The following is a 230,283-nucleotide window of genomic DNA, read 5'->3' on the forward strand; positions in this document are numbered from 1 at the left end:
GATGTTGACCGAGTTTACTCAGTTCACGAGCAGTGTAATCAGCAACAGTACGCGGATCCTTGAACGTGTTTGTGTCGATATATGGTTGCATATATCACCAGGTAGTCTAGGTTCCCGACCATATGTTAAGTAAAATGGACTAAAACCAGTTGTAGAGTGTACCCGAATTCGACAAGCCCACAAAGCAGCATTAACAAAGTCATCCCATCTGTGAATAGCACCATTCGTGTATTTTCGAAGCATTTGTTTGAAAACACCATTAAGCCTTTCAACCTTAGAATTAGTCCTTGGATGGTAAGCAGAAGTTAACTTATGGTTTGCTCCAACACGCTTGATGTATTCACTAACGAGTTCACTTGTAAAATTAGCTCCTCTATCAGTAACTATTTCAGACATTTGACCATGTTTCATAGTAATCTCTTCATAGATAAAGTCAGCAATAGCTTCCTTAGAGGCAACCGGAACAGCACGAGCGATAGGCCAGTTCGTCGCATAGTCAACAGCAATTAAAAGCCAACGATTTCCTCGAAGTGTAGTAGGGAGGTCCATAAAGTCAAGATGCCATCGGTCAAATGCAGTAGGAACCTTTAAAGGATGCATTTCATCATGATGTACTCTATCACGTCGACTATTTACTTGGCATGAAGGGCACATGCGAATCCATTGTTGTACATCCGATTTGATCGAAGGCCACCAAAAACGAGGAGTTAGGATCTTCATTAAGGTCTTTATACCAGAATGACCAAAAGCTTCATGGTATTTTGTAACAGTGTCAGCCCGCTCAGCAAAAGGTAAGAAGGGGACATTCTTGATATCACCAGTTTCTTTAATAGTAACTTTGCGGTAGACCTTATTTGAAATAATACAGAATTTATCTTCTTCTTTATCAAGAATTGATTTGACAGCAGCAGACTTCACCTTCTTACGATTATCAGGCAATAATAGAAGTGGCCAGTCACTACGTAGTCCAGGGGAGAGTGAGTCCCAAGCAGCAAAGAGATAGTCAGGTTCCATGGAAGTATCCGATGGAGAGACCTCAGGAGAATCAAAATTCATTCTTGATAAAATGTCAGGTACTATATTTTCTTTACCGGGCTTGTATACAATTTCAGGCGAATATAATTCTAATTCTGAAATCCAACGTACTAGACGACTAGGAGGTTTGTCTTTGGTTCTGAAATATTGCAGAGGAAGATGATCTGAATATACCTTGTACCCTTTAGGACAACCATCAATATAACAGCGCCATGTACGCAAAGCATGAAGTATTCCCAAAAGTTCCCTTTCTTGAGCTGGATAACGGCGTTCCGCTTCACTAAACTTTTTGGATTCATAACTAATAGGATGCCAAGGTTGGTTTATATCTTCACCTGGCTGCAAGAGAACAGCACCACAACCACGATCACTTGCATCAACTTCTATCCTGAAAGGTTTATTCATATCAACGACTTGTAGGATTGGTCCACTTGATAAAAGTTTCTTTAGAGTGTCGAAACTTTTCTGGCATTCCTCTGTCCAAACGATGGGTCTTTTCTTGATACCAGTTCCTCTAGTTAAGTCAGTTAAAGGAGAAGCAATTGAAGCAAAGTTCTTAATCCATCTTTTGTAGAATTGAGCAAAGCCAATAAATTGTCGGACTTCTTGGACATTTGTCATTCGTGGCCATTCTTGAATTACTTTTACTTTTTCTGGGCTAGGGGCTACACCATGAGTAGAGATTCTAAAACCAACAAAGTCCAGTTCACGCTTTCCAAATTCACTTTTCTTCAAATTAGCAATCAACTTTTCCTTCTTTAGTAATTCCAATACATGACGAACATGTTTTTTATGGTCCTCTAAAGTCTTGCTGAAAATAAGTATATCATCAAGATACACAAGTACAGTTTTGTCAATACAATCAGCCAGAACCTTGTTCATAAGAGATTGGAATACAGGAGGAGCATTACATAAACCCATGGGCAAGACATTCCATGAAAATTGACCATATCTTGTGTTGAAGGCCGTTTTAGGTTTATCTTCTTCTAAGATGGGAATTTGGAAGTATCCACTTTTAAGATCCAACTTGGAAAAATAACGAGCACCACCTAACCTCTCAAGACATTCATCAATACGAGGAAGACTAGAACTATTTCGTATCGTAAGTTTATGTCATGGTTGTAAGATTTATAACTTAATTCAATAAGATAAATAGTCATAATAGAATACATAATGCATTTGTATAATAATTCTCTCTATAAACATATTTAGTATATTTACCCTTGTATAGAAAAATAACTAATTAATAAAAAGTCCTACATCTAAAAATATACTTTCTTCTATTATTGTTCTGCTGAATATTAATTTATAAAAATAACTTTATACAAGTTAAACTGGGGTAAACTAAGAATAATACAAATACGCGTAATAATTGATTCTACTCAGAATACACGTATTAGTTATAAAAATAAATATATACTAAAGACATGAATCTATAATTATAACTCTTAGTAATCCTTCTATAATTATATTATCAAATACAATTTGTTATATTTTTATCTTCTTATTACTCATCATCCTTATTCACAAAATATATAAATACTCTTACATTATTCACCCTTATTTTGTATAATTGATAACTAATAACAATACTTGTATTGAATTAACTTTTAATAAAACTTATTGACAAGTCTCAACGTACTTCTTCTGTCTTGTTTTCTTTCTATTTTATTTCTTTTATTTAATCCCTTAAACCTACCTGAACCACAACAGTTTATTGAGCATACGATAGTCAATACACATTCGTAGTGCACCAGGTTTATTGGATCCAGGATCAGGTTTCTTGCGTACGAATAAAACCGGAGCACCCCAAGGTGAAGAGCTTGGCCGAATTAATCCTAACTTCAATAGTTCTTTCAGTTGTTTTTGTAATTCTTCCAACTCTAGAGGACTCATTTTATACGGTGGTCTAGAAACAGGTTTTGCATCACCAACATTTATAACATGATGAATACCACGGTCAGGAGGCATACCCGGCAGTTCGTCTCGGAACACATCACTGAATTGCTTGACTAATTCATCCCAGTAGTGATCATCCTTTGCATGTTGGTCAGATCCACCATTGTCCTTGATATAAAGAAGAAAACTTTCAGCACCCTTTTTTATATATCTAGAAGCTTGCTTATGAGATATAAGATAATTCAGTTTAGCAATATGTTTATGTGAAGCCGAAGAGTTACTAGTTGTTGAAGGTTCTAATTTGATTTTGCCATTATTAAAGTACCAGATATCATTTGCCCAATCAGGTAATGGTTTTGTTTGTTTTAACCATGATCTTCCCAAGATTAAATCAAATTTTGTAGGAAATACATATGCCATAATCCTGTCTTGATAACCATTCAAATTGATGTCCATGTTAACCTTGTACTTGATTTCAGTTACGTCACCTCCAGCAGTTTCTACTTGTTGATCCTGAACAGATATAAATTTATCTTGATGTAAATCTTGAAGAATGTGAGGAGAGACATAATTTTCACTTGCGCCACTATCAATCAGAATCTGAATAGATTTTCCATTGTAATGAGCCGGATATGGCGCTAGCAAAAGATAGGGTCCTCCAATATATTCCGGACGAACGAAGCAAGCTAGAGCCGTAAAAAAAGGAACATATATAGCTGAGGGTGTCTTCTACAAATGGTCGTTGTCGGAGTTTCAATCGGACTGCTAGTTCTTGCTACAAAAATTCTTGAAATTTTTGAATGTCCATAACTCAATGTAAAAATTTTTTTAGACAGTCACATTTACCAATTTAGTATTCTATGACGAAGTCAACATGTTTACGAAGTTATAAAAAAAGTTTCGTTAATTTGAACGAGAAATGACATGGTAAAGTTTAGCCTTCCTTGACAGAGCAATTATCTATAGAAATAAGTAATTTTGGTAGTATTTGATAGCCAACAGTTTTTTCTATCGAAATAATGTGGCTTGTAGCTCATTAGAAAATTCTTTCTATTGAAATTCTGAAGTTAAAAATTATCTTTAACTTTTTAAGGAATTTGTGAGCTCAATTCAATAGTTTAAGTTTGTAAAAATATATGTACTATCGTCAAGTATAAGTAATTTGTATATTAAACATGTTACAAGTCAAAAAGAGCAAATAAAATGAAAAAAAATTTTTGTCTGCTCACTACACAATATATTTATTTTCTTGATCGCCCAGAAATAGTTATATTGTTTAGTTGTTAAGAAGATGGAAACTGACGCTATAGGTTGTCGGTTCGAACCTTGGTCATCCTCTTTTTTATATTTTTTTTATTAAATTTATAATGTTTTTAGTTAAAACGAACCAAATAAGTTGTATTGTAATTATGCTTAGATTTATAAGTTTTTTTTCATATTTATATTTTCTTTTAACAAAAAATATGTGAAATAAAAAGTATTTTAAATTATTTTTGTTCAATTTTAATATCACTGTCATGGTTGTAAGATTTATAACTTAATTCAATAAGATAAATGGTCATAATAAAATATATAGTGTACTTGTACAATAATTCTGTTTATAAACATATTTAATATATTTACCCTTGTATAGAAAAATAATTAATTAATAAAAAGTCCTACATCTAAAAATATACTTTCTTCTATTATTGTTCTGCTGAATATAAATTTATAATAATAACTTTATACAAGTTAAACTGGGGTAAACTAAGAATAATACAAATACGCGTAATAATTGATTCCACGCAGAGCGCATACATTAGTTATATACAAAATACATGAATCTATATCTATATCTATCATTATAACTCTCAGTAATCATTCTCTTTATATAATAATATTATCAAATACAATTTGTTATATTTTTATCTGCTTATTGCTCATCATCCTTATCCACAAAATACATAAGTACTCTTACATTATTAATCCCTAAACGATACAACAATAAGAATTATAAGTCATTTTTATTTTAATAAACTTATTGAAAATCTCAACGTACTTCTTCTTCTGTCTGTTTTATTTTATTTCTCTTTTATTTCTTTTATTTATATTTTATATTCTAATTATTTAACTTAGCTACACGACAACACGCCGTGGCCGCCCTCAGGAAAGTGTTAAGCGCTCTACAAGAAGACGTATTGTTAACAGTCATAACAGGGAAGCCTAAATTTCTTATTCCCATCAAGTAGTTCATAAGAAAAATAAAAAGCCTTTTACTTTAAGATTAGTGTTATTCTATCTATGCATTTTTGTTAGTGTTTACATAGTTTATTTCTGCCCAACATAAGTTAAATAGCCCTAAATTAAAGTTTATTACACTTAGGATAACTAGACACTTACTTAAGTAATGCTATATAAAAATACTTGATCATCTCACCGAAAGACCCCACTGGTGTAGGTGTCCATGACGCACCCATTTGACGATCATTTTTGTTGACTTCTCCGATCGTCTTCAAATTTAGTATACTCGTTTATATGCATGAGAAGGACTCATGTTCCAAATTTGACATCGATACCCCTGAAATTGACCGAGTTATGGTCTCTTAAAATTTCGATTTTTCACTTGACATCGATTTGGCCCTATTTTGGCCAATTTTTGAAGGCCGATTACTCCATGAAAAATAATCATAAACAGTTCAAAAAAATTGCTCTGAGATGCTAAAAAATAGCTCTATTAACATGCCAAGTTTCAAGCTCCGAATATATCTCAGTCATGAGTAATGCTGGAGGACCCTATCTTTTGCTTTAGCCAATTCTTTTATTTATTACTAAATATTTTACCTCATCACTTCTAAATGAAGGACGTATGACCTTTATCATTTTAGTGCTTTGGCCATCCACCTCCTCAGCACTCTCTTCATCCGACATCCAGCCGGCGACCATTAACTTTTCAAGGTCAGGATATAAACTAATATACCTGACCTTGTCTTCATTAATAACAGTAAGGCGGCGTGCAAGTTTCTAGTGGTAAAATAAATAATAATATAAATTTTCAATATTGTAACTCGAGCAATTATTAATATGAATATACTCACCGAGTCCTTACTGCTACTTTTAGCATTTTTCACCTTCCTCTTGGCCTTTTCTTCCTCAGTCATTTTCAGCTCTCTTTTTTTGTTATAAAACATATTGGAGAGCTTCTTCTCCAAGGTTTCTTCTCGTACACGATACCTCTCCAAAAGTTGCTTACCATAGGCAAGTAAAGCCAAACGGGTATCTTTGTTGGCCTCATCTAAATACCTTTTGGTATAATCGTATTGTCTGTGTGGGCCCAATGTTGCCATATACTTTCGAAGTATTCCCTAATGTAGGTTACAAAAAAATTATAATAGTAAGAATGATTATGTTTTATTATAAATAATATTATATATTTACTCCAATTGCTGCAACATGTCTAGGATCTTCTTCGAACATGGCTTCTCCAGCAGCAGTTGCTCTTGACTCATGCAATTGGATCAAGGCCTGACGCACCAACTGCAACTCAGTGGTGAGCTGCTCAATTCGATGCTCACAAGCATCAAGTCGAGCAGCATTCAAGGCTCTCTCCTGCAAGAGTTCTTCAATTAAGGCATCCTTGCTGCTGGATGCACCGTCCATATCCCTATTGCGCAAGGGGGTATCGATTGGGACACCAGCAGCAGGTCGTGTCCTTTGCATCTTATTTGATTGCTGCTGGGCCATTCTTCCCTCGAAAGACATGGCACTGTATGATCTCTTTTGAGAGTTGCCAGTGGAGTCATTGTTGATAGCGTTGGAGTACATTTTGTTTTTATTCAATTAAATTAAAAAAGTAAGTATTAGCAAAAAGGAAATAAGTAAAGGGAAGGTATAATTCTATATTTTTTAATAAATAATATAAAATGTTTGATAATGTTTTTATTCTTCTATAATCGGCTTTTGTAATAAATATTAAATCTCACTTTATCTTGATAATTTTAGTTTTTTACTACACAATACTCTTTTATCTTAGGCATTAATAATATATATGTGAATTTAGATGAAATAAGTTCTATAAAAACTATTTAAAATTGACAATAGGTATATAGTTTAGTTTTAATGCTACTTGTTACAGTATACCAAACCTTGCATGTGCTTTCGGGAATTATTGTATAATTGCTTCGGCGATAAAACATGAGTTAATCAATGAAGATCTTAAACCTATTATAAATATAGCAGAAACTTTGTTTCTGAAAAGATTTTTTTCTTTTTTTTTCCCTTTTTCTTTATTTCATTTTTTTTTTACAAGGTAGTATTTTTTTTTTAAAAAAAAATTGCACATATGATAAAAGTTTTAAGTAATATATAAACTGATCGGTAAGAAAGTTAATACTTCTTGATTATCCTTAATATAAGCAAAGGTAATAGTAATCCATTTGAATTTAAAAAATTGTGTCCTAACTGCTATTTTTTTAATATCTCTAGAATAATATTTGCTGTATACTTTGGGTCGTTGGTTATTTGCCTCTTATAATGTCTTGTAGCAAATTATATAAAACGCGTAAGTAATGAAGATAAGGTAAACATAATATAAATATATCTTTATATCTTTCTAAAGTTGTTTTAATGATAATATCAACTAAACTTTTTTTTTGTTTAGGCTTTAAAGGTCTATCTTTATAGCCTTTTCTCTTGTGGTGACCGATTACAAATAAAAGGTAAATATTATAATAAGCACATTAACTATTATTTATACGCGTAAAATATTTATTAATCTTTCTTATCTTTTATTTAGGTAAGTGAAAAAAAAAACTATTCTGCTTTGGTGGCCGTTAACGTGTAGATAAGTGATAACTTCTTTTCTAATGGTAAGAAACTAAAATATAATCTATTTATTTATTTTTTCATTGACTAAATCGCATTTTATTTTATTATAGGAAGAATTCTATTATGAAAGAAGCTATCTATGGTCCTCTTTATGACTCTATTACGCGTTATCTCGGTCCTTTCCATGGCATATTTATTCTATTTTTTGGATACATTTTTATATACATTTTTATATACATTTTTTTAAATATTTTTTATATATTTTTTTATGTATTTTTTTATGTATTTTTTTATGTATTTTTTTATATATTTTTTTACGCGTTTTATAGTGTATAATAATATAATATTTTATATATCGTAAAAGGAAATAATAAACGAAAATAAATAAAATCGTATTTTGAAAAAGAATATAAGCTCCATTATCTACTGTATTTTAAAGAAGTCTAAAATGTATCATAATATAACGAATAAGCAAACGTTTAATTTGAATGTAAAGGCCAATAAGAGTAAAAAAACGTAAAGGAATGACGAAGATTAAAGAAGCGTAATCCAATAGAAGCTTTGAGCTATGAAGCAAAATTTTGTAAAAGGTGAACTTTCATGATTGTAAAAGGTCTACTTTCAGTATAGTTTCACAATTGTAAAATGTCTACTTTTACAATTGTAAAAGTATACTGACTTGGTCAGGTTGTATCATTGTAAAAGGTCACCTTTTACAATTGTGAAAGTATACTGAAACTTTAATGAAAGGTCACCTTTCAGTCTACTTTCACAATTGTAAAAGTAGACTTTTATCTCCAGTGTTTAAATACAGCAGCCAATGAAAGTGTGCAAAATCTGTGACGTCTTTGAAGTTTCACAATTATTGAAACTAAACGTCTTTATTATTGAATTTAGTTTCGTAAAATTTGGTGTTATGTTATTTTATATTTTATTACATATATCGTTAAAAAAGGAATTGTTAAATAAATGGCTCTCTCTCTCTGCTTAGATGATACAGTGAAGAAGGAAGAAAGAAATACAACAATAAAATAGAATGAAAATCTGTGAGAATTTGTTATCCCAAGTTCAGTTAAAAAAAAAAAGTATGTGCATATTTATTATTACACTTAAAGTATGTCTCGAACATACTACTTGGTTTATTTTAATACTAAAAGTTCCTCCTTGTTATATATACATGTATATATTTATATGACAATGTACTACAAGATACAATAAATTATTATTTAGTTAGGTTTCAATTACCATTTATAACTTAGTGCTTAAATCAGATATATAGCATTTCAAACACATTTGACAGCTGGGATTAGTTTAATAATCAGGTTCTTCATTATCAAGGTCAAACAATATCCACAGCTATCAATGGGATATATCTATGGTTCTATAATATGTCTTTTAAGAAGTTTTACCCCGTTCCTAGAAGATATAAATAGGAATCCATTTTGTATAAATTTTCCTAATAATCGAATCTTTGAATAAAGAATTTATATAGACTTTTTTGATTTTTCTTTCTTTCTTTCTTCATTTTCGTCATTTAAATAACACTCCTCTATATAATTACTAATAATATAATGATGACAAAAATACTATTATTTTTAAAACATATTTAATTCACTAGCAAGATATATATATATATATCCATTGTAATGGATAAATATGTCGTATTAGAAACTAAGCACTTACTTACTTTTAAAGCAATAACTCTTCAGTAAGGGATATTTTTTTGATAAATAATTCTGATTATGTAATAAAATATTTAGTGATTATTTTTTTATTATTAGCTACCTTATTGAACAGATAGTAATTGGTTAATTAAAGACCCTTTTTTTTTAATTTATTTATTATGCCGTTTTTTAAATCTTAACTGCTGAGGATACAGCTTAAAAACTATAAATACAGTAGGCATTTTGTGCTCAAACAATTTATCGAATAAATCAGGTAATTGTTCAATATTGTTCTCTACATAGTTATTTTTCTTTTTTTCTTTTTTCTTTTTTTTTTTTTTTTTGTTAACAAAAAAAAAAAAAGACATTGGTCGTAGTATTAGTGATATATAAGGGTGATTTATTATGCTAATATTTTAGGTAATACACATATCGTCATTACATTTTATTGAATTATTTCCAAAAAGAAAAGAAAAAAATGTCATAATGATTAAGGACATTATTATTTGCTGCTGCATAATTTTTTTTTTGTTCATATACATGTATATAAAAAAAGGTTGTTACCCATTTTCCCCTCTTTCCTCTCCCCTCCCCCCCTGTAACTTTATTATATAATTAAAACTTTGATTTTGACAGCTTTAAATAATAATGATTCATAAACCTAATAAATCGAAACTTGCCCTTGCCACACTTATTAGTATTTCTGTATTAGGGACAGTATACTATAAAAGAAAACGAAGAGGATACAGAGACTCAAAAGATAATAGGATTGATCCTAAAGACAAATTGATCGATAATAATTCACTCTATAATAACTTTGTTGCTTCATTACCTACTTCTTTTCTGCTGATCGAGACATCATCCGCTGCGGATACTTTTTTAAATAAATTGTTTTCTTCAATTAATCCAGCCAATTATCAACAAATTATACCTACTTCCTATGAAGAATTAAAGGCACAGATTGCTTCCTTATACCCCACATTTGAAAATCAGTTGGAAGCGATTCGAGATATGTATCATTCATTTTGGGACTATTTGACATTTGAAGATTTCAGAAATATGGCTAAAGAATCTATGAAGGAAGATAACAATCCTAACTTGCATCCAGAAATTCAACACAATGCCTATGTGAGGGAAGGACAAGAACTCTCTGAGGAAGAAATTAAGTTTGCGAAAACGAGGAAACAGAAGATGAAAGCTGCTTTTGCCTTTTTTATAGGTGTAAATGAGAATGAAGTTGAAATTGAAGATATTCCTAATATCGGTATTGCTTCAAGGTAAATGATAGAGCATATGTATATATATATGTATGTATATACATATTAAAAGTAATATATATATATATATATTTGGAATAAATAGTGGCGGTGGATATCGTGCTATGGTAAGCTGTTCTGGATATTTACACGCTATGTATGAGACCGGTATTCTTGACTGTGTATTATATATGGCTGGCGTTTCTGGATCTACCTGGGCCATGTCACAACTATATAGTCCTTTGACAAATGCTTCGTTTGATACGCTAAAGGATCATCTTTCAAGCCGAATTCATACACATATCGCTAACCTGTCCAATTTCTTAAACTTGCTTAACGCCTCTCGTCATAATGCAAAAATTATTTTGCACGGTATTATTCAACGTTATTACCAACAGAATAAAAGTATCAGTCTTGTAGATATCTTTGGTATGTTATTGGGTGGTACTTTACTAGCGAAAAAAATAACGATTTCGGAAAATGAGCCAGAACATGATAGTAGTAGTAGTCATTCAAAATACAGTGAATCAATTGAATATCCTTCTATAAGAACGAATAATCAAACAACAGCGTCAAATAATAATAAGCAAGGCACTATACAAGAAGATAGTGGTCTAGAAGTAAAGCCGCGATTATTACACAATAAAGAAATTAAATTATCAAAGCAAAGAGAGTATTTTGAGGATGGGTCATTACCAATGCCAATTTATTGTGTTGTGAGGCATGAGGTTGAAACCCCTAATGTTACTAAAGCAGCTACAGTTTCTTCTATGGAAAATAATAGAGAGCCATGTGAACAATTAAAGATCGGAGAACTTGACAAATATCACGACAAAACAAACAATGAAAACAAAGGCAGCAAAGTTTCAGACAAAGAAGAAATAAATAGTTTATACCAATGGTTTGAGTTTACCCCTTATGAAATGGGTAGTGAGGAAATCAATGGTAATTATCAAAAAATTAACTCTACAAAAAAAAAAAAAAAATGTTAATTTAATTTACACAAATACTGTCTACAGCTTGGATTCCAATTTGGGCTTTTGGAAGAAAGTTTGAAGACGGCAAAAATTTAGAAAGGCTTCCTGAACAAAGTTTAGGTATTTTAATGGGCGTATTTGGATCCGCTTTTGTAGCTAGTCTTGCTCATTTTTATCAGGAGATTCGTCTGCTTCTGCCAGCTTCAGCTGTTCAAAAAGCAGATGAAATTATTAAAGACTACCAAAGTTCTGTTTTATCGACCATTCATCCAATTTCTCCAGCCTCCTTTCCAAATCCATTTTACAAAATGCCTAGTACAGTTCAAACAAAGGATAAATCAAAAGAAGAAATTTTACGGTCTAAAGATTTAGTTGAATCGGAACAGATTGAGTTGATGGATGCTGGCATGGATAATAATATTCCTTTTTATCCCCTCTTGAGACGAGGTCGTGATGTAGATATCATCATTGTAATCGATTCTAGTGCTGATATTCAAGAAACACCTTATTTTGATCGAGCAATGGGATATGTGAAACATCGTGGTATCAAAGGCTGGCCGACAGGTGCTGGATGGCCTAAACCAAAAAATGAAAAAAAGGAAGAAAAGGCGGCGATAGAAGCAAGCTCCTCCTCTACAAATATAATATCAACACAAGAAAATATGACTCACACACCCATACATGTTAATCATTGTCATAATAAAAATACAAACACATCTACTAAAATCACTAATGATGAAGAAGAAGACAAATCAGAGACGACAGCATCATTATCCTCAAAAATAACTAATTATGCTTTAGATACATGTACCATTTTTGAATCTAATTCTTTAGAAACCACTCCTGCCAAATCGACAAATGATATTAATCAAAATACCACTACAACAACATATCCCGAAAATACAAATCCAATCACACTTGTCTATTTTCCTTTAATTGTAAACAAAAACTATGATCCTGAATTTGATCCTCAAACAGCAGAATTTTGCAGTACATGGAACTTTGTTTACTCTTCTGAACAAGTAAATAAGCTTCATGGATTAGCAAAAGCAAATATAAAAAATAACTTGGAAAAAGTTCGTAAAGTAATTAGAGAGACATGGAAAAGGAAAAGAGATGAAAGATTAAAAAGAGAAAAAATGTAGTTTTATTTAATATATATACATATACATAATAATAAAGTATTTTATTTATTTCTTGATACAGTATTATGCTCCAATTCATGAAGATGTCCAACTTGTTTTTCTGTTCCTTCATTTTCAATTTCACGTATTATTTGTGGATATAAATCCCAATTATTAGCCTCAGTCTCCTTTTCAGATGTACAGTTAATATTGATGTCGGCTTTTTGTTCACATCTGCCATTGACAGTGTCTCTATAAAGGGAAGGATGTGTTGTTATTTCGATACTATTTTTATCTTCATTATTTGAGTTACTGGTAGTGGACATTTTGAAAAAAAAAAAGAGAGGCACACACACAGAAAGAGAGAGAAAGGAAGTAACAAATGATAAAAAAAAAAAGATAATTTGTAAATGATATAAGTTTTAGAACAATAGTCACAACAATAATGTCATTTATCCCCACATTATATATTTGGCCAAGTATATAATTTATAGTTTAAAAAAGGAAATAGTACTGATCATGGCTTGCATAAAAAAAAAAAATACCATTTCCGTCATACAAGTGGAATACAAATTACGTCAATTTCTTTATTTTACATCATATTCACGTTAAATTGCCTATACTTCTATTTAATATAATATAATATTCTATATACATATATATGCATTTGCATGTGTATGTGTATGTATCTAAAAACAAAAAAAAAAAAGATGGCTGTTTATGATCCAAAGGCAGCAATTAACTCCTTTATAGCTTCCATTGTACCAAAAATAAGCCCAATAAGACCTAACAGGACAATAAAACCACACCATACAAGCTCATAAATTGGCTTATTACGTATGCCTGTCAATTTCAAATAAAATAAAACAGGGAAGATAAAAATAAGATTACAATTAGCAAAAGCACCAATCAAGGACATAAGTGCGCCAAAATGAGGTACAGAGCAGGCAACGACAGCTATAAGAACCATGATAGAGATACGAAGACAAGCACGAATCAAAAATTCTTTTGTTTTACCAAATCGCTCTTCAGTAATATTTAACATTTCTTCAATGTCCAAAGAAAATGAAGTTGTCAAGATAGGTGCAGAGAGTAAGACATTAATGGTGATCACAATAATAGCTAAGATACGTGCACCATTCTCTGGTAGCGAATTATAAACCGGCGAAAGAACTTCACGTCCATAAACAAGATAGCCGCTTATGGCAACAATAAAGTACATAACAGCACATGTACCGAGACCGGCTGCAGCCACTTTAGGCCAGTCTTGGGGCTTTTTCATTGATGCCTCTACATGAGGATAGACAACATTACCCCCGAAACTGAAAGAAATCGTACTTAAAGCAATTGGAAACATATCCCAGACAACAACATCATGCTGAACATTTACATGATTTGGTTTATCAATAATTGACATAACCAAAACGACAATGATAACAATAAAGATCGCAACAACACCAAAGGCACTCATCCAAGCTAGTTCTTTCATTGTCTTGAGTAATATAAATGGAATAGCAATTGCAGCTGATAGAATTATAGTCCAGGGAATATCACCAATTTCAGCTACAGTTCCACGACAAAGTTGATTAAGATTAGCACCAGACAGAACCATATAAAGTACAGGTGCGCCTAAAAGAATCCAGGAATTAAAAAAGAATGTCACCCAACCACCAATAGCACCAAAGGCTGTGGTTGCAATATCTTTGTATGTATTAAGTCGCTTTTTTTCACCATTTGCATAAAGACATCGAATGAGAAGAATAGAGGTATAAGTAGACATAGTCCAAGATAAAAACAGAATAAGCAGACCTATCCAACCACCTTGCTTTAGTGCTAATGGAAGACCGAGAGTACCTGTACCTGCAACTACACATACTACATTAAAGTAAGCTCCAAAAAAGCTACTTCCTTTTTCACGATCATGAATACTTGCATTACTATACGCTTCAAACTCACGATCTTATGGTATAAAGATATGTTATTAAACGCGTACACACATATATAATTTATCAATTATATACCAGCTATAATAGAACTCGCTACAAAACTTTTGAGCTCAAAATCCTCCCTTTTATCTTGATCAATTGACATTTCTAAAGGAAAAAAAACAAAAAAAAAAGAACAAAGATATATTTTAACCTTGCCATATAATGTCAAATAGATCCTTAATCTTGATTTTTCTTACATTTCCTTAATTTCCTTTATTGTATCAAGTAAGCTTATGAAACAATTGTTATTACTTTTTGGACCAACTTCATGCTATTTTTTTTTCTATAGAACAATAAGATAGATTTCTATTTTATGTTTAAAAGACAGAATGAAAAAAAAAAAAATTAAAAATAGTAATAAGCTTATAATAGCTTTTCTTACATTCTTTATAAATACCTAATGTACCTTTTCTTATTATATGCGTCCTTTCATATTAACACAAGTTAACGATTAGAATCATTAACAGCACCTTAAGTATATTTATTATTATTTAACTTTATTTGATTTTCTAATCTTTGTAGTTGGAGAATCTGTCAGCTTTTAGAGTTAAAAAAAAAAAGAAAAAAAAAGAGCCACTTAAAGAAGCTTATCAAACAATAGCCTTCTATCTTCAAAAAGATTATTCTTCAAATAAGAAAGGAATGATGATTAGATTTCAATTTAACATTTTTTTTTCTTTTTTACCATTCTAGTTGAATAGTATTTCATACATATTTCTATACATTAATGTTACGATTATTATTTTTTTTTTTTTAAGAGTCTACAGTACAATAGCATAGTAAATTTTTAAATGAATGTAATTGGTACGTTTAGAATTAATTCGATATTAACAGAACTCATCTTTACTTATGATGATACAAAAAAAAAAAAAAAAAAAAAAAAAAAAAAAAAAAAAAAAAAAAAAAAAAAAACTAGAATGAATGATCTATGATTGCTCTAATGCCTTTGTGTCATTTTTCAACAGTATTTGAAAGCCTTACGAACATATCACGTACACAAAAAATGCATATGAAATATCTCAGATTGTTTACTATTATAACAGTATAGAGCGAGACCCACGATGTATACTCTGATAACATACATATCTTACCCACATGTAAAAGATGAGTATATAATACATTCGCAAAAAATTATTTATTATCCTCTTATCCAATTAATGAACATTGTATCGTTGATTCTCTTGTAGTTAACATCTTTTTTTTTCTCAATATCATTTTGATAGAAAGAGATATTATGGTCTCTTTTTTTACCAGGACCTTTTTATTTTTTTTTCTTTTGGCAATGGTTGACTTTGTAAAATAATTATGTGCACTTGAATCCAGTACATATACATATACAGATAATTAATAATAATTCCCTATCACTAATATTTGTAAGCTTTATAAGTTTAGCTTAATTTCATTTGAGCGTCCAAAAAAGCATGCCAAGTCACGTCAATCTACTAAACTAGATAGAAGTTATAGAGAATCAATTTATAAGACATTCATTTTTTGTATCCGTAGTCATCTAAGTAAATTAATATTTATATTATATGAATGGATATTATTTATTTATTTTATAGTTTTTAGTGCATGATTCGAAAATTATAAGGAAATTAGTCTCCTGAAATCTTTTATTAAAATTAAAAAACAATAACACAGTTAGACATAATACGTTAAAAGTAATCTTTATTACTTATCTAAAAGGGAAATAAAAACTTATAAATATTTCTATTCATTTCGTTTATTACTACAAATCAAGTAATGTCTACAATTCAATAACTATTATTAATTAGATTATAAGAATATTTGTTCCATAAAAGTAGCACGTTTGGTCTCTAGTTAAACTGATGGAGTAGCCTAATAGTAGTTATTCAAAATGTAAAGGAGGTAAATAACAATGTAGAAATGATGAAAATTTAAATTGAAAAAAATTCGTAAATATGCTATTGATTAATTATCGTCAACAAGAAAAAATAGATGTATACAAATATATGTATTTGGTAAGATATCCTGTAGAACTTAGCGTCCTTTATAAAGTTTCTAAAGGTTAATTGTTTGATGATCTACTGGTAAAAATGTAAAGTCACATACGCGCCATTCTTGAATTTTATTAAACTGTTCTGGTCGAAAGCTAAGAGAGGCATTAGGTGAGACTACTCTACTGTAGATATTAATCTCGGTAGCAACATTGTCGATTCAGTTAAAATAGTTTCAATGGATACTTGCAAATAAAATCCAATACATCACATTATTCATTTTTGGTGCAATGCGGAGTTAATATATTCTATGTTGTTAATTGAGGACATACTAAAGTTTAAGTTTATTATATTTATAAACCTTTTTTTTTATTGTAAGACAATAAAGATTAAAGCACATGAAAAAATGTAACTTGTGATTTATTAAATTATATATTAAAGTAGCAAATATAGCGAATTAATATATGATAAAAAAAAAGTATCCTAGAGCTTTTCTTTACAAGTTTTATTTTATTTTTTCAAGAAACAAAAAAGGTCAAGCAGGTTTTTTTTTTTTTTTTTTTTTTTTTTTTTTTTTTTCCTTTTTTCCTTTTTTCCTTTTTTTTGTTTTCGTTCCTTGTAATTTTTGTTATTATATGTATTATTTGAGAACAGCCATAAGGTCAGACATGCAAAAGGAGGTCTCACAATTTTCTCCTCTTTTTTTTTTTTTTTTTTTTTTTTTTTTTTTTTTTTTAAATATAATACATATATTTATACATTTATTAACGTTTTACACGCATTTTTCCCGCACTATATTTTATTTTGTTTTATTTTGTATTTTTGTACCTTTTTCATCTAGATATACTACTTTTATTTATTTTTATTATAATATACTACTATGACTACTGAAGAAATTATTGTTCCAAAATGTCAAGGCTGTTCATATTTAATTGAAGAAGGGGCAGTAGTTGCATTTGGCGATTCATTATTTCATGTCAAATGGTAAACATTTGTCTATTAAGTAATGCAAACTTACAGTTACTTATTTTTTGTCTTTTTCTAGTTTTATTTGTGCAAAATGTAAAGAATGTGTTGATGATAAAACAAATTTATTACTTCTAGAAGATGGAAGGCCTGTTTGTGACAATTGTTCTTATAATTGTACTGTATGTCATGAAGTCATTAGAGATGAGGCTATCATGACTGGTAAAAAAAAAAAAAAATCGATTCTTTCAGCAAGTTTCATCACGTTAATCTTTTTTATATGATAGGTGAAAAGGCTTATCATTCTCATTGCTTCAAATGTATTTCTTGCTGCAAGAAGATCGAAGATTTGATATTTACACAAACTGCCAAGGTCCGCATTTTTTTTTTTTTTTTTTTTATATGTACACAATATTAGGTTTCATTTATGAATCACAAACAAAAAAAAATTACTTTTAGCATTAAATATTAAGTATCTCTTCTTCTTTAAATTTATAATTTAGGGAATTTATTGTACAGCATGCCATGAAAAGCGAAAAGCTGAGAAGAAACGTCGAAAAAATAAGGTACATTAATAATAATAATAATAACAATAAAAAGAAGATTTTTTTCTTTTTTTTTTTTTTTTTTTTTTTTTTTTTTTTTTTGTTATTTTTTTGCTTGAATTTTATTCTGAAACATAAAATTGTGATTTTCTATTTACTTTCAGACAAATATTGTAAATGCATCGGAGACAATAGAAAAATCACAGCAGACTTCTTGTATTACTGTTTATCCTGAGGAGGCCAGTAGCTTATCTACATCACCTGTATTACCTACACCTGCTCGCTCTCGTGAAAACTCTCCACCACCAAATATGTCAGAAGCGCAAGTAAATAATATAAGCAGCTCTATTTTATCAGATTTATCATTATCTTTCTTTGATAATGAGTCGACCGAACTTGCCAATTTATCTAATTCCTTGGGTGTTAATTTATCTTTGAAATCAATAAAAGATCAGGAAAAAGCGAGAGATAGTACAGCACTTCGTATCAACAGAGCTTCTGAAATATTACAATCCTCATTACGTACTTCTTCATTAAAAAATATGGACCAACATAATGAAGAGAGTGAGACTTCTGTTGCTATTAACTCTTCCTCTGATGTGAATACACTTAAACAAGAGCTTTCAGAATTACGGTCTAGAATGAAAGAACTTGAAACCAATTATAAAGTATTACAGGTAATCATAATTCATCATCTACTTAATTAATGAGGATTCTGATTATTAATTTTTTAATTATAGGAAGCAAGTCAACAAGCCCTTCTAGATCTTGACCAAGTCAAAGATGATCTTGCAAAAGAATTTAATGTTAAGCAACAACTCGAATTTACAATTTTATCACTGACAAAAAAAAATGGGGGTGTTTTATCTCGGAAGGAATTAGACAAGCTTGCTTTATTCAGAGTAGAGTTAGAACGAACATGTAAAGAAATGATCAACTATCGAGACAAAATTGCTAATACCATTGATCAAAATATATCTAGCAGGTAAATATATATATCAAGATAGTATTTACTATATATTTAAAAAGAAGCTGATGGATGATATATGTATTTGTATTTGTATATGTATATATATATATATATATATTTTTAATAGCTCTATTTGTACAAATTATCAAAAAAATCTCAAGATTCAAATCAAATCATTAATACAGGAAAGAGATTTATTAAGAGCACAGACTAAAGATTTACAAGTATCAAGAGATGACGTGATACATGAAATGATACTTCTCAATACGAAAAATGCTGAATTAACCACAATGAATAATGATCTATCTAGACGTGCTCTAGAAAAAGAAGAAACCATTATTATTACAGCACCTAACAATAATAGTCATTCACCTCCACTTTCTCCGTCTCAATCTACAGATACAACTATTCCCACTAGGATTCGGAAACCATCCGATGGTGGTTCAGTTGTTTGTAATGTATCCTCACAAAACAACTTTATACCTGACCAAACACCTACACTATTTCGTATCAAAAAGAAGGGAAGCGCCATGTTTGGTATATTAGGTGGTTCTGTCAGTAACACTAAATCTGAATCTTTAAACGGAAATCAACATCATTCTTCTTCAAAACCAAGCATCTATAATAATCATCTTCATAGTAGCAGTGTACAAACTCTCAACTCTCATTTCGATACTATTCACCATAATAGTGGTACAGTAGGACGAGCGTTTACCAAGAATAAGGCTTATGTAGAATCAAATAGCTCTTTATCACAGCATACCTCTAATACTCAACAACAGCAGTCCTCAGGTGATCACTCGTTTCAACCAATGTCCTTTTTGAGACCTGTCAAGTGTGGAGCTTGTGGGGATAAAATTTGGGGTCGAAGTGAATATCGTTGTGAAGGCTGTGGCTTTTCTTCTCACTCTCGTTGTCTAACTAAAGTACCACAGCAATGTACTGCTGCAGCACTAGCAACCAGTAGTAGTCTAGAATTAACATCTTTGACATCCACAGAGGGTATACATCCTTCAATTAGTTCATCTAGCTTATTATCAACAAGCCATGAAAGCAGTATAAATAAGCCATTACCAATACCTAAAAAGTCTATTTCAGGTAAAGTACGCAGTCATTATCAATCTTTTTTTTTTCTCCTAATGTATTTACATCCTTTATATAGAAAGCAATCTTTTTGGTATTGATCTCACAGAGCGTGCACAGTTTGAGAATAGAACAGTGCCTTTGATTGTAGAACAATGTATTAAAGAAGTTGAAGCAAGAGGTTTAGAGTATGAAGGGATTTATCGAAAATCAGGCGGCGCAGCTCAAATACGTGCTATTCAACTTGCCTTTGAACAAGGTGAAAGTACCAATCTTGATAATGAAGAAGAGTTTAATGATATTTGTGCTATTACAAGTGTTCTTAAACAATATTTTAGAGACTTGCCTAACCCTCTTTTCACGTTTGAGCTTTATGACACCTTGATTGATATAGCAAGTGAGTACTTTTTTTTTTCTAAAAAAAAAAAAAAGCAATTTATCATTAACCATCCTGCTATCATTAGCTATGAATCACAATGAAAAGAAGATAGAAGCCTTTTCAAACGCACTATCAAAACTTCCAAAAGCTCATTTGGATACAGTCATTCTTTTATTTACACATCTTAACAAAGTTTTCGAACAAAGTGAAAAGAATCGAATGAGTGTAAAGAATCTTGCTATGGTATTTGCACCAACATTGATGCGTCATAATGATCCATCAAGAGATTTCCTTGATATCAGTTATAAAAATGCCACTATTGAATATATTCTTTTACATACTACAGAACTATTCCCTAATATTACCACTAATACTATCTCTTAAATAGATAATATCTATCTATATATATCGTAATCCCTTTTCTCCTTTATACTACTTATACATACACATCTTCATCTACATCCACACATATATTATTTGTAATTAAATATTTATTTTTACATATCTGCAAAAAATGTATTATTTTTGTTATTCTTTTTCTTTTCTGTCTTGTTCTTTTTTTGCTTCTTCTTTCTCTTTTTTTTATTGCTGCTTTCATCATCTGAATCAGTTCCCCAATCATCATCCGAATCTTTTACAGTAGGTTCGTCATTAGTTTTATCTTCTTCCTCTTTATCATGCGATACGTCCTGTTCTTCATCTTCTAATTTTGCAGTCGCTTCCTCTTCCTCTTCAAAAAGATGAGCAATATCCCAAAATTGCAATTTGTCATCATGTCCACTTGACACCAATAATTTCTTATCATAACTTAGTTTTAAATTTTCAATGGGCATATCTTCACCATGATCACCCAAAGCGCCATGAAATTCATTTGGTAAAATAGTCACCAAACTAAAAAAAAATTAAGTTAAGAGGAATTGATATTACATACAAGCTACCTTACCGAATAATACCATCACTGCTTCCTGTACAGATTGTATCTTCATCTAATTTACAAATAGCTTCAATGGAGTTTGGATGTCCAATAATACGATCATTATAATCACCCCAATCTCCCCAGGACCACAAGCTTAAGATACCATCTTGTGTACCCACAACTGCTTTTTTCTCATTCTAAAAATACATTAAATTTATGTTAAAAAAAATAATAATAATATCCTACCTTCACGAGTTGTATAGATAAAAGCTCATCTTCAATTTGATCTGACATAGCAGCTACATTAGGTTTACGAATATCCCAAGTAGATAAGTACCCGTCACCTCCTACTGTTAATAATGTTCTATGCTGATTGCTATATATCATATCTGCAATATAATCTTCATGTTCCGTATATGTCATGACAGATTCTTTTTTGCGACTATCCCAAATCTACTTTGTAAATAAAGATGAATAAGTTGATGTAATCATATAGTACAATTTTTTTTTTTTTTTTTTTTTTTTTTTTTTTTTTTTTTTTTTTTTTTTTTTTTTTTTTTACCTTTATAACCCCTTTATCGTCACCTGTTGCTAATTTATGTTCATCGATGATTAAAAGTGAATTAATGGGTGATCTATTATACAGAATTAATAATCGAAGGAAATATAAATTCTTTATATAACCTTATTATTAATTCTTACTCATGAGTTTCTTCTCGAATATGAATGACTTCACCAGTTTCTGCATCTAAAAGTCGGATCGATTTATCACGTGAAATACCATATATTTCTAAACACTAGAAATAAGTAACTTGTTTTTATTTTATCACATGCATATATCTATCTATATATCTTATTCTTACGAGAGCCATCATGTGTAAATGCAACACCTCTGCATGATTTTTTAAATGCTCTAGTTTTCCATAATTGTTCATGGCCTTCTAAACCATAACGATAACTATAAAAAAAAAAAAATTAGTAAAATACACATGTAAATGACATGTATGTTTACCAATGAATTCGACCGTTAATCATGCCGGTAACCGCAATGTTGTTACTAGGGTGCAAATCAAGATGGAATATATTATCGTCGAGTTGTATCGGTGCTGGTTTATTATCTCCTGCATTCATATTAAATAATAATAGTAATAAAAGCCTAGATTGTGTGATTTTTTTTTACCTTCTAACTTTCCTCTACATTATACGATATAGAGAATAAAAATAGTCACAAACTAGAATTTGAGGCTTATTTTTATGCATGAAAAAAAAAAGATAATTGCACACTGCAGTTTAATTGATGCATGATTCTGCTTTTTTTTTTTTTTATCTGATTTTGTTGCTTTGGCAATGATACACATATTATGTAATTATTAAAATATTATAGATATATAAATAAAAAGGGTCTAGAGATTTTCATAGTGTCGTTGTTTGTTCAAGTAAAAAAAAAAAAAAAAAAACGACAATGACAAGAAAGAAATGTGTTTAGAATTTTTATTCATTTACTTTATCATGACTGAATTTATTAGTGAGTATTTCATCGTCAAGTTGCTATAATTTTTCAATGTATTGTTTCGGATAATCTTGAAAAATTATATTTTTTTGCTTGTTTCAACCGTTTTTTTTTTTTACAACGATCTCTAAAATATAGGATACGCCTTATTATAAATACATACAAATGTATACACTTTTTCTTTTGCCTTTTTGTTACTCACTATCCCCTTGTATTTATTTTACTCATAATATAATATATTATCCTCCTTTTGCATAATAAAATCACCCAGGTTTTAGCTCTCCTGAGTGACTATAATAACAATAACTGTATTATCAAACGCAAAATGGTAAGAATGCGGCTCGAAAGCTGTAAAAGATTTTAATTCAAAAAGCGTGAACTTATTTTTTTTTTTTTTTTTTTTTTTTTTTCATTCAGCGCCTATCCAACTCTTCTGCAAACCTCGTTACCAAATACTGCAAATCGTAATAAGATTAACGGAAGTAAATCCCGGAAAATAAATGTATTAAATGAATAAGTGTAGTCTCCCCTTTTTCGGCCAATAAAAAGAAACCCTTTTCATTTTATGATTTAAGGGCCTCTTTGCTTCTTCTTTCCTTCTTCCTTATCTTCTCTCTCTTCCTCCTCCTCCATCTCCTTTTTTTTAATGTATAATGAGATAGTTTACTTTAAGTTTGATTTAAAAAATGAAGAGTGTGTGTGTTTTTTTTTAAAAATAATAACCAATAAAATAACTCCGCAACACGCTTTTCAATCACAATTTGCTTGAATAATATTTTATTGTTTTCTTTCCTTTTCTAGACAAGTAAAGCAATGGAAGCTGACTCTTCTTCAAATACAGAAATTAACTCATCTATGGAAGAAAGACAACAATCTGTACATTCTTTTCGCATCATTGACACACAACAAGATTCAGAATCAGATAAGGACCTCATTATTCATTCACTCAATGAATCACTTCATATTCATAAAGAAATCCTCGAACGCATTCAAAATGAAAAGGAAGAGTTTCAACAACAAATAGAAAAGGAACGTCAAAAAGAAAAGGAGGCGCTTGAAAAGTTTAAAAAGTCTTCTCAACAAGTCTTGGACGATCAAAACAAACATTGTGAGCAGCTAGAATCAATTATTTCCTCGTTGAGACAAGATTTAGAAAAGAAAAAGGAAGCCTATCAAAAACTTGAAGTCAATTTTTATTCTTATGTAAAACAAATTCGAGTCACTGATGATGATCTCTCAACCATTCAACCAGAGATATCACATTTGTTAAGCCAATTAAATAATACTTGTATGGGATTAAAGGCAAAGATGGATCGAGAGGCAGGGACTAGGTTTGTGTTTAATTATTGGTCTGATAAAGTAGACTTGATTAGGAAGCATATGATGACTGAAGAAGAGCAAGAATTATTAGATACATCCTACATTACACTCTTTGTTGAAAAATATCTTATTACAGTATTACTCAATCATATCATGGACGTGCCTATTCATTTAGGTGTCTCTATCAATGATGCCTTTCAAGAATTAGATGGCTGGATGACAAGTAGAAATAAGGAATGGGCAAACCGACTCAGACAGCAGGTCTGCGCACTTATTGTTCAACAGCCTGGTGATGAAGAAGATCAAATACAGGCAGCTAAATCCGAACTATTAAATGAAATCCTATCCAACTTAGGTCCTGTTTATCCTACCCTTCAGCAAGATTCTAGAAAGATTGAAAACTTAATACAGAGATGCTCTAAATTGAATTTGGCTGTGAAAGGACAAGAAATAAAGATTAAAAGATTGACTATTGAAGAAGGTGTAACACAATTCGATCCAAAGACAATGAAAGCAACTGCAAAAGGTAAGCCTAATGGTATTGTCCTGTTATCCATCACACCTACTTTTGTTGCAAGTGATGAATTTGATAATGAGCATGGTTTTGTTATACCTGGTAAAGTTTTCTGCATCAATGAAGAAGAGGAAGATACACAAATAGAAAAGGGAGAGCCATTAAAGAAACAAAAGATGGATGAAACAGTCTCTCAAGATATGGAAGAGGATCAAGAAAAAGACGACTAAGATACAGAAAGTATAAAGGAAGTTCTTAATGAAGAGTAAGCATGTATGCAAGTAAAACAAAATCATCTTTTTTTTTTTCTTTTTTTTAGGGAAAAAGAAAAAAAAAACACACAAATACTATATCCTGTACTGTTAAAAGACGAGACTTTTTATTCATTGAACAATAAAAGTCTATTGTATAGTGCTCACAGTACCAATTTGCGGGTTTATATTTTTTTTTTCTTTTCTTTTTTTTTTTTTTGCGGTTTGCATTCTCTCAATTTGCGTCTTTATTTTTTGACCTTGCATTTTTATTAATAAATAGAATATTGATTATATATATATATGCTCTTCGTTTAAATATCTTTCAAATGTATCAAAAGAATGTCTAACAAAGCCCTAGAGGTGCTTAAAAAGGAATACTGTTGCAAGCTTCACTAATCCTGGTTTTCAAATCCTCAGTATTTCCGAACTAACTACTTCAGACTTTACTCTTAACTACAGTGTTCACGGCACCAATACACGCAAACCCAAGTTTTTATTGCACTTGGCAATTTCAAATCACACCACTAAAAATCCCTATTCGAATGTCCTTGCCCATATTAAATTTACATCTTCAGTTATTCAATTTAATAAACCTTTTTCTTTCCTTTTTATTATTTATTAACCAATATTTATTACAATATGTATTCAATCATTGGAAAAAGAAGTGTATTCGAGAATGGTCAGGGAAAACTTCGTTAAAGGCAATAGAAATTAACAATAAACTGGGAAGAGAAGGTCAACATTCACCATAGCGTAGAAAACTTGAGCAATTTCACTCAATATTCGAGTAAACAACTACTAGATCTCGATCTGGATGTCCCAAACCTTTCGCGGACGAAAGAATTGGAGAAATCATTTGTTGCAAATAGTAAAACAGCGGGCAAGTATGCATATTATTTTTTATAATCAGAAAACCTTATTCATCTATTACTCGAAGCTTAAGCTTTTAATTTGCCGTAGGTCGATATTGTTTCTAAATAATTCTGCCTGCAATAAGATTTATTTTTATTCTTTTTCTTACTAGAGATATAATTAATCATTACTCTTCTAAAGTAAGCAATGTGTCTGTCAATATTAGTTCATAGCGAATGTTCCATCTATAACAATAGTACCCATTATTCATATTCTACTATTATTTTTATCATCCCATTAGATAACGATATAATATGTAGGACTTATAAATATAATAGTCATAATCCTATTGAATTCTCATTATTACAATACAATGTATATAATTATTTTTAACGTTCGAATACTCTAACGATCAGCTAATATCACAGAGCTTTTCTTCAAAGCAATATGTAAATACAGCACTCTATAAGAAGCTTCTAATGTTATTTGCTTTTCAATCCATACCATTTTATAGGCCCTTCTAAAAGTTCAACATGATGGAAGCACTTGGTGCCAAACGAGGGTTATTATTTTTATTATGAAGCCCAATTATTTCTGTCGTCAGAAGAACAGACAATAAATCTGCTTGAGCAAAGAATTAAACATCCTCTTAACAACATGATAACTTTTATACCTTAGGAAGCTACAAGATATCTTTGAGTATACTTTTTGCTCATTCATAGATTTTCTAAATTATTGGAATTACATATTCTTCCCATTTTATTGTCTCTTTTCCATCCTCATTATAAAGAATTCCTTAGTCATTTACAAAGATATTCTTGCCTGGAACTGAAAACATGTTACGTGTTTATTATGTGAAAGTTTGAAAATGCAAATAAAAAAATGAAGATGCAGACTAAGGTTATGCAAACCACAAGAAAAATTGTAAACCCGCAAATTAATATTGTGAGTACTGTATTCCCCCATTGTTTCTTCTATGATTTAAAGGAAAAAAAGTCACACTTTGTGCCCAATTAACTTTTTTATTTACTATCATTATCATTTTTTTTTATTAGATTTTTGTATTTCTTTCTTTTTTTTTTAAGAAATTTATATCAAAACAGGCACTATGGCACAAGTACCTGTTTCTGCTGAAGTTCTTCAGCAACTTGCTCCTGTACTTTCTAGTCTTTTGTCTTCTGATAATAACCAAAGGTAATTACCTATCAAATAAATATATATTCCTATTTGCATATAAATTAATTACGTAACAATTATCCTATCTCTATATGCATGTAAACACACACATATTAACTCTACTCTATATAATAAAATAGAGCTGCTGCTGAATCTCAATTGAACGATCATTGGGTTGCTCAACAACCTGATCTTTTACTTCTTGGACTTGCTCAATTTGTAGCAAATAATAATGAAGTTCAGGTACAAAAAAAAAAAAAAGTGGTACAAATTACTTCGAAATTAACATTCATCTTCATCCCACAACAGCTTCGTTCTCATTGTAGTGTGCTTTTACGTCGTTTAGCTTATAAACAATTTAGTTCTAACGATCCTGATAGTCGTCTTTGGGATGTAGTGCAGGAATCAACTCGTCAAGGTGTTAAAGAGCTTTTATTAGTCGCTCTTGCCAATGAATCTGATCAAAGCACTAGACATAAAGTTTCTGATACTGTTGCTGAAATTGCTAGATTTGATTTAGTAGAAGGAAGTAAGTTTAGAGAGAATGAAGTAACTGCTGATATAAGACATTAGAATCTAAATGTCGAAATTTTCTTTTTAATAGATAAATGGGATTCTTTGTTAAAGGCTTTATTTGAATGTTCTCAGTCACCTAATGCTGCCCATAGAGAATCTGCTTTCCGTATATTTGCTACTGTTCCAGACTTGATTGCTGGTCAACACACCGATGCTCTTAAAAATGTCTTTTTAGCTGGTTTAAATGATTCTGAAAGTCAATCAGTAAGTTTTTTTTTCCTTCTTCCATACCTTTAATCAATTTATATTTAACCTTATTAAACTAGGTTCGTTTGGAAGCTATGAAAGCAGCCGCTGCATATATTGTTCAAGCTGACGAACAAGCACAAAAGAGTTTAGGTACTTTGATGCCTCATATGCTTGATGTAAGTATATATAAATAATGATGTATATTTTAAACCAATTATAAACAAAATTATTAGCCTTTATCACCTGTTATTGCTGCTCGTGATGATTCAACCCTTGTCGATTGTCTTGTTGTCCTTATTGAATTGGCTGATAGTTGTCCTAAGCTTTTCCGACCTGTACTTCCTAATGTCTTGAGTGTTATGGTTTCTGTTGCTAAAGACAAGTCTTTTGATGATCGTTCACGCCAAACCGCTTTGGAATTGTTGTTAACTTTGGCTGAAGCAGCTCCTGCTATGGCTCGTAAGGTTCCTAACTTTGCTTCTGAAATCATTCCTGTTGCTATGGAAATGTCAACTGATATTGATGATGATGAATCATGGTATACTACTGATGATGTATGTTGTTGAAGAGAATTTGCTTGTATATATCAAATTTGGGTGCTAATTTTTTTTTTTTTTTTTTTTTTTTTTTTTTTTTTTTTTTTTTTTTTTTTTAGTTGGATGAGGATGATAATGAGGAAAACTATGTTATGGGTGAAAGTACATTAGATAGAATTGCCCGTACTCTTGGTGGTAAGGCTGTTGTTCCTATTTGTTTCCAATATATTCCTCAAATGCTTCAATCAAATGAATGGCAGCAAAGACGTGCCGCTCTTATGGCTATTTCCTCTATCGGCGAGGGTTCTATCAAGATTATGAAGCCTGAACTTTCTAATATTATCAATATGATTTTACCTTCTTTCAAGGATGCTCACCCTCGTGTTCGTTATGCTGCCTGTAACACTATTGGACAAATGTCCACTGATTTTGCTCCTTATCTCCAAAAGCACTTCCATGAAGTTGTTGTTTCTTCTCTTTTACCTGTTATGGAGGATCCTCAACCTCGTGTTCAAGCCCATGCAGCTGCTGCAATGGTGAACTTCTGTGAAGAAGCTGATAAAAAAATTCTTGATCCTTACCTTAATGCCATCTTTGACCGTCTCTTGATCCTTCTTAAGACTTCTAAGACTTATGTTCAAGAGCAAGCTATTACCACTATTGCCACTGTTGCTGATTGTGCTGAGGATCGTTTCAATAAATATCATGACGCTATCATGCCTCTCTTGCTCAACATTCTTCATCAAGCTGGAGATAAACAATATCGTCTTTTACGTTCTAGAGCCATTGAGTGTGCTTCTCTTATTGGTCTTGCTATTGGTAAAGAAGTTTTTGCTCCTTATACCGCTGAATTTATCAACATCCTTGCTGGCATTCAACAATCTATTACAGAACCCGATGATATTCAAACCACCTACCTTTTGGCTGCTTGGGCTCGTATGTGTAAGATGATGGGTCAAGACTTTTTACCTTATCTTCCTAATATTATGCCTCCTCTCTTGCAATCTGCTAAGCTTACACCTGAATTTACCTTTGTTGATCCTGAAGAAGAAGATATTGATTCCAAGTATCCTTCAGATGATGGCTGGGAATTCGTTGGTATCAATGGCCAACAAATTGGTATCAAAACTTCCGTATTAGAAGAGAAATATACAGCTATCGAAATGCTCACCAGTTACGCTCGTGATTTAGGAGCTGGTTTCTTACCTTATGTTGGTCCAGTTCTTGAAATTGCTTTGCCTTTACTTAAATTCTACTTCCATGATGGTGTTCGTCATGCTGCTGCCTCTCTTATCCCTCTCCTTTTAAAGGATGCTAAAGAGGCTAACGTTGCTCCCGGTGAGATTGCTAACATGTGGAATACCATTTTTGAAAAACTTTGCAAGATTTTGACTATTGAAGATGATATTACCTTCTTAGCACAAACCTACGCTACTTTCTCAGAATGCATTGATGTCTTGGGTGAAAACTGCCTTCAACCTGCACAAATTGAAAACTTTATGAAGGGTACAAATGAACAATTAGCCAAGTTCCTTAAGCGCTTGAATGAACGAGAACAAGAAAAACAAGCTGGTGAATATGATGCTGATGATGAAGAACAATTAGCCGACGAAGAAGCCACTGAAGAAGATGCCCTTAGTGAAATGGCTCGTGCCATTCAATCTTTGTTCAAAATTTTGGGCCCTGCTTTCTTACCTTACTTTGATAAGCTTTTACCCTTAATTGTTCAATTCCTTCCCCATCCTAATAATGCTGCTCGTCAATGGGCAATCTGCATCTTTGATGATCTTATTGAATTCACAGGTCCTGCCTCTTTCAATTATTCCAATTACTTCTTACAGGCCATGGTCGCTGGTATCTCTGATAAAGCAAGTGAGATGCGTCAAGCATCCGCTTATGGTGTTGGTGTCATGGGTCAATTTGGTGGACCACAATATGCAGATGCTTGTGCTGCTGCCCTCGAGCCCCTTTTCAATTTGATCAATTCTCCCAATGCTCATGATGATGGCATCGTGTTTGTAACTGAAAATGCTATCTCAGCCATTGCTAAAATCTGTAAATTCAATAACAGCAAATTCCAATTGGAGCCTGTCTTGGCTGCCTGGCTTACAACTTTACCCATTGTTAATGATGATCAAGAGGCACCTATTGTCTATACATACTTACTTGATCTTCTTGAAGCTCAACATCCTAGCATTTTGGGTCCCAACAATAGCAACATCCCTCTTATAGTTAAAATCTTTACTGAAGTCTTGGCTGCTGATATTTTGTCAACTGAATTATCAGCTCGTATGGTAAACAACATGAAGTTAATCTTAGGAGGACTTGATGAAGCAACTCGTAACCAGTTATGGAATGCTATTCCTGTAGAAACTAGAACTATTCTTCAAAAGAAGAATTATGTATAAAAAAAGAAAAAAAAAAAAACTTCTTTTGTTGTAAGGCAGCTAAATAATGCAATGCACATATATAATACGCTCATATCTTAATTGTAGAAAAATTATATGTTATACTTTTTTTTTTTTTTTCATTTACTATATTATACACATATAAAAAAAAATCTTGTTATATAAAACATTGATATTTATATTGTTGGGTTAAAAGGAAAGAGGGAAAGCATGTTTATTGGTATATGTAAATAATGTAGTAACTTAGTTGCTAGATATAATAGAAGAGGATTCTTCTGGATCTGCTAAAAATGGATGCTTTAATAGTTCATCTGCGGACGGTCTATCTTCGAAATTCCTATTTTTTTTTTTTTTTTTTTTTTTTTTTTAAAGAAAAAGAAACAATGTTAATAACTATATAGGTTATAGCATCTATTTATCAATCTACTTTACAATTCAAATGTACTCATTAAAAAGTCTTTGGCATCTTCACTTATATGTGGGGGGATATTAGGGATAGTATTACATCCAATTTGAAATATAGCTTGCATTTGTGAATATTCAGGGAAAGGATGATCACCTGTAAACATTTCAACTACCATGCAGCCCAAGGACCAAATGTCTGCCTTACGTGTATAATGTGTCTGTTTTACTACTTCAGGTGCCATCCAATAAATCGACCCTTGAAGACTCGGTCGATGATTCGTGCTAGTAGATGACACTGCTGCATTGTTGGTTGGTGGTTCTTGCATTATAATATCTTCTTCTAACTTTTTTGAAATCCCAAAATCAGTAATCTTTACACCTCCCTTATTATCCACAAGGACGTTAGCCCCCTTTATATCTCGATGAACAATATCCTTATGATGCAAATAATAAAGTCCCTTTAGAATCTGTCTCACAAAGCTTTTTACAAGAGGCTCCTGAAAGGCGCCATAGCTGGAAAGAAGACCTGCAACAGATCCACCAGGCACATATTCAAGAAAGATACTAAAGTAAGAATCATCAATTTTAGATCCCAAATACTGTACAATATTTTCGTGCTCAAGTTCTTTTAGAAGCTCTATCTCTCTTTGAAGAGCTTCTACCATAGATTTCTTCTGTTGTGCTGAAGCTGAGTTTTCAACGGGTAACTCCACTTGTTTTACTGCCATAAGCTCACCACTAATAGGATTTAACCCAAGATAGACATCACCAAATGAACCACGACCAATTAATGAACCTTTCATCCAGGTATCTGGTAATGATTGAGTTTTAGTAGTAGGTGTAGATATAAACGTAGACGTAGACGTAGGTGTCTTTAATGTCATTGATGCTGTATCCTTTTGATGTTGCCTCTCCTTTAATCTAAGAGATTTATGATTTAAGCTTGATTTTCGTTCTAACTTATTTATTTGTCTTTGCGAATTCTCCTCCTTTTGGGTATCATTCATCGTTTTTTTATCATCAGATTTATTATCATTATTATTAGTAGAAGAGAAATCATTCGCTTTGATATCATGTTCTTCTTTTGTATCTTCTGTAGTAATAGCAGCAATCATATTCATCGAAGCTTCTTCTTCTTCTTCTTCTAAAAATCGATCCAAGTCAACTCCTAAAACTGACACTAATTCAGGTAACACACTATTTCGATAATTTCGAGGCTGCAAACGACTTAAAGCAGAGTTACGTCTTGTCATAGATAATCGTTGTGCTTTAATACCTGCCGTTTCTAATACTTCTCGATTATGGTTAGGGAAAAAGGAAGGTAGATTAGATGAAATGATTTCTGATGGTGGTCGTTCACCAAAGAAGCGACGACGTCCTCCATTATTGTTCATAATAGCTGAATTTCGTATATGATTAGTTGATGTAACTGATCTTATTGAACCATGTTGACGAGAAAGATTATAATAATTAGTAGGTTGAATATCGTTATCATTCACATTATTACGTTGTTGTCGCTGTTTATTACATTCTTCCTCTTTATTATTATGTTTACTATGATAATGACGCTGTTGACTGTTAATCGTTCCCTTTCTTTTAAATTCTTCATAAGTAAGGTACATATGTCGTTTACGCAATATAAGTCGCTCCTTTTCGGGTCTATCTATCGATTTACAAATTTCAACTAACTCAGTATCTGACAAGGCACGCGCTTCACCATTTGTACTTGATCCCACAAAGATGCAATAACTATCTGCACTATTTTCATCTATGCCAAATTTATGTAGTACTTTTGCCATAATCTGCTTGGGATCATTTGCTGTATTATGAACATTCACAATTCGTGTTTGACCGTCCTCACCAAATACTTTTACACATGTCTGCTTTACTTTTTCCATTGACATGATCCCTCCTTCAAAAGAATTTCTCTACAGTAAATAAATTAAGGATATCTATATAGCTATTTATAAAAAAAAATCTAGGAACAGTATTCTTACTTTTTGTGTTGTTCTTGGACTTGTTGGCATCTGTGAATAAATGTCTGAATTTTGTTGTTGTTGTTGTTGTTGTTGTTGTTGCTGCTGCTGCTGCATGGAAAGATTACCTTGTTGAGCTTTTTGTGATCGTTTTGATTCTGATCTTCCCAAAAATCGAGAAAATGAATTAGATCGAATTAACAAATTTTTTGCACTGCTTGAATCAGATGACTTTGATGTTTTAAAGTTGGCTGTATTTGGCGTTATTTCTATCGTATTAAACCCTTCATTATTTCCAGGTGGTGTTAATAACAAGCCTTGTCTCATGTTTTCTAAATTATTATATGACTATAACAAACTAATTAGCAAAACAATCCACTATCTTTTTTATTTCTTTTTCTTTTCTTTTATTACTCTTGGAGTTGTTACTTTCGTTGTCCTCGCAGCTAAAGAAGCGGCTAAATAACATTCTTGTCGAAGCGCTTTAATTGCAGCAACCAAACGAACTCTTTCGCCAACTGTTTTAATATCCATTGCTTTAATGGCTTCATAATCTAAATCAAGTAACACTGAACCAGAAATATTATGTTCTACAATAACAAAATGAGAATGATTCCTGCATGTATACTAATTAGAAGTAGATTGTCAAGTTTTTTTTTCCCCTTCTTTTTTACCTATAAATTTCTGACTAAAACGACCAAGCGCTTGATTAGATAGCCATTCTGTTACTTTTGTTTCGGACCAATTCTTTACATCATCAAGTAAAGTTTTTTTAAATGCGTATTCAACATGTGAAGGTGAATTTGACTGCGAATGTGTTGACATGATTATTGTTAAAAGGCAAATTTAAAGATTAATACACATATAAATATATTATTCTTGTTCAAAATATCTAAAATTATATGTGTATATTTTTTTTTTAAGTGTAAATGAAGTTTATATTGGTTTGATTGGCTACTCAAATAAAACGATATTATTATTTTTCTGTAATATGTTTCATCAAGTCAATAAAGAAACTAATACCTTATTATAATCTACCTTTAAAGGACAGTAATAATAAACACACACACACACATATATATATATAGAATGAAGAAATGGAAGGACTTTTTTTTTCTTCTTGCATGTAAACGATAAGTATTGATATAAGCTTCTCTTTATATATATATATAAATAAATAGACAGTTTTCTTCCTAGATATCCTTTATTAATAAAGGCTCATAATCAGGTATATATATGTAATGACTATCCAAAATCAAGTTATTTAAAGAGAGAGGGAGAGAGAGAGAAAGAAAGAAAGAGAGAAACGGCCTCTTATACAAACATAGAATACTCATATCAATAGAGTAAAGAAACCTATCTTGAAATAGCAAATTGTTTCCCTTATTGAAGAATACTTTGCTAACATGTTTGTAAAAATCATTATATTCGTACATGCTGCAAAGAAAAATTTACACTTGAGAGACTCTGCTTATTGAATAAGAATCATACTGCTCCTAATATACATCAATATCTCTGCCCTAAGAGTATATGTATAAAAAAAAAAAACGCCTTATGTATCAACTATAAAAGAAAATTTATTTATTTATTTCTTTAGTTTATCTTCTAAATGGAGTAATTAAACCTGCATCAAAATAATCAGGAGGTCTTTCATCCTCAATAGAACCTACAGATGCCCAGTCAATCGTAGTAGGTGAATGAGCTGGCGATGTTTCATTTGAAACAGGTTTTTGAAAAGATAAAGGTAACTGATTTTCTTCTTTTGTAGGCTCATTGATTGCTATTTCAGTAGAAGAGATTCTACGCAGAGGTTGCCTGTCTACATTAATTTCGGGAATATGCTTATCTCTTTCTCCTTCTTTATTATTGCTTGTTTTAGTAGTCATCAATTGTTCTTGTATATCATTTTTATTCACTTTTATTGATTTATTTATTTCTACATCTTCAAGCATCTTTCCTTCATTTTGATCAGTAGGTGTCTGAATGGGTATCGTTGTGTGACTATCTATAGAACTTTTTTTATAGAATAATGGCTGCTGAGAAAGATGGTCAGGACTTATTTGAATCTTATTTTCAATCATTTCATTATTGTCTGTGGATATATATGCTTCATTTGTTGAATCTTCATCAAATGAAAAGGTTAAAGCTGGTAATATGTAATAGTCACTCATTGATTGTGAGCGTGTCATTATGGTATGTATATTATTACGAAGTGTACAACAATACTCAATTTGTGATAAACTATTACTAGTAGATGATTTTATTGATAATAAAGACTGTTGCGATGCTCTGCGTAGAGATGGTTTATTTTCTATACTAGTTGGAGTACTACTTCTTAATCCTTTAAATTCCTCAAAAGGAACTCTGGGCGAAGATGCTCTCTTGTATTGACTAGGTGCAGGGCTTGGTGATCTTGTTAATTTTCTTTTTAATGACGATGATGGTGGTGTTGGTGTTCTTTTCCCGGGAAATTGTGTTTTTCCATTCGTATAAGGTCCATTTTGATAACTATAACTTCGATTGTCTAAAGAATTTTGTCTCATATAATCAAATCGATCATTTTGATCCAAGGATTGACTCTTATCGTTTGTTGTTATTTCAGATAATGAATGATTTCCTAGTCGATTATTAATATCTTCCAAACAATTTTTAACATGTATCATAGTGTCATGAGTTATATCTATAGTTGATTTCTGAGGCTTATTTAATTCTTCCATGTATTTTATGCTTTTTTCTTGAGATGCTTGTTTATAACGATCTAATTCATCTTCTAACTGTATAAATTCTTTAGAAAGTGTTTGAATTTTAAACTCGATTTCAGACATGTTTAAATTGTGCCTAGATACTATGTCTATATATACATAATAATAATAATAATAATAATAATAAGCATTTAAATCAAAATATGCAACTTTTTTTTGTTACCTGATTCTACTTGTTTTTGAACGATATTTGATAACACAGCAGTTGAAAAAATCATCAATATTCTATTCATAATTTCACCATTGCAAACAGTGAAAATGCTTTTGCGCAGAGGAACATGAGATAACATAGGATATTCATCACGCAGTTCAGTTAACCATTTATGAGCTACTTGAGCATACTTGGTTGCTTGTTTTAAATTAGTTACTGGCCAACAGTCATGAAATTCATGTTGAGCACGACGTTTATTTAAGTGGCGAAATAAAAAGTAACTAATAGATTGAAATGCTTTTGAATTATTCGCACCTTTTGTAAACACTTGCTCATCTAAAATAAATGATTCATCGCCGTGAACTTGTTGATCATATCCAAGCACTTTAAGATTAGATAGTAAAGTCTTAGCGTACATAAAGAAAGAGAAAAAAAAATACATGTGTGTGTATATATTTTTTTTTTTTTTTGGTCTTCGAATAGAATTACATTTTTTGTCGGAAAATAAAAAATACTAAAGGCGGCGGCAGCGTTATTTCTCAGAACTATATAAATCTCTTTAAATTTAAATTATACATTTCTTTACATCTTTCTACTCTATCCATCTATCATCCATCCATCCATCCGTTTAAGAATGGTAAGTTGAGTCTTTTTTTTTTTTTTTTTTTTTTTTTTCCCCTTTAAACGATTGAAAACTTCACTTGTTTTTCCCAAGAACCAAGCGTTATAATTACGTATAAGATATAGATGATGGCTTATTTAAGCTTGAAATCTTTTTGGTTAAAGGATTAACAATAAAATATTATCTGGCTGAGTTGATCGTTTATCCTTCTCTTTTGTAAAAGGGAAGAATAATTCAACTGGTTAGAGTGTAGTTTTTCATCAGAGTTGTAAATTTTTTTTAATTTTGTTTAAAAAAATTTGAATCTGATCAAAAACCCTTATCACTCCATGACAGCCTCCATCCAATAAGAAGTCCACTGGTAAGAAGGTTGCTCCTGCTCCTTATCCTATTAAAAGCAAGCAAGCTCCCAAAGTTTCCGCCAACCCTTTGATCGAAAAGACTCCCAAGAACTTCGGTATTGGTCAAGACGTTCAACCTAAGCGTGATGTTTCACGTTTCGTTAAGTGGCCCAAGTATGTTCGTCTTCAACGTCAAAAGAAGATTATCTACCAACGTCTTAAGGTCCCTCCTGCCATTAACCAATTCACTCATGTTTTGGATAAGAACACTGCTACTCAACTCTTCAAATTGATGCACAAGTACAGACCCGAGAGCAAGACTGAAAAGCGTGATCGTCTTCGTGCTATTGCTGCTGCTAAGGCTGAGAAGAAGGAAGTGCCTAAGACAGATAAGCCTATGGTTGTTAAATATGGTATTAACCACATTACTGCTTTGGTTGAAGCTAAGAAGGCACAATTGGTTGTGATTGCTGATGATGTTGATCCTATTGAATTGGTTCTCTGGCTTCCTGCTCTCTGTCGTAAGATGGGTGTTCCCTATTGTATTGTTAAGGGTAAGGCTCGTCTCGGTGCTCTTGTTCACAAGAAGACCGCTACTGCTCTTGCCTTAACCGATGTTGCTGAAGCTGATAAGGCTGAATTAGCTACCCTTGTCTCTGCTGTCAATGCTAACTTTACCGAAAAGTGGGATGAGTCTCGTCGTCATTGGGGTGGTGGTATTATGGGTCCCAAGTCTAATGCTAAGATGGCTAAGCGTGCTGCTGCTGCCGCTAAGGAAATTGCTGCTCGTCAGTAAATCTATAATTTTAAGAGAAAAAAAAATAAATTGCATTATTGTCCTCTCCTTATTAACTGCATGTAGTGTATATGATTACAACATGTGTTCACACTATATATAATATCTTTTTGTAAATAAAATTATTCGTATTTTTTTTTTTATTATAAGTATACTGCTATTGAACTTTGTCAAATATATAACGTAATTTTGCACAAAGAAGTATGAATTATTAATACAATTGTATACTGTTTCATATTCATGTTGATATAAATATCAAACTGTTTTATATTTGCACGTAGGATTGACATGTAAATTTAAATTAATTTTCATGTGGGGTCGTATCTATTTTATTATAGTCCTCCTTTTTTTTTTTTTTGTAAAAGTGTAGAATAAGGTCAGCTATTTTATCATATAATGAAAAAGAGGAAGGGGAGAATATAAATGATTCAATCAGCTGCTTAATATGACTTTTACAATCTACTATTGGTGCACATGAATATTAATTCTTGTTACAAAACTTATTTTATTACCTTTTCTTTCTTTCTTTCTTTCTTTCTTTATTTCTTTCTTTCTTTTCATTATGATCACTACAGCTAATAATTCAATAACAAATACAGAAGTAGCAGCAAAAAAACATCATCATCATTATAGTAATGGTATTATGAAAGATACTATTTATCATCCATTACCAACTATCCTAACAGGTTTCTACACAATACGCATTTTATATACATGTATGTATTATCTTAATAATTCCATATCCTTTTTATTAGACTTTTTCGCTATTAAATTACATGATTTGATCCGGATTCGACCGTTACCAATTGGTTCTAAAAGAACAGCGCCTGAATTAATGTATTTTATATTAAAAATTACAACTCAAGCTCGTATTTCTTGTCATATTGCTATTGTAGCTCTAATTTATATTGAAAGATGTAAAGCTGTTCTTCCAAAAAATGCAATAGGAGATCAAGGTAATAATAATAGCAGCATTCTTTCTTTCCTCCCTTCCTTTCTCCTCGTGTTATATGTACATATAACTTATAATATATATGTATAAATATGTATATACATATATATATAAATATATACAGATACAATTCATCGTATATTTATTGCTTCTTTACTTGTGGCATCTAAATACTTGCATGGTACTTGTTGGGCACATAGTCAACAACTTTCTGATTCAGTATTGGCAGAAGACGAAATACCTGTCTGGCTAAATAACGCAAGAATGGCAGACATTTGTAGTAGATTTTATACGTTAAAAGAAATCAACCAGTTAGAACTCTCCTTTTTAAATTTAATCAAATTTGAATGCTTTATAAATCCTATTGAAGTACAACACTATTTAGTGAAGAATCGACAAGATTTGTTAATATAAAGTGCTGGTCACTTGATAGACATATACCCTTATTAATAAATACAATTTATTTGATAGTTGCACAAGCATGTCAACCATGTTTCTTTACACAATAAATAAATAAATAAATAAATGCCCTTTTTTTCTTTTAGAATTTTGGACAGCTACTAACCAATTTATAAAATAAAGAATATATGTTTCAAGTCTCCGTCTTTATTTTCAAGGTGTTCTTCTAAATAGATTGTATCATATTCAGTCCAGCTATTCTAATCCTTGACAGAAAAGCACAAGCTTTTTTGGTAGTATGTAACATTAACTCATCATTTCTCTCCTCCCTTTCTCCCCCTCTTTTTTTTTTTTTTTTTTTTTTTTTTTTTTTTTTGTTAGTATTGTTTGAAACTCTGTATAAATGATAGTAGATAGTTTACTTTATAAAAAGATGAATAGATTGTATTAATAAAAAGTATTTTTCTTTTTATAATTGAATGAATGTCAATAAACAATGCCATAAGAAAATAATATTATTCCAAGATGATCGTCAGAGCTAGTAGTATAGTAATACCAATTGATTTCAAGTTGTAATATGTGATATACTGTAATTGGTATAGATAAAGAAACTATTCTTTTATTTAATAGAATATAAATGCCTAAAAACATATGAATGAATATAGTTGAAAATATAAACTAAGAAGACAGCGAAATATGTAATAATTAATGATAGAGAAAGGAAAAGCTCAAAAATAAAGTACTAATAACATCAGTTATAATTATTATTCAAGTTATGTCAATTTGATAGTAACAATTTTCAGTATTTTATTATTTAATCGAGTGCAAATTCCTTTTTTTTTTTTTCTGACTGTCAAAAAATTGTCTAATTCTTTTTTTTTTTTTATCATTTTATTTTTAGTTTTACCCTATCAGTTTCTTATCAGATTTGTTTTTCTCAAATTTTTTATTTATTTAATGTCAAACATTACAGAAACTTCATCAACAGAAAAATTGATTTCAGCATGTGGGGGTGCTTTAATTACATCGCTTATGGTTACTCCAATGGATGTTGTTAAGATGCGAATGCAAACACAAAATATATATAACGCAGTTTGTTGTATGGCTTTTAATAACTGCATTAAACAAGGCCTTCAAATAAATAGAATTACTCGTGGACAACCCATGTTATATGATTGTGCAATTTCAATTACAAATACTGCTACTAATTCGAGGACATCACCTGTCTTTAAAAATACCTTTGTAAGTACTTCAATATTGTTGTTGCTGTTGTTGTTGTTGTTTTTTTTATTGTCATGTCATATTTATTTATTTTGGTTAGGATGGATTGTATAAGATTATGAAATATGAAGGACCCATGGCTTTATGGAAAGGGTTATCGCCTGCATTAGTTATGTCAGTACCATCTAATGTAATTTATTTTGTGGGATATGATTATTTAAAAGATATAATTCAACCAGCAATGGCAATATCATCATCAACAGATTATTCACCTTTAGTAGCAGGTGCCTTTGCTCGTACAATAGCAGTAACTATTATTTCACCTATTGAATTATTTCGCACAAGATTACAAGCTGCAACTGCTGTACATGATTTTAAACGTAAGTTGTAATAATGATAATGATAATAATAATAATGTAACCAAGTAAATATATAGATGTAATGGAAGGTGTGAAGAAAATGGTTTTACAGGATGGATTACAAGCTTTATGGAGAGGTTTACCGCCTACTTTATGGCGGGATGTACCATTCTCTGCTATTTACTGGATGGGTTATGAGCAAATTAAATATCAACTTGAAGATTATTATAGCTTAGGTGAACTTCAAGTTTCCTTTATATCAGGCGCATTATCTGGCATGGTAATAATATATCATATTAGATAAATGATGATGTAAGCTAATCTATGTTAATTTAGTTTGCTGCAACAATAACAACTCCATTTGATGTAGCAAAGACAAGAAGACAAGTTGATGCAGGCAGAGGTATTTTTTTTTTTTTTTTTTTTAAAAAAAACATCATATACATGTGTGATTCATAAAATGAATTCATTTTATTAGAAAAACCTTTATTAAAAGATTCACGAGTCCCCGGTATTCTCAAACAAATTTACAGACAAGAGGGTATTCGTGGTTTATTTAGTGGTTTAACACCTAGAGTAGCTAAAATTGGACCTTCTTGCGCCATTATGATTAGTAGTTATGTGATGGGGAAAACTTTTTTCTCCTCTAGAAAATTATCGTTCTAAACTTTATATGATTATATACCAATGTCTTTTTAATTTATAAATAGACTACAACTTTCCTTTTGTTTATTATTTCGTTGTAAATAATATTTGCTTCTATTAAAAAAATATATATATATACATGTATAAATATATATTATTAACTCTATTTATTTATCTGCTTCTTTGGTGGGTGTTTGTATAATTTCTTTTATATTTTCCTCGTCTCTATTGGCTACTGAAGTATCCTCTGTATCGTCATCTAAAGAAAATCCCTTGAGGAAAAGGGATGTTAAAAAGGCAACTGCACCTATACAAACAGCAACAATGCCCAGTGTATGCATTGCTTCATCATAAGCTTTTACAATTCCTTTATATTGGTCTTCGGGTAAAGATTTTGCATACTGAATATTTCCAACAATTTTATTGTAGTCATATTCTCCAGGTACGTATTTCTTAAATAGGTTGGGTAAGACAGAGTTCCAAACAGAGCCTGCTATTGAAGTTCCAATACTAGTAGAGACCGCATTACCAACTTCGTAAAGAGCAATAACAATAGCGATATCTATCTCGTTTATGTATATAGCAAGTAGATAGTCAATTTATCTATTATATACATTATCATTCATTCATTCATTCATTCATACCTTTCTTTGGAACTGAGCCCTGAATACCAATCAAGACAGGATAATTAGAAAACGCTGGAGCAAAGCCAAATACAATTTGTGAAATGACAATAAAGACATCAGGGGAGGTGACACGACGTGCAGGTATCATTAAGCCAGGACCCAAAACAGAGCATATAGCACCTACCCAAATAAAAGGTCTCCATCTCTTTGTTTGTTTCATTAAATAACCTAACAATAACGGTACGCAGACATAGGTCACATTAAAACCTCGCTCCAAATAAATAGCCGTCTTTGAATCTAAACGTCTTGTCACTTCTAGATAGGTCAAAAAATATTGATAATCCATCATAAAATTAATAACATTGATAAGAGACGTCATGAGGACTCCCCAAATTGGATTCTTTGATTCCCAATTTGTTAATGGAATAATAGGTAAAGGTGCTAATTTCCATTCCCAAATAATAAATAATATCCAAGCTACTCCTCCAGCTACTAAAGTACCTATCGTTTTTCCTATATTATCATATAATGTATATAAAATCATTACATAATAAGGTTATACTTGTGTTTATATATATATATATATATATATATCTATTTATGTCTTACTTTGTCCCCAACCACCCCAGGTACGAGCGAGAATTAAAGGCAAAAGTATAAGGAAGAGACCAGCTACTAGCAATATGCTACCAACAATATCAATTCTGTTAAAGAACCAACATATACGACTCACAATCGATTTTTTTGGTTTAATTATAGTTTGTTGCTGAGAAATAATTTTATTCGCTTTTATTTGAACTCTCCATAGACCAAAGATAAGGGGCAAACCTGCAGCAAATACAACAATGCTGATATGTCCATATCCCCAACGCCAATGACCATGATTTAAAATAGCTTGAGCTGCTGCACTGGCGGCAAACATGTTAATAATAGTTGGAAAGTTATACAATGCTAAATATATAGAACGATTTACAAGGTTTGTCATATCTAAAAAAAAAAAAATATTTATACATATATGAATAACCAATTTCCTTGTACACATATTTATATTTACCGCCGATCAAAATAGGTCCTAACACCCAAGTGCCTGAATATCCAAAAGCATACACGACTTGTCCTCCCTTAATGTGTTTTTGACAATGAGTATATATATCTATATTGCTTATTTATCATTTCTTACAATTAAAGTATTGTAACTTTGGGCTGTAGCCATAATAATATAAGATACTGCAAATAATACAATAGATAGGGTATAAACTTGTGCACGTCCAATTATATCAGATAATTTAGAATAAATAGGTTGAAGTGCTGTTTGTACAATACTAAGGACGGTTGAAAGTATAGCTGAAATGTTATTAGTTTGAAACAGACTCGTCACTGATGGTGTAAGAGTCACTACAATACTTTTTTCCCAAGTCATTGACCAAGATACAAGTAATAATCTATTCTATCTTAGTTTTCTATATTCTATTTTCTTTTCTTTTTTTTTCTTTTTCTTTTTTTTTTATCTTTCTTTTACCCCGTAAAAATAATGGCTTGGTCAAATTTAGTCATAACAGACTTAGATACTTGTGCTAATGAAGCTCCTTTAGATGATTTCTCATCGTCAGCTATTTTATCTTCCTTCATTTTACGAATTTAATAACGAAAAAAAAAAAAAAAAAATGAATGAATGAATAAATTATAACTTAAGGAACTGCCTTTTTTTTTTTTTTTTTTTTTTTTTTTTTTTTTTTTTTTTTTCAATAAAATTCTGACACTTAATTTTAGATTTTTTGATAAGATTCAGGTAAGACGCAATCAAAATTTTTTTTTTCATCGCTGTCTCACATTATTTCAACCAATCCTATCATTTGTTTATTAACATTTTAAGAACATGATTAAAATTGCATGACTTTATCTTTTGGCCATCATGACTATCATGATTCAATTGCACCTTATCCTATCTGCCCATACGTTTGTTAGATTAAATATAAATTTGTATTTTACAGTGAATAACTCATAAGCGACATGTAAGCGTAGTGACTGACAGAGACAAATAAATGCCCTTTTCTTCCTTATACCACCCTGGAGAAATAATACTATTTCACAAATAAGTTTAAACACGAATCCTATTTTATCGATTTTATCAGCTAATTAGTCTACTACATGTTTATTTCTCATTTATTACACTAATTCTAGAAGAACCAACTTTTCTACTATTCATAGAGAGTGAACTAGATCAAACTGTCAAACTTTTTTTTATTATCTGTATGCACTCCGCTAAAGAAATTTTTATTTTATTTTATTTTATTTATTTTATTCTTATTATTCTTCATTTGTTAAACTGGAGATGGCCTTTTTATAAGCAGGTGCTAATTCTTTTACTTTTTCTTTATCTATAATTAAGGGCTTTACTTGATTTAAATGTCCAGAATGACGTAACATTTCTTTAAAATGGCGTGTTTCTTGTGTTTCAACTATTGTATAAGCTTCGCCTTCTCTACCTGCACGCGCAGTACGTCCTACTCGGTGAATATATTTGTCCATATAATAAGGAACATCATAACTAATCACAAATTGAACTGAATCTAGATCAATACCACGACCAATTAAGTCTGAACAGATAAGTCTGAATTATAAATAGAGTTAATATTACTTCTATTAAATAAAAAAAAAATAAAAAATAAAAATAGGTCACACTTTACAAATCTATTTGTCCATCCTTGAATTGTTTCAGCATTTGCTTTCGCTTAATAGGACCAAGTTCACTTGAATATTCTTTTACTCGAATACGACTTTCCTCAGGTTGTGTTGATTCATAAGCTTCTAGTAGCATTTGAAGTCTCTGAGTAGATTCAATTGACTTTGTAAAACATAATCCAGATTTGATACCTAGTTGATGAAGCAAGTAAATAACCATAAGCGGCTTTTTTTCTATTGGACAAATAATCATATATTCTTTCAATCCTTCAGGTGTTGTATATTCTTGTTTCATTTGACTTCCATCTTCGTTTTGAACTGAAATATATTCTGGAGTATTTAGATGTAAATCTGCAATTTTAGCTGGATTTTTTGTTAAAGTAGCTGAAAATAAAAGCTTTTGTACAGATGGCTTTTTAGGTAAATCAAGATCAGTTGTTGGTATTTGGTGTTTTGTTTTCATAAAACTTGGGGCTATTGCATCTGCTTCTGTTATGCTAATATAAATATATAAATTAGCTTTCTACGGCTATTTTATTCAATTTAACTTACCCATTCTTGTTATATTTAAAGTCTACTAAAGGAACTTCATGATTCACCTCAGGTCGAGTAGCTAATAATATTTTATTCAACCAATCATTATAGCTTTGATTTAAAAGTCGATCTGCCTCATCAATGACCAAAAATCGAAGATGCTGAAGTGTGAAATTAGGCGTTGATGTTAAATGATCTATTAAACGACCTGGCGTTGTCACCAAAATATCAACTCGACTCTTACCCCCAGAATAACTAAATCAAGATATTAAAATGATATATTTATATATATACATATAAATGGATGTATATATTTATCTACTCTACCTTTCTTGTTCATCATCATTTCCAACTAAGGCTCTTTGTTCATGTGCAAAAGACTGTTGTCCACTAGCAGCGGCAACAACTAAATTTGTACCTTTTACAAATGCATCAAACGTTTCTTTCACTTGAAATACTAAATCGCGTGTAGGTAATACAACAACAGCACGTAATCGAGTAACAATTCTTTTTGATAAAATATCGACAATAGGTAACACATAAGCCATTGTTTTACCGCTGCCTGTAGGGGCCGATACGCATAGATCACCTGGTACTCGTCTAGTATCATATAATGCCTGTCTTCTAAGAAATACTGGAATGACAGCCATTTGAACTATATATGTATAAAATTGAATACAGACAGTTTGCAAATAAAAAATATATATGTATATACTTTACCAGCAAAAAAAGAAGATAAGCCTAATTCTTGACAACGTTGAACAATAGAACTTGATAAACCTACTTTATCCAATTCACAAGATTCTTTAGGTGAAATAACTGTCGGTTGTAACAACCATTCCGGAATACCCATGTTTTTCAATAATTGCTTTTCTTCTTTACTATGTTGTGTTTTAGGAAGTATCATTTCTGGAAAAGCTTCTAAAATAGGGCCATCTTCATCTTTATCCTTTTGCATTTCCTTTTCATCTTCAACATTATGTGTCGATTCTTGCTCTTCCATCTCCTCTTCCAATTCATCCATGTCTTCTTGTACTTGCTCTTTTTCTTGTTGCTTGATCATTTCATTTTCCTCAACATGGAACTCTTCACTTGTTTCAACCTTTTTTTATTAACGATCTCATTTTTTTTAACCTTTTTTTCACTAATGTCTTGTGATTCATTAGCGTCAGTTATTTCTTTTCTCTTTTTATTCTTGACTCGTTCATTTAATTTGTTTAATCTTTCTTGTTTTTTGTCGAATGATCGTGTATCATTTTCATCATCACCTGTATATCTTGCAATGGAAAACATTTCTCTAATGATCTAATAAAGATCTGAAAAAAAAAAAAAAATTCAAAAAAAAAAAAAAAAAATGAAATGAAAATTTTCAAGGCGAGGTTTAAAATAGAGTTGGACAAAGACAGATATGTACATAAAAGGTGCATGCATGCAAGTTTATTACAAAATAGGTATGAATTATTTAGGTAAAAGAGGTGAATGCTCATCTTCTATATTATTTCTAGCTACGTCCTTATTCTTTGGTGAAACTTTCACAATCGTATCGACAATCCAAAATTGCACAATATTCATAATAAGAGGAAATCTAGGTAGATAAAATATATTTATGTGAATGATTTAATTTAAATCTTGAGAAACCAAGCCAAAAAAAAAAAAAAAACTTACATTAACATAACAAAAATAACTTGATATTTATAATTTCCTTTTGTCCATCTTAAAACCCATTCGCCCCAGAAAAATAAAAATGGGAAATGACGAAACATACCATAGACACATAGCTTCATGAGTGATTCAGCCAAAATAAATATAATGGTTTGTTTGAACCAAGGTACCAGCATATGACGTAGTGGAGGTGAACCATATTGACCTGTCCTAACTTGCTTCACATGACATGTCTCTAACAAAGCTTGTATCAGATGAAGCCAGAACCATAGAATAGCGACACCAATAGTTGTATCTATTGCTACATTGAGGAAATACCATACACATAGATTGGTTCTTGGTCCTCCATTGCGAGGTCGACCTGCGATATAACTAACAGCTAAATTCAAAAAATGAACTACAGCAGCACCCATAAACTGTTTACTGACATCTAGTGCCCTATTGTGAAAGTTAAAAAATGGCTAAGGATGTCAACTATTTCGTACCAAACAATCATAGGTCGTTGTGGTCTTTCTCTTGAGCGTTTATAAAATAAAGTAATGAGGGCAGTTGAAGCAAGCCCAATTTGAACAAGAATAGCGAAAGAATCTAATAATTTACAACCTTCATCATCATTAGAAGGTGTTTGTAGTAAACAAGTATTCTCTATTGAAATAAGAGGCGGTATAAATATAGATGTCATTTTAAATAATAATAAAAGTAAGGAAAAGAGAAAACAAATACATACAAATGTTAACCGTATAAAAAAAAAAAAAAAAGAAAAAATACAAGTATATCACGTGCCTGGCTGTTATCAAACAAATATATTTCTTAATTATTTATTTTTTGTTCCGCCTCTATTGATCTAATAAAGAAAAAAGGGCCTTTCTTAGTCTTAGTCTTTTTTTTTTTTTTTTTTTTTTTTCTTTAATCTCTTTACCTTCCTTCCTTCCTTCATTTAATTTACAGATAAAAAGATAATTACTTCAATTACATCATTTACAACTTCCCTAATACAAAACCAATCATAAACACAAACTTCCCAAAGAATATTTTCTGCTTTTAAAGCTAGTTTTAATAATAATAATAAAAATAAATGATTTTTTTTCTTTCCCGGTCTTCCTCCACAAAAATAAAAGATGCTTTAGTATATGACGACGTGATAAAGAGAAATAATGATAAAAAGAATACATGTTGAGTTTTGTCTTCAAGTTTGGTAATATCACCAGAAGTTTAGTTTGTGTCTGCCTGCTGATCATGGGATGATAGATCAAAAATAGTAGCCTCCCCCCCTTTTTTTTTTTTCATTAAGTCACCTCATTATCTATTGTCAGATATACAATCATTTTGCATGACTCTTAACTAATCTCTTACTCCCTTCGTTCCAGTTATAATAAAGGAATTAGTAACAATGCCTGTAAGTTGAGATAATTCATTCAATGTAACAGATAAAATTATGTACTGCAATCTTAGGCATACTAGAGTTTGGTGAGATTAAAAGGACAGCTTCTCTAAAAGAGTAATATAACTTTTAAAGAATCTCCGGTAATAGTAATCATCTTTTAAGGAGGAGCCACACAAAGGGTTTTAGTAGGATATTGATAAATATATATATATATATATGTATATGTATATGTATATATGTGTGCGTATAGAGTATATTCTACCACCACCACTACTACTACTATTATATATTTATATTTAGCGGAAAATTTGATAACCAACAGACAGTATCGTAACTTGTAAAAGATTAAAAAGAGGATACCAGAATCATAAATTGATTTTGGAAATTGCTGTTCTACCCCTCCCCCTCCCAAATTTTTGTATCTTTCTTTCAGCCCAGCAATAAGAACATTCATTATATGCATCTATAGTTTACATATCAATCATCGCATTTAACTGTCGTTTATGATTTATCTTGTTATCGTCATTGGGAAGTAACGAACTTATCTTATGTAATGCATTGACAGTTGCTCCCCCCTTGGATGTGTTTTATTCAATGTGACTCTTATTTTGTTTTATAGTGGATACATATTGAGTAATGAACAATAATTCTTTTTGTCTATTATTATAAAGATTCTTACAATGTATTACATGTCATATACGATGCTACAGCCAACATATATAATTAAAGTAAAAAGTATATACAGGGTATTATATATAAATAAATGTTATAAATAAATGTTATAATATAATGTGTTTATATAATATATTTATAGGTATGGAACAAAAAAAAAAAAAAAAAAAAAAGGAACAAACAAACAAAAGGAATATACATACTTCACTGACGCGACGAATTCAAAAATACTGGCATCCAAGAGGATCGTTTATCACGCTTATTAGATTCATCATCCATATTAACTGTTGCATTACCACCTCCTCTTAAAGGCTTTGCAATTCTACCAAAATTTAATCCAGACATTACAGGCTGATTTGTTTTCTGGGATCGAGCTTGCTCAAGTCTGTCTCTGACTGCTTGAATTTGTGCCTCAAACTTTTGATTTTGATGAATTAATTTTTCTTGTGCGTCTCCTAATAATGTTTCTAAGCTTTGAATACGTTCATTTCTAGCTATTAGCTTTCTTTCTGCTAAAGCTACTTCCTTTTTGAGTGAACTATTTTGTTCAACCAGCTAATATTTCGTGTAAGTACAAGTTAAATAAAAATGATCATTTTAAAGTATATTATATTACCTGCTTTTGAACGTTTGTTAATTGCTCAAGATTACGCTCGAGGAAGGCCATCTTCTTTTGTTGCGCTTTATTATTACTTGCTCTGAGTACATTATTATACTGCTCACGAGTTTCATCAAGTGATATTTCTAATTCAACTACTTTCTCACAACGTCCTTGAAGATCTCTCATTAAAGCCTTTTTCATCAATTCAAATTCTGCCAACTGCTGTGCCATCGTCTTTCGCATTCGATCAAGATCCTTTTCTTTTTCTGAAAGATTTGATACCTCCTTTGACGCTACCTTTTCAGAAAGTGCAACCTATATAATAGAGAATAAAGTCATTAACAAATATATTTAAAACGATATATATATATACACATATGTATATATTATTACCTGAAGTTCATCATTTGCTGCTTTCAAATCATTCATAGCAGCTACCAATCTGGTATGTTCATTGGTCTTCTTTTCTAAATCAACTCGAAGTTCTTCAATCTCTCTTTGCTGACTTTCTTTTTTTGCTATATATTGTTGTTCCAATTTAGACTTCAACGTGGAAATAGTTACTGCAATATCCTCATTCTTTTGTACTTGAGCTTCTTCTTCGGCAATTGTTCTATCAAGTAATTCCTCATACTCTTGTTCAAGTGTAGCAAATCGTGATTCTAATTCTGTCTTTTTCTTTTCAATTGAATTTTTTTCCTCTGTCAATAGTTGAATTTGCTTCATCTGTTCATCAACTAAAGTACGTGAATCTGTCAAATCATGCCTTAAACTCATCAGTTCATCCACTGTCATGCCATTGCCCTCTAACTCAAGTTTAACCAATGCATCACGAACCAATCGTTCTTTTTCATTTATTTCATTCGATACATCAAAGCCTGACATTATCTGTGCCATCTTCTCTGCTTTCTTCTTTTCTTTATCACTTTGCACAAAATCACGCTGTTGTTGCTTCATTTCGACTAAATTACGTTTTAACTCGTCAAGTTCAGAAATCAGCTCCGCATTGGCTTCCTTTAGGGAATCCACTGTGATAGCATTCTCCTTGGATTCATATGAAATCTTTTGAAGCTGTAATCGTAGATTATTTAATTCAGAAGTCATTGTTTGGTTTTCTTGAGTTACTGATTGCTCTTGTTCCTTATAATAACTCATTTCTTCTTTTAAGGACTCGAGTAGTTTTTCTCGATTTACAAGTTCAGTCTCCTTTTCAGCAATTTGATCCATCAATTCATTTTCACGTCTCAAAAATTCGTCACGTTCATCCTTTTCAAGAACAATGGCAGGTGTTGCAGGTCTTGATAGCTCCTCTTGTAACAATAGAGAAGAGGGACTTCGAACACCTGATACAGCTTCACCTCGTGTGACTTTATCCATTGTCACCCATTTATCTTCAGGCACAACAGCACCCGATCTCCATATTGAAATTTCCCCTTCAAGAGCGCCAATATAATTTTTGAAGGTCACCGTTTCCGTTTTAATTTTCTTGAGAAGTGCTTTAAGTTCTGCAGGACTGAGGTCAACATTAACTTTAGCCTTGTTCTTAATCGTTTTCGCTCTCATACCAAATCGTAAAGTAGATAATGTTTCAGCCTCATTATATGACGAAGGGGAACAGTTAATAATGAGTGTTGTTCGCGAGTTACCACCCAATGATTCTTGTAAAATACGAGTCAATTTGGAATCTCGATAAGGAATATGACTAGACTTTTTAGATTTTATAATACATTAAGTGTAAGTTTGTTTAAAAGATTTCAAAAAAAAAAAAAAAAAAAAAATGATGATGAAGAAGGAAAAAAAAAAAAAAGCTCACCTTTCCATCTGTTAAGGCATTGATAACCATACCAAGTGCGGTCAATGACTTATTGATTTTTTTAGCTTCCTCTAATGTTTGCCCTGATGCCCCTGTTTTACCCACTTTTTCAGAACCTGCTAAATCTACAAGATAGAGTTTACCACTCCTTGCTGCACCAGTGTCAATATTCTTTTGAGTTATAGTGACGACGACAATTGAGTGACTACGAGAACTTTCTGCATTCATATTTGTAGATGCAACAACACGGTTACTACTACCATTTCTCATTACTTCATACACATCTTCAGAAGATCCCACATAAACTTCTAACAACCCTTTAACATAAACACCGTGTGTTTTATCCTCATGAATAGGTAAATTATCCATAGAAGCTAAAATGACAAGATTTTAATTCTTCCATCATCATAAGAGCACATATGATATATACTTACGATTTAACAAATCTCGTACTTTCTCCATATAAATTTCCATATATGAAACTTTCACAGTAAATTCTAAATTACTGGGAGCAGCCATGATGCTATCAAATATTTGACCAACAATTCGAGGAATAATACCTTTTGTATTTCCGTCATCAATATCAGCGCCCTAACAAATAAATTCAACCATTCCATACACTGTATTTTATATGTCTTTATAGATTTTTACCATCATCGTATATGTTTTACCAGAACCAGTTTGACCATAAGCAAATACAGTGCCATTATAACCGGCAACGACATCTAATTATAATTTAATTTATTATTTAAAAAAATAAAAATAAAAATAAAAATATTTGAATACCGAAAAAAATAAATAAATAAATAATAACTAAAAAAGCTTTAACTTACCATCAACAATCGTCTTGATTGAGTATTCAAAGACATCTTGTTGAGGAGTATTCATTCCGAATACTTTATCAAAAGCAAATGATCCCTGAAAGTCTTTGCCCTAAAAGAGATAGGTGAGTTGCTGTTTTAGCCCTGAATTTTTTTTTTCTTACGTTAAACTCGAGCTGTGTGCCCTCTTCATCAATGTCAATAATAGGTACACCACCTTCTCTTATTTCTAAAGAGTTTTGAGGTCTAAAACGACAGACAACTTTAATGTTGTTTGACATTTTATTTTATTTTTTTTATGTACGATTATAAAAGAAAGAAAGAAAGAAAAGAGGGAAAAAAAATACTAAAAATGGAGTGCCAATAAATTATTATTTTATAGTTATTACAAACGCGATATTTTCTTTATTTATTGCTGTTATTTTTTATTTTATTTTATATATTTATTTATTTACTTTTTTTTTTTTTTTTTTTTTTTTTTTTTTTTTTTTTAAAAAAAAAAGGATAGAAAATGGAGCCACATAGTATTCCATCACTCTTGACTGCACCCAATAAAACTTTAATTGCATCATCCTCAAATTCAAGGAGGCCTTCAAATACAAACGTCAATGACACGAATAGCGATATACTTTCTCGTAGTCCCTCGCTTGAACTTTCGGACTCCTTTTCAGTTCTTAGTTTTACACCTATAAAACAGCATCCTACCAATAATAATAACTTGAAGACATCACCTACAATAGAGCAACATTATCATCCTTTTTTCTCTAGTTCTCAACTTGCTTTTATCAAACCTATTTGTTCAAATAGAGTCATAGATAACTGGAACTTTTTGTCTTTGGAGAAATATTCTGCATCACATAATTCGTAAGCTACAAATTCATAGATGTATTTATTATATTCATTTAAAATTTTCCTTGTTTTTATGATTACTAGACAAGATGCTTATGATTTGGAAATGAGCACTTTAGGCTTATCTATTGAACTAGGTAATTTGTTGTAGTTTGACATTTACCTTCTAGTTTTATTTAAGTGTCTAATTTATTTATTTATTTATTTTTTTTTAGCTGCTAATAATACAAGAACACATAATTTCAACAAGCTAATAAATCAGTTGTTGCAATTATTGAAGGACTTGCAAGCTAATTTTCAATAGTAATTTATTTTCAAAAGCTTGCCATTAATGCGGTTATTAAAACTTTTTCCTTGTTAGTTCTATTCCAATTGAGACATATAATGCTTTACTTTTGGTTCGAATCTTTCTAAAACATTTTGCTGGTAATTTAACAGATAAGGAAATTATTGAGCAGTTAGAAGATAGTCCAACTGAACATAAAGGCGAGCAGCTGATAGAATATTTACTTTACTTTTTAATAAACATGGACCCCAGGTAAGGTTATAAATAGTATAAAAGTTTGCTTATCGATATCTCTAATTTAATTTTCTGCTGATATAGTGTCAACTACTCGACTTACGAATTTTATACTGAAATTCTCAATACCTTTCTTGTCCTTTTCTCCACTCAACTTCGACAGTCTAATCTTAAACAGCAACTTAATTACTTTTTGAATATTTTATTGACAAAGTTCGGTAAAAGAGCAGAGACGATGGTAGCTCGTTTATTAGAGAACATAATTGAACAAAGGCCACCTCCACCTCAGTCATCAAGTGTGATGCATACCGCTTACAATTATTTTTTTGCGGCTCGAGCGAATACATCCTATGTCGATGCAAGTCCAGTTGCTGATCGTAGTCTTTTAATATTACTATTGTTAGGTTCGCAACCTGCCAAAAATGATAATAGTGAATGGACCAAGTCATATAGATTAGCGATTGCCAATCTAAGTGATCATCATGGTATGTACAGAATGTAGAATAAACATTTACGATTATTTATTTATTTGTATTAGTGATATCAAGTGATATTGATGGTTGTGATAGAAAGATGCATTTGATTTCATTCAAGAATTTATTTCAGATATTTAGTAAATCATTGCACTCAGAGGAAAAGATGCTTTTATTTTATTTAATCTTAGTAGAAAATGAAGCATTCCGAGTCTATGTACTGTCAAGGATAGATCAGGAAACTATTGTAAGTAGCTTATGAAAATACACAAATAGTTTAGTTTTTTTTTTTAAAGCCTAACTTTTACCTTAGTTTCTACCCATGTTAAAATTAATTTATGAATCGATGGAAGCTGGCAAGACAAGGTACTCTCAGGTTTATATCTTGATGGTTATCATTTTGATCTTAAGTCAAGACGATGTAAATAATGAAGCTATTCAAAAGATTGTAAGTGAAAACAAAAAAAAAAAATAAAAACTTTACGATTTACCTATTTGACTTCATAGATCGTGCATAATACTACTTGGTTTACAGAGAGACCGTTATTAAAGTCAATTTCTTTGGGTGGATTAATGACATTAGTATTAATTCGAGTTTTACAGTTAAATTTATCACATCAAAAGGATATCTATTTACATACAACTTCTTTAGCCATCTTGATGAATATGTCTAATACTATGTCTGATATGCATGCAAACGTAGCGCAACGATTTATTAGGTATATTCAATAATAACAGATAACACTCATGCTCACTCAAACTTTATTACCTCTTAGTTTATTTGAATTGTTAGCAAGAAGATATATCAAATTAACAGAAAAGCAGACAATGCCAGATGCTATTGTTTATGAGGATATTTTAGTACTTTTACTTGAAATAATCAACTCAACTTTATCTCATCGACTGAAACATAATTCACAACTTGTATATGCCCTTTTACAAAAGCGTGAAATATTTAATCCCTTCCAAAATCACCCCAGATTTTCTGATTTAGTGACTAATTTGGAACAAATTATCTATCATTTTAATACAAGAGTATCAGAGGCTAATCTAAGGGCGCCTTCTTCGAATGAAGTCTTGAAATTAATTGAACAGGCATCACGTACTTGGTCTAACCAAAAACTAATAGTAAGTTATCCACTTGATTGAATACACTTACTTTTACTGAATCATCCTTTATAGTCACTGCAAACACTTAAATTTCATTATAAAGAAGAGCAAGATTCATATGAATTTTTTATACCCTATATTTGGGCACTGGTCCAACGACGTTCTTTCATTTACTGGAGTGAAGAAAAGTGTCATATAATTGATAACTATCATTTAATGAATGAAGAAACTGAATAATAATTCTTAATAAAAAAAAAAAAGAAAAGAGAAAAAGAGAAAATTATGAGCCTATATCATTATTTTTTTAATGTATGCAAATAAAAAAATAAATTAATAGAAAGTAGTGGGTCTCTTGGCAATGAAGAGAGCACGGTGCTTCTTGTTGACGTTGGCAAGACGGTGAGGCAAGGGGAAAGAAAGCTTGGGAGTCAAGAGTTGCTTAATGTATTGACGACGAACGTCAGCATCCTTGATTTCAGCAACGCGAATGATTTGAACAGATCTGAAACGAGCACGATGACGAGCAGCCATGTCTTGGTCTAATTTAATATAATAATAATAATTATTAATTTTTCAATTTCTTTTTTTTTACACTTCATTTTTAATATTTCACTCTTCTACTTACAGCATTGTTCAACGGCATCAACACGACGCAAAGCACGGTATTCCTTGTACATGTTATGAGTACCAGAACGAGAATCATAACGAATCCAGATACCGAAGTTCTTGATTTGCTCAGGACGCTTTTCAGAGATCTACAATATCGTTTTTAGAAATAATTATAAATTATCCTATTTTTTTAACATTATAAACTTTGAATACTTACAACATTGACAGAGACAATCTCACCAGCAGCCTTCTTAACCTTACGGAGCTTCTTCAAGAAGTACCAGAAACGAGACTTGGCAACAACAACGTTAGGAGCGAAGATACGCATGCGGAAGAGCTTGGGAGCAGACTCTTGAGCAGAAGGGAGTTTACGACCAACTACCTTTTATTCATTAATAAATAAATATAATGTCAATTTAAGTACATTATAAATAATAATTAATTATTGTTGTTTTTTTTTCTTTACCTGGTATTCGTGGAACTAATGAACAATGAATTTTTTTTTAAAAAAAAAGATGGAATAATTAATACATATTATACTCCGAATTATGCTTCATGTCAAATTGAAGAGAAAGAAAAAAAAAAGGAGAAGAGAATGAGTTTAATCTTCAAATTGGAAAAATAAAGTTAGCGTAAAGCTGATTTGTAATTTGAACAATGTAATTTAAATTTCGAAAATGATTGTTATATAGGTATAACATATGCAATTCCATAAATTCTTCATTTAGATTTACATTTTGACATGCAGTCGTTGTTATTATGAATGCTGGTCAAAGTATGTTGATCCTATTTCGTTATTTAAATAGACTGTATATTATTCGATGTGATAGATGGATGAATGGATGGATGGATGGATGGATGTATGAATCCATCATTTCATGATTAATCCATGATTATTTCTTGTTGTCTCACAAATATCAGCTATCTTTCTCTCCTCCTTTTATCCATTCTCTTCTTCTTATTTTTTTCTTTAAAAAAAAAGTAACTTACTCTAGCCATCTTGCCTATATAGAGAAAGAGAAGGAGGATTTTACTTTCAATGTCCTTTTTACTTTACATGGTCATTTGCGCCTACATAGCACCAGAGTCTGCTGGGTTTAAAATTAATAATCGGATATTAAAAAAATGGATCCCTTATTGCCTGTAAGATCACTCATTTACAAAGTTTTTTTTTTTTTTTTTATTTTCATTAAAATGTTCAGATCAAAAGGTGGTCGAAAGGGAAACCATCGTAGACATACAAATAGTTTATTAGGCGATCTTGAAAGAAAGTTAAATAATCATGTTAAACAATACCAAGAAAATAATAAGGACATGTCACTTCCTATTGTCCTCGATTATTGCGTTAAGGCAGATCCTAAATTAACAAGAACAAGTAAGAAAATACTTGAGGATGTACTTGAAAAAGTACTTGATAATCTTGAAACAAATCAATCATCATCGAATGATCTGTAAAATTGACAAGATTTAAGTTAGTCTTACATATAATAAACTAACATTTTATTAGTATTGAATCTGGTGAAGATGAAGATGCACTAGCCGAACATGCCTTGGTGAGTGATGAGCAACAGTCGTGGTTAATTAATTATTTACCCCCCAGTATGATCTTAACTAACAGTTTTCCCATTAACCAGCCTACTCAAGAGAATAATGCTATGAATCGATCTGTTACTAATTTATGGAATTTACATAAAACTGCATCAGGAGCATCAACACCTATTAATAATCCTTCAACGCCTATTAATAATCCTTCAACACCCATCAATGAAGAAACACCTGATGAAACTAACATTGAGCCATTACCTAATAAATCCAAAAAAAGAACTAAACATACGAAGGATTCATCTTCAAAGCGATCTAAAAGTAAGTCAATTCTGTATACATTTGTGTATATATGTGTATACTCTTTTTTACTTAATTTTTTTTTGTTTTGTTTTCAAGTTTCAGAAACAAGAGAGGCGCCTTTTATTCCTAGTGCAAAATTATCAGATCTAGGAGGCATTGATCATTGTATTGAAGAAATTATGGAATTAATTGCTATGCCTTTAGCACACCCAGAAGTGTATATTCATACTGGAGTTCAACCACCTCGAGGTGTATTACTTCATGGACCTCCTGGTTGTGGTAAAACTAGATTAGCACACGCTATTGCTGGTGTAAGTTATAAAAAAAAAATTATACAAAAAAATAATAATTACAAACTGATATAACAAATATTTAGGAATTAGGGGTTCCATTTTTTAATATCTCTGCTCCTTCTATTGTATCAGGTATGTCAGGTGAATCAGAAAAAAAGATTCGTGAAGTGTTTGAAGAAGCCAAGGTAAATATTTTTCTTTTCTAGAAATATAATATATAAAAATGAAATTAACTCAACTTAATAAAGGAAAATGCGCCTTGTTTACTTTTCATTGATGAAATTGATGCGATCACACCTAAAAGAGAAACTGCACAAAGAGAAATGGAGCGTAGAATTGTTGCTCAACTATTAACTTGCATGGATGGTAAATGAGTTAAATCTTATATGTTATAATTAGATTTTAACGCACTATTATCCGTTTAGATTTATCTTGGGATAAATGTGATAACAAACCAGTTATGATTATTGGCGCAACAAATCGACCTGATTCATTAGATGCTGCACTTCGTCGAGCTGGTAGATTCGATAGAGAAATTAGTATGGGCGTACCTGATGAAAAGGCACGAGAAAAAATTTTAACGGTTTTAGCATCAAAGCTTCGTCTTTCTGGTGATTTTGATTTTGCTGAACTTGCAAGGGCTACACCAGGATATGTGGGAGCTGACCTTCAAGCTTTAGTGACCACTGCAGGTGTTATTGCTGTGAAGCGTATTTTTAAGCATTTGCAAGCGAATAGAGTATTGATGAATCAGGATAATGAGGAGAAAGAAGAGAAAGAGGAGAAGGAGAGTAGTAGTAGTTATTCAGAAACTATCAAAGATGACAATCAAATGGATATTGATGATACCACTTTGACAAATGAGATCACTGCTGCTATTACAAAAGAGACAACGATTACAGATGAGCCTATTCAAACAACATCTGTTGAAGAATTTGAATCGCAAACACCTTTAGAACAAATTAGAAACATATCTGATTTTATTAAACATAAGCAGCCTTTAACAGAAGCACAACTTGAATCCTTAGCTATTACTCATGAAGATTTCAAACATGCTCTCAAGAAGGTTCAACCTTCTTCTAAGCGAGAAGGCTTTGCTACTGTACCTGACGTTACATGGGATGATATTGGTGCACTTCAATTTGTACGTGATGAATTACGTATGGCTGTTGTTGAGCCGATCAATCATCCCGAATTCTTTGAACGTGTTGGTATTACCAATCCAGCTGGTGTTCTCCTCTGGGGTCCACCAGGTTGTGGTAAGACCTTGTTGGCTAAAGCTGTTGCTAATGAAAGTAATACAAATTTTATCTCTGTAAAGGGACCTGAATTATTAAATAAATACGTCGGTGAAAGTGAACGTGGCGTTCGACAAGTTTTTGCACGAGCACGAGCCTCTTCTCCCTGTGTCATTTTCTTTGATGAACTTGATGCACTTTGCTCTCGAAGAGATGATCAACAAACAGATGCCTCAGCACGTGTTGTTAACACACTTTTAACAGAACTTGATGGTGTTGAGAATCGTAGTCAAGTCTATGTGATTGCTGCTACCAATAGACCAGATATGATTGATCCAGCTATGCTACGTCCCGGAAGACTTGATAAGTTACTTTATGTTGAATTACCAACACCTTCAGAGCGTTTAGATATTTTGAAAAAATTAAGTAAAAAGACACCATTAGGACCTGATGTAGACCTTGAAGAAATTGCAAATGATTCACGTTGCGAAGGATTTTCAGGTGCAGATCTCGCATCCCTTGTCCGAGAAAGTGCTGTTGCCTCACTTCGATCTAACTTTTATTCAGCAGGCGTAATTAACATTGAAGCTAAAGCTGAAGAGATTTTTGTGACTAAGAAGGACTTTGATATGGCATTTACTAAAGTATCACCTTCTGTTTTACCTCAAGTATGCTTAAGAAATGAAAAAAAAAAAAAAGAATTCCTAACTAATTTTTTTTATTAGGACAAAATTGCATTTGATAGACTTAGAAAGAAATATGGATAAACTTTACATGATTTTCAATTTTATAAAAGAATATGAATTTTGTTCTTGTACTATGTATATATAAAGCAAAGAAAAAAATAAGATAATAAAAGGAATTCTTTAATCAATAATATTGAATTTTCAATTATATGTATACATTAAATAGCTTAACATTCAAACTTAACATAATATATTAGTCATTTAAAACAAATAAATGTTTTAAATGACGGTAAAATACTCTTAAAAATGGGAGAGAAAGAGAGGTTTTAGTAATACAACCAGTACGATGGATATTGTCGGTAGTTGAGAAATAATTGTCGCAAAAGAAATTTCAATTTGTCGTTTTAGGAAAAGCGTATTGTCGCATCAGATTAGCTTAAATTGTCATAGTGTTTTCCTCTTCCTGAGCTCTTCTTTTTGTTTAATACTTTTTTTTGTTTTTTTTTTGGGTTGAGTCATGGAGAGATCTTTTTAGTACGGAGATGGGTGCGATAACCTGTACGACGAGAAGGGTACGAAAGTTTATGATCCAATGGAGGGTGTCTCTAACTGAGATAACGCAATCCTAATGTGGCTTTTGAAAGACTAACCTATCAAAGCACTTGGAGAAAATTAAAACTGCCTGAGAAGATTGTTGTAGAAAAGATAGCAAAGAATACAGAAAGTACAATGACAGGAAACGAGATGACTTTATTGACAGAATAATTGAAAGTGCTCAGGAAAGAGGCCTAACTACCCAGTTCACATGAGAACTTGGGATTAAACTACGTGTGACTCAAGATGGTGGAAAATGTACAGAGAAACGGAAGAAGTGCCTTACAAAAAGTCTTCTATAAGTTCTAGTCCTCAGTCTTCTTTTACCGACGATCACAACGACTTTTTTTGAGGAATCTACTGGACGATAACACTCCCCCTCCCCTCCCAGCATGCTGTGGGTAATATAGTGGGGAGGGGGGGAGTTTAGCTGAACAATTCGAAAACTTTAGCATCTCAAAATCTCAACTCAATAATCACCTTAAAAACAACCTGTCTTTGACTATCAAAAAGCCCATTTTCGAAGCAGAAGCAAGAAATAATGAGACAAACTTGCAGAAAAGATATGATTGGTTTATGGAATAGAAGGACACAGAATTGTGATTTTATAGGCGAGTCAGGGTTCAGTATCAACATGAAGAACAATTACGCTAGATCCCCCGCCGGATCTCATGCTGTAGTTATGATTTCAAAGACAAGGGCAACTTCTCACACGGTTATAGATGCCATACATCCTACCGGTGTTATTCACGTAGTACTGAAGAAGCCACCTCCCAAAAAAATAAACGCCTGCCAAACCAAAGAAAAGCAGAAAGGATAATAAAGGTAGGAAGAGAGCCGCATCCGACAATAACAAGAGTGAAGTAATAGAGACATCTTATGAAGAAGCCTCTCCAATATCCAAAGGCACAACCACCCTTCATTTCATCAAATTCATCAATGCGCTTCTGGATATTACGAATCTTGATCCAAATTTAAAGGGCAACTACCTAGTTTTGGATAATTGTACTATTCATAAGAGTCATCCAATGAGACGAGAAATCAAAAGTAAAGGATACAAAATCATGTTCTTGCCTCCATGCTCGCCTGAGATCGACCCTATTAAGCAGTTTTGGTCATTAGTGAAAGGAAAGTTGAAGCGCAGTCGTTTTATGACGGAGGAAGATTTGTCTGGCAGAATTGCTGACGCTTGCAATCAGGTACATGCAAGTGACCTTGAAGGCTTTGCTATATCATCAAAGAGTAAAATTTGTGATGGTATGTAATAAAAGAAAGGAAAATAAAAAGAAAATGATAAAAGAAGTATAGTTTGAGACTTGTTTATTTAATGAAAAGAAAGAATAAAATAAAATAAAATGAAAGAATTAAAGATTTTTTTTTTCAAATATTATTTTGTGTCTACACAACTTCTTGTATTTATACTAATGAATCCTGAATCAAAGAAATAAAAATAGCTCTCAAAGAACATGAGTCATGAAACAGTGTTAGTATTCAGATATACATTGTGTTGATTCAAGAGACTGATCTATAGATTATCTATTGCGTGTTATAATGATCTAATTGTATGTTCCTGATATTTTTTATATTTTTATTTCATTGAATGGATCAAAGACGACCTGAATCTTTTATCAAGGTTATAAAAATAAATATTCGGAAATGATACGATGTCTTATAGTTGATACATTTAGATGATCGGATGTCAATAAGTTTTGTATTATGTACAAGATGTTATATACAGAGTTTTATTTTATATTCAGGCTTATAGTTTATCCTGTATTATTTAATTCATCTATTATAATATTACTTATGCTTATATCCAGAGCTTGTTCTATAACAACCATGAGGTCGTGTAATCGAATTAGCGTCGACGAAGGTTTCCCCCCACAGCGCCCCAGAAACTTTTGTGATTTTTATTTCCTTATTTCTTTCTTTAAGACAATCTTTAGAAGAAGTTTATTTTAGTGTAGTTTAAGATGAATAAGATAACATTAAGACAATTTACTCTATAATATAAGTAAAAAAAGAAAAAGTCGAGTATTGTAGAAGGGTTCAAGTTAGCGATAAATAGTGAGGGCATCAACATATAAATTATGAAAAGAAGACATCGAGTAGCAAGAAGCATCGTACATAATAAAAGATGGCAGTAGTTTCTTATTATATGTACGTTCACATCATGTACATTAATTTTAGTCAATTTATAGATTTTCCTTTAATTAATCCATATAATGAGACAAATTCATTGAAGGATCAATTACCCTTTATATTCTTTATGATGAAGTCAATGCTCATCCAAGAGCAATACATAACCGACAAGAACCTCAAAACAATAATGACCTTCGTTAATATTGCACTAAAAGACTGTATCTAACAGTATCGTTTTCCAAAAACGTGTTGTTACGTTTTATAAATAATGTCAAATGACAACCTTTTTTGTTTTCATGATAGGCTTCAAGAATACGTTTCTTGTATTAAGTGTCATTATACCATCCGTAGATACGATACTGAGGAGTAAAGGACTTGTCTTTGTGGAAAATTTTGTAATAAAAAGAATAAGATTCCTTTGCAAAGACTGAGATATTTCAACAACCTCTTTTCGATGAATCGGTCAAGCCTCTCTTCAGTCTTTATATATATAACTACTCAATAATCAATACCCAAAGAAAATTTTCTTTGGAAAAAATTATGCTGAAAAAAAAACCACTAGTTGGAAAACCAAAGTTAGTTTGTTTTCAGATAAAATAATGATGACAAGGCTTGAAACAACTTCAAGTTATACTCTAAAGATGAACAGTCTTTTGTACAGCAATTAGATTATGAATGCTCTTTATGAATGTTGACTAGTTTTAGTCTTATTCCGACAATGTACATTCTAGTGATGCTGAATTTATTTAACCATGTAGAATTTACCTTAAGAGTAAAGAAATCTTAGGGAAAATATACAATAGTCTTTTTAATATTTATACACTGTGCTATTATAGACTTTCACCACTTTTTTATATACGCTTAATTATTAAATATTATTAGAGAAGCAACTTTATTATAAAACACGATTTTATTAAATTGATTTTTTTTTTTCATTTTTATTGATATTATAAAAAAAGATGCTTTTCTTAGTTCTCAAATCTCTTAAGTAGAAGAGAGTTGATACTAACAGGATTAACCACGAGAAGGTGAAAGCATATCTAATCCCAAAAATAATATTACAACCCATACACAAATTGATATGGGCTGTAATTTTTTCTTCTCCCTCTAAATTTCTACTTGAAAGATAAACGTCCAATTTCAACTAGTAGACACTTGGCAAAGTCCAACCTGGCCCAAGCCTTGCTAGAAGAAAAAGATAGGATTCCTCACTTCCTACCCCAATAAAAAATACAGTTGGATGTAAGTTTCACTGGAAGCCGGGCTAAACATTCTGACCTGTAGCGTGGCGAAGTGGAAGGAATCCAGATACATGAAGTACACGACTTGACTATTGTTTACCTGAGAATGTCCCTTCTTTGACCCCTAGCATCTACTTTTGACTTAACAGTAAATACAAGTTGGGATTCTTCAACTAAATAAATAGATGAAAAAACCACGGTCAGAAACGTAAGCTGTGCATCCTTATCTATTTTTATTTTATAAACAGCAACTAGATAAAAATAAAAAGAAGGAAAAACCTCCAAAAAGAAAAACAGAAAAACTAAACCTTGAGATAAGCCCTTTCAATGGTGCAGACAAAGAGTACGCTAATCTCCCTAAAAAAGGAACAGGTTTACAATTTCCAACCCCAAGTATCCTTTTTATTTCCCTCCTCCTTTGGAAATAAATCAAACTTGAGCAGTCAAAATTCGATAAGGTCCCATCAATTATCTAAGGTTGCAATAACCCAAGGTGAAGGCGGATATGCATGTAGTAACCAAAAGAGAGTCTAGGCCTTTCCTTTAGCCATGTTATAAACGGACAGTTCTACAAACTCAAGTAAGCCAAGCTATGTGACTTGAGCACACTTCATAACCCTGACAGTGTCTACCCATAGTTTCAAGTAAAAATAAAGAAGAATAGGAAAAATAAAAAAAAGCTAAAGAAAAAAGAAGAAAAAAAGGGAAAAAAAACGAAAAAATGTACTTTTTTTTTTATAGTAAAATTCAGGAGAAAAAAAAAATAAACGAAAAGAAGGAGAAGTTATTAAAGTTAAATTTTAGCGTATTTTTTTGTTTTTAATTTACTTTGCGTTAAATCTTCTCTTCTGCCTTTCTCCTTTTCTTTTTTTTTTCTCTTTTCTTTTTAATACTTTAGAGATAAGTTTTGCCTTTTATTTGAATGTAGTAAAGCATTACTATTTTCTTTGAAAATAAGCAAAAAAGTAAGAAAGTAAGAAAAGAAGAAGTTTGTTTACTTTTTTATATGTATAAATATTCATGTGAATATGCTGAACATTCTTGTAAAGAAATTAAGCTAAAACTAGTCAGATGCAGTTACACGACAGAGCATGAAGTTTATAGATAAGCTATCAATAATATAAAAAATGGCATTTTATACAACAGTTTTATTTTATTTTTAGACACACACAATCTAGATGATTTTTTTTTCAATTGTACAAGATACTCTTGGCGGTTCATGCATTTTAAATAGTTAAGCTGTAAGCTTTCTTACTACTGTATTATGGTAATTGAGCTCTTTTTTATGATGATCATGATAATAAGACTCTTTAGATTTTGATAAGTTTGAAAGGAATAATACAAAAGATATGTTATATTTTATTATTATATGTTCAGGCTTATAGTTTGTCTTGTATTACGTAATCCATCTTTTATAATATTACTTCTGCTTATATCCAGAGCTTGTTCTATAACAAAATTATATAAAGAACCTCTCTAAAAAATTTTAATAAAATTATATAAAAAACCTTTGCGGCAATACTGTTTTTCCTAAAACGACAATCAACAAAAATAAAAACGACAAATTGAAATTTCTTTTGCGACAATTATTTCTCAACTGCCGACGAATATTCGTTAATTGGTGACAATATCCATCGTACTGGCTGTAGAAAAAAGTAAACAATTCAAGTTGTTCTACATAGAGTATTGAATTATACATGCCATTATTGCTACTTGATAATTATAATAACGTTTAATACATCCTCTCTTTCTTTTTTCGTTGAATTATACAAAAAAAAACTCGTGTTTTTTTTTGACAAAAACCACCACTTAAACATGTTGTGATTCCGCTGTTGCATTTTAGAAATATAAGAAAAAAAGCTCCGCCGTTTTCCTAATTTTTTTTTATCACTCAATTAAAATGGAAATGGAGTTTCTTTTTTTCCACATATTTTTTTTTATATGTGTGTATAAAAGCCGACATACATACGCGCATATATACATTACATTAAAAAAAAAGAAATAGATAGACGATAAGTAAGGAAAAGAAGAGATACAGTAAAATATATATAATCTTCTCGTTCAACACTTATAATAATGGCTGAAAAGTCTACTTCTTCTCAAGCAGGCAACTTAATGCCTGTAACAATTCAAAAGGTAATTAACAAAAGAATTTAAGAGAGAAAAACAACAGAAAAGTAAATTAATATATATTTTAGATTGATGCTAAATATATTACTTATTCGCATACTTTATTTGCGTATTGTAAGTTAAAAAAGTGAAGAAAAAAAATTTTTTATCAGTTTCTAAGAAACTATATATATGAAAAAAAAAAAAAAAATAGGCGCTTTTTTTATTGCACTTGTAGTTGGATGCTTTACACATTATCATAAAATTGTACAAAATGAGTATTTTGGATATCCCGAGGTAAATAGCTTATTAGTGTTGGTGTAATAAATAAGATAAACGTCTCATGTAAGGCTTTTCTTTTTCTTTTCTTTTTTTTTCCCTCTTCTTAAAAAAAGGAATGGTTTCCAAGTGTAAGTGCAACAACGGGAGATAGATACCCAGCTCGTGCTATTTTTCAAATCTTTATTGCTTTAACATCAGGTCCAAGATTTGCCCTTGTATTTTTATGGTATTTGTACACTACTTATTCAGCAAAAACGGTATCGAAAGCATTTGGATTAGGATTATTAATTGTTGGTATTGTTCGTACTGTTGCTTGTGGTGGTTGGGTTTATATCACGTCTACTGATGATCACTTAACTCATGACATTTCCATGATTCTTTACTTGCTATGTACTTTACCTTGGCAATTGGGTGTACTTTACTCGAGCTCAAGCCAGAATCAAATTGCTATTCGTTGGAGAAAGTTTTTGACAACTGCCTTTTTCACTACTTTACCACCAATGATTTATTTCTTTATTCAACATAAAGTAAATAGAGTTCCAGGAGGTAAAGTTATAATTCAGTGCAAGTGTATTTGTATGCGTATTAACTTTGTTTGTTAGCTTATACAACTTATGCTTTCTTCGAATGGTCTTTGATTCTGTATGACGTTGCTTATGATGCTGCCACTGCAATTGAATTTCAAAACTTTCAATTATCCATTATTGACAAAACTAGAATTTCTCCAATTGCTACAGAAACGTAAGTTTTTTTTTTTTCATTTCTTTTTGAACAATGAAAATTGAAAAAATTAAATTTTTATTTTTATTATTTAGTGCTATTCCATTTGCTTCAAAGTAAGTTATCTTTTATTTTAATTATAAGATTAGAGATAATAATATATTGATTCAATTTTGAACAGTCCTGAAGGAAGTATTGCACCTTCCACTTTACGTACATTGACAACCTTTGCTGGATTTGGAACAGAAGTTTACTTGGGTAAGAGTTATAGGAATAACTTTGTTATTTAGTGTCTTTTTTTTTAACCCATATTACATCCATTTATAGCCTATGTCTTCTGGTCAATGCTTACATCATTAGCTTTGCTGATTTGGTAAGAGTTATATATTTGCAATGATAGAATGTCTGTATTTTCTTATAAATGTCTTTTTTTTTTAGGTATTTCCCTCTTTGGTATATGGGTATTTCAGGTTTTGAAGCTTTCTTATTCATTACAATGTCGCCTATTGTATTGGCTATTGCACCACTAAGACGTTTAATTGCTAAATATCGTGGTATTTTCCATTTACTCTCTTTAGTTGGTATTGCCTCTTATCTTAAAGTAGACCCTGTTTGGCGTCTTTCTTTGACAGCTGTTGGCGTTGGTCTTAGTATTACAACTTGGATAGCTACTTGGCTTGAATCTAATAATCATACAGGTGATTTGGAACGCTCTATTCTTGTTTGGTCTCTTGGTTTAATCCTTCATTGTGTTATTAAAATGGCATGGTTTACTGAAAACCCCATTTGGCCCATCATGAATCGAAATAATGGTGGTCTTAATGATATTGGTATTGTCCTCGGTATTGTATGCTCCATTGAAGTTCTTTTACGTGATAGTACAATTCGTAAATCTACAGAGAACGGTAAGGATTTAACTTCTTTACCCCAGCAAAAGGGAGGTAGTTCTTTATGTGCTGCTGCTGGTTTTGGTTCCCTTTTATTTGCCCTCCATTCAATGTATTCTGATTCTTCAACAATTATGCGTTGGACAGTGGACGGTTATCCTAATTATGGACCTGAGCCTGTCCCTTGGGGTATTGCTACTATTGCTGCTTTGGGTATTGGCCTCATCTTATCTTCTCATCGTCGACTTACCACTAGCCTTGGTTGGTATCTTGTTGGTGCTATCTCTTGCGCCGTTTTCTACTGCTATTCTGCATGGACGGCCTTTTATGCCGGTCTTATTCTTGGCACCTACTTGATTTCTATTGTCCCTGCTATCATTCGTGCTCTTTCTACTCAGCCTCCTTTTAAGACTCTCTTTATGTCCTTTATGATCTATAATATTCTTTGTCTTGCTCATGTTTGGGTTGTTGCTTATGAGTTTGTACCTGGTGGCGTCTATGCACGTGAACATACTGATTTGATTTTAATAACTATGATGTTATTGATTGGTTTGGGTGTATGGAATGCTAATAAACAAGCTCGTATGGACATTCAACAAAAGAAGATGGCTCAGTTCCATGTTTTGAAGCATGCACGCATGATGACACGTCTTATCGTTGGTGGTCTTGTGGCACTTTCGGCTTTAATTGCCTCTAACCGTGTTGCAAATGCAGTTACACCTGTACCTTACACAACTACAGAAAAGTCATTTACAGCAGGTATTTGGACAATCCATTTTGCTTTAGATAATGATATGTGGGCTAGTGAACGTCGTATGCGTGATGCTATTCGTGATCTAGAATTAGATGTCGTCGGTAAGTGAAGGCTATACTCCCCCCCTTTAATTTTTTTTTTAAAATATAAATTTATTTGATTGATTAGGTTTACTTGAATCTGATACAATGAGAATTATTATGGGTAACCGTGACTGGGCCCAGTCAATTGCAGAAGAATTAGGTTACTATGTTGATTTTGGACCAGCCAGTATGAAACATACATGGGGTTGTTTAATGCTTTCCAAGTTCCCTATCATTAAATCCGAACATCACCTCTTGCCTTCCCCTGTTGGTGAATTAGCTTGTGCCATTCATGCTACCTTGGATGTCTTTGGTCAACCTGTTGATTTTATCGTAAGCCATAATGGTCAAGACGAAAACTATAATGATCGTATTCAACAAACAACTGAATTAGCTCGTATCATGCGCACAAGCCCTAACCCATTTGTCTTCTTGGGTTATGTAGTTACAAAACCGCAGCAAGAAATCTATCATTTACTGTTTGATGATGGAGATATGAATGATATCGATCCTAGTGATTGGGATCGTTGGTGTCAATATATTGGATATCGTGGTTTACGTCGTGTTGCTTATGCTCGTGTCAGCCATGGTCGTATCACAGATACCGAGATTCAGACGGGTAAATTCCAGTTGGTTGAGAATCCCCGAGATTATTGGAAGGCATCTTATGAACGTATTCCTGAATCTCAAGTGCCACCTACTTTAAGGTACCCTGCGATGTTCTATGGAGCAGGTGTTCGTGGACACCGTTATCATGTCTTTGATGAGCCTCGTTATTTTGCAAATTAAATTTGGAATCATCATAAAGTTGTCTTTCTTTTTTTTTTCTTTTTTTTTTTTTAAATACATTTATCATATGAAATTGTTTATATACAATAGTATTTTTATATTTATATAACTAGAAGATATGTAGTATTACGCACGAGCCTTGTATGTTGCATATGATCCTTATATGATGAAAAAAAAGGGGGGGAGGCTTTGTTTCAAGTTAGAGTAAAGTGCATTTCTTTTCTTGGTTAATAATAAATGCATCGATAATATGCATAATCTAATAAAATAATATACGAATAAATATACGAATAAATATATAAATGTATATATTTGTATATATCTACAACAGGTCTATATAACATACACTTGGAAGCCCTATTGTAATATAGTCGATAGTATTATTATTATTATTACGTATAAAAACAAACAAAAGTGTAATACGTTTAAGGCACCGTCTAACTTTATTACAGAGAATCAAATCCCAAAATTTTGCTTTTTTTTTTTTTTTTTTTTTTCTAATTTTATGTCTTGTGCGGCCTTGTTATGTATCACATAGTTACACTATTGCTATAATATATATCCTATGTTCCTTTTTCTTTTCTTTTCTTTTCTTCCTTTCTTTTTTTTTTCATTGTGTTTATGTATATAAAATGACAATTAAATTAAATGACATTGTAAATCATTACATATTTGCAAGTCATCCACGAAATCGAGCCATTGTAGATATTAAAGAGAAAGAAAGTGGACAACTCCAGTATATAAAAATCAGACATCGTCTATCCAATTTTTATGCCATTAGTTTAGTTGATCCTATCAGCTTTGAAGTCTGGGCCGAAACTCAAGCAAAGAATGCAGGATCCAAGATAAAGCCCATCGTTCTTCATCTGGATAATAATCAAGATATATCTGTAGAGTTTCGCGATGCTTCTGTTTCTCGTTTTGGGTTCGAATGGATTTTTTCATGGGAAGGTGAAAGATATAAATGGTATTTTATATAAGTTTGATATGTAAATTTATTTAAAAAAAAAAAATAAACTTTTTAGGGTACGTGAAAGTAGAATGAGTAACTCTTTAGAGTGTAAAGCTATACGAAAGACAGGTAAGGACGTATAAAAATATATATATAAATATATATTTGTACGCATAAATGCATTTGAATAATATATTCATACTTTTCCATCATGTAAAAATAGGTGATATTTGTGTTGCACAGTATCTACCATGTATATTAAAAGATGAATATTTCGGTATTGTTTCTTTATTGAGATATAATATGCTTCGATGCAAATTGACAAAGACAAGAGAGTTGGAACTTGTGTTATTCATGTCATTATTAACTATCCTTGACAAATCAAATGATGGAAGTTGGAAGAGAGATCCAATCAGTAAAGGAGGAGGAGTAGTAATAGCGCATGATGATACTCTCGATAAAGAAAAGAAATGCATCTACTACGAGGATCCAATTCCAAAAAAGGAACAACAAAAGAAATACAAAAAGGAACTTTCAAATGAAATGAAATTACAAACTATGTTTGAGAAGGAAGTTCGACGTTCTCAAAAGCAAATTCAATCTGATCAAAAGAGACAGCATAAGAAGGCATTGAGTGCTGATAACAGCCCATCACAGACACCCAAGACATCCCCTTTGCCAACACCTTCGAGTTCAAATCGTTCTCTCCTATTTCAAAAGTCAGCATTAACCTTGGAAGCATCTTCATCTTCATCTTCCATGTCTCCTATCACCCCTACCCATAATATAGGAAGACTTTCAAAATTATTTAATAGTCTTTCAACTATGAAATCTCACGAACAAGGAAATAAGATGTCATCACAGCTATATGAGGAAAATAATTCAAATTCTTACAATGGTTATGACCATCAACTTAGCTTACCCCTCATTAATAGTAGTAACAACACTATTGTATCAATGAAATATTTATCCGATAGATTGAATAAGATACCAATTCAGAATAATAATAATCCTCCTAGTTTAACAAGTATTCATTGGAATTTAGAGCAGCAACCTGCTAATGATGATAAAGGAGCAATATCTGCTTCTGGGTCCAATCATCCTGAGTATTCTTCTATGCCTATTTATTATTACCAAGGTCATAATAACAAGGATAAGCGTTCGAAGGAACATCCTTAATTTTACTATTCACTTTACATTTGCATACATTATCTATTTATTCATATAAATATATCCTTTTTTTTTAAAAAAAAAAAAAAAAACTATTATTAAAAAAAAAATCTTTTATGTATTATGTAGAAAATAAGGGTAGGGAATATTACATTGAAAAAAAAAAAAAAAAAAAAAAAAGAATACCACTAACTTAATATTGGTAAAAACTATTCATAAAATGTTAGATACTCTTCTTCTTTTTTTTTGAAATTATTTATATTAAACTTACATTTCCAATGATTACACTAGGTAGATCAAATATATCACGTTTAATAGTAAAGCAAAATGTACATGGAACTATTCGTTTTGTAGGACTCATCAAGATACATGTACTATAAACTGCAGAGTCTGTATTATCAAATGCATGTAAAGCATATTTCTCCCAATATTCTACAGCTGAAGGATTACTCATAAGCTAAAGAAAACAAAAACGTTAATTTAAAACTATTTTATATTTAACTTTTCCCTCTCCAACCTCATAAATATATGTTTTCTTGTTTAATAACATATCTCGAGACCATTGTGTCAATAATGAAAATTCTTTTCCTACTAATGCAATTTCGCCTGTTCTTCTCCATACAACTGTGGGTGTGCCTGAATAACTAATTAATTTTTCATATTCTAATAGTGTACGCTGTAAACATTTTTCTGTAAAAATTAAATCATCTTCAGTTAAATTCATCATAGACGCTAATACAGAAGGTCTGAATAGCGCCAGCGCTCTACTAATTCTCATCAAGTCTTCTCTACTCATTCTGAAAAAAAAAAAAAAAAGAATACCGTATAACTTAGCTCCTTTACATGTACAATCTATCTATCTATCTATAATATACCTTGTTTTTACATAATTAATTAAATAATGATATCCATCGGCATAGCTAAATGGCTTTGTTGCACTAGCATAAGCCATTTCAGGTGTGATGATTTGATTTCGACGTCTAACTACAGAACATGTACTAGCATTCCCAGGACTAGCTACATTGGCAACGACTGCTCCTTCACCATAGGCTGATAAAGATGATATGCCTGATGCAGATACTTGTGAAGTTCCCATAGAAGATGAAGAGATGGAAGCAATAGGTCTATTATTATTATTATTATTATTATAATTTGTAATATTAGGTGATGATGATGACGATATAAATGCATTAGTTGGATTTGTTGTGGTGGTCGTAGTTGGCAATAATGGAGCTTGTATAATATTACTCATAGATGTTGTTTGTTGTTGCTGTTGAGTAGCTGCTAGTTGATCTAATATTGGTGACTGTTGTTGCTGTGTTGTCCAAATCGAATTTAAGACAATATCAGAATTGTTCGTGCTATGAGGATGTGTTGTATTTGTAGAATTATTTGATGAAGAAGGATCTATTAAAGGTGATCCTAACATGTTTGATAATATTGAGTATTCAAGATTAGTTGCATTTGATCCAAATCCATAATTATAATTTTCTATTTTTTGTTTTTTTTAAGAGATTAGTATTGTTATTGCTTGAGGATTTCTTTTATAACATGAATCCAAGTACATTTATATATCATTTACTTACTTGTGTTCAAAAAGTTTTGAGATTGAAATTGAGATAAGTCTTGTGTAAAAGGTGAATTTATGTTCGGCGTATGCTGTGTAGATGATGTTTGATTGAATTGTATATTATTATTATTGGTTGTAGGTGCATCTTGTAAATACTTTGCCTTCTTCCTTGCACCATCAGTACAAGTAGTAGCCAAGTTTCGTTTTATACAACGCTGACATGGTCTTGCTATACAAATATATATATATATAAAATAAGATTAATGACTATATTTAAAGAAAGAAATTAATATAATTTACAGTCATCACAAGTCAGATGTGCCTATAACATGAATCAAGATCAATATTTATATATATATGTGTGTGTATGTGTGTGTGTATGTGTATGTATGTATGTATGTATGTATTATATATATATGTATATATATTCATATATATTCATATATATCATATATCATATCTTTATACCTTTTGGCAATGGATACAGGCTCTAGCAGCTTTCTTTTTTCGCGGCGTGTTAGTAGACTTCTGTTGATCAGATTTCATCTTATTCGTTTCAAATTATAATCGTCCTTATTAGTTATTAAATAAATAAATTCATACTTTAATAATATATTTGATTCGAAAAAAAAAAAAAAAAAAAAAAAAAAAAAAAAAAAAAAAGTGTGCCAAAAAAAAAAAAAAAAATAGCCCTGTTTATGATAAATCGCTTAAAGTTTTTACCATAAACTAGATCAATAAAGTGACCTACCATTGTGTATTACAAAAAGTATATTGAATAGATATGCTATGTTTGCCTTTTTATGAGTGTATTTGTCTAAGACTGTATTAGATACATACTTGTCTTTATTTGGTCCTATCCCTTTATAATATGTATTTATTCAAAAAAAAAAAAAAAAAAAAAAAAAAATACGAAAAAGAATACACTTGATCAAGTCCAATAAAATGTATATTTATTATTGAACATGTATTTTTTTTTTAAAAAAAAATAAATATTAACTATTTGTAGTGAATTAAGGATTTGATAACTTTTTCTGAGTATCTTTAATGTTATTCTTCGAAGGAGTATTAGAATGTGCAAAAAGTTTGCCAATAATAGGAAGACCGTCAGACATTAACCCAGATTCATTACCATTACGACGTTCAAGTTTTTCAGAAGAATGAGGAACATGGCGCAGTGCAGGATAACGACGACGACGACGAACTGTATCAACAGCTTTCTTATCTTCTTGTCCTTCATCACGCTTTGATACAAGTAATGAATTAGTGATAGTAGAACGGCGAGCTTCATTTCCATATGCGCTAGTCTTCATAATGGCTGCTTCATTCTGTTTGGAAGTAAGAGCGGAAACAATACCAACGGCAAATAAAGTAAGTGAGAGGAATTTGATTTGCATTCTTATCAAGCTTATACAGAAAAGAAAAAGAGAATAGTCTAAATATTATCCTTTATATCTCTTTCATTTATATATTGGAGGTTTTTTTTTTTTTCTGAAGAACTAGTTTATAATAAAATTATAATAGGTAATGAATAGGAGATAGACACATATAAAACAAAAGATTGATTAGTCATAAAGGAAATACTAAATGTAAATAAATTAATAAAAAGGTCAATCATCTATTTCTAAAGAAGGATATATGTAATTCCTTTAAATATACATGAATGTATCTATTTAAAAGCCATCTGTTTGCATGTAGATTATATTCCTCCTTCAATATTGTCTCTTTGAATAATATATAGGATATAAATACATATATTGATATATATGCATATCCATTATTTACAGCTATTTTATTATTACTAATGATTATGAATAGACGTCGTTTTCAATGATCTAAATAGCTTCTGCATTTCAAACAGTCCTAATTTGTCTATATCATGGTAATATAAGAAAAAGGAATATCATGTATTTTTGCTCAAACTTACGAATGGATAATTGCATCGCTAGAACAGATCTAATCATGTCTTCAACTTGCTGAATAGCATCAGTTTGAAAATAAACTAAAAGTAGTAATGGCATTTCTGATATTTCTGATTGTAATAATTGACCAAGGACATCTGATAGTTCCTTCTACGTTATAGAATAAGTATATATGTATGTATTTAATGCAACTTAGAATGTATATATTTACCTGTTTTCTAAGAAATTGATCTGCAGATAAAAGGATTACACACAGTAATAGTTTTACTATTCTTTATAAAATATATCCTTTGTTACTAAACAAAATAAGCCTATATTTTTATATACATTTCTGTATTCTATACCTTTCTATTCGAGTAGTACTAAGAATTTTCATAACTAAAAGCACTTCAGCTTCATTTAGCTTGATCCCAAAATAACCCACAATTCCTGCTAATGCCCTAATGGCTGAAGATAACGCAACAGGATTCATTTGTTGTCCCTTCTTTAAATGTATAATTCGTCTAAATTGATAATCTTGTAAGATTTTTTTTATTTTATTTTTTACACTTACCATTAAATTAGCTTCTATATCAGTTATAATATGATGTTTCATTTTAATAAAATATTGGCTGTTGTTTACAGTTTGAGCAAGAAACCATATTGATTTCCCTTGAAATATACCATTTAGGAAGCTTACCTTTATATAAATTAATCAATATTTCCGAGTGAAACGGATTAATAATAGAATACCTACTATATCTCGACAATATACTACTGTTAACCGAGTAACAAGATCAGGTAATATTTGCATCTCTACTAATTTGAATCGAACTATAAATGCATATTCAGGATATTCTTCAACCATCTTATAAATCATCTCACTAGTGAATATTAAAAAAAAAAAAAAAAAAAAAAAAATACACATTAAATCATCATTCTATATGTTTTCATCTTATTCTCATTCTACCTTGATGGTATTAAATATTTAGAATCTAAACGATGCGCAAAATGTAATAAATGATCTATATACTATGTTAAATAATATTAGTTGTATAAAAAAAAAAGTTCTAGTAATACGTTATTAGTTACATTTTTGCATTCATTCTTGCTGTATTTAGCAAGCCCTTTCATAATCTCGCATCGTGTAGATAAATGTATAAATCCTTCTGATAAATACTAAATATACATAAATTCAACAAAATGGAATTGCTTCATATTTTTTTTTTTTTTTTTTGTAATTAGTTACCTTCCATGAATATCGAACGCCCTGTTCATATTCAATATCATTAAATAACTGAATAATTTCATATACTAATACACCATTTTCCTTTAAAAGATTCTCATTACTTAATAATTGCACTACTGTACGAATGGTTTTATTCGCATGATCGATGGACTCATTTAATACTTTTACTTGTATAAAGTATAATTCACATAAAACCTCACTATATAATATATTATTATAAGGGAGGCAAAGTACACTGAATTTCACAAAAACTTACAACATCCAATTTGGCTCTTCAACTTGCTTATATTGTACCTTATATAAAAATATAAGGATCATCGTTAGATGAACTCATAAAAATATATATGAAGAAACAGTTATCAATACCAAAGCCTCCTCAAGCCCAATTTTTGTAGCTGTATTTCTATACTCAAGATATTTATTTGTTAGTTCAAGTCGTAATTGAGGATCCATATTCATAAAAAAGGAAAAAGAAAAAGAAAAAAAGGATACATACACAATTTTTATTTCAATGGATTTTGGACACGGCTGACTTTGATTTGACATCCTCTAACATCTATAATAAAATAAAATCCCTAAAAAGAAGGCCATGTTCTATGCTATTAAGGAAAGTCAATGCTATTTTTTTTTTAATAAAATAAACACAGCCTTAAGAGGGAAAAATGATTTTTTAACCTTACATGAATTATACATTGGCATAAATCCTTGTATTGTAATAATAGCTTTATCGATCACAGTTTATATGTTAGAGTAAACAAGTATAATTTTATTTGAAAGAATCATGTAAGAGTTATATAATCTTTAGTTTGCCTATGTTTAATGCATTTGAATCGAACACAATACCAAGCATATATATACTGCCAATTTAAGAGGAGTCAATGATACTCTCAGATACTATGATACCTTTCTTTTCGTGTCTTGATTAAATATAATTTTATAGCTTTCTTTTTATTTGTTAGCAGAAGGCTATTAATAATTGCATGAATCTTATACTGAGTAAAAAACACTTATAAATATATATACATCTGTAGATATATAGGAAATCCTTTTTTTTTATTATTATTATTACTTTATATAATAAGTTTCTTAATATTAAAAATATACATTTATATTTATTATGGAATTATTTACAAGAAAGTCTAATATGCGAAAACATTAGAAGCAAATGAACGATGATCTCTTCGATAAGAGGTGTTCAACTTGTTTTTCCAATCTTTTCTTGGATTGCTCAGCTTGTGTAAGTCTTTGATGCTCTTGTTTTTGTTGTTCTTGTATATCCTCTAATTTCTTTGCCATCATAGCATCTTTTTGCTGAAGCTCTTGTAGTCTTTGTTGATATTTATTTAACTCGATTTTCAAGTCGTTGATAATCTTGATATTTTTATCTTCTTCTTCGTTATTACCGGCATCCCTAAGTGGAGAAGATTGATGGTCATTTTCTGTAAAAGACTGTGCTATCAACTCTTCTATTTTCCTAAGTAAAATAGCATTATCTTTTACTCCAAGTAGAGTCTTTATTTTATCCATATCTGCCTTGTCATCAGCATTGTTGATTGTATCAACAAGCTTTTCTTTTTCTTCAGTCAAATAAATAATTTCCTTTTCTAATTCTTTTGAAAGAATGGCATATTCTGAATTTTCATTACTCACTTGTTCAATTTGGGCCTCAAGTGCTACGACTCGTTGTTTGTAAAGCACTGTAGCATTATTATAAAGCTGTTTGGATTCTTCAAGTTCATTTGTTATTTTATTTATTTGATTTTGCTGTTCATCAATGCATTGATTTTTGATATCAAGCTGATGTGCTATTTCAGCCATTTTTGGTTCTGACAAAACAAGACTGATGTCTTTATTTTCTTCTTGCAGAGGTATGTTAGTATCTGATCCTTTCTCCCTCTGCAATACTTTTATTTTTTCTCTATTTTCCAACTCATTTTCGTATTGAGTTCTTAATTCATTAATTAGCACTTGGCTTTGCTGTCCTTGTTCCTCCAAGTTGGATATAGTTGCTGTTAACAATTCATTCTTTTGTTGCTCTTTTAATAAAGATTGCTCTAAATCTTTAAGCTGCTTTTTAAGTGCCCCTGATGACTCTTGTTGGCTCTGAGATGATTGTTCTCGCTCAAGCTTTGCAACAGTCAATTGTGATTCTAATAACGCAATCTTTTCAGCGACATATGCATTATTATTGTTTGACTGAAGACGGATAGTTTGAGGTGGAGAAGGGAGAGGGCTAGACATGACTTTCGACTGCACTGCAGCCAATTTTGCCTTGGAAGCTTCCCTTTCAGTATCAATCATACTCTTTAATGACTTGTTTTCTAAATTGAGAGTATCTAAATCAGCTTGAAGTTTTTTTAATTTACTGGTATAATTGGCTTCATACTCTTGTAATTCCTGAGTATACTTTTGTTCAAGCTTCTTCTTTTCAGATATCAAAGCTGCCTGTATTTTTTCTTTATGACTTGAATCTATTTCTTTTTGTAATGTCTTAGAGACTTCCAGTTCATGTCGAATTTCTTTTACTTCGTCTTCCAACTGACAAACAGCAGTTTCAAAACTGGATGATATCTCTGTTATTTCTATTTCATGATCAGCTATTAGCTTCTTATGAAGAGCCTTTGCAGTTTCTAATTCTGTTTGAAGTGCTAAGGTTTCATTTTTTAACTGTTGTTGGAAGGCTGCTTCAAGTTCATGTGTCAACTTATTCGTAGATACCTCATGATCGATAACATAATTTTCATAAAGTAGCTTGGACTCCTTTAATTCATTTTGTAATTCAACTATTTGATTATAAGCAGTTTCCAATTTGTTATTTAATTCAAGTATTGCAGCTTGATGATCATCTTGCATCTTCTTGACATCGTCCTCATGCCTCTTTTCCCATATTGATTGTAATGCATCTATATTTGCACGTTGATCAAGGGTTATCTCTTCTGTTAACATGGATGTTGTACTCTGTTGAATATTAGCTAATTCAGCTTTATGTTTTACAATTAAATCGTGTCTTTCATTTTCTGTATTCTTTTTTTCTTCAATAACTTTCTTCTCAAATTTATCATAAGCTACTTTTAAATCAGAAAGTGATGCTAGAGCCTCGTCTAATTTTTTTTGGAGTGACATGGTTTGTTGTTGGCTCTCGCTTAGTTGAACTTGCAGTGATGCTTCATGACTATTGGTTTCCTCTAAATTTCTTTCAAGTTCTGCAATATAGTTTTCTTTAGTATTTAAATCAAACATCAATTCCTTCATGCTTTCTTGAAGTTCAATCAGCTTTGAATGAGTTATATCCTGATTCAATAAAAATTCCTCTGTCTGTTGTGAAAAATCTATTCCATGCATCTTTTCTATTTGTGAATCTACCAAGTCATGCTCTAGTCTTCTTATGGTATCTTGTGATACACTTAATTGATTGTCTTTATCTTTGATTTCTTCTGTTAAAGCATGGATACGGCTCTCGAGTTCAATCATTTGTTCAGAGAATTTAAGTTTTTCTTGTTCATATGCTTCATGTTTAGCTTGCATCATTTCCTTATTTAAATCGATTGATACAGCAGGAACATCTTCATGAGTCATTGTTGAACTATTAGTACGTTGCTCTAAGAACTCCAGTTGTTCCAACGACTCATGATAGCGCTGTAAGGCCTCATCAAGTTCTTTTATAGTTTCAGTATGATCATGTTGAAGGCGATCTAATGTAAGTTGTAAACGGTTGGCTCGTTCGGATTCTTCTTTTAAATTTGCCTCAGTTTGTCTTAACTTGAGAGCTGTTATTGAAGCTATCGTTTCCTTTTCATCAGCAAAACTTTTACGATTCTTAAACTTTTGAGTTTCATCCACATAGTCTATGAATTTTTCAGATGGTAAGTCTTGTTGATGAACAACTTTTTCAGGTAGTGAACTATCTACTTCTACCACTTGTGCCTTCAATTCTTGTTGTTGTTGAAGTTGGTCCACCTTTTTCTGAAGTTCGTTACGTTCTTGTTGAAGTTCGTTGTATCGTGCATTCATCTTATCTAATTCTTTTAAAATCAGTTTTTCTGTTACTTCCTCCGATGTTGATTTCGAAAGGCGCTTCATCAGTTCGAGATTAGACTGCTCCTTACTTTCAATTTTGGCTTCCAAATCCTCTATAGAAGCTACCAGTTGAACTCGTTCCTTATCACCAGTAGCTAATCGTTGTTCTAACCCTAAAATATATTGTTCTGTATTTTCATCTGTCTCCTTTAACTTCATGATCCTTAACTTTAGATCATTCAACATTTCTTGATCCTTTGAGGTTTCTTGAGCAGATTTCAAAAGTTTAGTCTCTAGTTCACGAATATAGGCTTCATTACTCTGTTCACGTTCAAGTACCTTTGATAGTCTTGATTGAAGTGTATTCATTGTTTGTTCTTGTTGACGAAGTGTAGATTCAAATTGAAGAATGCGTCCTTGTTGTTCCTCATAACCCATGTTTGAATGTGTTAATGCAGCCTTCGTTAAAGCCAGTTGAGATTCTAATTTAGCAATACTCTTTTCATATTCTTCGATTACAGGCTCTACTAAATGTTGAAAATCGACATTATTTGCTGATGCCTCTACAAGGCGAAGACGCTGGAGCTCCTTTTCAACGATACGATTACGTTCGCGTGTCACAGTAACTTGATCTTCTAATTCTTCAATCTGTCGTTGAAGGTCAGATATTAATATAAGCCGTTGCTCATCATCATCTTCTTCTTCCTCCTCTTCCAAAAACCCAGTAGTGACTTTATTAGACAATGAGTCCCTTTTTAAATTTGTCAACTCAGTCTTTAGCTTACTAATCAAGGATCGTAAAAGTTCAATATTGTCTGTAACCATCCATTCTTCTTGTTGATTTCGTTCAGAGCGATTTTTGATATTACGAGCACGATTTGCATATTGTAAAGTATTGAGAGTCTCGGGCAAATTGGATTCAAGAGGACTAACGCAGGCAATCATTAGAGTTGTAGCATTGCCACCCAACGAATCTTGAAGAAGACGTGTGAGTTTAGAGTCACGAAAAGGAATGTGAACAGATTTTTTGGATAGATCGCCAAGTGCTGAAATAACATTACCCAAGGCTAAAAGGCCAGCATTAATATTAATACCTTCTCGACGACGATCACCTTCTGCTGCAGTTCGTTTCAACTATATATATATATATATGTATGTATGTATGTATGTGTGTGTGTGTAAGTAAGTATAAAATAGAAGATAACGAGGTTATTTATATAACAGTTTATATATATTAGTATCTTGACAAACACCTACTCTTTCACTTCCGGCTAAATCAACAAAATGAAATTTAGAAGTTGTAATGATCCATTCACCATCTTCTTGAGATGATTTTAAGCGAGTGGATGAACTTGAACTAAGAGAACTTGTTGGTCTCACCATTTTTCTAGTATTTGAGGTGATATCGTTTGCTACCCATTTTTCTTGTTTTAATGAAACTGAAAAAATAGCATGCGACCTAGATGATTTTTCATTCATATCGGTTGCACCAGTTGCTCTATTTTGGGTGCCTTGCTCAAGGTAGCTAATTATAGCAAACTAAGTATCATTCTCACTTTTTTTTTATTTTATTTTTTTTTTTTTTGTAATATATTTTTCTATGATGGGTATGTGAGGAGGAAATTTAACTTACTACATCACATCAGCAGTATTATGCACTTCAACTTCCTTTACACCTGTCCAATAAATTCTATTTTTAGCATCTTCCCTAATAGTTATTGGAGGTAGTTCGTCTGGAGGAGCAGAATTAAGTAAATCATGAAGTTCTTCGTTATAAATCTCGATAAATGAAACTTTGACAGTAAATCTTGTAGATTTTGATGTGGTAGTGGAACGATTATTATTTGTTGCTTTGTGTCGTAAAAGTTTACTATGACTACTAGACGTGGATGAAGAAATAGACGATGTGGGCGAAATAGGTCTAATGGTTTCATTATTATGAAGGAGTTCAAATAAGAGAGCCATAGATCTAGGTATAATTCCTTCATCTTCAGAACAAATTTGATGGCCATGAAAGGCTGTACCCATTGTATAGGTTTTTCCAGATGAAGTTTGGCCCTATTATATCAAGGTTAAGATTCTACATACATATTTTTGTTTTTTAAAAAACAAAAAACAAAAACACACATAAACAAAGGGGGAATATACTTTACGTAAGCAAGAATTGTAATATTGTAGCCTATCAATTAGGAAAAAAAAAAAGTCAGCTCTGTCTTTCTTCCCTTTTGAACTTTTAAATATAAAATATACCATCAATAAATTTGCGAATTAATTGATTACCCAATACTGAGAAAATCTCGTTTTGTGTACTATCAGTCCCAAAAACATAATCAAATGTAAATAACTTATTTTGTGGTACGACTTGAATTGTTTTAGAATGAATCTTGAGAGCATCGTCATTAGCAAGATTTGCAAATCGTGATCGTGCTCTATCTCGATCAGTCAAAGGTCGAATTCGAACGGCTAATAATAATGAAGAATAAGAGTGGTTATTTTACAATGAAGAAAATAAAGAAGAGACTTATATGTTGATAAACTTGCCCACTTGAACATTATTAGAATTATGTTGATTTGTTTCTTTGGTCATTAAAATTAGTTTTGTTTGTGAAATGAGCGGAATGGAATAATATTATTAAAAAAATAAAAAAGAGGTTACTTTTTTATTAAAGTATTTTGACGGAGATGCTTTTTAAATAAAATGAAAAAAAAAGGGGTCAAAAAACACACACACACACAAATCTTATTTAAGAAAGGGATAAATTCCACATATGCTGGGATTTAACTTTCTTTTTTCAACATCAGTTGTACAGTACTATGTACACTTTACTTTTAAGCCACAGTAAGCAACTGCTGAACGACTGAAAAAAAAAAAAAAAATTAATATATCATTTATATACAGTACGTAAATTGGTATATTTACACTTTGTATTTTTGCTAATATTCTTCTTCTTCTTCTTCATTTCAGCCTTCTTCACCTTATTCAATAATTCAGCACGAAGCAAAACTTGAGCATAAGGATTTAAACGGTTCATTATACCTTGGTTTTTAAGAGGATTCTTCTTCTGACTAAAAGGTCTCTTTGTATATTTGTCCATAGCAGGACGAACAACGGATTGAATTTCATCAGAATTGATTAATCGAGTAACATCAGAATTTGTCATGATATTATCAGGCAATTGATAACCCTTCTTCAAACTAGAGGGGGTTTCATAAGTACCATAAAGCTCATCAAGAAGTCTAAAAGCATTTTCGGTCCAGATAATAAAACGACCTAAGTGACCACCAGGGGCCAATTGCAAAACATTCAAATGACGAACATTGACCAATTCAATACCAGGAATATTACGGAAAGCTCTTACTAAACCGTTGTCTTCGTTATAAACAATAAGAGGACCACGACGTTGAGTGAAACGACGGTTACGTAGCTTACCCTTACCAGCACGTACCTTACGAGAACGAATGACTTTTTCGACATCATCATAGGCATGAATTGCCTTAAGGGCTTCTACGGCTTGCTTCGTACGTAAAAGACCTTCAAAGGAGCTATCAACAACTAAAGGAACCTCCTCAAGCTTACTAATACGATGACCACGAGCCATTACTAAGGAAGGGATACCAGAAGCAGCCAAGGCAGAAACGGTAGCAAATCGACGATGATTCAAGTTAATCTTAACATGCCACTTACGCATTATCTTGGTTGGGGCAAACATACGACCACCACGACACATGTTACCAAATGCAGCCTGACCAGCACGATGTGTACCAGAACCATTCACACGTGGAATACGAGCAACAGCACGACCAGTACCCCAAGATTCAGCAGATGTTTGTTCACCAGCCTTGGAAGATACAGCATAGGGTTGACGCTTGTTCTTGGCCATATTAGTGTGAACAAATCGAACGATATCTGGACGGATAGGAGCACGATAAACAGAGGGCATAGGGACTGTATTTGTAATCAAATCACCCTTTTCAATTGAATATACATTGACTACGGGTCTAACAGCCATTGTAGAAGACTTAAAAAAAAAAGACACCAAAAAAAGAATAGATTCAGTATATTATCTTTTAAGTTTTTTTTTTTTTTCATTTGTTTTTATTACCATGACAGGTTTGATATAATATCCTCTTTATCAAAATCAAAAGATAGATATTTTTTCTCTTGTGCCTTTTTATATTAAATGCATTAATTGCCAGCGAAACTTGCGGTTATTTAAATTTTATCGGGGAGATGAGGTGTTGCACAAATTGCTCTCTTGTTATTAGCTGTTCAATACTATATTATTGTTGTCTTTGTTTTTTTTTTCCTATGTATAGTTTCTATCTTTATTATTAAATAAAGAAATGGCATTTATATATGATAAGAGGCTTGAATTAGTTAAACAAAATAGTCAAGATTTAAATGAATATTGCATTCCGTGCTACTATATATTTAAGTACTCGTATTTATTAATTAGAAAATAACTTGGAATACGCTTATTTACATTCTATAAAATATATCAAGTTTCAAATAATGACAATATAATTTACATTAACAATTAAACATAGATTAGTTTTTATGTCTAGAATTTTATGACGCAATATTGATACATATACATATGTATACACATGTATAACCATTATTCATTGTTTTAATACATAGTTTATTTTATTTATTTGTAATTAAACGCAGTATTAGTATGTGTAGTCGTAAATACTGAAGCTGTAAATAAAAATTTTGACATGTTCTAAAAAAAAAAGATCTGATAAAGAACAGATCACCAAAAATGATTATTATTAAGAATTTATTTTATAATTATATTGTGTATTTTTTAATAATTTCAGTTAAACATATGGTTTAATTATGTGCATTTTTTATTATGACTGTAAGTAAAGAAAACTATCTATAAGCATGTATAATTATTAATCTGTTTTGCTTATTATTGACAGATTTTTTTTTAAAAAAAAAAAAAGATCTGATAAACTGAGTTTATAAATATTCTTTTCCTTTTTTTTTTTGGTTTTAAAATGAAACTGTAAAAAGTTTTAATAAAATTGGTTTCTTTAATTATGATGACCGACAAGTACTGTAGTATATAAATACTAATTGAATTCATCCTAATGAATATAAATTTGGACAGCAACATTATAAAATTAAGTCTCTTTTTCTTTTATCACCTTTAAAATTAAGCTAGAAAACCCTTTAATATTATTTTCACCTAATAAAGTATGTATAATTAGTAATAATATTACGTAATATTTGTATAACTTTATATGTGTACTATAGAACATTATATTCCTTCAACTATATATTCTTGTTCTCTATAATCTATTTATTCAAGTAGATACATACATACATACATATGCATATTGAAATACGTTTCGAATTAGTATACATGAAGGTAAACTTGTACAGATAACTTTTGAATTAATATATTTATAATAACTATTGTGGGTACAAGTGACACACGTATTTTACAACAGGATCAAAAAAATGGTTCATTACATTAGATTAAGATACGTGTACGTGTGTATCATTTATTTATTATTATGTGAATTACAATATATTCTAGTTTTATATCCTTTCTATTCAGTCTTACTTTGCGTTTAATTAATTTAAATAGATATTCTATATCACCAGAGACAACCTCTTTTATCCTTTATTCACTAAATCATAGCCGTATATAGCAAAGTATACTTTTTTTTTTCTTTGTAGCTTTGTTTAACATCAGAATGATAAAAAACAAAGTAGTGGAAGCTATAAAATGAATACATTGTTTTGTCAACACTATTTACATACTTGTGACACTTTATGCTGCAAAGTACACCGTGTAATTTATAATTGCTTCTTTATAAACGTCCTTCTACCATTGGAGTCAATGGTAAATTAGGATTAAGCATTTAGTTATTACTACTGAAAATTACTATAGACTATATTTAAACGCTTAGTTACCTATTATTTATATCCCTTTATAATAATTATATATTTTTTATATAAAAGACATGGAAATTTAGCCACTAGTTAATCCAAACAAAACTCATATAAAATTCAATTTCAGATGATAAAAGACAAATGAGGCTAACGAAACCGAGCAATAGTTCTAAATTTAAATGTTTTATTAGTGAATTTAAATTGATAAGTGTTTACAAGAATTGTTAAAGAAGTCAAAGATAAGATGTGAATCAGAATAGTGTTAGTTACGACTGAATAAAACTTGCTGTAGTTAATGAAGTTTGAAATGTTTTGATATTATTTGATCAAGTGGGATCATGTGGATTTTAATAAAGTCTATAATTTTATGATTCGTATGTTTGATTAAGAAACATGGCATTATAAGTCAGCTCATGACATTTCTTATCTACTTAAATAGAACATATTACGTAAATTACACCGCCTTTATTTTTTTAGTATTATCATTCAGTTATTTTTGCTACTTCCTTTCCTTGATTTATAATATAGACTTTAGATATGGAATGTGTAAAGCTAGAATTAGGTGATTCTAAATCATGGCAAGAAAATGAAGATTTAGAGGGATCAAATATCGGTTTTAGAACTTATAAAATTCGTTTTTTCGGTTTAACTATTATTGGTCTGTCAAATATTGCTTCTTCATTAAATTGGTTATCAGTTGCTCCTGTACCAGACCAAGCAGACGCATTCTTTAATAATATTGGATTAAATACTATTAATTGGTTTTCAAACGTTTTCATGCTGATTTATTTATTTGCTGGGCCATTATCAAGCTGGATATATGAACACTGGTCAATCAAATTAGGTGTAATATATAAAAAAAAAGAATTTTTTTTCTCCCTTTTTTAAGCATAATTCGTTCTGATTTCTTTGGTTTATAGTTAGTTATAGGCAGTATTTTACAAACTATAGGTACTTGGTTAAGATATTTTTCTGCATTTATTCATAATCCACAAGGCAGATTGGCTTTGAGTTTAATAGGTCAGGTATAGATCTTTTTATTTATTTATTATGATTCATTTTTAAGAAAAAAATAAAAGAAATTAATAATTATTATTAAAATATACTCAGCGTATTTTTACGTTAGATTATATGTGCTGTTGGCCAACCTTTTATCCTTAATATATGTACACCTGTAAGTTATAAAATCTCGATGCCAAAAATAAATTAATATACTAATTATATTAGTATGCTGCATTATGGTTTAGTGCTGAAGGCAGAGGTACGGTTTCTATGATGGGTGGAGTCAGTAAGTATACATAAAATAAAATAAATGAGTATAAATAGGATTAACCTTTTTTTTTTTCTTATTGGAAAGCTAGTTCTATTGGTATGGCAATTGCTTCACTTATTATTCCTGCTATCGTAACAGATGCTAATACTATGAAATTGGGAGTAAAAATTACAACAATGTATGTATACTATACTAAATCTAATATTCGTATAAATATACATGTAGTTCCTTATTATCGCTTGTATCACAACTGGCTTTACTATACCCGTATTTTTCATTCCAAAAAAACCCAAGACGCCACCCTCTTATAGTGCATCCTCCAGGGATAAATTCCATCTCTCTTTTACTCAATCTCTTTATAAATTATTTATTAATTGGAATTTTTTATTCATCATGTTTTCATTTGGTATCCTTTGTGGTCTTGCCTCTGCTTTTACATCTCTTTTGACACAAATCGTAAATCCTTATGGTATTAATAATGAAAAAGCTGGTTATCTAGGTGCTGCATTTATAGTTTCTGGTCTTATAGGCGCTACTATCACAGGTCTATATATTGATAGAACAGGTCATCATAAAATAATTGTCAAAATTTATGTTCCTATTCTTGGTGTTTTGTATTTGGCGTTTTACTTTGCTGGTAAAGTACAAATTATATCCTCCTTTTTTCTCTTTCTCTCTTTTTATACTATGTATATAACTTTCTTTCTTTTTTTAAAAAAAAAAAAAAAAGTAAAAAGTGGAAGCTATAATGCTATAATGGCTGTTTGTGTCCTTCTTGGCTTTTTTACCTTTTCTCTCTTACCTGTTTCTCTTGAATTATCTGTTGAATGTAAATGACCAATAATATATATGTATATAAAGTTATATGACTAACTTATCTTTCTCTCTTTCTGACTCTTTATTTTTTTTTTAATTAGCTTCTTATCCAATTAGTGAAGCTATTTCTAGTTCCTTGTTATGGATATGTTCACAAATTTTAGGATTAATTATTTTGATTGTCATGGATGCACTTCGAAATTCAGATGGTAAAATGACTCGTAGTCTTATCTTTGCTACTTGTATTGTATTCCCTTTGTCTATCTTGACGACCATCTATAATAGCCCTAATAAGCGACTAGAATTTGAGAAGAAAAATAAGACTCCTAAATATTAGATACATATATACACATATGTATATGATTTTTTAATAGAATGACTATATAGATACTATTATTTATCCCTCTTTGAATAGGAGGATTATGTAATATTAGTAATAATTTTAATTCTTACACTTGATACATGTAAATAATATTTATTTAAATAAATATAATAGTGAAAGGGAATCAATATATATAAATATATACAAATATATATATTCATATAAATACGTATTTCTTTTCTTTTTTTTTTTTAGACAGAACAGGTTATTTTATCACATAAATTTAAGAACTTTGTTCTGTCTAATAATTTAAAGAATTGTAATCCAGAAGCCAACTCAATAGCTTGAAGGTCGACTTGAAAACTAGTCAAGGGAGTACTATTTGCAATAGCCTGATTCGGCAACACAAAGGCCCCGATAGCATATTGTGTAGAACTTAGAGGAACCAAAATGATTTTATAGTAATGAGTAGGAACAGAGATAAAGGGACTATGAGCACCAATGACGTTATACTCCAACTTATATTTTGTTCCATCCACACTGTGCGGTAAGAAAAGAGGGCCTGTATAGACAAAAACATCTGAGAATGTACTTGTCAAATCACGACAAAATTTTTCCAAGTAAGCCCAATACTGTTGGTTAAATCCAGCACCTACTTGAGGTGCAATGTTAGTCATTAAAAAGCTCTCATCCATTGTAGCTTGTGATCTCACGGCATCTGCAGCGGGAGCATGATGACCACGATCATAACCACTGTTGGTGTAATCCTTTGTCGTCACTCGGAAGAGTAAAGGTATACTGGTGTCAGCTGTAAAACTAGATTTATCGCGAGAGACTCCAGACCCCGCTTTAAGATTATCTGCAGTAAGATGTTCACCTACCCAATACGGGATACGATCCTTACGATTAAAGCTAGTCGTATAAGCTGTTCTTTCAAGCAAATCAACAACAGGTCCTTTTTTTTTTAAAAAAAAAAAAAAAAAAAAAAAAAAAAAAAAAAGAGGAGTAAAGGAGGGGATATGAAAGAAAATAAACTTGTTTAATATATATAGTTATACGTTTACAACTTAATATCACTTACCTGGATTGCCAAATTGTAGAATAGGATTTTCAGTTGTTTGTCTTGCTTTTAAATGATGAACTTGATTCATTCGCAATGGAACAAGATTGTACATGAAGAACATGCCCATAATGAATCCAGCTATAAGCCAGATAAAATGAAATAAAGGTGTACTCATAAATATAGCAAATGAAATATGTGTCGTTAAAACTAAAAGGGAGAAAGAGGGGAAAGGTGGGACTTTTATATGTATGTAGCTTTGTGTTTTTTTTTTTTTTTTTTTTTAACTTTTTTTTTTAACTTACTTTTTTTTTAGCTTTTTTTTAAATAAAATTTTTAATGTAGTAAAACAAATGTTTCACATGCTTGTAGACTATGGATGCAATTCTTCAATGGTATAATTCGTTAGAATGTATAAATATTGGTCATACAAGCATGTACAATGATCTTTAATATTAAATAAATAATCTAGAAAAGATAAATTAATTTATTTGTGTTTAAATGTATATCTGTACAAGAAAGTAAAGAAACAGTTAATATGTATATATTAAAAAATGATAGTGCAATATGTAATGTAAATATTTATCGAATAAAAGAAAAAAAAATATGGATTAATATAGTCAAGTATGTCTATTAAAAAAAAAGAAAAAGCAAAAATAGGAGGGGGGGGGAAGGGATCTGTTGTACAATATTACAAGTTATACATGTGTATATAATCTAAAAAGGCGGGAAATAATTGAATGTATTGGGCTCCTTTAGAAAGGGGAATGAAGAAGAGATCTATTATTATATGATAATTGTATCAGAGAGTCTGCTGCATCTTTAATTTCTGTTGTATCGTTTTTTTGTCTCTTAAAAATATTACGAATAGGAGGCAACTTGATTTGCTGGTCCATAAAGACAGGTGTGGTTGTAGTAGGATATATAAAGGATGATGTAGTAGGTAATGAAGATAAATAGCTTATTGGGGAAGAAAACTTATCATAGTTATGATGATGAGGTGGGGAAAGTGGAGGTAAGGAGATACGAGGAGATGAGAAATACGTCATGATGGGGCTGCCCTCGTTACTGCTGCAACTTTCTGTACCATTGCTTGTGATACTAGTCCTTCTTTCAAGGCTGGAACAAGTAGCTTGCGTTGATGGGCTATGAACGATAGAACTATGGATAGGTGTAGCAGTATTAGTCAAGGTGTTGTGAGATAGTGTGGATAAGGCAATAGGTAAATTTTGATTTGTGACGGGACATGAATTAAACTTATTATCCATAGAAAGAGGTACAGGGGCACACACCACACTATTAGGTAGAATTTTAACATCAGGTTTTCTTTTACGAGAAGTTTGACTCGCTAAGGGATTATTTAACCTAAAATAAAATAAACTAAGTTTGTATTTTTTGTATTTATATATATATATATATATAAGGAATACTATTTACAATTGAGCTCTATTTTCTTTTCGAATTCTTATACGTGCACCCTGGTGAGAGAAAGATCTTGAAAGAAAGGTGGAATCCAACATACCAGGAAATTTTTTAGTTGGATAAACGATGAACGGCTCTGTAAATATCGATTGTAAACAAATTGAACCTGTAGTTGTAATTTCAAATAACGAAAGCTTTAATCTAAAACTTCCTTCAACTTTAACAGATAAATCACCAAAGATAAAAAAGGCACCATCTAAAAAAAAAAAAATGCTTTAATTTTTAAATAATTACAGAAAAAAAAAAAAGGAGAAGAGCTTATTTTATTTTATTTTTTACCATTATTATCGATGTCTTTAAGTTTATACATGGAGGAAACAGTTTGGCCAGATAAAGCATTATGTGTTGGTGTATATATTTCATTATCATTTATTGGATGAGCCAAGTTAGCACACATAAAGAAATAGGAATTTTGATAGAAAGCACTATATGATTTAAGAAAATCAGATAATAATAAAAAAAAAATTGAATTATCAGAGATTAAATGTTACATACTTGGTTTGTTGCGGGGTGGAATTATTATGTTTTATTTGAATTATAGGGGGAGGATCTATTGGTCGACGATCTACAATACAATAAATGAGAAAAATAAAAAAAAAATTCTTTCTTGAGGCAAACCAAATAAAAAAAGAAAGTAAAGTACAGAAATAAAAAATGGTGGATACCTACCTCGTTCATTACTTGTACTGATACGAGTATGAATGGGTTGCTGTCTAGCTATTAAAGTATAGCAGCTATCAAGATAAAATAAAAAAAAAAAAAAAAGATCAGATAAGTTCTACTCGTAACATGTAAAATTTGTTTTATTTAACCCTGGTTATATTTATTTTATTTTTTACCTTGAAGAAGATGCAACATCAGAACATGTAGATACGTATCTATAATGGTTGGCTTTAAACATATTGCTATTATTATTCTATTTAAAATAGTATTCCAATTAAAGATATGGCTCGTATAGAAAAAAAAAAGGAAAAAGGAAAGAGAAACAAAGACAAAAAGAAAAAAAAGAAAAAAAAATATATGTATTACAAAAGAAAAAATGAAAACAGAGAAAAAGAGGAAGTGGTCGTGTAACCATTAAAGATCTGATAAAGTAAATGGATACAATTTTTTTTTAGACCGGAGTAAACCTCAAAAAAAAAAAAAAAAAAAAAAAAAAAAAAAAAAAACTTATTTCTTCCCCTCTGGTTTTTAGTTAAATTTGATCATCCGATAGATAAAGAAGTTAGAGAAAACAAACCTCTCCGCCAAAGTCCTATAACAATAAATAGGATTATATCTTCTTTTATAACGACCTTCATTAATAACAACAAGTAAAATAAACCCCTTCCCCCTTTTTTTTTTCTGTAAAAGCAACCTAGTAGTTTTTACAAATATGTAAACTTTCGAAAAGAAAATTAGTCATCTTTGTAAATTCTTACTGACTAATCAAATCTTCGGTGTTTACAACAGCATTGAACTGAATCTATTTCTTCTTTTGTGTATTATAAACTTACTTCAGTATAATAATACGTTTAAAGAAATAGTTGGTTTAAACACTCTAGTCCATTATTATTTCATTTTATTTTTTAAACAAAAAGGAACATATTGTAAAGTAGCTTGAAAGATAAATTTAAAGAGAAAGTTGAAAAGAGTATCTTTATTTAATAGCCTATAGATACGTTGTTTTAATGATGTTTAATTCATAACTACAATCTATTAATTTGTATTGTTTCAATTATTATTTGTATCCTATTGTCAGATTAAACAAGTATAAATTATACATTGATTTGAATAGTACTCTTCTCTACTTGATATTTAATAATGACATTTGTTGCCAATTTCTATAGTTTCATATTTGTTTCAGTTTTTTATTATGAATATAGCAATTACTAATATATACTTTTATACCTAAAATATGCATACAAAAAAAAAAAGGCTATAATGGATAAAGTAAATCGTATTTTTAATCACTGAGTTATATATAAATACATCTGATAAGTTTTTTTTTTCATATATTTTCTTTTTTAAGCTTTTACGTAGTAGACAAAATAATGATAAAATATATTAATTCTACGGCTTATTATTTTCAACTTTTAATACATGTATTATCGTCATAATTTAAATAGCTACATGAAATATATAAAAATGGTAATAAATCAATTGAAGAATTATAATATCTTTAGGACCATTTTATTACGTGATAAAAGAAAATCGAATCACAAAAAAATGCCACATCTATTGGCCTACTAGTATCTTCTTTTATTATATGTATAAAAGCAGTCATTTAGTGTAGAGTTTTGATTTTCTTTATTCATTAAATATTCATACACTATCCTATATTGTAGTAGTGAACAAATTGACGTCTGTTCTAATAGAGAAATAAAGCAAAATAATACATTAATTTCTTAATTATAATCGAATTAATATTTATAAAGCTTTTATAGAAAATGCTTAGGTGACTTTATCAATTACATTCATTATACAGGAAAATATGTTGGAAACGATAAATCACTTGCATTATAGAAAATATCACAAGCTTATTTTTTTCTCTTGTATATTAAAACATGTTCCTTTTCAATAAATAGTATTATTATCAGAATAAACTATATTGTTTTGTCTACCATAGTTTATGTATAGCCCCCTCCTTTTTTTTTTTTTTTGGTTATTTGCTAAAGGAAGATATATAGGAATACAAAAAAATATAAATAAATTACAAATTAAAATTCAAATTCTGGGCGGAATTGGTTCAAATCTGCTCCAACGATAGCTTTATCCGCTAAATCTCGACGATCCTGTTTATTAAATATTGAAAATTATGAATATGAAAAGACTTATTTACACTTGTTTTTTTTTAAGTTACCATCATAATAAAAGCTTTTCGTAGCATTTCCCATGAATTATTAGAAACATTTACACCTTCCTCCGAATCTCCATTTCCTCGTTTATGCATGGAGAGAGCAGTCAAAATATGTTCTGCAGCCTCTTTATAACATCCTATATTGATACAACTAACACCAATATTATATCGTGCACGTACAAATGATGGACGTAACTCAAGCGCCTTATGATAGGCATCAATTGCTTCTTCTGAACGTCCATTATTTGCTAATGTAGCTCCCATACGATTCCATAATAAATAATCCTATATGTATATATATATTAGAATCCCATATCTAGTCTTGAAACTCAATCACTTACATTAGGACGTCCTTTTAATGCAGCAACAAAGCAATCAATAGCTTTATCAAGATCTCCACTACCATAAAACAAAACACCTAATCCTACTTGAACATCGGGATCCATCAATTGACCTTCAGGGGCCTGTCTGGCGGCTGTCAAAAATAAATTTGTCACTCGATCATGGAGTTCAAATGGAGATACAGGTTCAGGTAATGGAGCTCCTGTTAGATGAGGGTATTTTTGAGTAATCCATTTCTCCAATGTTTGATACGCAGCATGATCATAGGACTCATTTGTATAACTAACAGCCAAGGACATGAGTGCTTGTAAATTTCCATGATCTACCTCAATTGCTTTCTCTAATGCTCTAATAGCAGGTTCCTCCTTTTCATTCTGAGCTTGAACATTACCTAAATGCATCCAAGCCTCAGAAGAGTGAGGATCTTTTTGTACAACAGCCTCAAAGGCCATTGCAGCATCACTGAGTGAGCCACCTGAGTCTAATAAACGTAACCCCTCAGTCATTGGATCTGGATGATTCATATATGGATTATTTACTTCAAAGACATATTCGCCTAGATCAGGCTTATAGATACCATTCCCACCATTATTAAAGTTACCAAATTCATCTTCCCAATCATTGTCTTCCTCGGCCATTTGATCACGAATATTTTGCCATACATGTTCAAATTGTTCAAAGGAAGGATCTTGCGCAGTAGCTGCCTCTTCTACTTTACGAGCCATTTCTTCCTCTGAGAGTTGATCAAATGATGCAAATTGTTCTTCCCAAGATGTGTTTAGATCAAGACGTTGTTTGCCCTTTTTATTATCTTGTTGAAGATCAAATTCATTAGCCCAATCAAAATGTTTCTGAAAAGCAGTTTCAAATTCAGCAAGTTGTGCTGGATTCATATTTGTTACTTCAGGATGATTCATAAATTCATCTCTCCAAACTAATGTATTTTGGTCAATATCAATCTATTACAGCCTTATCCATATATGTATATTTTTTTTTTGGTTAAAATTTACCAGATATGCTCTGAGATGGACCTGCAGCAGCTCTGCTTTCCATAAATGCCTTTTCCATTGCAGCTTCTTCTCCTGGTGTTAACTCCCAAATCTTTGGTCCCTGTTGTTGATGATGATGATTGAATTCAGTTGTCCAACTTTTTTCTGGTGCCATTTGACGAATCGTATCCAATTCTCTTTGTAACGCTGAAAATTCAAAATTATTATTATGTATCATTCTTGGTTGTTGTTGCTCTTGTCCAAAGAACTCGTTTACCATATCTCCTCTTCCTTGAGAAAAACCTGGTCCTAGCTGCCTTTGTGTACGCATCTATGATAAGGAAGGGGGAGGGAAAAAGTTAAAAAAAAAGGAGGGAAAAGAAGAAATCGAAAACCTTTGTTTATTTTATTTTTAAGATGATCTTTACAGATGACGGTCCAACGTTTTGTTGAGAAGATCCAGTGAATTGATCCTAATGATGTCAAGAAAAAGTAGTTTAGTAAGTTAATTACAACATCTTTAACTTTTATATAAATATATTATTATTACTCTTTGAAGTGATCTATCTTTATTGAATTGCTTCATTATTTGTCCCATAGAGTTAACACCTCCACAAGAATCATCGCCATTCATCATCTTTTTATTTTATATAGAACTATGGAATTAGATTTGTTTGTTTCAACTGTATGTAAGACGGTATAATATAATCTCGGATAATATGTGGAAAAAAAGAAAAAGAAAAGAAAATAAAGCAGCATTCATTTTGATGACTAAAATAAAATTTGTATTCCTAGATTTTTATTCCCAGTTGAATTTGTGTATGTGTGTGGGGGGGGGAGAAAGGGAGCTATTTAAATAACATGTGAAATAAATAATAATGTATTTTATCAATAAATCAAGATTAGCTAAGTGTAAATTACATTAGCCATATTCTTCATATTAAACAGAGTTTAGTGATTACTTGTTATACTATGTCATTATATTCGAGAAAGATTGTACTATTTTGTAAGTTGACTGTAAATTTTACTTTCATTTATAGATGCATACTCAATATAAAGTACGCTACAATTTCATATTGTACTCGACTGGAAGCCATCTACGACGCATAATTAAAATATTAGTAATACTACCAAATAGTATGTAGCTTTTTATAATAAACTCTAATTTTATACTTGTAACATGATATGGACTTTAATACTACTATGTTTAGGTTTATATGGATAATTCGTTAAATCTTTTCTTTTATTATATATGGAATATAGAGATTGATTTAAAAGCATTCTGGATAAATATAATTAAGCTGTTGAAAAATAATTATAAAATATATTCATTCTATTTTTACGTACAGTTAGATAAAGACGATATCTATAGAAGTTACTAAACTATATAATAAATATATCAGCTGCTTATCTTTATTAATATTTTTGTATAGGTCATTATTGTTAGTGTTTTATTACTAGTTTTCTTCCTCTATCATAAATTACAGATTTTGCTATCTTATTATATCCTTTAATTACTATTATTAATAAATAGCTTTTTGTTACTTCAACTATTTTCATTCATATACTTTATGTCTATACAAATAAAAGTGGGTGGATGTATGTATACATTATCATCGATAGTAAGAGAAGATCTGATATAATAACCTTATTTGATTTGATCTTCTATTGACTATACATATTCATTCTACTTTTTTTTTTCTTACTTTTATTATCTTTATTATAAAATTAATTTCATTCTATTGTTATATTATATACAGAAATTAGCTAATAAATATAATTTTATATATGCATATATGTATATATCTATTAAAGAATGAAAACATGTATTTTTCGTTATTATGGTAATGAGAATAAAGGTAAATATTTTTACTTAAATAATAGGTCTGCATATATGATATATGTATATTTGTGTGTGTAAGGAAGGCGCTTGTTGTCATAGTAATATAATTCGATGTAAATCTATACTTGCATCTATAGTTGATAGGTGACAGTGTTTATACATATTCGCCTATCAACGCGTTATTATTGTAAACTCTTTTTATAGGGTGTCTCACTTGGGTGTTCGTAAACTAAAAAAAAAACAGTGACAGGAGATTTAAGCTTCTATTTCCCAATGTCTTAATTTATAAAAAAAAAATATGCGTGAAATCAAACTGCAATTAACAACCTAAGTTTAAGGCCTTCAAGTTAAATAGGATAGTTGTTAAAACAGTATAATATGAGTCATAAATACATGATTAATGTGTTACATAGTAATAACTTTCATTATTAACAGCATTATTACATAATATTATTTCATTTTATTTCCTCAAATAACATATACCTTCCACCAATTAAATTCCTTGTATTACAAAAAAAAAAAAAAAAAATAGAGTAAATTACCATGGTAAGCCAAAAAAAAAAAAAATCTACCCCTTTTTTTTTCTTTTTCTCTTCTTTTTATTTTTTATTTATATAAAATATATACACATATAGCTTTCATTTTTCATTTTTTTTTTATCTAAAAAAAAAAGAGAGAGAGAAGAAACTAAATTAAACTTTTTATTCCTATATATTATACCTTATATACAACCAAATATTTGCAAATAATATAAAAAATTTAACATCTAACATAAAAAAAAAATGTCATCACAGAATAGAGGGTTTCAGGGCCCTTCTTTTGGTACAGATCGAATGGGCCGACAAAGGCCTTCAATTATACCAACAGATGATGAGGAACAAGAACAACAACTTGGTGTAATAGAAGAAGGGGGAAGATATTTGAATAACAACAGATCAAATATAAGTACACGTGTAAGTAATAGATCGAACATCAGTCATTATACTTCTACGGAAAATGCAGACCGAAGACCCTCATCAGCTGTCATGGACTCAAAAATCAGTAATAGCAAAAAAATACATGTTGTTTCACCTGACAGCCATATCAGTCAACAATCTAAGGCAACAGCACCATACGATGATAACAACACAGTCTCTCCTCTTCACGACCCTATGACGGGAAAACCTCTTCGTAGACATGGTACAGAGTTGATTGGTGATGTATTGTTACACCCTCTTAAAGAATATCAACTTCACCAAAAGCGTCTTGAAGCTTATGAAGCTGAAAAAAATGTATGGAATGAAAAGCATCCTGAATCGATTGCTTCTAATAAAGATGATATTAATCATATAAATGAGCCAGTAGTGTAAAGTATTGTTATAAAGAAATTTTTTTTGAATATTATATTAATTTTATTATTCTAATAGTGAAGTCCGAACCAGACTAAGTAATAAAAAAAAAAAAAAAAAGCATACATATACTTCTGATTAAGTTGAATTAATTTCAACAAATTATAGCACTACACTTTAGACATTTAGTAGGGGATCAAGATTTTACGTTTACAGAAGATCAAATAAACTTATTGGAAAAGCCTGTAAGGATACTATTCTATTATAAGCTTTAAAAAAAAAGTAATAATAATAATACTGACCAAAGGGATTCTAGTTGGAACTAACACTTGAAGAAAAAGATAAACTGAAGCTTTTTAAAGATACAGATGATTTCATTGATTTTCTAGAAAAAACCAAGCGAAACTTTTCTGTCAAAGTTCATAAAACTGTTCAAATTCGTCAACAAATAGCAAATGCTAAAAGTGAATTATTCAGCGATTCTTCTAGTAAAAAAAAAATAAAAAAAAAATAAAATAAAAATAAGACACATTTTCTTATACTAATTCTATTGTATACATCTATTTTAACAGATAGTTCAATAAATTTAACTGAAAACCCAAACATAGTAGTTGATTCAAATCAAATTTCTTCTGATGGAGTACATACTCCTCCTCAAAAATCTGACTCTGGAGGCGATCTTACAGTTACCAAAGCACATCCTCATATAAACCGTTCACCAGATGATTTACTCATAGATTTGAATAATAACGTCTATATTCAAGTTCAATTCATTCCTATCATTCATCATCAACATACGAAAATGAGAAGAGCTATCTTTTTAGTACCCGATCCAGATTTATCTGATGAAATTGGTGAAGAAACTTCAGCTACTTGGGTTGAATTATTGGGCGATGTATTTTATGTTGGTTGGCTTAGGTATATATACTTGATGATGAATGTATATATACTCACTCATTTTTATCAATAGTCAATTCACACATTCAGTGCATATCAACAGTATAGATAGTCTTAATACTTATGCTGCTTGGTTTGTTGTAATGTGGTGGACATGGTGTTCAAGTGCCTTATATTCATCTCGATATGATAGAGGAGGTACCCTAAATTTGGTATATTTGCATATTTTATTGACAATTTCTATATTCATATATGTATATAGATGTTGCTCATCATATATATAAGATCATTGAACTCTGTGGTTTAAGTAAGTTCCTTTTAATGTATACAAATATCTATTATAATAATAATATACTAAGTAAATTCCTTTATATATATATATATAGTTCTTATGGCTGGTTCGAGTGATAAAGAAAAGTTTGAATCTTCACCTAAATATTTTATCATAGGCTATATAAGTATGTATAATACTTTAATCTAGAGTTATTATGTATTCAACACGATTTTATGTAGCTATGAAAGCAGTTTCCTTATTTCAATATACAGTTATATTTATTGTATCACTTGGAGCTCATTTTAAATCATCTCATCGTCCCTTAGGCATTTATGTGACCGCTAGTGCTATATCAATAGCTATGTGGGGGGTATCCCTTTTATATACATCTAAAATAGACATAGGCAAACGATACGGTCTTTGGTACTCTAGTATAGGGATGGAGATGCTTATTCATGTCTTTTTACAAGGCAATAATCGAGTCTCATTAGCAGCAAGTCATCTAGGTGAACGTTTTGGATTATTCACTCTCATTATCTTGGGAGAGAATTGTATGGGGTTTATCAAGATGGTAGCTGAGGCAGATGCAACATCCAGTTTAATTGCTTGTAACGTGTTTGGTGTAACGATTATTTTTTGCTATTTCTTTATGTACTTTGATGATTTTAGTGGAGAATTTTTGTCTAAAAATCGACTTAGTCCATTATGGATGTATCTTCATTTCCCTTTACATTTATTTCAAGTTGCCTTTGGTATTGCCTTAACGGATATCATAGCAAAGCATAGTCTTCTTCAAGATACGTCTACCTATCTTGATAGTATTTTGGAAAAATGTCATGCTAGTGATCCACCAGCCTTGATGACTGAAAATAAGACTATTATAGAACATTATAAAGTGCTTTCATTATCCGTAGAATCATCACATTCAACAACAGCAAGTGAAAGTTGTAATCCATTATTTGATATCAAGATTTTTTGGATTACAGCAGGGTTAATTTTATGTTTTAATGCATTTATCAAGTTGGTCAATACACCTGTCAACAGAGGTTAGTATCTAAATATAGAAGTCACAGGAAAATAGATAATAATAACAATAATAATAATAGGCAGTATAAAAGCATATATTATTTGTTCGTCTCGTATTTTTAATGCAATTGTCTTTTTTGCATTATCAACAACTACGTATAAACATCTAAATGCTTTAGGTATGGTCTCTGTCATGATGGCTTGTTTATTATTCCAATGTAAGTTGTATATACTTATAATAGCACAGTTTAAAATTATTAATTTTTTTTCTTTTTTTTTTTTTTTTTAAACATAAAAAAGCTGCTGTTGATTTATTAGATTAGATTATTTAGATGAATGTATGACTGATTTTTTTTTATTAATAAAAAACCAACTCTTACAGTATATTATACTATGCATACATACATACTATACACAGCACGAACATACCTGTATTTATATACATATTTTAAAAAAGAGTGAAACATAATAGGAATGACGAAAGAAATGATGTAGCATTGATTGTGTAATAAAAAATAAATGTAGTACAAATACAAAGTAGTGATTAAATAGTATAAATTTAACGTCATATTCTACTACTACTACGCATCTCTCTTAATGATAGCAGGGAGTCTTTTTTCTTTCCATTTGACAAAGCATTAGTTGCATGATATACTCTCTTTTTTCAAGTAAGCGTGTATTTATTATTCTGGCAATTCATAAAAGTAATAACTTGTATTATTATTATTTTCTTAGTATTCGTCGGTAGTAGTAAATCATTGACAAAAAAAGGGGGGGACTCGATTCATTTTTTAGTGTCTTAAAAAAAAAAAATTAATTAAATAATTGATAAAAAGACTTTTCCTTCATCAACGACCGTAGTGAAACATAAAATCATAGATAATTATTACTACTGCTATTATGAATGATGGGGGGGTACTCTTCGCTTTATAGTCATTGCTACAGTATTTTTTTTATATAGTAAACTTGGAGTCTATTGTAGATCGAATCAATATCGTCTTGATTCATTACAATGATTTTTATTTTACTTTATTTTTTCCAAGACTAATCCAAAAATATACAGTTTACAGAAAAAAAATAAAAAATAAAATAAATAAACCCCGGCACGTTTAAAAACACGTTTTTTTTTTTTTTTTTTTTTTTTTTTTTTTTTTTTTTCAATTCAGCCATTTAAACAATTGTATATGATAGGAATGACAAACAACGCGACAAAAAAAAAAAAAATAGATTTAACGTGACGTAGTGTTCACTTCAATGATATATAACTGATAAACTTTATAGCTTTTGTTTTTTTTTCTTTTTTTTTCTTTTTTTTTTCTTCTTCTTCTTCAAGTATCACTCATGTCCAATTCTAATATTACCACACCTCAAGCTGAATTTGCTACTGCCGAAGAGACTCGTGACTTGGCTGCCTCTTTCGCTGCCTCTCTTCAACAACAAGGCTTTAATAATACTCATCAAAATGAAGATGGTATCTCTGCCAGAGATTGGGCTTTGTTCCGTGACCCAGTTCTTCACAATGAACGTCTTGAAGCTATTCGTCAAAAGAAGGGTTATATTATTGATATGGATGGTGTTATCTATCATGTAAGTTTTGACAGCTTTTTACAAAAGATTTTAGATTACACAAAAAAAGAAATCAGGGCAAAATGCATTAACCGAATTTTTTTTTATACATACATACAACTCTTTTTTAGGGTTCAAACTTATTGCCTGGTGCTAAGGAGTTTGTTGAATTCTTGGAAAAGAACAATAAAAAATATCTCTTCTTGACTAACAACTCAGCACCTACACCTCGTGAATTACAACAAAAATTACAACGTCTTGGTATTGATGTTACTGAAGATCACTTCTTTACATCTGGTCAAGCTACTGCTTACTTCCTTCACTCACAAATGCCCGAGGTAATATATAGTGAGCATAAAATAATAATAATACAAGATCCATATAATAACAAAAAAAAAATTTTTTTTTCTTCATGCAATCTCTATGAAAAAAAAAATAGGGTGGTACCGTCTATGTTATTGGTGAACCTGGTCTCGCTTATGCACTTTATGACAAGGGTTTCTTCATGAATGATCATAATCCTGACTATGTTGTCTTGGGTGAATCAGCAGTCTATAACTTTGAAAAATTAACAAAGGCCGTTCAACTTGTTCAACAAGGTGCCAAGTTGATTTCTACTAATTTAGATGTTGAAACTCTTGATTCTAAAGGTCGTAAGATCCCCGCTACTGGTGCTTTCACTGCTTGTGTTGAATTAGTTACAAAGACGAAAGCTTTCTTCTGTGGTAAGCCTTCTGCTTTGATTATGCGTTATGCTCAACGTGTCCTTGGTTTATCTCGTATGGAAACTTGTATTATTGGTGATCGTATGGATACTGAGTAAGTAGAGTAAGCCTTATTTTAATATATTGAAAAAAAAACAAAACAAAAAAATTTTTTTTCTTTCTTTCTTTCTTTATCTTAATTTTCTTTTCTTTTCTTTCATGATATAGTATTGTTGCAGGTATTTCTTCTGAAATTGATCCAGTTCTTGTTCTTTCTGGTGTTACTGAAATGAGTGATCTTAACCTCTTTGCTTATCATCCCTTCGTTATTTTGGGTGGTGTTTATGAAATTCCTAACAATGATGATAAGAATAAACTCACAGATAGTGATCTTGAAGAAGCTAGTAGACGTGTAAGTTTTAAATTGAAACTATATTTGGGATAAAAGATGATGTCGCTGATTTAATTTATTTTCTTTTATATAATAGGCCTCTTATCTTTAATCATATCATACATAAATACATATATTATTTGTTCATATAATAAATATCATTACTTCTTTTTTTTTTTTTCCTTTTTCCTCCTTTCTATTTTCTTTTTTTTTTTTTATTATTTTCCAACAAAAAGAGGACAAAAAATGGGCGCATGATTTTATGTAAATGAAAATATTAACACATGTAAGTAGTAGTAACAGGTTTCTGTAAAACTCCGCTTTTCTTTTCTATGTTTCTACCAAGTATTTTATTTTCCTAGTAGAATCTCAGCTTTATAATAGCGAATACAGATATTGTACACTACACATACTTCTTCCTTTCTATAGAAAGCAACATATACAATAATAATAGAAAAAAAAAATTCAACATATCATTCGTATTTCTTTAATACATATGACATTTATATTACTACTACTTCTAGCCCGTTTTAGATTGAGATAAAAGTTAAACTTCAGATATTGAAGCTACTATAGTGACAAAAAAAATGTATAAAATCAAACTAAGAAGAAGTAAACATAATACAACAGGCTTGAAATATAATTTAATATACTATAAAATAATTGCATTTGCTATACATTTTCAATAATGGAATGTATTCTATATAAACACGCCAATGAAAAGATAAAGAAAAAAAAAATATGGATGTGACTATTTTGTATTATATGACGTATGGCAGTGCACTAAGTATATGTTTTCAGATTTTTTTTTGTTTGAAAAAAAAAATAACATAATCTAATAGTGAAAAAAAAAACTGAAGAATTACAATGTAAGTAACATTAAATTATACAATTGCTTTTCTTTTTTTTATAAATTTATATTCAAGATCATTTTCTTTTTCTTTCTTTCTTTTTTTTTCTTTTTTTTTTTTTTTTTTTTTAAAAAAGCATTTTGATTCTTATACAGTTTAATCACCCAAAAAAAAAAAAAATAATAAGCGTGTAAATCAGCGCAAAAGAAAAAAAAATTTCCCTTTTTTTTTTCTTTTTTTGTAAAATATTTACTACGCAATATTATATTGAAGGCTTGAGAAGATCTTCAAAAAAAAAAAGAAAAGTGATTACAATAAAGCATAAGAAAAACGCCAAAAAGTAGAAAAAGAAGAAAAGGAAGAGAAAAAATAAAAATAAAAACAAAAAAAGACACTTAGTGGCTTAGAGGTTTACATTTTATTTTTTATTTTCTATTTTTTCGTTTTTTTTTTTTTTTTTTTTTTTTTTTTTTTTTTTTTTTGGCTTGTATAGGTGATACCGTATTTGTTTTAATTTACTGCAGGCATATAGACTCATATTTTTATTCTATTTTATTTTACATTATTTTATTTTTTATTTTTATTTTTATTTTATTTTTTTTTTTTGAAATAGTTGGACTTTTTTTTTTCTTTATTTTCTTTATCCATATTAAACAACTAAAAAAAAAAAGTCTCAACTCTTTTTCCCCTTTTTCTTTATTATTGTATAAAGAAAGAAAAAAAAATGGAAGATATTGAAATACAACAGGTAAATATAGAAAAAAAAAAGAGAAAGAAAGAGAGAGAATTTAATTATTATTATTTTACAAATATAGAAATTACTTCAAAAATTGAGAAACAATGCTGAAGAGGAGAGAAAAAAGAAATTAAAGTAAATATTTTTTAAATGCATAAAAAAAAAATGAAATTTATGTTGTATTATGTTATGTAGAATTATTGTCACACATCGGGAGCTTTTATTAAAAGAGCTATTTACAATGACAGGTGAAGGTAATCCTAGTGAAGCAGACCATGTGATATCCTTTTTAAAAGGTGGAGATGTAACTCAAATTGATCAAGATAAATGGAGCGCGTATCTCGATAAATATAAAATTACGTAAGATATAATATATATAGAGAGAGAGAAAAAAAAAGAGGAATGTAAAGACTAATTAGTTTCAAGTAATATAAAAATTAAACAAGAAGTATCCCCGCAATCACCTTCATCTACTCCTGTGGATAGTCAGTTAAATAAGCCAGCTCGTCGTATACCACCGCCACCTGCTAGAATGGTTACTAGAGGTGTTAGTGGTGCTGTACGTCCAAAAAGTGTAGATGAAATCTTATCTAGTCTAGATGTAAGTATGCACATCGTTTTTTTTTTAATTTTGTATATAATTTTTATTTTATTTTTTTTGTTTAGCAAAAGGATTTAATCACATCTGCATCTTCCTCTCAGAAAGAGAAAAGTATCTCACCTACTACAGCATTGAAGGAGCCAGATCAGTTAAGAAATGTGACTAAAGAACCTTCAGCTCGTCAAGGGAAAATAATTCATCCTTTTATCGATTTCAAATCACAAAATTCAAATGCACTTATTTATAATGGTATTAAACTATCAACGGATGATATACAATACAACGAAAATGATCATTTCAATTTATATGCTTGGCAACTTCATGCAACCCATTTCCCACTTTATAAACAACTTCAGACTGCACGAAAGACTTTAACGACACACGATTGGATGCTTGCTAGAGATGAACTAAAGTCAGTGAAAACAATTCAAAGGATAGAGGCATTAAAAAAGAAAAAATTATGGAGTTTAAGGCAATTAAAGAAACATAAATCATTACCTCGGCCGAAAACACATTGGGATTGTATGTTAGATGAAATGAAATGGATGCATACTGATTTTAAAGAGGAAAGAAAATGGAAGATAGCTATGGCTTATTTAACTTCTAGAGCTGTACTAGAATGGCATCATGCAGAAGATAAATCAACTGTGTGTGTAAAGACACGTATACCAGAACCAAAGAGTTTGCCCGTGTTAGTTGAAGAAGCCATCATACCCGCAATAGCTAGTCCAATATCACTAGAAAATACAACAACTATATCCAATGCTGATTCAGATTTAAGGCCATTCGAATTGGATTCAGAATTAAATGACTCTGAAAAATTAATAATAGAAGACTCTAGTCAAATGCTCAAGTCAGATACAATGATGGGATCACTTCAAAACCCCTCTGAGAACACACAACAATTAGTACCTATGGAAGATTCATCTGTCCCAACCACTCCTTTATCATCCGAAATAGTTCAAGAGTATCGAAATAGGATAAAAAATTTTGATCCAAATATGCCGATTTTATCATTGCCTATTGAAGATTTTAATATACTGGATGCAAGTGCATTATTCCCTGAATTATTAACTTATGAGCCGCCTAATCCACATTACGATGATATTTACTTTAATGAAATTGAATATGGTAGAGTGATTCCTATTACGAAACTCATTTCAGAGCATATAGTTCTCAAGACACCTCAACGATACAGTCGTAAACGAGATATGAATGGTAATCCTATTATCATTATGGATGAAACAAAGGATGACATACAACAATTACCACGAAGTGAACGATATGATTCCACTCCTCTTATTTCACCTTTATTTGCACCTAAAAGACATAAAGAATTACCTATTCAGCAACCTTCTACACCTCAAACACATGCTAACAATCAACATCATACATCTAATTGGACCGAGGAGGATGATGTATGCTTAATATCTTTCATTCTTCAATATTCATTCAATTGGGATTTAGTCTGTGATGCATTTAATTCAGCCCGACTTCCTCTCACTGGTGAAAAGCGTACTCCCTGGGAATGTTATGATCGCTGGAAACGTAATAATTTAACATCCTTGACTGGTCAAGTCAATTTGGCTTATGTACATAAAGTGAAAAAGGAGCTTAATTATCGAGCTTCTCCTAACCGTCTGGACTCCAGTCAAAAGCGTCAACGCCAATATAATATATTTGAAGCTATCAAGAAAACTCAAAAGAAACGTGAAGAGAATGAGAAACAGACAAATACACCAGCACCACCTCGTCAAACAATTGAAGTTCATGGTATGAATAGTGCAGGTCAACGTTTACCAACAGCTATGGAGATGAGTTTACATAAGGCACAAAGAGAACGACAGATGGCACAAGCTGTGTTGGAACAACGTCAGCTTTCAGCTGCCATTGGGCTAGGTGCTCAATTGCCTCATGGTCCACGTACCGCAGCTGTTCCATCTGTATCACAACCACATCGTCCTGCTATAGGAATGGCTTCATCTACAACTAATACCAACACTACTACTAATACTAATACTACCACTAACACTAACACTAACACTAACACTGCTACTACTGCTGCGGCTGCTGCTGCTGCTGCTGCTCAAGCTCGTGTTGCCGCCGCTGCCGCTGCCGCTGCTGCCGCTGCCGCAGCAGCAAATAATAATACACCATCCCCTGCTATTCAAAATACTGCAGCAAGGCCTCCTGTTGCACAGAACAATGGTGTGGCTGCTGGTCTGCCACTGAATAGATACCCCGCTGCACAACTTCAATTACTGAGACAACAACAGATGGTATTAATGGCTGCTGCTCAACAACAAGCTCAACAACAAGCTCAACAACAACAACAAGGGGCTGGTGCTGCTAGTACACAAATTCGCTCACCCACGCCTGCAGCACTTCAACGTTTTGCTAATGCTATACAAGCTTCTCAAAAAGCCCAACAACAGCAATTACAACAGCAACTTCAATTACAACAAGCTCAAGCTCAAGCTCAGGCACAGGTGCAAGCACAAGCTCAAATTCAAGCACAGCAACAACAGCAGCAAGCACAATTATTAGCCGCTCAGCAGCAATTAGTACAACAAACTCAACATCAACAGCAACAGACACCCACTCAGGGACAAACACCACAACGTAATTAGTATATACTTACTTTATTATTCATTATTATTAACCTTTATTTTTTTTATTTTTTTATAGAAATATCTACTCCTACTGCCGAAATCGTATCTCAACAAGTCTCTCAAATGGCTTCACCTGCAGCCCCCATTCAACAAAGTCCACAATCTCGCCCAGCTACCCAAACACCCCCACAATCATCACCTCAAGTCCAAACACCTCAACAACAAGCTGCTATTGCTGCTCAATTACAAGCGAATCCTTTAATGTTTGCTGCTCAGTTAGCACAAATGGGTTATCCTATTTCACAACTACCTGCGAGTCAACAGCTTCAATTGCAACGTTATTTAGCACAGTTACAAATGAGAAATGCAGCTATGGCTGCTGCTGCTGCTGCTGCTGCTTCTCCTAACACATCCTCCAATAATGGTAGCCCTGTCATTCCACAACAACAACAAAATAATATAAATAGTTTACAAGCTGCTTTACTTGCTCAACAGCAATTACAAAGATTACAACAAATACATCAGGCGCAGGCTCTTCAATTACAACAGCAACAGCAGCAACAACAACAACAACAACAAACTCAATCGCAACAAGTCCAACCTCAGCAAGCAGCTCAACAAACACAAACTCAACAGCAACAGTCACCAGCTCAACAAAAACAACAGTAATATTAGATAATAGTATTGTTTTGTATTTTGTATTTTTTTTTCCTTTTTTTTTTCTTAAAAAAAATATAACCATATTCATGTATATTATAAAACAAATAAAGAAAAAAAAAATTAACTTATTATATATAAATTTATACAAATTTATAATAATAATATTAATAATATTAATAAATGTTATTTATATGTCTTCTATTTAAATTTGTTATGATTTTGATATACGATGTTTACGGTCTGGAACAGATGCAATAACATCTGCCATACGACTTAAATCTTCATCCTCTTCATCCAAGGCATCTCTTAACTTTGAATGAGTCACTTCACGGTGAATAGCGTCCATACTTTCACGAGAAGCAGGAGGTAAACGTTCATTTTCAATATCTGAGCGTCTTGCTTCTTCAAATGTAGTAATAGCTAATTTTATATATAGAGAAAAAAAAAAGATGAATAAAACAATATATACATATTGATAGATAGTATTATACCTTTTCTGATACCCTCTGAACCAAGTCCTAATGTACCTGTAGGTAATTTACCCGTATTGGATAAACTCTTAAGTTCCATTACCAACTCTGAATTCTCTCGAAGAACAGAGAAAGTACGGGACATTTTACCAATCGCCATAATTTTGTTTTTAATGATTTGTCGTCTTTGTTCTGGTGATATATTATCAGGTAGAATAACGATAGGTGATTTCGAGTCCTTTTCTTCTTCTTCTTCGTTTGTAATGGCTGCTAATTCTTCTTGTGAACAAATATTTAATAACGCCAAAAGCATAGAAGTAACTAGGATCAAGTGAAAAAAAAAAAGGTTAAAAAAAATATGCTAAATTTATTCTATAAAATTATATACTTTACTCTTTTCACCAACAAAAGGTAAACTCCAGTCAAATACGTTCATAAACTTGGGAAGCCAGTAAGGATGAGGACTAGAATTGAATTGACGAATATTGAGTACATTTTCATCATATCTAAGAATAGCTGCTTTATTGTTGTATACATCAATATAATTGGGTGCAGAAAAAATGGTCATCAATGCTGGGAATCCAGTCGTTTTACTTTTACGATACATACGATATCTTTTTTTTTTTTTTTTTTTTTTTTTTTTTCAATCAAATAAAATCAATTAATATGTAACTAATTACTTTTGTTGGTTATTTTCATTACCCATTTGCTTGTGCTTCATGTGCACGAATGACGGATAAAAGGTTGTTTTTGTCCAAAAAGCTACAAGCGGCTCGATAACTATTAAAAATAAATAAAAAAAAGGGAATTTTAATATTGTCTCATATATTTGTATATATTTTTTTTGTTAATGCATGCATGGTCTATTAAGCTCTACATATTTCTTTCTTTTCTTTTTTCTCTTTCTCTTTCTTTTTCTTTTTTTGCTTCCAGATTATTAAATAAAGGGATAAAATTACCTGTAAAAGTAAGAACATCCACGAACATGATTATGTTCAAATTTAGGTGAATCATCAGCATCAAATTCTTCAAATGGGTCTGACCATAGCAAATCACACATTAATCCAAATGTCGGAGTTTCTTGAAATCTGTCAATCTAACACATAAATGACTAAAATAAATAAATAAGATTACAACAACAATACAGCATAGCTTACGTCTTCAATGTCTTTTAGAGTCTTTAATTCTGGTGATAACCCACCATGAACACAAAAGAATTGTTCATTCACAATGGCAGCTAATGGAAGACTATCAAAGCATTCCATTACAACATCATAGACCTTTTCAGAATATTTTGTCTTACCTATTAAAAGAAGAATAGAAATAGAAGAGTTTACTCTTTTTTTGCATAATATGAATATGTATAAACATCTATTTTTTACACTCCAACTTAAATGTAAAGTAGTCAGTCAAATGACGACATTCATGATTTCCACGTAGTAAAAAAAAAGTATCTGGATACCATAATTTAAGAGCCCAAAGGTAAAGTACGCACTTGCATGAGGGAGAAAAAAAAAAGATTAGTTTGGTTAAAAAGAAAAAAAGCAAGAAAGAAAGAAAGAAAAAAAAAGCATACATATATAAATATAAACGTAAACAAACCTCAATTGAAAAATAGCCTCTATCTACATAATCGCCTAAGAATAAATATCTAGTCTCTGCAGGATCCCCCCCTACTTCGAATAACTTTAAAAGATCATAATATTGTCCGTGCACGTCACCACAGATAGTAATAGGTGCAGGTATACGTAATAAATTAGGTTCCTTTCTCAAAAGTGTCTTTGTTGCATTCAGGATCTGAAGCGCTTGTTCTTCTGTCAAACGACCTTCTCGACGTAAATGTTCTCTTAAGAATCCTAAATCAGGTAAACCAGGACGCTCCTTTGACCATAACTCTTCATCTATTGGCTTCTTAAAAGCAGGTGGCTCAATTTCTTTTATTGATATTTATTCAGCATAATCATTGTATCACTAACAAGAAATAAAAAAAAAAATAAAATAAAAATAAATAAAAATAAAACTTACCTGTGCAAATACGGTCTGTTGTATTAACAATCGTACCATCTTCCATTGTATATTTTGTACGATTCAAACTAGGCTTTTCTGTTGCAATTGATATATTTGGCATTTTTTCACTTTAAATAAAAAAAATATATATATATAAATAAATAAATAAATAGGAAAAGAGAGAGAAAGAGAAAGGGAAAGGGAATAATAAAGAGGATAATAGCCCGATTTCAGAATTTAGAAAATCACATATTTAATAACCGCTGTTTTCATTTATTTTATTCGCCTATTTATTATTAGATTTAATCCATGTTTAGTAGCTGCTACTATTACTACTACAATAAGGAAAGGAAGAAGAAGACAGAGGAAGCTTTTTTTTTTGTGAATGAAATTAAATGAAAGGAAAGGAAAGCTATACAAGCAGGGTAAGCCTTTATGTATGCCACAAGCGTAGTATTATATGAATAGTAGTCATGAGTTAAAAGTAGTTGTTAAAAAGTTCCTTACAGAGAATGATAATAATTATTATTATGTAATAGTGGTATAGGTCAAGACATGGGTTAACCACTAATCAATAACCAGCCAAGACATGTCTGCTTCCAAAAAAAAAAAAAAAAATCATTGACAGCTATATGATACAATCTAAGAATATATAAATAAATACAAATATATTCATATTCATATAATACATATTTGGGCAGTAACTAATATAAATATATTTATTTTATATATTTAGTAAGAATTACGTATTCCCGTTAATGATTTCGTTTATTAGAAATAAAGTCTGTTCTATCATTTTTGTGGGGTTAAAGGCAGGCAGGCAGACAGACAGACAGGCAGATTATGTTGTATTAAACTACATTTTCCTTTTTTATTGAAGCCTGTGAGCATGTATTACTTTTCACGTGAAGTTCCTTTTTCATCTTTGTGTCTTTTGATTCTCTGTATAACATGTAATTCTATACAATAATATACATGTCCATATCTATTTTAAATTTGATATATATACATATACATGTTTGAATTCTCTATATACACTTATGTTGGCTTTCGAGGATTATTTAAAGTCATTTCCCATCTATTTTTTCGTGAAATAAAGATAACAGACATTCATAATGTACCGACATCAGACCCATGTATCTTTATTGTGGGTCCTCATGCAAATCAATTCATTGATGGCATTGTTTATATGAACGTCAATCCTCGTCCTTCTTATGCTTTGATGGCTGATGTTTCCTATCAGAAACCTGTTATCGGTCATGTAGGAAAAATATTAAATGCTAGTTAGTAATGAATAATATTACAAGATGAACAAAGATTAGTATTATATACTCATCACTTAGTATATAATAGTTCCTGTAGTAAGACCTCAAGATAGAATAAACTTGGGTACAGGAAAAATAAAGTACCATCCTCCATATCAAATAGAAGGTCAAGATACAAAGTTTTTAACGGAAGTCAATGTTCGCGACTTTATTCTATTTGGTAAAAACGACGATAAAGTCCATGTGGGTCGTATCATTTCAGACACTTTACTTGAAATTACACATGCCATTGACAATGATGATGCTCCTTTTTCATCTTTTAAAATAGTACCTCATTTGGATCAAACCGTTGTTTATGATGAAGTTTATCATCATTTAAATAATCAAAAATGTATTACTATTTTCCCAGAAGGTGGAAGTCATGATAGATCAGAAATGCTACCCTTAAAAGGTATAAATAATAGATGATGAATTCTGAATTAATAAGAAAAAAAAAAAAAAAGAAGGGGAAAGTTGCTGATTTGCTGTTTAATATATAATAGCTGGCTTTGCTATTATGGCATTAGGCACATTGGCAGCCAATCCTACGTTAAATCTTAAAATTGTCCCTGTTGGTAAGATTGAATTATAAACAAGAACAACACTTTCTTTCTTTTTTTTTTTTTTTTTTTTCTTTTTTTTTCCTTTCTTCTCTTTTTTTTTTATAATCAAAAATAATAGGACTCAACTATTTCCATCCTGATCGTTTCAGATCTCGTGCTGTCGTTTCATTCGGTAAACCTATCTCCATTCAGCCTTCTGAAGTAGAAAACTATAATTTAGGAGGTCAGCATAAACGAGAAGCTATAACAAAGCTCTTGGATCAAAGTGATAAAGCATTTAAAGCTATTACTTTGAATACGCCTGATTATGATACACTGATGATTATACAGACAGTAAGACGTCTTTATAAAACGAAAAGGAATACTAGTACTAGTATCGACCAAGTTGTTCAATTAAATCGTCTCTTCATTCATTTATGGCCTAGACTATCAAAGAATGATCCTGTTCATTTCCAAGTTATTATACAGAAGGTGAAACAGTACAATAGCATGTTGAGGTTTTTCGGGATTAGAGATCATCAAGTAGAAAAATTAAATATGACAGCTATGGAAGGCTTTGTAGAATTATTTAAACGGATCATCAAGTTAACGGTTATGATCGGCTTAGGCACTCCTACGTAAAGTATATTATTTACATACTTATTCACCTTTTCATTCATTTATTATATATACAGTTTGATCTCTAATTTACCTCTAATTTGGATTACAAACTATATAAGTAAAAGGAAACAGAGAGGTAAGTTATAATCTTTTTGTTTGTTTAATAAATAACAAGCTGGATATGCTAATGATATCATTTATATATATATATACATCTGTAGAGGCCTTGGCTAATTCTTCTGTCAAACTTTCTGGTAAAGATGTTCTCGCATCATGGAAAGTGATTGTAGTTGCTTTTGCAGCACCTACACTTTATGCCTTTTATGCGTTCATTTATTTTCTCTATCTCTTCAAGAGACGCTCTAGAGTAACAACAACATTGCGTACAAAATTAATCAGATCTGGTATAGTGTGGGTCATTCAACCTATTTTACATTATCTATTAATGCGACTAGGTGACACTGGTTTAGATATTTACAAGTAAATAGAAAAATAATCACTTTTTTTTTTTCCTTTTATGAACTCACTATTTACGTATTGTATATAGCTCTATAAACCCTTTAATTTTAGCAATGAGGAATCCTGAAGCAGGAGAAATTATTCGCTCTATGCGAAAGGAATTATCAGAGGATATAACTGAATTTGTTAACAAATATGCTCCAGAAGAACTTGAATAAATATTGAACAATCAAAGTCTATTATGTGGAAAAAAAGAATAACTCAACATGGTCATTTAATACAATAACAGAAGAGGATATATCATCCAAGTCTTCTTTTTAAAAAAATAAATAATGTATATCATCTTTTTTTTTTTTTTTTTTAATACTAAAAATACTTTACATGTTGCTTTAAATCATTATTGCAACGTACATGTCTGGTTTGGAATAATAAATTCTATTCAGATAGCTTAAAGAAAAGACAGTTGGCTTATAATTCAATTTAATATACATAGTCCTTATCATTGGCGATAAAATAGTTGGATCATCTCTTGTGATAAGAATGGCAGTTAAAAGGCTTACTCCCTTCCCCCTTTTTTTTGTTATATGTCTCGATTTATATATACATGTCTTGTTAATTCTTATCTTATAAATTCGTTTGCTTTTGTTACAATGTAATACTGTTGTACTATTTACACATTTGGCAATCTCCCTATCTATAAATATAAATATATATATATATTCACAATCTATATACACATGGTTTATTATATAAATGTGTTATAATAGGAACTAAAAGATACTAAACAAGAAAACCAAAAAAAAATAAAAAAAAAATATAAAGGGAATATGTATACTATATACGTAATAACGTTCTTCTTCTTATTGTTGCTGTAATGGCTCATCATGAATCGTTGTTTCATTATCAAATGATGCTAAAAGTGGCGCCAACATCATATCGACATTTTCATATGCAACATTACAACTAGTAGAGATTAATCGCTTATAATCTTGATATTTCTTTGGTGGCAATTGACATTGCAATTCAATCAATTTATTCATTATTTTCTTTCTCGATGTTTGCAACTCTTTCAACTCATTGCTTAGTTCAGTAGCTTTATCTTGTAATCCTTGAATAGTGTATTGCTGAGGTGGGGAAGGCGGCTTTTCCTCTTTTTGTTGATGATGATAATCTTCTTCAAGCATGTGTATCGTTTGCTTTTGACTATATTGAAGCCATTTTCGATATTTTGTTTCTAACGCTTTACCTTCATTATCTATCCTTTTTAAAAGAGCATTCACTTCAATATGATCGAATGCTATCGAATTTAACGCACGCTTTGTCTCTTCTAACCGCTTTCTGTGTAAATCTAATTCAATTTTCTTTTTTTCAATCATTTTCTCCTTATTCACAAGATCTCTTTCATAACTCTCAGCAAACTCATCAAATACCTCTGATATAGGTTGTGCATGGTTAGGATTGCTCATGACGTTTCTAAACATAGCATCTACCTTCGATCTTAATAGCTCACGTGTATCAGTTTCATTCAAAATAGTCGTATTCATCTCACTGGGTGATGATGAAGCCGATACTAAAGGAGGTGATGCCCTTATCGTATTTTTCTCAATTTCACTAAAGTAGTCTCGAGGTGTCATACCTTGTTCATTTGCAATCTCTGTACTAGCACCTGCATCTATCATGAGTTTGATCAATCGTCTATTACCAATCTTGGCTGCAATCGTCAATGCTGTATCACCATTCGTATCTTGTACATTTAAAATAGAAATCAATTCAGATTGATTGCTTTTAAGTTTGTTGATTAAACATTCCATATAATAACGCGAGGCATAGACTTTACCCTTCCAGTCTGACATGGCTGCTGTGTGATGAAAGACGGTTTGATCCTTTTTATCAATATTAAAAATGGTGGTACGTAAGAGATCAAGCAGGGCATCAAAGGTCTTCATATCAAAATTGTTGGTAAATAATACAGAACGCATGAGAGCGGTCTGACCCTTATAATTAACACGATAAGCATCAGCTCCATTGTCTAAGAGTGTTTTCACAATCTTAATACGAGCCATAGCAGCCGCCCAATGAAGACTAGTATGACCTTCATCGTCAATAATTACGTTTAAATCGAGATCATGTGGAGGTCGACTTAGGAGAGTGGGAACGGTTGTTTTATTTGACATGAAATACTGAAGTAAACGTTGGGCATATGGCTTTCCAATCATTTCAGGGTCATCTTCTTCAGCATCCTCCTCCTTTGTCCTTTGTGTATCTTCCTCTTGTTTCATATGAAGTGCTGATTTTTTATCTGGGTTGAGAGTACTTGAATCTGCTTTTAAATGATGTGATCTGAGGGTTGTATTCGTCTTTTCTTTAGATTCTTTCTTCATTTTCGTTCGTTTTGTTGTCGTAGTGTTAGCTAGAGGAGAAGAAGCAATTGGTGTGTGATCTTCATTTTTTACCAATGGTATTGTTGCTGTTGTTGCTGTTGCTGTTGTTGTTGCTGTTGCTGTTGCTGTTGTTGTTGTCGTCGTTGCTGCTGCTGCTGCTGCATTAGTCAATCGAGATGTATTTTGCATTTCAATATCCGGTACATCTTCATCAAAATGTTTAACCCGTTTTCTAATTCGAGTTGTCGTTGTGGCAGTTGACGTATCACGCGCTTTTCGTGGCCGTACAGTAGCAGCAGTAACATGCTTTGGTGCTAATGGAGGACTTTCATCACCTTTTACAAATTGAAGTATAGGAGCTAATACATCATCAACTTCATATAATTCTGCAAGTGCTTTACCACGCTCAAATGGGACCCAAGTGCCTAATGAGGTAAAAAAAAAAACAAGATTATAAAAATAGTACATTGAACATATATATACATATATACACTACCTTGGTATTTTCCATAGCCTCCTTGCACTTTTTCATGTTCACCTGTTTGAACTTCTCTTTCCAAAATACGAGTACGTTGTGGTTTATCAAAATCAGCTACTTTTAATATTTGTGTTGCATTTAAATAAGAATCAGATCTTCTACGCATCACAGCAACACCTTTGCAGTTCATTTCATAAACAGGAACTCCTGAATATGTTGCTTTAAATATTTGTGAGAAATCAACCATGTCAATTAGTTAAATAAATAAAAGAAAGAAAGAAAGAAAGAAAGAAATAAAAATAAAAATAAAAAAAATAAAAATAAAAAATAAAATAATATAAATTTTATTTAATTGTGGAGAAAAAGAGTAAAAAATAAATAAATAAAAAAGCTATTATACGCGTATATTATTGCAGCCTATAATAATAAACGCATAAAAATTAAGCAATTAAATAATGATAAATAATGAGAATATGAATAAACAACTACTTTTATGATAAAATTTGTTTTTCTTTAAAGTTAATAATTTCTATTCTTGAAAAGAAAAAAAAAAAAAAGAAATATACAATAACAGCAATGGAAGAATAACAGCAGCTCAACACAGCAGTCTACTATTCACTTTTATTTCCAAGTAAAAATAAAAAAAAAAAGGAAATAAATAAAATAAATAAATAAATAAAATAAAATAAATAATGCAAAGTCACGTATATTTATCAGTAATGAACTCAAATAGATTCAAAGTGTGCTTATATCATTTACTTATTTATTGTCGATTATAAACTATTTTGAATGTTTCAACAATTTAAAAATATATTTCCTAATACTTCACTTAACATTCGTTCTTTAACTGAGTCTGTTAGGTAGTAGAAAATATAAAACTTTTAGTTGATAATAATAGTGTTCACGTTATTCAATTCATGATAGAATCAATGATACAGATTGGAATAAAGGCATTGAAAGGTAGTAAAGTCATTTATTTTATGTGATTCTTATGTTTGTTTAGACTAGGTACACTTCGAAATGAATTCCAAAATTTGAATTCGTTCTTTAATCGTCAAAATTCAAAGTAAATAAAGCAGATTGAAAAAAGAAAAAAAAAAAAAAAAAAAAAAAAAAAAAAGAGCATTATACACTTATTTAATTATATCTGTAGTGATAAAACATCCACTTCTAATACATCCGATCTATCATTAACTCAGTTAGAAGCAACAAGCCAACTCATTAATACAATACATAACAAATGGACTGATATACATGAAGCAAATCAAACAAACTTTGAAAAAGCACAGGTTGGGAGAGAATAAAAAAATATATATAAATAGATACAAGCAGTTGAATAATGACATGGCTATATTAGATGGCTAATGTGAAACTAAGACAATTACAAAAAAATGGTGAATTACATTATAAAGTTTGTGAATCGATGGAAAATGTCCAACACGATTTAAAAGAAATGCATACAAATCTTGACATGATTCAAAATTCAGCAGGTAATTATTTTATATATAATATGCTTACAATACAAACTAAAAAAAAACATGTTTAATATAGTCAAGTTAATGGATATACTTTCAAAATTGGAAGACGAAATCGATAGAGCATCCATAGACTATGAAAAACAACAATTTGAAATATGGAAAGAAACTGAAGAAAAAGAATTTATGAAAGAAATAAGTAAAAAGAGGTAAGAACAAGAACGCCCAAATAAAAATAATTACTTGAAATAAAAGGCCTGTGATAGACGATTACTACAAGAACGAGAAAATATGCTAAGACAAAGATATGAGGAATATGATGAACTTCAAAAAAAGAAACGATTAGAGCTTTATGAAGCCAATTTTAATGCTGAACTTGAAGATTATAGGAGAAGAAGAGAAACAGAGGTGTCTTCACTCTATTCTTGTAAGCAAACAAACGATAAATAAGAAATACAAAGAGTTATTGACTTTATATGTAGATCATAGCATGAATGTAAATACAGATGAAGATACCATTTCGTCAACACTAGAAAGACTTGATTTAGGGAATAATGAAAACGAACTAGATGAATTTTTAAATGATGTAAATGAAGAAGAAGGACTAGAATTACAAGATAAGAAGAAGCATAAAGTAAAGTCATCTTTTATTATACCCAAAAGCCCTATTCTATCATCAAGTGAAGAGGATAATGCAATTGAAATTTTAGGTGATGAAGATTATAGTTTATAAATTCTACCAATAAAGTCATTTCCTTTTGTTGTTGTTTATTGCTATAGTAATAATAATAATAATAATAATAATAAAAACGACTGAGTTTAAATAAATATCAGGCCACCAACGAATGTTAAATCATTCGACATACAATAGACAAGTTAAGCAGTAAAATTCAGGAACATACGTAAATGATTATTTTCGTGGTATGATTTTTATTTTTTCAAGTTTACATCCATATATAAATACAATTAGAAAAGCTATAAATGGGCCTTTTTTTTTTCAATACTTAAACTCACATCAAAATAGATACAGAAAATGACTGCACTTTCAAATTTCCTTAAAATTTCTGCTAAAAAGCCTGAAATTTATCCTATTGTTGGGATCTTGACTTTTGCTCTTTCTGGTGCAGCTTACTTTGGTGCTCGTGCTATGAGAGCCCCTGATGTAGTTTGGTAAAAAAAAGGAGATGAATAAATACAACTTTGATACTCACTTATAATATAGGAATTCTAAATCAAATCCTCATCCATGGCAAGAAATTAAAGATGGCGAACAAGTAAAATTAATCGCTTTGAATCAAAAATATGATAATCGTTGGCAACGTAAGAATTGGTAGTTATACCAGCCTATGAACAAATTTATATGTCTATACTGGAACATTCCTTGTAAATTTTAATACCTACATATTACTCTTTTAAAACATTAATAAACTAAAGAAAAAGAGAGTGTGAGTGAGAGAGAGAGAGAAACACTCTTCTTTTTGTGTAAATAATGAACTAATATCTCAAATTGTCTTTTATTATTATTGTTTGTATGTTATGAATTAATTTAACTATAGGATCTTTTTTTTTCTTTTTGAGGCCTGCTCTAAATGTAAATAAATCATGTTATTATGAGTGAACGATATAAAGTAATAAAAAGTGATTAGTGTAAATATAAATTATTGAACTGAACAAAAAAGTGGATAATGCTATTGTTACTATAGGTTGTTATTAAATTAGTGTCTCCTTATTATAATCTGTTATTCTTTCAGTGAAAAAACAGGTCTAGAAGGTCTGGGTGGATCATGGTGTGAATCAGTTTCGTCATCTAGAGGAAATAAACCACTACTATCACGATGACGAATAAAATCAGAAATATAAATTGCATCATCATCATCTTCTTCTTCTTCATTAACGCTCTCAATACAATCGTCATAAGGTATTATTACATCACTTTCGTTATATACATAATATCTTGTATCGTTCATATTACTATCAGGTATCATTGTATCCAGCAATGTAATGGGTGGTGGTTCGGATAAGGAATAAACTTCAGAAGGAGGTGAATCTGGTGGACAGTTTTCACAATTAATATATGAATAACCTTCAAAGACGGGATCTAAAGTTTGGCTTGGATGATAGTCACTTTCAACAGGTGAAAGACGTGGTGTCAAGAGTAAAAATTCGTGATCAAAAAGACTAAGATCTGTCTCTGAGCATAGGTTAGGTACATAAGGTGGTTTGATTCGTTTCGTATAGATAAGCTGCCAATCAATATAATTAAAATAAGGATCAGAACGGACCCGAGTAGCTCCCTCTTCAATTAGATGACTATATCCTAATCTACGCTGTGGATCACGTTTTAAAAGATGGGCAATAAAGTTAGCTGTTTCAATATCAATAAATTCAGGGAACTGAAGTGGATCTTCGCGGATACGACGATACATTTCATCACGATTTTCTGCCCAAAATGGCGTAACTCCAATCAACATTTCATAAAGAATTGTACCAAAACTCCAATAGTCAACCTCATAAGAATAAGGTTGTTCATTCAGTATTTCTGGAGCAAGATATTCTGCAGTTCCACAAAATGTATCTGCTCTCTGTTCCTTAGCATTTGGACTGCCATAGAATTGTTTAGAGAGGCCAAAATCTGTTAAGACAACATGACCCTCTGCTGATAATAAAATATTTTCAGGCTTGAGGTCTCTTTAAAATGAAAATGAAAATCAATCTTATTCCTTCATTATATATATATATATATATATATATATATATATGCTTACCTATATATTATTCCTAAACTGTGTAATTCTTGTATACCCAGAATAATTTCGGCTGCATAAAACCTACACCTTTCGGGAGTCAAGGTATAATGAATTTTAAGTTGCGTTGCCAAATCACCTCCTACATGATAATCAAGTACAAGAAATAATTGATTCATATCTTGAAATGAATAATGAAGTTTAATTAAAAAGGGATGATGAATAGATGCAATATCAGCCAAGATTTGTTGTTCTGTTCGAATATGTATTATCTGACTTTGTTCAATCACAGCTTTTTTACTAATCGCTTTTAAGGCTAATAACCGGGATGTCCTTCGATGTCGAACCAAAAGTACCTAATATAACATCATTTTTTATTTTTTGTTTTTATTTATACCAAATAGCAAGTAATATATACATGTATACATATGTACACTACTATTAGAGTGTGAGGAGGAGGAGACTTTACCTTTCCCATACAGCCTTTTCCAATCACTTTAATGAGTTGAAAGTCTTGAATAGTTACAGGTGTTTCTGAGGTGCAAGAAGATAAAGAAGAGTCATTTTTAAGTACCCTCATATTATCCTGTAAAGATGGAATTTGAAGTTGCGGTAAGTTTGAAGATGAATGTACTGAAGTCTTGTCAAGAGGATGGACACCTTTTATATTCTCTATTAAAGAAACATGAATACTGTCATTAATTATAGGTTGGCAAGATTCTTTCAATTGTTGTTGTATAGCATCATGTCTAGTTGTTTGTAACATCCTTTGAACCTGAGGACAATCGTCTTTCAAGATCACCTTATCTTCTTCTCTTTGAGGTTGAAGAAAGTCTTTAAGAAGGGAACAGGATTGAATATTAGAATCGTCTATACAATGACGTAAATACTTTTCTATTTTATCTGCATTACTGATAGCAGTCTGTACTCTAGTCATGATAGATTTGTTCTTTATTATTGAAAGACTTTGTAATACTTTTTGTCTAAAACTATGGTTTCTTTGTCGACTTGATAAATTAGGTTGTAATATTTCATTCTGTTGCAATTTTGGTAAACATAACTTGGATTCCTTCAAGTAATGTTTAATCTTATCATTCAAAGAAAAAAAAATAGTTAAATCCATGTATAATATAATACATATAATAAAAAAGGAAATATACTCTTTTATCAAATTCTTGAAAATCTTCATAAAATCGTATTAAAATTAAATATCTTGATGGCTCCTCTACAAATAATGTAAACATCTGTGATTGGATAAAAAAAAATAAAATAAAATTCAGCATGGGCAATAAAGCCCCTTTATTGACTTATTACCGATATTAAACTATTATTTGAATTATTTTCTGAATGGTACATGATGAGGTTCTCAATGACGCCAATGTAGGGTTGTTTCAAACTATTTTGTTTCTGTATTACTAATTTTGTTTTCTTTTTCTTATTTAGCATGATAGAAATTATTATTATATAATAATTTTTTTTAAAAAAAAAAGACTGAAAAAAAGGGGGGGGAGAGAGAGAAGGGGAACGTGCAAAAGTATATCAAATACGTGGTATAATAGTTAAACGGAGTTTTTTTTTTCTTTAGTTTATTGTCATACAAATTTTATGAATATAAAGTCGATCTTTTGATAAATCCACATGTAATACTTGAAAGCACTACTATAAAATAATAATATCATATTAACATATACATATACATATATATATATATATATGTGTGTGTGTGTATGCATTTACATTATTCACAATGTTACATTATTCTATTATCATCTATTATAGCATAAGCTTGTATTCTATAGCATATCACATATCGCTATCATATAATTTTCTGCTGTGTGTGTGTGTGTGTGTGTGTGTTTATGATCAGAAATAAAAGTATCTCATCAAATGAATATTTTTTACGTAATTTATGGTGTGTACGTAGTAATTTCATGATTATTAAAATTCCTACACTAAAAAAAAAAAATAAGTTGCGAAGACGACATTTTAACAGATGAATAGTAAGCTACCCTTTTTTTTTTTCATAAAATCATTACCGTCTGTAATAGGATAGTTCTATTTCTATTAAATATCAACTGTTTTACACTTAAAGATATATATTTAAAAGGGAAACCAAATCTTCTTTTATATCAAGTTTTCCTCTTTTATCTTGATAATTCACATTCTATTGATAGCTATAACCGTTATCTCTAAATAGCAGGAGCTTGTATATAAATATATAGATGTATATTTATATACATGCCTTGTTCACTTTATCATTTTAACTACTATTGACTTTATCCTTTTTCTTTCTGATCTCTGACTCGAACAGTACCAAGTTTATATATAAAGGGCCATTGTATAAAAAGGAGAAGAGTTGTCAGCAGTTGGAACTTTAATTGGTCTTTGTATTTATTTCTATTCTTTTTATGGAAAAAATAAATGATCAATTAATTTATGCAAAGTATGATGACAACAATAACAAATCAACGGCTTTCATTTATTTTACTGTGGAGCGTGTAACACGCATTATTCTGTTTCAGGTCATTTGTTCTTCTTATCGTACATTGAAAATAAAGCTATAAATTTATTTAATTTTTTTTTTTTTTTTTTTTTTTTTTTTTTTTTTGTTTATTTTTATCATTCTTTTTCCTTTTTTTTTATATATATATATATATATATATTTATATACACATATATACATATATGATGAAGCTTAGTCTTATTGCAACTGCATTATTAGTAGCTACTTTAACAAATGCAAAGCCACTTTTTTATCAAGCTCCTGACAATGTTTTAGCACCTTTGTATGTATCTCCTGAAGCAGAAGTGATTCAAGATTCTTATATTGTTGTCCTTAAAAATGATTTAAAATCTCATGAAATAAAAGAACATGCTGAATGGATTAGCGCCCTTACTAGTTCTATTCAAATCAAGGATGAAGATTGGTTAAATCCTCACATTACAAAGGCTGGTATTCGTCATGTTTATGATACCCCTTATCTTAAAGGTTACTCGGGTAAATTTGATAAACAAATATTAGAAGCAATTCGTCAATCAGATGATGTAAGACTATTTATTATAATTATCCTTTGTTCCCCTCCACACACACATATATATATAGACTACTTGGATTATAGTGTTCATCATTTATAATGTAATAGGTTGCCTTTATTGAACATGATTCTATGGTATATGCTAATGAATTACAACGTAATGCTCCTTGGGGTCTCTCTCGTGTATCTCATAAGGATCCTTTAACATTTAAGAATTATCAACAATATGAATACAATTCTCATGGTGGTGAAGGTGTAAAAGTCTATGTGATTGATACAGGTGTCAATGTCGATCATGTTGATTTTGAAGGTCGTGCTATTTGGGGTCATACTGTACCTAATGGTGATGATGATATGGATGGTAATGGTCATGGCTCTCATTGTGCTGGTACTATTGCAGGCAAAAGATATGGTATTGCCAAGAAAGCACAACCTGTAGCTGTTAAGGTCTTGAGATCGAATGGTAGTGGTACTATGAGTGATGTCGTTCGTGGTGTTGACTGGGCTACAACAGCTCATCTGAAGGAAGCCTCTGCAGCCAGAAAGAGTAACAAGAAATACAAAGGAGCTGTAGCTAACATGAGTTTAGGTGGAGGTAAATCACCTTCTTTAGATGCCGCTGTCAATGGTGCTGTAGATGCTGGTATCATTTTTGCGGTTGCGGCTGGTAACGATAACCGTGATGCTTGTAATTATTCTCCAGCAGCAGCAGAGAATGCGATTACAGTAGGTGCATCCACGATTGCAGATGAAAGAGCTTACTTTTCTAACTATGGCCCATGTGTGGATGTCTTTGCTCCTGGTTTAAATATTCTTTCTGTCTGGAGAGGAAGTAAATATGCAACAAATACGATCTCTGGTACTTCAATGGCATCACCTCATGTTGCCGGTCTTGCTGCTTACTTTTTAAGTCTTGAAGAAGAAGCAGTTACACCTAAACAAATGAAAGAAAAGATCCTTAAATTAGCAACTAAGGGTATCTTGGATAAAATTCCTGATGATACACCTAATTTACTTATTAACAATGATTCTGGTGAAAAGGATTTGAAGAAAAAATTATCTGAAGCTGTTGATAACGTGGATGGTGTCTTGAAGAAATTTTTCGGTGATATCTAAATACAGGTGAAAAGGAATAGCTTCTTATGTACATTCTATTATTCATGTGTTCTTTTATTTATGTATATGACGTTTATGATATTTAACTTGCTACCTTTTTTTTTTTCTTTTATTTTATTTTCTTTTCTTTTCTTTTCTTACACACACACACACACACACACTTGATTTGGACTAGCTTTTTATATTAAACTGTATACTTTAAAGCAAAAAATAATGTTGTTGTACTTGTGAGAAAAATACTGTTAAATGCCAAATTTCTCATTTTTTATATAAATGCATATATATATGATATCATGAGAATAAAACTTAAAAGTATGATTTGGTCAGGTACATATCCTTTCAAAATAGAAAAAAAAACTTAGTTACTACGTAAAGTGTTTCAATACATGAGATGAGTAAGATGTGAATTTAGAAAGTCGCTTGCTTTAACTAAATATAGTATCTTCTATCGTTAGGGTTTCCTTTACAGAAAGTTCGAATGGTCATATATGAAGTCTTTTATCCTATATTTTTGCTTACACTCTATATTCAGAACTCTATTCTATAGCTATTCTCTATATAATTTACAAAAATTATGCTACCAAATCATGCTATTAAAAAACTTGCTTAAGCAAGACACCATGAACGAGCAAAGACTCACATCATTTAATGTCTCCGAATAGGCTCAACCTTCTATAAAAATACACAAATGTTTATGAATATAGAAGATCCCATCTCCTATATCTTCGATTAAACTTTCCAAATCTAGTTTATAAACAAATGTATTGAAATAATACCAAGTAAACATACTGAAACTATTGTACATGACGATCTCACTGTGAGTAGTATTTATTTATATATTCATAAGACTCGATATATACATATTCTCTCTTTTACTCTAACAAAAAAAAAGGAGGGAGAGAGAATGAATAAGCTGTCATGTTACAAAAAACTCGTTCATACAAATATATATCTATTACGTATAACATGTACATTTATACCTTGTAATTTTATGTTATTTTGTTGTCTAATGACATACGACAATGACCTTCCATTATAAGTAATAACAGTATACTATTTTAAACACAGTCGAAGTGGCTTATTTTGAATTTTTTGTTTTTTGTTTTATGTTGATTTTTTTTTTTTTTTTTTTTTTTTTCACTAGATCTTCAATCATCCATTATCTTTCTAGTTAAATTTAATATACATGCCTCAACCAATCAAGAGAAAAAGAGGAAATAACTTTTCTGTAAGAATTAGTTAAAATACTATATTCACTTTTTTTTAACATACATTATTTTTTTTTCTCTAAAGACTGAAACTTTTAAAGAAGTCCGTCAAAAGATTAGACAATTAGAAGCTAGTCTCAGTGACAAGTCGAATTTAAATAACATTGTTGACATTTTCAACTATTGTAAAAGCAGCAATCCTCAAATTGCACATGCAGCTATTCACTCACTTAATCGTGTGTTTACAACTTTATTGATGAAAGGAGATTTGCGTAAACCTAAAACTATCGATGAATCTTCAGCTAAAGTCAAAGTTCAACTCTGGCTCCGAGAGCAATACACTGATTATGTGTCATACTTAAGAAGCTTATTGGAAAGCGATGAGCCCGGTCTTCAGTTGCCTGCTTTGAATATTTTGATGGGCATCATCAAATCTGAATCCGAAAATACAATGAACTCGAGTGGTGCCTATCACTTTGCAAACAATGTGTATGGTCTTGTGGTGAAAGAGATTATCACGAATACTAATTTTAATGAACATTTACGTAAAGAACTGGTTGACAAATATTTAAATGTTTATGACGATTTAAGACATTATTTTTTTAAAGATGCAGCGTAAGTTGAAGAAAAAAGTATAAAGATGATTGTATGTGTTAAAACTTGTGACTGTATTATAGTGAAATTATGGAACATGCATATAAAGATACTAAAGAAATGACGAAAAAGTCAAAGGATACCAATGAAAATAAAAGGCTCAAACTTTCAGAAGAGCAAGAGGATCTTCATTTAATGGCTAGCAACGTATTTACAATTCTTGAAAGCATTCGTACTATGCCAACAGAGGCCTCAGAGATCAATGAATTTTGGACAGTGAATCCTAATAGATATGAAACTAAATCCAACAAAAATAAAAAGATGGATGACATATTAGGTGATGAAGGATTGTTATCAGATTCAGAAGTGGAAGAAGCACAAACAGAAGATAAGAATGAGAAAACGAAAAAAAAGAGAAAGCATCCTCTTCTTCAACTTAACATACACAAGCGTGGTTTCTCTGATTGTTGGCTTACTTTCTTTAAGCTACCTTTGACTGAAGAAATGTACAAGAAGATTTTATTAATCTTACATAAGCGTATCTTACCTCATTTGACTGAACCTAAATTATTGATGGATTTCTTGACTGATTCTTATAATGTGGGTGGAGCAGTGAGCTTATTAGCATTAAATGGTTTATTTACTTTAATTATCGATCATAATTTGTAAGTAAGAAAGTTGATTTATTAAAAGGAATCTAACAAGAGATACTTTTTTTTTTTTAGGGATTATCCTGATTTCTATATAAAGCTTTATTCATTATTAGATAAAAATGTAATGCATGTCAAGTATAGATCTCGCTTTTTCCGTTTATTAGAAATTTTCTTATCTTCAGCGTAAGTTATACCTATTTATCCTATTTACAAATTCTTAAACAAAATTCTATTATTTCTAGTTATCTTCCTGCTGCCTTAATCGCTGCATTTATTAAGCGTATGGCACGTTTATCATTAACTGCACCACCAGCAGCTACTGTCATTATTATTCCATTCATTTATAACTTATTAAAACGACATCCTACTTGTATGGTTATGATTCATAGTAATAAGGCAGTTAGTGAAGCTGAAGATCCATTTAGTATGGATCAGTTGAATCCATATGAATCTAAAGCTATCGATTCTTCCTTATGGGAAGTTCAAACATTAAGTCAACATTATTATGCAAACGTATCCACATTAGCAAAGATCTTTAGCGAACAATTTTTGAAACCTAAATATAATCTTGAAGATTTCTTGGATCACACGTATGCAACTGTAAGTTATTATATTAGTGTCAAGTCAGAATTACTCATTTTTTCTTTCTCTCTCTCTTTATTATAGTTCTTTACTACGGAAATTGATCGTAAGAGAAAGAAGGAGCCAGCATTGGCATTTGAGAAGCCTACTACTTTTACTTGGGAAATATAGACTCTACCATGTAATAATACCTCTTTAAAGAATAATAATAATATAAAATAAAAAAAGAAAAGTCAATGCCATTTTTATATGATCCATATTTTACTATTTTTGCTTATGTAAACAAGCAATATAATGTACTATTACTATTGCTATTACTACAAGTACTACTACTTGACCCATCTACAATAATAATGTGCATAATATCGGTAATTAAAAAAAAAAATAGAAGAAAACTAGCATGATGGCTATTTTTTTTTTTTTTTTTTGTCCTTTTCCTTTTCTTTTGTCTTTATTCAAATATGCGTTTACAGAATTTGATTGTATTGGTTTTAATAGTATCAGTAATTATATTACAACATACAAGCTCAGTCACTGGATTCAATATTGATGTGAATCGTAAGAGAGCTGATCAACACATTATACAGATTAGTTACATGACCAAACTGAAATGGACATATAAGAATAGACTTTATAAAGTACTTATAAAGGCAAGATATGATTATTATTTAATTCAACTGGAAGGATATTATTCTATTTTAATCATGTATGATACGATGAAAGGATGGTACACGACCATTGCTGAAAGGAAGGATAAATGGATAAAGATGAAGACAAAGACAACTGAGGTTCAAGTGTCATCCAGCTTCCACCATTCAACATCAGAGAGAAAGACGATCGCTACTGAAGATTCTGTTACGATAGATTCAGCAGCTAAATACATTAATCAGCTTATATCAGGATGGAATCTTCATCAACAGAGAACAGCAAGACGTATACAAGTTCATTGGATTGATGAATCAGTTAGTATCTATAATTCTATATCACAACTACTTGGGAGACATAATCAAGAATGGGAAGATTTAGTGACCACATGGAATAAACCTCTTTTATTACCTGATCATCAACAACCTTATCATTATCGTGAAGATGAAGATGAACAGCATCTCGCTCTTTTATTCTTGAAACATGATGTGCGTATGATGAATCGAAAGATACAACTTCTTTATAAAAAGCAATATAAAGAAATTATGAATTTAAATTCACTTCAATGTTCAGCAGAGAGGGCATTAGGAATGAATAATCAACGACGCAATCAACACCATTATTCTAGTCTATGTCAACATTTAGATGAGATTCGAAAGGACAGTTTTCTAAAGACAAAGTATTATATGATTCAAAAAGTAGAAGCAACGTATGAGGACATGAAACGAAAATTAGATAAATCCTTTTATGCTCTAGAAGAATCTATCCTTGTACAAAAGGGACCTTATTACTCAACTTTACATCCAAATAATATGTATATTGTAGAATTAGGAAATACTGAAAGACAAAACTTATTACCAAAGATGAAGCGGTTATGGATGGATAGAGCCTATGATACATTACAACCTGCTGCAACTAAAAGTTATTGGTGGGAAGGCTTATCAGAAGATGTATTCACTATTTTGTATCGACATATAAAGATAATGAAGAATCAAAGTCAGAAGTCCTTTCACTTTATTATATCAAATTATATTCCTGTTATATACCTTTCGCTTTTAATTTTAACATGGCTTTTCTTTACATATTAGTCAAAAAATAATAAACTATTGCTGTATCATTTAAAATTAAGATAATAATAAAAAGTAGTAGACAAACTTCTACTAGTGGCTTTTACAATAACTTGATTTGAGACAACACTAATAAAAAATAAAAAAAAAAGCAAGTAATTGGCACATGAATATTATTTAATGTCTCATCTGTGCAATGTGTGTTCAGCAAGAACATTAAAAGCACTGTTATTTTTTTATTTTTCTATTGGTGTTTGTACTTATAAAATACCTGTATGGCTTGTTAGTAATTTATAGGTAGTAGCGGGATATTAACACATTCAACAGCATTATAACAATTACGACTGTAATGTAGAAGAATGGGAGGTAGACTATCTATTTTGAAAAAGGAAGAAAGAAGAAAGAAAGAAAGAAAGAAACAATAAATAGGAATAGTATATACAATTTACTTTTTATAGCTTTAGATAACAAGTTTAAAAAGAATAACACTTTTATTGTCTTTGCACATTTTTTTTTTAAAGTTATGCTTTAAATCAATTCATGATTGGTCCAAAAAAACGGTTTTTTTTTTATTTCCTGAACCTTAGTCATACTAATTTTTACTGTCAATTTTTGTGTCTATTTTTTTTTTTTTATTTATCACTGGATTACAAACACTGGTGTAACTATCTTTTTTTTTTTTTTTTTCCTGTCTCAACAGAATATAAAAATCCCTTTGCTTTCCCCCCCCCCTTCCCCGTCCTTTTTTATTTATTTGTTTTTCTCTCTCATTTTTTTTTTCCTAGTTTCAATTTTTTATTTTATTTTATTTTTTCATCATGCTTTCTAATATTTCAAAAGCTACAATTAAATCAAATCGTATTCTCTCTCGTGCCTTTATTTCTACTTGGAACTCTGTTCCTCAAGGTAAAAAAAAAAAAAAATGATCTGAAATTGGATTTAATTTAAGCTTTCCTCTTTTATTTTTATTATTTCAGGTCCTCCCGATGCTATTTTAGGTGTCACTGAGGCCTTTAAGCGAGACAGTTCTCCTAATAAAATGAACTTGGGTGTTGGTGCATATCGTGATGATGATGGAAAACCTTTTGTTTTATCTTCTGTTAAAAAGGTAATATGTATAGATTTCAAAAAACACAAAAATGAATATAAAATTAAAAGTTTCCTTTTTTTGTTTTCTTTTAGGCTGAAAAAGTGATGATGGAAAATAATTTGGATAAGGAATATGCTGGTATTACAGGTTCACCTAGTTTTACCAAGGCTGCTGGTGCTCTTGCTTATGGTGACAGTAATCCAGTTATTACTGAAAATAGAGTAAGAAGGATATAAAGAAATGATACCTATTATTTACTTTTTATATGTTAGCTTGCTATTACACAATCTATTTCGGGTACTGGCGCACTTCGTATTGGTGGTGAATTCTTAAATGCTTGGTACCCCCATGCAAAGAATATTATTGTCCCTAATCCTACTTGGGGTAATCATATTCCTATTATGAAGAATTCAGGTCTTCAGTTGGAGAAGTATACTTACTTTGATAAAAACACAAATGGTCTTAATATTAATGGCATGTTGGAAGATCTTCATGTAAGTTTTTTTTTTTTTTTTTTTATGTATCCTATATATAGATAGATAAACCTGATAATCCATTCTATACTATTATAGAAAGCACCAAAGCATACAGTTGTGTTACTTCATGCTTGTGCTCATAACCCTACTGGTGTTGATCCTACTCAAGAACAATGGAATCAAATCTCTAAAGTTATCAAGGTAAAGGAAAATTGAAATCAACAATTACATGATAGAGTTATTAGAAACTTAAAATCTATCTTTTTTTTTTTCCTTTTCTTTTTTTTAGGAGCGTGAACATTTCCCTTTCTTTGATATGGCTTATCAAGGTTTTGCTTCTGGTGATTGTACTCGCGATGCCTATGCTCTTCGTAAATTTGTTGAGGAAGGACATCAAGTCATTTTGGCCCAATCCTTTGCCAAAAATATGGGTCTTTATGGTGAACGTGTTGGATCCTTCTCAGTTGTTTGTGCAGATGCAGAAGAGAGGGCACGTGTTGAGAGTCAGTTAAAGATCATCATTCGACCCATGTATTCTAATCCTCCTATTCATGGTGCTCACATTGTTAGCACAGTTTTGAATACACCTGAATTAAAGAATGAATGGTTAAGTGAAGTAAAATTAATGGCAGATCGTATCATTACAATGAGACTTAAACTTCGAGAACATCTTGAAAAGGACTTTGGATCAAAGAAGGACTGGAGTCATATTACAAATCAAATTGGTATGTTTTGTTACTCTGGTATGTCACCTGAACAAGTCAATAAGATCAAGTCTGATTGGCATGTTTACTTGACTCAAGATGGTAGAATCTCAATGGCTGGTATGTCTTCTGCTAATGTTAAATACCTTGCTGAAGCTATTCATAATGTTACAAAAGATTAAAAGAAAAAAAAAGGGAAGGGAAGGGATATCTGATGTATTAATCATTATCATTTACTATTATTAAATGCTAATAGTGTCATAAAAAAATGACAGCGGATTAATATATGATATATCTAAAATTTCGCATGATTTTCTTATTTTTTTTTTTTGTTTCTCCTTTCTCCATCATGTTAATCATTGATTGGTTATTCCCACGCTCCAAGACATAAGCTTATTAGATAATATTTTATTATCAAACATCTACTTTTATTTTCAAGCCCTTTAGCCAATTTTTTTTTAATATGTGCAGGTGTTATAATAATATACTGGATAATTACTGTTGTTGTTGTTGTTGTTGTTGTTGTTTTTTAGGGGAACCTATTGAAGGGTAAATGTAAATAAGAGAGTACATACTGTAAGGGAAATGATTATTAGTCAACGGAGAAATAAGGAATCTAAAAGTAATTGTAATTGAGACACATGAATAAGTATGATTCCTTATGGATTTTATTCTGCCGAGATAAACAAAAGCTAGAGTATACTGCCTATAAATTGACTCTATTCAATAGAGTGCTTAAGAAATAAGTACTTGGAGGAGAATGATATATACAAAATAATGCTATCAGAAGAATAAAAAAAACTTGTTTGGTTAGCCAATCTTTATCGATGAATATAATTATGGCCTAATCTTTCCTCATACACCAGCAAAGCATAAAGATAGAGTAACTCAACAGGAATGTAATGTTGTATATATAAAATGTTATTAGTATACACAATATTAACATGATAAAATGTCATCTATACACCAGTGTCATAATATTCCTACTTTGCATCATTTAAAGCTGAATCTTGATGTCTGCCATATATTATCAGACATCACATATAATATTACCAACTAATCTCATCATTCTCTGGTCATCTTTCCTGATCATAGAACAAAATTGACGTACTCAAAAGGTTCCCATATTTCATCATTAGGGTTTTTAACTGTGTGTGTGTGGGGGGGGGTATTAATATATCCTATTCTTTTTTATTATTATTATTATTATTGAACTTTTAAATTACATTTCAACATTATGTCGCTCCATAACTTTTTAATATTATCTTTGCTTCCATCAACTGCAACAGAAGGAACCTTTTGGATATGTGTGTTAGCCCAATAAGTCCCTGTTCCTTCAAGATTCTCTGTTAAACACAAGTACAACGGTGTTTGGCTGCCTTCTTTTGCTGTTAACATGATGAAATCAAATATTTTAGAGAGGAAAGGTAGATTAAATAAAGTTGTATGTTTGAATAACTTGGTACGGACTGTACCAGGATGATAAGCTGCAAATAAATAAATAAATAAGGATATAATGCAAAAAAAAAAAAAAAAAAAAAAATAGAATTGCATAATGTTACCAAATATTTTAACAGGTGTTGTTTTGGCAAGCTGTGGTATAAATTGACTAAGATACGCTTTGCTATATGCATAATGGCTTAAACCATCTAGCTTGTATTTTTTATATGGAAAAGTAGTATCCAAATTATTAATTGCATACAATGTAGAGCTAGATGCGAATAAAACACGTCCTGTATTCTTATTTATCCAGGGCAATAATGACTGTGTTAATAAAATAGGAGATAAATAGTTCTATAATGAAATTCAATTAAAAATAAGTAAGCAAATAAATATAGCTTTTATGAGATTAGATTACTATTTGGCACTGTGATTCATAATTATCTTTTGTCATCTTATAAGGTACATTCATAATTCCAGCATTATCTAATACAAAATGTTAAAAAAAAAACTGTTTTATATAAGACTTTGAGAAAGAGCTTAAACAATCCTTACTAATAAGTAACTGAATGTCTTTTCCAGGAACTTTTGATTTTACTTTCTCAACAAATTTATTTACAGACCGAAATGAGCTTAAATCGAGCTCTATACAACTAACTTTATCTGATCCAGTTGAATTTTGTAGCATAGTTATCGTATTTTGATATTCTTTTATAGATCGAGTACCTAGTTTCTATATGAGAAAAAACAAAAAAAAACAAAGCAATACATATTATATATTATCCTATACCAATGATTAAATGATAACCAGCTAAAAGTAATCCTTTGCTTATCTCGAGCCCGATACCAGAGTCACCTCCTGTAATAACTGCTAACTCTGTTCTTTCCTTTCTTGTATAAGATTGAATCAAAGCATCAATCTGGTTTTCATTCGATTGTTGTGTCGTAGATCCCTTAAATAAACCACGCTTACAAACTACAATATAAATTGTTTCAAATATACCGATTAAATACACTCGAATAAAAACAGGCATCCAAGTCCATTGATTGCATTGGAGATTGAGTGCCTCTAACCAACATTGAGCATTAGGTTTAGAAGGATCGATTGATTTTATTTCTTGAAATAAACCATATATTTGTCTTGTAGTGTAAATAAATAAATAGCAACTTAGGCTTATACTAAAACTAGCAAGTAATGAAAGCATTACTTTTTGTTTTAAAGAAAAAAAAAATGGTGACTCTAAAAAAAAAAAAAAAAAAAAAAAAGGACTATTGTTAATTCTCAGCATTATTTCATTTTCTATAACATTGGTAGTATTCATTTTTTTTCCCCCTGTTAATTTTTTTTTCTTTGTTTTTTTTTTTTTTTTTTTTTTTTTTTTTTTGAATACATTTTTATACAAGCATGAATTCACAATTCTATTGGAAAGCAGGCAGTATCTTAGGTATAATATAAGAGAGATTCTTTGAGAATGTAGACAGGTTGACTTAATGTAAATATGGAATCTAAGGTGCCACTGGTTTGGCATTAGGTGCTTATGGCGCTCATGGACTTGTCAAAGTAGTTGGAGATAACCCCACTAAGCTCAGAGTAAATATAAATGATAATATATTGTTTATTTCATAGGCATAGCAGAAATAATGATGCAAAATTACTTGATTAAAAAATAAATAAATAAATAAATAAAAATGATAGAATTGGGCTACAGCTTCCAACTTTCAAATTATTCATGGTGTCGCACTTTTAGCTTTGTCTTCTATTCCACCTAGTGTTCGTCAAATTCATCCCGCTGCTAAACCACTCATTTTGACTGGTACAATCTTGTTTAGTGGAACTGTTTATCTTTTGACTCTTCAACGTGAAAGATTTAGTAGTATTAATTTATGTGCTCCTTTAGGTGGCTTGACAATGATGGCTGGTTGGGCTGCTCTTTTGTTATAATAACGACAACTTTATTATGTTTTTAGTACTACTACTACAAGAAAAAAAAAAGGGGGGGAGAACTTGTGATGACAACAATATATTTCTTCTTCTTCTTTACACTCTTTTCCTTTTTCTTCTTTATTTTTGTTTTTATTATATGAACACCTCTGCTACTTTATCTAAAAATAATAAAAAGAATACTACATTAAGTTGGCGTTGGTGGCAAAGGAATATGACAGCTTATAATAATAAGAATTATGATAATACAACCATACCGCCTATCATAACTATTCAACAAGACGACAGGTATGATGACTATGCTTCCTCTGTTGCACAGTCTTCTTTAATAGTGCAATATTCAATTCGTTCTTCTGTTAATACAGAACAGGATGAAGAAATAGTCGGTTCTACTGCTTCAATTAAAAGTAAGCCATGGATTTCCAAAAGGTATTACAGCAATAGCGTATCTAATGATGACGAAACAAAAGACTATCATCGTTCGTCATCAAAAAAGATATTATCTACAGTTGTCGACAAAGAAAAAAGAGATTATGATCGTCCTCAACAACAAAATTCAGAATCAAACACATTATTTTCTGGTATTAAAGTAAGTCAATGATAGCCTTTTTATATTCAATTCAATTCATATTCATCATCATCATTGAAGGCAAAATTAGGTAAATGGGTACTTCAACAAAGAAAATAAGCTTATTTCTGTTTAATGTGTTGTATTGCTTTAAAAATCAAATCCTCTTGATCTTCTCTCAGACTTTTTTTGTGAATGCTTCTTTTTATATTCTTTACGTTTTACCTTTTCTTTTTTCTGTCTACAATATATTCTCTATTGTTAAATACCACTTCTATATACATATTATATTCTATGTTTGTATACTTTACAATTGTTCAATTCGCTGTAAAGTAGCTTGATCTGGTTCTTTTGATACGGATACTGAATCTTTTATCATATCAACTAACTTGTGATAACAATCATCTATATTCTTTGTTTGTGATCGTGTCTTATCTGATGTAATAATTAACTCTCCATTTTTATTTGTCCTTTTTAATAATCTCTCTATTGCATAATCTGGAATCCAATTGATTTTTTTTGAAAGTGACAATCGCAATTCAACTTTTGTGTTTACTATATTTTTATTCAAGACGAAAAGGAGAGAGAGAGAGAGAGAGAGAGAGAGAGAGAGAGGGGGGGGGAGTGGAAGGAGGTTTAGATTATGAAATACAAAAAATAAAAAATTGCTACAATACCTTTATTGACATTTTGTCCTCCAGGTCCGCTACTTCGATTAAATGAAATTGAAATGTCTTCTTTTGGAATTTGTTGTCGATTAAAAGATTGTTGCCATTGAAAGGCTTCTTTATAACTCCAAGGTTTGGAAGTAAAAAATCTCTTACAACTAAAAATGGTGTATCTATAGTAACTCATAATAAAAAAGACTATACGTATGTAGATGTATGTATATATATATAATATCCTTTTTTATTCTTCTTTATTAAAAAAAAAATAGTAGATGGGGTGTGGGGTTTTTTATAACAAAAAAAAAAAAAAAAAAAAAAAAATATTATGTAAAAGATTTTTTTTTCCCTTTTTTTTTTTTTTTTTTTTTTTTCAAAGAAAGAAAAAAATGCTAACAACTTAAGCAGATTCCTCCTTTTGTTCTTCCTTAGTAGCCTCAGATAAGTGAGCTCTGAGAACATCCATAGCTTCAGCAATCTTAGTTTCTAAAGCCTTGTGGTCTTCAAGAAGATTCAACAATTCACCATTGTCCATTTCCAAAAGCATACCAGTAATCTTACCAGCAAATTCAGGTTGTTGAGCATTGATCAAGGGATAAAGACGTTCACCAAGCATTTGCTTTTGAGCTTCAGGAGGAGCAGCAGCCAAGGCAGCAGCAGTCAAAGGAGCATCAACAGCAGGCTCGGCAGTTTCTTGAGCAGGTTGTTGACGAGCTTGGTTAGCATACTTGCGCTGACCGGCAGCACCACCACGAGGAGCACGGGGCTGTCTGGGAGGACGCATGTTGTTGTTGTTAGGTGCAAAACCTTGAGGAGGGAAACCAGGCATAGGTTGACCTTGTTGAGGAGCCCAACGAGGACGAGGCATCATACCGTTAGGAGGGAAAACGGGACGTTGACCTTGAGGAAGGAAACTTCCAGGAGGGGCATAAAACATGGGAGTGCTAGGCATGTAACCAGGAGCACCGGGCATAGGAATACCTTGTTGCATGCGCATTTGGTTACGTTGAGCCATTTGAGCTTCTAATTGAGAACGACGGACTTCCTTACGTTGAGCAAGGGCAACATAGATGGGCTTGGAACCAATCATACGACCGTTCATTTCGGTAACAGCCTTAGTAGCTTCGTCAGGAGAGGAGAAACAGACGAAACCGAAGCCCTTAGAGTGACCCTTATCATCAGTCATGACCTTGGCAGAGGTGATAACACCATAGACAGAGAATTCTTGACGAAGCTTCTCATCATCAAGATCATCATCCAAGTTCTTAACATACAAGTTAACACCTTGATACTTGGCAAGCTTTTCAAGCTTGGCTTGTTCGTATTGCTTACGGAGTTCTTCTTCACGTTCAGACTTCTTTTGAGCACGAGCAACATAAAGAATCTTGCCATCAGCTTGTTCAGTTTCATTCAAAGCATCAACAGCCTTTTGAGCATCTTCGTGCTTTTCATAGTTAACAAAACCGAAACCCTTGGATTTACCTTCATCGTCGACTTGAACAACAGCAGAGGTGATGGGACCATACTTTTCGAAAATTTCTCTCAACTTTTCGTCATTGACGGTTTCATCCAAGTTCTTGATGTAAACATTAGTGAACTTGGCTCTGTATTGTTCAATCTTAGCTTGACGCTCCTTCTTAGGAACATGGTGACCAACATAACTAAATATGTTAAAATAATTTAGTATCTTGTTTATACTATCTATTTTCCTTCTAATCTATCATCCTTTTTTTTCATAACCTTCATACTCTCTCTCTCTCTCCCTCTCCCTCTCTCTGTCCTTGTCTTCTTCTTTTACTTTTGAACTCATTCCCTTTTATATGTTTTTGAATACTTACACCTTCTTATCATTCAAAAGCATACCGTTAACATGCTTGATAGCATTTTCGGCAGCTTCTTCAGTTTCATAGTGAACGAAACCATAACCCTTAGAATTGCCATTTTCGTCCAAAGCAATCTTACAGGATAAAATATTACCAAAAGCAGAAAAGGTATCGTGAAGAGCCTTATTGTCAATGGTTTGATCAAGGTTCTTGATAAAAACGTTGCCAGAACCAGTCTTACGAAGAGAGGGATCACGTTGAGACCACATAATACGACAAGGCTTACCCTTGATCAAAGTGTAGTTGAGGCTTTCCAAAGCACGTTCACCTATTCATTTATTAAAAAAAATATATATATACACATGTATATATATGTTAAAAATCCGAAAATTTTTGAAAATGGACTGAAAGTGAGGGAGAAAAAAAAATTTTTTTCTAGATTCATAGGCTGATAAAAAAAAAATAGGAAAAAAAATATTGAAGATTACATACCATCAACGATGTTATGGAAATTGACATAAGCATAACCCAAACTACGACGAGTAACAGCATCGCGGCAAACACGAATGGAAGCAACAGGACCGATCATGTTGAACATCTCAAAGAGCATGGCTTCGGTAACAGAAGGGTCAAGTTCGCCAACGTAAAGACTAGCAGAGGGAGAAGGGACAACAGTACCAGCAGGAGCAGAGGCTTGGGCCTGAGCAATTTGCTGTTGTTGTTCAGCTGAGAGCTGTTGGACGGGAGCAGCTTCAGTAGGGGCGACGACAGGTGAAGTAGACATTATTATATATTTTGGTTTTTCTATTTTTATAATTTTTTTTATATGTTTATATGATTATTAAAATGTCAAACCCAAATTAAATGAGATTAGACAATTAAGAAAAGAAAACGGCGTTAAACGTCGAAAAGAAGAATATAAAAAAGAAAAGAGTAAGTAAGGGAAAGAGAAAGAAGAGGAAAAAAAAAAAAGGGAAAAAAAATTAATTACAAAATTTTACTACGATTCCAACTGCTCACACATTGGCCATTTTTTTTTTCCAATTCGCACTTTATCTCGTCTCCCCCCCCCCTTCCTCTATTACCACCCTAATAAGTATAGTTATCTGAAATCCCTTACACAGAAAAAAATTTTCTGTCGGACATTCAATATCTATCCTCTGACAATTCAACAAAGAGAAATGCATTCAAAAAAGAAAATCAGTCACAAGTGCTAAGCCATTTTCATAACTCGAATATGGTTAGATATCAACTTTGCATTATGTATCTCTCTCTTTTTTTTAGTACACATATTCTATCATATATTATCCAATATAGTACATACAAAATACTGATTAATTATGTTCTAATAATACAAATCTATATTCATATATAGTAAAATTATGTCTTATAAGGTATTATAATTTTATCCAGGTGATATTTTGATTTTGATTAAAAAGAAAAGAAAAGAAAAGGATTTATTTAATTGCATAGGTATAATAAAAGAATAAATATAGATAAACTAACTATTATAAGTATTAATCTTCTTTCTCCTCTAATTGATGATAGAAGGGATAATCTGTATAACCAGTAGATTCATGAGTAAAAAAAAAAATACTTTTGTCATATTTGCTAAGTCCTCAGTTTTGGATAAAGACGTTCAACAAAATCTAGGCTAGCTATAAAAGCACGACCAAAGGCGATTAAATTCCAAGTTTTTTTTTTTTTTTTTTTTTTTTTCCTGCAAGATTCATACCATGATCTGGTATTTTCGAAAAATTCACTAGCAAATATAAAGGGGCCCTTCCAGAGGTCATGACAAAATTGCAAAGAATCTACGACGTTTATTTCATCTATGCGTAGAGTATATTGGATCTAGTTTCAACAAAATGAAGATAAGATAAATGAGAATGCCTATTTTAAAGTTGAGATATTAAATAGCCCCAGGTTTCGAAAGGAGTATCATCATGCATATCTTGAAATGACACAACAGGAGAGAATTCGAATATCACTTTGTTCTTCACCCATTGCAGATGAAGCACTATTTACAATATCCAATGCAAATTTAGCTTTACCTTGAATACTACATCCATACTCATCAGTACGTATTATTTTACTAGATGAATTCATAACTTGAGCAATAAGGTAGTCAAAACCAGCATGTATTTCAACATCATCAAATCCTGCCTCAATAGCATTTCAAAGCTGTCTGACGATAATCTTCAATGACAGCTTTTATTTCGTCAATCTCTAAGGCATAAGGCACTTCATAATCCACACCACCCAAAAGTGCACATTGACCCTTTATAGGAATAGCTGAAGCAGAGATAATAAGTTCATTTATAGGATTCAATTTTCGAAAATCTGTACGGCCTATAGACCAAAGTTGACAAAAGATAACTGCCCCTTTATGATGAACAGCCTCTGTCATCTTTTTTCTAAGAGTCGATTTGTTCTTTATTATAGATACTAGAGGCATGTCTGTGGCCTCCTATAGGAGATGAGATAAAAGTAGCTTCTGTAATCATAAGTTCACCCTATGTTGCACGCCATGTGTAATGTTCAAGCTGTTTTTCAGTAAATACACCATCATATGTAGCACAAAAACGAAATAAAGGGGGCAAAGGCAACACAATGCTCTAGATTAAGATAACCTATTTTAATGGGAGAAAATAAGACGCATTTTTTTTTTGTTAAATACAGTAATCATTTTAATGGATATTATTACGAATAAGGTTGAAAAAGTTAGAAGGAAATACATTGACAGATAGTCGAATTCAATAGTTCTTATTGACAAACGGATAAATACAGTCATCTGTCCATTTAAAGCTGGAAGTTTTATCTTTTTTTTTTAAACATCATCTAAATATGTAGTCTGTCCAAGATTAAGTATAAATGTACTATTTTTATGTTGAGCTCCTTATAGTCTTTGCTGAATAAACAAGAAGATTAACGGGAAAATATTTTTAATTGTCATTATTGCATCGAAAGCTTTTATTAAGAAAAAAAAACATACTCATGATCTAACTGTATATCAAATGTAAACTCTTCTTTTTTTTTTTTCTAACATCCTTTATAAACAGGCTTTCTTTTTTCTTTGAAAGCTCTAAGGCCTTCTAATCTATCTTCGGTAGGAATAACTTGATTGTAGTAAGATTGTTCAATATCTAAACCAGAATCACTATATGCAGAATTATTAATAACATATGATAATATATAAATATATATGTTATTTACATGTCTAAATGTGATCCCTTATCAATAGCTAATTTAGCCATACGAATTGCAACAGGACCTTGAGGTAAAATTGCTTTTGCAATTTCCATAGATTTTTCAAAAGAACTGACTGGATCAACATGATTAATAATACCATATTCTTTTGCCTTATTGGAGTCCATTATTTCGCCTGTAAATATCAATTCTTTCGCTTTAGGAATACCAATCAATCGAGGTAATCTTTGTGTTCCTCCAGCGCTGTATAAAAGATCAGAATTAGACATAAAGATATACACATATACATATATGTATACTTCTTTACCCAGGTATGATAGCTAATTTAGTTTCAGTTAAACCCATTTTTGCATTAGGACCTATATATATGAGCTGATGTTAATTCATATACATATACATACACATACACATATTTGCATTTCTCTTTTTTAATGTTTAACCTGCTATACGAATATCACAAGATAAAGCCATTTCAAGACCACCACCAAATGCAGGACCATCTATAGCAGCAATTGTTGGAATAGGTAAAGTCTAATAAATTCATTCATACATATTAAACTTTATTACAGTGTATACATCTATAATCAATCCCTACCTCTAAGTCTCTAAATGTTTTCCTTAAATTATACAAGAACTGTGTTACCTGGACAGGATTCATTTTAGCGCGTTCCTATTATACAATATGTATTTTAACTATCAGAACGTCTATTATTTTATTTTATTTTATTTTACTTTCAAATCAGCACCTGAACAAAAAGCATTGGGAACAGCACTTCGTATAATCAAAACTCGAGATTCACTTTTAACCAATAACAGTTGTTAATTAATTATATTTTGTATGTATTATCGATGCATATACATACTTTGAAAAACGAATATCAGCCAAAGCTTGTCTAAATTCATTTACCAAATTAACAGATAAAGCATTTCTTGATGCAGGACGGTTTAAATTTAAAATAGAGATACCACCTTCTAAATGTTCTAAATAAGCTTCTTTAGATGTTTGTGTCGAGATATATCGAAAACTTGGCTTTAAATTATTATAAAAAATATGACGAACAAACATATTCCTTTTTTTTTCGACTAAGAAAAAGATAAAATAAAAAGAGAAAGAATACTCAAGAAAAAAAAAAAGGGTAGTAGCAAGGCTTTATTTTTTTTTATTTTCTCTCTCTTCTTACAACCGTGAGAAAAATGTAAATTATATCGGTATTTTAAATATGGTAGTAGTAGTTATTAATGACAGCAGCAGCAGCAGCAGCAGCAGCAAGTTTATTGTTGCTTCCTCTTTTCTGTAATTGTGCTATCTTTCGTGTTTTCAATTTCAGGTATTGTCATATTGCCAGCTATTGCATGTGCAAGTACTTTTTTTGCCCATTTAACAACAGGCATATCAATCCTAATAATTTATAATTTAGTGTTTCAAATACGATGAAATTATATTATTATGTAATAACTTACATTTTTCCATCTAAATTAAATGCACCAATTCCCTTTTGTGAATAGTTTTCATATTCATTTAAAATACGGACTGCTCTTTCGAGATCTATAAAAAAAAAAATTTATAAGCCGTCTTTATATGAATATACATATACATATATATATGTGTGTGTATAAAATTACAATAATACCTTTAGGATCAGGTAAGAAAGCTTTATGAATAATATCAATTTGATCAGGATGAATGGCTTGTTTACCGGCAAATCCAAAGCCTTTACCCTCTTTACACTCTTCTAAAAGGGCTTCTTTATCTTGATAATCTACACAAACCTTGATATATATAATAATATTATTAATTTGATATATGATCGTATTATATATATATATATTACCAAATCAATTGCTTGTAAACCATAAGCAGCAGCGGCGTTTACTATTAATTGACGTGCAAATAACATTTCTTTTCTAAGCTTTGTACGAGTTAATCCTAAATCTGCACAATAATCTTCTGCAGCAAACTATAAATTAAAATAAACATGCATAAAAAATAATGTCGCATTATATAAATACACATAATATCAAAATAAGCTTACAATCAAGGCATCTAATCGAGGATCTGCTGTGGCTATTTCTTTAATATTCATCATACCAAGTGCACTTTCAACTGAAGCAATTAGTTTTATTCGTTCACGTCTACATGTAAAAAGAAAAGAAGATATGTTAAAATATTACAATAATAGCAAGTCCTTTTTTTTTCTATCTTTACTGTGATTCAATAGCTACTGAGTCAATCATTCTACTAACAAATTGAATATCTTTTGCACTTTGAACTTTAGGAATAACGATTGCTTGTAATCTTTTTGAATGAAGCTTATAAATATATAATTCATTAATATAACCTATATACTACAATTGAATATATAAACTTACAATAACATTAAGATCGTCTAATTCATGGCCTGAACCTACTGCATTAATTCTTACTGCTTTTTCTGCTTTTCCATGTTCTGACGCCTAAATATACTTTTCTATTTAGTTGAATAATTATATTAACAATTCTCTTTTTTTTTGTTGTTGTTGTTGTTATTCATATTTATTACCTCTAGAGCATCAATAATCATATGCCTTGCAGTACCTTTTTTATTAGAGGACACACTATCTTCAAGGTCGTATACAATACAATCTGCTCCAATTGTAATTGACTTGTGTACTTTTCTTTCATCACTTCCCGGGACTTATGACAAGTTTGAAGGATTAAACATCACATAAGGAGAGAAAACCTCTTTTTTTTTTCTTCTTAAAATAAAACTTACCATAAAATAAAGCCCTTCTAGATCTAACTTCTTTATCTATATATTTAGTAGCTGTTGTATTAAGAGCACGCCATATCATATTATTATATTTATGGTGAATTCCAGCTATAAGTATATATACATAATATGCTAGCTATTAGAAAAAGGGGACCGAAACAAATATATGCATTCATGGCTATTAGTAACATTACAATACCAGAAGATTTTATTGCCACATTCATCAATTCTGTGATGCGTAACATTGTAAATGTATATGTTATAAATATGTCTTAACGAGAAAAAAAAAAGGAAAAAGAAAAGAAAAGAAAATATCACAAAAAATAACATAATTTTTTTTTCTACGATCGTGACCCCTGTTCGCCTGTATAAGATAAATATGATATATAATAGTTTATCGTCTACATTGTTCTTCGAATATTTATTATGCTTTACAAGAAGAAAGAGAAAAAAATAGTTTTTATTATGGTTTAATAAAATGGATTTTTTTTCCCTCTCTTCAAGCCATTTTATTTCGGTTAGAATATTTTACATTGAGTGTCTTCTTTCACAGTGATTGATAAAATGCATTAATAAAAAAAATAAAAATAAAAAAAAATAAAATAAAATACACCTTTTCCGGAAATTATTCATACACTTAAAAAAAAAAAAATTCGTGCACTAAAAAAATAAAAAATCAAGCAGTAAAAAAATAAAATTTCAAGCATTATGTTTTTTTTTTATTGGTGCATTTTTTCATTGTACCAAATGTACAAAATGTATTAAGTTTTTAAAGTGGTTTACGTTCCAAGCAATCATCAAACTTCCGGATCGAATATCTGCAGAACTCTCTCAGATCACTTAGAAGCACGCTGTTGCATGTATCCCTTATGTGACTGGTAAGGGTTTCGCTTTCCAAGAGCGGCTCTCTTTTGAGCTTGCTTTTACAGACGGACCAAAACTGTTCAATTGGGTTCAGTTCAGGAGAGTATGGGGGCAGATACAAGCAAAAGTAACCGTGACTTTCGATATAGTTCTTTATATCCTGGTGCTTGTGGATTGGGACATTATCCATAACAAGATAATTCCCTTTAAATTCCTCGTACTGATCCAAGATATCAATAGTATCGACGATGAAGTTGAAGTAATGGCCTGTAACTGTGCCAACTGAACTGTTTTTTTCTTCTTCCTCCTTTCCAAGCTTTCTTTTCTTGGATGCTGTTACTTTTGGTGTTCTAACATTTACGTTTACAACTCGATAAGGAGAAATAGCGCCCAAAATAGTTGTCATTTTGGCCTTGGTTTTTGGTGTCTTAACAATAGCGCGATTGCCGATGTTTTGAGTTCAAAAGATAAGGAAAGAGAAAAAAAAGAAAAGACAAGTCTGTGAAAACTCGGTATAGTTTATTGAAGAAAAAACAATACAAAAATTGTACAAGAAGAAAATAATATGGAGAAATGACGAGGGCTATTTATATGTTTTGCAAGATAAGTGATATTAATAGGAGTGTGATTTAGATAAGTGAATACTGCTATAATAAAGCCTTTATGCACAAATATTGTCTCCGAATAATTCTGCATGCAGTATGCATATTTCTGCCTGAGCTGTTGCTGTTATTAAAAATATACCCGATTATTATTTCTGGGATTAGCAACGTGTTAATATTAATTCACAGTGAATATTCCCTCTATAACAATATTCAACATTATGGATGTATATATAATATGTATGACTTGTATAAATAATTATGTAATTGAATATAACAGTCATAAACCTATTGAATTCTTATTATTACACAATACAATGTATATAATTATTTATAATGCTCGAATACTCTAATAATAACTGTTATTAAAACTGAATGTAGAATGAATATTATGCTGTGAAGTACAATGCACTAGTTTTATTTGAATAACCTCTTTATTATATAATAAATGATGGTTTATTTCTGTTAACTTAGTTGTAAATACGACTACAATCATAACAGCCGACACAAGACCAAGAAAAAGAGCATTTCATATTGATATGAAATCCTGCTTCGTCAATAAAAATACAGTTGTATTGATCATTAATATCAGTATTATCCAACAGATTTTTAACCCAATTCTATCTCTCCTCAATCTTTTTAGGGCTGTTTCTATCTTCAGGATAGAAATAAGATTTCTTACAGCTTATTCTGTACTTTTCCTTTACAAAAATATAGAAGGCAGATTTTTTTTTATCTCAAGTTCTTCAAAGTCCCTGGTTAATCTATCCCTCATTTGATCCAAGGTCATGCCTGAATCATCCTCATCAACCAAATTGATAAGGTACTCGTGATGGGCATCGTTCAAGATAGGAGGCTTTCCCACAGACCTTCCGCTTCCAAGTTTCCTTTTGTAGACAAGTTCCTCTGGATCCTCAAGACTATTTTTGTACCATGAAGCAGCTGTGCTAGCAGAAATACCTATTTGTTTAGCTGCCCCACGAACGGACATACCCTTCTCACCCACGAGAAAGAAGAAATAGTCTATTTTTTCCTTTCTGTAGTTTCGATACGTTTTCTTGTTGTTTTCAGACTCTTCCTTTACTAACCTTTTTCTTTCTCTTTTGATACAACTTTGTTAGCCTTTTGAGTTATCTCGGGAGGCTTTAAATCCAAATATTCCCCATAACTTGTAACATTTGCAATAGGATAATCAGGACCGTCGACCTCCATCTGAAGTACTTTAACTTCATTTCCTTCCTCATTGAATGATTTGCCTTTTCCATCTTCATGTATAAATTGATCCATTTTAATTCAAAATAAAAATGTGATATTTCTTTTAAAATATCAAATAAAAAACATTAGAAAAAAAAATAATATTACGACAAAAAGAGTCAACGAGAGCGAACAATAGTTCTAAAGTCAATTATTTTATTTATGAATTTAAATTGATGGGGTATTTATAAGAATTGTTAAAGAGGTTTGAGGATAAGATGTGAATCAGAAAAGTGTTAGTTAACGACCGAATAATATATGTTGTAGATAATGAAGTGTTAGAAGCTTTTAATATTATTTGATGAAGTGGATCAAGAGAGTTTTTTTCAGGAGAATCTAGACATAATTCCTTGAATAATTTTCTGATCCGCATGTTTATTATAAGTCAGCTCATGACACTTGGCCTAGGATCTTCAAAATCTTTGCTCCCAGAAGGATCTAAAAGTATATAGTAAGACATATGATATACAGCTATACATCAATCTAAATACTTTACCAGATTTTCTTTTTGGAGGCATTTCTGTACACTTGAACTGAATTAACAAAAAAATATTTTTTATATCTTATTCGAAATAATAAAGAAAAATTGGTGTCACGATCAGAGTCGCCGACTCTCGACCAATAATTGATGGGTATCAGCATAAATGACTAAAATAGGAGAAAGGGGATGTCACTTAGGTTTTCATTCTGTAGGATCGGTAGATAAAAAAGTTATAAGAAAAAACAAAAACAGTGGGTTAATCTAGATGCTTGTGTGAGTGTTTATTCAATGTAAACTGACTGAAGAACTTTATTGATCCAAGATGATCTCCTTTTACATACATTTATCGTTATTTGTTACTTGTATGAATATAATCATATGAAATTGTCAGTTTTCTGATCCACATTGGTACCTGCACTACATACGGAGCCCAATATTACAGAGTATAAATAATGATTGTAACCAAGACCTGGTGGCTCTAGGTCTTTCTTTCTTACGAATAATGAAGACCCTACATTCTACGTATCCTAATCACTTTACTTGGATTTATTATTTCAAAAACGATAGTTCACTCACTCCACCAAACTCACAGAAATACTCCTTATTGTCCTAAGTAGTTCGAATCTGGGATATTCTCCATGAGGATTGTTCGTTCCGGGATCATTTAAGTTAGGTGAATCATATCCTAATCTGGATGATTATCTTAGTAGTTTGATAGTCTATTGGTGGCCTTTCTTGTTAAATGGAACAAGATTATCGCTTCTTGTTTATACATTCGCCCAAAAACTAAGCGTGTCTCAATATATCCCACTTTCATGTTGATGTCCCACTTTTGTATCTGTGTCCCATTTTCGCATTGGTGTCCCTATCCAATTTTGAAACGACCAAATTTTTTCGCATTGGCCCAACCTAGTTTCTTCGACTGTAATAAGTATAGAAAGCATCATGTCATAAGAAGAGTACAATAAGTGAAAAAAGAAAAACAAAATAGCATGGTTAACCACTTTATCAGTGCTTTCTGACTGATAATACGTCGAATAATAGAAAAGTTTAAGCATTTTAGTTATTATATTATATTAATCTATGTAGAAGAAGGATTTTTTTTTTTTTTTAGTCAAGCATTATTCTACTTTTCTATCTTGAATTTATTAAGATAGAAACAGATACGTACATAAATGAAGATTATTATTATATTTATTAATGTACAAATATGAGAGATTCTTTCTTGTTTTTCTTTTCCTATTAATGTCTTATAGTATGCAATTTACTTTCCTATACAAAATTGTCCAAATAAAGCATCTAGTACATTTTCAACATCAATCTTTCCGGTAATTCTACCCAATGCATTTGCTGCTTGCCTTAACTCTTCTGCCGACAAGACAATTTCTTCATTTGACATATCTAATAATACTATATAAGAAATAGTAATCTTATATATTAATTTATCTTTTTTTACTTAAAAATGACTCTAAGTATTGAATACAGTCTTCTAAATGTTCTCTATGTCGGGCTTGTGTTATTAAAGCAGGATTTGCAATAGATGAATCAAACCTATATTAGAAAATAAATTTATAAATAAATAAATAAAAAAAATAAAAATAAAAACTATCTTTACTTGTCTTTTATAATATTAATTAATTGATTTAAAAAGAGATCAACTCCTTTTCCCGTTGTACAACTCATAGTCCAAATATGTTTGATTCCAATTTCTTTCTTTATCATTGATATGAGTTTATCGATATCCTCTTTACTGTAAGATGACACTGTATCTTCCTTATTCAAGATTAAATAAGTATCCTTATCTATAATATCACGAACGATAGGATCAATTGTAGCTATATCATTTAGTGGTAATAAACAAATCTTTAAATCTGATAATAATATTCTTTATATACATACATATATTAGTCCATCATATACTCAATAATCAACTCCCTCCCTCTCTCTCTCTCTCTCTCTCTTTTCTCGGTTTTACCTAGCTTTTGCTCGTTTAATTCCTTCTATTTCAATTATATCATTTGATTCTCTTAATCCAGCCGTATCACATACAATAACAGGATATCCTCCCAAGTCTAACTTGACCTCTACAACATCTCGTGTTGTACCAGGTATAGAAGACACAATCGCTGCTTCTCTTTTTGCTAATCGGTTTAATAATGTGCTTTTTCCTGCATTGGGTGGCCCTACAATAGCCACTTGTATCCCACTTCGAATCATTTCACCTACATGACTATCGTTTAAATGTGTAGAGATAGAAGTATAGAGTTGCTTAACATCTTTTATAACCTCTTCCATCACACCTTCTTCTATATGTTCATCTTCTCCAAAGTCAATTACTGCTTCTGTTCTGGCCATACATTCAATAATTTTGTGACGCCATTCATCATATCGTTTACGTAACCCTCCTTCAGCTTGTTGTAAGGCTAAACGGTGTTGAATCTCTGTCTCTGCATTCAATAGATCGGCTAATCCCTCTAGTTCTGTAAGATCTAATTTGTCATTATCGAATGCCCTTATAAAACCTTGAGATCGTTTGTAAAATTATATATATATATAGATATTATTTATTACCTTCTTGAAAATTCTCCTTGTTCAGCCATCCGAAAATCGGGTATTGCACGTAAAGCATTCAAGACACTTTTGACAACTGCGTTACCACCATGAATTTGAAACTCAACAGAGTCTTCACCTGTGAAACTATGAGGTCCTGGAAACCAGAGAACAAGACCTCGATCTAAAACTTGACCTGTGTGAGGATGTCGAATTCGTCTAAAATAAGCTTTACGGGCATCCATTAGGCCACTCTTGATCAATGTCATTTTTTCAACTGCCTATGGAAAAAAAAAAGAGAGAGAGAGAGAGAGAAAGAAACATAATAAAGTTAAGGAACTCTATATCTATTTTATTTTATTTTATTTATTACATGCCTCCAAAGCATTTCGACCTGAAATTCGAATGACTGCTACACCCGCCTTACCAGGTGCAGAAGAGAGTGCATATATTGTCTGCGGCCTAGCAACTGTATAGAAACGACAAGCTTGTTTTAACTTTAGTTGTAATGGTGATTTAAAAAGTTGGAATAACATTTTAAAGACTTAAATTAATAGAGGACGATGATAATGATGATGATGATGATGATAGAATTTCCTTTTTTTTTTTTTTTTTTTTTTTTTTCTTTTGCTGGTATTAAAATAGTTGTAAAAAGGGGAAGAAAGAGCCCCGGATAATCAACTCTTTATTATTATTATTATTATTATTTTCTTTTATATCAACGATGCAAAGATATAGATTACTAAACTCCTTTTTAAAACAAGAAAGGCTATTAGAAAGAAATAAGTTATCAATACGAGCATTTTCTTCATTAGCTACAAAAAACAATTGCAATCTCACTCAAAATGATAATACTTCACAATTATCTAATCGACAGAGATTTAAACAAATCCAACCACCCGCAAGTCTCTATGAAAAACTTGAAAGGCTTGGATTTAATAAATTACCGAAAACACAAAGATATGGAGGTTTAAATAAAGAAATAGCAAAAAGGAGACGGCAAATACATGAACCCCACTATTCTGTAAATTGAAAAAAAAAAATATATATATATATGTATACATATATACACTATATACATATATATATACACTCTATTTTACTTCAACGATATTCTTATTTTGTTTAAAAAAAAAAGCTTCCTTTACTCTCTTTTTATGCAGGAGCAAAACAAGCAAGTTCATTTCCAGAAGAAACACTAGATGAAATAGCTTTTGTAGGTAGATCTAATGTTGGAAAATCAAGTTTAATTAATAGTTTGGCAGAAACAACCGTTGTCAGAACATCAGATAAGCCAGGATTAACTCAACAAATTAATTTTTTTAATGTTGGAAGACTGTTTTTTATGGTTGATATGCCTGGATATGGGTTTGCATTTGTAGATGAAGAAGAAAGACGACAATGGAGAGAATTGGTAAATTTTATATGTATTTATTCATAGAAAGGGTGCAACTTAATTCTATTATTATTATTACCAGATGGAAACTTATTTTTCAAAAAGAAAGACTTTAAAGAGGATTTTTGTTGTACTTGATGCAAGACATGGGGTAAAAGTAATAGATACCGAGTTTTTTGAAATGTTAAACAGGTAGAAACTGCAGATCTTTTATTTTATATACAAACTAACTAACTAATAATATTAGACAAAATATCAAATTTCAAGTCGTATTAACAAAGTCAGATTTAATGATACTGCCCAATTTAGCAAGACGAGTTATCACAGTACAAAATGATATAAAGCGTTATCATAATGCAATTCAGGATGTCATCATTGTCAGTTCAAAAAGATACTCTGGTATTAATCAATTTAGAAAAGAAATTTTATTTTTAATGGGACATTTGGAGACAAAGGAGTATTATGAAGACATTGAAACGAAGAAAAAAGAAGAAAAAAGGAAAAGCAACAAAAAGAAATTAATTAAAAAACAAATGAAGTCTAAATAAAATATTAAATTAGAGAAAGAGAAGATCTATAGAATAGATAGTTTTTATTATTATTATTATTACTATTTCTTGTATAATAAATAACGACGACTAGAATTCATGTTAATCTTGTCTTTTATTAGTAGTAGAAGCTAATTGCATCATAGCGACTGCAGCGTTCACTTCAACAACTTCATTTTGTTGTTGTTTCTGATTATGACTCGTTATAAAGAATAAAGAGGGTGATGGACTACTAACGTCAGATATAATAGAACGTAAAGGAGGTAATTGGATAACTTCATTATCTAATAATAAAGGCTGTTGATAATGGTTAGAAGGAGGACAAAGAATTCTTCTAAGAGATGAATGTTGATATTTCTGTAAGGACATGCGACGAGGTAATGATAGTGTATCAATAGCGAGTGAAGGAGTCGATGGATAATGAGAATCGGCTGACTGTCTTCTTAAGGGCAGCAAGAGAGTCTCCTTTTCTGTATTAGAATGAAAACTTTTGCTATCGTCTATTAATTTAAATAAAGAGAGTTGGGGAGGTGGTGATGGCATACTATGATTGTTATCTTGATAATGCTTCGGATGGGAGAAGGTGTTATAGTGTTTATTAACATAATAACCGCCAAGTCGGCTATGATGATCATAAAATTGATGAGGAGGTGAATAAAGTACTGTGTTATTACGCTTGCTTTGCCTTTCATTAGTCATTATTGGCTGCTGACAAGATAATAAAGACCGAGGACGGTCATGACGAGGTACATGACTCATACGACTCTTTAGATGGCCTTTCCTTGATGTATGATCATTTACTGCAGAAACTGACCAAGGAGAAATTGTATTTGCTGATAAATGATTAGGAGTAGTTAATAGTGATTGAATACATGGTTTGTTTGAATTCTTTGTTGTATCAACTAACTCAAGAGTATCTTCTTGTATTGATAATTTTCTTTTACGTGTACCCATCCTATATATCATTTAAAATATTAATTATTTATATAATGGTGTGTGTGTGTGTGTAAGCATTCTAAATAAATACATTTGTACACGGTGCTCCTTTCGAATTCTAATTCTTACACCTTGGTCTGAAAATGAACGGGATAAGAAAGTAGACTCAAGGACACCAGGAAAAGTCTTTGATGAATAGACTTGAAAAATATTAGAATAAATCGATTTTAAATTAGTTACTCCTGTTTTGGAAATTTCAAACATGGAGAACTTCAATTTGAACTGGCCTTCCAATTTGACAGAAAGATCTCCAAATACAAAAAATCCGCCATCTTTTTTTTTATTTAAAACGAAAAATAAACAGTGAATATGACTCTTTTTTTTTTGGAGGAGGCTTATTTATTCATGATTTAACATACCGTGATTGTTTACATCCTTTAATTTGTACATAGAAGAAGAAGTTTGTCCTGATAATATATTATTCTGATTTACTGTATTGATAATTTCTTCGTGAGTATTTGAATCAATTAATGTAACACACATAAAAATGTATGGATTTTGTAAAAATTCTCTACATTATGGGAAGAAAAAAAAAGGTTATGATATATTATCATTTATAAACATCTTTATTAACATTCTATTTACTGAGTTTCTTGCATGGTTGAATTATCAAGCTCAATTTGTACAATTGGAGGTGGGTCTACTGGTCTACGGTCTACATATCACTGTTAAAAAAAAACTCTTCCCCCCCCTCCTCCTCCTCCTTCTCCTTCTCATCTGCCCCCTATATATATGTATGTATATCATTGTATTTACCTCTTTCGTTATTAGTGCTTAAACGAGTTTGAATAGGCTGTTGACGAATTTTAAGTATAAGCTGTCTAAAAGTTAAAAAAAAAGGGCATTAACTGATAACTATATACATCTATTTGTATTTTAATATTACTCTGAACAAATTTGATCCATAGCATTTGAATAATTAGATAAATACTGATAATTGTGTGATGCAGTTCCTCTACCAGACATTGTTTTGAATAAGTAACAAAAAATTAAGAACTAAAAGATGATAGTAATGCTTTGTCTAGAGAAGAAATACAGAAAAAGAAAAGGGAAAGATTTATGGATAATTTATTCTATTTTATTTCTTTTGCTAATCCGGAATATTAAACGGCTTTACAAAGATGACTAAATTCAACTTTTTCTTATGTATACTAAAAGGAAATAAAAAGAAGAGAATAGACTAAACCTTTTTTTTCCTCTTAATATATATATGTGTAAATACACTATACAGAAGCAATAGCTAAATATGAATTTATCATTAGATTATAATTCTATATACCTCTTTTTTTTTTTTGCAATTTGGACCCTTTTTTTTTATGATTTAGTATATTATAACTTTATTACATATTGGTAACCTTTGAAAAGTAGCCAGGAGAAAGAAAGGCTGCATAAATGACCAAAATAAATATTCATGATATCAAAAACCACTGCCAAAAGGCCCGAGAGAAAGAAACAGAAAAAGTAGAATACACAATGTTAATGAGAATACTCTCCTGGTTATAATATATGGAATGCATTATGAATAAGATATAAATATATATGTATATAACTAAGATTAAATCAAAAATATATATTTCTATAGTATCTTATACAAAAGAAGACAAGAAAAATGCATATTTATAAATACGTATATAAAAAAAAAATGCTTAATAACAGATGTTAATTTATATAGAGTAGCATCTGCTTATTAGTTTTACCTGTAATATTCATGAATGATATAAATCCGAGGATAATGTACAGAATATCATAACTGAATGCATGTATTTGCAATTACTTGGTTTTTTATATTATTTTTTATATATTAATAGATATTCTTTAATCTAATTAACGAAAAAGAAAAGAAATATAGTTTTGATCTATGATAAGATTACTATTGGATATAATTAATGCATTTCATGCCTTATGTAAGGGAAACAAAGAAACTAACAATAACTAATAGGTAATCATAACCTAAATTATACATATATGATTTCTATTCTCCTGTACCTTATGTCAATTACTTATTTTTTTAATAATTAGCTTGCATATAGATAAAATTTGGTATTTCTCATAATATAGAACAGAAATAGCGGCTTATATTTGAATACATTAGGAAAACAAGAAATGTATAATATATATCCTTTTAGTTTATTTATAGAGAGTATAATGAATCATATTGTCATTATGCTTTTTTTTTTTTTTGCAGTGAATATAAATAGGAACAGATATATATATATATATTTATATAAATATCGAATAATTATGTATATATACATGAAAATGTGCACTTGATATGTAGTTTATTAATAATGCTTTAAAATAAGAAAGGATTTGTCGAGTTTTATAATAAAGTTTATGTAGTAGTAGATAATACACTATTATTGATATAGCTAGACTGTATGAGCCATACTCATTTACTATGAAGCCAAATAATGATTCTCGGTCTAGATCATTTATACATCTGTTGTTGTGCTCCTCATAAAAAATATATAAAAAAGTTTAGCAAACAATACATTTTAAGAAAGTGGTTGAAATTACCGAAACAAAGACTGAAAATGTGATACTTGCTCTCTGAATCATGCTTTATCTTCCTTTAAATATAATAACAAAAAAAAAACTTTTCCCCTTTTCATTCCCTATATCTTTCTAAGCCTCACCCCACACACACACACACATCATGGAATAACCTTTAACTAATTAAAACAATACGCAAAATAAACACATATCTGGGGTGTATATAATTGGAAGTACAGGTTTTTCAAATAAGAGACAAAAGAGAATATTACAGAAAGTAGAAGAAGAAGAAAAGAAAATTTTATAAGAATAACAAGCAGAAGATAAGGAAGAGATAAAACTTAAAGAGACCATGTCCTTGTTGTTGAGTCAATTAAAAAAATAGGGTACTTATAAAGACATACTAATAAAAACAGTACATATTTGAATTAACCTTTATGACTGATTTGTTTAGCCTTAGGAAACTTGGTATTATTGAGATCACACACAATGACATATGAATCTTTTAAGGGGTCCATTTAGTGATGAAGTCCTAAAGAAGCTTGACCATCTATTGTTAATTGTTGTAAAAAAAAAAAAAAAAAAAAAAAAAAAAAAAAAAAAAAAAAAAAAAAAAAAAAAAAAAGTTATTCAACATATTATGTACTGAAGAAATCGATCAAAGAGACTTTATGTGAGATAATCAGAACACCCATTATAAATCCAAAAGACTACCGTCCAAGAAAGCACTATAATTTACGAGTGGTGGAGAGAATAGTAGGAAGATGGTAACCATTTAAAGTGAGTGATATTTAAGATGTAATAATTCTAACACATAAGATTGAACTCATATACTCTTTAATAAACCTGTGGCCACAAGAAAGTATGGTAAGCTAACTAAGGCTATAGATAGTACAATATTGATGCTTCAAAGCCTATTCTTACCGTGTTGAGTTGAGATGGCAAGTTTATATTACATTATTAACATGCTAGTAGTATTATTAAAGTCGAAACTTATGATACTTAAAAATACAAATAGGATGCAGTCATAACAGCTTTAGACAGTGAGTGTTGATAAGGAAACAGTGATGCTTGTTACGTTTGCAGAAGGTTTTGAATCTGTCCCAACAACACTTTAAAAAATCCATATTATTATTGAATTCATTGAGTATTCTCCCCTCCTCCCTCCTTCATGTAAATGAATATCATTCTTTTTTTTTTTTTTTTTTTAGAAAACAATAGTGTAAAATATTAACATTTTTATTTTATTTTTTATTTTAGTTTGTTCCATAATGAATAAATTAGAAAAAATAATTTACTTTTTTTTATTTGTCGACGAAGCTCTCTTGGCTGTCGGACTTCCAATTACAGTACTGCTATTACTGCTGCTGCTACTACTGGCTGTTTGTGCTGAAGATGAACTCAAACCCTAAAAAGAAAGTTAAAATAAAATGTTATACTACGTCATTTTGACTTTTTTTTCACATACCACTCTCATCAATTGTAAATCAGATAATATATCGTCTTCTTTTAATTTAAATACAAGTGATGGCCCAGTCATTTGTTTCTTTTTATTTGTTTTATTTTCTGCATGATCAGATCCTCTTTTACGTAAATTACGTTTATGTACTCTTAATTGTGGATCTAATATAACATCTATCATTTTATATTAGATTGTTTTTTTCTTCTTCTTCTTCTTTTTTTTGCCCCTTCCCCTATTTTTTATTTACCATAATTCAATTCGCAATTATCTTTATCTTCTTTTAATTTCTTCCTTTTCTCCTCTAATACATTGAATAATCTTTCTCTTATTTCTTGTGTTTCGGCCTATATAACAAATAAAAAAAAATCAGCTTTTCAATACATGCAAATACATGTAGATATATCTATTTATTTATGTATAATTACAGTATATTCTTCTTCAGCTTGGTATATTTCTAATCGAAATTGATTATCAGTTACTTGATTTTGATATTCTCTAAGTAATAAGCTATCATGAATCATCTTTTGCCTCATCAATTCTAAATCCCTTAAACCATCCAGATATAATGCATGTTTATCTGTTACATAACAATTCGGTTAAACATTTAATATAATTAATTTCCGTATTTATTTTACTTCGATGAATATCTTTCAATTCTTGATTAATTGAATCTAACTTTTCTACATAAAGTCTACAATTGTATATTAATAATTAATACATGTATTTATATACATCAAAGTTTTAATTGTACCTTTCTCTTTTCTTTAAAAAATCCTGATTTAATTCTTCCATTAAAGCAGTCATTTCTTTTCGTCTTTTATGTTTTTTAGTATCTCCTAACTCTGCATTGTTGATTGTGTCTGTTGTTGTACTTATTAATTTATGCTTGTTAGTATACCACGGTTCTGGTAATTCGTCTGTTACTGATTTTGCTGAAGTTAAAGGTGGTAATATATTATTTAGTGAAGAGGGAATTTCTCTTTTTATATGGGAATACAATGGATATTGTTGTGGTCTTACTGCATAGCCATCAGTAGTTGTGGTATTATATGTACAATGTTCTTCGGAATGACGAATGAAACTATTACCAGTATTGTTTAGTTTTGCATACTCTTTTTCTTCTTGTAAAGAATAGTAGTTATTAACATAAGGTCTTGTTTGTAAATGGTCATTATTACTAGGTAGAGGAAGGGATGACGGTGGTGGCTGTGTTGTTGAACTAAACATATATCAATTATTTATTTCCAACGTTATAGAAGTCAAAATGTAATAAAAGGAAAATAAGAAAAAATGAAAAATAAAAAATAAAAAATAAGAAAAAATAATAAATAAAAAAAAAAAGGGAAAAAAAAATACAGCAAACTAATATCAATATGAATACACACACATATACACTACACCAAACTTTCCTCTTTCTCCTCTACAAATCACTATATACACACATATAATATGATACATAAATAAGCCACTATTTTTTTATATAATGCATCCATTTAATTGGATAATCTTCTTTATTTAACAGGTCTATAAGGAATAAAAATTTGTTTTTTTTTATAAGAAAAAAAAAAAAGCAATTTTGTAAATATAATTCATTTTTACTTACGTTGCATCAATTTGTTTAATGTTAGGTAAAGCAAGTCTGATTTTATTACGATATGTTGCTCTGTTTTTAAGATGCATTGGATTGCCTTCCAGATAGACTGTATGCAATGTCTTGATTGAACCTAATTCTTTTTCTACTTGATCATAACATTCAACATCGAATTTATTGTTATTAGCCCAAAATTCCTCCAAATTGGGTAAATGAGACAAATTCTCAATTCGAGTTAACAAGTTATTAGCAATATCCAACGTATTCAATCTCAGCTATATTACAAGTTACATTAGTATTTACTGTTTATACAATTCACATTGCATACATACATTATGCTCCAAACCTTCAAGTTTTTCGATAGCATTATGACTCATATATAATTCCTCTAAATTATGTAATTCCTCTAGTCCTTCAATCTTTGTCAATCGATTACTTTGAATGCTTAAAGATCTCAAGTTTTTCAAAGCGCTTAAACCCTACCAATGCAATATACATAAATACATGATTGCAAAAAAAAAAAAAAAAAAAAAAAAAAAAAAAAATAATTACCTCTAATTTAGTAATTTTATTTTTTCCTAACCATAATTGAGTCAAATTAGAAAGATTATCCAAATTTTCAATAACTCTAATGCGATTAGCCCCCAATTCAAGATTCGTAATGTTGATCTGTGTGTTTAAATTCTCAATTTTTGATATTTTGTTACTGACAAAATAAAGATCAGTAAGCTCAGTGAGTCGATCGATATTTTTAATATGTTTAATCTTGTTGAAAGAGAGATCAAGACTCCTATTTACCTATATTAATGTAATTTCCGTTTAGTTTATTCTCTTCATACCTTAATTGGGTTAAATTATTTAATCCACGCATGTGAGAGATTTTGTTATCATATAAATCAAGTTCTTTTAGTTGAGATAAAGAGTCAAGACCTTCAATATCAATAATTAAATTTTGACGAAGACAAATACTCTTAAAGAGAGAGAGAGAGAGAGAGAGAGTATGAGCCTATCTATTTGTGATTATTGCAATATCTTGTTTTTACCTGGAGATTATTAAATCTTTCCAAACGAAGATTTGGAATGCTAGTAACACGCATATGAATACAGTCGATGTCCTAAGTAATATAGTATGAATCAAATACTTAATTCATAATTAGTATAAAATTTACTTCTGCATCATCAGGATATTCATCAAGAAGGCCTAAGTTGTAACTAAATTTAATAAAATAATTTTAACACAGCGTAACATATTTACCTTCTTCTGTATTTTCTTCAACTTCATCCTCTGCTTCAGAATCTTCAACTTCACTTTCGAAATTATTATTTGAGACTATAACATCTTTATTTTGTTCATTATCATTTTGAATAATAGCCATTTTCTATAGATAAATTGATGTATAAAAAAAATGGTTTTTATTTTTTTTAATTTTTTATTATTTTTATTATTTTTATTTTTTTTATTTTTTATTTTTTGGTGGACACGCTTCTTACCATATTAAGTTGCAATAAGAAAAAAATCAATCAAGATAACAGTGAAGAAGATTATTTTTGAGTTTGTGACGTTTTAATCATGTAATATCATTTAAAAATAAAATAAAGTAAAATAAAAAGAATAATTATATTACAACTATGCTTGTGTCATTAGATTAGCTCTATTTACTCATAAGAAAATAAAGGAAAATGACGGGAAATCTTATACAAAAGAAAATCTTATTTTAAGGAGTGTATTATTAATATAAAAATTGCTCATTGTCTTTTCTTTTCCTTTTTTTTAGAGAGGGCTCATCGTTATTATCTAACTTCTTTACTGACAACATTTTTAGTACGATCCTTAAACATTTTATTTTGCGTGTTAATACGCGTATTTAGTACTGAGTATTATGAAGACTAATAAAGAATTTGTTATGCAGATTAAATAGTAATAATAATAGAAACAACGCGGAGATTGTTTATTATTATTTTCTTATATTGTAAAAGGCAATAAAATATTACTGTGTAGCAGTGTATTATTGCTTATATTTGTTTATAAGAAAATCCCTGCTTTTTCATAATATATGTTATGTATTACAGAGATGACTAAAATATAGCTAAACAAATGACTTTTGTTACCGATTTATGAAACCATTTTTTTTTTAGTGAAAATGATTAATTTTCATCCTTTACACTACGGGGATTTTTTTTTATTAATCCCGAACTTTTTAATCAAAGAAAAACAAGCTTTAATATAATAAAAAAAAAGAGATAAAATAGATTACATATTTAAACTAAATAAAGAATATGATATGTTAATTTGATAGGCATAAAGAAATAAAAGGAGAAATTAAGAAAGAGAAAATTATACACTATTATAATATCCATCCAATGACGGTTTCTAGAAAAGTACTAACCAATTAAATTCTTCCGTATATGCCGCAGTTCTGTTTTTTTATCGTCATTTTTAGCATATAAATATTCTTTTTTTTTTATTTTCTTATCAATTTCCCTTTTTCCTTTTTTCTTTTTTTTCAGTTTATTATTATTATTATTCTTTATTTATAAAATGCAAATTTTCGTTAAGACTCTTACTGGTAAGACTATTACCCTTGAAGTAGAATCTTCTGATTCTATCGAAAACGTTAAGCAAAAGATTCAAGATAAGGAAGGTATTCCTCCTGACCAACAACGTCTTATTTTCGCTGGTAAACAGCTTGAAGATGGTCGTTCTTTGAGTGATTATAACATTCAAAAAGAATCTACTCTTCACTTGGTTCTTCGTCTCCGTGGTGGTATGCAAATCTTTGTCAAGACTCTTACTGGTAAGACTATTACCCTTGAAGTAGAATCTTCTGATTCTATCGAAAACGTTAAGCAAAAGATTCAAGATAAGGAAGGTATTCCTCCTGACCAACAACGTCTTATTTTCGCTGGTAAACAGCTTGAAGATGGTCGTTCTTTGAGTGATTATAACATTCAAAAAGAATCTACTCTTCACTTGGTTCTTCGTCTCCGTGGTGGTATGCAAATCTTTGTCAAGACTCTTACTGGTAAGACTATTACCCTTGAAGTGGAATCTTCTGATTCTATCGAAAACGTTAAGCAAAAGATTCAAGATAAGGAAGGTATTCCTCCTGACCAACAACGTCTTATTTTCGCTGGTAAACAGCTTGAAGATGGTCGTTCTTTGAGCGATTATAACATTCAAAAAGAGTCTACTCTTCACTTGGTTCTTCGTCTTCGTGGTGGTCAATAAGCAAAGTTAATTAATATTTTATTGTCCTCCTTACATATATTAAAAAAGGAAACTTAAAAAAAAATATATATACATATTGCTTGTTTATTATATAAAGCAATTTTATTTTGTTATATAAATAAAAATAAAAGATATTTCTTTGCATTTACTTAATTTAATGGTTACAATAATTTGGGACTTATACAATCAGTTTTATTAAAAATCGAACAAACATGATTTTAATAAGGTGGATCATCTCTGTGTCTCTTTTGTTGTCTTTGTCTGAATAAATCAAAGTCTGGTGGCCTATTTGGCCCAATACCTTAAAATAACTCAAAAAGTTAATAATAAAAATGAGAGGAAGAATATTTTTTTTTCTCTTACCTTTGTGAGATTGATAATCATCTTCATAATCATCTCTATTTCTTCGTTTCATATTTGGCTTATTTCCACGCATGGGGGTAGTTCCAGTACGTTTATTATATCCGCTGTTACGTCCACTACCACTATTAGAACGGCTATTGTTACCATAATTTCCTCCTCCTCTATTAGATGAGGACTTGTTGGGGGAAATAAATGATCTTTGTTGTTGTAGGTTAGGGCCCTGTTGAGAATGTTGTTGTTGTGATGGTGGTGGTGGTGGTGGTAAGGGTATGATAATGTTACGTAAAAGGTCTACAAGTTCATTAGGTGGAATCATAGGTCCATTAAAGGTTTGAGCAGGTGGTAAATTAGATACAAAATAAGCAACAGCATCGGGTAGAGGCAATGGAGGTGCTGGTGCTGATGGCATCATACCTGTATTAGCGTTCCAATTACCTATTAGTTGTGTCGATGATGATGACGATGATGACGGCAGTGGTGGGGGTGGCAAAGCTTGTTGACTGGGTGTAGAAGGCTGCTGCTGCTGCTGCTGCTGTTGTTGTTGTTGTTGTTGTTGTTGCTGCTGCTGTTGTTGTTGCTGCTGTTGCTGTTGTTGTTGTTGTTGTTGTTGTTGCTGTTGAGGTATGGCCATCATAGGATTAACTTGAACAATAGGTTCCATTTTGGTTTGTTGCTGTTTTTCTTGTGTAGTCAAATTAGGGGGAGTACTAGGAACTACAGTGGTAATGATGGGTGACCCACTTGTAGGATGAGCACTAGGTTTAAAGCTTTGCCATTGTCCAAAATCGGGTCTAGGATAACGTTCAGGATGAACAGGTTCTAGAAGAGGCCTCTTTTGATTATCCTTAAGTAACTGTCGTTGCCCCTGTTGTGACATCTGTTCTTGCTGCTGTGGCTGCTGTTGTTGATGCTGTTGCTGTTGTTGTTGTTGTTGTTGTTGTACAGAAAGATTCATATCTATTTCAACCATACCCTGCAATAGCTGTTTACGAGCCAAGGATCCCAACTCTTGTTCTTCAATAGTATGAATATCTAAATAGCAATACCTTTTCAAAAAGGACTCCATCATATTGATATTAGGATTAGCAAGTGCCTCTATACGTCTTTTTTGAATATTTTGTACAGATGCCAAATCACCATATTTATTTTCATAATTCAAAAATTTAAGCCAAATAGGAGCAGCCATTTCAGCAGGCATAGTAGCCAAAGTTCTTTCAAATAAAGCACGTGTATTATTATCGTCATTCATTTGAATCAAAAAATCCAGGTATTGACAAATAAAATCAGGATTATCACCATATGTCTTTTGGCCCAAACTAAAGACTTTACCGGCAATAGTTGCGTCTTTTGAATTATGATATTCCATCAAGGCATCCGCTACATAGACATGGTAAGTTGAGTTTGTTGCCTTACGTGCTCTAGAAAATAAAGCGCGTGCACTCTTGATGCCATCTGTACGACGTGCGAAACGCATATAATTGATCCAAACTAATGAACAAGCACGAGCAATCATATCTACACGCTCAGTCATCTTTTTTTCAATGGCCTCCTGTTCTTTCTTAAATTGCTTTTCACGAACACGTAACTGTTCTCTTAATTCGCCGTCAATATCATCGGATAAATTCATTGAGGCACGTTCTGCATCAGCCCTTTGTTGAATTTTATCCATCTCCTCTTGAGCTGCTTTCTTTAAAGTATCAATTTCTTCATCTAATTTGACAATAAGTTGATCATAGGCTTGTCGTACATCATCCAACTGTCTTCTAGATTCACATAGTTCCACATAATAAAAATTTAATAATAAACTGGTTGGTAAAATCTCGATACCTTGCTTCAAGACAGAGAGAGCCTTTTCAGCTTTATTATGTTCTTGATAATAGCTGGCAAAACTATACCATATTTCAGGATACAGTCGAAGAACCAAAAAGGCTTGTTGATAAGCATAAGCAACACGATCCATAATAGCCGTCTCATCTTCTAGTTGTAAAGGGTCACTCTTTTCCCATTCAATATATTTTTTCCATAAATCTAATTGCTCGATTTCGTTTAGAGTCCACTGAGGTGGTGAAGCAACTGTGTTTACATTGATATTATCTGTATGTAACTTCATTTCACGTAAAGCAGTACGTGCAGTCATATAAGCTGAAGATTTTTCACCCAAAAATTTCTTTGCCTAATTAAGAATTATCAGTATATGGATGTATAGCCTTTTTTTTTTTTTTTTTGTTTTCTATAAACTTTACTGTTAAACGATTCAAGTTGTTTTCCCATTGATCATATTCTTTCCAGAGGTGTTCAACGTTATTTAAAGGGATTGTTACAGCTTTTTGGTAAGCACGACGCATTGAATCCATCTTACGTTGTTCTTCCCATGTATTTGAAGTCTAATCATATTATATAAATACAAATAAGATTATAATTTTCTTCTCGTTATATGTATATATGTATATACCTCTGCAGATTTTAAGAAATAAATGTAATCTGCCCAAATAGGCCCAGCATCTTTGTCAATACCCACGTTACCTAATACGTATTCATAGGCTTTTTCGATAATACCTCTTGCTTCAGGAGTTACAGCAGAACCACTTTCTCCAAGATTAATACGACGAATATAACCAAGATAAAACTTCCAAACGTCGACAGATAAAACCGTTTTAAGACAACGTGTAAATAAAGCCTCCACTTCATTAAAATTGGAATATTTGAGTTCTAATTCAAGATAAGCAAGCCAGTGCTTTGGCTTAAGTTTATATAGATATGTGAGAATTAAATAAAGCACTTTAGAAAGGGGGAGGAGGAAAAAAAAAAGAAAACTTACTGAAGTGGGAAAAACTTTTAAGAAACGTTCATAAACATCACGAATGATTTGTAAATCACCAGTTTGTTGAGCATCATTCATTAAACTGGACCAAGCCTCTATGTCATATTTCGATTCTTTAATGCGAGCTTCTAAACGTTCTTTCCTTAAATTAGCTTTATTAACAGCTGGATCATTTAGCTTTTGTTGTTGAGGGCTTTGTTGAACAAAGGCCGTGACAGGAAGCTGCCAGGAAGCAGGCGCACTTAATAAGGGAGTATTTGTTGCATCATGGTTTATTTCTTCCATGGGTGCAACATGTTCGGAATCCTTTGCTTCTTCTATCTGTGTTGACTCAGCCTCATTTGCCTCGTCTTGACTAACTGTGTTTTCATTTGCAGTATTGTCATTTAAAGTATTTTCAGTTATAGTAGTGTCATTTACAGTATTGTCAATTGCAATGTTGTCATTTACAGCAATATCATTTGTAGCATTATCGCTTGCAATAATTTCACCTGTACTATTTTCATTCAAAATGTTTTCACTTGTAGTATTCTCGTCTTTCGTATTTTCACCTAAAGTATCTTCATTTACAGTATTTTCACTTTCAGTATTTTCATTTGTTCTATTTTCACCTATTATATTTTCATTGATCACAGTTTCATTGATTATAGTATCAGAAGACTCCAATGGAATGACGCTATTTTCAGACAAGATCGTTTCTGCTGGTTCTTGATTATTGTTTGTCAAAACTGGTTGAACAGGCTCAGCATTTTCTTCCATCACTATATCCTCTCTTGTTTGCTCTGTCGGGGGATCTATAATATTATTTACAGGCAAATCTGTGTCCATTACAACAATAATAACAAAAAAAAAAAAAAAAAAAAAAAAAAAAAAAAAAGAAGGATAAATATACTATTTATGTAAGTAATACGTTTTATTAGAAGATTTTTATTGTTTTGAAAATGGTGACCATTACTAAATTTTTTTTTTTTTTTTTGAAATTCAGATTAGCTGTGCTTTTTATAGACACACTTAAATCTTCTGCTGTTGTATAAAATAAACTACTAGAGTGTAATTGAAGCATAAAAAAAAAATCCTCCTTTTTGATAAATAAGGCTTAAATCTACTTATAGTTCTCCCTTGTTGTTGTTGTTGTTGTTGTTGTTTTTAAGTAAACTCGTAAAGAAAAAAAAAAAGGAGGGGGAAGGGGAGTAAAAGAAGAAAAGAAGGGGAAAGTTAAATGAAATAGTAAAAGCCTTAATATGAAGATATAAAATACATATTCAACAGAACTATTTACCCGAAATATATAAAAAACTAAATTCTCACTTCTTTTTTCTTCTTCTTCTTCTTCTTTGATCTTCTTTTTCCTTCTCTTTATAAAACAATAATAGTCAACTACTATTCATGTATTCCTTTGATTTTGCTATTCAAATAAGTCGTATATGTATGGATGAGATACAGAAAAGAGGTATATAACGAAATTTTATTGATTAAACCAAAGCTTATTTTTTTTTATTGAGTAAATAGGATTAAGTGAGCGTAAAATATTACGCAAATCTGGTGAGTGTATTCTACCTCTATTAATGAATTCCTATTATTCAATAGTATACAAACAAACATATTATCTTTTATATCATATATACATATATTTATTTATTTTATCTATCTCCTCGTTTTATTATAAGTATCTCCTCTATTTATAACAGAAACTAAATGATCCCATTATAATAATAGTTCCTAATGGTACCTTAATTTTAAAAGTCTTTCGAAAACATAATTGTACACCAGAAGACCTTACTCAAGTTAGTATTCATTCTGTTGCAACATTAATGCAAGATATTATCTGGTGTTGTCACGAACGTTTAATGACAAGAAAAATATGGCGAACTATAAATTATGAAAGTAAGTCTATATACAAACACACACACACTTTCTATAAAACTTATATATAATAGCTTGTACATTGGATGAACTTTCTCAATATATAACGAAAAAGGGAAAGAGTTTTCTTTTAGAGTTATTGGATTTTCTTATTAAAGTCATGCAATACAAAGATATCAATTTAATGGATGCTTATAGATTAGGAGAAGCGATGGGGAAGATAGTCTTGGGTCCTTTGGATTGTGATCCAATCCTTGCTGAAAAGGCGAATCACTTCTTGACCCGTATGATCATTGAACACTCCAAGAATTATAAACGGCATCATCATCCTTCAACTTTATTCAAACTGAAAAAGAATCATCATTTATCAAGGTATTCTGCCACTAGTCATTTGATAACACCCACCTCTAAGACTGAGGCAGCAAAGGCAAAGACCAAGTCTTATAATAGACTTATTCAAAGAATTCAAAGAAGAAACTTTGATTGGATTTCAATTGCCCATATTGCCCTCTATGCCATGTTGGAAAATGATTATAAAGCAACCGAAGAAAGTAATAAGACGTTGGATGAATGTTATATATCTATCTTTTCTACTCATCTAGATCCTTCACAAGCTCATTTATCACCTCTTTTATATCGTCTTATCACTACTGGAATTGAAGGATTACATAACAGATTAATACTACTTGACAAGGACCCATTTAACACAAGGACACACCAGTTTGAAAACCAAATTTGTGTTGCCTTTGATGACTTCATACCCTTAATAAAAAAGGGAAATCAGTACCATGATGAAACAAATTTTATGAATGAAAAGACAACAATGAGATGGAATAACAAGATAAAATCAATTCCTCTTTCAATGTCTCATATGAAACGACTTTATCTTAAAAGACAGCCCAAGTCATCACATACGATCATGTCTGAGGGTAGTACTAGTAGTGATGAAGAAACAATTGCAATCGTTCCAAGCAAGGAAAGTCAATTAGAGCACTTTTGTAGTCAAAAAGTGTATTATCCTGATATTATAAGAGAAGAAGAAATATCAAGTCAACAGCAAGCGAAAGGAATGATGAAGATGATAACTAAAATGGGAAATTCTATGCCCATTAAAAAGGATACAGTCAATACACCTCCAATTTATTATTAATTCACAATAATAAAATGTGAAAGCTATTGCATAAATATAAACATGAATATATACAAATGCATATGCATATACACACTTTTAGCTATTAAAAGGGAATCATAGATTGATATAAAATTTTATTTTACATTACTGGGAAGGGCTAATTATAGATCAGAGTTGGTTCGAAACAGTAATAATGTGAAAAAAAAAAATACATAAAAAATAGATAGATCCTATTTACCTTGATAAATACAAGAAGTTCTTAATCTTGTTATCAAACAAGATCTAGTCTTCAAGGAAATCAGAGGAAAATACTGTAATAATTGTCAAGTGAATAGCACAATATGTGATGCAAAAAAAAGGTATACGAGAAAGATGACGAGAAACGCTTACAAGATAGTAAGAAGCAACAAATCAGTTGGTAATAAAAAAAAAATTCAGTCTTATCATACATACTACCAATTTCTATAAAAGGCCTTAGAGTAAGATTTCCAGAAATTATACTTTGGTGGACAAAGAATACATACATTCGCTTGAAATTTTTGAATTGAATACTTTACCCAGTAATCCTTTATAGCCATCTTGTCTCACATATCTGTTTAGTTTGTATGAAGTTGGAAACACTTGTATTTTCATGAATGTTTCATAATGACATCTATATATGTATACATATTATATAGGGATAGAATTCTCGAGTAGAAAAATGCTGTGTTTTTATTAATAAAGCAGGTTTTAATAAGTATATTTAAAAAAAATAAATAAAAGAAATGACAAAGCTTAAAAGGTTAAAATAAACACTAAAAGAGATATACTCTGGTAAGTGTTTCATAGAGTTTATTTCTATGAATGCTATAAGAAGTTTGGGTCAAATAGACTAACATAAAAGGGTGGTATTACAGAAAACACTGTTATTTATAAAATCACTGAGGTTTGAAGTCTAACTGTATTGTGCGGATATAAAGTCATGTACTTTTTCATCTTATTCATCGTTTTTAAACTCTATTGAATTATTCTGGTCCAAAGTTAAGAGAAGTGCCAGAGCGGGAGAGGGGGGGGAAGATTATTACTTCACTGCGGATAATAACAATTTGAATACAAGGATGTTGGAACTAGTATCAGTTAATGACCATTGCATAAATTGAATAAACCCATTCGTATTTATTTATTGTTTTTTTTTTTTGACAGACGTCTAGCTCTTGAATGAATGCTTGAAAAATGTCTATAGTCAATGGAGCTATTCAGACATTTAATATTCATGTACATAGATTTATAATATATATATGTATCTATCATTTTCAATCTTATAAATCTACACATTATTTTGTATGTAATCAATATAGGATTTTCTATAATAAAGTTGTTCTTTAATAAACCTTACTGCTAACGCACAGACATACGTGAATACATATATTATTATTATTATTGTATAATACTCATATTATACATTTAATGTAACTTTCTTCTTCTTGTATATAACCACCCCAATTCTGGTAACAATGTCTAAAATAAGACATAAAAATGGTGGTTTCACCACTTTTTATTGTATTTAAAAAAGAAAAAAAAAGAAGGTCCTTTTTATTGCTACTTTATGATTCACATATTAACATTTAAAATAATATGTAAATTATCCATTAGGGTCCCATGATTTATTACTACAAAAAAAATGTCAAATGTATAACTGAAAATCACTATTTTCGTTTTCTTTTCTTTTTTTTTTCGAGTATGTAGTAATACACCATTGAGAAAAAGTATATCTTTTGTTTGATGCTGTACTACTGAGGTATATTATTATTTTTTTTTTTTTGTTAAATAAGAAGCTATTACTTTATTCAACAAATTATGTCACTAAAAGGGCTGATGACAATAAAACATGTTATACCTACAAATCAGCTTCTTTTTATTACTACACAATAATAACATATAATCTTTTTATACAGTAGAATTCAATAGGAAGAATGATACATTTTGTAAAACGCAAAAAAAAAAAAAAAAAAAAAAAAAAAAAAAAAAAAAAAAAGATCAAAAAGAAATGAGTAGCATTTATACATGCATATACATATATGTATGTATATTTCAAATGGATAGGGGTCATCACTTAACTATTCTGTCAAACAGTGACACATCATTATTCTCCTTTTATAGATCTCGGTAAAGTAAATAATGATGATAAAATTACAAATGATAATTATTTAATAATAATAAAAAAAAAGAATGTAAATAAAGGGAGAAGGAGAATAGAATAATAATAATATACAATGGTAATAATATAAACAAAAAAATGGAGAGAGAAAGTTATTAAGGTAGACCCTCCCTTTTTCTTTCTTTTCTTTTCTTTCTTATTAGTGTATAGATGATATTTTCGAATGGTTCGTTTCCATTAAACTTGACTTGTTTAAAAACGTCATTTTTTGATTTGAATGATAAATAGATTGCTGCTTTTGTTGATAATGAAGCTCATTCTTATTATTCATTGTAGGTAAAGAAGAATCATCTTTAGGAAATAGAATAAGTTTAATTAGAATGATAATAAAAAAAAAATGACCCTTTTGATTACTTACAAAGAGAATTAGAATAGTATTGTTCATTCGTATAAATATCATATCGCTTTGTGTTTGCATGATTCACTAAGAGAGAATGTGGATGTTTAAGGTCAGGATGTGCCATGATATGTGCTGTTAGACTTTCAGATTCTAGCATTGGTTGTAAGATTCGACGTCTAGCATTAATAAACCAATTACTGATTTGATTTACAGTCAGACCCGTATGACGAGCAAGATCTATTTTTTCTTTTTCTGCAGGATAAGGATGCTTTTTATGTTGAATAAGCCATTTTCGAAGAAACTCAGTAACATTTTTTGGTAGATTTCCTCGACGTCTTTTCTTTGTTGTTGTTGTTGTTGTTGTTACAGTATCAGACAATGTTTGTGTTGGTTTTAAAGATTTTAATCTAGACTGTCTTTTCTGTCGTGAAGATGATATCATTTTAAATTTTTCTTCTTCTATCCTATCAGAAGAGAAATGATTTGAAGTAATGGAAGGTGAATTCTTAATGAGTGGCGGTCGAGAATTTCTCACATGATGATCTATTGTGACAATACTATCACCAGAACTTGAGCTTGAAGAGGAACTAATATTTGATGTTGTACTTGTACTTGGCAACACTTTGATATCTTTATTATTTAAACAATCTAAAAAAAAAAAAAAAAAAAAAAAAAAAAAAAAAAAAAAAAAACGAGGGAAAAAAAGAGAGAGAGAGAAAACAATAAGATAATAATTATGCTATTTAGTGCACTGATTATTTGTACTACTACACATGTACTACTTTTTTTTTCCTTTAGTTACCTGAAATGTCTGTTATCAAGTTTGTAGATAATTCAATCCAAAATTGTGCATTTTGATTTAACATTTCATTGGTCTTATTTCGATGACGATCTATAGCTGTACGGTGTTCATGTAAATTAGCATTTAATTCCATTGAAAGTTGAGTTGATGGGTTATCATGATATAGAATTAAAGGACAGAATGACCTATTTTTGTTTATGGTTGAACGCTGTTATAAATAAATATTTATATCAATACATAAAGAAGAAACAGATCTAATATTTATTTTATTTTCCTATACCTTTTGGAATATATTTGTCATTTTATTGATATAATAGAGAAGAGAATTTCTTAAAAAAAAAAAAAAAAAAAAAAAAAAAAAAAAAATAGGTATTAGAATAAATGAAAGAGGAGGAGAAAAATAAACTATTTTGTCATAAAATAGACATATTTATATAGAAATGTCGAGTCGTTGAATAATCTTATTTGATTTTCACCTGATAGATTTTTTTTTTGATTATGGGATTGTTGTACAGTAATTTAGGCTTGCAAAGTATATATATTTTTATACATAATATATATATCCATATATACACATACATACATCAGTTTAGATGATATATGTAGATTGTATCATATGCAGCATATATTCTAGTCAATACATCTCGACCTGTGATTTATCAACGAGAAAAGTGCTATCTAATGTGTATAAAATGAGAAAAAAAAAGAAATGAAGAATTGTACAAAATTATAGTATCATTCTTCTAGTGTTACTTAAAGCTTAAATCATATGATTGATAAATATGAAATGGATAAATAAATCTTAACAGGACTCTTTTAGTACAAATTCCTTTATGTTATTCGGATTTACTTACTTCAGGTAGTAATAAGGAGAAAGAATTCAATCTCATTTACTTTGTACGATTAAAAGGACTTTAACGTTTGAACACAGTAAATGGTTTCATCTCTTATTACTCTGTATTCCATCTTTGTGTATAGAATTAAAAATGTCATCCTATAAATCTTTGTTTTCTTATGGTTATATATGTTTCTATTTTACATGCAGGTCAAGTGTTATAAACATTTAATAATAATAACAAGAATAATAAAATAGGGCTGGGTATGTTGATATACAGTAATGATGTATACTTTAGACACTTTCTTTTTTTTTTCTTTTTTTTTTCTTTTTTTTTTTTAATTTATTCATAATCTGCTGATCACATCAATAAGTAACCATAGTCGTAAAAGAATGTATTCGGTTGAATATCCCGGAGCAAAGGAAGATGATGATGCTTCATCAAGGTACTTTTCATTTCTCCCAGAAACAAGTCAAAAAAAAAGGGGGGGAGAGAGGGCACGGACCAGCTGATTACTTTCAAATGTGTCTTTTTATCTAATTTGTAGTAACTTGATTTTATAAGGTTATACAAAGGTGCATGTACAGCTTTTTTTTTTTTTGAAACGAGAAGCATTGATATATGTGGTATTTTGTAACATTAATTTTTAATATATTCACCTAAAAGAAAAGAGCAATATTTATAAAGTGGTAGAAATCTGAGATCGCTTGCCTTTTTTTTAAGTGGAATTACTCTATTTTACATATAGCATCATCTATGAGTATAGTTACGCATGTGTCAATTCACTGAATTTTTTTTTTTTTGTGGCTTGCTATTCTATATACTATTTGCTGTCAGATACCATATAAACTAAATTGTATTTCTCTTGTTACAAATTAGAATTTAGTATTATATCTGTTCAAATAAATCTTCTTTCAAATAGATTGTCTCCACCTTTAATAAACATTAAACTGTAAAATTATTTTTTCCTTTACAATTAGCCTTTTGAATCTTTTAATGTAATAGTCTAAATTATACTACTTTGTAATATAGAATTTACCTATTTAATCTTTATAAATTGTAAGTTAACATAACCTAGACTGCATGTGAATGATATAAAATACTCTAGTAGGAATTCATTATCTTTATCCATTTAAGCGACTGAAAAACCATATATACCAAATTTTATGAAATATTTTATAAATATAGTTACTAAGGAGTTTTTGATAAAGATGAAAGTCAAGTGATGAGTCAGTTAGTGGAAAATGGGGCTTTCCTTCCTCTCGCACCTTCACCTACAATCATAGCTAAATATTGACGACGGTGGCACGCTTCCTTGAAAAAAGAAAAATAGAATTACTGAGTGCACAATGTATAAAAAAAGGGGGCGTATAAATTTATAAAAAAAAAAAAAAAAAAAAAAAAAAAAAAAAAAAAAAAAGAGTTTTACAAGAAATATTTTTTAAGAATCAAGTTATCACAGTTAAACATAAAAGCTTTACTAATAGCTGTGGTCTAAACATAAATTGTCTTGAAATCAATCTACTTTTTAAACCAAGAAAAAAAAAAGGCGATTAATTGCTACTAGGAATGATTGATGATTTTACATATTAAATAGAATTGTATTTAGTTAACATAAGTATATTTCATAGAAAAAAATAGTCATGAGATAAAAGGAATACCTTTTTCTTTTTTGTCAATGAATTAAAGCATGACAATCGAAAAGGGTCACTCCTGAATACGGTTAAGTGCTTTAAATGTCCTAATTTTAGTGACATGATTGAAAATGATAGTATAAACTTATTTATGTTTCCAAGTATCATTATTTGAAGCTTGTGTTCAATCATCTTTTTATTATCAATACCTGATTTGACAAGAAATAATTAGTATGACGATATATTCAATCACATTACAAGATATCTTTTTATGTTGCATTGTAATACTACTGGTCATACTTGTTGATTATATTCAGTGGTATAGACCCATCTCTTTTTCAAAAATGGCTGGTTGCTTTTTTAGTTGATGGTAAAACATATATTTTTTCAACTAGTGAATATTCTAATTGACATAAGATCATCTATGCTCTACTGCTAATCATGAGAAAGATTGAGTTCTTTTTTTAAAAAAGAAAAAACAAATATTGTATGGATTTAATCGCCTCTTTCATCATAAAAATATGAATCCACAGTTATCATAACCAGGACATAGATTTCTCGATTGGCTTCTCTCTTCCCCTATCCATAGCTACTCTTTTCTCTCTCTCTCTCTTCCTTAAATAAATTGTTTGATAATTCAGTCTGCACAATTCTGAGATATATATTATGTCCAAGTAGAGGGTTTTAAAAGTTATGTTTTATTACAAGTAAAAACATTTTTAAATGTATAGATTCAATTCGCCCAGCCAAAGTTAGGTCAACATAAAAATACTCTTAACAAGTCTAAATGACTAATCCATTCATACCATTAGATCTTCTAGTTATTTTTATCATTTATGAAACGCAATAAATGTATTTGGTGATGTCTTGAATGGCTATCACCTTATAGACATTGAAATTACTAACATACACTTAATTGATAACAAAACAATACTCTATTCATTATCTTTGTATGTATTTGTGCCTCCAAGTATTTTTCAGCGATTAAAAGCCTCTTGCTCTTTCCTATAAATACACTCTCAAACATGAGTCACAAAACTTACTAGCCCTGCTATTTTTTTTTCTTTCCTTAATATATCTATTTTGTACCATCTTCCACAAACTTGATTACCTATTGTATCAAAAAGAATCTGCCACTATTATTACCATAACCGCAGCAAGGATTCCTAGAATCGTTTCTCCCTTCCCCTCTTACTCATTGTATTATAGTCATACCTATTTCTTTTTTTAACACAACAATAAGAGGCTTTTTTTTTTTTTTTGAGTAACCTATCCTCTTATTGACAATACGGCATTCAAGTGAATCTTAATATTCTGTGCCAAATAAAGAATAAATAAATATATAAATTTTGGATAACTCCCCTCTCCCCCTCAAATCATTGAATACATCATGGACTTTATTTACTATCATCTTGAGAAGAAATCCTTCTTTTTTTTTAATGAAAATAAAGATGAATGAAACTTGACAATTTATCCTTCTGCTAGTATTATTTTATTTGAGTGTATCTGCATTTTTGTTCCTCTTAAAGATCCAATTTAGTAAAAGTATTTGATCGACAATTAGTTTCTGCTTATTAGGGTCATTTAAAGTTTGTGAGTCCATTTAATTTTGTATCATTGATATACAATACTAGCCACTTTAAAGAACGAATGGTTACTAATAGTTGAGATAACAAGGGAAGCATGATCTGTTGTATCTTTGAGAATTAATAACAACGCCCCCTCCTCTTTACACGAATATAGCATCACCTCATGATACATCTGATATCGTCTTTTATTGACATAGGAAACGCTTCAATCTTCTTTTATCATTTCAATACTGTCTGTGTGTTAAGTTATCCTCCCCCCCCACCTTTTTGGTTTTTTTTGGGTTTTTTTTTAAAAAAAAAAAAATAAAAAGCTTGCAACAGTTTCTCTGATTCTTGATTTTGTTTTATAATGATCAACTTTGGATTTTTTTTTTTTTTTAAGGTTAAATTTAAACTCATAAACTTTGCATTATTGTACAAGATCAATAGTAGTAGTGGTAGTTAAGATTACCAGTCACAAGAAAATAAAGGTACATTGATACGATATAACTTTTCAAGTATAAACAACTATAGGTGTTTATCTTTTTTTTTTTTTGTATGACTTTTGCGTAAATAAATTAATTAGAGGCTAAAAAAACCCTCGTATCTTTTCTTTCTTTTTTATTATTTATTTATTTGTTTTCAATATGTATAATAAATCAAAAAAGTTAATTTATTTCAACAACAATAACATAACATCATCTAATAAGGAGCACTGTTCTTTATCAATGATAGATCAACAAGTAACTAAAGAAGATGATACGTGTAATAAAGAGGAAGAAGAAGAAGCAATATTTGAAATGGATGATATTCCTAGAAATATATCTGCTACTTCGTTATCTTCCTCATCTTCTTCTAATACAATGCGTCAAGAGATGTCTATTCATGATGACGGTAATGATAATGCGACTACTGTGATACGTTATTATGTACCTACTCAAGAAGAACCACAAGGATTATCTCAAAGTGTTGTTCTATCTGAACATGATTATCTTCATCGACATATGATCATGCAATATAATTCTACAAGACATCATGCTAGCTCTGGTAATGAAATGGATACAGTTACTCTTCATGAGGATATAGATGACGATTATTATGTTGTACAACGTAAACAACTACTACTCTCTGAAGAGTTAGAAATAATACCAACAAATATGAAACTCTATTCTCAATCAGCACCTCCTACAGATTCATTTTTATCTTCTTCTCCCATTACTATTCTTCATAAAAATGATTCTGATGACAAAGATCATCTTACAACAGACAGTATCTCTACGCGTTCTTCTTCAATTGAAATTGTTCTTCCTGATACATCTCAAAGTCCTTGTACAGAGGTACAATCAGGACATGAAGCAACCATCGTCAAGGAACTTTCAATAGAGGATGAATGGAATCAACTTGCTGATGAACATTATGGGCCTTTACCTATTCTTGAGCATACTAAACATCAGGAACAAACACAATCTACTACAGAAGAGAGTATATGGGATGCTATCCATAGACAACCCAATGTCTTGGATAAAATAAGATTGAATCCCTTTATTCGTGAACTCTTTAGACACTATGCTTGTCCTCTAAAGATAATGAAAATTGCAAAGACAACTCGATTTAAGGAACTTCAACATTATATCTTTGATCCTAATGTATTGGTAAATAAGTAAATAAATATATAATAGATATTATTATTTTATTTTATTTAATTTTTTTTTTTTTTTTTTTTTTTTTTTTTTTTTTTTTTTTTTTTTTTTTTTTTTTTTTTTACATATTGTCCTTTTGAAATAGTATATGAGATATTTTCGTAACCCACAATGTGCATATGTAATTTATAGAAATTATGAAGAAATGTTAAAAGGTTACAACAAGATACATCTGTCAGGTATAAATTACATACATATATATACATATATATTTGTATGTATATATATATTATATAGAATTTAAAATAGAAAAAAAAATCATAATAAATCATATTAGTGATTAACGGTAGTCAAGTTGAATGCTATCCCAGTACTGTAAGGACTCTATTTTTTTTTTTTTTATTTTACTTTATTTTACTTTTTTTTTAATATTTCGTTCAAGTTTTATGAATTAGAACAAAACTATGCTAATATGTTGGAAAAAAAGTCAACAGTTAAATATCATGATGAGGATGGTAGTAGTAGTAGTCATTCACACCTTAACTACACATATACTGTTGACTCTAATCATCGTAGTAAGCATTCTTCTACATCTTTATCAAAAAAATCAAGGCAACAAAAAAGACAAAAGGAACAGTATCATAAAAACGATACATTCAAATGTAATCAAGAAGAATCCATAGCTAAAAATGCAATAACGACTAAGGCTTCAACAACTGTTTTCTTTGATTTAAATACTACTACTTTACCTTATTATAATTATCAAGGAAACTTGATGAAAATGATGTGTAGTCCTTTCAAGTCATCCTCTTCACCACAGAACTTATTAGTGACAATGTTAGCAGACAAGAATCAAACTCTGGATGATGATGATAATGATGTCAATCATAGTAATGCAATAGTATCACCTTATTTATTGTTGTCAACGATGCCCATTTTACCATATCAATGTGTTATTGTTAAACTTGATGATAAAGCAGATCTCATGCTATGTAAAGAGATAAATTATGTCCACATTCCTAAAAGCAAAGTGACTTTTTTAAATACAATTTACGAGGTATTATTTTAATAGAGTATTTAGCTATATAACAAATAACTTTAACTCTCATTCTCTCACTCACTCACTCTCTTTCTCTATTTCTCTCTATCTATCTATCTACCTATCTCTACCTCTATCTCTATTTCTTTCTATATATACACATACAAAAGCATTCTTATCAAGTTATACTTGTATTCAGTGTAAAAGGAAGTAAAAGATTTCAGGGTTATGCATACATGTCAAGTGAAATATTAAACATAAACAAACTAAGTGCATTTGATATTCAAGGTACATTCTTTATCGAAAAGTTAGGATTAAATCAAGAAATAAAGAGAAATAATTGGAAGTATATTTGTAGAATAGAATGGCAATCAAATGGAGAATTAAGTATGGATTACGTAGGTGATTGTATTAATATTTGGAATATGAATAAGCGACTTAAATATTCAAAGAACATCACGTTAGTTGAGCCTACACTTGGAAAGAGTTTAATTGATTTAATGAATGATAATCAAACTTTAAATAAATAAACCTTTTATTATTCTCCTAGTTTATTATTAAAGCGATTGCACATTAATGGATATAACTCAGTTAATGATGAAATAGTTGTATAATCATGACTTTCTCTTTTCAATTTACAAGCATTTATATGTTCAAGGCTATCTTCATAGGGTATTTTCTCTATTACAAATCATCAAGTAAATACATGACTATCGATAATAATAAAATTTACCTCTATTTAAAAATACTGCATTTTCACCGGCATTAATTGCACCCTGATAATCTCTTTATATATGTCTGTGTAAGCCACTCTATACACATATGTTTCTTTTATACTACTTACTTTTCTTCATCATCGCCAACATGTAATACTTCACTAGGTGAAATAGGCTGTTGAGTACAAAATGTACGAGCTTTATCAAATATTTGTTTTGAAGGCTTTTCATAACCAGCATAAACACTTGATAAAATAAAATTAAAATATGTGTCTAATTGTAAATTCCGTAATACTGGAACTATTTAAAAAAAAAAAATAAATAAATAAATAAAAATAAAAAAACAGAATTAATAATAAAAGTCAAAGTAGTAGTCCAAGTGTATTTACTAATTCTTTCATCTGTATTACTAATGACTCCTATTTGAAATCCATTCTTTTTCAAAAACTCAAGTGTTGGTGTGACATCAGGAAATAACTCATAATATTTTCTTTGAGTAAATCGATTATATAAACCATTAAATATTTTGTCAAATTTAGGGTCCAATTCTAAGGAAATTATATATTAACTATATATACATGCATACACACATACCTATACACACACCTACACACACTTATACACGTACACACTCACATGTATACATTATATACCTTTTTTAGATACGCCAGCATGAATATAAGTTGAATAAACTAATTCTTCCCACCAAGTATGTACAGTTAAACCTTGTGCAAGCCCATAAAATGGTTTTTCTTCTATCTGTCGCCTATAAAGTTTACCAAAATGTTGATTGATTTCATCCTTAGAGACATAAATACCATTTAAAGAGGCTTCTAAGGCATATAAAGCAGTTAAATTGCCTTTTGGTTTGAATAATGTATTATAAGCATCAAATGTAATTAATTTAATCTTTGTAGCTCTTCCTGCCATATATATATACATATATAAAAAAAGGGCTGCTATTCTCTTTTCTTATTATATCATTTCATTCTTCTTTTATATCCTTCTTTTAACTTCGATCGATAAATAATCATCTTTTTTGACCAGTAAAAACTTCCACTAAAAACTTAAAAAAAATAATAAAAGCTTGGTGAAATATGAATTCATTTAATAAAGAGACAGGAAGTAAATTATGATTATTGCATCTTCTTCTTATCCTACTTTGATGTAATACGTGTATTATTATCAAGAAGTCAATCTTACTTCTTTACTTTATCTATGGACAGTAGGGTAGGGTACAATTCATCCTCATATTACGTAATAAATAGAATTCTATTATTATATCATCTATAAGCTAAATCGTCTTTATTGTGATGTATGATGTATTGGTATACTATTTATTATCTTCTTGCTGTTCTTTGGCTTCTTTTTGTTCTTTATATTGATAATAGAGTGATCCTCCAACCATAGCTAATACAGTAAAACCTTGTGCAGCCACTATTACGTAATATAAAATAATTATTACTACATGTTATATAAATATTTATATATATCCAACCTCGAAGACGAAACATTTGATTCGTATAAGTTCTATTTCCTGTTTTAACACCTACTGCAGCCGCAATTAAGGCAAATGTTGTTAGAGCTACGCCTAAAAAAATAAATAAATAAGTTAATGTAATTCATCATAATATAATAAGCAAAATAAAAAATAAACCTGCTGGTACAAGTGGCTCTTCTTTAGCCTTTCTCTTTATTTTTTCTAATGCTGTCTCTCCTTCCATTGCTCTTCTCATTCTATTAATATCCTCTCTTGAATACTCTTTACTTGACATTGTTCTAAATTTCACAAACAATATAAAATAAAATAAAGAAAGTGAAATCTATAAGAAAAAAAAAAAGAAAAAGAAAAAGCAACGGGTGTTTACATATATATTCTGGGGTAATCGAAAAAAAAAAATAATACTAATAAGCGGCGCCTACAGTATTAATGCTTCCGTTATAATTTATAATTTATTTTATTTTTTATTTTATTTTTTTATTTTTGGTAAAACAGAAAAATTATTATACCACAAGTCGGCAACAGGCTCTTAAATCTCGGGTTTATAAAGAAAATTTTTGTGTTAAAATTAATTGACATGTTCTACGGGACCTCTGTCACTTATTAAAATTGGAACGATACAGAGAAGATTAGCATGGCCCCTGCACAAGGATGACACTAAATCTCTGAGAAGGATGCTCTACGGAGCACTATTTTTTTTTTCTTTCTTTCTTTGAAAAGACATGAATACTTGTTAATCATCATTACATTTTTATGAATTTACCTTATCTTCATTTATAATAATACACTTGATTAGTTTTATTCTTTCTAAAGTTTTTTTTTCTTTTCAACTAATACTGCAATAATAATGGTATAAATGATAATAGTAATAATACAAATAGCAGGTATAAGGAATCGAACCACTTGAATAGGTGCACATGTTAATCTTTATATTAATGATTATTTAACTTGTATTAAAAAGAAAAGGGAAAGGAAAGGAAAGGGAAGAAATAAATAACTGCCTTTTATTATACATTACCTTAAAAAAGTCCAAGTACTTGTTCGTTTATGATGTTCTGGCATAAAATAAGGATCTTCATCGTCATCATCGCTCTCTGCATATGATATAAATTCAATGGCTTCTTCTTGTTCATTATCTGAAGCTTCCTCAGGTTGTTGTGAAAGTAATCCATATTCTTCATCTAATATCATCTTGATTTTATTTATCAAGGAAAAAAAAAATGAAAAGAAGAAGAAAAAAAAGGGAAACGTCATTGTTTCCAAGTGAGATAATAATAAAAATTTAAACACAAGACTATTATTTGTTATTCAAAGGGAAAAAAAAATATGTCCATGATTGTTCTCAGGCTCTTGTTTATGAAAAAAAAATGAAATCAAATCAAGACTTTCCTTTATGAACTTAAAGCTATTCATTTTCACGTATTGTGTAGTCTTTATAATCATAGTTTACACTTCAAAAAAAAAAAGTATATATTTATATCAACCTTTATTTATTTATGCAATTAAAATAGATTTATTTATTTATTTTTTGCATAGATCCTCTATTCTGTTAAACATGGACTGTCTTCTTGTAAATCTTTTTTACTAAACTAAACTTAAAAAAAAAAAATAGTAAGTTTTGGAAACTAAAGGAAGGCGGTAATTTAAAAGAAAAAAACAAGAATGACACGTATTAAAATAAAAAGAGTTTTTTTTTATATTTTTTTTTTTTTCTTTTTTCTTCCTTAATAAATATTATATATAAAAATGTCTAACCCTAAGGTCTTCTTCGATGTCTCTGCTAACGGTGAACCTCTTGGCGTAAGTAATCATAAATGATAAGAATAAAGGAAGAAGGAAAAAAAAAAAAAAAAAAGTATGAGCTTTGTTCAGATAAAGACTGATTTGTGACATAGCGTATCGTTATGGAATTGAGAGCTGATGTTGTTCCCAAGACTGCTGAAAACTTCCGTGCTCTCTGTACTGGTGAAAAGGGTTATGGTTACAAGGGTTGTACTTTCCACCGTGTTATTCCTGATTTCATGCTTCAAGGTGGTGACTTTACTAACCACAATGGTACTGGTGGTAAGTCTATCTATGGTGCTAAGTTTGCTGATGAAAACTTCTCTCTTAAGCACACTGGTCCCGGTAACCTTTCTATGGCCAATGCTGGTCCTAACACTAACGGTTCTCAATTCTTCATTACCACCGTTAAGACCACTTGGTTGGATGGAAAGCACGTTGTCTTTGGTCAAGTCACTGAAGGGTAAACAATATCTCTATTTATTTTGTTTTTTTTTATTTATTGTTCTAATTGGGGCTTTTTTTTTTCTTTTCTTTTCTTTAGTATGGATGTTGTTAGCAAGATTGAATCTTTCGGTACTGGTTCTGGTCGCACTACCAAGAAGATTGTTATTGATAACTGTGGTCAACTTTAAATAAATAAAGCCATGCTTAAACAATAATTTTTTTTTTTCTTTAAAAAAATAAAATAAAATAAAATTTTCGTATTACGCGTTCTTTTATATTCACATATAAATATTCTAAAATGTCAGCTATTAAAGGTGTCTTAATTGACTTGAGTGGAACTATTCATATTGATACAAAGGTTATTCCCGGGGCAATTGAAGCTATTCAACGCTTAAAGGAAAGTAAAATACCTTTCAAGTAAGTATGAAAGCCTTGAATTGATTTACTTTTTTTTTTTTTTTTATTTCATTTGGCTCATCGCTCTCAAGATTTGCAACTAATACTACTAAAGTGTCTTCAAAAAAGTTGGTTCAAAAATTAACAAATCTCGGATTTAATGTTGAAGAGAAAGATGTAAAATAATTTCTTAAAAAAAAAAAAAAAAAAAAAAAAAAAAAAAAAAAAAAAGCAAGATGCCACCTTGCTTTACTATTCATCATATATTTTTATTTTTTTTCAGGTATTTACATCCTTATCAGCTTGTCATGATTTGATTAAAACAAGCCATTTGCGGTATTACAAATGATTGATGAACGAGTTGTATTTTTACATAATAATAATTAAAATTGATTACTACTATTAGGCCTATGCTATTTATGGAAGACGCTGCTATGGAGGAATTTAAAGAGATTGATACAAATAATCCAAATGCTGTCGTTATCGGTTTAGCTCCTTCTAAATTTAATTACAATCAGGTAGTATAGCCCCCCTTTATAAACAAACATATACTTTATACTTATTTAGTGTTCTATAATAACAATAATAGTTGAATGATGCATTCCGTTTATTAACTTCTGATCCAAATCATGGTATTCCTTTGATTGCTGTTCATAAAGCAAAGTATTTTGCTGATAAAGATGAAAAGCTGTCACTAGGTCCTGGAGGATTTGTACAAGGTTTAATAAGACATAATAATAATATAAAACTACTCTCCCCCAAAAAAAAAAAAAAAAAAAAAAAAAAAAAAAAAAGAAATATAAATGTGTATACACATAAAGATGAAATTAACAGCCATTATAGTACTTGAATTTGCTACTGGTATAACTGCCAAGGTTGTTGGTAAGCCTACTGTTGATTTCTTTAAATTGGCCCTTAAGCAAATGTAAATTTATATGAAAGAAAGGGGTATTATATGGATGTATCTATTTATTTATTGAATGACTTTTATTATAGTGATATGGAGAATAGACCACAAGAGGTGGCTATTATTGGCGATGACGTTATAAATGACCTTGGAGGAGGTGCTCAAGAGTTAGGCTTACATCGCTTTTTAGGTAAATAAAGAAGAAGATTTTTTTTTTTTTGCCATATGCATGATATTAAAATCCTCTTATTCATTAGTACAAACTGGAAAGTATCGTGAAGAAGATAGTAAAGCAAGTGAAAATGTAAATGTATTCAAGTCAGTAGTTGAGGCCATTGATTATATCATTGATCAATATAATCATCCTTAATAAGGAGTGAGAGAGTAGTCATACAACAATTCCTTTTTTTTTTTTTTCTCAGTCTTATTACAATTATTGTTCTTTTTATTAAAAAAAATATATACATTTATATACACATATACATCGTGTTTTAATTAATCATTCTTAAACTTATATAACTCAATATCTTAATTATACATGTCGGGAATGGATCCTCAACAACGACGATCCAGTTTTCGTAATTCCTCTCCTAACACTATAATGATGAATTCGGAGCTCAAAGTAGGGATGCGGGCTCAGGTACAAGGCAAGATGGGATGGATTCGCTTTGTAGGCATTACGAGTTTTCAAACAGGCAAATGGATAGGTATTGAACTAGACGAGCCACAAGGGAAAAATAGTGGTGTCGTTCAGGGTAAACGTTATTTTGAGTGTAAAACCAATCATGGTGTCTTCGTTAGACCAAGTCAAGTCAAACTTATTCATAATCCTTCGTTAACTACTACTACTACTACTACCTCAATGTCGCCATTAGAACAAGAGACCTCATCATTGACGACGAAAGCAATACCTTCATCATCACGTATAAGTCGATTACCTAATTTAATGAATCGAAAGAGCAGCACCATCCTTTCCACTCAGCCCAAATCAGTGTCCATCACACCTAAAAAAAATAAAACACCCTTAATGAGTCAAAACAATGTCCAACAAGAAGAGATGGAGGTGAACAAAGAAGAGGATTCTTCATTATCCGTCTCTGAAGAAATCATTCCATCTTCTTCTTCTTCTTCTTCTATTACTACTACTACTACTGCTGCTGCTGCTGCTCTTCCTCCTCCTCCACAACAAAGTTATGGTTCACTTTTATCTATTCATAAATCAGATCCTATCATTTCCTTTAAAGAATACGAAGAACTTCGTCTGAAACTTAAAATACTTGAAGCAAAACGGCAAGAAGACCGTGAACGATATCGTGAATATGAAAAGATCAAAGAAGAAGCAGAACAATTCTTGACGTTAAGAAACAAGTTACAAGATAAGATTAGTGAATTACAACGAGAGTTGAGAGAGACAAGACGAGAACTGAAGGAGTCGAATGATGAAAAGGAAAATTATGAAGTAAAATACAATGATGTTATTGAGTCGTTGGAGATGATCACGTTAGATAAGGAAGTAGCTGAAGAACGAGCAGAACACTTGCAACAAGAAGTGAATGTGCTGAAAGATAAAATTGAGGAGATTGGGGTTGATTTAGATGTATTAAGAAAAGAAGCGGATATAATAAATCGTGTTTCTTCTGAAGGTGGTGGAGATCAAAAGACATCTTTAGAGTTTATTCAATTAGAAAGACATAATGAAAGATTAAAAGAAGCTTTGGTGAGGTAATATTTAATTGTAGACGTTTTTTTTTTTTTTTTTTTTTTTATCTTACGTGTTGCTTTATTATAGATTACGTGATGCAACTACAGCTCGTGAAAATGAACTTTGTGATAGAATCAAGGAATTGGAAAAGGAAAGCTATGTATTAGACGATGTGAAAAAACAATACGATAAAATACATAATAAGCTCGAATTATCAGAATTGACGATTGAAGAACTTAAGCAACGTTTGGATGATGCTCTGGGAGCTGAAGATTTAGTTGAGCAATTAACAGAGAAAAATTTGAGTTTAACAGAAAAAATAGAAGAGATGCATCTAATTATTGAGGATTTGGAAGCCCTTAAAGAACTTGCAGATGAACTAGAAGAGAATCATATTGAAAATGAAAAGCAGTTACAAGCTGAAATTGGTAAAATAGATGAAAAAAAAAAAAAAAAGAGAGAGAGAGAGAAACAGACTTCTGATAGATATGTTCTATATTTCAGATCATAGAGATATGCTACTACGTGAACAGCTAGAACGTCTTCGATCCTCAGAAGAAACTAACGCAGATTACGAGACCACAATTCAGCAATTCCGTGAGCTGGTTACAACTTTACAAAACGATTTAGAACAGTTACGCTTTAAGGAAGTAAGTCAACAATCAGAGAAGCAAACATTAAGCAGTCAGTCACAAGCTATGATGTCCCTTCATATGCAATTACAATCTACTGTAATGAAAGCACAAGCAAAAGCAATTGACCTAGAACTACGTAAATTGGATGCTGCTCAAGCCAATGATCGACTTAATTGTATTCAGCCTTATTTACCCGATTCATTCTTCAGGACCGAAAATGATGCCATATCATGTCTGTTGTTATTTAAACGGCTCGTATTTAAGACAGAATTGATTATCAAGCATTTAGATCAAAATTATCCAATTAGTGAAAAAATCATGGACATTGTGCCTGAAAGTCTTATTGCTGTCTGTGAGATGCGTCAGCGTGCAGGATGGTTGAGCGACATAAGTAAACGATTTGTGACATTTATTAAAAATTGTCAGCCTGCCATGTTTATCAAGATGGGACAGGTCTATCATGATTTAATGGGTGCAGAAAGACGATTGACGAGTCTTGTTGAATTGATGCGCATGAATGAGATCAATGAATTAGAATGTGTAGTTGAGTTACAACGTATTATCGCTCAATTAGAGCATTTAAGTGAAATTCACTTAGTACAAAATGAGGCTAATCATTTTGATCAATTCTTTGGATTAACAAGAGCTTTAGATTTAAATGCAGATCGAATAATTGTAGAGCTAACTTTTGTTAAGCAAGCGTTAGATTGTCCAACCCAAAATGAAAGTAATGACGAAAAAAAAAATGACAAAGAAAGATTGATATTTGTTATTCATTATATTTGGTTTTTAGATATAAATATAATTGAAGGACGCCAAACATTAGACTACGATTATTTAGAACCACTAGGTCGACTTGTTTCTCAAGCTAAAAATAGTAAGGTGTTGGCAAAGTAAGTTGAGGATAAGATTTCTATAACAGAGTAGTGCAACTAAATGTATGAATTTGGTTAGGAAAATAGTGCGCCAGTTAGAAGATTTGTCAGAGCAAGCATTAACCTTAAGACCAGAATACCTTCATCAATTCAGAATGTTATTTGCCATCAGTTCCAAACTTGGAAAATTTTGTTATGAAACATATAAACAAATTTCAGCTTATATAAGTGCTAAAATGGATAGCAAAGAAGATATCAGCCTAAGTATGATTCAGCAAATCGTTTATAATAAGGCAGATGAGGTTCTTGAAATTGCTGAAAGTTCCATGTGGGAAGCTTGTTTAAAAACACTAAAATCTCTAACCAATGAACTTGGAAGCACAATTGAGCAAATATCAAATGAAAACAAAACAGAAAAAAGTATTATTATTTAGAATGATGAAAAACGATAGATCTATATATCTATATATATTTATATATATCGCTTACAGACTTTGTTATTTATTTAGTTATAACTACAGTAGCTCCTTGGGTTCAACGAGCTTCCGATATTAAGGCAGAAGTTATTATTAATCATGATATGGAACGTAAATTACAACAACATAGCGATGAGATTGTAAAATTAATCAAAGATGTGAAAATTAAAGTCTGTATTAATATGTATATGTATATTTTGTAAAACTAGTTATGAATAATTTAATCTATTTATATATGTATATATATATAGGATCAAGCACTTCAAGAATCGAATGTCAAGATTGAGTTACTTAAAAAACGTATGGAAATAGTAAAGAAACAAGCTGAGCAGATCAACTCACTGGAAGAAACATTATCAAAAGTACAAGGTCAAGAACAAATGTATGCTGAAGCAATGGAGAATCTTCAGATTGAATATGATGCATTAGAACAAGAGAATACAGAACTTAAAAAGAATGCCCTCAAAAATGAAGAAAAGAGATTTTCTGTAGCTAAAAGATAGCAGAATTTGATTTAATGGTGAATGATGACTTAATTGAAGTTGAAAATACCAGTCTGTATGAATTAAACGGACAAATTGACCTCTTAAAGTCGGTTATTCGTTATTTACGTTCTGAGAATGCACACCTTAAAGGATTGGACATTGCTCGATCACTCCAACTCCATCAACAACCTTTTAAGAAGCTTAATGATGCTAAAGACTTCAACTTGGACAAGCCTTTACTTGGATCTTTTGCTCTTGAAAGACGTATGCTTGTAAAGGATATACGTACTGTAAGCGCATCCTTGAAGGTAGTACAGCTCTCATCTCACTATCGTGCTGGTAAATGGCAAAGTGAGAAAAGACTACCAGACTATCAATACCAAACGCAACAATCTGTGCTGTATACCCTAAAACAAAGATATAATCAATTAAGACATAAAATAGCACAAGATCAAAAGGATACGCCATCTCAACAGATACTACTATCAACTCGTAAAGCCAAGGTAAAGAAGAAAAGAAAAAAAAAAAGAGAGAGAGTGAGAGGGAACTCTACTTTAATTTTCTTTATTATTTTAGACTGCTATACATGAAAATAAGAAACTGTCATCACAAACAGTTGCTAAAATCCAACTACCAAATTCTATTACTGCAAATATAAATAATAGATGTCGTGTTCAACTCAAAAGTTTAGTCGAATTTGAAAAAATACACAACATCTTTATTTAAATAAAGATAAAAAAAACTTGCTTTACACACATAATTGATGAAAAAATACAACGTTACTTTTTGGATAAATTAACAATGAATGAATGAATAAATTTTTAAATGAATATCTTAATTTATTGTCTTTAGTAAAGAAAGATTGAACGATATATTATGCAGTGGTTGATATTATATAGAAGAGGATAATGATAAATAAAATATAAGAGAAAAAAAAATTAAGCAAATGCAGCAACTGTAGATTGTTGAATATCACTAATAGATGCATAGTAAGTATCATTTCCAGATTTATGAGCACGAACTTGCTTCAAGAATTCTTCAAACAAATAAGTAGTATCTTCAGGACCACCTTTAGCTTCAGGGTGGAATTGAACAGAAAAGAAAGGTTTAGTTTCATGTCGAATTCCTTCATTAGAGCCATCATTTGCATTAACAAATAAACGTCTCCATCCTTTAGGCATACAAACATCATTCAAGGCATAACCGTGGTTTTGAGAAGTAATGTAACAAAGCCCGGTGTCAACGTTAAGAGCAGGCTGATTATGACCACGATTACCAAATGGTAATTTATATACTTGAAGACCAGCAGCCATACCAAGTAAAAGATTACCCATACAAATACCAAAGATTGGTTTCTTTATGTGCTCAATAGCTGTCTTGAGGTGCTTGACTATTTCAGTACAAGTAGTAGGTGAACCAGGACCATTAGAGATAAAGATGCCATCAAATTGATCAGCAATCATATTAAAATTATAATTGTAAGGTAGTACTGTAACACATGCACCACGACTCACAAGACAACGAAGGATATTCTGTTTAACACCACAATCAATTACAGCGATCTTGAGATCACCTTTAGGATTGTATGTAATAGGAATCTTTGTAGAAACTTTAGCAACCAAATTTTCGTTATTAGGATTAGGGAATTCAAGAGAACTAATATTATTAATAAAGGCTTCTTCACCAATACTAATTTGAGCTAATGTAGAACCCTGATCACGTAAAAGTTGAGTTAAAGCACGTGTATCAACACCACTAATAGCAGGAACATGATGACGAATACACCATTCACTTAGAGATTCGACAGCAGTTCTATGAGAATATTCAGTAGCATAATCATTTACAATAATGCCCTGAACTTGAATAGCATCGGATTCAAAGTACTTGTAGAGGCCATATTCATCCTTTTCTTGACCAGGTACACCATAATTTCCAATTAAAGGTTGAGTAAATACCAAAATTTGACCAGTGTAAGAAGGATCAGTCATTGATTCAGGATAACCTACTAAAGAAGTCGTAAAAACGGCTTCACCAAAAGTATTAACAGGAGCACCAAATGAAGTACCATAAAAGATTTGGCCAGTTTTTAATTTAAGAGAAGCAGGGATAGGCATGTTTTGATTGATTGATTTTTTTGTTTTCCGTTGAAGAATAGTTATTTTTTTTTAAAAAGAAAAAAGAAGTTATATGATAGTAATAGTTTATTTAAAAATTTCCAGAAGATTTCCAAACTAATAAAATAGTACATTTTAATAAATAAATAAATTGATAAACAAATAAACCATTTTTATATCAACTTACTTTGATCGCAAATATAATCGGCTGAGCACTTTTCGTAAGCGTGAATATACATAAATTTACGTCTTAATAAAGAACGATTCAATTAATTTTGCCTTTACTATGAAAGTTAGTTTATAGTTAAAGACTTATTATGATATAAATAATAATAATAAAAAAAAAGAAAAGAATATAAGATCTAATCTAGTTTATATAATACATTCGTATGTGACTGTTATCCAATTCATTTATTCATTTTACCAATAGCAAGGGTATTATTCAGATTCCGATAGATAGTGAAAAATACTTCATTATGTTAAAATGTGTTGATTACGCAATATGTGGCCTCTTTAAATTCGCAATTGAAGTTTTTCACTTTCATTAATTTTAGTGATGTCATTTTCAGTAAAAAAATTATTGTATATTATTGTTATTTTTGCTACTTTTACTACTTTTGTCAGATGTGACATAAAGCCACTATTGCTCACTCACTATGTGTCATTTAGACTTGATCTGTCTTTTAATTTTTAAACTCAAATGGCTCTTATTGGACACTAGATCATGCAAAGAACAGGAACCAAAAAGAAATTAAACTTGTTAAAAATACAATTATCAACGGACACAAAATGCTATTGATTACATCAAAATTGACTGGGTAGATTTATTTAAAAAATAAAATAATAAAAAGTTTTTAAAAAATGGTGCACTATCAAAGAAGTATGCCAATCAATGATGAGAGTCTGTGTTAAGATTATGACAGCAGCAGCAAATTAGTGTTTAAACTTGAAGTTTATAGCATCAAACCATTTTTATTTCAGAAAAGAACTATGTTTTATGTATTTTTCATAATCGAAAGCAGCAGTCACAACTTCATTGTTGGACAACAAATTTAGAATATTTTCTTAAGCTTAAATATTCTAATAAAATTATATAAATACATTTTTTTGTTGTAAAAGATATTTAGTGAAACAAGCTACACATAAATACTCAAATAACTAATATCATCATATCATTTTATTATCTATCCTTGGAGGTATTAAAGCTGTGCCTATTATGCTTTAGTATCTTATTGTATATCATCATATCAAACAACTTTTTTTTTGTCTACTAAAAGCGATAAGGGGCAATTTTATTATTGTTTTATTTGAACTGCTTATTGAAAAGGATTCGAAATTTCTTATATTTACAATACTGTCTAATATTATGATGGTAAATATGTTTCTTCTACATAATGAGGATTATGTTTTAAGTATGTTTTTTTATAATTATTATTATCTGCAAGTCAGTCTTAAATTTATAAAAAATATATAGCATCATATACAACATTTTTTCAGACATATATAAGGTGTATTAATTTTATTTCGCTTCAAATATATTGCTGTTATAGCGATATAACAATAGTCATTCACTAAACAATTTATTCAATTAAAATAAAATGATTTGATAGGTACTCTTTTTAAGTTTTTTCGGGTTTATTATAGTAACTATTTTCTTTTTTTGGCCGTGTAGAGAATATAGTTTGATTTCACTGCCTAATATAGGAAAAAAGTAATACAATAATATGAAAAATATAGTAACTGACGCCTTCTAAATAGTTATTCCAGGAATTGATAGGAATAGCAAAAAAAATAATTTTTATAATACTGTTTCTTTATTATATAATTATATCACTAAGGAATTCTCACTCAGAAACTTACTAGTGTCTATGTTTATATTTTTTAAACACAGGGCGTATACAGTGGCAAGAAAATACTTTTTTGTCAAAAATAGTATTATGAGTTATTCAGCCTTATAATATATGTATGTCAAGGTCGATTTTAGCTTTATTTTAAAGAGTAATTAATCAAGGATATCATTTGAGAGTCTTCAGCTTTATGTTATTTATAAAAAAAAAAAAAAAAAAAAAAAAAAAGCGGTATGATTTAGTAAATTACATAGCGATTAAATGTAAATATACTCATAAGAGAATCCATCTAAAAAAACGTTTATTTTATCGTCATTATCTATCAATCCCTATTTTTTTTTTTTTTTTTTGGCCCAGCTAATCGTAGCAGTAATCAGGCTCTCTTTTAGTAAATTAAAATCCCATCGAGTAAATATACATGACAAAATTAATTATAAAAACTCTGACAATCGTTCTATCTGAAGAGGCAGTATACTTTAGATTTCTAACTATTTTGGTACTTTATACTAATTTTATATGCCTACAGTACGAATTTGCATACAACCTGTTTTTAAAATTATAGTGAATAAGCTTTTTTTCTACAAGTAACGTTCCTAATTTTCTTTAAAAGTCAGCTTGATTTGCTTTAATCACTGAAATCTACAACGACTATCTGAAATTACTACATATATTTGGACACTTATTTTTTTTTTCATTACTTTGAAAAGACTTACTTTTTTTATTTTTAACATACATTTTTTTTAATATGCAAAAATAATTCGTAAAAATTGTTGTGTATTCTCATTTATTCATGGATTTGAATAAATATGCGTGCATATTAGAATAGTATGTTACATTATATAAAATATCAGCTTTTTATTAGGCACATGAATAAATATAAGTAATATGTATGACAATTACAATAAATGTTTATTCAGAAAAGTTATTCATAGAAAAGTTACAAGGCAGAGTTATTTTTTTTCTAAATAAAATATTGAAATAACTTATTAAAAAAACACAGAAAAAAGTATATTCCTGTAAAGCATGGTTTGTATTACTCGAAATAATGAGTTGTTATAACAACTAATTGAAACTGAGCTTAGACATACAGTGATTTTTTCCATATATGTCTAATATAGTTTAATGATATGGATACAATAAAAAAAAAGATAAGGTACAAAAGTTATTTCTTGTTTCCTTTTTCTCTTTTTTTATATTTTCTTTTGTCGAACCATTTAAATAGGTACTCTGTCCATTCATTATTACCATAAAGGAGAATTATGTTCAAATCTCAATTTTTTTTACTATTTATTGTCATTGTCATTTGCCTAATTTCAACTATCGAAACAGCAAAAACAAGCATAAAGAAAAAAACAACAAAAAGAAAGGTGGCCAACAGAAAGAGTAAAATATGGAAGTTTTATAATTGGAATAAATACGGCAAAGCTACTGTTGGTAGAGATACTGTTTGGGATAAAACTTGGGGTATACCTGAGCATGGGGGCTGGCTTTGGTATTGGAAGGATGCTGACAAATTAAAAAATGTACTTGTTAAGGCTCCTTCCGGTAAAAAGAAAGATCTTGTGCTTAGAGTTACATATCCTAAAAATTCAAGAAATCCTGAGGAAAACCCTGTGGGTGGTCTTGGATTTAAAGCGGAGCCTTTGACAATTGATAATAAAGTGAGAACTGTTGAGTTCCAGTACAGTGTTTTTTTCCCCAAAGGATTTGACTTTAATAGAGGTACTTACACATATAACTATTCTTGAAAGAAAGAAAGAAGAAATTAACGACTTGAAAAATTATTGTGTATATAGGAGGTAAACTTCCGGGCCTTTATGGTGGTCATGGTGATTGTACCGGTGGCGATGGATCAAAATCTTGCTTTACCACTAGGTAATACACTAAAACTTCCGATACAGATGAATTTGAATAACACTTTTCTTTTTTTGAAAAAAAAATCATAGATTCATGTGGAGAGACGGTGGTGAAGGTGAAATTTATGCCTACTTACCCGAATCTGCTCAAAGATCTGATTTGTGTGATAATAAAATCAATATTTGTAATCCTGATTATGGCTTTAGTTTGGGTCGTGGAACTTTCAAATTTACTAGAGGTAAATGGCTTTCCATTCGCCAAACAGTTGTAATGAATACTCCAGGAAAAATGAATGGGCAAATTATTATTCATGTCAATGGTAAACGTGTTTTTACAGAAAAGAAATTAGTAATACGTACAAATAGCTCTAGTCGTGTTGCTGGTATTAGTAAGTGATCATTAGGAAATATCTTAACAAATTATTAAATTAACATTTTTTTTTGTATATACTTATTCTTATTAGTGTTCCATACTTTCTTTGGTGGCTCTGATAATACTTGGGAGACACCTAAAACACAATACAGCTATTTTAAAAACTTTAGTCTCAAGGCTATTTATTAAACTATTAGATTTTTTTCCTGTCTAATATATGATATCTCCAAATATATTTAATATTGTATGTTGTTAAATTAGTAACTGTTGCTTTATATATATATATATATTGCCTTTGTTTAAATGCAGTTTTACATACTTCTGCTATTAAATGAATTGTTAGCTTAAAATTAGCAACCTTCGATATAGTTTGATCCAAAATGTAAATAGCTAGTATATATATACATATTTATATTTATATAAAAGACAATAAAAATTACTATTAAATTGAAAGAAAAAAATCAGAATATATTTTATCATGAATAAAATATTTGAAATTAGATAGACATAAAAGCTAAACATAGCAGCTCACTTGGTAGAATTTTATAAACAAGCTTTATTTAACAAGTTCTCTCTATGTTGTATACAAAATTTAATTTGATTGAATTTTATATAGAGTCTAGAAATGGAAAACATGATGAAAAAAGAGATATAATTATATTCTCTGTTTTCAAATAACTTAATTAGCTTTATGAGGAAGAACTTTATCTATATCTGAATAATGGCCTTTTAAACTATATTTTATTAAGAGCATCTTTAGTACTTTTAAAAAATTTATAGTAACGTTTTGTTTACTACTTGGCGCTGAGAAAATTGTAATGCTTATACAATTTAGCATTTTTAATAATAATAATAAAAAGAAAGCTAATTATCTACAACAATAGTAATCATATGAGAATAGCTATCAGGATCATACTCAATTTTATATGTTGTAATCCTCCAATCGATTGGATATTGAGACTCGTAAACAATTTTAATACCTTTCTAAATAATAAAGACAATATTGTTGATTATCATAATATTAAAGGAAGAATACTAAAATATCATAAGTACAATTATTACTATATTCATTATTGATTGAAGATGATAATAAGGATAGCAATTATTAGTGTTAATACTGATCTCAGATTAAATACTACAGTTTATGGCAAATCTTTTATTTTAACCATGTACTTGCAGTCTAAAGAAGAAAAACAAATCATGCTATATATTGACTTTTAGGTTACAGATAATGATTATTTATAATAAATAGTTATAGTAGCAATATAACTACTGCTGTAAATATACAAATAATAAAAAGAATCGTCGGATAATTTTTATATGAAGACCCTTTTTGACAATCATAAAAAAATTCATTGCTTCACGCCAAGATCAGATTACTTCGCGCACTACTCTCCCCAAATTATCATATCAAAAAAATGGAGAAAGCGGGGTTTGAACTCGCGACCTTTTCTATGCGAAAGAAATGTGATACCACTACACCATTTCCCCATTGACGGAAAAAAATTTTCTGATACATCTTGACATTATTAAAATTATTAAAACTCCGACTAGAACAGCCAATCATAATTGTTATACGCTTTTATTTTTACTAGTTTTTTAAAATAATTTCACGATTTTTTTGTAAATTATATATATTTTTTTGGTAGTCAAAAAAATAATTTAATTAATCCAAAGTTTGATTATAATATAAAGTTGTATTCCTTTATGTCAGTATAATGTTATTAACTAAAATTAATAATTAAAAGAGATGTGGTTCAGAATAGTTAAACATGAACAGATTGGAATGACCCTTTGGAATGAATGCTATAAAAATGAATCTTATGCAAGTTTATATACAAAGGATAAAATACACACTATGTCAACTATTTTTTTTTTGTAGAAGAGTAGATAAATTGTTGTTTATTCGATCATTGATTTTTTGTATTTGTTAAAGAAAGCTTTTATTAGAGTTGGCTTTCCTTTTTATTTTTATGGTATGAGATATTAAGGCTACTACTCATTCTTATTTATAACAATATTTATGATAGTTGCATTCAATTATATTCGTAAAAAAGTTAATCATCAGAATATTAAAAGCAAAAATATCAGTAAACTTTACTACATAATTTTATGATAACAATGATGAATACAAAAAATATATATATATATATATACAAATATGTATTTATGTATTACTGTATATAATATAGACTCAGTTAGAAGATTTAACATTCATACAGCTAATGAAATATATATTGAACTTCTTTAGTTTATTTGTTGAGTTACTTGGATCCCCTCTTTCTCCTTTATAAATGATCTTCTCGTGGGAGAAACAGGAAAGATGCGGTTCCCACGACTAAAGAGTATTATATTTTTAGAAAGTCTACTTTCAAACAAAAACGCATAAAAAGCCCCATTACACTTGAAGGAACATGTTCTCCTCACGCAGAGAATATTACACGCGCTATATTTTAATGACATTATTTGTGTTGTACTTTAACGTTTCTTTCAATTCTTTAAATTACATTAAATAGAAAAAAATAAAAAGATTGTCTGCATTAAAAAAATAAAAATAAAAATAAATAATGATCGATAGTTTTTTTTTTTTTTTTTTTTTTTTTTTTTTTTTTTTTTCCGCATTAAATGATTTGAGTTAATGTTCAGTTTTACCCGAAATAAAAATGAAATGTATTTAATATCACCTTATTTATGTATATTTATTATATAATTTGAAACCCCTTAAATACTTCAACTTCTTCCCTCGTCTTGTCTTTTTTCTTCTTTCTTTTCTTCTTGTATAGTCAAACATTGTTATAAAGATGCCTTTTCTTTTAAATCGCTTACCGTAAGTCAAACATAACTTAGCCTTGCACATGCGTTTCAAATAGTGGAAGTTAATTACCTTATATGCTTTAGGTCTATTGTCAGACCTTTATCAACTGCTACTTCTCGTTCAATTAATCGTGCTGTTGTTCTTCCATCAATTGCAAGATCCTTAACCACAGGTAATTTTATTCTGCATTAAAAAAGAAAAAACTAGTTTATTTAACCTTCTTTGTTACAATAGCTGCTACACAAATTGCTTGTAATAGCGATGAGCCTTCTTTCTTACAATCTGTTGAGATGTATTATGATCATGCTGCTGGACTTAGCAATATTAAACCCCATACACTTGCTCATCTTCGTGCTGTCGATAGTGTTCTTCGAGTCACCTTTCCTATTGAAATAGAAGATGGGAAATATGAAGTAATAGAAGGTAAAGAAACATAAAAAAAATAAATGAGGGAGAATATAACCAAAAAAATAAAAAACGGAAAGTGCATTTTAATGCAAACTGATTCTTTCTTCAATCCCCAGGATATCGTGCTCAGCATTCTCGTCATCGTTTGCCAGTTAAGGGTGGTATTCGTTTTTCTGAAGAGGTTGACTTACAAGAAGTTGAAGGTAAATAATAGTGCAAATAGAGAGAGAGGTGGAGAAAAAGAAAATGATACATAAGAGATACAATTACAAAAATATGCAATTGAGTCGGAATTTTTATATCTATTTTTCTATATATTTGTTATTATTTTTAGCATTGGCCTCACTTATGACATATAAATGTGCTGTCGTTGATGTCCCATGTAAGTTTAAAATCTTTTGAAAAATGTACACCTGAATTTTAGAAAATATTAAAGATGAAGGTAACTGATAAATCATTCTACTTTTTTTTTTTTGGTATATCTTTATATAGTTGGTGGTGCTAAAGGAGGTATCAAAATTGACCCTAAAAAGTATACAGCCGAACAGCTGGAAAGAATAACTCGTCGTTATACTATGGAATTATGCCAGAAAAAATTTATTGGTCCTGGTAAATTCAGGAAAAAAAAGAAAAGAAAAGAATTTTAGTTAAAAAAAAAAATCATTTCTTTTATTAGGCCTTGACGTACCTGCTCCTGATGTTGGTACTGGACCTAGAGAAATGGCATGGATTATGGATACTTACTCACAATTTAACGTGGGCGACGTTAATGCTGCTGGTTGTGTTACTGGTAAGCCTCTATCGCTAGGCGGTGTTCGTGGACGTAATGAAGCTACTGGTTTAGGTGTATATTATGGTATTCGTGAATTCCTTAGTTACCCTGAAGTACAAAATAAGACGGGTTTAAGTGGAAAAGTCTCTGATAGTAGAGTTATCGTTCAAGGCTTTGGTAATGTTGGCTATCATGCAGCTAAATTCTTTGAAGAAAATGGGTAAATGTGACATATAACAACCAAAATAAGCAATACATATACATATACATATATATTAACTAATATAATCTATATAGAGCAACTATTGTAGGTATTGGTGAAAGGAATTGTTCTATTTATGATCCTAAAGGTTTAAACGTTGAGGAGCTTTTCAAATATTATCGCTCTAATCAAACTTTCCATGGTTTTTCTAATACCGCACAAGTTTCTGAAGAACCTAGTAAGATCCTTGAAGCTGACTGTGATATTCTTATTCCTGCCGCTCTTGAACGTCAAATCGGTCTACGTAATGTGCGCAATATTAAAGCAAAGATTATCGGCGAGGGAGCTAATGGTCCTGTTACCCCAGGTGCTCATAAAATTCTTGAGGAATCAGGAAAAGTAGTGATTCCTGATTTACTTCTTAATGCAGGAGGTGTAACTGTTTCCTATTTTGAATGGCTAAAGAACTTGTCTCATGTTCGATTTGGTCGTATGAATAAGAAATGGGATGAACGCGCTCGTTCCAAAGTAGTTGCCCTAGTAGAAGAAAACGCAGGACGTGTATTGACAGAAGCTGAGCGTAAAGCAATTGTTCATGGTGCTGAGGAAGCTGATCTTGTTTATTCTGGTCTTGAGGATACTATGATTCAAGCTTGTCAAGAAACTAGACAGACTGCTCAACTTAAGAACGTTGATTTTAGAGCTGCAGCTTATATTAATGCTATTCAAAAAATTGCAGCCGTTTATGAAGGCTCTGGCATGCTCTTTATGCATTAAACCTTAGATATGAAACGTACGTATTTTTGTACTATATGTAAATAAAGTGCATACATACATATATATATACATATATATATTTCCTCCTCAGATAAAAGGAACTATCTTAATTTAATAAATGAGTATACAGTATCTTTAAGTATATATTACTTTAATTGAAAAGTATATCATCAAAAAGATTTGTACTATGTAATTTTGAGGAAAGCTGTTTTAACAAGTTATAAATCAATTTTTTTTTTTTTTTTTTTTTTTTTTTTTTTTTTTTTGAATCTAATGATCATGGAGATAAAGGTTTTAGGAATTTTACAAAGCATTATGTCAAATGTTTTAATGCTGTTGGAAAATCTTTTCGACTGTTAATATGTCTTAAATAATACATTTACATATACTCTTCTTCTTTCTCTTCCTTCAGTAATTAGATAATCCTCAGTCAGAGCCTCTCACTGTTTTGCTAGCTTTACTATAAGTGTCCACATTCTCAAAAGCCTTAAAGTTGAAAAGCAAATGTAATATGAGCATTATCTTTATGAATTAAAACTTTATGGATAACATCGAATATTCTAACAAAAAAAAGGGGTTTTAATATATGAAATGGAAGTCATTATTCATTTATAGAAACATTAAATAACTTCTAATATGGAGCCTAGATTCTTCTTGCCATACTTAATCTTTCAATCTTTGATATTAAGCTTATCTAATAGATAAACAATTTGTAAACACAGATAATACATTATATAATACAACTAATTATTTTATAATACTTTGCAGTCTTTGGATGAAGTTAGTTCAGCATTGAAAGCCCACTTCAAATAAAGTTATGGTTATTTACAGTTTTCTTTGATAAGTTCAAAGCACAGACAAGGCTATATTTAAAATATATTGTTTGAATTTGATAGGTATTTTGATGGTGGTAGACTTAAAATAAGCCATACTCATATTTTGTTAATAACAGGATATCAAAAAAAAAAAAAAAGCCTTTATAAGGTGCTTGTATAACTATTTTTACGCCTATAAAAATTATGCTGCCCATTATTAACCACGAATAGCATTCCTTATGACTCACTTTCTCTAGCTATGTATTTGATTTGACATAAAAATATAAAAGCTATTTATATCAAGTGAAACTGTAAAAAAGAAAAAAAGCAATATTTTAATCTTTCTGAAGGGCAAATACCATAAAAGAAAATTGCGCAGCCTTGAAGATTTTGAGGTAGAGTGTTCAAGTTATTAGTTTCAATATACAGTTTCCATTCCAAAATTTCCTTTTCTTTTTGTTTATTATGGATCAAAAAAAAAAAAAAAGATTCATTAACAAATAATAGACATTAGAGATTAATATATTTAATTCTGTATTTAAAGCTGAACTAGACATTGGTCATAAATATATAAACACATCATTTTCACTACGTTTTACAAAAGGCTCATAAAGCAATTCATATATGATATACGGACTTGAAATAAAAAACAAAGTATTATGTGAGTATATACATCTAACCAGTTAAATTCAATTTGCATAAGCAGCAGTAATGGCAAATAACAGCCTTATAGGAAAGAAAGCCCGACGTCTTACAAATTTATAAAAAATGCATAAAATAATTTCTGGGGGAAATGGTTTATTCTATTTATTTTTCTAAAAAAAAAAAAAAAAAAAAAAAAAAATAAATAAATAAATAAATATTATGTTATCACGATTGAATATTACCAATTCAACTAAGAAGTATGTCATTCAATATAGTTTTCGTAATAAAAAAACTAATATACTTCAAGTTCATGACAACAATGCTTCATTACTAAAATGTAATTCAACTATTCGTTTATATTCAACTAATAAAAAATCACATCATTCAACAAATGAAAAAGAGCCTTTTAATGTACCAAAAGGATTTGAGAGTTTCTTCAACAAGTCAAAGGGTAGACCAAATACAACAACACGACAAACAAATACGGAAAAGATACCTCATAATAAAAATACTGATCCTAAACAACAGTTACCGGAAAAGCCAAATGCTAATTTCATTTTAGGTACCATTTTGGGTACTTATCTTCTTTACCAAATGACATCACCTACTGATGATTCGCAAGAGCTTACATGGCAAGCATTTCGTACAAACTTATTGGATAAAGGCTTAGTGGACAAACTTGAAGTTGTGAATCGTAATCGAGTACGAGTTTATTTAAGACACGAAGCAAATTCACTAGGTGTATCTCCTCGTATGAGTTATTATTTTTCAATAGGATCTGTGGATGCATTTGAACGTAATCTGGATAAAGCACAGAATGAACTGGGTATTCCATTAAACGAACGTATCCCAATAGCTTATCATGATGAAGTTAGCATAACACAAACCTTGTTACATTTTACACCCACTTTACTTTTAATTGGTATGATTTATTATATAACAAAAAAGGGTCCTGCTGGAATTGGGGGCTCACAAAATGGTATCTTTGGGATTGGTAAAAGTAGAGCAAAGATGTTTAATCAAGAGAATAAAGTCAAAATCACGTTTAAAGATGTAGCAGGTGCAGATGAGGCTAAAGTTGAAATTATGGAATTTGTTAATTTTTTGAAAAACCCTACCATTTATGAAAAGCTAGGCGCTACAATCCCAAAGGGTGCCATTCTATCAGGTCCTCCCGGTACTGGTAAAACTCTTTTAGCTAAAGCCACTGCAGGTGAAGCAGGTGTTCCTTTCTTTAGTGTCTCTGGTTCAGAATTTATTGAAATGTTTGTCGGCGTTGGTCCCTCTCGTGTTCGAGATCTTTTTGCGACTGCCAAAAAGAACTCACCTTGTATTATATTTGTAGATGAAATTGATGCAATTGGTAAAGCAAGAGGTAAAGGTGGACAGATGGGCGGAAATGATGAAAGAGAAAGTACCTTGAACCAATTATTAGTCGAAATGGATGGGTTTGATTCAAATCAACATGTTGTTGTTTTAGCAGGTACGAATCGGCCAGACGTCTTAGATCCTGCTTTGTTAAGACCAGGTCGTTTCGATCGTCATATCACAATTGATCGACCTGATATTAGTGGTCGGGCTCAAATTTTTGAAGTACATTTAAAGCCAATCAAGACAACCATAGACAAAAAAACCTTAGCTCATAAACTAGCCGCTTTAACACCAGGATTTGCAGGTGCAGATATTCATAACGTTTGTAATGAAGCAGCTTTAATTGCCGCTCGTCGTGTTAAAGCAGAAGTAGAGGAAGTTGATTTCGAAGACGCTATTGAGCGTGTTATTGCTGGTCTCGAAAAGAAATCTCGTGTTTTATCCCCTGAAGAGAAAAAAACGGTGGCCTATCATGAAGCTGGTCATGCTGTTGCTGGTTGGTTTCTTGAACATGCAGATCCTCTTTTAAAAGTATCTATCATTCCTCGTGGCTCAGCTGCACTAGGTTACGCACAATATTTACCTAAAGATCAATATCTGTATTCCAAGAAGCAATTACTTGATCGTATGTGTATGACTCTAGGTGGTCGTGTATCTGAACATATCTTTTTCGATACCATCACAACAGGCGCACAAGATGATCTTCAAAAAGTGACCAAGATTGCATATGCTCAAGTAACAGCCTATGGTATGAATGAAAAGGTTGGGCCTATTTCTTTTACAGATCCTTCTGGCGAACAAAAATTCCAAAAGCCCTTTTCTGAAGAAACAGGTACAATAATCGATACTGAAGCTCGTAAATTGGTTAATGAAGCTTTTACTCGTACATTAAAGTTATTAACAGAAAAGAAGAATGACATTGAAAAGATTGCTAAATTATTACTAGAAAAGGAAGTCTTGACTCGTGAAGATATGGAAAGGTTATTAGGTAAAAGACCTTTTAAAGAGCATAGTGTATATGATAAATACGTTAGAAAACCTTCTCCTGAGGTAATAATAATTAATAGTGCATCTATCCATATTAATAAAAAATTTACTAATGCATATATATACATGAATATATTATAGTCTATAGAGGCGCCGCCAGATTTCCCCGAAAATGATATAGACGACAACGTAAAATCCAAAACGGATAGAAATTAAAAAAAAAAAAAAAAATAATAATTTTATTTTATGTTGAATTCATAATAAAATATACTACAATATTGCAAAGACAATATCAAAATTGTTTCTCTTCTAATAATCACTATGTTCAAATGGATTGGGTTATTTGATTTACTGGTATAAAGTTTTTTTTTTTTTTTTTTTTTTTTTTTTTTTTTTTTGTTGCTGCTAGCAGTAATACTATTTGTTATTATTCAAGCTTTGTTTCTCGCTTAACAGCCGTTGATTTATTACTAAAATGAGCTTGTCTTAAATTAGCAATATCCTTTTTAAGAACGTTTTCTATGCCTTGTAGTAGAAGATGCTCCATAATTTTTGCATTAGATGTGCCAAGATGCATGAGATCAATAATCATCTTTTTTGTTTCTTCAGTCAGTTTTCGATGTTGTGCATAGGCTCTTATGTCAGTAGCCATTTCGTGATTATGATCGTCAACAATCTTATATATGATCCAACGACCACCTAGTGGTTTAGCCCTTATCTGGAAAGGACATTGAATTTTTTGACTTAATTTTTTACGAGTTTGTTTCTTTTGCACTTGTCCCGATTGCTGCTGCTGCTGTTGTGGTTGAACTTCTATTCCATTTTCTATAATTGTAGCAATTTCTCCATTTTGCACACTATTTGCAGACATCCTCTCTGTTGTTGTTGTTGTTGCTGGTGCTGGTGCTGGTGCTGGTGGTGGTGGTGACGATAGAGGCTTTTCAACTGTTTTACTTTTTGTTTCACGATACTTTCCAGAATGCTTACAAACTAAAACAAGCTGTCTTGCCCCACTACGTAAAGTAGATACTGCAAACCTGTTTTGTCTTGCATAACGAATGGCTGCTTGGCGAATGGCATCAATGCTGTCAAATTGTTGGTTAATCTTTATTACATCCTCCTGTGGTTCAATTTTCATCAAATTATTTTGATGCTCAATTTGATCTCCATGTTCTATTAATTGAGAAAGGGCGTATGATAAATGTGTGTGCTCCTCTAATTGTGTATCTGCCATTACTGATCAGGAAAAATATATGTATATGTAATAGAGTAAAATAAAAGAGGAATATTAATTAAAAAAAAAAAAAAAAGAGCTACACACACGAAAAAATTAATAGAAAGTGACGTCAAAGTCGTAGTTTTAAATAGACGATACTAAATAGAATGTTTTTTTCTTTAAGCTCAAGTTAGTACTTAAATCAAAACTTCTTGGATTGATAGGGACAAAGATAAAAAGAAGAAAGAAATGTAATAATAATAATAATAATACTCTTATAGAGAGATGAAAGAGAAGCTGTTAATTAAGGATTTTTTTTTACTTGGGTTATCGCAGTAATGATGGCAAATTATGCTTTGAAGTATTTCTAGTTTAAAATTAGATAATTTCCTGTTATTTTCTGATAAATCAAAAGTAGGTTTAAATAATGATGATATACAGCAGTATTAAAGAAATTAAAAGTTAAACGAAGAAAAGAGGCTGTTAATTCTAAGAAAAAAATTATAGTCACTACATTTCTATATCTTATCTAGAAAATCTAATTCTTGTTACAAACAAGGAAGATACGGAAAAGTTCAATATTAAGGTCGTTATGTTACTCTTTATTTACTTTGAAATTGGATCTTTTTTTCCTTTATTCTATTTTATTACATCCTACTTAAGCATCCTTTTTTTTTTAAATATACTTTATTCCAAATTGTAAACGAAAGCAGCTTTGTGCATTGAAAGGCAAATTATATTTAAATCAACTATAATAATTATTTTAGCTGGATATTTTGTATGATGATATAAAAGATTTGATATATGAAGATGAAATAACAGTTAATAGCAGTAAAGGCAGAGAGCAGTTTAAATACAATTCTCAATGCAATTACTTATGCTGTATCATCTGTTTTGAATTCAATAAATGTATAAACTAGACAGAATATTCCTCAATAGATAAATTGATAATAGTAGTACTTACATATTACTTTTATTTCGTTTAGAGCTGTTGAACTGGAAGATAAATGTATTTCATAATAATGTATACTTACTAATTTAGCCAGATCAGTATAAATCTAGTTTGTCAAGGAAAATACAACTATTACAGCTCTCTACAACCGTAGTACAGTCTCCTTTCATATTTCAGGCAATGATCAAAAGCTCTTTTCTTTTTTTTGGTATTATATCAGTATATACTATAGTTTTATAATGTTTCTTAAAAAAAAATCATTCTAGCAGTTCAGCTTATAATTGATCTATGTGTTTGTTACAGATACATTCCATTTTGTTTCACACCAACTAAATAATGCACTTCCAGAGCCGCCACTGATAGAATTGATGACTTACAAAAAAAATGTGCATAAAAGAAATTATCATAAATATTACTTATATGATGGAATAATATTTTGTTTGAATCTATTAAAGTTGAACAGCTACTATAAAAGGGAACTATAATTGTTTATATCTTATAATTGACATAAGCCAAAGATAGTTTGATAGGTTATTGATCTCTAAACAGTCTTCATAATTTAACTGTAATTTGTGAATTCAATATATGGATATAAAAAGTTAGTTATTCATTTTTTTTTCATTACCAGGGGCATTCAACTTATATTCATAGAGTGTAAATAAGTATTGAGAAACTGACGCCATTGATCAGTCTTTAAGAGTAACAAGTAGCACGTTTTTTTTTTTATTATCAAAACTTGTACTTATAACTTCTCCTATCACTGAAGATTGAAATTCAATAGTTACAGAGCATAGTTAGATCTAGACTTAATATAAGAAAGACTTACTGAGATCAATTTATTGCTGAAGTACTTGAAGTTTAATTACTCCCAAAAATCAACTAAATAAAATACGGCAGGTTTGCCTATATTTGAATGATAAAACAATTTACCTAAGAAAGGGATTCAAATCATCTGAATTTAAACCGAAAATAATGTGTTAGTTATTGGCCAGTTGTCTAAATTTGAAGTAATACTTTTTTTTTTTTTTTTCTTCCCTCTTTCTCTTCTTATTCTTATTTAATAAACAAACCAAATTATAAACATAAATATACATATATTATTGTATAAATATGTCGATACCTTCTCATCAAGAGGAATCGTCAGTTAAAAATATAAATAGGCACATGACATCAACTGCAAATGTAAATCAAATTCTTCAAAATTACTTTTATAAAAAAGGATACACTCCAGGAGAACTCGCGTTTATACAACAACAAGATACACTATCTGAGCATAATATCCTTTCATTAAAACAGCTTAATAAAAAGTTCTTAGATTCAACATCTCTAAATACAGATATATCTTCATTACCAGAATACATTAGACTAATAAATCAAGATCCAGAAGAGAACGATCTTGACACTTTGTTACATGGCTATGAAAACTTAAGAGAATGGATATTTAATGCGCTTGATTTATATAGGGTACAAAACAAATTATAAATCTAACATTAATCTTTATTTTATTTTTTTTATACTTGATTGATTTTTAATGTTCTTCAACATTAGAGTGATCTAATGTTAGTACTTTATCCTATGTTTGTTCACACATTTCTTGATTTCATCTCAATAGGACTAGTTAACTATGGTATATTTTATACTCTTCATTATAACATTAATATAATTCTAAACTTTATATTATTTTAGGGCTTGATTTCTTTCAAAAATATAAATATGAGCACATTGAAAAACACGGTAAAGAGATTGAATCACTAGAAATGATCAAAACAACAGATGATGTCGAAAATAATACGACAGCTATTCTATACCTTAACAACAAGTATCACATTCATATGGCATCTATTCCGTTTGAATTGTTTTTTCACTATATCCAAGAGAATAGATTTATGAGACTAATAAGAATTGTCAATCAACATTTTCATATACATCTTGCTACTAGCAAATCGTCACCGGCATCTGCAGGCGGATCATCGGGAAAAAAAGAAGGAATTGTAATCAATGAGCATAACCAACAAATGGGTTCGATAACAACGGCGCATTTGCAAATAGATGATAAGGTAGCGAGATATAGGAATGAAAACATTACAGTAGTGTATATTATATATCATATTATATTATATCAATATTTATTTATTTGGTATATATCTAGAACGATGACACTGACACTATGCATACAATAAAAAAAGAAGAAAAAGAACAAAGTTTAATAGATCATCAAATGGATATTGATCAAACAGCTACAGTTTCTTTGTAAGGGATTAATAATAATGATCATGTTTATTCGAATTTTTAAATATCCTATTTTTATTTTTATTTTTTTAGTCGTGGAGCAGATATTCAAGCAGAATTAGATTCGCTAAGTGATTTAAGAAAACGAGTGTCATTGGGGAGCGCAGCATTGCCTAGTGTTTGTATTTATACATTTTATAACACGCATGATATGTAAGGAAAAGAACAAAAAAAAAAAAAGTATTACAAGTAGTATTTTGGAATATTATGTCTAAGCAAACATATTATTTATAGGTTAAATTGTATAACTATATCAGAAGATACAACCTTAATAGCCTGTGGTTTCTCTGAATCATTTATTAAGATATGGAGTTTGAAAGGAAAGAAGCTGCAGAGTAAAAAAGAAAGAGAAGCAGATGAACCGGGAACAAAGTATAAAAAGTTAATAGGACATTCAGGACCTGTGTATGGTGTAAGCTTTAGTCATGATAACCAATATCTTATTTCGTGTTCAGAGGATCAAACTGGTAAGCTACATAAAGATACATACATATAAACTTATTCATTTTCATATGTATGTATGTATGCATGCATGTATGTATAGTTCGATTATGGAGTTTAGATACATTTACAAATCTTGTGTGTTATAAAAGCCATAACTATCCTATTTGGGATGTAGATTTTGGACCTTATGGGTTTTATTTTGCAACAGCATCTCATGATAAAACTGCAAGATTATGGAGTTGTGATCATATTGATCCTTTACGTATATTTGCTGGTCATCTTTCTGATGTGAATGTAAAGTTCAAATATGAATAATATAGAAAAGTAAATTAATAGCTGCCTATTTTTTTTTTTTAGACTGTGAGATTTCACCCAAATTCAAAATATGTGGTAACAGGATCCAGTGATAAGACAGCACGATTGTGGGATGTACAAAGAGGCACATGTGTGCGTGTTTTTACAGGACATACAGGATCAATACATTCTGTAGCTATATCACCTAATGGCCGATTAATGGCATCCGGTGGAGAGGATCAAAGTATTCTATTATGGGATTTAGGCACAGGCAAAAAACTAAAAGCAATGACAGGTCATACTGGGTTTATTTATTCTTTAAGTTTTAGTTCAGATAGTACAGTCTTGGTATCTGGAAGTGGGGATGGAACTGTACGTGTCTGGGATGTAAATAAAGATACACCTTATCAAAATACTTATTATTCTGAAGAATCGAATTCAAAAAAGCGTACTAAATACGATAAATCAAATGGAAAGCAACAGCAACAAAAGGATAGTAAAAAAGAAGCCGAGAAAATAAAATTAGCAAATAACAATGATTCAAGCGATAATAATAATAATAAACGAAAGAAAAATGGATTAGAAAGGTAATGTTTAAAATTTATCTATACAAAACATCTATTTAACACATTTATCCTATTTAGTAATGATCATTTGTCTGTATTTCCAACTAAAAACACACCCATTTATACTGTACAATTTACACAGCGTAACCTATGTCTTGCTGCTGGTGCTATGATTTCATCTTCATTAGACTTGTAAAATAAAATGGAAAAAAAAATATATACATACATACATACATACATACGTATATACATACATACATATATATATATATATGTATATATATTACATATTTAACATATAATAAACATAAGTTATTCTCCATTAGGAATCAGTATTTTTTAAAACAAAAAAAGTATTTGTTTTATTGATATATATAATGAAAAATAATTGTTTACAGTTTGTTGGCAGAATCAATTCGTGAAAGGAAGTTTTTCAAATATTGATTACATTCAGAGGGCTTCTCCCATAAGATCCAATGACCAGATCCAGCAACAAAATTGATTTCAACACCAGGTATGTAGTTAGGCATATTTTGAGCCATGGAAGGAGGTAAGGCCTTATCGAGCTCAGCAACAACCATCATGGAGGGCTTTCTGATGATAGGATCCAAATCCTTACATTGAACAAAGTTATTATGTGTTTGCTTATACCAGTTTAATCCACCACGTGCGCCACGTTTCTTATACCATTCGACATAGTAATCCATGACCTTTTCAGAGACATGTTGGCTGCGAGGAACATCTTCTCGACCTTCAGCCAAAGAATGTGTTTCAGGATCAATCAAACGTTCGTTACCCATCTCATCAATGGTACGGAAAATACGATGGAAAAACTTGGCGACATTATTGTTAATATCCTTTTCAGCCTCTGGTGTACAGAGATAGAGTTGGTATTTAAAATTAGGTAAAACTTGAACAATTTGTTCAAGTGTCACTTCTTGTTTAGCAGGTGGGACGTAAGGTGTACAGAAGCTAGCTAATGCCTTTACTCGATTAGGATAGAACTGGCCAAAACGCCATGTAACCATTCCTCCCCAATCATGACCAATAACAGTAACAGTAGGAATTTCAAGATGATCCAAAAGATCAACCAAATCCTTGGAAACTGTAGCAAAACCATATTTAGCAGGATCTTCAGGTGCATCCTAAAATAATAAATAGTTAATTACAATCTGTGAAATATTTGTGTTAATAATAATAATAAAAAGAAACAAAGTAAGTTTACAGTTTCCCCAAAGCCACGTAAAGAAGGTACAATAACACGGTATCCAAGTTCTACAAGGAAAGGGATTTGTTCTCTCCAGCCAAGCCAACTTTACAAGGAATAGTTAATTATATAAAAAAAAAAATAAATAAATAAATAAAATAAAAAAAAATAAAGTAGTTTAAATAACTTACAGGTCAGGCCAACCATGAATAAGTAATAAAGCTTTATCAGAAGTAGAGTTCTCATCAATATAATGCATACGAATGCCATTTACTTGAACATATTGATGATTGAATGTAGAAGGATCGTTTTTATCTAACATTTTACTTGATTGAATATTATGAAAAAAAAAAAGCAAATTTTTATTTCGGTGATAATAATCGCATAAATAGTGCTAAAGCGTAATCTCCGCTTACAGGTAAATACTAAATTTAGTAATGATGCTTACTTAATATAAGTTTTGAGAAGACTAAGGTAAAACAATTAAATGGTTTAGCCTTCTCACCAAAATTTATAAGCAGAAAATTTATTCCAAAGAGACCCTTTTTGCTCAGTTTTTGTCTCTTCTTCTTTGTGACCATTAGGATATCTTATTTGTCTAGTAGTTTCAGTTATACCATTTGATTTTTTGGTTATAATAGTTTCTTCAGTGCCATCTGGCTTATAAATAGTCCTTGTTGAGGTAGAACTGTATGACCAGTTACTCTCCTGTATCAAATAATTCTTTAGTTTAATTCAAGATTATGTAATTTATATTTGTATAACTTTACTTTATCATTTTCATTGCTGTTGCTGAATGATGATGGCAGTCGGCTAAATAAGGTGGAAGGTGTTTGAAAAAGGAGGTCAAATATAGTATTTACACGATTTGTATTGACATCCTCCTCATTTGAGGATAACTGACGTATTCTTTTTATTGGTAGCATATCATCCTTTAATAGGACTGTCTGTTCATCTTTTGATATTTCCTCTGTTCTATTTTGTTTTGACTTATTTGCTAAACGTTTAAAATCACTTCCTCCATACATATCGTTATTATTATTCACTTTTTCGAATAAAATAGTATCAAGATTTTGACCGTCTAAAACTGTTGTTGTAGTAGTTGTTGTTGTTGTTGTTTCATCATTGCCAAATGCCCCAGAAAATATGTCACCCATAATGTTATTATTTGGCCCCATGAATTGTTTAAACATCATGGAAAAGGCCCCTTGCATCATTGAGTTCATTGCATTTTCAATAGCTTCAATTTCAGAATTAAATTGGTCATCTGTACTGTTATTATAAGGTGGTTGTCTTGACATTTTCGAAATATAAATTATATTTTGCGTAGCTTTTTTTTTATTATTATTTATTGACAAGTTCAAAGATTACGCTTAAAAGCTTGGTAAACTTTTGGGACCCAGCATAAGTGACTGCTTTCTCATTCTGCATAAGATGGATTTGTCAGAAATTAGCTTTTTTATTTATTTATTTTATTTTTTTTTCTTTACTCTCATCCATATTCTTTATAATTCCTTTGATATAAATATAAGAAACAAGGAAACATGTCAACTATCTTAACTGAATTTAATCCTTCTTTCAAGACTCATCAGTCAAATCCCAACAATGGAAATAAAACTACCATGTTTACATGTCTTGCTTGTCAAGTAGCTTTTCCTACCTCTGAAAGACAAAGGAACCATTATCGCACTGAGTAAGTAATAAGCAAAGCAGCAGAGTCGAATAAATATTACAAAATAGCTAATTTTTGTTTTTATTACTTAGTTGGCATAAATATAATTTAAAACGTAAAGTTGCCAATTTATTGCCTGTTACTGCGGAACAATTTAATCAAAAAGTTCTATGTAAGTTTATTCTTTTTTTTTTTTTTTTTTTTTTTTTTTTTTTTTTTTGAACGTATTGAATAATGGCGCAGCTATTTAACATTAAATATTGAATAGCACAACAAGCACAAAATAGAGAAGAATTAGAAAAACAAGGTCTTGTATATGAATGTCAACTTTGCAAAAAATCTTATTTCTCTGAAAATGCTTTTAATAATCACATTCAATCAAGGAAGCATATTGAATTACAACAAAAGGCAATAAATGATGAAGACACTGAAATGGCTTTTAATAAAATGGATGAAAACCCCGTTACTAACGAACAAAGGAGAAGAACAACAAGAGTTGTAAATCCCCTCTTAGATTGTCTATTTTGCTGTGAGGAATATTCTGATTTCGATACCAATCTTAGTCATATGTTAAAATCGCATGGCTTTTTTTTACCTGATATAGAATACTTGAAAGATAAGGAAGGACTCATTCAATATCTTTCGAACAAGATAAATAAGGATTATTTGTGTCTGTATTGTAATGGTCGAGGTAAAGAATGGCAATCAGCAGCTGCAGTTCGAGCTCATATGTTAGATCGCGGGCATTGTAAAATGGCTTATGATGAAAGTGAAGATCCAGAAGAATTATTAAAGTACTATCACTTTGATTTTACTGAAGTAAATCCAATGGATATTGATAAAGATCATGAACTTGCCTTAGAAAACGGTCTTAAGCTCGGTCACCGTAAATTTCTTAAATATTATAAGAGAAGCCATAATAGAAAGGTATGTCGATTAGAATTAAATTTTAGTTCTAGTAATAATAATAATAAATGAATATAGATACAAGGTCATCCATCTGAAGAAGAACAACAAACTGCTGTTGATAAACCCGAAAGTCTTCGTAGAAAAGAAAGACGCCATCTAACTATTACAGATGGTAAAGAGCAAGATATTAAAAGAACAGCAAACGGTATTAAAGAAGCTACTGTCCGTAATGAATTTTTCAAGCAGCTCTCTGTTAAGCAAAATAATAACCAAACACTGCGTGCTCGTATTCAAAATCCCAAATAATTGGTTATTTATATTAAAATTCTCGTTTTAAACTAGTTGAATACTTTCCTAGACTAAATAAAACTAAAATCAGTAGAACTTCATTGTTCTAATCCGCACAGTTAAAGAAGAAGGAAAAAAAGAAAATATCTTGTATCATCACATCTTTAGACTAAAAGTAATCATTCATTCGATATTTTCAGTAAGAAGTTATCTTTTCTAATAAGCCTTATATATTTAATTGTTGATCTTTAATAGTCATCCTTTTTTTTTTAATAAAGAGTTTAATCTATACAGACTTAAACAAGTCCTAGGAACAGCCTAATATAATTTAATTTGTGATATAAACTTATTCATATTAAGAATGTTAATTGTATGTTATTTTTACTTGAATCAAAATATTAAAATAAAGCCTGCTTGACCCGTAAATATCTTTTTTTTTTCCCCTCCCCTTCTCTAAACAATATAGAAGATATATCATAAATTTTAATTGTCAGTTTAATGAAGATACATTCGATTTTCGATTTATGGATAAAGTCAAAAAAGATGTTCTATGTAAAATTATAATTTTTAGTCAAAGGATTTTGAATTGAAAGGAAAAGGAGGAGGATGCAAATAGAAAGATCTACCTTTTCTTGAAGCTAAGACGAAAAAGGTGTCTTCACAGTTGTATAACATCTTTGAATATCAAATAAGAAAATAGGCATTATCCTCTTACTGAACGCTTACAGTAGTTTGAGAAAGAAAAAAATTGTAGACTTCAAAGAATGAGAGCGGCATAACTAAGATTGAACACGGATACTCTACTAGTAAATGCTATATAAAGTCTTGATATATTATTTTAATACAAGTTACCCTATTTAATTTTTTACAATTCTAGCAAAGCTAAATATCATTTTTATTTATACTACTAATGTCTACTCATGATTACTAAGGAATAGTAAATGTGTCGATAATAGGTACAACCAAATATATTTAACAAAAAAAAAAAAATAGTATAAAAGCCCTGATGATGATTTATTGATTATTATTACATCTAGTAAATAATAATCAACAAAATTTACAGAAAAGAAGGAGACAGTATCTCATGTAGTCTTTACTAATAAAGCTCTTAAAAGAGACATGATGAGGCTGAAAGGTATCCTAATCTAAAATCTACTAACAGCTCCTTGTCTCTATTTTATCTAATTTTACTCTGTATATGATTAAATTTATAAAAATATAAAAAAAAAAATCATTTGAGGAAAGAATTTGCTCCAAGTGACTTTAAATGAGAGAGCGAATAAAAATAGCTTATCAAACTTAACCAACAGCAGCAATTATAATTAATTCAATTCAATTCAATTTCGCGTCGCTATCTCAACTATTCTCTCTTCAGTAAAAAATAAAAATAAAAAAATAAAACAAAAATAATTATAATTATAGAATAAAATGGTACATTAATAGATGAAAGAAATAAATAAAAAATTAACCAAGTTATTATTAAAAAAAAAGGTTGTATTAGCTGCTGCCGTCGTTACTAAAAGTGGGAAAGGTAGATGATACATCAATTGTAAACAATACAAAATAAAAAAAAAAAAAAAAAGGTACAAATGTGAACTCATCTCTCTTTTTCATAGCTGTTATTTCTCGACAATTCCATGAGATGCAACGTTCTCGTATTGAAGGACTTTTGGCTTCTTTTCCAAAGTTGACAAGTACGGGTCAGCAACATACTACTGTGGAGACTGAACATGTTCGTTTTGTTTACCAGCCTTTAGATGACTTGTTTATGGTTTTAATCACAAACCGTCAGGTAAACAATAATAATAACAATAAGAAAAATATTGAAAATTTCATTTATTCTCTATTAGTCCAATATTTTACAAGATATTGAATCCCTTCATTTGTTTGCTCGTGTTGTCACTGACATTTGTCGTTCTTGTGATGAAACACATATTCTTCGTAATGCTTTTGAGCTATTATGCGCTTTTGATGAAATTATTTCAGTTGGCTATAGAGAAAATGTTAACTTATCTCAAGTTAAAAGTTCTATTGAAATGGAAAGTCATGAAGAAAGAATTCAAGAAATTATTGCCAAGGTAAGAGGATGCATATACATGGATAGAGTAGGGTGAAAAAAAGAAAAGTAACTCATTGTATTTCTTTTTTTTTTCCTCAGAATAAAGAACAAGAAGCTAAGGAAGAACTTAAGAGAAGAGCTAAGCAATTTGAGATGCAAAGAAAAGAAGCTCAAAAGCGTGGTCAAGGATTCATGCAGGGCAACTTTAATTCTAGCAGTAATATGAGCGGTTACATGGGAGGAGGATACTCTCCTTCTACAGAATCTGTACCCTCTATGAGAGAATCTCCTTCATCTTACAGGTAATAATAATATAAAATATGTATAAATTTTACTAATTTGTATTATATATAGTCGTTCTTCTTCAAATGTACCTAGCTCAGCTTCTAAGGCTAAAGGTATGCAATTAGGTCGTAAGCCTAAAGCTGCCGATTTATTTGAAGCTATTAAGCCTGACGTTGAAGAACCTCTTTTGAATTCATCACTTTCTTACAACAACCAAAGCTCTACTAGACAGCATCATGAAAGGTAAGCAATCAATAATTTATTGATAAAATAATCAAAATATTTATTGTGTCATTTAGTGTTCATGTTGATATTGAAGAACGTATAACACTTATTGCTAACAAAGATGGTGGTCTAGAACAGATGGACGTAAAAGGTATTTTGACATTAAAGATTTCTGATTCTTCAGCTGCACGTATCAGTCTTGGTTTGAAGACAAGCGATGATGCTTCTATTCAATTCAAGACACATCCTAATGTAGACAAGAATGCTTGGAAGGAAAGACATGTTGTTCAAATGAGAGATTTATCTCGACCATTCCCTACAAATCAAAGTTTGGAAGTTGTAAAATGGAAATTATCTACTCGTGATGAAACTATGGTGCCTTTAACAGGTAAAAAAAAAGGGGGGAGAAATCGTTTTATATATATAAATATTTATTATTATTATTTTTTTTTTATTTAGTTACATGCTGGCCATCACCAGCCGGAAATGGTACTTGCGATGTTAATGTGGAATATGAATTAGAAAATGATGAGTTAGAATTACGTGATGTTATTATTTATATTCCTTTACCGTAAGTAAAAATATGTTAAACAGCATATGTATTCTGACTTTTTTTTTTGTACATAGTACTGAACCAACAGCAGAAGTGACACAAGTAGATGGAAGTTATTTTGTTGATCGATCTAGAAAAGTTCTTGAATGGCAACTTCCTGTAATCAACAACTCAAATAAATCTGGTTTATTAGAATGCAATATCCCTGGTGATGATGTTAATAGTTTCTTCCCAGTTTCAGTATCCTTTGTGAGCGATAAACTAGTTTGTGGTGTTGATGTATTAACTATTACTAATACTGAAACTCATTCAGATGCTTCCTTTTCAAAGGAAGTATTATTGGCTACTGATGATTATGTTATTGGCTAATCAATCTATCCCTTTTTTTTTGGAAAAAAAAAAAAAAGAAAAAGAAAAAAAAAGAAGAAAAAAATGGGAAATTCTTTAATAAAAAAAAATATCTAATGCTTTATTATACAATAAAAAGAACATCTTTGGAAAATGAATATAAATACAAACAAAAAGAAATTATAATAATTAATTACAAAACACCCTTTGTTGAAGGAACATCGTTTGTGCCTGTTCTAGTAATAGCTTCACGAAGAGCAACAGCCAAAGATTTGAAAGCTGCTTCAGACTTATGATGATCATTTTTACCCTTTAAAACATCAACATGGAGTGTAATACCAGCAGCAAAAGCAAAGGATTCCATGACGTGAGGAATCATTTCAGTAGATAATTGACCAATCATTTCACGTTTTAACTCCAAGTTAATATCAGCATGAGGACGACCCGAGATATCTACAACAGCTCTAGCAAGTGCCTACGTAAGAAAAAGCAGGGGGGAAAAGGAGGAGGAGAAATTAACATGACATGATAATGATAAACAACTTTTATATAACTACCTCATCTAAGGGGCAAAATGCAGAACCAAAACGTTTAATGCCTCGAGGGGTACCAAGGGCTTGTTTGAAAGCCATACCAAGGGCAATGCCACAATCTTCAGCCGAATGATGATCATCAATCCAAAGATCGCCCTTACAACTAATATCTAATGACCAGCCACCATGCTTAGCAAGAGCATGAAGCATCTATACAAAGTGAATAAAATAAAGTTAGATTATTGGTTTTACTTTTTATGGCATATATTTACATGATCAAGAAAACCAATACCAGTGTTGACATTGATCTTTTGATCAAATTTATCATCAAGATTAATAGAAACTTTAATATCTGTTTCATTCGTTTTTCTTTCTAAAGTGGCTTGACGAGGAGCATCCATTTTTAGTTGTGTTTTCTTTTTTTTTCTGCTAATATAAGAAAATAAATAAATAAATAAAAATGAATTAATAAGTTCAAAAAATCAAAAATATTTATAATCGTTACAGAGCCAATTAAATTTTCTTTCTAGCAGCAGGTTTTACCTCTTGTTTGAGGTACTATGAACTGATACTTCAATAAGGTTGTTACATTTCAACCTCAGCTAAAAAATATACGGCTATTACAAATATAAATATAACCAATCAAAAAAAAATATACATGTATATATATCCACTTAGTTACTAACAAATAAACTGTGTTGTAATATGTGAATATTAAAATGTTGCTTTCAATATAAAAATATTTTTTAATATTGATAAGTTGACAGCATCTTTAACTTTTAAGAAAATATATTCGCGTCATTGGATTGGCTTGTTTAACGCTTGCTTTTTTTTTTTTTAGAGTGTAATAAATTAAATTTAAAAAAACGTAAATATAGTTAGAATAAAAAGGTCTAGTTTAATTGGTTTACTCCCTTTAAATGCAACAAGATAGTAACATGGTATAAAGTTAATATTCATCTATTTTGAGAAATGGGATGGTTTAATAAAACTACCTTACGCGTTTAATATAGTTTCCTAAAATGTTAATAGGCTAATTTGATGAAACCTTTGGATTACTGCACTCAAGTTTTATTCCTTGTAATCTCTGGATTAATTTTCTAAACAATCATTTTATAAAATTAGCTTGTAGAGTTAAAACTACCGTACTTTAGTTTCATGCTGCTTATTACTTGAAATTAATAAAATATTCTAAACTATCAATTTACTAATAGAAAAAATAAAATCAAAATAAAAATTCTCAATATACCAAACTACTAGACTGCCTACAACAAGGTATTGTTTTAGCATGCATAATAACTTTTAATTATCTTTTTTTTTTTTTTTTGAAATACTAATCTATAAATATCGGGGCATAGAATAGATTAGTAGAAAATAGCAGTAGATAGTAGCATAAATTTTGTATCCGCATTTTTTTTGTGAGACAATAGAAGATCAGATAAATAATTCAGAGAAAAAAATGCGAAATTAAGTATTGACTATGATCAGTAAGTTTGATCTCCTTGGATATCTCACTTTTTTATTTTTAAAGCGATTGTTTGTATAAGTGCCTTCTCTTTTTTTTTAACATTTTAGCTAATAAAATCTACTCTATAATATCATTTCAGATACAAAAGTATTACATAAAGGAGACATTATTAACAGCGCTTAATAGGTGTCTTATTATTGATAGATTTGATTTGATAAACCCCCTCCTCCCCCCCCTCCCTATTTTCCAAAGAAAAATAACCCTATTTGAATTTTTTATTTCTAGCCTCAATTTTAAAAAAGCGCTCATGTGTAGTTAACAATTTTAAATGACTAAAAATTTATTATGCTTTCTTAGTATTTTTTCACACGTATTACACAAAAAAAAGGTGACTGGTTGGATTTGATTTTTGCTTACTATATAGAATTAAACTAAAGTTTGTCTTCTTTTATTTCTTCCTCTCCATATTCTTTATTATTAATTATAATGTCTGCTACTGATCGTTTGAATACCATTAAAGGACATTTATCTGGTAATTTCCCTAAAGGTCTATTAGCTGGTGAAGTTGCTATTATTACTGGCTCTGGGTAAATAATAAAAAAAAAGAGAGAGAGAGAAAAGAAGCCTTTTATGATATATTAATTATGTGTATTTTTTTTCTTGGATTATTAGTCAGGGTATTGGCAAGAGCTGTGCTGAGGTTTTTGCTCGTGAAGGTGCCCTTGTTGTAGTTACTGATATTGATGCTGGTAAATAGTAAAAAAACTTGAATGCATTATTAAAAGCGGTGTGTACTAAACCTTAAAAAAAAATGAATAGCCAAGTCTAATCAAGTTGCTTCTGATATTAATGCTGCTGGTCTCAAAGCCATCTCCATTCCTGGTGATATCCTTGATCCCACTTTTCCTGAACGTTTAATTGAAGAAACTGTTAAGACTTATGGCAAGATCAATCATATCGTTAACAATGCTGGTTTTACCTTTGATGGTATGATTCATAAAATCACTGACAAACAATGGGACTTGATGCTTGCTGTCCATAACACAGCCCCTTTCAAGATCATTCGTGCTGCTGCTAAATACCTTCGAAAGAAGGATGGTGAGAATAAAACCATTGTTAATATCTCTTCTACCTCAGGTCTTCACGGTAATGTTGGTCAAGTCAACTATGCTACAGCTAAAGCTGGTATCGTTGGTTTAACCAAAACAATTGCAAAGGAATGGGGTATGTTTGGCGTTCGTTGTAATACTGTTGCCTTTGGCTGGGTTGATACACGTTTAACACGTGCCAAGGAAGCTGGTGCTTCTATAGAGGTGGAGGGCCAAAAAGTGACTCTTGGTATTCCTACTGGCCACAAGGGCGCTGGCACTATTAATCCTTATGCTGATATTCCTTTAGGTCGTTCTGGCAACACTGAAGAAGTTGCTCTTTCTGTCATGAGTCTCTGTACCCCATTAACAAGCTATATTACCGGTCATACCCTTGAAGTCACTGGTGGTCGTGGTATCTAAATTGCACTATAAAAGTAATATTATCATTTGTGAAAGAATATATTTGTTTATCATTTGTATATTATGAATAAAGTTTTAGAAGAAAAAAGAAAACATGTTTTTTTTTTCCAGCTTCTCTATTTTTAATCTTCATATTCCTTTTTACAATTTAGTGATGTTTTATAATCGCTATACTAGTTAAGGATATACTATTTTAAAATGCAATTCCATTGTTTCCCTTTAACTACTATGTCATTTGAGCATTTATAGTGTTTAGTAATGTGAAAAGAAAAGAATGACAATGAGCACTACTAATTTCCGCTTTTAATGGATCAACATTCTTTTTTTAAGAAAAAAAAAACTTTTTCGTAAATCAAAGACTGTATAGAAAAAAGGGAATTGGATTAAAAGAAAAAAATGAGAATGAGAGGAAAAGACAAGACTGATGATGTTGAAGTAAATGCTAAAGTCGGTATTCGTAGTGAGCATTTCTTAAAGTTTTTGAGCAGTATCATAGATATTCTAGATCAGTGTAACATAAGGGGAGGGGGGTAATATCTCATTATGGATGGCAACGCTACTATTCATAACGTTTCTGAAGTTTGAAAAAGCTTGATTAACTTATAAGAATATAAAGCCATATACTTGCCACATTACCTTCTTACCATTTTTTTGAATTTTAATACATTGCCCTGGTCAAAAGTTGAGAAAGACTGTCTTACTACAGATGATGGTCTTTGTAAAATAATTATTGCAGAAACTAGAACAGTTCTAGGTGAAGAATTGCAAAAAACTGGATACGCATCATTCTTATCCTTTTTTTTTTTTTTTATCTCTAACAAATGCTTGACTTTTGACTCAATGTTTAATCATGTAGGTCTAGAAATATATTTGTTTACAAAATATAAAGAGAAGCTCAGATCAATAATCTAAATATATCAATTAAACCGTCACTTTTTTATGACAATTGTGTCAGTTCTAATTTTATTTTATGCTAATCTATAAATTTTTTTTTTTTTTTTGCCTCAAAAACTTTGAAGAGTATGTACATTAAGAAGTCTATAAATACAGAAAAAAAAAAAAGAGGAGAGAGGGAAGAAAGACAGAAGAAAAAAAAATTGATAATCAGTTATTGGTGGTTGTTAGCTAACTCAGTATGAGTCTCAATATCATGGGCATCCCAAGGATAAACCAACCATTGATCAGGCATCTCAACAGCAGCAAAATAATTCTTTTTAATTTCCTCAGGTAAATCACGCTTCTTGGGCTTGAGCTTGTTATGAAGAACAAAGATGCCCAAGACAGTGTTTGATTCACCGGGCTTCATACCTTTACGAATTTCTTCAGCTTCAATATCCTTTTGGAGTTCTTCGACAGCAAATGCTAAAGTAGTACGAGTATCATCGACTTCATCAACAATCAAGATACGGCGGCCCAAGAGAGAAATCTCAGAATGAGAAGCACCAAAATTAAGCCATTGAGTCTTTTGGACTTGGGTACCGGGCTTTTCTTCGCCATTAGCATTGGCTAACTCTTCATAAAGAGAGAGGCCAATAGCTTGAATGGGGATATTACCTCGGCTTGTCTTCTTGAGAAAGGTACGAAGGATACGAGCAGGGATGAAACCACCACCGCCAATAGCAATCATAAGATCGGGTTTGAAGTCTTCATTGATATGAAAACGATCTACAGACTCACGGATAGATTCATGGATTTGATTGTAACTAATAAGATTTTGTATTATTTAGTACCTTTTTTTTTCCTTTAACGAGTGTAAACAAGGTAGTATTTATTTATTTACCTGATATGCAATTTATTAGACATGCTTTCTATCTCTTCTTTTGATATTTACAATAAGGGCGTTGAAAATAAATAAAAAATATATTTATGTACAAACAAACCAATTTTTTCTCGAATTCAACAATTTTTCAGAATTAAATATGTCAGATTTTGTAAGAAAACTAGTCACATACTATCAAAGCCACCAGTTCACTTCAACCTTCCTCAATGTACATCAAGATGTAATAAAATAAAATATCTGCTTTAAAGGAAAGAGTCAAAATTGAAATGGATACTGCTAAAGATGAATACAGTTGCAGCCAATGGCAAAACTCATACCTAATTTTGAATTCACTTAGGAAATAGTATGTTAGTAACAATTCATGTTTATGAATATATTAACAAAAAAAAACTTATTTAAAACAACATGTAAAAGATATAAAGCTATTGAAACTTAAGATAGTTATGAAAATGAGAGGGATTAAAGATGTTATAGAGAATGCATAAGCCATTTCGTTCTAAATTGATTTGGTACTCAATAGTAATCAATCCTCATTGAATGAATGGGAATTTTTTAGTCCCTACCTACAAACAATTTTTATTGATTACATTTCACCCTCCTATATGCCACCCGCTCCATGAGCCACTCTCTATTTTCCTTTTGCGAATTTATAAAAATAAAGGGTATATGGTAATGTAATAGAGAAGTATCCCTTTTCTCTATATTTTCAAGAACAAATCATGTATCAACCAATTCAATTATTTTATTTTATTTATTTTTTTTTTTGTGAGGAAGATACTGGTAATAATCAAGGAAAGAGAAGCATTATTTGTTTGTATAGAACCAACACAAGCATCCAAGGAGTAGGGTATACCATGTTTTGAGACTTATCTTCGTTAGTGTTATTTCCATTTCCAAGGTTGAATTTAAGGAAGTCATTGGAATTGGAAAAGAAGCAATCAAATACTATTATAACCTTATTTATTTAATATTAGTTATACTACTTTAAAGATAATAGAAGGCATGGTAATCGTACTTGATATTTTGAATTACTTAGAAGATGCAAGAGGTATAGCTTAAAATGTAAACTGCACAGTAATAGGTTGTACCTTTACTTTTATTTTATTTATTTATCTTGTTTGTTTGCTCTAAAACTCTAGCATCCTAACCTAACTTGACATATCTTGATTCTGTATTCACAGCAATTTAATACAAGATCAGATAACTACAAAATCACTTGCTTCGAATTATGATTCTCTCATATATTCAAAAGTACTTTTCTTTTAGCACAGATCTTAGAAGAAAGAAAAGGAAAAAAAAAACACCAAAAAGAATCTCAATTCTGCATCTCGAGGGAGAAATCCGTTATCAAGTACAAAGCATGCTAAGCAGATCTTTTAGTATATCTCTTGATGACATTCTCCAAGTACACTTCTAAAGGCAACAATAAAGCAAAGATGATGGTAGTGGTGGTAATGATGTTAGCGATATTATGAGGCGTTTTAGTAAGCACTCTCATAATGTCAAGAGTGCAAAATTTACTTGAAAGCTTCTGAAAAGCATATGTTAACTAACTCTGCAAACTGTTTGTTCAAGACCACAAATTGTTGTAAAATCAAAGAGCGTTGAAAGGGCTTTAATGACTATCAAATATGCGAGAAAAAAAAATATATAAAAATATAAATATTGATAATAACGTCAACAAATAAGATGATAAATTTCAATTAATGTGGTGATTACCTACCACTGAAACAAAGATTGTCCTCTTGTAAACAACTTCCTTTATAATGCTATATCTTAATATATAAGCAGTAGTGGCTTAGACTTATAATTTTAGTTTCTTGCTTGTGTTTTTTTGTTTTTTTTTTTTTGTTTTTTTTGTATTAAAAAAAATATACTGTCTTATTAGTCATTTTATATAGAACATGCCACTCATTATACTTACAGGATACCCATCGAGTGGAAAAACTAAAAGGGTCAATGAGATTAAAGAATATTTCGTAAAACGAATTGAAGAAGAAAAGAAATCGCTTCGTATTCATGTTATAAATGATGAAAGTCTTCATGTCACCAAAGATGCGTATAAAGATGTTAGAGAAGAGAAGAAAGCTAGATCTGCCTTATTATCAGCAGTGGAAAGATTATTGTCAAAAGATGACATTGTTATTGCAGATGGATTAAATTATATTAAAGGCTTTCGATACCAATTATATTGTATAGCAAGAGCTATTGGTACACCACACTGTGTTGTGTATACAGGTACACCTATAGATATTGCTAAAGAATGGAACAAGAATAGAGGATCAGAAGGATATGATGAGATATTGTAAGTAATAACTTACATATATATGTATGTATACACACACATATATATATATATAGTGTGTGTGTGTGTGCATACGAGAAAGAAAAATGTAGTTTATGCATTAATATATTGTTATAGGTTGGATGAGCTTGTTTCAAGATATGAAGAACCCGATGAACGTAATAGATGGGATTCACCTTTATTTACAATAATTTATGACGATACTGAGATCCCATTGGATAAAATGTGGGATTCAGTGATATTAAGAAAAGCGTTACCTCCTAATAAATCCACTGTATCAAAACCAGTATCGTCCACAAATTATGTATATGAACTAGATAAGGCAACATTAGAGATTATCAACGCCTTTGTTGAAAGACAAAAGGAATTTGGTCCTGGTGGTATGCCTATGACAGTGCCTCGCTCAGAGACAAAAGTCATAAACCCATCCCGTACAGTGACTCTGTCAGAACTTCGAAGATTGCGAAAACAATTTGTTACATACAATAAGATGAATACCACACTAGATATTGATCGTTTAGGTGATGTCTTTGTAAATTATCTTAATTCTAATTTAGAATAATAAATCTCTTTTTCTATTTGCTTATATCAACAGAAACAATGCTTAATAATAACAAATGATAATAAATAACGTCACTGTTTTTTTTTTTTCTTTCTTTCTCGGGAATAAAATTGCACATATCTATATCCTTTTTGCTACTATTTTGTTTTGCTCTTTTACATTAAGAAATAAATAAAAATGGGTAAAAATTATATATCACAGAATAAGATGATGAAACTAATTATTATGTATTTTTTATAAAAAAAAAAGTTGCACAAGTACAAAAACCAGCACCAAACTTTTGTGCACCCGGCGTCATCGATGGTGAACTTGTAGATAAAATTTCACTCTCTGACTATAAAGGAAAATACGTTGTATTACTTTGGTATCCAATGGATTTTTCTTTCGTTTGCCCAACAGAAATTATTGCATTTAATGATGCTCTTGATGAGTTTCGTTCTTTGGATTGTGAGGTGATTGCAGCCTCTTGTGATTCTGGTAAATACAATAATGGTGTAAACTAGAAGTGAATGTTGACTTTTTTTACATCATTATTTAGAATGGGTTCATTTTGCTTGGATCAATACAGATCGTAAACAAGGTGGACTTGGACCAGAAACACAACTACCAATAATTTCTGATAAAACAAGACGAATAGCCAAAGATTACGGTGTTTATATTGAAGAAATGGGTATTTCATTACGTGGATTGTTTATTATTGATAGAAATGGTATTATTCGTCAAATTACTATCAATGATTTACCTGTAGGACGATCTGTGACAGAAACAATTCGTTTAGTTGAGGCCTTCCAATTCACTGATAAGTATGGTGAAGTATGTCCAGTCAATTGGCAAAAAGGAAGTAAGGCGATCATACCTGATAAAGAAAAAGCAAAGGCCTATTTTGCTGATGATGATTAAAATAAAATAATAAAAATAATAAAAAAAAAAAGAAAAAAAGAGAGAGGTGAGAAAGGAGAGGAATAGAGAGAAGGGCACACTATTGACAAAGATATGTTAAGGAATTCCCTGATTTTTTACAGCATTTTTCTTCATTTTGTTTTAGAAATAAAATATATTCTAACTCTTGCATTTGAAAATTGATCATAAAGCAATTATTATTGCTTTTACTATTGCATTCAGTAAAGTATTAACGATAATAATTTAAACTAGTAGGATAAATAATTCAGGAACAATATGAATGGTAATTATAATTTCAATAATCATGTATATACAGTATTTTTCGAAGTTATTCGCGCACTTTATAAAAATAATATCGCGTACTTGCCAAAATAAATTCCAAGCACTTGTCCAGAAAAAAAAAAAAAAAATCGAGCACTAACCGAATAAAAATTGATGCATTGACAAATCTTTATTTGAACAGTCTTCAGTGTCAAGATCTGAAGACTGTTCAAATAAAGTTCAGAAAATACTGTAATAGAACATATTTTTAATATAATTTTTATAAGCAATCAATTATATTAAAAATATGTACACCTTCATCATCACTAAGATTGTTGTTGTGTATAACAAATGAGTCAAAGGCTATTCAAATGACTGTTGCTGGTCTGGTAGGAATGATATTTTTCATTAGTATTGAAGTCAGAGTGATCAATGTTTTGAACTGTCCAACCTAAGTTAAAATAATTCATAGCTTTTTTTGTAAGCTTGTCATATAAAATTCAAAGTGAGTGATTAAGCTAATATTCATATATAAGGCTAATATGAATACAAATCAATCATAGTTGACACTGAAGTAAGTACCCAGTTTATAGATACTATAATCCAGTTATCAAATCATATATAAGTGTGATTGTCAATAGATATAAACTAGCTTAATATACACTGTGAACGAATTAAGAAGAGATTATTAATAATTAAAGGAGCATATTTGTATCTATAGTCATAAATAGATAAACCAGCACCTAGATATGAATAGTTTAATTATATACTAATAAAAGAAATTACTTCATACATGGTATTTAAGCAGATAAACCATTTACAAGACAATTATAGATTATATATATATATATAAAAAGAACGACATTAACAAATACCTCTAAGAAAGAAATTTAGTAAAATATTTCTTTTTTTTTCAGATTACATATATACCCGAAGGCTTGATCTGTAACTGCAGATACAAGGTTGATATCTCAAAGCGTACATGTATATAGGATCATATTAATTTAAGCTCGTATCCAAAAGCGTTAATTTGTATAAAGTATAGTAAAGCTTGTGTGTTCTTTTGAGTGTTTGGTCAATTATTAATCCTTATAAAAGATATTTTATATTTCGTATTTAACCTATGACAACATAATCGACAAAACTAATATGACCTTGGTGTTGCTCTTGATAAATAATGTTGAGACTTTATATTATTCTCCTTTTATTAAAGTACTTGTATTGAGTTAAAGAAGAAGATATAAATAATAAGAATATTCGCTGCTACTGTTAATAATTCAATTATCTCTTTTTATATCCTGAATGTGTTTTATTCTACCCTTTTTTTTTTCATTATCTTCCTCATTGCAATTTCAATTTTTAATTGATAATTAAGCAAAAATATTCAATAAATAAGCACGATATTAAACATAAAATATGTATGTATGGAACTTTTATATTACTCTTGCTGCTTATATTGAGACAAAGATATAAGCAATAGTAATATTGCTATATAAAATTATATACATGTCGTTTGTCTTTCTAGCTATTCTAATCTGTTAACAATCTTCTTTATTTGTAACATCAATTAAATAAGTAAACTAAAAGCTTAACTCCAATAAAATAGTATATAAAAAATTAACATGAAATACCGGACAATCCCGGACAGTCACGTGATTTGTTCGGCAAATCTCTAAGTAACCAATTATATTCTTTTAAATGACTCGAAAAACATGATACTTTGGTTATTTTGTTTGTGAATATATTGGTTCCAAAATTTAACTTATGGTAAATGATTAGAAGAATCTCAGCGATTAATCAACAATTACCCCAGAAAAATTAAATATATGGGTTCAAAAGACTCCTTTTTTTATTTTATTACAATTTTGTCATAAATATATTTAATATTCAAATTCAGCATCCAATCAGAATCTTCGATTTTTCCTATAATATTACTTATCTTTTTCACAATCGTGACATGCTCTCCCTCCTGAAGTATATTATACGGAAAAATCGCTTTCATTCTTGAATTCGCCTTGTTTCTACTCGTTCTAACCAAGCAGAAAATAAACCTTCCTTTCTTCTAACTTGCACATCAGGTATCATCACATTTTTACATTGGTATGGTATTAGTTGATCTCCATTTACTGCACCATCCAGTCGTTTAGCATTTGGTCCAGTTAAATGATAAGTACCAGAGTCATTAACACGTACAATAGTCATCGGGCCAATCCACTTATCAGCAAATTTATTTGGAGGATAGTGATCTTTCATAAGTACTTGTTCACCTATTCTATATTGTTTCTTCTTAGTAATTGTTCTATCATAATTTTCTTTCATTTTTTTCTTTTCTTGATTAGAATAATCTCTTGCGTTCTTCCTATATTCCTTAACTGCATTATCTATTTCCTCTATTCGTCTATTTACTTCAACTTCATGTTCTCCTTCTACGTAATCTTCTCTAGGTGCAGACCAATTTCCTGGTGTTCGTATATCATAACCAAATAATAATCTTCCTGGAGTATATTTAGTTCCTTCACTCCTCATTGTACGTAGCGCCATCAGGACAGCAGGTATTTTTGTATCCCAATCTTGAACAGTTTCGCATTCATCTCTAACTATCTTTGCCAATGCCTGTACTAATGTCCCATTCATCCGTTCACATAATCCATTCGTCTGAGGTCTGAAGGCTGAGGTAGTTAAATGTCGACAATTTATTTGCCTTAGAAACGAATTCACATACTTTGAAGTAAAATTAGACCCTCTGTCAGTCAGAATAAATTGCGGTACACCATAATTTTGAATAATCTCTTCTAATAAAAATGTTGCCGTAGTTTCTTCATTAATATTTTGGACCGCTCTTGCTACTGGCCACCTTGTCAGATAATCAATTGCCACCAATATATACCTGTTCTTTCTCTTGGATCCTATTACTGGCCCTATTGCATCACATCCTATCATAAAAAATGGTCTTGATGGTGTTGTTATGGGTTTGGCTAATACAGTTCTTGTAGCTGGTTTCTTCTTTCTAAATTGACAGCTTTCACATCTCTTTACCACGTCTTGAACTCTATTAAATAAACCCGGGGCATAGTATTGTATTTTCGCTTTGTACCAGGTATTATTTATTCCAAAATGTCCTTCTTTATGTAATTGAGTGATAATTTCTTCTATATTCCCTTCATGCAACACCTCTAAAGGTTCACCATATTCACCAGTAGGTTTTCTGTATAATCTTCCGTTTATAACTTGATATGATTTTGCCATTGCATCCATTTTTCTTTTAAATTTATTGTTTGCATCTAACAGATAAGTTCTTTTTTCCAATAAATTTGTTATTCCTACATAAGTTCCGTAATTCATTGTTGCTTTCTGTTATTGCCTATGTTTCTTGTAATTCTTGATTTCTCTTTTTTTTTTTGTTTCTTAGTTACTTGTAATTCTTGATGTCTATTATTATTTTATGTTTCTTGTAATTCTTGTTATTTTGGGTTTCTTGTTTTCTTGTTATTGTAGGTGGCTTGATTTCTTGTTATTTTAGGTTTCTTGATTTCTTGATGTCTGTATTATTTTATGTTTCTTTTCTTTTCTTCTTTTTTTTTTCATTTTTTTTTTTTTTTATTATTTTCATCATATTTTTTTTTTTTTTTTTTTTTTTTTTTTACTATTTTCTTTTTTTTTTTTATTTTCTTTTTTTTTTTATTTTCTTTTTTTTTTTTTATTTTCTTTTTTTTTTTATTTTCTTTTTTTTTTATTATTATATTAATCTACTTAACGAATCCGCTGGATTCTCTTTTCCCGGTCTATATTCTACTCGGTAATTGTAGCCCATAAGACAAGCTTTCCATCTTTGTAATTTTGGAGAAGGCTTTTCGTTAGAAAATATATATACTAATGCTGCATGATCCGTTCTTATTACAAATTCTTGTCTGCTTGATAAATAGTGTCTATAACGATTCACTGCCCATACTATAGCCATAGCTTCTAAATGATTAATAGAATAATTCTTTTCGGATCCCTGTAACGTCTTGGAACCATAAGCAATTACCGTTTCTTCTTCTCTTGAACCTGTAGGAGATTGACTTAATACACATA

The 230,283-nt window shown here is 30.5% G+C and overlaps 84 protein-coding genes and 1 non-coding gene across 85 annotated transcripts; 43 read left to right on the plus strand and 42 right to left on the minus strand.

The window, feature by feature from the left end:
* The first annotated feature begins 9,950 nt into the window (after positions 1–9,950).
* Positions 9,951–12,790, plus strand: BX663DRAFT_523685 (acyl transferase/acyl hydrolase/lysophospholipase). Its single transcript, XM_051529547.1, has 3 exons — positions 9,951–10,678; positions 10,764–11,602; positions 11,677–12,790. The coding sequence occupies exons 1-3, from the start codon at positions 10,050–10,052 to the stop codon at positions 12,777–12,779; spliced, it is 2,571 nt and encodes an 856-aa protein (XP_051378656.1). The 5' UTR covers positions 9,951–10,049; the 3' UTR covers positions 12,780–12,790.
* A 24-nt stretch (positions 12,791–12,814) lies between these two features.
* Positions 12,815–13,301, minus strand: BX663DRAFT_232570 (uncharacterized protein). The gene has a single exon (XM_051521820.1). The coding sequence runs from the start codon at positions 13,082–13,084 to the stop codon at positions 12,821–12,823; it is 264 nt and encodes an 87-aa protein (XP_051378657.1). The 5' UTR covers positions 13,085–13,301; the 3' UTR covers positions 12,815–12,820.
* Positions 13,302–13,476: 175 nt separating this feature from the next.
* BX663DRAFT_555563 (transmembrane amino acid transporter protein-domain-containing protein) lies at positions 13,477–14,849 on the minus strand (the record flags this gene model as incomplete). Its single annotated transcript, XM_051531640.1, has 2 exons — positions 13,477–14,717; positions 14,780–14,849. The coding sequence occupies 2 exons, from the start codon at positions 14,847–14,849 to the stop codon at positions 13,477–13,479; spliced, it is 1,311 nt and encodes a 436-aa protein (XP_051378658.1).
* Positions 14,850–17,584: 2,735 nt separating this feature from the next.
* On the plus strand, positions 17,585–21,031 carry BX663DRAFT_555564 (uncharacterized protein; the record flags this gene model as incomplete). The annotated part of the gene is made up of 9 exons (XM_051531641.1): positions 17,585–17,688; positions 17,750–17,892; positions 17,958–18,043; positions 18,174–18,236; positions 18,380–18,892; positions 18,956–19,200; positions 19,313–20,283; positions 20,348–20,665; positions 20,733–21,031. The coding sequence occupies 9 exons, from the start codon at positions 17,585–17,587 to the stop codon at positions 21,029–21,031; spliced, it is 2,742 nt and encodes a 913-aa protein (XP_051378659.1).
* Positions 21,032–21,087: 56 nt separating this feature from the next.
* BX663DRAFT_232667 (uncharacterized protein) lies at positions 21,088–21,654 on the minus strand. Its single transcript, XM_051521821.1, has 2 exons — positions 21,586–21,654; positions 21,088–21,538 (listed from the first exon to the last, which is right to left on the minus strand). The coding sequence occupies exon 2, from the start codon at positions 21,478–21,480 to the stop codon at positions 21,145–21,147; it is 336 nt and encodes a 111-aa protein (XP_051378660.1). The 5' UTR covers positions 21,481–21,538; positions 21,586–21,654; the 3' UTR covers positions 21,088–21,144.
* BX663DRAFT_580248 (WD40-repeat-containing domain protein) lies at positions 21,089–22,694 on the minus strand (the record flags this gene model as incomplete). The annotated part of the gene is made up of 6 exons (XM_051532189.1): positions 21,089–21,760; positions 21,810–21,932; positions 22,126–22,198; positions 22,266–22,353; positions 22,427–22,521; positions 22,576–22,694. The coding sequence occupies 6 exons, from the start codon at positions 22,692–22,694 to the stop codon at positions 21,587–21,589; spliced, it is 672 nt and encodes a 223-aa protein (XP_051378661.1). The 3' UTR covers positions 21,089–21,586.
* Positions 22,695–23,847: 1,153 nt separating this feature from the next.
* On the plus strand, positions 23,848–25,346 carry BX663DRAFT_523699 (uncharacterized protein). The gene has a single exon (XM_051529548.1). It carries the CDS (start codon positions 23,887–23,889, stop codon positions 25,135–25,137), a length of 1,251 nt encoding a protein of 416 aa, XP_051378662.1. The 5' UTR covers positions 23,848–23,886; the 3' UTR covers positions 25,138–25,346.
* A 1,775-nt stretch (positions 25,347–27,121) lies between these two features.
* On the plus strand, positions 27,122–30,898 carry BX663DRAFT_555567 (armadillo-type protein; the record flags this gene model as incomplete). The annotated part of the gene is made up of 7 exons (XM_051531642.1): positions 27,122–27,207; positions 27,330–27,432; positions 27,499–27,718; positions 27,794–27,969; positions 28,032–28,130; positions 28,188–28,508; positions 28,610–30,898. The coding sequence occupies 7 exons, from the start codon at positions 27,122–27,124 to the stop codon at positions 30,896–30,898; spliced, it is 3,294 nt and encodes a 1,097-aa protein (XP_051378663.1).
* A 243-nt stretch (positions 30,899–31,141) lies between these two features.
* Positions 31,142–34,234, minus strand: BX663DRAFT_538359 (kinase-like domain-containing protein; the record flags this gene model as incomplete). The annotated part of the gene is made up of 4 exons (XM_051530685.1): positions 33,694–34,234; positions 33,301–33,627; positions 31,331–33,231; positions 31,142–31,235 (listed from the first exon to the last, which is right to left on the minus strand). Exons 1-4 carry the CDS (start codon positions 33,811–33,813, stop codon positions 31,142–31,144), a joined length of 2,442 nt encoding a protein of 813 aa, XP_051378664.1. The 5' UTR covers positions 33,814–34,234.
* A 597-nt stretch (positions 34,235–34,831) lies between these two features.
* On the minus strand, positions 34,832–36,170 carry BX663DRAFT_232816 (uncharacterized protein). Its single transcript, XM_051521822.1, has one exon. It carries the CDS (start codon positions 36,102–36,104, stop codon positions 34,878–34,880), a length of 1,227 nt encoding a protein of 408 aa, XP_051378665.1. The 5' UTR covers positions 36,105–36,170; the 3' UTR covers positions 34,832–34,877.
* A 614-nt stretch (positions 36,171–36,784) lies between these two features.
* On the plus strand, positions 36,785–37,951 carry BX663DRAFT_479574 (50S ribosomal protein L30e-like protein; the record flags this gene model as incomplete). Its single annotated transcript, XM_051524322.1, has 2 exons — positions 36,785–36,829; positions 37,151–37,951. Exons 1-2 carry the CDS (start codon positions 36,827–36,829, stop codon positions 37,949–37,951), a joined length of 804 nt encoding a protein of 267 aa, XP_051378666.1. The 5' UTR covers positions 36,785–36,826.
* A 542-nt stretch (positions 37,952–38,493) lies between these two features.
* On the plus strand, positions 38,494–39,450 carry BX663DRAFT_523724 (uncharacterized protein). Its single transcript, XM_051529549.1, has 3 exons — positions 38,494–38,637; positions 38,707–38,907; positions 39,028–39,450. Exons 1-3 carry the CDS (start codon positions 38,514–38,516, stop codon positions 39,315–39,317), a joined length of 615 nt encoding a protein of 204 aa, XP_051378667.1. The 5' UTR covers positions 38,494–38,513; the 3' UTR covers positions 39,318–39,450.
* Positions 39,451–40,259: 809 nt separating this feature from the next.
* On the plus strand, positions 40,260–41,548 carry BX663DRAFT_442615 (mitochondrial carrier domain-containing protein; the record flags this gene model as incomplete). Its single annotated transcript, XM_051523520.1, has 5 exons — positions 40,260–40,544; positions 40,624–40,903; positions 40,960–41,162; positions 41,219–41,285; positions 41,361–41,548. The coding sequence occupies 5 exons, from the start codon at positions 40,260–40,262 to the stop codon at positions 41,546–41,548; spliced, it is 1,023 nt and encodes a 340-aa protein (XP_051378668.1).
* A 146-nt stretch (positions 41,549–41,694) lies between these two features.
* Positions 41,695–43,573, minus strand: BX663DRAFT_442552 (major facilitator superfamily domain-containing protein; the record flags this gene model as incomplete). Its single annotated transcript, XM_051523517.1, has 5 exons — positions 41,695–42,089; positions 42,172–42,666; positions 42,763–43,140; positions 43,208–43,274; positions 43,334–43,573. The coding sequence occupies 5 exons, from the start codon at positions 43,571–43,573 to the stop codon at positions 41,695–41,697; spliced, it is 1,575 nt and encodes a 524-aa protein (XP_051378669.1).
* Positions 43,574–44,460: 887 nt separating this feature from the next.
* Positions 44,461–46,276, minus strand: BX663DRAFT_533191 (P-loop containing nucleoside triphosphate hydrolase protein; the record flags this gene model as incomplete). Its single annotated transcript, XM_051530512.1, has 5 exons — positions 44,461–44,764; positions 44,841–45,332; positions 45,388–45,624; positions 45,697–46,024; positions 46,090–46,276. 5 exons carry the CDS (start codon positions 46,274–46,276, stop codon positions 44,461–44,463), a joined length of 1,548 nt encoding a protein of 515 aa, XP_051378670.1.
* Positions 46,277–46,782: 506 nt separating this feature from the next.
* BX663DRAFT_538362 (vacuolar membrane protein-domain-containing protein) lies at positions 46,783–47,743 on the minus strand. The gene is made up of 3 exons (XM_051530686.1): positions 47,517–47,743; positions 47,035–47,469; positions 46,783–46,954 (listed from the first exon to the last, which is right to left on the minus strand). The coding sequence occupies exons 1-3, from the start codon at positions 47,711–47,713 to the stop codon at positions 46,828–46,830; spliced, it is 759 nt and encodes a 252-aa protein (XP_051378671.1). The 5' UTR covers positions 47,714–47,743; the 3' UTR covers positions 46,783–46,827.
* A 5,090-nt stretch (positions 47,744–52,833) lies between these two features.
* On the plus strand, positions 52,834–53,322 carry BX663DRAFT_442598 (uncharacterized protein; the record flags this gene model as incomplete). The annotated part of the gene is made up of 2 exons (XM_051523519.1): positions 52,834–53,186; positions 53,256–53,322. The coding sequence occupies 2 exons, from the start codon at positions 52,834–52,836 to the stop codon at positions 53,320–53,322; spliced, it is 420 nt and encodes a 139-aa protein (XP_051378672.1).
* Positions 53,323–53,483: 161 nt separating this feature from the next.
* BX663DRAFT_233062 (Dymeclin) lies at positions 53,484–55,537 on the plus strand. The gene is made up of 7 exons (XM_051521824.1): positions 53,484–53,709; positions 53,776–54,176; positions 54,230–54,411; positions 54,478–54,612; positions 54,672–54,883; positions 54,941–55,292; positions 55,347–55,537. Exons 1-7 carry the CDS (start codon positions 53,699–53,701, stop codon positions 55,509–55,511), a joined length of 1,458 nt encoding a protein of 485 aa, XP_051378673.1. The 5' UTR covers positions 53,484–53,698; the 3' UTR covers positions 55,512–55,537.
* Positions 55,538–55,604: 67 nt separating this feature from the next.
* Positions 55,605–56,627, minus strand: BX663DRAFT_489802 (60S ribosomal protein L18ae; the record flags this gene model as incomplete). The annotated part of the gene is made up of 5 exons (XM_051524923.1): positions 55,605–55,813; positions 55,900–56,029; positions 56,101–56,261; positions 56,350–56,364; positions 56,618–56,627. The coding sequence occupies 5 exons, from the start codon at positions 56,625–56,627 to the stop codon at positions 55,605–55,607; spliced, it is 525 nt and encodes a 174-aa protein (XP_051378674.1).
* A 570-nt stretch (positions 56,628–57,197) lies between these two features.
* On the plus strand, positions 57,198–60,026 carry BX663DRAFT_442497 (P-loop containing nucleoside triphosphate hydrolase protein; the record flags this gene model as incomplete). The annotated part of the gene is made up of 7 exons (XM_051523514.1): positions 57,198–57,334; positions 57,391–57,746; positions 57,825–58,039; positions 58,105–58,206; positions 58,270–58,387; positions 58,447–59,927; positions 59,985–60,026. The coding sequence occupies 7 exons, from the start codon at positions 57,198–57,200 to the stop codon at positions 60,024–60,026; spliced, it is 2,451 nt and encodes an 816-aa protein (XP_051378675.1).
* Positions 60,027–66,120: 6,094 nt separating this feature from the next.
* BX663DRAFT_442525 (Frag1/DRAM/Sfk1 family-domain-containing protein) lies at positions 66,121–69,546 on the plus strand (the record flags this gene model as incomplete). The annotated part of the gene is made up of 8 exons (XM_051523516.1): positions 66,121–66,166; positions 66,246–66,328; positions 66,427–66,859; positions 66,916–67,054; positions 67,215–67,291; positions 67,361–67,406; positions 67,472–68,775; positions 68,843–69,546. Coding segments are annotated over 8 exons (2,832 nt in total), but the record flags the coding sequence as incomplete, so codon positions are not given.
* Positions 69,547–70,162: 616 nt separating this feature from the next.
* Positions 70,163–71,752, plus strand: BX663DRAFT_523754 (uncharacterized protein). Its single transcript, XM_051529550.1, has 2 exons — positions 70,163–70,627; positions 70,722–71,752. The coding sequence occupies exons 1-2, from the start codon at positions 70,588–70,590 to the stop codon at positions 71,675–71,677; spliced, it is 996 nt and encodes a 331-aa protein (XP_051378677.1). The 5' UTR covers positions 70,163–70,587; the 3' UTR covers positions 71,678–71,752.
* Positions 70,293–70,517, plus strand: BX663DRAFT_415396 (uncharacterized protein; the record flags this gene model as incomplete). Its single annotated transcript, XM_051522343.1, has 1 exon — positions 70,293–70,517. A coding segment is annotated over one exon (225 nt), but the record flags the coding sequence as incomplete, so codon positions are not given.
* A 98-nt stretch (positions 71,753–71,850) lies between the features above and the next one.
* On the minus strand, positions 71,851–72,817 carry BX663DRAFT_523757 (uncharacterized protein; the record flags this gene model as incomplete). The annotated part of the gene is made up of 4 exons (XM_051529551.1): positions 72,544–72,817; positions 72,186–72,465; positions 71,940–72,125; positions 71,851–71,877 (listed from the first exon to the last, which is right to left on the minus strand). Coding segments are annotated over exons 1-4 (703 nt in total), but the record flags the coding sequence as incomplete, so codon positions are not given.
* Positions 72,818–74,246: 1,429 nt separating this feature from the next.
* On the minus strand, positions 74,247–74,689 carry BX663DRAFT_523759 (uncharacterized protein). Its single transcript, XM_051529552.1, has one exon. It carries the CDS (start codon positions 74,633–74,635, stop codon positions 74,252–74,254), a length of 384 nt encoding a protein of 127 aa, XP_051378680.1. The 5' UTR covers positions 74,636–74,689; the 3' UTR covers positions 74,247–74,251.
* A 165-nt stretch (positions 74,690–74,854) lies between these two features.
* On the minus strand, positions 74,855–76,846 carry BX663DRAFT_523765 (uncharacterized protein). Its single transcript, XM_051529553.1, has 10 exons — positions 76,645–76,846; positions 76,389–76,587; positions 76,232–76,318; positions 76,110–76,171; positions 75,897–76,023; positions 75,714–75,839; positions 75,505–75,644; positions 75,372–75,432; positions 75,166–75,310; positions 74,855–75,110 (listed from the first exon to the last, which is right to left on the minus strand). The coding sequence occupies exons 1-10, from the start codon at positions 76,704–76,706 to the stop codon at positions 75,040–75,042; spliced, it is 1,080 nt and encodes a 359-aa protein (XP_051378681.1). The 5' UTR covers positions 76,707–76,846; the 3' UTR covers positions 74,855–75,039.
* A 624-nt stretch (positions 76,847–77,470) lies between these two features.
* On the minus strand, positions 77,471–83,104 carry BX663DRAFT_523777 (uncharacterized protein). The gene is made up of 6 exons (XM_051529554.1): positions 82,947–83,104; positions 82,656–82,868; positions 82,559–82,584; positions 82,039–82,463; positions 81,663–81,930; positions 77,471–81,539 (listed from the first exon to the last, which is right to left on the minus strand). Exons 1-6 carry the CDS (start codon positions 82,990–82,992, stop codon positions 77,544–77,546), a joined length of 4,974 nt encoding a protein of 1,657 aa, XP_051378682.1. The 5' UTR covers positions 82,993–83,104; the 3' UTR covers positions 77,471–77,543.
* On the minus strand, positions 82,894–84,678 carry BX663DRAFT_233393 (ribosomal protein L4 domain-containing protein). The gene is made up of 2 exons (XM_051521825.1): positions 83,326–84,678; positions 82,894–83,263 (listed from the first exon to the last, which is right to left on the minus strand). Exons 1-2 carry the CDS (start codon positions 84,413–84,415, stop codon positions 83,235–83,237), a joined length of 1,119 nt encoding a protein of 372 aa, XP_051378683.1. The 5' UTR covers positions 84,416–84,678; the 3' UTR covers positions 82,894–83,234.
* A 2,105-nt stretch (positions 84,679–86,783) lies between these two features.
* On the plus strand, positions 86,784–88,830 carry BX663DRAFT_233436 (major facilitator superfamily domain-containing protein). Its single transcript, XM_051521826.1, has 8 exons — positions 86,784–87,162; positions 87,237–87,341; positions 87,443–87,490; positions 87,544–87,604; positions 87,674–87,750; positions 87,815–88,226; positions 88,320–88,418; positions 88,507–88,830. Exons 1-8 carry the CDS (start codon positions 86,854–86,856, stop codon positions 88,740–88,742), a joined length of 1,347 nt encoding a protein of 448 aa, XP_051378684.1. The 5' UTR covers positions 86,784–86,853; the 3' UTR covers positions 88,743–88,830.
* A 75-nt stretch (positions 88,831–88,905) lies between these two features.
* Positions 88,906–90,086, minus strand: BX663DRAFT_479616 (nuclease). The gene is made up of 2 exons (XM_051524323.1): positions 89,809–90,086; positions 88,906–89,682 (listed from the first exon to the last, which is right to left on the minus strand). Exons 1-2 carry the CDS (start codon positions 89,963–89,965, stop codon positions 88,979–88,981), a joined length of 861 nt encoding a protein of 286 aa, XP_051378685.1. The 5' UTR covers positions 89,966–90,086; the 3' UTR covers positions 88,906–88,978.
* Positions 90,087–90,384: 298 nt separating this feature from the next.
* On the minus strand, positions 90,385–92,287 carry BX663DRAFT_523786 (velvet factor-domain-containing protein). Its single transcript, XM_051529555.1, has 6 exons — positions 92,109–92,287; positions 91,939–92,003; positions 91,765–91,834; positions 91,549–91,694; positions 91,225–91,465; positions 90,385–91,152 (listed from the first exon to the last, which is right to left on the minus strand). Exons 1-6 carry the CDS (start codon positions 92,168–92,170, stop codon positions 90,543–90,545), a joined length of 1,194 nt encoding a protein of 397 aa, XP_051378686.1. The 5' UTR covers positions 92,171–92,287; the 3' UTR covers positions 90,385–90,542.
* Positions 92,288–93,689: 1,402 nt separating this feature from the next.
* BX663DRAFT_523789 (uncharacterized protein) lies at positions 93,690–96,162 on the minus strand. The gene is made up of 6 exons (XM_051529556.1): positions 95,990–96,162; positions 95,868–95,912; positions 95,461–95,770; positions 94,450–95,384; positions 94,112–94,393; positions 93,690–94,043 (listed from the first exon to the last, which is right to left on the minus strand). The coding sequence occupies exons 1-6, from the start codon at positions 96,074–96,076 to the stop codon at positions 93,969–93,971; spliced, it is 1,734 nt and encodes a 577-aa protein (XP_051378687.1). The 5' UTR covers positions 96,077–96,162; the 3' UTR covers positions 93,690–93,968.
* Positions 96,163–97,883: 1,721 nt separating this feature from the next.
* On the plus strand, positions 97,884–101,062 carry BX663DRAFT_523791 (bacterial low temperature requirement A protein-domain-containing protein). Its single transcript, XM_051529557.1, has 9 exons — positions 97,884–98,627; positions 98,689–98,708; positions 98,779–98,855; positions 98,927–99,098; positions 99,183–99,528; positions 99,581–99,705; positions 99,770–99,814; positions 99,894–99,965; positions 100,021–101,062. Exons 1-9 carry the CDS (start codon positions 98,065–98,067, stop codon positions 100,830–100,832), a joined length of 2,232 nt encoding a protein of 743 aa, XP_051378688.1. The 5' UTR covers positions 97,884–98,064; the 3' UTR covers positions 100,833–101,062.
* A 998-nt stretch (positions 101,063–102,060) lies between these two features.
* Positions 102,061–103,658, plus strand: BX663DRAFT_523796 (HAD-like domain-containing protein). Its single transcript, XM_051529558.1, has 5 exons — positions 102,061–102,394; positions 102,505–102,711; positions 102,813–103,192; positions 103,306–103,489; positions 103,566–103,658. The coding sequence occupies exons 1-5, from the start codon at positions 102,149–102,151 to the stop codon at positions 103,578–103,580; spliced, it is 1,032 nt and encodes a 343-aa protein (XP_051378689.1). The 5' UTR covers positions 102,061–102,148; the 3' UTR covers positions 103,581–103,658.
* A 1,249-nt stretch (positions 103,659–104,907) lies between these two features.
* BX663DRAFT_564510 (uncharacterized protein) lies at positions 104,908–109,010 on the plus strand. The gene is made up of 6 exons (XM_051532050.1): positions 104,908–105,067; positions 105,135–105,190; positions 105,251–105,415; positions 105,482–105,656; positions 105,722–108,278; positions 108,345–109,010. The coding sequence occupies exons 1-6, from the start codon at positions 105,044–105,046 to the stop codon at positions 108,935–108,937; spliced, it is 3,570 nt and encodes a 1,189-aa protein (XP_051378690.1). The 5' UTR covers positions 104,908–105,043; the 3' UTR covers positions 108,938–109,010.
* A 100-nt stretch (positions 109,011–109,110) lies between these two features.
* Positions 109,111–111,593, minus strand: BX663DRAFT_523804 (serine/threonine-protein phosphatase 2B catalytic subunit A1). Its single transcript, XM_051529559.1, has 9 exons — positions 111,424–111,593; positions 111,001–111,332; positions 110,781–110,892; positions 110,556–110,701; positions 110,358–110,494; positions 110,101–110,178; positions 109,792–110,012; positions 109,420–109,719; positions 109,111–109,348 (listed from the first exon to the last, which is right to left on the minus strand). Exons 1-9 carry the CDS (start codon positions 111,524–111,526, stop codon positions 109,140–109,142), a joined length of 1,638 nt encoding a protein of 545 aa, XP_051378691.1. The 5' UTR covers positions 111,527–111,593; the 3' UTR covers positions 109,111–109,139.
* A 524-nt stretch (positions 111,594–112,117) lies between these two features.
* On the plus strand, positions 112,118–115,049 carry BX663DRAFT_523811 (uncharacterized protein). Its single transcript, XM_051529560.1, has 8 exons — positions 112,118–112,688; positions 112,759–113,121; positions 113,213–113,284; positions 113,391–113,889; positions 113,947–114,008; positions 114,094–114,352; positions 114,420–114,665; positions 114,825–115,049. The coding sequence occupies exons 1-7, from the start codon at positions 112,421–112,423 to the stop codon at positions 114,547–114,549; spliced, it is 1,653 nt and encodes a 550-aa protein (XP_051378692.1). The 5' UTR covers positions 112,118–112,420; the 3' UTR covers positions 114,550–114,665; positions 114,825–115,049.
* An 85-nt stretch (positions 115,050–115,134) lies between these two features.
* BX663DRAFT_523814 (uncharacterized protein) lies at positions 115,135–117,484 on the minus strand. Its single transcript, XM_051529561.1, has 2 exons — positions 117,209–117,484; positions 115,135–117,137 (listed from the first exon to the last, which is right to left on the minus strand). The coding sequence occupies exons 1-2, from the start codon at positions 117,435–117,437 to the stop codon at positions 115,192–115,194; spliced, it is 2,175 nt and encodes a 724-aa protein (XP_051378693.1). The 5' UTR covers positions 117,438–117,484; the 3' UTR covers positions 115,135–115,191.
* A 283-nt stretch (positions 117,485–117,767) lies between these two features.
* Positions 117,768–119,436, plus strand: BX663DRAFT_523824 (uncharacterized protein). The gene is made up of 9 exons (XM_051529562.1): positions 117,768–117,821; positions 117,908–118,050; positions 118,115–118,150; positions 118,194–118,256; positions 118,344–118,479; positions 118,548–118,680; positions 118,742–118,874; positions 118,932–119,092; positions 119,148–119,436. The coding sequence occupies exons 2-9, from the start codon at positions 117,980–117,982 to the stop codon at positions 119,396–119,398; spliced, it is 984 nt and encodes a 327-aa protein (XP_051378694.1). The 5' UTR covers positions 117,768–117,821; positions 117,908–117,979; the 3' UTR covers positions 119,399–119,436.
* A 178-nt stretch (positions 119,437–119,614) lies between these two features.
* BX663DRAFT_523833 (NADH-ubiquinone reductase complex 1 MLRQ subunit-domain-containing protein) lies at positions 119,615–120,163 on the plus strand. Its single transcript, XM_051529563.1, has 2 exons — positions 119,615–119,835; positions 119,888–120,163. Exons 1-2 carry the CDS (start codon positions 119,699–119,701, stop codon positions 119,997–119,999), a joined length of 249 nt encoding a protein of 82 aa, XP_051378695.1. The 5' UTR covers positions 119,615–119,698; the 3' UTR covers positions 120,000–120,163.
* A 241-nt stretch (positions 120,164–120,404) lies between these two features.
* On the minus strand, positions 120,405–122,653 carry BX663DRAFT_442596 (kinase-like domain-containing protein; the record flags this gene model as incomplete). Its single annotated transcript, XM_051523518.1, has 5 exons — positions 120,405–121,353; positions 121,431–121,765; positions 121,879–121,995; positions 122,068–122,496; positions 122,570–122,653. 5 exons carry the CDS (start codon positions 122,651–122,653, stop codon positions 120,405–120,407), a joined length of 1,914 nt encoding a protein of 637 aa, XP_051378696.1.
* A 1,358-nt stretch (positions 122,654–124,011) lies between these two features.
* BX663DRAFT_479643 (serine protease 1) lies at positions 124,012–125,908 on the plus strand. Its single transcript, XM_051524324.1, has 2 exons — positions 124,012–124,454; positions 124,553–125,908. The coding sequence occupies exons 1-2, from the start codon at positions 124,095–124,097 to the stop codon at positions 125,558–125,560; spliced, it is 1,368 nt and encodes a 455-aa protein (XP_051378697.1). The 5' UTR covers positions 124,012–124,094; the 3' UTR covers positions 125,561–125,908.
* An 838-nt stretch (positions 125,909–126,746) lies between these two features.
* Positions 126,747–128,031, plus strand: BX663DRAFT_533210 (uncharacterized protein; the record flags this gene model as incomplete). Its single annotated transcript, XM_051530513.1, has 3 exons — positions 126,747–126,788; positions 126,854–127,383; positions 127,446–128,031. The coding sequence occupies 3 exons, from the start codon at positions 126,747–126,749 to the stop codon at positions 128,029–128,031; spliced, it is 1,158 nt and encodes a 385-aa protein (XP_051378698.1).
* Positions 128,032–128,164: 133 nt separating this feature from the next.
* On the plus strand, positions 128,165–128,716 carry BX663DRAFT_234039 (CBF/Mak21 family-domain-containing protein). Its single transcript, XM_051521827.1, has one exon. The coding sequence runs from the start codon at positions 128,298–128,300 to the stop codon at positions 128,679–128,681; it is 384 nt and encodes a 127-aa protein (XP_051378699.1). The 5' UTR covers positions 128,165–128,297; the 3' UTR covers positions 128,682–128,716.
* Positions 128,717–129,037: 321 nt separating this feature from the next.
* BX663DRAFT_523855 (uncharacterized protein) lies at positions 129,038–130,827 on the plus strand. Its single transcript, XM_051529564.1, has one exon. The coding sequence runs from the start codon at positions 129,059–129,061 to the stop codon at positions 130,328–130,330; it is 1,272 nt and encodes a 423-aa protein (XP_051378700.1). The 5' UTR covers positions 129,038–129,058; the 3' UTR covers positions 130,331–130,827.
* A 265-nt stretch (positions 130,828–131,092) lies between these two features.
* On the plus strand, positions 131,093–133,172 carry BX663DRAFT_523858 (aspartate aminotransferase). The gene is made up of 6 exons (XM_051529565.1): positions 131,093–131,215; positions 131,287–131,417; positions 131,492–131,620; positions 131,672–131,893; positions 131,972–132,076; positions 132,165–133,172. The coding sequence occupies exons 1-6, from the start codon at positions 131,128–131,130 to the stop codon at positions 132,759–132,761; spliced, it is 1,272 nt and encodes a 423-aa protein (XP_051378701.1). The 5' UTR covers positions 131,093–131,127; the 3' UTR covers positions 132,762–133,172.
* Positions 133,173–133,742: 570 nt separating this feature from the next.
* On the minus strand, positions 133,743–135,252 carry BX663DRAFT_523864 (uncharacterized protein). Its single transcript, XM_051529566.1, has 5 exons — positions 134,810–135,252; positions 134,575–134,745; positions 134,438–134,505; positions 134,142–134,373; positions 133,743–134,066 (listed from the first exon to the last, which is right to left on the minus strand). Exons 1-5 carry the CDS (start codon positions 135,222–135,224, stop codon positions 133,786–133,788), a joined length of 1,167 nt encoding a protein of 388 aa, XP_051378702.1. The 5' UTR covers positions 135,225–135,252; the 3' UTR covers positions 133,743–133,785.
* A 172-nt stretch (positions 135,253–135,424) lies between these two features.
* BX663DRAFT_489826 (uncharacterized protein) lies at positions 135,425–135,961 on the plus strand (the record flags this gene model as incomplete). Its single annotated transcript, XM_051524924.1, has 3 exons — positions 135,425–135,464; positions 135,552–135,610; positions 135,716–135,961. 3 exons carry the CDS (start codon positions 135,425–135,427, stop codon positions 135,959–135,961), a joined length of 345 nt encoding a protein of 114 aa, XP_051378703.1.
* Positions 135,962–136,100: 139 nt separating this feature from the next.
* Positions 136,101–136,649, plus strand: BX663DRAFT_555604 (uncharacterized protein; the record flags this gene model as incomplete). The annotated part of the gene is made up of 2 exons (XM_051531643.1): positions 136,101–136,550; positions 136,611–136,649. 2 exons carry the CDS (start codon positions 136,101–136,103, stop codon positions 136,647–136,649), a joined length of 489 nt encoding a protein of 162 aa, XP_051378704.1.
* A 187-nt stretch (positions 136,650–136,836) lies between these two features.
* BX663DRAFT_555605 (uncharacterized protein) lies at positions 136,837–137,384 on the minus strand (the record flags this gene model as incomplete). The annotated part of the gene is made up of 2 exons (XM_051531644.1): positions 136,837–137,084; positions 137,207–137,384. 2 exons carry the CDS (start codon positions 137,382–137,384, stop codon positions 136,837–136,839), a joined length of 426 nt encoding a protein of 141 aa, XP_051378705.1.
* Positions 137,385–137,532: 148 nt separating this feature from the next.
* BX663DRAFT_523881 (uncharacterized protein) lies at positions 137,533–139,987 on the minus strand. Its single transcript, XM_051529567.1, has 3 exons — positions 139,510–139,987; positions 139,033–139,345; positions 137,533–138,855 (listed from the first exon to the last, which is right to left on the minus strand). The coding sequence occupies exons 1-3, from the start codon at positions 139,799–139,801 to the stop codon at positions 137,595–137,597; spliced, it is 1,866 nt and encodes a 621-aa protein (XP_051378706.1). The 5' UTR covers positions 139,802–139,987; the 3' UTR covers positions 137,533–137,594.
* A 928-nt stretch (positions 139,988–140,915) lies between these two features.
* BX663DRAFT_489829 (uncharacterized protein) lies at positions 140,916–141,475 on the minus strand (the record flags this gene model as incomplete). Its single annotated transcript, XM_051524925.1, has 3 exons — positions 140,916–141,037; positions 141,072–141,179; positions 141,211–141,475. The coding sequence occupies 3 exons, from the start codon at positions 141,473–141,475 to the stop codon at positions 140,916–140,918; spliced, it is 495 nt and encodes a 164-aa protein (XP_051378707.1).
* A 484-nt stretch (positions 141,476–141,959) lies between these two features.
* BX663DRAFT_523887 (enoyl-CoA hydratase/isomerase) lies at positions 141,960–142,981 on the minus strand. Its single transcript, XM_051529568.1, has 6 exons — positions 142,960–142,981; positions 142,823–142,897; positions 142,668–142,758; positions 142,535–142,586; positions 142,234–142,470; positions 141,960–142,177 (listed from the first exon to the last, which is right to left on the minus strand). The coding sequence occupies exons 2-6, from the start codon at positions 142,883–142,885 to the stop codon at positions 142,060–142,062; spliced, it is 561 nt and encodes a 186-aa protein (XP_051378708.1). The 5' UTR covers positions 142,886–142,897; positions 142,960–142,981; the 3' UTR covers positions 141,960–142,059.
* Positions 142,982–143,416: 435 nt separating this feature from the next.
* BX663DRAFT_523890 (Pyruvate/Phosphoenolpyruvate kinase-like domain-containing protein) lies at positions 143,417–145,267 on the minus strand. Its single transcript, XM_051529569.1, has 9 exons — positions 145,177–145,267; positions 144,768–145,085; positions 144,598–144,681; positions 144,434–144,537; positions 144,261–144,360; positions 144,060–144,185; positions 143,859–143,997; positions 143,689–143,773; positions 143,417–143,626 (listed from the first exon to the last, which is right to left on the minus strand). The coding sequence occupies exons 2-9, from the start codon at positions 144,786–144,788 to the stop codon at positions 143,500–143,502; spliced, it is 786 nt and encodes a 261-aa protein (XP_051378709.1). The 5' UTR covers positions 144,789–145,085; positions 145,177–145,267; the 3' UTR covers positions 143,417–143,499.
* A 4,008-nt stretch (positions 145,268–149,275) lies between these two features.
* Positions 149,276–151,312, minus strand: BX663DRAFT_523899 (tRNA modification GTPase TrmE). Its single transcript, XM_051529570.1, has 6 exons — positions 151,106–151,312; positions 150,750–151,009; positions 150,154–150,690; positions 149,794–150,063; positions 149,635–149,729; positions 149,276–149,579 (listed from the first exon to the last, which is right to left on the minus strand). Exons 1-6 carry the CDS (start codon positions 151,262–151,264, stop codon positions 149,443–149,445), a joined length of 1,458 nt encoding a protein of 485 aa, XP_051378710.1. The 5' UTR covers positions 151,265–151,312; the 3' UTR covers positions 149,276–149,442.
* Positions 151,313–151,427: 115 nt separating this feature from the next.
* Positions 151,428–152,772, plus strand: BX663DRAFT_523902 (P-loop containing nucleoside triphosphate hydrolase protein). Its single transcript, XM_051529571.1, has 4 exons — positions 151,428–151,752; positions 151,867–152,142; positions 152,207–152,316; positions 152,372–152,772. Exons 1-4 carry the CDS (start codon positions 151,453–151,455, stop codon positions 152,670–152,672), a joined length of 987 nt encoding a protein of 328 aa, XP_051378711.1. The 5' UTR covers positions 151,428–151,452; the 3' UTR covers positions 152,673–152,772.
* Positions 152,773–153,650: 878 nt separating this feature from the next.
* On the minus strand, positions 153,651–154,151 carry BX663DRAFT_442520 (velvet factor-domain-containing protein; the record flags this gene model as incomplete). The annotated part of the gene is made up of 2 exons (XM_051523515.1): positions 153,651–153,940; positions 154,028–154,151. The coding sequence occupies 2 exons, from the start codon at positions 154,149–154,151 to the stop codon at positions 153,651–153,653; spliced, it is 414 nt and encodes a 137-aa protein (XP_051378712.1).
* A 3,234-nt stretch (positions 154,152–157,385) lies between these two features.
* BX663DRAFT_564532 (uncharacterized protein) lies at positions 157,386–160,852 on the minus strand. The gene is made up of 14 exons (XM_051532051.1): positions 160,706–160,852; positions 160,470–160,593; positions 160,384–160,415; positions 160,258–160,329; positions 160,054–160,184; positions 159,767–160,004; positions 159,547–159,693; positions 159,227–159,489; positions 158,375–158,842; positions 158,259–158,314; positions 158,049–158,200; positions 157,871–157,967; positions 157,630–157,796; positions 157,386–157,569 (listed from the first exon to the last, which is right to left on the minus strand). The coding sequence occupies exons 1-14, from the start codon at positions 160,706–160,708 to the stop codon at positions 157,456–157,458; spliced, it is 2,064 nt and encodes a 687-aa protein (XP_051378713.1). The 5' UTR covers positions 160,709–160,852; the 3' UTR covers positions 157,386–157,455.
* Positions 160,853–161,719: 867 nt separating this feature from the next.
* On the plus strand, positions 161,720–162,594 carry BX663DRAFT_479670 (polyubiquitin). Its single transcript, XM_051524325.1, has one exon. It carries the CDS (start codon positions 161,754–161,756, stop codon positions 162,441–162,443), a length of 690 nt encoding a protein of 229 aa, XP_051378714.1. The 5' UTR covers positions 161,720–161,753; the 3' UTR covers positions 162,444–162,594.
* On the minus strand, positions 162,533–166,484 carry BX663DRAFT_234797 (uncharacterized protein). The gene is made up of 4 exons (XM_051521828.1): positions 165,625–166,484; positions 165,259–165,546; positions 165,050–165,190; positions 162,533–164,979 (listed from the first exon to the last, which is right to left on the minus strand). Exons 1-4 carry the CDS (start codon positions 166,453–166,455, stop codon positions 162,622–162,624), a joined length of 3,618 nt encoding a protein of 1,205 aa, XP_051378715.1. The 5' UTR covers positions 166,456–166,484; the 3' UTR covers positions 162,533–162,621.
* Positions 166,485–166,973: 489 nt separating this feature from the next.
* BX663DRAFT_523917 (uncharacterized protein) lies at positions 166,974–168,642 on the plus strand (the record flags this gene model as incomplete). Its single annotated transcript, XM_051529572.1, has 4 exons — positions 166,974–167,077; positions 167,137–167,169; positions 167,344–167,511; positions 167,565–168,642. Exons 1-4 carry the CDS (start codon positions 167,014–167,016, stop codon positions 168,638–168,640), a joined length of 1,341 nt encoding a protein of 446 aa, XP_051378716.1. The 5' UTR covers positions 166,974–167,013.
* A 2,010-nt stretch (positions 168,643–170,652) lies between these two features.
* Positions 170,653–172,308, minus strand: BX663DRAFT_523919 (uncharacterized protein). Its single transcript, XM_051529573.1, has 4 exons — positions 172,242–172,308; positions 171,962–172,169; positions 171,178–171,807; positions 170,653–171,110 (listed from the first exon to the last, which is right to left on the minus strand). The coding sequence occupies exons 1-4, from the start codon at positions 172,260–172,262 to the stop codon at positions 170,959–170,961; spliced, it is 1,011 nt and encodes a 336-aa protein (XP_051378717.1). The 5' UTR covers positions 172,263–172,308; the 3' UTR covers positions 170,653–170,958.
* A 4,419-nt stretch (positions 172,309–176,727) lies between these two features.
* Positions 176,728–179,208, plus strand: BX663DRAFT_555620 (YT521-B-like domain-containing protein; the record flags this gene model as incomplete). Its single annotated transcript, XM_051531645.1, has 5 exons — positions 176,728–177,651; positions 177,785–177,878; positions 177,977–178,014; positions 178,082–178,696; positions 178,849–179,208. The coding sequence occupies 5 exons, from the start codon at positions 176,728–176,730 to the stop codon at positions 179,206–179,208; spliced, it is 2,031 nt and encodes a 676-aa protein (XP_051378718.1).
* On the minus strand, positions 179,035–180,833 carry BX663DRAFT_523941 (HAD-like domain-containing protein). The gene is made up of 6 exons (XM_051529574.1): positions 180,048–180,833; positions 179,784–179,942; positions 179,523–179,694; positions 179,412–179,464; positions 179,211–179,359; positions 179,035–179,149 (listed from the first exon to the last, which is right to left on the minus strand). The coding sequence occupies exons 1-5, from the start codon at positions 180,334–180,336 to the stop codon at positions 179,217–179,219; spliced, it is 816 nt and encodes a 271-aa protein (XP_051378719.1). The 5' UTR covers positions 180,337–180,833; the 3' UTR covers positions 179,035–179,149; positions 179,211–179,216.
* BX663DRAFT_489841 (hypoxia induced protein conserved region-domain-containing protein) lies at positions 180,728–181,169 on the minus strand (the record flags this gene model as incomplete). Its single annotated transcript, XM_051524926.1, has 3 exons — positions 180,728–180,831; positions 180,893–180,985; positions 181,052–181,169. The coding sequence occupies 3 exons, from the start codon at positions 181,167–181,169 to the stop codon at positions 180,728–180,730; spliced, it is 315 nt and encodes a 104-aa protein (XP_051378720.1).
* A 166-nt stretch (positions 181,170–181,335) lies between these two features.
* BX663DRAFT_523942 (uncharacterized protein) lies at positions 181,336–182,237 on the minus strand. The gene is made up of 2 exons (XM_051529575.1): positions 181,914–182,237; positions 181,336–181,820 (listed from the first exon to the last, which is right to left on the minus strand). Exons 1-2 carry the CDS (start codon positions 182,147–182,149, stop codon positions 181,703–181,705), a joined length of 354 nt encoding a protein of 117 aa, XP_051378721.1. The 5' UTR covers positions 182,150–182,237; the 3' UTR covers positions 181,336–181,702.
* Positions 182,238–182,624: 387 nt separating this feature from the next.
* On the plus strand, positions 182,625–183,413 carry BX663DRAFT_523945 (peptidyl-prolyl cis-trans isomerase A1). The gene is made up of 3 exons (XM_051529576.1): positions 182,625–182,695; positions 182,791–183,140; positions 183,222–183,413. Exons 1-3 carry the CDS (start codon positions 182,642–182,644, stop codon positions 183,310–183,312), a joined length of 495 nt encoding a protein of 164 aa, XP_051378722.1. The 5' UTR covers positions 182,625–182,641; the 3' UTR covers positions 183,313–183,413.
* BX663DRAFT_235143 (HAD-like domain-containing protein) lies at positions 183,284–184,855 on the plus strand. The gene is made up of 8 exons (XM_051521829.1): positions 183,284–183,541; positions 183,613–183,697; positions 183,804–183,856; positions 183,927–184,038; positions 184,110–184,239; positions 184,364–184,445; positions 184,517–184,617; positions 184,685–184,855. Exons 1-8 carry the CDS (start codon positions 183,423–183,425, stop codon positions 184,795–184,797), a joined length of 795 nt encoding a protein of 264 aa, XP_051378723.1. The 5' UTR covers positions 183,284–183,422; the 3' UTR covers positions 184,798–184,855.
* BX663DRAFT_523954 (dynein associated protein-domain-containing protein) lies at positions 184,763–189,414 on the plus strand. Its single transcript, XM_051529577.1, has 9 exons — positions 184,763–186,149; positions 186,217–186,557; positions 186,634–187,491; positions 187,558–187,657; positions 187,719–188,059; positions 188,149–188,285; positions 188,367–188,603; positions 188,708–189,103; positions 189,217–189,414. Exons 1-9 carry the CDS (start codon positions 184,966–184,968, stop codon positions 189,256–189,258), a joined length of 3,636 nt encoding a protein of 1,211 aa, XP_051378724.1. The 5' UTR covers positions 184,763–184,965; the 3' UTR covers positions 189,259–189,414.
* A 1-nt stretch (position 189,415) lies between these two features.
* Positions 189,416–191,059, minus strand: BX663DRAFT_479691 (small subunit of carbamoyl-phosphate synthase). The gene is made up of 2 exons (XM_051524326.1): positions 190,902–191,059; positions 189,416–190,831 (listed from the first exon to the last, which is right to left on the minus strand). The coding sequence occupies exon 2, from the start codon at positions 190,712–190,714 to the stop codon at positions 189,539–189,541; it is 1,176 nt and encodes a 391-aa protein (XP_051378725.1). The 5' UTR covers positions 190,715–190,831; positions 190,902–191,059; the 3' UTR covers positions 189,416–189,538.
* Positions 191,060–193,725: 2,666 nt separating this feature from the next.
* On the plus strand, positions 193,726–195,251 carry BX663DRAFT_235298 (uncharacterized protein). The gene is made up of 4 exons (XM_051521830.1): positions 193,726–194,283; positions 194,361–194,436; positions 194,508–194,806; positions 194,882–195,251. Exons 1-4 carry the CDS (start codon positions 193,821–193,823, stop codon positions 194,977–194,979), a joined length of 936 nt encoding a protein of 311 aa, XP_051378726.1. The 5' UTR covers positions 193,726–193,820; the 3' UTR covers positions 194,980–195,251.
* A 958-nt stretch (positions 195,252–196,209) lies between these two features.
* BX663DRAFT_t127 lies at positions 196,210–196,281 on the minus strand. Its single transcript has one exon. It is a non-coding gene; the product is annotated as a tRNA-Ala (tRNA).
* Positions 196,282–197,409: 1,128 nt separating this feature from the next.
* On the plus strand, positions 197,410–199,888 carry BX663DRAFT_523964 (uncharacterized protein). The gene is made up of 8 exons (XM_051529578.1): positions 197,410–197,617; positions 197,689–197,777; positions 197,840–198,028; positions 198,130–198,216; positions 198,348–198,395; positions 198,506–198,622; positions 198,690–199,005; positions 199,083–199,888. Exons 1-8 carry the CDS (start codon positions 197,592–197,594, stop codon positions 199,762–199,764), a joined length of 1,554 nt encoding a protein of 517 aa, XP_051378727.1. The 5' UTR covers positions 197,410–197,591; the 3' UTR covers positions 199,765–199,888.
* Positions 199,889–201,400: 1,512 nt separating this feature from the next.
* On the plus strand, positions 201,401–203,813 carry BX663DRAFT_523965 (peptidase family M41-domain-containing protein). The gene is made up of 2 exons (XM_051529579.1): positions 201,401–203,645; positions 203,724–203,813. Exons 1-2 carry the CDS (start codon positions 201,444–201,446, stop codon positions 203,796–203,798), a joined length of 2,277 nt encoding a protein of 758 aa, XP_051378728.1. The 5' UTR covers positions 201,401–201,443; the 3' UTR covers positions 203,799–203,813.
* A 144-nt stretch (positions 203,814–203,957) lies between these two features.
* Positions 203,958–204,498, minus strand: BX663DRAFT_523967 (uncharacterized protein; the record flags this gene model as incomplete). Its single annotated transcript, XM_051529580.1, has 1 exon — positions 203,958–204,498. A coding segment is annotated over exon 1 (440 nt), but the record flags the coding sequence as incomplete, so codon positions are not given.
* A 2,416-nt stretch (positions 204,499–206,914) lies between these two features.
* BX663DRAFT_442623 (WD40-repeat-containing domain protein) lies at positions 206,915–209,539 on the plus strand (the record flags this gene model as incomplete). Its single annotated transcript, XM_051523521.1, has 9 exons — positions 206,915–207,057; positions 207,115–207,214; positions 207,469–207,769; positions 207,961–208,000; positions 208,073–208,155; positions 208,297–208,420; positions 208,597–208,777; positions 208,841–209,364; positions 209,422–209,539. 9 exons carry the CDS (start codon positions 206,915–206,917, stop codon positions 209,537–209,539), a joined length of 1,614 nt encoding a protein of 537 aa, XP_051378730.1.
* Positions 209,540–209,676: 137 nt separating this feature from the next.
* BX663DRAFT_523971 (Alpha/Beta hydrolase protein) lies at positions 209,677–210,968 on the minus strand. The gene is made up of 3 exons (XM_051529581.1): positions 210,742–210,968; positions 210,569–210,656; positions 209,677–210,488 (listed from the first exon to the last, which is right to left on the minus strand). The coding sequence occupies exons 1-3, from the start codon at positions 210,870–210,872 to the stop codon at positions 209,736–209,738; spliced, it is 972 nt and encodes a 323-aa protein (XP_051378731.1). The 5' UTR covers positions 210,873–210,968; the 3' UTR covers positions 209,677–209,735.
* On the minus strand, positions 210,887–211,888 carry BX663DRAFT_523972 (uncharacterized protein). The gene is made up of 2 exons (XM_051529582.1): positions 211,321–211,888; positions 210,887–211,258 (listed from the first exon to the last, which is right to left on the minus strand). Exons 1-2 carry the CDS (start codon positions 211,849–211,851, stop codon positions 211,052–211,054), a joined length of 738 nt encoding a protein of 245 aa, XP_051378732.1. The 5' UTR covers positions 211,852–211,888; the 3' UTR covers positions 210,887–211,051.
* Positions 211,889–212,025: 137 nt separating this feature from the next.
* On the plus strand, positions 212,026–213,738 carry BX663DRAFT_523975 (C2H2 type zinc-finger-domain-containing protein). Its single transcript, XM_051529583.1, has 4 exons — positions 212,026–212,243; positions 212,315–212,394; positions 212,491–213,149; positions 213,207–213,738. Exons 1-4 carry the CDS (start codon positions 212,095–212,097, stop codon positions 213,435–213,437), a joined length of 1,119 nt encoding a protein of 372 aa, XP_051378733.1. The 5' UTR covers positions 212,026–212,094; the 3' UTR covers positions 213,438–213,738.
* Positions 213,739–214,706: 968 nt separating this feature from the next.
* Positions 214,707–216,959, plus strand: BX663DRAFT_523977 (uncharacterized protein). Its single transcript, XM_051529584.1, has 9 exons — positions 214,707–214,850; positions 214,911–214,950; positions 215,036–215,211; positions 215,270–215,497; positions 215,578–215,780; positions 215,833–216,006; positions 216,063–216,376; positions 216,448–216,559; positions 216,616–216,959. Exons 1-9 carry the CDS (start codon positions 214,848–214,850, stop codon positions 216,908–216,910), a joined length of 1,545 nt encoding a protein of 514 aa, XP_051378734.1. The 5' UTR covers positions 214,707–214,847; the 3' UTR covers positions 216,911–216,959.
* BX663DRAFT_523983 (Imidazoleglycerol-phosphate dehydratase-domain-containing protein) lies at positions 216,942–217,914 on the minus strand. Its single transcript, XM_051529585.1, has 3 exons — positions 217,695–217,914; positions 217,447–217,632; positions 216,942–217,364 (listed from the first exon to the last, which is right to left on the minus strand). Exons 1-3 carry the CDS (start codon positions 217,821–217,823, stop codon positions 217,083–217,085), a joined length of 597 nt encoding a protein of 198 aa, XP_051378735.1. The 5' UTR covers positions 217,824–217,914; the 3' UTR covers positions 216,942–217,082.
* A 1,086-nt stretch (positions 217,915–219,000) lies between these two features.
* BX663DRAFT_523985 (uncharacterized protein) lies at positions 219,001–220,527 on the plus strand. Its single transcript, XM_051529586.1, has 3 exons — positions 219,001–219,477; positions 219,563–219,639; positions 219,710–220,527. The coding sequence occupies exons 1-3, from the start codon at positions 219,377–219,379 to the stop codon at positions 220,399–220,401; spliced, it is 870 nt and encodes a 289-aa protein (XP_051378736.1). The 5' UTR covers positions 219,001–219,376; the 3' UTR covers positions 220,402–220,527.
* An 876-nt stretch (positions 220,528–221,403) lies between these two features.
* On the minus strand, positions 221,404–222,378 carry BX663DRAFT_523989 (phosphoribosyltransferase-like protein). The gene is made up of 2 exons (XM_051529587.1): positions 222,182–222,378; positions 221,404–222,104 (listed from the first exon to the last, which is right to left on the minus strand). The coding sequence occupies exons 1-2, from the start codon at positions 222,202–222,204 to the stop codon at positions 221,510–221,512; spliced, it is 618 nt and encodes a 205-aa protein (XP_051378737.1). The 5' UTR covers positions 222,205–222,378; the 3' UTR covers positions 221,404–221,509.
* A 1,678-nt stretch (positions 222,379–224,056) lies between these two features.
* BX663DRAFT_523993 (chromatin associated protein KTI12) lies at positions 224,057–225,211 on the plus strand. The gene is made up of 2 exons (XM_051529588.1): positions 224,057–224,486; positions 224,604–225,211. The coding sequence occupies exons 1-2, from the start codon at positions 224,086–224,088 to the stop codon at positions 225,046–225,048; spliced, it is 846 nt and encodes a 281-aa protein (XP_051378738.1). The 5' UTR covers positions 224,057–224,085; the 3' UTR covers positions 225,049–225,211.
* BX663DRAFT_523994 (thioredoxin peroxidase 1) lies at positions 225,212–226,023 on the plus strand. Its single transcript, XM_051529589.1, has 3 exons — positions 225,212–225,229; positions 225,298–225,525; positions 225,587–226,023. Exons 1-3 carry the CDS (start codon positions 225,226–225,228, stop codon positions 225,946–225,948), a joined length of 594 nt encoding a protein of 197 aa, XP_051378739.1. The 5' UTR covers positions 225,212–225,225; the 3' UTR covers positions 225,949–226,023.
* Positions 226,024–230,283: the final 4,260 nt, after the last annotated feature.

The sequence above is a fragment of the Cokeromyces recurvatus genome (assembly GCF_025118155.1).
Source record: "Cokeromyces recurvatus strain NRRL 2243 chromosome Unknown BX663scaffold_37, whole genome shotgun sequence".
Classification (NCBI taxonomy): Eukaryota; Fungi; Mucoromycota; class Mucoromycetes; order Mucorales; family Mucoraceae; genus Cokeromyces; species Cokeromyces recurvatus.

Excerpts from the sequence above, each read along its gene's own strand:
- BX663DRAFT_523685 (XM_051529547.1), top strand. The coding sequence starts at position 10,050 with ATGATTCATAAACCTAATAAATCGAAACTTGCCCTTGCCACACTTATT. Across the intron at positions 10,679-10,763 it reads AATATCGGTATTGCTTCAAG|TGGCGGTGGATATCGTGCTA; the intron begins GTAAATGATAGA and ends TGGAATAAATAG. Across the intron at positions 11,603-11,676 it reads GGGTAGTGAGGAAATCAATG|CTTGGATTCCAATTTGGGCT; the intron begins GTAATTATCAAA and ends TACTGTCTACAG.
- BX663DRAFT_232570 (XM_051521820.1), bottom strand. The coding sequence starts at position 13,084 with ATGTCCACTACCAGTAACTCAAATAATGAAGATAAAAATAGTATCGAA.
- BX663DRAFT_232667 (XM_051521821.1), bottom strand. The coding sequence starts at position 21,480 with ATGCCCATTGAAAATTTAAAACTAAGTTATGATAAGAAATTATTGGTG.
- BX663DRAFT_523699 (XM_051529548.1), top strand. The coding sequence starts at position 23,887 with ATGGAAGCTGACTCTTCTTCAAATACAGAAATTAACTCATCTATGGAA.
- BX663DRAFT_232816 (XM_051521822.1), bottom strand. The coding sequence starts at position 36,104 with ATGTCTGAAATCGAGTTTAAAATTCAAACACTTTCTAAAGAATTTATA.
- BX663DRAFT_523724 (XM_051529549.1), top strand. The coding sequence starts at position 38,514 with ATGATCACTACAGCTAATAATTCAATAACAAATACAGAAGTAGCAGCA. Across the intron at positions 38,638-38,706 it reads ATTACCAACTATCCTAACAG|ACTTTTTCGCTATTAAATTA; the intron begins GTTTCTACACAA and ends CCTTTTTATTAG. Across the intron at positions 38,908-39,027 it reads AAATGCAATAGGAGATCAAG|ATACAATTCATCGTATATTT; the intron begins GTAATAATAATA and ends AAATATATACAG.
- BX663DRAFT_538362 (XM_051530686.1), bottom strand. The coding sequence starts at position 47,713 with ATGACATCTATATTTATACCGCCTCTTATTTCAATAGAGAATACTTGT. Across the intron at positions 47,470-47,516 it reads CAACGACCTATGATTGTTTG|GGCACTAGATGTCAGTAAAC; the intron begins GTACGAAATAGT and ends CTTTCACAATAG. Across the intron at positions 46,955-47,034 it reads GTTATTTTTGTTATGTTAAT|ATTTCCTCTTATTATGAATA; the intron begins GTAAGTTTTTTT and ends TTATCTACCTAG.
- BX663DRAFT_233062 (XM_051521824.1), top strand. Across the intron at positions 54,412-54,477 it reads GGATAGATCAGGAAACTATT|TTTCTACCCATGTTAAAATT; the intron begins GTAAGTAGCTTA and ends CTTTTACCTTAG. Across the intron at positions 55,293-55,346 it reads GGTCTAACCAAAAACTAATA|TCACTGCAAACACTTAAATT; the intron begins GTAAGTTATCCA and ends CATCCTTTATAG.
- BX663DRAFT_523754 (XM_051529550.1), top strand. The coding sequence starts at position 70,588 with ATGAGTAACTCTTTAGAGTGTAAAGCTATACGAAAGACAG. Across the intron at positions 70,628-70,721 it reads TAAAGCTATACGAAAGACAG|GTGATATTTGTGTTGCACAG; the intron begins GTAAGGACGTAT and ends ATGTAAAAATAG.
- BX663DRAFT_523759 (XM_051529552.1), bottom strand. The coding sequence starts at position 74,635 with ATGCAAATCAAATTCCTCTCACTTACTTTATTTGCCGTTGGTATTGTT.
- BX663DRAFT_523765 (XM_051529553.1), bottom strand. The coding sequence starts at position 76,706 with ATGATCCTTATATTTTTATATAAGGTACAATATAAGCAAGTTGAAGAG. Across the intron at positions 76,588-76,644 it reads GAAGAGCCAAATTGGATGTT|TGAGGTTTTATGTGAATTAT; the intron begins GTAAGTTTTTGT and ends TATATTATATAG. Across the intron at positions 75,311-75,371 it reads ATCAATTTCTTAGAAAACAG|AAGGAACTATCAGATGTCCT; the intron begins GTAAATATATAC and ends TCTATAACGTAG.
- BX663DRAFT_523777 (XM_051529554.1), bottom strand. The coding sequence starts at position 82,992 with ATGACCAAAGAAACAAATCAACATAATTCTAATAATGTTCAAGTGG. Across the intron at positions 82,464-82,558 it reads ATATTACAATTCTTGCTTAC|GGCCAAACTTCATCTGGAAA; the intron begins GTAAAGTATATT and ends TTGATATAATAG. Across the intron at positions 81,931-82,038 it reads AATACTGCTGATGTGATGTA|CTACCTTGAGCAAGGCACCC; the intron begins GTAAGTTAAATT and ends TGCTATAATTAG.
- BX663DRAFT_233393 (XM_051521825.1), bottom strand. The coding sequence starts at position 84,415 with ATGGCTGTTAGACCCGTAGTCAATGTATATTCAATTGAAAAGGGTGAT. Across the intron at positions 83,264-83,325 it reads TATTAGCAAAAATACAAAGT|TCGTTCAGCAGTTGCTTACT; the intron begins GTAAATATACCA and ends TTTTTTTTTCAG.
- BX663DRAFT_233436 (XM_051521826.1), top strand. The coding sequence starts at position 86,854 with ATGGAATGTGTAAAGCTAGAATTAGGTGATTCTAAATCATGGCAAGAA. Across the intron at positions 87,751-87,814 it reads CTAATACTATGAAATTGGGA|TTCCTTATTATCGCTTGTAT; the intron begins GTAAAAATTACA and ends ATATACATGTAG. Across the intron at positions 88,419-88,506 it reads TCTTGAATTATCTGTTGAAT|CTTCTTATCCAATTAGTGAA; the intron begins GTAAATGACCAA and ends TTTTTTAATTAG.
- BX663DRAFT_479616 (XM_051524323.1), bottom strand. The coding sequence starts at position 89,965 with ATGAGTACACCTTTATTTCATTTTATCTGGCTTATAGCTGGATTCATT. Across the intron at positions 89,683-89,808 it reads TCTACAATTTGGCAATCCAG|GACCTGTTGTTGATTTGCTT; the intron begins GTAAGTGATATT and ends TAAAAAAAAAAG.
- BX663DRAFT_523786 (XM_051529555.1), bottom strand. The coding sequence starts at position 92,170 with ATGTTTAAAGCCAACCATTATAGATACGTATCTACATGTTCTGATGTT. Across the intron at positions 92,004-92,108 it reads GATGTTGCATCTTCTTCAAG|CTGCTATACTTTAATAGCTA; the intron begins GTAAAAAATAAA and ends TTATCTTGATAG. Across the intron at positions 91,466-91,548 it reads TAAAGACATCGATAATAATG|ATGGTGCCTTTTTTATCTTT; the intron begins GTAAAAAATAAA and ends TTTTTTTTTTAG.
- BX663DRAFT_523789 (XM_051529556.1), bottom strand. The coding sequence starts at position 96,076 with ATGATGAATGGCGATGATTCTTGTGGAGGTGTTAACTCTATGGGACAA. Across the intron at positions 95,771-95,867 it reads AAAACGTTGGACCGTCATCT|ATGCGTACACAAAGGCAGCT; the intron begins GTAAAGATCATC and ends TCCTTATCATAG. Across the intron at positions 94,394-94,449 it reads CATTAAAAGGACGTCCTAAT|GATTATTTATTATGGAATCG; the intron begins GTAAGTGATTGA and ends ATATACATATAG.
- BX663DRAFT_523791 (XM_051529557.1), top strand. The coding sequence starts at position 98,065 with ATGTCATCACAGAATAGAGGGTTTCAGGGCCCTTCTTTTGGTACAGAT. Across the intron at positions 98,709-98,778 it reads TGAAGTCCGAACCAGACTAA|CACTACACTTTAGACATTTA; the intron begins GTAATAAAAAAA and ends AACAAATTATAG. Across the intron at positions 99,099-99,182 it reads ATTATTCAGCGATTCTTCTA|ATAGTTCAATAAATTTAACT; the intron begins GTAAAAAAAAAA and ends CTATTTTAACAG.
- BX663DRAFT_523796 (XM_051529558.1), top strand. The coding sequence starts at position 102,149 with ATGTCCAATTCTAATATTACCACACCTCAAGCTGAATTTGCTACTGCC. Across the intron at positions 102,395-102,504 it reads TGGATGGTGTTATCTATCAT|GGTTCAAACTTATTGCCTGG; the intron begins GTAAGTTTTGAC and ends ACTCTTTTTTAG. Across the intron at positions 103,193-103,305 it reads GGTGATCGTATGGATACTGA|TATTGTTGCAGGTATTTCTT; the intron begins GTAAGTAGAGTA and ends TTCATGATATAG.
- BX663DRAFT_564510 (XM_051532050.1), top strand. The coding sequence starts at position 105,044 with ATGGAAGATATTGAAATACAACAG. Across the intron at positions 105,191-105,250 it reads GAGAGAAAAAAGAAATTAAA|AATTATTGTCACACATCGGG; the intron begins GTAAATATTTTT and ends TATGTTATGTAG. Across the intron at positions 105,657-105,721 it reads AAATCTTATCTAGTCTAGAT|CAAAAGGATTTAATCACATC; the intron begins GTAAGTATGCAC and ends TTTTTTGTTTAG.
- BX663DRAFT_523804 (XM_051529559.1), bottom strand. The coding sequence starts at position 111,526 with ATGCCAAATATATCAATTGCAACAGAAAAGCCTAGTTTGAATCGTACA. Across the intron at positions 110,893-111,000 it reads GAGGCTATTTTTCAATTGAG|TGCGTACTTTACCTTTGGGC; the intron begins GTTTGTTTACGT and ends CCCTCATGCAAG. Across the intron at positions 110,179-110,357 it reads GGATGTTCTTACTTTTACAG|TTATCGAGCCGCTTGTAGCT; the intron begins GTAATTTTATCC and ends TATTTTTAATAG.
- BX663DRAFT_523811 (XM_051529560.1), top strand. The coding sequence starts at position 112,421 with ATGTTTGAATTCTCTATATACACTTATGTTGGCTTTCGAGGATTATTT. Across the intron at positions 112,689-112,758 it reads AGGAAAAATATTAAATGCTA|TTCCTGTAGTAAGACCTCAA; the intron begins GTTAGTAATGAA and ends AGTATATAATAG. Across the intron at positions 113,890-113,946 it reads ATCGGCTTAGGCACTCCTAC|TTTGATCTCTAATTTACCTC; the intron begins GTAAAGTATATT and ends TTATATATACAG.
- BX663DRAFT_523814 (XM_051529561.1), bottom strand. The coding sequence starts at position 117,437 with ATGGTTGATTTCTCACAAATATTTAAAGCAACATATTCAGGAGTTCCT. Across the intron at positions 117,138-117,208 it reads AGGCTATGGAAAATACCAAG|GCACTTGGGTCCCATTTGAG; the intron begins GTAGTGTATATA and ends TTACCTCATTAG.
- BX663DRAFT_523824 (XM_051529562.1), top strand. The coding sequence starts at position 117,980 with ATGTTTCAACAATTTAAAAATATATTTCCTAATACTTCACTTAACATT. Across the intron at positions 118,151-118,193 it reads TGGAATAAAGGCATTGAAAG|ACTAGGTACACTTCGAAATG; the intron begins GTAGTAAAGTCA and ends ATGTTTGTTTAG. Across the intron at positions 118,681-118,741 it reads CATGATTCAAAATTCAGCAG|TCAAGTTAATGGATATACTT; the intron begins GTAATTATTTTA and ends TGTTTAATATAG.
- BX663DRAFT_523833 (XM_051529563.1), top strand. The coding sequence starts at position 119,699 with ATGACTGCACTTTCAAATTTCCTTAAAATTTCTGCTAAAAAGCCTGAA. Across the intron at positions 119,836-119,887 it reads AGAGCCCCTGATGTAGTTTG|GAATTCTAAATCAAATCCTC; the intron begins GTAAAAAAAAGG and ends CTTATAATATAG.
- BX663DRAFT_479643 (XM_051524324.1), top strand. The coding sequence starts at position 124,095 with ATGATGAAGCTTAGTCTTATTGCAACTGCATTATTAGTAGCTACTTTA. Across the intron at positions 124,455-124,552 it reads CAATTCGTCAATCAGATGAT|GTTGCCTTTATTGAACATGA; the intron begins GTAAGACTATTT and ends ATAATGTAATAG.
- BX663DRAFT_234039 (XM_051521827.1), top strand. The coding sequence starts at position 128,298 with ATGGCACGTTTATCATTAACTGCACCACCAGCAGCTACTGTCATTATT.
- BX663DRAFT_523855 (XM_051529564.1), top strand. The coding sequence starts at position 129,059 with ATGCGTTTACAGAATTTGATTGTATTGGTTTTAATAGTATCAGTAATT.
- BX663DRAFT_523858 (XM_051529565.1), top strand. The coding sequence starts at position 131,128 with ATGCTTTCTAATATTTCAAAAGCTACAATTAAATCAAATCGTATTCTC. Across the intron at positions 131,216-131,286 it reads TTGGAACTCTGTTCCTCAAG|GTCCTCCCGATGCTATTTTA; the intron begins GTAAAAAAAAAA and ends TTATTATTTCAG. Across the intron at positions 131,418-131,491 it reads TTTTATCTTCTGTTAAAAAG|GCTGAAAAAGTGATGATGGA; the intron begins GTAATATGTATA and ends GTTTTCTTTTAG.
- BX663DRAFT_523864 (XM_051529566.1), bottom strand. The coding sequence starts at position 135,224 with ATGCTTTCATTACTTGCTAGTTTTAGTATAAGCCTAAGTTGCTATTTA. Across the intron at positions 134,746-134,809 it reads TGGTTATCATTTAATCATTG|GTACTCGATCTATAAAAGAA; the intron begins GTATAGGATAAT and ends TATAGAAACTAG. Across the intron at positions 134,506-134,574 it reads AGACATTCAGTTACTTATTA|ATAATGCTGGAATTATGAAT; the intron begins GTAAGGATTGTT and ends ATTTTGTATTAG.
- BX663DRAFT_523881 (XM_051529567.1), bottom strand. The coding sequence starts at position 139,801 with ATGTCTACTTCACCTGTCGTCGCCCCTACTGAAGCTGCTCCCGTCCAA. Across the intron at positions 139,346-139,509 it reads TTTCCATAACATCGTTGATG|GTGAACGTGCTTTGGAAAGC; the intron begins GTATGTAATCTT and ends ATAAATGAATAG. Across the intron at positions 138,856-139,032 it reads CTTTTGAATGATAAGAAGGT|TTATGTTGGTCACCATGTTC; the intron begins GTAAGTATTCAA and ends TAACATATTTAG.
- BX663DRAFT_523887 (XM_051529568.1), bottom strand. The coding sequence starts at position 142,885 with ATGAATCCTGTCCAGGTAACACAGTTCTTGTATAATTTAAGGAAAACA. Across the intron at positions 142,759-142,822 it reads AAACATTTAGAGACTTAGAG|ACTTTACCTATTCCAACAAT; the intron begins GTAGGGATTGAT and ends TGAATTTATTAG. Across the intron at positions 142,178-142,233 it reads AAGGGATCACATTTAGACAT|TGATTCTGGTTTAGATATTG; the intron begins GTAAATAACATA and ends TTCTGCATATAG.
- BX663DRAFT_523890 (XM_051529569.1), bottom strand. The coding sequence starts at position 144,788 with ATGATTATTGATGCTCTAGAG. Across the intron at positions 143,774-143,858 it reads TTTCTTACCTGATCCTAAAG|ATCTCGAAAGAGCAGTCCGT; the intron begins GTATTATTGTAA and ends TTTTTTTTATAG. Across the intron at positions 143,627-143,688 it reads TTTAATTTAGATGGAAAAAT|GATTGATATGCCTGTTGTTA; the intron begins GTAAGTTATTAC and ends ATAAATTATTAG.
- BX663DRAFT_523899 (XM_051529570.1), bottom strand. The coding sequence starts at position 151,264 with ATGTTATTCCAACTTTTTAAATCACCATTACAACTAAAGTTAAAACAA. Across the intron at positions 150,691-150,749 it reads CAAGGAGAATTTTCAAGAAG|GGCATTCGATAATGACAAAT; the intron begins GTAATAAATAAT and ends AGGTTTTATAAG. Across the intron at positions 149,730-149,793 it reads ATTAATATTATAAAAGACAA|GTTTGATTCATCTATTGCAA; the intron begins GTAAAGATAGTT and ends TTTCTAATATAG.
- BX663DRAFT_523902 (XM_051529571.1), top strand. The coding sequence starts at position 151,453 with ATGCAAAGATATAGATTACTAAACTCCTTTTTAAAACAAGAAAGGCTA. Across the intron at positions 151,753-151,866 it reads TACATGAACCCCACTATTCT|CTTCCTTTACTCTCTTTTTA; the intron begins GTAAATTGAAAA and ends TAAAAAAAAAAG. Across the intron at positions 152,317-152,371 it reads TTTTTTGAAATGTTAAACAG|ACAAAATATCAAATTTCAAG; the intron begins GTAGAAACTGCA and ends TAATAATATTAG.
- BX663DRAFT_564532 (XM_051532051.1), bottom strand. Across the intron at positions 158,315-158,374 it reads TTTTTAAAGAAAAGAGAAAG|ACTTTATGTAGAAAAGTTAG; the intron begins GTACAATTAAAA and ends ATACAATTGTAG. Across the intron at positions 157,570-157,629 it reads ATTTACAATTGATGAGAGTG|GGTTTGAGTTCATCTTCAGC; the intron begins GTATGTGAAAAA and ends CTTTCTTTTTAG.
- BX663DRAFT_479670 (XM_051524325.1), top strand. The coding sequence starts at position 161,754 with ATGCAAATTTTCGTTAAGACTCTTACTGGTAAGACTATTACCCTTGAA.
- BX663DRAFT_234797 (XM_051521828.1), bottom strand. The coding sequence starts at position 166,455 with ATGGACACAGATTTGCCTGTAAATAATATTATAGATCCCCCGACAGAG. Across the intron at positions 165,191-165,258 it reads ATTTCTTAAAATCTGCAGAG|ACTTCAAATACATGGGAAGA; the intron begins GTATATACATAT and ends TAATATGATTAG. Across the intron at positions 164,980-165,049 it reads ACAACTTGAATCGTTTAACA|GCAAAGAAATTTTTGGGTGA; the intron begins GTAAAGTTTATA and ends ATTCTTAATTAG.
- BX663DRAFT_523919 (XM_051529573.1), bottom strand. The coding sequence starts at position 172,262 with ATGACAAATATATTCCAAAAG. Across the intron at positions 172,170-172,241 it reads TGACAAATATATTCCAAAAG|CGTTCAACCATAAACAAAAA; the intron begins GTATAGGAAAAT and ends TATTTATAACAG. Across the intron at positions 171,808-171,961 it reads CTTGATAACAGACATTTCAG|ATTGTTTAAATAATAAAGAT; the intron begins GTAACTAAAGGA and ends TTTTTTTTTTAG.
- BX663DRAFT_523941 (XM_051529574.1), bottom strand. The coding sequence starts at position 180,336 with ATGTATATATATATGGCAGGAAGAGCTACAAAGATTAAATTAATTACA. Across the intron at positions 179,943-180,047 it reads TGCTGGCGTATCTAAAAAAG|AATTGGACCCTAAATTTGAC; the intron begins GTATATAATGTA and ends TAATTTCCTTAG. Across the intron at positions 179,465-179,522 it reads GTTGGCGATGATGAAGAAAA|AGATTATCAGGGTGCAATTA; the intron begins GTAAGTAGTATA and ends ACATATATAAAG.
- BX663DRAFT_523942 (XM_051529575.1), bottom strand. The coding sequence starts at position 182,149 with ATGACGTTTCCCTTTTTTTTCTTCTTCTTTTCATTTTTTTTTTCCTTG. Across the intron at positions 181,821-181,913 it reads AGTACTTGGACTTTTTTAAG|ATTAACATGTGCACCTATTC; the intron begins GTAATGTATAAT and ends ATTAATATAAAG.
- BX663DRAFT_523945 (XM_051529576.1), top strand. The coding sequence starts at position 182,642 with ATGTCTAACCCTAAGGTCTTCTTCGATGTCTCTGCTAACGGTGAACCT. Across the intron at positions 182,696-182,790 it reads CTAACGGTGAACCTCTTGGC|CGTATCGTTATGGAATTGAG; the intron begins GTAAGTAATCAT and ends TTTGTGACATAG. Across the intron at positions 183,141-183,221 it reads TTTGGTCAAGTCACTGAAGG|TATGGATGTTGTTAGCAAGA; the intron begins GTAAACAATATC and ends TCTTTTCTTTAG.
- BX663DRAFT_235143 (XM_051521829.1), top strand. The coding sequence starts at position 183,423 with ATGTCAGCTATTAAAGGTGTCTTAATTGACTTGAGTGGAACTATTCAT. Across the intron at positions 183,698-183,803 it reads TTAATGTTGAAGAGAAAGAT|GTATTTACATCCTTATCAGC; the intron begins GTAAAATAATTT and ends ATTTTTTTTCAG. Across the intron at positions 184,618-184,684 it reads AGGCTTACATCGCTTTTTAG|TACAAACTGGAAAGTATCGT; the intron begins GTAAATAAAGAA and ends CTTATTCATTAG.
- BX663DRAFT_523954 (XM_051529577.1), top strand. The coding sequence starts at position 184,966 with ATGTCGGGAATGGATCCTCAACAACGACGATCCAGTTTTCGTAATTCC. Across the intron at positions 186,150-186,216 it reads TTAAAAGAAGCTTTGGTGAG|ATTACGTGATGCAACTACAG; the intron begins GTAATATTTAAT and ends GCTTTATTATAG. Across the intron at positions 187,658-187,718 it reads AATAGTAAGGTGTTGGCAAA|GAAAATAGTGCGCCAGTTAG; the intron begins GTAAGTTGAGGA and ends GAATTTGGTTAG.
- BX663DRAFT_479691 (XM_051524326.1), bottom strand. The coding sequence starts at position 190,714 with ATGCCTATCCCTGCTTCTCTTAAATTAAAAACTGGCCAAATCTTTTAT.
- BX663DRAFT_235298 (XM_051521830.1), top strand. The coding sequence starts at position 193,821 with ATGTTCAAATCTCAATTTTTTTTACTATTTATTGTCATTGTCATTTGC. Across the intron at positions 194,284-194,360 it reads AGGATTTGACTTTAATAGAG|GTAAACTTCCGGGCCTTTAT; the intron begins GTACTTACACAT and ends TGTATATAGGAG. Across the intron at positions 194,807-194,881 it reads TAGTCGTGTTGCTGGTATTA|TGTTCCATACTTTCTTTGGT; the intron begins GTAAGTGATCAT and ends TATTCTTATTAG.
- BX663DRAFT_523964 (XM_051529578.1), top strand. The coding sequence starts at position 197,592 with ATGCCTTTTCTTTTAAATCGCTTACC. Across the intron at positions 197,618-197,688 it reads TTTCTTTTAAATCGCTTACC|GTCTATTGTCAGACCTTTAT; the intron begins GTAAGTCAAACA and ends TATATGCTTTAG. Across the intron at positions 198,396-198,505 it reads TGCTGTCGTTGATGTCCCAT|TTGGTGGTGCTAAAGGAGGT; the intron begins GTAAGTTTAAAA and ends ATCTTTATATAG.
- BX663DRAFT_523965 (XM_051529579.1), top strand. The coding sequence starts at position 201,444 with ATGTTATCACGATTGAATATTACCAATTCAACTAAGAAGTATGTCATT. Across the intron at positions 203,646-203,723 it reads TTAGAAAACCTTCTCCTGAG|TCTATAGAGGCGCCGCCAGA; the intron begins GTAATAATAATT and ends AATATATTATAG.
- BX663DRAFT_523971 (XM_051529581.1), bottom strand. The coding sequence starts at position 210,872 with ATGTTAGATAAAAACGATCCTTCTACATTCAATCATCAATATGTTCAA. Across the intron at positions 210,657-210,741 it reads ATTCATGGTTGGCCTGACCT|TTGGCTTGGCTGGAGAGAAC; the intron begins GTAAGTTATTTA and ends TTCCTTGTAAAG. Across the intron at positions 210,489-210,568 it reads TACGTGGCTTTGGGGAAACT|GATGCACCTGAAGATCCTGC; the intron begins GTAAACTTACTT and ends TTATTATTTTAG.
- BX663DRAFT_523972 (XM_051529582.1), bottom strand. The coding sequence starts at position 211,851 with ATGTCAAGACAACCACCTTATAATAACAGTACAGATGACCAATTTAAT. Across the intron at positions 211,259-211,320 it reads ACAGCAATGAAAATGATAAA|GAGAGTAACTGGTCATACAG; the intron begins GTAAAGTTATAC and ends TATTTGATACAG.
- BX663DRAFT_523975 (XM_051529583.1), top strand. The coding sequence starts at position 212,095 with ATGTCAACTATCTTAACTGAATTTAATCCTTCTTTCAAGACTCATCAG. Across the intron at positions 212,395-212,490 it reads ATTTAATCAAAAAGTTCTAT|CACAACAAGCACAAAATAGA; the intron begins GTAAGTTTATTC and ends AATATTGAATAG. Across the intron at positions 213,150-213,206 it reads AGAGAAGCCATAATAGAAAG|ATACAAGGTCATCCATCTGA; the intron begins GTATGTCGATTA and ends AAATGAATATAG.
- BX663DRAFT_523977 (XM_051529584.1), top strand. Across the intron at positions 214,951-215,035 it reads CGTTACTAAAAGTGGGAAAG|CTGTTATTTCTCGACAATTC; the intron begins GTAGATGATACA and ends TCTTTTTCATAG. Across the intron at positions 216,377-216,447 it reads AACTATGGTGCCTTTAACAG|TTACATGCTGGCCATCACCA; the intron begins GTAAAAAAAAAG and ends TTTTTTATTTAG.
- BX663DRAFT_523983 (XM_051529585.1), bottom strand. The coding sequence starts at position 217,823 with ATGGATGCTCCTCGTCAAGCCACTTTAGAAAGAAAAACGAATGAAACA. Across the intron at positions 217,633-217,694 it reads GTATTGGTTTTCTTGATCAT|ATGCTTCATGCTCTTGCTAA; the intron begins GTAAATATATGC and ends CACTTTGTATAG. Across the intron at positions 217,365-217,446 it reads CATTTTGCCCCTTAGATGAG|GCACTTGCTAGAGCTGTTGT; the intron begins GTAGTTATATAA and ends TTTCTTACGTAG.
- BX663DRAFT_523985 (XM_051529586.1), top strand. The coding sequence starts at position 219,377 with ATGTCTGCTACTGATCGTTTGAATACCATTAAAGGACATTTATCTGGT. Across the intron at positions 219,478-219,562 it reads GCTATTATTACTGGCTCTGG|TCAGGGTATTGGCAAGAGCT; the intron begins GTAAATAATAAA and ends TTGGATTATTAG. Across the intron at positions 219,640-219,709 it reads AGTTACTGATATTGATGCTG|CCAAGTCTAATCAAGTTGCT; the intron begins GTAAATAGTAAA and ends AAAAATGAATAG.
- BX663DRAFT_523989 (XM_051529587.1), bottom strand. The coding sequence starts at position 222,204 with ATGTCTAATAAATTGCATATCAG. Across the intron at positions 222,105-222,181 it reads TCTAATAAATTGCATATCAG|TTACAATCAAATCCATGAAT; the intron begins GTAAATAAATAA and ends AAATCTTATTAG.
- BX663DRAFT_523993 (XM_051529588.1), top strand. The coding sequence starts at position 224,086 with ATGCCACTCATTATACTTACAGGATACCCATCGAGTGGAAAAACTAAA. Across the intron at positions 224,487-224,603 it reads GAAGGATATGATGAGATATT|GTTGGATGAGCTTGTTTCAA; the intron begins GTAAGTAATAAC and ends ATATTGTTATAG.
- BX663DRAFT_523994 (XM_051529589.1), top strand. Across the intron at positions 225,526-225,586 it reads TGCAGCCTCTTGTGATTCTG|AATGGGTTCATTTTGCTTGG; the intron begins GTAAATACAATA and ends ATCATTATTTAG.